General features: G+C 40.2%; 5 protein-coding genes and 2 long non-coding RNA genes across 14 annotated transcripts; 2 read left to right on the plus strand and 5 right to left on the minus strand.

Moving 5' to 3' along the window:
* Positions 1–14,529: 14,529 nt before the first annotated feature.
* On the minus strand, positions 14,530–15,359 carry LOC145421133 (uncharacterized). The gene is made up of 2 exons (XR_013902437.1): positions 15,231–15,359; positions 14,530–14,585 (listed from the first exon to the last, which is right to left on the minus strand). It is a non-coding gene; the product is annotated as an uncharacterized LOC145421133 (long non-coding RNA).
* A 14,196-nt stretch (positions 15,360–29,555) lies between these two features.
* Positions 29,556–217,331, plus strand: il1rapl1a (interleukin 1 receptor accessory protein-like 1a). Of its 4 annotated transcripts, none has more exons than XM_026145483.2 (12): positions 29,556–30,324; positions 66,763–66,865; positions 112,854–113,139; positions 123,074–123,260; positions 124,618–124,771; positions 161,627–161,701; positions 191,246–191,378; positions 196,527–196,672; positions 204,680–204,826; positions 207,158–207,328; positions 209,922–209,966; positions 210,388–217,331. In XM_026145483.2, the coding sequence occupies exons 2-12, from the start codon at positions 66,784–66,786 to the stop codon at positions 211,107–211,109; spliced, it is 2,148 nt and encodes a 715-aa protein (XP_026001268.1). In that variant the 5' UTR covers positions 29,556–30,324; positions 66,763–66,783; the 3' UTR covers positions 211,110–217,331. The 4 variants fall into 4 exon arrangements, with proteins under 4 accessions (XP_026001268.1, XP_026001270.1, XP_026001272.1 ...); XM_026145485.2 differs by having other exon boundaries at positions 204,683–204,826; XM_026145487.2 differs by lacking the exon at positions 209,922–209,966 and having other exon boundaries at positions 29,559–30,324; positions 204,683–204,826.
* Positions 217,033–219,750, minus strand: nr0b1 (nuclear receptor subfamily 0, group B, member 1). The gene is made up of 2 exons (XM_026145746.2): positions 217,834–219,750; positions 217,033–217,625 (listed from the first exon to the last, which is right to left on the minus strand). Exons 1-2 carry the CDS (start codon positions 218,474–218,476, stop codon positions 217,384–217,386), a joined length of 885 nt encoding a protein of 294 aa, XP_026001531.2. The 5' UTR covers positions 218,477–219,750; the 3' UTR covers positions 217,033–217,383.
* A 23,968-nt stretch (positions 219,751–243,718) lies between these two features.
* LOC113008234 (TLR adapter interacting with SLC15A4 on the lysosome) lies at positions 243,719–245,790 on the minus strand. Of its 2 annotated transcripts, none has more exons than XM_026145519.2 (2): positions 245,369–245,450; positions 243,719–244,957 (listed from the first exon to the last, which is right to left on the minus strand). In XM_026145519.2, the coding sequence occupies exon 2, from the start codon at positions 244,953–244,955 to the stop codon at positions 244,002–244,004; it is 954 nt and encodes a 317-aa protein (XP_026001304.1). In that variant the 5' UTR covers positions 244,956–244,957; positions 245,369–245,450; the 3' UTR covers positions 243,719–244,001. The 2 variants fall into 2 exon arrangements, with proteins under 2 accessions (XP_026001304.1, XP_026001303.1); XM_026145518.2 differs by lacking the exon at positions 245,369–245,450 and adding an exon at positions 245,669–245,790 and having other exon boundaries at positions 243,870–244,957.
* A 988-nt stretch (positions 245,791–246,778) lies between these two features.
* c9h13orf42 (chromosome 9 C13orf42 homolog) lies at positions 246,779–249,713 on the plus strand. 2 transcript variants are annotated; one of them, XM_026145179.2, is made up of 3 exons: positions 246,779–247,432; positions 247,517–247,661; positions 249,385–249,713. In XM_026145179.2, exons 1-3 carry the CDS (start codon positions 247,013–247,015, stop codon positions 249,627–249,629), a joined length of 810 nt encoding a protein of 269 aa, XP_026000964.1. In that variant the 5' UTR covers positions 246,779–247,012; the 3' UTR covers positions 249,630–249,713. The 2 variants fall into 2 exon arrangements, with proteins under 2 accessions (XP_026000964.1, XP_080147278.1); XM_080291152.1 differs by having other exon boundaries at positions 246,876–247,661.
* Positions 249,714–250,726: 1,013 nt separating this feature from the next.
* On the minus strand, positions 250,727–257,996 carry rnaseh2b (ribonuclease H2, subunit B). Of its 3 annotated transcripts, XM_080291151.1 has the most exons (12): positions 257,656–257,833; positions 257,334–257,402; positions 255,321–255,384; positions 254,000–254,107; positions 253,430–253,506; positions 253,073–253,187; positions 252,927–252,991; positions 252,716–252,821; positions 252,336–252,417; positions 252,205–252,250; positions 251,857–251,934; positions 250,727–251,526 (listed from the first exon to the last, which is right to left on the minus strand). In XM_080291151.1, the coding sequence occupies exons 4-12, from the start codon at positions 254,088–254,090 to the stop codon at positions 251,416–251,418; spliced, it is 771 nt and encodes a 256-aa protein (XP_080147277.1). In that variant the 5' UTR covers positions 254,091–254,107; positions 255,321–255,384; positions 257,334–257,402; positions 257,656–257,833; the 3' UTR covers positions 250,727–251,415. The 3 variants fall into 3 exon arrangements, with proteins under 3 accessions (XP_080147277.1, XP_026001262.1, XP_026001263.1); XM_026145477.2 differs by lacking the exon at positions 255,321–255,384 and having other exon boundaries at positions 257,656–257,996; XM_026145478.2 differs by lacking the exons at positions 251,857–251,934; positions 255,321–255,384 and having other exon boundaries at positions 257,656–257,988.
* A 20,872-nt stretch (positions 257,997–278,868) lies between these two features.
* On the minus strand, positions 278,869–279,207 carry LOC145421172 (uncharacterized). Its single transcript, XR_013902473.1, has 2 exons — positions 279,074–279,207; positions 278,869–278,979 (listed from the first exon to the last, which is right to left on the minus strand). It is a non-coding gene; the product is annotated as an uncharacterized LOC145421172 (long non-coding RNA).
* Between the last annotated feature and the right edge of the window lie 458 nt (positions 279,208–279,665).

Consider the following 279,665-nt stretch of genomic DNA (forward strand, 5'->3'; position numbering starts at 1 on the left):
TATTCTATGTTTCCAGGTCCTATTACGTTTAAGTGTGGCTACTGAGTTTCTGTTATGATGGCCATCAGACCCTTCTATTCCACACTTGTGAGTCAATTTCCCTTTATTTACCATCTGATTTAATTATTTCCTGACCCGTTTTGTTGTGCTTTGTCTCTTGTGTCATGTCTTTAGTTTCACCTTCTGTCATTTTCCTTGATTATGTTCAGCTGTGTCTTGTTACCCTCCTGTGTCCCATTCACATGATTAGCCCTCAGTATCTGTGTGTGAGTATTAACTTTAACTGTCAGATTGTCTGTTTGTCATCTTTGTGCGCTCCCAGCCTGTTAAGATTCTGTTTGTCTATCTCTTTGTTTATTATAGTTACCTTATGGATTTTGTGTGTTGGACCTTTCCCTGTCTAAAGCAAAGTATCGTGACACCTGTTGCTATCTAGATGGTGCAGAGTGTGAACAAATCAGAAGGTAAACAGTAACAAAAAAACCAAAACCAAAACAACAAAAGAAGACAAAAACAACTACCTGATTTGATTAAACCTCCTACATGTTTGCTCCCACCTCATTTTTCAGAGTGCACACTTTATTGGTTTCCAGTTTGCTTTTACGTTTACCAACTTTGGTTTTCCATTTTACCCAGCACTCCTTCCCAATGTAACAATCACTCTTAATGACTAGAAAGCTGCACTAATCAGCTGCTTCTGTTCACTGTCACTCTATATGAACACTCTATACGCTGCTGATTTCATTTTAAACATATACATTGTTTTTGTCCATTAAGCTACAATCAATAACCCTTGATGAATATGTGAAAACCAATATTTTACTCTCTAACGTACAAAAATATTAAATCCAATTGATAGAGAAATCAATCGATCTATCTATCATGTTAAAAAATACAAAAAGTAGTGAACTTTAATGTATTTTATATTCATTGCATGTTAGGTGAAATATTTTGTATATATTTTGTAAATTTGGATAATTATGGCTTATGTTCAAGCTTTGAAAAGTTTACCATGAATGACTGGATCAGTGTGGTGTTTTATGGAGGTGATCACCTTGTGGCATTACTAAGGTGTTATTGAAGTCCAGGCTGTAAACCATTTGGTAGTAGTCTTGGAACACTGGGATGATGCAGTCCAGCTCTTTTTCTCCTTATCACAGGTAAGATAATTCTGATATTGTCTCTGAGTCTCTGACTCAATGTTAGGAATGTAATTGTTGTAGCTGCTTTCCTGAAGATGAATGTGGTGGCTCTTGATGCTCTGACACCAGCCTCAGCCCACTTCTTGTGAAGCTTTCTTCACACACCTTTCCCTTATATTCAACTTTCCATTAGTTTGCTTCGATGGAGTACTCTGTAAACAGTCAGCCTTTCCAGCAATGACTTTCTGAGGCTTGCCCTCCTTGTTGAGGGTGCTGATGATTGTCATCGGAATAACTGTCAAATCTGTAGTCCTCTCCTTGGCTGTGCTAGTGCGTACAGAATAAAACAAAGACGTGAAGAGTATTTGTACTGTTGAATTATTATTTTTAAAAGTGCTTAAGTTCACGAAGCATTCCTGTGTTGGGCTCCTTTGGTATCAAGACAGGCCCCTCCAGGTTAATAAAGGGAATTCTTTAGCACCTGGCTGATGTAATCGCTGCTTGTCAGTGTCAGAAAGATGAATAAAGCTAAATAAAAAACATAATGGAGGTCTTTGAGGAAAAAAAAACTGTTTCAGGACGTAAGACTTGGACAACGGTTGATCTTTCAGCACACAAGGAAATAAATGCTTCAGGACCAGTCTCTGGCTGTCCTTGCATTACCCACCCAAAGGGCAGAATTGAACTCCATAGAACATCTGTTAGACCTGAACTTGTCAGTCAAGTTTGCTGCAAAGCCTGTAGAAATTAGAGAAAACTTAAACATATAATTGCTGCCAATAGGTCTTCTTCATACTATTTCATGAAAGATCTGAAAACTTAATGACTAATTTTTAACTTCATTTTTAATAAAATTACAAAAACTATTTCAGCTGTTTCACTTCACTTGATTTAATCTCAAATTTCTTTCGAAGTGAAAGCATCCAAATTCCCTCCGAAATAGTTGTAAATATGCTTGAATAAGTTTTAAAAGCTGCAATATGCCTCGTAAACCTTTGAGATCTGTCTTTATTGCTTCTCTGCTAGAATAGTAGTGCTGTGCGATACTCAAACTTTGGTATTAATTTCATACCAAGTAAATACAAGGCCAGTATTGCAGATATTGATACTTTAAACATATAATTGCAGCTTATGTAGGGAAGATACTGACTGCAGGTTTCCCCAATTCCCCCAGCTGAGACTGAAGAAGTCACTTGGATGAGTGACGAAACGTTTCTGCCACTGAAAACGCTACATCCACGTGAACAGAATCAACTTTTGGGGATTTACTTGCCTGGATGACTGAGCATGCATCAAGTTGAAGATAGAAAGAAAACATGTTTATATTGAAACAGAAAGCATTTAAGCGCCAACATTCAGTCAATCAGAGCATCATTTATTGACCCAACTGTTGTGGACACACGTAATATACACAAAATCACATATTTAAGTACACGCTCTCATGACTTGCCAGTGGTTTCTTAGGAAGCAGGTCTGTAGAGTTTTCCATAAGGATGCAGTATTCCTGTGAAATACCCTATGCAGATAGTGTGTGAATAGCATTACCAGTAAACAACACATAGTCTTACAAGTTATTACATCAGCTGCTCTCACACACATTCACTTCAGCTCAAGTTATGCGATAACAAGTCAGCTGTTTCACTGAACATTCAGAACATATCTCTAAGATCTTAAAAGCATTACTACACATGCATATACACGAACAACCACAGAGTATTATGGTAGTTTTTAACCTTTAACAGAGTCTTCACATAAGAGCTTGAGTTGTCATCAATGTATATATGTCACCTTTTTTCCTATCCTTTTGATCTTTACACCTTTTCAGCATCATGAGTTTATTTTGTCCCTTGATATTCTTGCATTTTTCACATTTCTGGCAGTCTTCCTTTCCTTTTTCGTTCTTCAAAGACTTGCTACTCTTGCATCTTACTCCATTCACCTTCTTGCACACATACACATGCAGGCACGCTACAATAGGGTAACCCCGGGGGGTCAGAACAAAGCGTGCACTGTTAATCGAACCTGTGGCGAGAAGAGAAGGAGAGACATATGGGGAGGGGCCTGGGGTGGATACCCTTCAGCAGGCTAAGACACAGTGCTGATGGAGGTTCAACAAGATTTCTGTTTATCTAACAGAAATGATTTTTTACACTTACATTTTTATCAGCCTTTGCAGAGTGGGCATTTTTTATTTATTTTGAATGTGCTCAACTCAACTGAGTACATTTCTGGGATTGTATGGATTTAAAGTATTACGGCATTTAAAGTGGGATTAAATAAAGATGTGTTTAATTTAATACTGAAGATGAACACTCCAGCTTTTTCCTATAGTCCAAGAACAAAATTGAAATTTGAAATTGAACGTAGGTATGAATATGCCCCTACAACAGACTGGGACTAGTGTCCTGCCCAGGGTGTACAATGCATTTCTGGACAGCTGGGACAGGCACAAATGGAGTAAGTAGAAGAAGACTGATGGATGGATGAATGGCTTAAGGATGAACTTCAAATTGTGATCTACAGTTTACGGTGAGATATTTTCAGTGTATTTGTGTCAAAATAAAACAGAGCTCGTGCGAAGGTTTGTTAGGCTTAAAAATTCGAGATACATGCTTGAACCTGTACAACTAATATTTTAATGGATGCAAACATTCAGTCAGGCATTTCTGCATGTCTTATTCTGGACCACAGAAAACATTAAATCCTTTAAGTGCAACTTTGTAAATCTCATGGTTCAGAATAAATATGATCACAAATAGCACAAGCTATAGTTCAGGCTTACTCTTAGCATGGCCTTAGCTGGATATGAACTTTAACAACTGTTTTGTGTCCAGTAAACACAAACAAGAACCGAGTAACTGGCCCCATTATGTGACTATAGTGGCGAGTCTTTAAATCCTGTCTTTGGAACACCTCCCTCTATGCATTCCCAAAATGATCTGTATAGTTCAGTCAGAGCACTACTATAAAGGCATCCACTTTTAGAGAATAACCTTAGAGAAGTGATTATGATTGTAGACGGTTTGCAAGGGAAAATTTGGAGTGTTGCATGGCCCAGTGAATCATACCCAGCAGAAAAGTGACTAGACAGCTGACACTGACAACACACATTACCGGCTACGTGTTGTCATTTTTCAAATATGCCTCATTTAGCTTTCAAAACACATTAATCAATAAATTACAGCTTTTAAATCTGTGTAGTGAGTGAGCATAATTTTTGGGTCGCCAAATTGGCATCTCATTCCAGGTGCTGCAAGTGTAGTTTGTTAGCTGTTATGTTTGCTATTTCCACGGACTTCACAGGGAATAGAATAAGTAGCACAGTCACACATCCTGACTGGAAGTTGAGTTTAGGTTATTAAACAGCTTTTCAGTTCATTTTCTTGTAAAGCTGGACTTGACTTCCCTTTTCTTGACTCCTGTCATGTTAATTTGATGTTCATCCATCCATCCATTCGCTTCCGCTTATCCTTTTCAGGGTCGCGGGGGGCGCTGGAGCCTATCCCAGCTGTCATAGGGCGAAAGGCGGGGTACACCCTGGACAGTTCGCCAGTCAGTCGCAGGGCTAACACATATAGACAGACAACCATTCGCACTCACATTCACTCGGACATTCACACCTAGTGGCAATTTGGATTATCCAATTAACCTATCCCCACAAGCTGCATGTCTTTGGACGGTGGGAGGAAGCCGGAGTACCCGGAGAGAACCCACGCAAACACGGGGAGAACATGCAAACTCCACACAGAAAGACCCCGGCCTGATGGTGGAATTGAACTCAGGACCTTCTTGCTGTGCGGCAACAGTGCTAACCACCGTGCCACCGTGCTGCCCTAATTTGATGTTAAAAATGCTTAATTAACCTCCTAAGACCTGAACTCCTCCACTTCATGCATTTTTAATTTCTCTTTGATATTTGGGCATATTGGGGCCAGATGAATGTAAAAACAAAGAATTACCAGATTTTTTTTAACCTTATTTTTGTTTTGAAGAAAAATAAAAGCTACATATTAGGATATTTGTTTAAAATTTCGATAGAACAGTAGCAGTATAATGTCCTCGTAAGTGGAAATCAGGCCCATGTAGAGCAAAATTGAGTATTTTGGTCTAAATAACCCAAAATGGGATGTCCACATATGTGGACGCCAGGTCCTAGGAGGTTAAATTTAACTCATTACAATATAACTTGGATCTACATTGTAATGTTTAAGTTATATTTATTTAATTTATAAAATCTTTAAAAAAAAAAAGATAACAATGTTAGCCTTTTCTGCAGCTATAGGGGATTTATGGTATCACTCTTGGCTGGAAGCAGTGCTTAATCAATGGAAAAAAAAACCCAACTTTGTCCAAAAACCTTTTTCTTTGGTCATTTTAGCCTTTTTTGACCAGGGTGAAGAGAGTATCTGTCATCAAACGAGGAGACAGCCGCATGTGACTACGACAGTGTTTGCTAGTTCACCTTACATGCATTCATTTAATAACGTGGTTAGCCTACTCAATGTAAATTACACACGAACAACATTAAGCTACTCACGCAGAGAAGAACAGCTGCTGCTGCCATCATCATCCGTCATCATTTCTGCTACACTGGCAGGGCTAGGGGCCAGGACTCTCCTCTTCGGGTTTTTGGGGGATGTTGCTGACTCCAGGTCCGATAACAGGCACCAGACCCGCAGTTGATGTGCTCGGTGTGAGGTCTCGCAGCAAACTATCAAATATGGTGCATTTCTCATTTCTGTGTCGCCAGGTGTTTCATCAGATTCGAGGTGTTACCTCCTTTGCACAGTATCACCTTAAAGCACTTGTTGCAGGCTGCTGAGTTTGCATCTTTTGCTGTGAAGTACAGCCAGACTTTTGACCGCTTCGCCTTGGGCATTTTTAATCTGTAGCGCTGCTCTAAAAGAACGTACGTACCTGGGCCCACCTACTACACTTGCAAAGGTAAAATAATTGGCTGGAATCCAAAGTGTGTGACATCTCAGGAAAAAAAAGCACCGAAATGTGCTCTGCTTTTCGGTCTGGTTACTACCGTTTATGTCAGAACCGGTGCCATCATGGCACCGGATACCGGTACCCATCCCTAGTTCTATATAAGAAAACTAATTCCTCTGTATTTTAGCTTCTTGGCATCAAGCTCTGTTTGTTTATCAGGGAGTTGACAGTCAATGGCATCATGTTGCTCGGCAATCAATAGGAAAGGTTGAAAGGTTCAGATGATCTTTTCTCAGTGGCATTAAGCCGACCTCTCATCTCAGCTGCTTTCATCTGAAAACAAACAATGGCATTATCACCAATTAGAGCTTTAATTAGTATACAGACCTTATTTGTGCAAGACAAACACAAGCAAAAGAAAGGATCACATTTATAAATTACGACAAAGAGATAATTATTCTTTAAAAAGTTCATAAGAATCCTTCACATCACAGTCATGGCAGCTATCATTGCTGCCATGCAACACAATCCCAACGAAAAAGGGATTATCGTACAATGTTGCATATCTGAAGGTAAATTCAGCAACCTCCCGTACCATGGGTGAGGCATATGTGCAATGTATATCGGTCATTTCCCTATTTAAAATCTTAACATGTAATTATGTCTATAGAAACACTTTCAGTGCATGCATTTGTTTGTGTACTGCATGTCTGTAAAAGTGAGGTTAAGAAATGGAGATTTAATACAAAACAGTGTATTTTATGTAACAGTGCAAAGTAGATCAGAGAGCAGAGCATGACCTATTTTTAGGCCTCCACTGAGACAATGTTTCTGTTCCATACGCTAGAAACCCGACACATTCTCACTCAGCTCAATGCATACTGATCTCGGGTGTCACATTTTACTGCACTGTATACCTCAATGTGTTATTTTTTGGATATGCATGGTAGTGCTGTGTGATCTATAAAGCCTCTTGATAGATTATGATATATGAAAACAAACTAAAGCACACAGGAGTGCTGGGATTTTTCTTCTTTTGTTTTTTCAGTTTTTATGTTAAGTGTAAACATCTTGGTCATGTTTCGGAAAAACAAAAATCATGGTTTGGGTTAAAATATTTCAAGATATTAACTGTCATTAGCTGTATATTTGTTAACTATTATAGTTAACTGTATTTTAACTGTCAAATGTCAGGACAGAGGATCGAGTTCCAGGACAAAAGGCAGACAAAGTGAACAAAATGCTGATGCAAAAGTAAAGAAATTGAGAGAGCGTAAAAGAAAACAAAAACTGAAACCCAAAATAATGAGTAGCAGAACATTGGAGGACATTATATGCATAGCTGAGTGACTGCTCACTGAGACAGGTGAGAACAGGTGAAAACAATGTGGGAAAATTTGAAAAAGACACATTAGAAAACCAAACAGGAAATAAACAAAATATAAAGAACATGGAGAGACTAACACTAAACAAGATGACAGAGACAGGGCAACACAAGAAGACAGCAGTATCTGGGAGACAAGACAGGTATACATCAAGGACACTATAAACTCAAGAAGAAAAAAATAAAAGCAAACTAAAACTCAATATCACAAAAGTGACTGGATAAACTAACATAATGAAAAATATAAGGACTGTTTTTAATACTTAATACATATCGGCTTCTCTTCATTGGCTCACTGTTAAATCCAGAACTGAACTTAAAATCTTTCTCCTCGCATACAAGGTCTTGAATAATCGAGACCTTTCCATCTTTCTGGCGCAAGTTAATCTTGGTTTTCTCTGCCCAAAGATTTTTTTTCCTGAACTGTGAAGGATCTTTCTGGCAAAGTTTAATCTGGCCTTGCTTAAGCGTAACCAGCGGTTTGTGCCACTGGAATCCTTCACTTGTATCAGCGTCTCTTTAGGCACCGTGTTAAGCAGTTCCATTAAAACAAAAGCTAGCAGCTAATAGCAGTTTAATGCTTAGAACTTAAAATCTTTAAAAGTGCTGCACTTAAACAAAGCCACATCCAGCACAGAAAAATACTTTTGCTTTATAATACAGGCTTGCTTTAGGGCCTCATATACAGCTTTATAATCTATAATTAAAACTCAAAGACGAATATTAGTTACAGCATCACCTGCATGCCTGGGAATACTGAAACAGAAGTCCTGAAGGGTAAGGGTAATGGAGACAAAACTAGAGCATCCTCGGAAAAACCAACCATATTCTAAAAAAATGTTAGAGCATTCCTTTTGACTTCCTGCACAGGCTTCAGCCTGGAAGAAGCTAGACACATACACCACCGGTACTCTGAGCAAAGCTCAAATTATTCCCCTAACTACCATCTGTCCCACGCATACGCGCATGCATGCAAACACACACACACTCATAATCTCACTTCACCTGCAGCGGGATCATTAGGACTATTTGATGAGTAAGTGGAGAGACCATGAGCAGAAAATTTTATCTCCTCAGGCAGAGAACTGCCTGGCATTTAGTCCAGTCCCAGCACTCCTATCACCACTTAGGCAGTGCGAGTGTGAGTTGGCATGAGTGTGTATAACTTTGTGTGAGAGAGCTTTCCAAACACTGTGCTCTTACTCTGGAAATGACCACACACGCAACATTATTAATCTTTGGTTGATATCTTCAGGACATGTGTTTATGCTTTTATTATATTTAATATTATATAACATTTAACTCTAGAAATCTTTTCAGAAACAGATGAGACTGATCCCTTAGAAAAAAAAAAGATGTAACTTATTTCTTATGGCCAACAAACACTTTGAAAAAAGAGTAACTTAGAAATACCACTAACGAGTATTACACGTGTAGCCAAAGCCTGATTTCTCTTTGTGCCATAGCCCATACAACATTAATGAGACATTACATTGCTTTTGTTTCATTACAATGACACTGTAGATATTTTTTTAATCAACCCATGCACACTGTCATTTTTATAGACACTGTAGTGCACCAAATATGGATTAATCCATTGCTGAAAGTAGTGCTCAACAAATGTGCTTTTTACTCCTTATTGAGTAATGTTTGCTAAACAGTGCACAGCTGTTGGAGGAAATTACTCACAAAGGAAGCAATGCATTTATGAGGCATTTAAGATTTGCAGCTTTGTTAGGAGTAATGAACAGAAAAAGATCAGGAAAGAGAGCCAGGCTAATGCATTACTGGTTTTGGTCTTATTGTGGGATTCAAAATATGTGTGTATACATATTTAGCCACATCCATTTTATGAACCAGTAATGTTATAATGCTATTTAGGTTTAAGGTTCATCTAATTCATTATTTTCTATATATACTTTTTTTCACTTGCCTCTGTGACTCCATCTTTTTTTCCTCTCTTCCTGCCTCTTTCTTTTGCCGCCTCTCTACATCTCTGCCTCTCTTGTTTTCTCTCTTCTTCTCCTTGCACGGTTACATAAAATGATGCGAAGGCCCGGCAGTGTGGGCTGCCGAGTGGAGGTGGGCCTCACCACTTTGTGAACTTTCATTCACCAAGGAGCTTCTAAGTTCAGCAGCCTGACGAACCTCCTCAGCGAGTCCACCGTGTCGGCGCTCAAGACTATTTATGAACCCACTTCCATTGCAAGTCACATTAATGTCCCAGCACACTCTGTTGTTTAAATATTATGGTCCCTCTGGAACATTTCGGGGTAATGGATGCCCTGCTGTTTTGTCTTCTGCCAGCATTGTTTAGTTTCTGCTTGTCTGTGTTTGTCATTGTCTGACTTTGGTTTAACCTCTTTTTTTTTTTTTAAATCATCACTTATTCAAATGATAATTTCCCAGGGTGAACTGAGCCCAAACTGACATTTTCAAAATTATAGCAGTTTTTTGGAACAGCTAAAATGCCAAATGTATTTAAATCACAATGATAATTCTCATTTTAGGGAGACTATAAATGTTCTCTTTGGCTAATTGTTTCTGAAATACAATTATAATAGCATTTTATCCACTGTGCCAAAGTGGAAAAAGCTATTAAAAAAAAGAAATTAAATGACCTTCAGCCAATAAGGCCACAGTGGTTACGTTTAAAAACAATGTAGCACAAGTAGAGAAGAGCCGCTGCTTTATGAAAGATGGAAGTAATCCAACTTAGTAATGCCATGTAATAGAATCTATAGAGTTTACATAGTGACTACAATCTTTGCTAACAAAATACCAAAATCCAAAGCATTCTAAAATGTATTTCCTGTCCTCCATAATTTCCATGTCTTGTCTTCCTGGGGAACATCTACATAATGCTACATTCACACCTTAAATATGGACACTAGGGAAAACAGATGTTGGAAACGGTGGCACACTAATATTAGTGCGACTGTATACAGTGACTGTGTGATCTCAATGCTTTTGAAATGGTTGCTTTGAAGATGGAGACCCGGTCTGTGACCATTCACAGCAATAAGGGATAAGACGGCATTACGACAGAGTCAGTTTGTCTTATAAAGACAAAAGTAAAGTTGAGAATTAGATACAATCTGTTTTTGATAATACAGCAATTATCTGTGATAAATCTGCAAAAATAGCACATTTCTTGAAGCCTGCTTCATATCTGTGGCCATGCACATACACAGAAATTCACATTAAGTACTTACAGTGAGAATCCAGCCAGAACCTGCTCATAGATTCTTCTCATAGATTTGAAGCAGAAATTTAGAAAGCCCTCAACAAAAATCAAAAGTTTGGACACACCTCATTTAATTCTTTATTTTCATGACTATCTACATGGTAGATTATCAGATTTCTGAGGAAGGTGACTCGGATGAATCTATCCTCAGCAGCAGAGATGACTCTTGGTCTTCCTTTCCTGGGGCGGTCCTCATGTGAGACAGTTTTGTTTTAGCGCTTGATGGTTTTTGTGACTGCACTTGGGGACACATTCAAAATTTTAGTAATTTTCTGGACTGACTTACTGTCAGTTCTTAAAGTAATGATGGACTGTCGTTTCTCTTTACTTAGCTGATTGGTTCTTGCCATAATATTAAGTCTAACAGTTGTCAAAGAGGACTGTCAGCTGTTCTGCACAACACAACTGATGGGCCCAACTCTATTAAGAAGGAAAGAAATTACATAAATGAACCCTGACAAAGTACACCTGTGAAGTGAAAACCATTTCAGGTGACTACATCATGAAGCTTATTGAGAAAAGGCTAAGGGTTTGCAGCACTGTCAACAACGTAAAGGGTGGCTACTTTGAGGAATCTAAAATATCAAACATATTTAGAGTTATTTATCAATATGTTCTTCATATACTTGATGCCTTCAGTATGTATCTACAATATAGAAAGTAGTAAAAATTAAGAAAAACCATTAAATGAGGAGGTGCATCCAAACTTTTGACTGGTAGCGTAGCTGCTGGACAAAAATTTAACTGCAAAATATAACTGTTGTTTGGCAACCTTTGAAATATAGGTAGCATTAAACCAGTTGGCAACCAACTGGAACCAGGTCTCTTGTGCTCTTTGGGGCAGACTTACTTACACTGATTGCAATGTCTTGGAAACCTGTCTAAGACAGGCAGAGTCGGACCGCAATTATTTGGAGACAGGTTGCCTCCCACTACTTGCAATTGCCCACCAACAGTAATAGTGCACTCCCCGATCTGTTCTGTTGTTACTCTAGAGTGATTGAGCCATAAGCCACAATTTGTCAGACTTTAGTTGAGCTCATTGAACACAATAACCTCTGGAGAACTTCATATGTGATTTGCTCTTGTAATTTCAGACTAACTCAGTAGCCCCTGTACTTCATTTACTTATAAGATTTAAACCAAACAGTTGTCGTTTTTATGGTAGTATTGTAGGATTTCTCTAGCCAGTAGCCTTTTTTAGAAGATCTGATAATGCTCAGTTTAAACATTTCTTAAAGCCTTAAAAAGTGAAATGCCTCACATTTCACAGGGACAATACAGACCCTTTATGTGACACGGAGGAACTGACAGTTTCTCTTTGTTGTCAGTAATGAATTCTCTGCACTTAGTTGATAAAATTACAGGCCACTGACGCAGGAGGGGTTATCTGTCTGTCACCAGTGGCAAATTAGGTTGGTGCATTTTTAATGTTTTTGCAACAATGTCAGATCTCTCTTTATAGATGTCATAATGCACCAGGAAATTTGGTTTTCTCAGTTCAGGTTTTCACACGTTCAGCTCACTGTGACATTTTCAATGGCTCTTTTTTTCTCTAAAGCAAAAGACAATCTTTGCCTTAGATTACCTAATCCTAGATCACAGACTCAAGCATGAACATGAACACAGTAAGCAGCTATACTGATATATCGTTTTCTGATGAACTCTGATTAACCATTTGTTTGTACAAAGCCATTAATGTCAACAAACATGAGTGTCAGTATAAACTGTGGGTGAAGATTAAGTCTGTAGTATTTGCCTTTTTGTGCCTTTTTGTGCATGAGTTCTGGCTCATGGCAAGTTAAAGTCTAACATTATAACTTCACTAACACTTACACAGTCAAATTCAATGAAAACCTGAGCAGCTCATAAGAGGTGTCAAAAGGTTTGCACACGGGATAGGTAATAGGTTTTAAATGACATCCCGATACTTAAAAAACTGCAATAATAGTTCTGATGATGCTTGTAGTTTGCAGGCAGCAGCATTTAAAAAGTGTCAGTAAATGAAGAGCATTTTCCATCCCTCTTTCCTAATGAGCTACTGTCCTTGATGACAGGCTACCTCATTTAAAGTGTTTGAAACAAATTACCAGCAGCTGAGCATTATAGTGCTATAGTTGAGACACAGTATTTTTTTTTCCAGTGACACAATGTAAGTCAGATGTAAGCACAGACGTAGCCTAGGTACTGCTTTACCTGGAAATTTTACGTAAAACTATAAAATGCTTAACATGTTAGTTTCATAATAACAAACGCTGCACAATGCTGCCGCATAACAAAACTGAAAAATATTTTCGAACAGGGATTTTGTGCTTTAGATCGCACTTTTAAAACAACTGCTCAAATGAATCCGATAGTGTATTTTTTAATCAATAAAACTGGTTTTTTTTTTTATATCTTGCTGTTTTTGTATAAGTTCATACTCAAGTTAAAAAACAAACACTAAAGCTATTCTGTTATACCTGTATGCAAAAAATACACAGCACCCAAATATTTCATAGTTCAGTAATACTGATCAATCTAATACACTTAAACCTACTCTATCCTCCCTATTCTGGTATTTTAAAGAGTAAGCAACCTAATTAATAGGGTTCTAAAACTCCCAGCAAAAAAAAAATAAAAAAATAAAAAAATAGATAGGGAACCACCCACCCTCCACCTCATGATACTTAATCAACATAAGTGTGAAAAAAAATGCACAGAAATCAATTATTTTTTCAAGAATAATTAAATAGATCCAACATCTTTCTTCAACAGAAGTGCAGACTGCACAGATGGTATCTTCCCAAACGAAAAAGTACTATAGCTTACTAGGGTATATTAGACTTAATAGTTACTATATACAGTAATGGACTTCTATACATTTTACATCTGATTAAAACTTTGGGTGAAAGATTCAGATAATTATTTATTAAAAGCTAGACATTTTAAATGAGAATAAGAAAGAAAAGTGTGTCTTTGTGCCACCCTTTTCCCCGTTCATGCCCTATCGGCCCCCCTGGCTAAACTTTGCTAGATCCGCCCCTGCAGTTACCAGCCGTCAGCTGCATAGAAAAGGATCCTGGTGTACAAAGTTATATTAAATAAATTCTAACAACAGCATATCAAGCTGTAATAAACAAACAAGAGAGACGTCGTGACAGAAAAGCCGATCAGCTGATCATTGATTAGTTTCATGATTGAAATAGCAGCAGGAGAGGGAGGGGGAGAGAGAGGCAGTCACTCCATATATCGGTTGTTAAACTTAACGCAGGAATTCTTTACAAACATTCAGAGATGAACTTACACATTTGCTTTTTGGTAGCGAGGCTACAAATACACACAGCCGCATCACGTGAGGCATACTGCTGCTACGTGCTACGGTTATGAGCCGAGTTATGCCATGTCGCAAGTTTTGTGAGGTGCTGGATCAGATTACATTTTTTATTTCTTACCGATATCCGATCCAGTAATTTACATCAGTATCGGACTGATACCTACACATTGTTACGATTCGGTGTTGTCAGTGTTTTGTTTTAGGCGTGACTGTTATGTGTTTCCTGCTTTACTTTGAAAGTCTGTCTTATCTCAGTGTGTTCAGTTTACGCTTCCTTGTCTCGTCAGTTCTGATTTGCCCCAGCTGTGTTTCCCTCCTGTGGTCCATTCCCTGATTGCTCCCTCTATGTATTTAAGCCCTGTGCTTCAGTTTGTCATGGTCGTGATCTTCCCCCCTGGTTGTAAATAGTTTGGTGTTTTGATGTAAATAAATGTCTTATTTTGCTTTGATGTAAATAGTTGTCGATACTTTCGTTTTGGGTTTTTTTTGTGGAGACCCGTAGTAGTTTTTTTTTGTTTTTTTCCCCTTATTTTTATTTTTCCTGTGGTGCACGCCGGTTGCCTAGGCCGGGGTGTAACATAATGGGGGCTCGTCCGGGATCTTCGTCTACCTTCGCTGGAGGGTCCGAGGGACCGCTCCAGCCTTCCGTTTCCGCTGGAGGATCCAAGGGGCCCGTCCAGCCATCAGCGTCGCCGCAGAACAGCAGCCGGTGCCGTATGCGCTGGTCATGAATCAAACATTTTCTTTGGGGTTACATGTTTTAAATGTTTGATTTTTGGGTGGGGGGAACTGTTATGATTCGGTGTTGTCAGTGTTTTGTTGTAGGCGTGACTGTTATGTGTTTCCTGCTTTACTTTGAAAGTCTGTCTTATCTCAGTGTGTTCAGTTTACGCTTCCTTGTCTCGTCAGTTCTGATTTCCCCCAGCTGTGTTTCCCTCCTGTGGTCCATTCCCTGATTGCTCCCTCTATGTATTTAAGCCCTGTGTTTCAGTTTGTCATGGTCGCGATTTCCCCCCCCCCCCCCCCCCCCCCCCCCCCCCGGTTGTAAATAGTTTGGTGTTTTGATGTAAATAAATGTCTTATTTTGCTTTGATGTAAATAGTTGTCGATACATTCGTTTTGGGATTTTTTTGTGGAGACCCGTAGTAGTTTTTTTGTTTGTTTGTTTTTTTTTTTTCCCCTTATTTTTATTTGCACGCCGGTTGCCTAGGCCGGGGTGTAACATAAGCTCGTCCATAATATCAGATCGGTCCATCTCTAATATGAAGTGCAGCTAGCAAGTGAAACTAGTGAGTGCTCCATCAATGCTCAGAAAAATTATATGGTTTATATGCTATTATCTCATCTTTCATATACTGGTTGTATTCAAAAGCATGTTGTTTTTTTTTGTTGTTTTTTTTTGACTCAAGTGGCTTCCACCTTTTGCAGGAAAGGACTTCTTGCATATTTTGCAAAGTACTTATTCGAAGGCTGACAAGGCCCTTGTGGTTCTCTCAGGCATGTCTTAGCTTGTCTTGCTGGGGGATGTAAGTGCATGATATTGAAATAGCAATAATCGGGATATTCTTTTTTTTTTTTTTTACCCACAAAGAATATACCGGTATTATATGGCACAGCCATAATTTGTACAATATTTAGATGCCCATTGAATGTTTAAGGAACAAAGCAAGGCAATAAATGCAACTAAACACAAACACTTTTTGTGAATCTTGTTGAGAACTTATATGTTACCATAAAATGGTTAAAAAAATTCATTTTGATTAATAGTGCAGAATAGAATACATGATTTAACTGTGTACTTCAGATGTTAATGGTCTTTATATGTCAGTGTGACACAAAAATGTTGAAACACTTCAGTCTTTTGAATGTGTTTGATAAAATCCCTGATGGATCTATCATCTGTTTTGCACAGGAGTTGCTGTTATTGTGTTGGCCTTAATGCTTTAGTCCAGGTTAAGAGTTTAGATTAAAAACAGACTCTCCCCAGTGCACAGTTAACGTCGGAAGCTGCCTTTTTAAAAAAGAAAAAACCACATCCTAACATGTTTACATCAAGATAGATGGCATGCACAGTGCAGTCATAAAGTAATCAGGAAAGTCATTTACATTGTTCACTTTATATATGGTTGATGAAGACGTTTTAAAACATCCCTCTGAAACCAATCAATTCTGGCCTGACTGAGTTGTTTATATGGAACATTTCTATTTTGTGTGGGCTTTTAAACTAATTATACTCAGAACATTAGGCTTCATGTAAGCAGAGCCATGAAAAAAACCCCCAAATGTTCAGCAATCATTTTAAAAAGACAATTACATTTATCTAAAAGCTGCTAAAATTAGCAATCATAAGCTGCTATGCATTAGTTATATCTGAAGTAAAGCTGTACATAAAAATGGCTGAACTTATTGCAATAAGAGCTTTGTATTTACATTTAAAAAGTTGTATTGTCTCCCTTTGAAGCCTTGTGTGATGTGATTGTATCCATGTGCTTTGAAAAACACATCACTTCAGCTGTAGCAGAGTTCAAGCAGACATGAATAACTGTTGGCTGAATAAGGGAGGCAGGTTCTGGTTTTAATTTCCGCCAGTGTTGATCTTAGAGATGCTGTCCATGCTGCATAAAGACTGAGTGTCACTTCATAACCTGGACAGACAGGATTAGTATCAGCACTTAACAAATGAAGAACATCCTTCATACTAATCTTCCAGCTGTCAGACATGAGCGAGCCAGGGGATACTCCTGCTCCCTCACTCCAGATCAGCTTACTACTAATGACACACCCACTCCTGCTTTCTAACCCACCATGCAAACACAGCAAACGCAGCACGACTGACCAGATGTGAGGCGGTTATGGCCGAATTGTTGTATGGTGACCGATGAATGGCATGTGTGTCATTGCCATAAATGCAGCCATGCTGATAATGTAGGATAATCCAAAATAACTTGAAAAGGAAGAGTGAAGCAAGCTTGAACTTTAAAAGAAAGTCATTCACATGGCTGCTTTTTATAGATATTTTTCCCACAAGATTTTTATGGGTTGTTTTTTTTTCACTTTTAATACTAATTACAAACATTTTGCTGCAGAGCAAATCAATCACGGCATATCATGAATCATCACATAAATTCATGCAAAATCATTCAGAGCAGAATGATGAAGTGGCAAACATTTAACACTCCTCTTTTTGTCACTCCAGGCTAACAGTGCTCTTCTTCCGTCCTTTTCTCACTCAGTCTTTTTTGTGACCTTCAGTAACTTGCTGTTTTGTTTGCAATTGTCCTCTGTGTGTGTTTTTTATGGTTGGCTGATGGTTTTCTTTTCGCCATGCCACAATGCAGATGCTCTCATTTCCCTTCAGTGACACAGCCTCAGTGCCCTTCAATGTTTTTGCCTGTTTATATTAAAGAGAGATGAAAGATAAGCCTATTTCCACACTAATTAGACACAGGGCTGCCTTTTATTGATGGCAGGGAAAGGGCTATTTTAGATAAATTCCATGATTTGATGTTCTTAAAAAACAATAATGTTGAAATCTAATAATGGTGTGATGAAGAAATTTCTCACGATAAGAGTTGGAGCCTGATTGCCATTTGTCTGGTTCAAATCTTGATTGGAGTGGTCATATACACGCTGAATAACCAAATATGGCTGTTTGGATGTCTCAGCCACATTCGTAACTTTTTTAATTTCAGTGAAACGAGGCAAGAACAACTCATGAAAAGAGATTACAAAGTTGCAGAGCAGTGACAAAAAGAGATTTCAGCAATCCCGTTCTGTTCTGTTATAGAAATTGTAGAAATAACTTGTTTTCAGTGCATGGATAATGCAGTTTGGTTTATCTTTTTGACCCATGAACCCAAGATAAACTAAAGCTCTACATGTATGAATAAATTGCTTGTAAATGTTTTCCACATGATCATTTGTTTCACATGAATGAACACAGTCAAGATTCTGATTTTTTTTTCCCAGTATTGGGGTTTAAGAGTGAGAAATAAAGATTTTAATGAGTATGGCTAAACGTCTCAGTGTAACCACCGCATTCGTTGCTTTATGCACCGCCAGTAATGTCATCACACAGCCACTTCTATTTATGCTGCCCGGCCCGGGAGCCGTCGCCAGTCCCCTTCGAGGCCTTCCCCAAACTGCAGCGCCAGTTCACACTTCCTCATCCCTCATCGCCCATCGTTACCGAGAATGTGGTCCCAGCTAGTGAAACTGTAAAAAAAAAAAAGCTGACACACGCTCAACACAACATCCAGCTGATTTTAACAGATGTGAGCAGAGTGTACTGTAAATGAGTAATCTATAACTTGCTATGACAATAAGACAAGATTATCTCTAAACTGCATTCTTGCATTATCTTAGGAAGGCTCTAAATAAGTATCAGTATTGGTGTTGATATTATTGGTTGAGTGCTACTTCCTAGATACTATGTAACACCAACTGCCTAACTCAAAGTATACCATAGAAGTTGCACCAAGTAGGACCCAGAAAGTATGACAATAGAAATGTAGTAGCCAGTATCAATACCAGTAGAAATGCATGATTTTCAATAGTCAATTTAATACAAATAATATTCATAATCCCATATTCTTAAACATACTCCTTGATTAAAAAGTCATTTGAACTCACTGACCTGTGGTGGCAGAGTGGTGGTAGTGAAGCTTAGTAACATTACAACAAAGTATAATGTTAGTTACATTACATCAGTATAAAACATGGTTGCTCTTACAATGCGAATACCAGCTCTTAAAAAAAACCCTGTAATGTGTATTTCACAATAAAAATGCCTGACTATTCCTTATTGTGTGAGTTGTGAGTTGCGCTGCAGCTTTGCTTGTCATCATCTTCAGTGTGTTGTTTTTGCTGTGCCATGTGTAGTTTTGTGCCTGTGGGTGTCCGTCTTCTTGTTCAGCATGTAAGGATAGACTGCCTCAGTCATCCAATAGAAGCCTTGGTACCAAGGGTTAAAAGGATTTTAATAAAAAGAAAAAAATCTGTCATGTTTTCTGAATTTTGGCATTGAAAGATATCTTAAGAATTGGTTCTGGTAACATTAACATCTGGGAAATTTTTTTTTAAAATGAAAATAAAATAAAAATAAATGATTTTATTAGAATAAGAAGAACATCATTGTGAAGCCTGAGAGTCAAAGATGGATTTTAATTTAGGATTACTGGGATAAAATACCTAAAATTAAATCCCAAATTCAAAAAAAATAAGTGGTAAAGGTTTAAACTTCACTTCGTAAGAATGTGTGTAATTATAAACTGGTGTCATACACACAACTTGGTAACCTATTGGAGTAGGTGGATTTAGTACTCATGAACTGCTTCACTTGCCTTTTTTGTTTTGTTTGTAGAAGTACAACATAAATAGAAATGATACAAGTCTAAAATTATCAGGGAGGAAAAATGTGTTTGCTCTCTGCACGATTACCATATTACAGCTAAATAATTCACTGTCTTCATGTTCCTTCTTTCTGTGCGCAGGGGTCAGAGTGGATTAAACTGGTAATAATAGCAGTCTTATTTCAACAGGAGAGCAAGCCAAGTTAGAGCCCCTGGCCCTGAAATCTAAATTAAGAAGAAGTATGGTAGGAAATTCTACGGCTGCGTGCTTAAGTACGGAAAGATACACAGAAAGACAAGGAGTGACTCTAGTTCTCCTGCCTACATCTCTGCCAGACAAATCAAGTGTGGCTCTAGTCAGCCTCTACCTAATGCAGTAGGGCTTCTGATATGATGGAACTAAAAACAATGAATAAATCATCTCTACTGCACTTAATAGCACCCCTTTTATCTTTCAGACCATTCCAACACTTGCTTTTATTGCTGTTTAATGTGAGAAAGCAGTAGGAAGTGAGACCTAGCAGATCCAAAGTTACCAGAAGAATGTATCTTTTGTCTCTCTTTATCTTATTTGGCCTAAATTGGGCTTGAAATGATAGGTAATTGAGCAAATGTGGAGTGAGACTTTGTTCTGACTGGGTCTCAGGGTTGTAGATTTCCTCGAGGAAATTTCAGCACCATTTACCAGACCCTTACTCTTATGATTGCTTTCTCTGGATGAAAACTTTTGAAAGACAGATTTAGACATTATATAATTTATAAAAGCACGCTTGGAGAAGTTGTGTCTCTCAAAAGACAGGTAAAAGGCAGTTAGAGGCAAGGAGACCATGTTCAACCCAGTATGCCCTACGTAATAGTCTGTAATTGTTTTGCATGCTGAGTGCTGACGTCCTGCGGGCGTCTCTTGGAATGAGATGGGTTATATTTCCATTTTCAGTTCTATATGGATGAGTCCAGGCCTGCACTACTAATAAGCAGATCCACCACACTTTAAGAACTTGCTTAATTACTGATTCTTGGCTGACCTTGCTGTCTGCACTTCACTTTAGAGCCTCAATTGTGGCTTGTCAATTTCTATGTTAATGAATACTAGAGGCGCAGGGAGGGACAGGGAGAGGACAATTGTTTTCAGAAAAACTTGATGTTCAGCAGAGGAGTTATGTGATTAAAATATTGTTAAGTAACCTTGTATTAAGAGAGTGAAAAATAAAAGACATTAGATTACAAATGCACTTAGCTGCTGTACTTAGTGTCACATAAGAAGTGCTACTTGTCAAACACCAGCTTTGAGAACATCACAAGTAAGTGGGGGCTTAAATCTTACATCTAAATAAGTCCTAAGATTTGGTTCTCATTTATATGTGGTGGCATCCTGTCACTACCCTCTTCAAAACCCCATTTGTAGAAGGAAGTGGTGCTTGTGTACCTTTGAGTTGACTTTTTCTAGTTTTGTGATATCAGTCCACCAACCAGCTGGCAAAAAATAACTTAGGCAGTCATTTAAACTTTGACCCACAGATGAGTTCATGTGACAGAAATAGTTATTGCCCCCCCTGAGTTTGAATTCTGTAGATCACATATAAGGGTAGCATTGTGTTTGTAGTCCACCATGTGAGCTTCATAACTGAGCTAGCTTGTGTCTTATGTTTGGAAATTCTCACCACCAGGTTCCTTGACAAAGTTCTGTTCAGGCCATGTGAGAATAAAGCAGGTAATTGTGCTGTGAATTCAAGTGGGCGAGTGGGTGTCATGTGCTATGCCTCCTGCTCTGTGGTAAAAGTGAGGAGAACGACTTTGCCCAGACTTGATTTTTCTAACACTGGAGTTCAGGAAAACTGCTAATGCAAACTGTCGACTGCAGTGACAGCTACACAGGGGCGTAACAGCAGAGGTGTAAGTGAAGCAGATGCTGATGCTGTATAAAATTACATGTCAAAAATGACAAAAATTACTAATAGCTGGATAAGATGAAACAAGGACAAAACACCGCTGTGCTCCAAATCACCGATGGGTGTGGGCAGGAGTGTTGCTTCATACCTGGTACAGCGTCACGGTATAATGGCAGTGAAACATAGCACTGAAATTGTTTAGGCTTTTAGGTTTTGAAAGTTTGATATGAATTCATCCACATTTTTGTGAAAAAAAGGCATACTTACATATATTTATACACAGTGTAAGCATGTTTTTTTCCCTTTGGAAGCATCTTTGCACAAATTCACAGCGCGTGGTTATTAAATGTAAATCTCTCCACTCCTGCACATCTGAGACTTCCCACTCTCCCGCCCTCTATTCTTTTCTTTCCATCTCTTACTATCTTTCTATTTTGCTGAACCTTACCATGTATTCCTTTTTAGATGGAAAACAGTGATCCTGCTCCAGTCTTCTGATTAAAAGGAAAAACCTCGACTGGGAATCATCAGGAACGCTCCCATGACGGCTCCAGATGCAAGCTCTTGATTGGCTGCTTGATGTATAATTCAGATTAGATGGGAGATCTTAATGAGACTGACTAATGATGTTGACACGTGTCTCAGCGTGGAAGAGGGGGAAAAGTAATGCCTGCACACTCACAAATTTATTTAAACAGATAACATCAAATGTTCGTCAAAGTCAGAGTATAACGTCGCGTTTATGACATTCATGTACTGTCAAATTCTTCATGCTCTAGATACAAACGGGTCTGCACCAAGTCTGCAAAACATCTTGTATTTTAAGCTTCTTAGATATTAACTTCTAATAATTATGGACTTGTGTGTTTTTTTTTTTTCAAGTTTTCCCATCACACATGTTTTGATGTTTGTCTACACTGCAGCTGTTTTTCTATTGCTATGATTTTTTCCTTTTTTGTTTTGCTTTTTTAATTTCATACTTTATTTGTAGTATTTGCTTTCAGATGCTTATCATCTTAGGCATGGTCAATGGTTTACTCACACCTGTTACCGCACAGACTGCTTTTTGCGTCTGGGTTTAGATTATTTTCTTTTGACAACTGCAGCCTTATTTCTCTAAATGAATTTGTGGATGTACAGCCATTTTCAAATAGCTATACACCCACGGTACCAGTGACATACATAGGACCACCCCAAACATTCCCAAATGCATATTACTAGTAGAAGTTCAGAGTACCACTCACTAAGTTCTCCTTCTCCTCCTTTTCTCAGTGTTTTCAAGGGATTCAGCTTTAAACTTTTTTAAGTTTTTGTGATAATTTAGTCAATGGTTTGTTGGCAAGTTCCAAAAGGAGAAAATGTAGTTCCAAGTTGAAATATTCAGCACTACTCAAAATGCAAAAAAACCCCAAAACAACCTAAACTATGAATAATAAACTAGCCTTTTGCAAAAAGTTATTTAACACAGCAGTGGAAAAAACTCAGAGTGATGCAATGACAAGGTCATGTCACAAAACAAGGAGTTTTCTCTGTTTTAGAGGAGAAATTGTCAGTGTGTGACTGACGTCAAAAGGAATGGCTTGAATTTTGGATCAGAAGGTGAAATGTCCTTCTTTTTTTGTATATATATTTTAAAAAACAAATGAAAGCATCAAATATGTAGGTTGATGTCCAAGACTTTCTGTGACTGAAATAAAACTCTCCACAATGCAACAATAGCTGTTAGATGATGAGTGGTTTTAGATCATGATGATCCAGCAGTGGGTGGTACATTCTTATAAAAGCCCAGACAGAGAAGTTATTCTGAATCCACCACTTGTACTCTTCAACTTTGTTTTAACCCCCTCCTCTCCTGCTCTGCATTTTAAAATGAAACCCAGAATTTTACTTCTCTGGAAGTGCATCACTTGGTGAGGTTAATTAGATGTTGATGCCTTTTCACACGCTATGATCAAACACGTATGCCGGACCATCAAATTCAAAGGCAATGGCACTGTGATTCGGAAAGATGCCACTTTAATCAAAAAGGCTGTTCACAGCATTCAGCACATGAACTGGCCAAAACGATGACATAATCAAGGACAAGAAAAGGTGTCCAAAAGTTTTAGAACTATTAGATTTCTTGTACGTGTGAGCAATTGCTTTTCCCAAGGTTGCACATGAATCTGCTGGCAGCGTCAGTATCAGTTATAAAGAGGTTAAATCACTTCTAACTGAAGGATTTGAAAAAGGAAATGGCATTTTGAAAAGTAAACCTCTGAAGGACTGGTAACAATAAACCAACTCTCATTCTGATGTGTTGGTTTTAATTCAGTTGTGTGCTCTGGCTGTCAGTGGTTTTGTGCTGGCACAGATGTGCATACCAGATGAGCAGGGGAAATGGCATCATCTCTACAATTACAGGAAGGTCACGACCTGCTGTCACAGCAACTGTTTGGCATCCGTTTAGAAACTGCTTGGCACCCGCAACCTGCAGATTTCATAAACCTGCAATTAGGCAATGGGCATGTATCAGTCAGCACACTCTGTGAAACATCTGCTTGTCTGTGGGTGTGTGTTATTGCGTTTGTCAGAGTATGTGTGTTCGTCTGTCCATTTTCAGCATGTGTGCATATCACAGAAAGAATTAGAAATGATGGACGATGGACACAAGCTAAGTAGCAAATTGTAAAAATCTCTCATTGAAGCCTTAGAAGTGGAAGGTGAAGGGACATCCAGTATAGTCTCTTGGAGATAAAGAAGCGTTATTTGTCTTTTATGACAGCAAATTCCCAAACAGTTGGAAAAAGAAATGGCTTCTTCCTGATGTCTTAGTCTTTTTGCATATTTGTCACACTGACATTTCAAATCATCCAGCAGACTGTAATATTAGATAAAGATAGTATGCATAAATACAAAATGCAGTTTTTAAATGAGTGATTGCATTTATTAAAGGAAAAAGTTATGTAAAGCTACTTGGCTGTGTGTGGGAAAGCAATTGCTCCCTAGACCTAATAACTGGTTGTGCCACCTTTGGCAGCAAGAACTGCAATCAAGTGCTTTTCACATCACTGTTGAGGAATTTTGGCCCGCTGTTCTTTAAAGAATTGTTTTAATTCAGACACACTGGAGTATGTTCAAGCATGAACAGCCTGTTTGAGTTCATGCCAAAGCACCTAGATCTGATTTAAGTCCAGATTTTGACTAGTCCACTAGTTTATTTTCTTTCTGGAGTCATGCAGAGGCAGATTTTCTGGTATGTTTTTTGACATAACATAAGTGTGGTTGAGCTTCAGAATTCACGATTTTATCAATAATGACAAGTCTTCCTGAAGTATCAAAGCAGCTCCAAACCATCATTCTACCTCCACCATGTTTGGCTGTTGGTATACCCTTTTTATGAAATGCTGTGTTTGTGTGACCTTAAATGATGCATGTGAGGCCTGCAGTTCTTTAGATGTTCTGGGTTCTTTTGGGAATAACCTGGATGAAACATCAAGGTGGAATAATTTTGTAGGCTGGCCCCTCCTGGGAAGGTTCACCACTGTTTCAGGTTTTGTGGATTATGGCTCTCACTGTAGTTCACGTGCCTCAGTTAAGGTCAGCGTTCATGATCCAATAAACCCTTGAAAATTGCTTTTCAGACTGATAGATGTCAATGACTTTGTTTCTCAGCTGTTCTTGAGTTTCTTTAGATCGAAGCATGATCTGCTGCTTTCTTAATAAAAAAAATATGTTAAAATTGTTTCATGATCTAAAACATGTAAGTGACAAATATGCAAAAAAGCTCAAAATCAGGAAGGAAGCAAATACTGTTCCACAGCACTGTAGGTGGTGAAATTAAAGTATCTTTACTCTAAACCTATGCTTTACACAAAATCCTTCTAAGAGTTGGCAGAAAATATCCAACAGCAACAAGAGCAAGCCTAACTCAGAGAGGGAAACAAGAAATGGCGGAAGGCACAGAAACAGGAGGGAGATGAGATGACGACAACTGATGGACAACACACAGACCAGACAGTGACAGATATATAAACTAATGAGACAAATATTGCTCCCAGGAGATGATGAAAAGCAAAACGGAGCTAAAGGAAGTGTGAATATTAGACTGATACTGTGACATCACTCATTTGTTGGAGGCCAAGGTTACACCATGTTTGTGTGCTATCAAATCTATGACAGCGCTATGTGTAAGTGGACAGAAAAGAATTCAATATGGGGTTCATACACGCACTGCTACAAGCAAGATTCACTGGTGGATTTAAGCACTTTGAATCAAACCCACAGCAGGGGGGAAAAGGCTTCATCTTATTACGTTAAAACTTTGAGAAATGTTCAAGTAGAAACCAATGGAGAGAAGACAATTTGTCTGTGTGTGAACTCACATTGCAGGAGTACTGCTGTGTTTTAAAAGTCCACGGCTACATCTGTTCTTGTGTTTCCTGTGGCCCACTAGGACACACATTATTTTCTTCTTATTTTCAATTTGAACCAAAGAATTAATTGTTTCTTTATCTGGCTGCATTCATATGCATCGTCTATTTCTGTCCGCTCAGGAAAGTGGGACACGATGTTAATTCAAGATATCGCCTATTTAAAAGCAAAGTTGGTGATTATTTATTTTTTTTAAATTAGTGAAAGAGTCCATATGGAGCCGTTCCCATCCAGTCAAAGTAGCCTCCGTGCAGTGCCACTGAGCAGAGGGAGACTGGACAATGCAGCAGCAAGAAAAAAAAAAAGAAGTGTGGGAGTAAGCTGTGATGGAGTCCTGTGATCTCTAAGCAGTTTCTATGGCATCACTTATGCACCGTTTATCTACCGAATATGGAGGAACTAGCCATGAGTGAGTGAGTGCGTGAGTGAGTGAATGAGTGAGCATTTTTTTTTTTTTTTTATGGAGAATGAAGAGGAGGGTTTATGTCATATCAGTCAGCCTCTATATTTTCTGCAGGCGGAATAATGGTCAGGTACCTACTCATACTCTGAAAGGAAAACTGCGGAGGCAGATACGTCTGTGACGAGTTTCCTGAGCCCTGGGCCAGTGCAGTTATACAAGACAGCCCTCTTCCTTCCCCTCGTTTACGGACACCACAGTTCCTTTTGGGATTTCACAATGAAAGGTGGACAAGACACAAACACATGCAGTGTAATTGTTGTGTGCATAAAAATGCCCACGTGCTGCTTTAGCATTCCTTTTATTCTGTAACCTCAGCTTCAGTGTTGCTCCTATTTTCTTGAGGGCAGTATACTATGAAGATTGCTGTGTAGTCCCTACAACTGAGATGACCACTTTTTAAACAGGGTTGCTATGTTAAGTGGTTGAGAAATATAAAAGACACACAAATGAAACACAAGTTTTTGTTTAGCAAACTGGACAGTATATCTTAGCTGGCATTTTAAATCTACAGAGCACTTGTACTCTTATAAGCTGCAATCGTGGATTACATCATATGATGCAACCATAATCAATACAGCAGTGGAAAAAATGCTAAATGAAATGCATAACCAAATTTCACCAAAGAGTTAAGAGAATCCTTACAGGTGGGTGGATGGAGATGCAGTTTTATGACTTCCAACAGCTGTTACGGATCTGCACAAATGAATGTTTAAAGTGAGAAACTATGGTGATGGGTCTGACATGATGGATGATCGTGCTTTTTCTAAAACGATTACATCTGCCCATAGTAGATCCCATATCCCTGCTTCCCTAGCTGACACAAGTTGGTGAATGGTATATGGGATTTTGTTTGTGGGGCTTACAGAACTGTCGAAACTTGACCAAGAAGAGATGCTGTAGAGAGTTTTTCAAGAAAAGGAGTTTTTTTTGTGAGCTGCTTAGAGGTTTATTTATTTCACATTTTCCTGTGATGGATAAATTATTAAGTTGTAGTAAGGCATGCACTGGAGCTCCACCATACACCATATATAAGACAGCTGTTTGGGCAATGTTATTACATTTAAATGTTGAATCTCTTATTAAGAAAAACAATTTAAGGTTTCAAATGTTTCAATAAAAATCAGTAAATATGCCTCCAGTAACACGGCCTTTGAGTCAGATGCCTAATATTGATATTGAAGTGGTGCATTTAAGGCACTGATTTAAAAATACAGGTCTGAATTTAGCTTATTACTCCGCCCCTTCCTTACTCCCCATGCTGCTGCAATCCTTCTCCATAGTTGTATTACTTCCCGCATTGATTACTGCAATTCCCTCTTATTTGGGCTCCCTAAAAGGTCCCTTCATGAACTCCAACTTCTTCAAAATTCCACAGCTCGGGTCATAACTCGTACTCCGTCAAGAGTTCATATTACGCCAATTCTTCAGCAGCTTCACTGGTTGACCATAGAAGTCAGGATAAACTTTAAAATCTTACTTCTTACGTACAAGTGTATGCATAAATCTGCTCCTTCCTATTTGTGTGACCTGCTCGATATCACCACAGTTTCCCGCCCTCGCCGATCCTCATCTGCTATTCATCTTACTGTTCCGTTCGCACGTCTTACCACTATGGGGAACAGAGCCTTCAGTCACTCTGCTCCTCGGCTCTGGAGCTCTCTTCCTCCAGCCATAAGAAATATAGACTCTCTTCCCACATTTAAGTCACAGCTCAAAACACATCTGTTCAAACTGGCTTATTTGCTTTAGTGCTGATTTTACCTGTTGTCAAGTTCTGCTTTGCAATTTTAACTTATTTTATGTATTTTATGACTATTGCTTTGTTTATTAATGTTGTCCTTTTGTAAGCTGACCTTGGGTTTTTGAAAGGCGCCCTCAAATAAAATGTATTATTATTACTATTACTCATGGTGATAATTGGGCTACTCAATTTAGTATGTGTTGGTTTCATCCTGGCTTTGATCTGATCTGAACTCTCTGATTAATCATTTACCATAAAAACAAATACATAGAAAAAATATACCACGAGCATTTTTATCCAGCAAAAATGTCAAACCAGCTTAAAATAGAAGGCATTCGCACAGAATGGTGCGAGGGAGACAGCGGGTAAAGTGTTAAATATTGCACACAGAGCAAACAATTCAACAACAATTCACCACTGAGTGTGCATTTGGCTGTGAGATTTCAGCTGAGCTGAGACTTTTTTTTCTTTTTCAGACCGCTATTACATGAATTAGTAGGATGTGTCTCATCACCACTGATGGCTCATGCTAACCCAAAATTGGAGATGAGTACAAGAACTGAATCATTCTCTATTGGATTTGTACACCCACACAGGTGTTTTCATGTATTCTGCTGGATTACATGCTGGTGTTAAATGTGGGCAGACGTAGTGTGTGGCATAACTACAGTCCAGGTACCGATAAGATGCTGAAAAGGTGTAATTTGTCCTGACAAAATGGATGTAACAAACTAACAGATGAGTCAGAGAGTTGCCAATCAAGCAAAGTCTATATATCCAGACCTGAGAACAAGTTTAGTCCAACAAACTTAGAGAAATCTTGTTATTTGCTGGCAGTTTCTTGGTAGCATGGTTGCCAAAGAATGAACTAACTTCTAAGTGACTTTCACAGTGAAGCTTACACGATTCTGATTAATGTGTGGTGTTTGCTTAGTGGACTAATCTTCAAGCTAAAGTTCATTACTCAATTAGAAACATTCCCTCTGTTGTTGTGTATATTGTTGTCTAGCTGTTCACCAGTGTGTCTTTGCTTAGAACTGCATGACGCAATGACAACATTATTGCCTCATGTAGATTTCACAGGTTTCTGAAAACAAGTCCATCAGAAAAAACATGAATGTAAAAGCTGAAGATGGTACTTTACTGCAAAACCAACAAACTGTATTTCTTCAGCCTCCACCTACCTTTTGGTTTTTAACAGAAACCGGGGAGATAATAAAGATATAGAAAATAGAGCTGCTCACTAACATAAAGAGGTCAATATTTTCTAATTTCAGTCAGACTTCAAACTGTTGTAAATAAGGATGTTATAAAAGAAGGCAGCGTGTAGCCTAGAAGCTCCCTGATGTCTCTGAGATTGTGATGTCGGTGTTTCAAATTCGACAGGTGTCCGGATAACTCCTTTTAATCGCAGCCGCAAAACAAAGTAATAACAAGATTAAACAGTAGGCTGTTTATAATTCATATTTCCATTTGAACGGACAACATAATACTTTGAACTCGCACTTTATTTCAAGCTCCTCTCCAGCGTGAGGCTGAAGCATGCAGTTTTAAGTCCCTTCTCTCTTCCCTGTTGATCTCTCCTTTTCCGCACCTCCCACCCCCGTATTTCCCTTTCTTAACCCTGTCCACCTTTTCCTCTCTTCCAACAAGTGAAGAGCGGATTTTTTTGCACTTCTTCTTTGGCGCTTTGAATTGAGTTATCGATGTCTGCTGGAATTTCTCTCCCGCGCCATCCCCTCGTCTATTTTGCCGTTCAGTTGCGATGATGGTGCCAGAGTGCAGGTGCAGCATGTGTTGGAGACAGCAGGGACGGTGTGTGGTGCACTAGGACCAGGGAGCGATTCCTCTCGTCGTGTGCATTGCAACTACAGAGGAGCTGTGGAGGAAACCCCCCCATCGGATCTGGCCATTATATCCATACATTTCTTTTCCACATCTCCACCGCGCCGCGGCTGAGTGGGGATCGCACCAATCAGCGAGCCTAGGATGGTCAAGCACCCAGGAGAGGATTAGCAGGCTAACCGAACACTATTTGCGTAAAAGTCAGCTGTCAGATATTTTTTTCGGAGGGGTTAGTCGTTTGACAGCTTAGCCCCAACTCGTTTTGATGTTATGTTTTATTTGCTGTAGTAAAATCGTATTTTTTTCTTCTTCTTCTACCCATCATCCGTTTTATTTCAAGCGCGCAAAGTCACATCTGCGTAGGAGAGCACTTGGCGCACTTCTCCCCCAAAGGACAGAGACAAAAATCTCCATTCTTCTGTTTGGATTTAAACCGGACGATCGGCTGAATGGGTGACCTCGCCGAAACACAGACTATCACGAGCTTGCACACACTATATGGAAACCTGTTTTCTCCATTGACCTGGAGTTGTGATGTCCAAAGCCTTCCTCACTGACTGACAAACGGCATCGTACCATTTTTGGAATCGAGTTGAAGGTAGGCCAATTTTCTTTTTTCTTTTTTTTTGGCTTTTCGACATAACACGGTTTTTCTGACCATCTGATAAAGTTCGCAGACCTCATTTTAACCGACTCTTCTAATATTACAACCACAGATTGATCGCCCCTGGTCTGTGGTTCTGTCGGACAGTTGCAGTAGTTAATCTAGAAAAAATACCCGGTGGAGAAAGGCTAATATAAATCAGTTTTATAAAGCTCTGAGTCAGTCAAAAGCTTTTAAGACCGCGGTAAAGTGAGCCGTCATTTGTGAGCCGCGGTCAAGCCAGCCGCCTCCTATCCGCCGCATAAATTTCCTTGCGCTTTTACACCAGTCTTTACGGTAGCGCCTTTTCGCTTTATATCCTGATTGAAAGCCTAGACTCGCGCACACATGCACGCGCGTGAACAGTCACACGCACGCGCGCACACAAATTACAATGGAACAGCCCAATACAGCCATCGTGACAGTCTGGTTGCATATTCAAAAATTCATTAAAAATCATTCTTAAAAGTTGATGCCAAGCTTTCAACACAATCCTCTTCTCGGACACCTACTTTACCTCTGGGCCAGTTTTTACCCAGATTTACTGTAATATTACTCAGAAATCACAGTAAACTCATATTCAGTGCAATACAGTCAATGCACTACAATTATGTTTATTTCAAAAATTCATTAAAAGTCATCCTGAATAGTTGAGGTCCAACTTTCAACACATCCCCCCTCTGGGACACCTACTGTACCTGTGTGCCAAGTTTCATCCAGATTTACTGTAGAATTCCTCAGAAATTAAAGGAAACTTATATTCAATTCAATACAGTCAATACAATAGAATTATGTCAATTTTCAGAAATTCATGAAAAATCATCCTGAGTAGTTGATGTACAACTTTCAACACATCCCCCCTCTGGGACACCTACTGTACCTGTGTGCCAGGTTTCATCCAGATTTACTGTAGAATTCCTCAGAAATTAAAGGGTACTTGTATTCAATGCAGTCGGCCAATACACTACAATTATGTCAATTTTCAAAAATTCATGAAAAATCATCCTGAGTAGTTGATGTACAACTTTTAACACATCCCCCCTCTGGGACACCTACTGTACCTGTGTGCCAAGTTTCATCCAGATTTACTGTAGAATTCCTCAGAAATTAAAGGGTACTTGTATTCAATGCAGTCGGCCAATACACTACAATTATGTCAATTTTCAAAAATTCATGAAAAATCATCCTGAGTAGTTGATGTACAACTTTCAACACATCCCCCCTCTGGGACACCTACTGTACCTGTGTGCCAGGTTTCAGCCAGATTTACTGTAGAATTCCTCAGAAATTAAAGGGTACTTGTATCCAATGCAGTCAGCCAATACAATTTAATTATGTCAATTTTCAAAAATTCATGAAAAATCTTCCTGAGTAGTTGATGTACAACTTTCAACACATCCCTCCTCTGGGACACCTACTGTACCTGTGTGCCAATTTTCATCCAGATTTACTGTAGAATTCCTCAGAAATGAAAGGAAACTTATATTCAATTCAATACAGTCAATACAATAGAATTATGTCAATTTTCCAAAATTCATTAAAAATCATCCTGAGTAGTTGATGTACAACTTTCAACACATCCCCCCTCTGGGACACCTACTGTACCTGTGTGCCAAGTTTCATCCAGATTTACTGTAGAATTCCTCAGAAATTTAAGGGTACTTGTATCCAATGCAGTCGGCCAATACAGTAGAATTATGTCAATTTTCAAAAATTCATTAAAAATCATCCTGAGTAGTTGATGTCCAACTTTCAACACATCCCCCCTCTGGGACACCTACTGTACCTGTGTGCCAAGTTTCATCCAGATTTACTGTAGAATTCCTCAGAAATTAATGGAAACATTTATTCAATCTAATACAGCCAATGCACTACAATTGCATCAATTTTCAGAAATTCATTAAAAATCATCCTGAGTAGTTGATGTACAACTTTCAACACATCCCTCCTCTGGGACACCTACTGTACCTGTGTGCCAATTTTCATCCAGATTTACTGTAGAATTCCTCAGAAATTAAAGGAAACTTATATTCAATTCAATACAGTCAATACAGTAGAATTATGTCAATTTTCAAAAATTCATTAAAAATCATCCTGAGTAGTTGATGTACAACTTTCAACACATCCCCCCTCTGGGACACTTACTGTACCTGTGTGCCAGGTTTCAGCCAGATTTACTGTAGAATTCCTCAGAAATTAATGGGTACTTGTATCCAATGCAGTCGGCCAATACAGTAGAATTATGTCAATTTTCAAAAATTCATTAAAAATCATCCTGAGTAGTTGATGTACAACTTTCAACACATCCCCCCTCTGGGACACCTACTGTACCTGTGTGCCAGGATTCAGCCAGATTTACTGTAGAATTCCTCAGAAATTTAAGGGTACTTGTATTCAATGCAGTCGGCCAATACACTACAATTATGTCAATTTTCAAAAATTCATTAAAAATCATCCTGAGTAGTTGATGTACAACTTTCAACACATCCCCCCTCTGGGACACCTACTGTACCTGTGTGCCAAGTTTCATCCAGATTTACTGTAGAATTCCTCAGAAATTAAAGGGTACTTGTATTCAATGCAGTCGGCCAATACACTACAATTATGTCAATTTTCAAAAATTCATGAAAAATCATCCTGAGTAGTTGATGTACAACTTTTAACACATCCCCCCTCTGGGACACCTACTGTACCTGTGTGCCAAGTTTCATCCAGATTTACTGTAGAATTCCTCAGAAATTAAAGGGTACTTGTATTCAATGCAGTCGGCCAATACACTACAATTATGTCAATTTTCAAAAATTCATGAAAAATCATCCTGAGTAGTTGATGTACAACTTTCAACACATCCCCCCTCTGGGACACCTACTGTACCTGTGTGCCAGGTTTCAGCCAGATTTACTGTAGAATTCCTCAGAAATTAAAGGGTACTTGTATCCAATGCAGTCAGCCAATACAATTTAATTATGTCAATTTTCAAAAATTCATGAAAAATCTTCCTGAGTAGTTGATGTACAACTTTCAACACATCTCCCCTCTGGGACACCTACTGTACCTGTGTGCCAAGTTTCATCCAGATTTACTGTAGAATTCCTCAGAAATTAATGGAAACATTTATTCAATCTAATACAGCCAATGCACTACAATTGCATCAATTTTCAGAAATTCATTAAAAATCATCCTGAGTAGTTGATGTACAACTTTCAACACATCCCTCCTCTGGGACACCTACTGTACCTGTGTGCCAGGTTTCATCCAGATTTACTGTAGAATTCCTCAGAAATTAAAGGAAACTTATATTCAATTCAATACAGTCAATACAATAGAATTATGTCAATTTTCAAAAATTCATTAAAAATCATCCTGAGTAGTTGATGTACAACTTTCAACACATCCCCCCTCTGGGACACCTACTGTACCTGTGTGCCAGGTTTCAGCCCGATTTACTGTAGAATTCCTCAGAAATTAATGGAAACATTTATTCAATCTAATACAGCCAATACACTACAATTGTGTCAATTTTCAAAAATTCATGAAAAATCATCCTGAGTAGTTGATGTCCAACTTTCAACACATCCCCCCTCTGGGACACCTACTGTACCTGTGTGCCAAGTTTCATCCAGATTTACTGGAGAATTCCTCAGAAATTAAAGGAAACTTATATTCAATTCAATACAGTCAATACACTACAATTATGGAAATTTCAAAAATTCATTAAAAATCACCCATAATAGTTGAGGTCCAACTTTCAACACTTTCTTACTCTGGGCGTCCTACCGTACCTCTGGGCCAAGTTACATCTCAATTCACTGTAATCTTTATCAAAAATTGAAAGAACAATTATATGTCAATGCTGGATGTGTGTCCTTTCAAAGTGACACTAAATAACAGAACTCAGGCACATCAGGGAATAATCCAAAAGGCGGATTTATTAAACGAAAACAACATACAAAATATCTCTAACCCATACTACATAACCTAAAAAGAAACAAAGGGACACTTAGAAGCACAAGGAAACAATACTGAAAGGGCAAGAGACACAGTCCAAACACAATCCACAACTAAAATGCCAAAAGAACAAGTCATCCCACATAGCAGACGGGTCTTGCCTGGATCTGGTGTCAAGCCGGCACTGCTGGCTGACTTCTGGCATGGTAAGATGGCACTGTTTATGTGATGGCATGCCACATTTGGCCTGATTGGGTGAATGTGACATGTTGTATAGAGCACTTTGAGTAATATGGGTGAGTAAAAAAGTGTTGTATAAGAATCAGTCCATTCACTGTCTGAACAGAGTTTCGTCATGTTACTTTTGCACTATTATGTTCCAGCACATGTTGTTATTACATGGCTTACATGGCTAAGGTACACATTAGGCTGACATCTGGGGCCAGAGCTGAAACTGTTCTGGGCCAGCACAGGGCCAGCAGTGTGTCTGCAACTGGCCTTGTGCTGGCTCATGTGTGGGCCACCTCTGGTAAACCAGATCTGGGCCACCATAGGGCCGTCATTCTTTGCGGTACGCAGGCCATGTGTAAGCACATTGTGTGGGACAGATCCAGGCCATACCAATTTTGCTATGTGGGAGGAATTATGTAAAAATAGAAACATCATAAAAATGAAAATGAACATAAAGTAAAATGTACTGAAAAGAACATCAGTATGGCCATCATTATTTGCTTGGAAAGTCTAAAGTTCCATGGCTTTGAACAGCCAGAGAACGCAATGCCCAGCTTAGAATGACTAAAAGTAACTTCTTTTAACATTCTGTCATTCTGCTTCTATATCAAAAATCCACTAAAAATAGTCATTTGAAAAAAAATATTCGCCACTTTTCATCAGTTTGGGTTCCTCTGTTTATAGCAATTTTTAGAAAAGAACCCAATACCTTTGTCACTATACAGTTGTACAGTGAGATACAGAGCATCTCCTACTCATTGCAAACATGCTGGGAGGGTGGCTCTATCCGCCTTAGTGCAGCTGCTGTACCATACTGTGATGCAGTAAGTTAGTAGGCTCTCAATGGGCGAGTGGTGGAAGGGTGAGCTGTAGTCCACAAAGAGCATTCTGGCGTAGCTCTGCCGCTGTTCTAGGTGACTCAGCACCGAGTGGAGGGTGATGGCATCTTCTGTGAATCTGTTTGCACGGTATGCAAACTGGTGGGGGTCGAATTCTGGGGGGAGGTAATCCTTGGTGTGCTGAAGGACTAGTTTCATGATTACCGGTGTGAGGGCCACAGGGCAATAATAGTTCAGGCTGGTGATGGGAGACTTCTTTGGTACTGGGATGATTGTGGCTGATTTTAGACAGGATGGGATGGCTGCTTCATCCAGTGAGAGGTTGAAGATTCTGGTGGAGATGAGGGTGAGCTGGTGGGCACATGGTCTTAGCACTTTACCACGTATTCCGTCTGGACGCCTTCCTGGGGTTCACTGCTAGGAACACTCATCTGACATCGTGCTCCGTTACAGTGAATGGAGCGGTGCAGGAACCAGGTGAGGATGAGGATGGGAGCAGGGCTGAGGCAGATGAATGCTGCTGTTGTGGTGTTTCAAAACGGGCAAAGAAGCTGTTTATGTCCTCTGCTAGCTGCACACTCAGGTTTTCTGTTTTCACAGTTCTGCCTCTGTGGTTTATGATGTCTATTATTCCATGCCATGTGTTGTTGCTGGACAGGTGGGACCCCTTTTCAGGTCAGCTCGAGCAGACCTGTACAGAGCTCTGTCAACAGACCTACAGGGAGTGCAGAATTATTAGGCAAGTTGTATTTTTGAGGAATAATTTTATTATTGAACAACAACCATGTTCTCAATGAACCCAAAAGACTCATTAATATCAAAGCTGAATGTTTTTGGAAGTAGTTTGTAGTTTGTTTTTAGTTTTAGCTATTTTAGGGGGATATCTGTGTGTGCAGGTGACTATTACTGTGCATAATTATTAGGCAACTTCACAAAAAACAAATATATACCCATTTCAATTATTTATTTTTACCAGTGAAACCAATATAACATCTCCACATTCACAAATATACATCTCAGAATCAGAATCAGAATCAGAATCGTGTTTATTGGCCAAGTACAGTGGGGCAAAAAAGTATTTAGTCAGCCACCGATTGTGCAAGTTCCCCCACCTAAAATGATGACAGAGGTCAGTAATTTGCACCAGAGGTACACTTCAACTGTGAGAGACAGAATGTGAAAAAAAAATCCATGAATCCACATGGTAGGATTTGTAAAGAATTTATTCGTAAATCAGGGTGGAAAATAAGTTTTTGGTCAATAACAAAAATACAACTCAATACTTTGTAACATAACCTTTGTTGGCAATAACAGAGGTCAAACGTTTACTATAGGTCTTTACCAGGTTTGCACACACAGTAGCTGGTATTTTGGCCCATTCCTCCATGCAGATCTTCTCGAGAGCAGTGATGTTTTGGGGCTGTCGCCGAGCAACACGGACTTTCAACTCCCGCCACAGATTTTCTATGGGGTTGAGGTCTGGAGACTGGCTAGGCCACTCCAGGACTTTCAAATGCTTCTTACGGAGCCACTCCTTTGTTGCCCGGGCGGTGTGTTTTGGATCATTGTCATGTTGGAAGACCCAGCTGCGTTTCATCTTCAAAGTTCTCACTGATGGAAGGAGGTTTTGGCTCAAAATCTCACGATACATGGCCACATTCATTCTGTCCTTAACACGGATCAGTCGTCCTGTCCCCTTGGCAGAAAAACAGCCCCATAGCATGATGTTTCCACCCCCATGCTTCACAGTAGGTATGGTGTTCTTGGGATGCAACTCAGTATTCTTCTTCCTCCAAACACGACGAGTTGAGTTTATACCAAAAAGTTCTACTTTGGTTTCATCTGACCACATGACATTCTCCCAATCCTCTGCTGTATCATCCATGTGCTCTCTGGCAAACTTCAGACGGGCCTGGACATGCACTGGCTTCAGCAGCGGAACACGTCTGGCACTGCGGGATTTGATTCCCTGCCGTTGTAGTGTGTTACTGATGGTGACCTTTGTTACTTTGGTCCCAGCTCTCTGCAGGTCATTCACCAGGTCCCCCCGTGTGGTTCTGGGATCTTTGCTCACCGTTCTCATGATCATTTTGACCCCACGGGATGAGATCTTGCGTGGAGCCCCAGATCGAGGGAGATTATCAGTGGTCTTGTATGTCTTCCATTTTCTGATGATTGCTCCCACAGTTGATTTTTTCACACCAAGCTGCTTGCCTATTGTAGATTCACTCTTCCCAGTCTGGTGCAGGTCTACAATACTTTTCCTGGTGTCCTTCGAAAGCTCTTTGGTCTTGGCCATGGCGGAGTTTGGAGTCTGACTGTTTGAGGCTGTGGACAGGTGTCTTTTATACAGATGATGAGTTCAAACAGGTGCCATTCATACAGGTAACGAGTGGGGGACAGAAAAGCTTCTTACAGAAGACGTTACAGGTCTGTGAGAGCCAGAGATTTTCCTTGTTTGAGGTGACCAAATACTTATTTTCCACCCTGATTTACAAATAAATTCTTTACAAATCCTACCATGTGGATTCATGGATTTTTTTTTTCACATTCTGTCTCTCACAGTTGAAGTGTACCTCTGGTGCAAATTACTGACCTCTGTCATCATTTTAGGTGGGGGAACTTGCACAATCGGTGGCTGACTAAATACTTTTTTGCCCCACTGTATATGTGCAGACACATACAGGGAATTTGGTTCCGGTAGATGGTGGCTCTCAAGCAGGGCAATGTAAATCTCACACACACACACACACACACACACACACACACACACACACACACACACACACACACACACACACACACACACACACACACACACACGTGTCTATATATACACATTACACATACATACACAAAGCTATGTAAACCAACTATAAATAACGAATCTAACCTTATATACATAAAATACAGAAATGAATGAGGTGGAATGAATACTACAAAATGTACATAAGGTGCAGTTGCAGTCTGGCAGTGGGAGCAGTGTGACAGGTCAACTGTTAAGAAGGGAGATGGCGAGGGGAAAGAAACTGTTCCTGTGTCGGGTGGTCCTGGTCTGCAGGCTTCTGTACCGTCTGCCAGAGGGCAGCAGATCAAAAAGTCTGTGTGCAGGGTGTGAGGGGTCTGCGATGATTTTCCCTGCCCGTTTCCTGGTTCTTGAGAGGTACAGATCCTGGATGGAGGGCAGGGGGGGGGCGCTGATGATCCTTTCTGCTGCCCGTACAGTCCGCTGCAGTCTGCTCCTGTCCTGTTTAGTGGCTGCTCCATACCAGACTGTGATGGAGGAGCACAGGACAGACTCAATGACCGCAGTGTAGAACTGGATCAGCAGCTCCTGTGGAAGACTGTACTTCCCCAGTTGTCTCAGGAAGTACATCCTCTGCTGGGTCTTTTTGAGGATGGAGTTGATGTTGGTCTCCCACTTCAGGTCCTGGGAGATGGTTGTACCCAGGAACTTGAAGATCTTCACAGTCGACACAGGGCTGTCTGATATGGTGAGGGGGAGCAGAGTTGAGGGATGTCTCCTGAAGTCCACTGTCATCTCTACAGTCTTAAGAGTGTTCAGCTCCAGATTGTGCTGACTGCACCAGAGTACCAGCCGCTCAACTTCCTGCCGGTATGCAGACTCATCACCATCTTGAATGAGGCCAATGACAGTGGTGTCATCTGCAAACTTTAGGAGTTTGACAGCAGAGTTATTGGAGGTGCAGTCGTTAGTGTAGAGGGAGAACAGTAGTGGTGAGAGGACACATCCTTGAGGGCACCAATACTGAGGGACCGGGTTTCAGAGGTGATCTCCCCCAGCCTCACTTGTTGCTTTCTGTCTGTCAGGAAGCTGGTGATCCACTGACAGGTAGCTGGTGACACGCTGAGCTGGGAGAGTTTGGAGGAAAGAAGTTCAGGCACAATGGTGTTACAAGCCGAACTAAAGTCCACAAACAGGACCCTGGCATAAGTTCCCGGGCAGTCAAGGTGTTGCAGGATGTAATGCAGCCCCGTGTTCACTGCATCATCCACTGACCTGTTTGCCCGGTAGGCAAACTGCAGAGGGTCCAGCTGGTGGCCTGTAATGTCTTTCAGATGGGCTAACACCAGTCGTTCGAAGGATTTCATGACCACAGACGTCAAGGCGACAGGTCTGTAGTCATCCAGTCCTGTGATGGTGGGTTTCTTGGGAACAGGGATGATGGTGGAGCGTTTGAAGAAGGAGGGAACTTCACACAGCTCCAGGGATCTGTTGAAGATGCGAGTAAAGATGGGAGCCAGCTGTTCAGCACAGGTTTTGAGGCAGGAGGGTGAGACGCCATCTGGTCCGGGGGCTTTCCTGGGCTTCTGTTTCTGGAATAGTCGGCTCACATCCTGAGTGTGTATTCTTAGTTTCAGGGAGGAGGAAAGGGGGGTGAGAGGTGTGGTGGAGTTCGTTGAGTCTGGGTTGGAGAGGGTGGTGGTGGTCGTTGAGTCTGGATTGGGGAGGGTGGGGGTGGTCGTTGAGTCTTGATTGGGGAGGGGCAGAGTGAAGGGGGGAGAGGTGGAAGGTGTGTTGGGGGTCAATGTCTGAAGCAATGTCCCTGGGGAGGGGAGGGTGGGGCGTGGGAGTCTGTCCGTCTCAAACCTGCAATAGAAAGTGTTTAACTCGTTGGCCAGGTCTTTGTTTGCTTCAATAGTGGGTGGGGGGCGTCTGTAGCTGGTGATTTCCTGCAGGCCCCTCCATACTGACGCAGGGTCGTTGGCTGAGAGCCGTTCTTCCAGCTTCTGGGAGTAGATCCTTTTAGCTGCTTTGATCTCCTTGGTCAGTGTGTTCCTGGCTTGCTTGTACAGGACCCTGTCACCACTTCTGTAGGCGTCCTCCTTGGCCTTGCGAAGATGTTGGAGTTTAGGAGTGAACCATGGTTTATTGTTGTTGTATGTGCAAAAGGTCTTTGTTGGCACACACACGTCTTCACAGAAACTGATGTATGATGTCACAGTGTCCGTGAGCTCATCTAGGTTCTCAGATGCAGCTTCAAAAACAGTCCAATCAGTGGAGTCAAAACAGTCCTGCAGTTCCTGCTTTGCTGCGTTAGTCCACTTCTTCACAGTTTTGACTACAGGCTTGGCACGTTTGAGTTTTTGCCTATAAACTGGAATAAGATGGACCATGCAGTGATCAGAATGTCCCAAAGCTGCCCGGGGCACAGAGCGATAGGCATCTTTTAGAGTGGTGTAGCAGTGATCCAGTATGATGTTGTCCCTGGTGGGGCAGTCTATATGCTGTCTGTATTTAGGGAGTTCGTAGTTTAGGTTTGCTCTGTTAAAATCCCCAAGAATAATTGTAAAGGAATCCGGGAATTTCCTCTCCAGGGTAGTAATCTGGTCAGCCAGCTCGCACAGTGCGTTGTTCGCGTTGGCCTGTGGAGGGATGTAAACTCCGACCAGCATGAAGGAAGAAAACTCCCGCGGTGAATAAAAAGGTTTACAGTTGATGAGAAAACTTTCCAAGTGTGGGCTGCAGTGTTTCTGTAACACTGTGACATCAGTACACCAACCTTCATTAATGTAGAAGCAGACTCCACCACCCTTTGTTTTCCCTGAGAGCTCTGTTTCGCGGTCCGCCCGGTGAAGTTGGAAGCCCAGCAGATTTAAGACAGCGTCTGGGACTCGCTCACTGAGCCAGGTTTCAGTGAAGCACAGGGCAGCAGAGCGTGCAAAGTCCTTGTTAGTCCGGTTTAAGAGCAGTAATTCGTCGACTTTGTTTGGAAGAGAGCGGAGATTCGCGAGGTGAATGGAGGGGAGTGCCGTGCGGAATCCTCGCCGACATTCAAAAACAAAACAACAACAAATCAGCGACCAATATAGCCACCTTTCTTTGCAAGGACACTCAAAAGCCTGCCATCCATGGATTCTGTCAGTGTTTTGATCTGTTCACCATCAACATTGCGTGCAGCAGCAACCACAGCCTCCCAGACACTGTTTAGAGAGGTGTACTGTTTTCCCTCCTTGTAAATCTCACATTTGATGATGGACCACAGGTTCTCAATGGGGTTCAGATCAGGTGAACAAGGAGGCCATGTCATTAGTTTTTCTTCTTTTATACCCTTTCTTGCCAGCCACGCTGTGGAGTACTTGGACGCGTGTGATGGAGCATTGTCCTGCATGAAAATCATGTTTTTCTTGAAGGATGCAGACTTCTTCCTGTACCACTGCTTGAAGAAGGTGTCTTCCAGAAACTGGCAGTAGGACTGGGAGTTGAGCTTGACTCCATCCTCAACCCGAAAAGGCCCCACAAGCTCATCTTTAATGATACCAGCCCAAACCAGTACTCCACCTCCACCTTGCTGGCGTCTGAGTCAGACTGGAGCTATCTGCCCTTTACCAATCCAGCCACGGGCCCATCCATCTGGCCCATCAAGACTCACTCTCATTTCATCAGTCCATAAAACCTTAGAAAAATCAGTCTTGAGATATTTCTTGGCCCAGTCTTGACGTTTCAGCTTGTGTGTCTTGTTCAGTGGTGGTCGTCTTTCAGCCTTTCTTGCACTGAACATAAGTTCCCTGCAATTTCTGAAGAATATTACAGTAAATCTGGCTGAAACTTGGCCCAGACGTACAGCAGGTTTCCCGGAGGAGGGATGTGTTGAAAGTTGGACCTCAACTACTCAGGATGATTTTTAATGAATTTCTGAAATTTCCATAATTGTAGTGTATTGGCCGACTGCATTGGATACAAGTACCCATTAATTTCTGAGGAATTCAACAGTAAATCTGGCTGAAACCTGGCACACAGGTACAGTAGGTGTCCCAGAGGGGGGATGTGTTGAAAGTTGTACATCAACTACTCAGGATGATTTTTAATGAATTTTTGAAAATTGACATAATTCTACTGTATTGGCCAACTGCATTGGATACAAGTACCCTTTAATTTCTGAGGAATTCTACAGTAAATATGGATGAAACTTGGCACACAGGTACAGTAGGTGTCCCAGAGGGGGGATGTGTTGAAAGTTGTACATCAACTACTCAGGAAGATTTTTCATGAATTTTTGAAAATTGACACAATTGTAGTGTATTGGCTGTAATAGATTGAATAAATGTTTCCATTAATTTCTGAGGAATTCTACAGTAAATCTGGCTGAAACCTGGCACACAGGTACAGTAGGTGTCCCAGAGGGGGGATGTGTTGAAAGTTGTACATCAACTACTCAGGATGATTTTTAATGAATTTCTGAAAATTGACATAATTCTATTGTATTGACTGTATTGAATTGAATATAAGTTTCCTTTAATTTCTGAGGAATTCTACAGTAAATCTGGATGAAACTTGGCACACAGGTACAGTAGGTGTCCCAGAGGGGGGATGTGTTGAAAGTTGGACATCAACTACTCAGGATGATTTTTCATGAATTTTTGAAAATTGACACAATTGTAGTGTATTGGCTGTAATAGATTGAATAAATGTTTCCATTAATTTCTGAGGAATTCTACAGTAAATTTGGATGAAACTTGGCACACAGGTACAGTAGGTGTCCCAGAGGGGAGATGTGTTGAAAGTTGTACATCAACTACTCAGGATGATTTTTAATGAATTTTTGAAAATTGACACAATTGTAGTGTATTGGCTGTAATAGATTGAATAAATGTTTCCATTAATTTCTGAGGAATTCTACAGTAAATCTGGATGAAACTTGGCACACAGGTACAGTAAGTGTCCCAGAGGGGGGATGTGTTGAAAGTTGTACATCAACTACTCAGGATGATTTTTAATGAATTTTTGAAAATTGACACAATTGTAGTGTATTGGCTGTAATAGATTGAATAAATGTTTCCATTAATTTCTGAGGAATTCTACAGTAAATCTGGATGAAACTTGGCACACAGGTACAGTAAGTGTCCTAGAGGGGAGATGTGTTGAAAGTTGTACATCAACTACTCAGGATGATTTTTAATGAATTTTTGAAAATTGACATAATTCTATTGTATTGACTGTATTGAATTGAATAAAGTACCCATTAATTTCTGAGGAATTCTACAGTAAATCTGGATGAAACTTGGCACACAGGTACAGTAGGTGTCCCAGAGGGGGGATGTGTTGAAAGTTGGACATCAACTACTCAGGATGATTTTTAATGAATTTCTGAAAATTGACATAATTCTATTGTATTGACTGTATTGAATTGAATATAAGTTTCCTTTAATTTCTGAGGAATTCTACAGTAAATTTGGATGAAACTTGGCATACAGGTACAGTAGGTGTCCCAGAGGGGAGATGTGTTGAAAGTTGGACATCAACTACCCAGGATGATTTTTAATGAATTTTTGAAAATTGACATAATTCTACTGTATTGGCCAACTGCATTGGATACAAGTACCCTTTAATTTCTGAGGAATTCTACAGTAAATATGGATGAAACTTGGCACACAGGTACAGTAGGTGTCCCAGAGGGGGGATGTGTTGAAAGTTGTACATCAACTACTCAGGAAGATTTTTCATGAATTTTTGAAAATTGACACAATTGTAGTGTATTGGCTGTAATAGATTGAATAAATGTTTCCATTAATTTCTGAGGAATTCTACAGTAAATCTGGATGAAAATTGGCACACAGGTACAGTAGGTGTCCCAGAGGAGGGATGTGTTGAAAGTTGGACATCAACTACTCAGGATGATTTTTAATGAATTTTTGAAAATTGACATAATTCTACTGTATTGGCCGACTGCATTGGATACAAGTACCCATTAATTTCTGAGGAATTCTACAGTAAATCTGGCTGAAACCTGGCACACAGGTACAGTAGGTGTCCCAGAGGGGGGATGTGTTGAAAGTTGTACATCAACTACTCAGGATGATTTTTAATGAATTTTGGAAAATTGACATAATTCTATTGTATTGACTGTATTGAATTGAATATAAGTTTCCTTTAATTTCTGAGGAATTCTACAGTAAATCTGGATGAAAATTGGCACACAGGTACAGTAGGTGTCCCAGAGGGGGGATGTGTTGAAAGTTGTACATCAACTACTCAGGATCAGAATCAGAATCAGAATACTTTATTGATCCCTGGGGGAAATTATTTTTTGTTACAGTGCTCCATTTTAAACCAACATTAAGACAAGACAGACAATACGCTAACTAAGAATAGTACAATATATACATATATATACATACATACATACATACATAAGTCACTTATAAATAAATATTTGGAAAAGAAACATGTGTAGTTGTAGCAGCAAACAGTGTGTTAAGTGGATGCGTTGTACAGGGAGATGGCCACAGGCAGGAATGATTTCCTGTGTCGTTCAGTGGTGCTTTTCGGTAATCTCAGTCTCTCACTGAACGAGCTCCTGTGACTGACCAACATGTCATGGAGTGGGTGGGAGGTGTTATCCAACATTGTCTTTATCTTGGACAGCATCCGCCTCTCCGACACCACCTTGAGGGAGTCCAGCTCCATCCCCATGATTTTTAATGAATTTCTGAAAATTGATGCAATTGTAGTGCATTGGCTGTATTAGATTGAATAAATGTTTCCATTAATTTCTGAGGAATTCTACAGTAAATCTGGATGAAACTTGGCACACAGGTACAGTAGGTGTCCCAGAGGGGGGATGTGTTGAAAGTTGTACATCAACTACTCAGGATGATTTTTAATGAATTTTGGAAAATTGACATAATTCTATTGTATTGACTGTATTGAATTGAATATAAGTTTCCTTTAATTTCTGAGGAATTCTACAGTAAATCTGGATGAAAATTGGCACACAGGTACAGTAGGTGTCCCAGAGGAGGGATGTGTTGAAAGTTGTACATCAACTACTCAGGATGATTTTTAATGAATTTCTGACATTTCCATAATTGTATTGACTGTATCGGGCCGGCTTTCAATCGGCACATAAAGCGAAAAGGCGCTACCGTAAAGACTGGTGTAAAAGCGCAAGGAAATTTATGCGGCGGATAGGAGGCGGCTGGCTTGACCGCGGCTCACAAATGACGGCTCACTTTACCGCAGTCTTTTAAGGGGAGAAGTTCAACACATGCTGTGGAAACGATGTAATTGACTTCGAATATAGATTACAAAGGGCTTCAAACATTCAGGAAGCCAAAAGATAAATAATTAAACTAAAGATATGCGTCGCAATGTGAGAGGCAACCTCAGTGCCTGCCTTTTTTGTTTAGTTTTTTCTTTTTTTGGGAATGAGTGTTCCTGTTTTGTGTATTTGGCTCACGATATGTTTGCTCATGAGCTCAATCATGGAGATTCCGGAGAAACCCTCTGCAGTGCAGTCTCATACATCGGGCCGCCGGGCTCACTGGAGCTCACAAAGGAGAGGATTTAGATAAAGGTGTAAACGAAGCAGCAGCTTTTCCTGAAGGCAGTCTACCAGTAAGCCTTATTATATGCACAATCCTGTCTTTATACGGAGGGATATGGGCTGCTGGTTGTACCGAGGCAATGATTTAGCCACAAAAGAGAGCCTCAAAAAAACACAAAACTTATTATGCTCTCTCTCTCTCTCTCTCTCTCTCTCTCTCTCTCTCTCTCTCTCTCTCTCTCGTGTGTCACGTGCACACCCACACACTCTCAGTGATAGTTTGAAATGACTGTGTATGTGTGAGAGAGAGTGCGTCACTGTACTTAGGCTGTAAAGCTTAAATTGGAGACATATTTGAATGCCAAAGCTCGCGCACATGCTGTCATTATTTTACTGCCCGAGCAAAGCTTATCCGCGTCATTACGCAAATGTAACCGTATTGAAATGACAGCTTAATCGGATTGGGTTCCTTGCCATTTTGACCTACTGTACGAGTTACCCATGAGGGACGAACAGCGCGGCCCATTGGGTGGAAACGTACAAATACCGACGCATGACGCAGGGACATGAGTGATAGATGATGATCCTATTTCTGGAAGTGCGCCTGGATTATAAATGTCTGAACAATTTAAGCGCTAGTGGAAACATCAAGAATCGCCAGTCTTATTTATTGTTTGCCATGCTCTGTGCGTGTGTGTGTTTTAAACCTCACTACAGGCAGATATGAGGAGAGACTGTGGGTGGTCAGTGGCTCTTGGACTCATTGCAACCGTGTTCTTCAATTGAATACGCACACGCTGGTATTAAGCCCCAAAGTCTTTGTCTAGCTGTCAAACAACCAGTGCTGCCTGGTTCGTCGCCAGGCTGCAGTTTGAGGTGACACCAAGCCGGAGTCATATATCGTTAATCAGAGCAGAATTTTTTGACTTTTGAAGTTTTTCAGATAACCTTTATCTATTGATGTTGGCCGGGACGATATCATCCGTGGGACTGAGGTGAGCCTCATCTCCAATTCACGCTGTTAACGAAAAAAGTCGTGAAACTGAACCGTCTCCGCGTCACGCTGAATTTTCAGTGTAGTTTGTGTGAGCACGGGGCCTTGCTAATAAATTCGTAAAGTCACTTCTGTCTGATGTTTCACGGTGCAGCAGATAAAAATGGCAGGCCGTCGCTCTTGCCAGCAGCACCTCGTCATAGGAGAGATGACAGGAACTGTCCGTGGTGCTGAAACAGACAGCTCCTTTGTTCAACTCTGGACAGAAATGTTCGGTTGCTGCTGTAGGCTAACTCTCCTCGGCTTGTGTCACATTTTGTGTGCTAAATACTTGGACAGCTAGTGAGTCACACACACACATGTTGCATCTATCTATCTATCTATCTATCTATCTATCTATCTATCTATCTATCTATCTATCTATCTATCTATCTATCTATCTATCTATCTATCTATCTATCTATCTATCTATCTATCTATCTATCTATCTATCTATCTATCTATCATAGATTGGGACAGGATCACAGCCTTTGCTTTAAATGGCATCATCGTGTCTGTTGAGTGGTGTTAAAATCCATTAGCTGATCACCATAAAGTGGGGCTTCTCTTGGCCATGTGAACAATTGTTTTTCTTTCTTTTTTTTAAATGAAAATAACAGCTATTGACACCAGAAATAAGCCCAACACTAAAAGCAGGCACAAAGAGCAATTATGCCTCACTATGGTGCTGTAACTGTAAAATGTCAGTTTCAAAGAAATAATCTCTTCTCAGTCTTTTCATGTTTGCAACACATACACACACAAAATATGCTTTCAAATAAAACTTTTATTTTTAAGCCAGTTTTATCAGTTTTTCCAAAAATGAAGTACTTTCTTTATAAGACAGATGATTGTGTTCTTGGGGGAAAAACAGCATTTCTCCTGCTTTATTTTCTTTTTGGATTCCACAGAGCTAAGCACACAAAGTCTCTTACGACACCTTTGGTGCTAAAATGTGTTATAAACACAGTTGTGGCGCTGATATACAGCCCAAGTGGAAATCCGATTATCTCTGGTGGGGATGGGGGTGTTGTGACATCTAGTGTGCACTGAATGATTGACTGTACTGTTTATCTGTGATTACTAATAATATTCACATCAGTGTATCAAAATGTCATTATGTGATAACAATCTTGATAACCCCTACCAAGTTCAAGAAAGACATGCTGATCAGTGCCCAGTGGGACCACAGCAAGCTAATTTGTTTGCGTGTTAATGGTCATCTGGTATGGAGGGAATCGCTAGTACAGACTTCCTGAAGTGGTCTTTCGTTGGTGATGAATGGCGTGTGTGCTTTCCCCTAACGCTGATTGAATTAGGCCACCCTGCAGTTCCATTGCTTTCCCTAGGAGCAAAGGCGATCCTGCAGTGAAGTTTATCAATAAGCGGGTGGATGGAGTGTAAGTGGTAGTGTTGCCGGGGGCAGACAGCCGGTCATGAGGAGGGGGAACACGCTTAGGGAGAGTCCCACTGATCACACGGCAGATTGGGAGCCCTTGGTGCTAGCGTCTGTCGGTCCCTGCCGTAGGGGAAGAATGAGCAGTGGAGCCACACAGAGCTGACCTAGAACCACACACTGGGCCAACTTCAGGTCAGCATCCTGGGTGAAGGCAGCTCAGTTTAGCTCTTTTTCTTTTTCTTTGTGGTTTTCTTTTTTTGGAAGGTTTCTTTATCACAAAATATTCGGTCAATTTACCACAGTTGTGATCAGGTGATGAACATGGTTGATTCAGAACAAAGCGTCTAGTGAGCGCAGCATTTTGATGGCTTTGTTTTGAAGGCTGGTTGCTTTGATGTGGACCCCCATGAGGCCACTGGCAGCTGAGCTCCCACTGTGGCGGATTGATATTTGTAATTTAAGGGAAGCTGTCACACAGCATCCTCCAGATGGAGAGAGCCGCAGAGGCACGCAGTCGATTAAACACGGTTTGTTTAGGAATAATCATTTTGTTGTGGAAGCTGAGGATTCATTTGAGGCATATTGGCTCTAAGGTTCAAAATGCTCAATTATATCCTTACACACACAAAATCACAGCATAATAACACATAGATGTAGCGTACAGAGTGGTGTCAGGGAAGCTTTTAGCTTTTAGCCTGTCTGTTATCTGATGAAATCGTTCAGATCGCCACATCACAGCAGAAAGGACAGGTCAGTGATTTGTGTCCCTGCTGCAGAAAAGGTTGAGTAAAGGTTGCGAGCCAATTCATTAATTCACTCACTGGAGTGTGCGCACATGCACATGCACGCATGTACTTGCATGCTGTTTTAGTCACTGGACTATTGGAATTGATATCTGGGGGAAGGGTCATGTTTTAAAGAGCCATCTTCTTCCTGTCACATTGATTGACAATAAAGGAACAATAAACATCTCAGAGAGAATACTGCTTGATTAACTAGCCTTCAAAGGAACCATACATGGACAATAAATCACGTTTTCATCTCACAAATTAGGACAATGGCATTTAGATGCCGGTTTGAAGACCTTCCAGCTTGAACTCATGACATTCCTGCTCATAGGTCTAACTGGTAATGTCAAATCCCATGAGGAGTTTAAGAGCAGTAATTTATATATTTATGTGATATTATTATAAATGATCCACTGTTATTGTGTATGAAGTGTTTGAAAAAGGAGGGAGAAAATGAGGCTGGGGTTTGAAAATGCTATAAAACATAATGTGATACAATATCACAGATATTGACAGTATTTATGACACATTAGAATATACATTTTTGCCTCTGATATATTTTCATTGTAAAATGCACTCCCAGATCAAATATCAGTAAGATGACAATAGTCAAGATGGCATTAATTCATTTATCATTCATATCGACTTGGGCGTGGTGAAGGATGACGAGGCCAAACTGATGCATCTAGACAATACAGCATGGTATTCAAGTATCTTTAGTTCTATGGCCGAACTGGGCAACTGCAGTGTTGTACTCAGTTTTTAAGAATGCCAAATGTTTTTCTATCAGTCAGTCATTTACGCCCTTTCTTGTAATTATACCATTTTTTTCCAGTTGCTTCAGTTTCTCCCACCATAACAAATGCTGAGCTGGTGCCGCCTCTTTACCCAGGACAATCTTATGAAAGCAAAAAAGGGTAAAGGTTATTTAAAAATGAATAGATTTGATCCATGTTGCATTTTCAGTGCCAGTTCATGAAGATTTTCAGTAGGCATGTATCAAATTTGAGGTTAAAATTGTTAAAAATGCTTTTTATTTACTCCATTTACTTGTTTTGTTTAAGAGGACCATAGCACATTTACCCTTCCTTATTATCATTGCAGTTTAAATATATGTGGTGCTTTTAGTTGGTACTAATCCTTAATGGTAGATAAACAAGAATGACGGTGCAGCAATTGAGGTATTTTACGAGAACAAAAGAAAAAAAATAATAATTTTGTTGATTTTGTTTTTTATAAATAGGAAATGAAGAAAAGTCCTTATCACATTTTTATACAGGTGAATAGTAAAAGTCCTTAGTCGACAGCAAAACAATGATTATACAATCAGATTAGGAAGTTTAGCCACTCCAGCAGTCCTGAAAGTACGGTTGTGTAGGCTGGGAAATATTGTTTGCTTTTATGCAAAAACTCATTTGAACTGTTACCTCCTAATTCTACTACCAGTATGTATTTGCAAGTGAAGATAATCAAATAAAAAACTGAAATTTCATTTAATTGTAGGGGAATTACACCCTTAATCATGGACCTCATTATAAAGTTATTGTGTGTTTTTGAAATTAGTATTCTTTTTTCTTTACTTTCTCTGAAAAAGCAAAATTTAACATTCACATCAGAGAACAGAAAGACAGTAATACAGCTCACTGCAGGATCCTTGACAGTGGATGCTTAAACATCTGTACTGATACCACCTCTCTGATAACCTCTAACATTATCGCTCTCACAGCACTTGGCACAGATCCCACTTCACTGATTCCCTCATCTTTCCTTCATACTGTAACTTTGGTCTGTCTGCCTCAAGTTTCTTTCAGGAACACATTTTTAGAAAACTTAACTTCTTACTTTCACTGTACTTTGAAAGCTGTCAATGTAAACAAAGTTAGGCCTGTCAAGGTTGCTTTCAAGAGCTTGGCTCTTAAATTCAGTCACTCGGAAGCATAAGCTGCCAGCTCTTACAGTATTTAGATTAAAGTGGTGTCGATTTTGTACCTTCAAGTCACTTTGCTCACCAGATAAAAATGCCTTTATGTTTAGACATTTATTGAGAAGACTAATGGAAAATGGCCTGTACTTCTAAATCGACCAGAGAAGGAGATGAACACGGGGTAGAAAAAATGAGGAAGGTAGGTAGTTATTTAAGGAAACGGGGAAAAAATCTGCATTATCTGGAGGCTTGATGTGCAGAGAGCAGTCACTGAGGGGTGGCGATGTGGGGGTTTGGATATATAAAAGTTAAAGAGAGGTACACAGACTTGCTTTCAATTGCTAAAGAACCATACTCTTTAAGCTCGAAGGCTGGAATGCAAGTTTGAAAGCCGATTAAATATCTACATAAATCAGCCACAAAATTAAAACCACTGGCAGGTGAAGTGATCAGTGATCGTCGTCTCATTACAATGTAGTGCTCTGGTGTTGCCCTTAGCACATGAGTAACACAAAAAAAGAGACCAAGTAGTTCATTTAGCTTACAAACTAAAATCCCGTAGAGCACCTACAAGATACACCTGAAAAAGCCTGATCCATGCAGGCCCCTCCCCGTAATCCACAGGGTCCAAAGGGTTGATCCAGTCCTGCCAATGTTCCAGTGCCAGACCCTACAGGACACCCAGAAAGGTCCAGTCTTCATGCCCTGATGGGTCAGCTGCGTTTTTGTGGCTTGAGACAGCCCTAACTTAGCACAGGTAGATGGTTTTAATTGTGCCTGAAGGTTGGATCTTTCAGGAGGGTTTAACACCAAAAATGAATTATTTAAGACTATTTTCATAAGAAGATTTACAGGGGAGTTTATTTTAGCTCTTAACCCCCAAACATATTATGACTACATCAGTGCACATTTGTTGCCAGATAGAAGTTTAAAGAGTTTTATTATTTCATTTAAAAAGTCTTTATTGTGTTTTGGATTAGGCTTTTTTCTCTCTTTTGATGGGAGCTGGACCATAATGGAGCCAATCAGGATTTCTAACATTTTAATTAAAATGCAATAATTGGAGTGAGATTGTGTTCCAGGACGCTGTCAATCAAATCTGATCAGCTGAATGAAGGCAGATTATCAGAATGTTTAAACTATTATTTAAATGTTAGCTTTAGCTTCAGTTTTTACTTTTATAATCATATATTTGATGGAAATGTTAGGATTTAAGGAAGAAGTCTAAGGGATTTAAGAAAACTGTAAAACTAGTTGTTTCTGTAAAAAGAAGAGGAAGAATTGGGGCTATGCAAATGTTTGAAGGATTTAGACTTTGTTATAGTGGTGCAAAACCTTTTAGGGAAGATGTTATATTGCAATCATTCACCCTTTATTTTTTCTTAACACTCTCTTTGAGCAAAACCAAGGTTTGATTTTAAACCATGAGCACAATCTGGTTTCAGACTTAACCAGCTGTTTGAGTTTCCCTAAACCTAAAAACACTTCATCTCAGAAGCCAAAATAAGACACGATAGAAGAGATTAGACAACATTCATATGGCTCATTTTGCAAAACGACAAATGATCTTTTTCATCATATGATCTAAAAGGACGTGTTGCCCTCTCAGTCTCCATCAATAAAAAAAGAAACTCGGTCTGGACATTGTTAATTATTTCCCTTATGATTATGTCTGTCACGAGAACATGCTTGAATAAATCCTATTCCTGACTTTAAACATATTAGGTTTCTCTTTTACTGTTTGCACGCTGCCTTTGGCCCTGCCATAAAATACAGAGGGTTGACCACACCGCCTGTAATGGAATCAATCTCTCAGCTGTCACTTTGCATTGGTCCTGGGCAAATCTCACCAGTGTCCCATGGGTGAACATGTAAGATATGCAATGTGAACGCTTCCAACACGTGTGCTCATACAGGGCACATAAATGAAAGGAGTGCAGGGATGTAAAACAGAGAAATGCTCACACAGAGTGGCGCGCACAAGATTAAGCCTGGCAAATTGACTTGTCTTGATGTCTGATGAAATTGTATTTAAAGGTGTAATTTAATCATTTTGCTTTTGTAGAATTTGTGTGGAAAGTGAATCACAGTTGTAGCGCTCCTTAGAGACACGGATGTTGGAAGTCTCAGAGCTGGCAGGTACTTGTAAGAAAGTGGTTCGAATGTTCAAGATCAGATTTGCTCACAACAGTGTAATTGTAAGCTGCGATCTCTCGGTGGACTGGCCCACAAAAAATAGACAGTGGGGGGGGGGGGAGAAGGAGTGACTTTATGTCAATTTTCTGCTGCTTGGCTTGTCATCTTGCCTCTCAAATCCACTCTGATGGCCCTAGCTCTGAGCTATAAAGATGGGAAGACAAAAACAGACAAGGTCATGCAAGAATTGGCATGGGGGAGACAGAGAAAGACGCCGAGACAGGAAAAGAGAACTCGAGGTGTTTCTACTGTTTCCTAAAGCTGAAACGCTCTGCCCCGTTGTTTTGTCAGCTGCAATGGTCTGGTCTGTGTTATGGTGCAATGAGACCCCAGGGAGTGGGGACTGCCATAAATATTGCACTGTTCTGAGCAGCCGTCTCTGATGTGGGCTCACATTGTGCACCGGATGCTGGCCATTAGTGCTGTTGGTCAGTAATGAGTGGGCACCAGGGTCTTTAAAACAGTCTTCCAGTTGAGTTTACACAGACGCACACACGGGGCAGCAACTTAGCGCAACAAACAGCTTCCTTGTCAGATGATGAGCAAAGATTAAAACTTTGGGATGTAGAGAACTCATAATAAACAAACACAAACAAAGAAAGCTGGGTTGTTTTAGTGAAGAGCCACTAGTGTTTGTTGGAGCTGACATTGCAGTGTGTTTTGTCGAAGGTCAATGACATCTATGTGTCTGTTCATCCTGGATATGCTTGTGTGTGTGTGTCTGCACACACATAGAGACACACACACACACAGGCCGAGTCAGTCCTGTTCTTGGCTCCAGCAGTGATCTGGCACTTCTCCTAGTTCTGCAGCCCCTGCCATGCATCCCTCTCTCCCTCCCTTTCTCCTGCTGCCTCTCCTCCTCCCATCCCTCTTTTCTCCCTCCATCCACACACCAGTGCAGATCAGCCTGCCCGGGCCTTGCAGGGTGTCAAAAAAAAAAAGGAAATAAAAGAAAGAGAGCTGACTGGACTTTCACCCCAGCTCTCCCGGTATGCTTTCTCATTTCTGGCTCAGTTTTTAATGCTTTGCTATCATGTGATGGTAATATGGCAGCATTATGTACCCAAAATACAATATGCCACTCAAAAGATGTTGAACACATGGATTGTGAAGAGCTGTGACTAGTTACAGGCTGGAGCTGCAATCAACAAAGTCCATTCATTATTCCTTGGACAAAACCTAGATAACCCCACAGCAGGGATAGACACATGTACCAACACACATATAAGAATACCCTGTCTTAAATTTCTGTTTCAGTTCACATAAATCATGTAATAAGATTCCATCTGAGATAAGCGGAGTGCTCCCCACAGGGCCCTTTCCCCTCTTGGAGAGAGGCACAGCACTATAGAATGGATACAGCTGTGGTCAGAGAACAATCAATGCTACTAACTCTGTGTGTGTGTGTGTGTGTGTGTGTGTGTGTGTGTGTGTGTGTGTGTGTGTGTGTGTGTGTGTGTGTGTGTGTGGTTGTAACATGGATTTTAAATACTCTTCAGGAATCACTAGAGAGAGCACATACTAGATATTAAATTTTAACGGCAACCTTGAATTTCCAGTAGCCTGAACAGATTTTTTTTTTTAAAAGCCAGATCTAAACATTTCCATGCTTTATTAGATATGTGGATCACTATATCTGAAAACACTGCACCATTTGCATAAAATAATGGTAATTAATCTCTTATTTTCTTGAAAAAAGAAAAGGATGCCGGATGTGTGCATTCAGACAAAGAACAAAAAGTATACAGGAGTGCAATGTCCACTTTGGTTTAGCTGAATATTGTCTAGCATCCAAAACATTGATTTTAGAGTCCCATTGCATCATATAGTGCACTGTGGCCAGGTGGAGACAGTCAGGTGAGTATGTTGGGATTCTATAGACGAGAGAGTGAAGGTCACTGAGATGTGCTTATGGGGCATTGCTCACATAAAACAGCTGGGGTAATACAAGGTAGAGTGATGGTGTGTACAGCAAGAGATAACAATGGGAGCGCATGTTCAATTAAACATATACCATCCATTGATCCATCCCTAGTCAGTGTGATACCTCCTTTGTGTGTGTATTTAGGTCTGGTTGGCTGCAGGTATTTTACTGCAACACCCAGACGGCTGTCATTGGTTCACTTAATGCTGCTGCACATATATCTTTCTCTGTCAAAACTGACAGTACCTCAGGCTCTTTGTAGGCTGTAAAGTCAAGGAAACAAGACAAGTTCAACTGTGACATACTGCCAGTAGTTTTGGTAACTCACACCTTGGTAAGTTCCTTTTTTTGTTTTTGTGATGTGCAATCTGGTTCCATTTAGACTGAGGAAAGTCAGTTATTTTCATTTTGATAGCTGATATTGTAATAATTGAAAGCGTGAATTCATTCACATCAGTGGAAACATTTCTTTAAAGGTTGTGTTGAGATGAGGAAGCAGCTTATCACTTGAAACCTTCTGAATGGGTGTTCTCCAGTAGACTTTCTTTGTGTACAGGCTAGGATGAGCTGACCTGCTGCTCTTTGTGGATTTACACAATACAGATAGACAGTACATTGTTTATGCTGTCTTTATATTAGGCACTATAAAGTTAGTATGAAGGTGGAATTCAGTGAATGAAGCTAAGCAACATCAGCTTAACTTCAAATTCATCCCTGCTATACTTGATGTAATCTAACTCTGACCATGAAACCACAGCCACTGTCCACCGGTCACACACAGTCCTTTACTGTGAATAACCACAGTACTGCAAACTACCCTGTTTATCCTGCACTAACCTGCAGACTTTTTCATGCAATCTTTAAATAGCACAGTTAGTCTACAACAGGTTGTTTTGCAGCAAGTTTCACAACATGAAAAAAATGTCACATGTACAGACCCAATATCTGATTTTAAAGCAAGAGGAATTACATGTAAGCTTTTCCAGTTTATCAAATACCACTGAGCAGTCCTCACCTTTAAATATGACCTCCCTTCTTGGTCTTTGTTTCTCCATTGTGGAGTGAAGTTAAGTCTCGTTTTTTTCTCGTCCTGTGAAATATAGCAGCTGGACCTTTAAGCTAGCAACACACTGCCGTCTGATGTTTTTTGAGCTGATAGAAATGTTGCAAATGACTTACTTAAAAAATGTTACTCACTTTATGTTTGCTCCTCTTCAGTAGGGCTAGCTAAATGCTGAAGTACCGTAACCGTAACTTATGGACAGCTGCAGTCGGTCCGATGTTGTGAATAAAAATAATAATAAATAAGTTGAAACATCGGCCCACTTTAAACCCTGACTTTTAGACAGAGTTTTGTCTCTTTCATCTGTTGTTATGTGTCATCCCCTGGTGATTAAGACATGAACAGGACTGCCTTTCAGGTGTTACTGTTTAGGCTCAAATTGGTTTGACGTTTGAAGGCTCGCAGTGAAGTGAAATAATAACCCTTCAAATGCCCTAAACCAAAAGTAATGAGCCTGTTTTGAAAATATAAGGAATAGAAAGTACAGATATTTTTTTAAAGTGCAGTAAAAGCAAGTAAAAGTTGTCAGAAAAAAATACTCAAGTAAAGTACAGATATCAGTAATGAAGCATCTGTACTTTGTTACTTCCCACGTCAATAAATTGCTGGAACCATTCCTCTGAGATTTTGTGTGGAAAAAACCTCAGTTGATCAACAGTTTCTATTATAATTTTGCTTTGAGTTCCTGCAATGTGACTGATTTTGCATTAATGAGCAGTGTATCTAAAAAAGTGGCCAGTAAGCATATAAATCAAGGCAAGATGCCATTCAGAGAACTATGGAAGCCACAAAAAAAAGGATCGTAACTCGAAATTTTGAGTTATTTTCTCGAAATTTAAACTTTTTTTCTCAAAATTTCGACTTATTAACTCCAAATTTCGACTTATTAACTCCAAATTTTGAGAAAAGTAACTCGAAATTTTGAGTTAGCGCTGCCATTTCAGTAATCTACGTGAATGACGTCATTTCCTTGTTACCTGGAAGCTGAAGCCCTCAGGTACAAATGCTACAGCCAAGCTACCAGTATTACATCCAGTCATGAATGCACAGATTGCTGAGTATTTTCAAAAATGATGAAATCCATGTGTTATTAGCTGAATCACATGGCGTTACTATCAGCAAACGTACTCGCGAAAGTGCCAATTTGTTGCGATCAGGTTTTGACAGCGCGTTACTCTGCGCCATATGCTTCCGGGTAACAAGAAAGTGACCTAATTCAGGTAGATTACTGATTGGCAGAGCTAACTCAAAATTTTGAGTTATTAACTTGAAATTTTGAGAAAAGTAACTCGAAATTTCAGGTTTTGTTTCTCGAAATTTCAAAAAAATAACTCAAAATTTTGAGTTATGGATACTTGTTTTCGATACTTTTTTGTGGCGGAAAAGGGCTTCCATAGGGAACAAACTGGAAACGTTTCAAAATACTTTGACAGATTTAAAACAAAATAAGGTTTCTAGACTAGATATGCACATTTTACTTCAGTTATACTTCAGTTAAAATACTGAACCGTGCACTGGACTATACGGAGATGATGAGATGAAGTGTATGTTTATGCAGCTGTGAAGACCTTGCATACGTACACATAAAAGATGTTCTTCTAATAAAAAGTGTTTGATATTACTTTTAAATAGCAGGATAAACACACGAGCATGCTGGAAAACAACCACGGCTAGATGTTTCTTGAAATGTTTTTCGCAACAGCATGCTTGTTATAATTTATGATGCTCTGATCCAAATACAATTGATTATGCAACTTACAGTTGGATTTTTCATTGGAGGTATCTTTCTTGTCTGTTGTAATTCTTCTCAACCCCCGCTTCCTTATTTCTTCCACTTTCCTCTCCATTTCTTTTAGTTCTCTCTATTCCCAGCCTGTCCTTAGTCAAGCAGAGAATCGATTTTTAAACAGGCAGGACTCTGGGGACCGAGCAGAGAACCATTATTGGCCTCGTTTAGGCTCCATTGCTACTACGATGGCTTCTCCAGACAATAGGACAGACTGTCATGGATACCAAATCGTAAATGCACATTCCAGGTGAAAACCGCTCAGGCCAGCATTTCCTTTCCTCAAGGAGCTTTGTTTTAAAGACATATACAGTCTTTTTAAACGACTGCAATGCCTCTCTACACCCCATGTCACAATCAAAAGCAAGATAGGATGGGAATATAGCAAATGTATAGTCTTTTTTCCCGCGCTGCAAGCTACCTTTTTACCTTTCCAGCGCTGCCTTAGTTTTTGTGGAATTGCAACATATGGTGATGTGTTTCTACTGCAGTGGCTGCTGATTCCTCATCGGGCACGCTGCGCTCCTGTACAGCAGCTGCATGTCTGTCAGGCAGCTGAAGCGTGCAGATCCAATCAAAGTCCTCATTTTCTATCTCGGTTTGAAAGTTTCCCTGAAAGCTTCTGTGGCAAACCTTTTTCATGACAGACGTTTTATCTTGTCACAGTCAAGAGAGCACAGGTGGAATTAACAATCCCTCACTTCCATTAATTGTCCCCATAGTTCATGACAGTGAACCAGCATGCACAAAAGCAGCACCTCGCTTATTTGGAACTGAACCATCATTACTATACATGCCTGGATTGTGTAATAGAGTCCCAACTTGCATGTTTTCCTTCACACTTTTGTTTTTCACACTGAGAAACAGAAAAAAACCTGAATTTGAGAAAATTTTCTATGACTGTCTCTCTCTCATAATTCTCAAAGTCTTTTACCTAGAGGAGAAAGTGTTTTGTTTGAGTTGTCGCACTTTTAGGCAAGTGTGTTGACACTTTAAGATATACTTGGATGTCCTCTAACTTCAGATGTCAATATCAGACTGCAGTTTGGCAGATGAAGGATATTATGCTCCATGCCTAAAAAAATCAGAATCAATTTAAGCAAATCAATAACCATTTGGGGATATTTTTATTCACTTAAGTTGATGAGAGGATACAATTTAGCAGGTACTTGACTAGAATCTATTGCTGTTGCCTGGCTACATGACTCAGGCATCATGAGAAATTGATGTGTAAATTACAATGTGTATATAATAACTGTGTTGATTATACAATAATAATAATAATAATAATATGAAGAACTTTATTAATTCCTTACATGCGGACTAGAGGGATCTTATTCCAGTTAAAAGTCCCTTTTAAGCCGGCCAGTTACCAGGTTAGTGTCCTATTGTGTTTTAGATCTTTTGCAACCTGGGAACATATCAGCTAATCTGCTGACTATGCCTCTGGGGTAGCCGGGCCAAGACCTTCTCCTCTGTGCCCCAGTCACTTTTTTTTTTATCAACGGAAAAAAATTCTTAAAAGCTAATTAAAATGAAAAAAAAGAAGAAAGAAAAACCTTAATTCTTTTTTGAGTACAGTTAATAGTTGCACTTTGGCAAATTCATTCTGCCCTTGGCTCTTCGCTAACCACATGCAGCTAACCATGCAGCAACTGGTTTGTAAAACTTGGACTATAAGAAGACTGTAAATAGAAACCAAACATGATATATCAAATATCTTGTCCCCTGGCTACAAATTCTCCATTGTTGTATACAGATATGCATTTATATAGATTAAACATGACATGCCTCATTGGCATTAAGTCACCATTTGTTGCTTTTTTTTAATTTGTAAAATAGATTTAACAGTGTACTGTTTTGAAAGAGTTACTGATAATTGCTTTACATTTCAGCATGCATATTTACTATTATAAACTAAAAAAAACCCATGTTTGCAATGAGGAAAGAATATGTTAAATATAACATAACGCCTACAGAGTTCACTGAACTGCGCTGAATCTTCACTGATGCCAGAACAAACTGTGCACATTTGAGCTTGTTCTTGCAATGTAGCAATTAGAGCAATAGCAAATCAGAATAATATAATAGCCACCCATCCATCCACAACCTGGACAGATTGCCAGTCTATGGTGCAGAGTAAAAAGTGCTTTAGATGAAACTTGTCAAATATCACATCAAAATATAAGGCACAACATTCATCCATATTTAAAATGTTCTATGTTTGTGTGCACACCCCAGTTTGTTTACCATTCTGTGGAAGTGGTGTGCTTGCATTTGCCAGTGTTTTTAGTCTACCTGCGTGTCAGTTGTGGTCCAGCAGCCCCAGTGGGGTGTGTACACTAAATGGGTGAGGAGAGCGTTGGCCCCTGCTCTCCATCAAAGGCAGCATTGACTAGAAGCATAAGGGCGTCTCTGTGGCCAGTCATCCTTGGACAGCTGACAATGGCCTGGGCATGGGAGACCTGGCTGAAAGCAATCAACAACTGCAGGAAAATGCTTCTCTGCTGGTGGAATGTGTGTGAAGTCAGACCTCAACAACCCACGGCCTTTACTCTTGACCGATCATGAGCAAACGGCTTTAGTTTGCCTTGAAGCTCTTCTAATTAATTATATACACAGCACTGCATTTTATGTGCTTGAATGTGCTTTTTACGTGCATGTGCAGTCTCCGTGTGTTTATGTTCGAAGTTCAGAGAACAGCAGGGGTGTGGATTGGCTCAGGATCGTGTGGTAATTAATCTCACTCAGTGAAGAGGTGCGTGTTGGGACTGAGGCAGGGCATAGCTCACAGCACCTTGCTCGTTAGCTCTAACCACCTATGGCCAGCCTCTGGAGATTAACGAGGGCTGGTCATGGTCAAAAGCGGTCAAATGTGTTTCAACGAAAGCTCACCCAGTGTACCACCGAGCTTATTTTTTATTCCGTGGCAGTGATTCACATTACAACTGCACAATGCCGCTCATGGGGCCTGACTCACACTGTGACACATCTGGCAAACAGCAGAGCAAACACACATGTGCGCGCAGATGCCACATTGAGCAACATGAGGAACAGGTAAACATACAGTAAGCATAGTTACAGTATGCTGTGCCATTTACTAGCTATCCCAGCATGAATCTCTTTGACACAGTGACACATAGAAACACCTATGACTCATTCAGTTGTGCTTGTCTTGTTCATCTTCATCTGGCTGCTCTGCTTGCTGGTGTCGCATTTGATGTTAGCGTAGCTAAATCTACAGATGAAGAGAAATAACGATGAAAGTTAGAGAGCTGCATTTGCACACAAATTCACGTTCATTTTTTAAATAATTTAGACTTTCTCTTTAATTTAATTGAATTCAGTGTTGAACCTGCTTCCTGTTATCAGTAATGTCAGTCAGTTTATTTATCTCTAAGAGGGTAGCTTCAAAGGTAATTTTACAGTCACTGGCTGCTGATGCTCATAAATAATGCAGAGTTTTATAGAATAGATGGTGGTATACAAATACCACATATATATATATATGTATGCACACATTTCCATACACAACATCAGGGTTATGATCTGTATACAGATAAGAAATCTCATTTAATATTACGCAGTTATTACTCATGTAATATTGATCAAAAAGCACTTGGCCTGTTTGTGTGTGTGTGTGTGTGTGTGTGTGTGTGTGTGTGTGTGTGTGTGTGTGTGTGTGTGTGTGTGAAGGATTAAACCCTTGTATTTGCAGCAGTGGGATACACTCATCATCTATTCCTGAGAATAAATTGTCCTACCTGCACTTAGCAGAGACCGCTAATGAGAGACCCCTGTGCTCTTTCTTGAAGAACTCGTCGTAATCAACGTCATACCTTGTTGGATAAATAGTCTAGGTTACATTTGCCTCTTTAAATGTTCACTTTTACATATGTTATCTGTTTCCCATTTTCACTTGGACTGTCTATTTTGTTATATTAGAAACAGTAGACGACATAATGTAGAAGTTAGAGCTAAAGGGAAGCAGCGGGGATAACTCCATAACTCCACGGACGCAACAAGATTTGGTCAGTCACGTCTTATGATGTACTTTACCTAAGACCACAGCGTGCTCTGCCTTCAAATTAGATTAAATCTCTAAATCACATGATCAATCACCCATGGCTTTCTATGCCAAGATGGCGGCGTTTTCCTTCTCTCTCTTAAGATGGCATAACTTCATCCTATATCAGCAAGGTGTTTTTGGCCTGTAATTACGTGAATTTGTGTGCACTGCCTTGAGAGATAAGAAAAAATTGGAAATGAGAATAACATACTCAGGTCTGATGGAAGCACACACGCACACACACATAGACAACATGAACAGAACAATGGGGGTGTGTTAGCAACCAATAGCCTGAGGTGATAATTGAATTTGGGAGGAGATATTGCTATCCCGTAAGATACAGTCCCGTAACAATGGCAACAGACACTAAATTCCTCTGCTACTTTGTCAGGGGTGAGTCAGAAGGTGGTGGGCCATGCACCTCATTTTCTGGTAAAAAACAGCAGGCAAACGGCATGTGTGCTACTGTGGGTGATGATGTGTGCATGCTTCATGCATCGCTGAAGCGTGGATCTCACGCCATGCCTCTGTGTGTGCCTCCTCAAACACACCTGCTCCTGACGCCTCAGAGAAAAAGCTTGGCTCTTAACTATACAAGCAACAGAGCAGTGTCATATTAGAATAAACGGATAGTACATATTGTGATTCACTTACATGCTGTACTTTTATATATTTTTAATTTTTAAAACCATGAAACGTTTTTTATTGGGCACTTTGAAATTACCTTTCGAGCTTTTTTCTTGTCCTGGATGTTATATAGCTTAATACATTCAGAAGAAGTCGGTCAGGCTAAGAAATGTTTACATTGTATGTTTAAGTCAAACTCAAACTTTCTTTGTTTTGGGACACTAACCATAAAAGTGTTATGGTGTACGTTTCCACTGAGCATCATAAAATGATGAATGAAGCGTCGAGGATTGCAAAAACATTTAATAGAGTCTACACTAAGGTAGTCAAAGAGCTGCTTTACTGAGTTTACATGTGGATGTCTAATGTGTGTAGTTTCACTCAGTCCTCAGTCTGTCCTAAAAAGCACGCTGAGAATCTGTCCTGTGGACCGTTCTTGTTTTTAAGTTCCTTTTTTAGCTCTTTTGTGTTGGGTTAAACAGAGGTGACAGGAAATGAGGTGGGTTTTGGGTGTTTGTATGGTTTGTTAGGGGCTGCATGTGAAATGCACAATCCTTCTCTGTGTGTGAGGATAGCAGGCTGGTGATGTCATGGCTGGCAAGGCCCAAACTGAGATTGTGAAGGCGTAACGCGACCGGGATTCAGAGCAGGGTCACTAACATTGTTCTGTTGAATTAGGCTGTAACGGAGGGGCACCTCCCCATACTGCACAAACCCGCCTGCCAATCGTTTTGTTTAGTGAATCAACTTTTTACAACTAATTACGGTTTTGTTTTCTTTTTTGTGCCAGATGCCAACGATTGAGAGCTTAAAGCAAAAATATTAACAGGAATTATGGGTGGTTCTTTGTGTCTGGGGGTGGGCGTCCGGGTACACACCGGCTCACTCCTTGGCGGCCGCTTATCAGGGCCTGGAGCCTGGGGCTCGCTCGGGCCACTTCGGAGGTGGGGTGCCCCCGGCCTCTCGGCCTGGGGCTCGGTCACTCAGGCACAGCTGGCTGCCGGCGGAGCTCACGGGCGCGTCACTGCAACTCCCCCTGGCTTCTGCTCCGCGGCTGCTGAGTGAGCCCTCATCTGGGACTCTTCTCAGCTCTTACTGAGACAGTGGCGCGGCTGCCCCTCTGTTGGTCTTCCTTGGTCTCTTGTGTTCTGGGGGCCTCTGGATGTCTGGAGTTTTGATCTCCTCCATACCTGCTTCATACCCTGGGGGACGGGGCTGTGGCTCCCCACACTCCCTAGCAGATCGTTACATGGAGAAACCTTTGGAATGCAAGCATGCTGATCCACACAGGTATACACACAGGTGTACACACAGGTATTCACAGACGCGGACTACAGCTTTCTTGGCTGCTGCCTCAAAGCACACTGTGCACTGTCTATCTTGCGTGCTGCACAATATCGTTTATTACTTAGTATCTACTGATATTTACTGCTAGCTAGTTTATTGTGATGGTGCCGTTTTTTTTATTATGTTGCTCTTTGTTGTTTGCTTTCTCTTCTGTTTTTTTCTCCATACAGGTGACCCAGGTGGTTTTTTTTTTGTTGTTTTTTTTTTTTCTTTCTTCCCCCCCTTCTCACCGTCTCTTCTCCCCTTTGGTTTTCTTTCTCTCCCTCTCTTTCTTTCATTCTTTCTCCCTGTCCTATCCCCCAGTCATGTCTGTCCCGTTTGTAGGAACTGAAAATAAAATAAATTCATAATTATAATAAAGGTCAATCAAATGGACCAATATGGCAAGGCCATGATGATCCACTTGGTAAAATAAATCCGCTTGGCATCTTTCTTGGCCTTAAGACAACAATTCTGATGGCTAAAGATCCGAACGGGACACAAAAAAAAAGAAAAAAAAAAGGAATTATGGGACGATAGAGACCAGAGTTAAACTGATCATTTTATGGTTACATGGTGCTCATTTTAGCCTCCATGACAGTTGATATAGCAGAATGCTTTAACACTGAATACCAAGCTGATCACATGACTGCAGACCGCAGAAATACAGTGAGGACACAAAACGAAAGAGAGACAGCAAGCTAACTATAGAGTAGAAAAAAGAAAGGTACAGTATGTAAATAAACTACCACGCCGTGACAGTATTGAAATCTTTCTCTGTGCATGTGGTCCCTTGACTTTTCAGTTTTTTACCTTTTTTGTTTATTTTTTAGCTTCGTCTCCCTTACTGTTTTAAACTTAAACAGTACCGCTGCATTAGTTGTGGAATAAGTTTATCTTTAAAGAGGTATAAAGCCATTAAGACTACTATAGTCTGGGGATATATTTCGGATAGGTGATTACATAACCATAAACCATCATGGAGTTAGAGCTGAGGCTAAAAACACACATTCACAACTCTCCAGCTTATTGCTATTAAAGAAACAAAAAAAGGAGGAGCAAATCAGCTGTGGTGTTTCACAGGAATTTTATTGGCATAATGGTGTTTATTGACTGAGAGTTGTTTCCTAGCAGAATGTGATTGAGGAGCAGAGAAAGAGCTCTTTTTTAAAGTAGGAGCTGTGAGTGTCGTGTAAACACACGCTGAGAGAGGCCCCTTTCATTAGCTATGCTAATCTGCAGGGCACGTGACTAGCTGTGGATTCCAAGGTCCCTCCTGGCTCTGTCTCTCTTATTTTTTGTCTTCAAAGAGCCTATCTTTTCATTTCAGGTTCATTGGGTCAGTTCTGTGTGTGTTGTTTTCTTCATTTCTATGCAGTTTGATTGAAAGAAACATTATCGAGCTATTGCTCAATCTTCCCATCCTGTCCTAAAGAATTTTGGTTATCTGGTACTAAAGACATACTCCTACACAAGTAGATATAAGAGTTTCTTTGCACCACGGAGTTAACTCTCGCCCCTCCTTTGTTATCCGTGCTTCAAAAGAAACAACACGAGGGATTTCTGTCTACCTTTGGATAAAACATGGGAAAAAGGAACTAGCAAGGAATAAAAAAAATAAAAAATCTTAGACGTGAAAGAAATTGAGCATTTTGGGAATTAGATTTCATATTCTTGCCATGAGTCAGACATAGTAATAGGGAAGCAGAAGCCAGCAGCTGGCTAACTTAGCACTAGACTTAAAATAACGCATAAGCTCCTTTATATTTCAGTAACATTTCATTAACGGTTCATCAATATGTTTTATCTTATGTCATGCCATTAAAAAGCCTAAAACGAATGGAAATAGGAGACACTTTAGAAGCTTTTGTTTCTGGTCTAAAACAATGTTGATCTTAAGGAAATTATAATTTCATTATAATTTAAACAAGGCTTTCTTGTCCAAAATGTCATCCTCCTAACAGCTATCAGGTCAGCAGCAGCTTGCTGGGGGTTTGAGTCAAATTATGTTTTAGCCAGAAGCTAAACAAACACATTTCGAGACCATGCAAATGCACTCTATTTTGCACCTTGCATGTTTACCACAGTTCTGTAAGCATTCATATTTAGGCATGCAAAAAGGGGGTCTTAAGATTATCCTAATCCTAAACATGTCAGTGGCAAATTGGGTGATGCTAACAGGTCAAATGGTAACTAATTTACTTCCCAATTGTGATTCTTGTTTGATGTCTCGAAAAATTTATTACATAGATGAATATTGGCATGAGTATAACCTTTAAGCTAATAAACAGTTTCTTTTTAAATTTATACAACAGCTGTAGCACTATTTCAGGACCTGGCTATTAAGGGGTAATTACTACATGTTAGATTATGTCATTTACTCAGAGAAGATGAGAGGTAGAGAGCGAGTCACCTCCATTAATTAATATAATAAGCGTCGATATAAGGGGTATAGGTGGGATATTTCCTACATCACTTTGAGTCAGAAGGTAATCATTTTAAATTGCCTTAAGCTCCCACCTCCTCCCAACCCTCTCGGTTTTTAATGAAAATGGCGATTAAACTGGTCGTTCTTACATATGTAATTATTTCTTTATTGATTTGTCAGCATCTTATGGAATGGTGTTTCATAAAATATATCCCTTTAATGATAACTCGTCTGAATTTCAACCACGAAAGAAAATCAAGAATGACCCCCCCCCCCAGGGGAATGTGGAAATTGGTACGTTGATTTAAGTGTGTGAGTATGTTTAAGTTGGTGTGCAAATATTTGCACAAAAGTGTGTGTGTGTGCACGCTCTCTTTAGTTTTTGCAGAACATCCCTCTGCACTGACACTTACTCTTGTCTAGTAGTACAAAGAGGTACTTGATCTCATGTAATGGCAGTGACTGATGGCTCTTTCTCTCTCTCCTGCCATCCCTATTCTCCCTCCTTCGCTCTTTTTAGGCTGTGAGGACGGGGGGGAAGATGAGACCTCCCAGCCCTCTGATGATCCTGCTGTACATCACCCTGTCCAAGAGTGTAAAGGTGGTCTCTAAGAGAGGCTCAGGTATTTTACTCCTATTTCTTATGTGCATGCACAGCCTCTGTGTCGCTGTTTTCATGCATGTGTGTGAGTAGACTCCAATGTTTACAACTGCTAATATTAATGGTTGGCGCCACTGGCTGATTTAATTTGAAGACTTATAGTCAATTTTTATGATTAAATTGTTTTGTGTAGTTGTTTGTTAAGTTCTTTCGGTGCTAAATATCAATATTCGAGAATTTATGTTGCAGTTATTATGACTATTAGACTGTGTTCAGCCTGTGAAAATGTATTGTTTCTTGATAATAATTGAAAATAATCCACCACTTAATTCTGCAGTTGTCAAAAACTGGTAATAGATAGGTAATTGCTAAGAATCTAACAATGGAAAGCAGTTCCTGCTTTTATTTTTTTGTATTTGTCTCTAAGGTGAGGAGTAGGGCTGCCACAAACGATTATTTTGATAGTCGACTAGTCACCGATTATTTTTGCGATTAGTCGACTAATCAGATCATGCATCCATTGGACGTAAAACTACAGCTTATTGCACCAGCAGCATCTGCTCTTATATAACTATCATTAGCTTACAGCTTTAAGTGTTTAAGGTATGTGCTAACTAAAAATAAAGACAAGATGATAGTTTATTACATTTTAATGAAATTTGCAGATTGTGTTGGTGAAGTTTAATAAACTCCTTGCTACACCGGAGTATATTCTCAAACATCTCACACTTCTGATAATCAGCTGTCTGCTTGATGTTTATTCAGCTGTGTAAAAACTATAACTTTAATCTCAGCCAAACCGATTTACTCAAGAACAAATAAAATACTAAAAAAGGCCAAACAATAACATTTTTAAGTTATCTAAGTGACTTATATATGTTTAACCTGAGTAGCGAAAGACGGCAGTGGGTTTGAAAACGATTTGCTGGGAGTCCGGTGTTCTCACCGGGTCTAGTAAGCCTTGCCCCCGGCTAGCTATCGAGCTAGTGGGTAACAGACATCTCCGAAAACGTCGGAGCGCTTTTGAAAATATGTGGTGTCTTGATAAACTGAGCAGATATTTGAGGTTTACACAGCTACATTCTCGCCTGAAAATATGTTAAACGTTTATTTTGTGACCCAGAAAGAATAATAAGAGCAATATTAAAACTAAGTAGCTGCCGCCATTGTTGGAAACTGAGCTGGGCTGCGCTATGGATTCTGGGCAGTGTTGCCAACTCCTCAGTAAGGAAAATCGCTATTGGTTGTCCTAAAAGTCGCTAGAAGTCGCTAAATGACGTCATCGCCTAATTTGCATAATTGGTCATGCTAATCTAATTGTAACCTATGTTGTTGGAGAGAGAAATAACATCGTGGAAGAGACATAAAGTGAGTAAAAAACATCCTAAATGCATTTAGAGTTTATTTAGAACTACAAATTAAATTTCTTTTAGCAATTATTGTTTTTTTTTAATGTCACAATTCCAACCCTGCTCCTTTATCCGGGCTTGGACCGGCAAAAGTGACCCGAAATAGGCCCTCTGGTGGAGTTACTTTGTGTGTGTGTTTATAAGTAGTTTTAAACCTTGTGATCCACAAAACAACATAAGAGTAAAAGAGTAAAAGAAGAACTGACTGCGTTACAGCACCCGCTGCTTGTTAAGAGTAAAAGTGACACGCGCTTTCACGTCTTTTTTGAAAACTCGCTAAATATAGCGACAAAGTCGCTAAGTTGGCAACACTGATTCTGGGACAGAGCTACTTCTTCTTCGTGGTTTAACGGCAGCTGGCATCCTTGTACATGCAGTGCTGCCATCTTCTGTTTCAGTCCGTTATTACACTCTTAAATCCTACTACTTATCCCTGCGTCTTTTGTGATCTTACAAAGCTTCAAACGATTTTGATAGGAGTATGTGACTTGACGGGGCAGCATGGGCTACAGTAACAATCTAATAACTTGCATATATTTTATGCATAATTAGGCCGTTCTCAGAATTGAATCATTTCACTCAATAAAAATGTGTTAATTGAAAAACCACTCCACATAAGTACACTTGTTATAGTGTCAGCACAGGTATGCACAGTCTATTCAAAATAATGATTTTACCATTTTGATAGTGAGAATATTTTAACTTGACTGCTGTTGTGTCCTGGTGGATTGTTCACATTTTTTAAATTCTACAAGAAAAGTTAATCAAAATACATTTATGAAGGTCATGTAAGAAAATTGTGTCTGCTCGTTGGTTAAACGTGCCATTGTGTTAACTTGTATGAATTATGCATCTCATTGATTAATTGTCTATGGATCTCTGTTCCTTCAGACTGAGCATCTGGGTTCTCCCAAACTGGATTTGAATGTCATCAATCCTTTAAATGGCTCAATACCACATTAATATGGATAGCATAGGTGCTGTCCTTTACCTGCTCATTGACCAGAAGCTCTGTATTACACATTGTGATAATTTAGGTGTAAAACTGGTGTCGTAAAGCCAGTGTATCAACTATACCTACTTAACTAATCAACTATAGGGCACTGTGTCTCGTATATCATCTCATTTATGTGCTGCCACCATCAACATAATGCAAGATTTCCACTATTAAATACCCCTGTCGCAACCTACCAGTAGAAAAGTACCTATTAGCAATATCTATGGGAGTGATAACAACTGATCATGACCGTTTAAATAGATGACACTAAACTACTACACTCCCACAATTAACAGGAGAGCATTACTTCAATGCAGACCCACACAATGGCTGTTGAACATCTCTGATGGAAATAGGCAGGGAAAATAAGATCAGCTTTCTAAACACCCCTTGAAAATATACGATGCATATTTTATGAGTATGCAGAATAAAAATGATAAAAATGGTACATTCTTTTACGGCAGTGTTGCATTAAAGGCATTGGTAAATGCGGCCATTAAACGACACTAAACTTTAGATCAATAACATGTAAAAGTGGTGCTTGGCCTCGTACAAGTGGTGACCTTCCTTACATGCAAATGAGTATGAAAATGATAATAAAATAGTCTATTCAAAATACAGCCAGTGTCTCAGACATTCAAAGTATACCTTGTAGGTCAAGGTGAGAGCACTTATGCATTGCTAGTGATATGTTCCACCATTCATCTTTGACTGGATAAACCACGCCCACAAAGCCATTGTTTAAATGTTGTTTAAAAAATGAATGTTAGACAGTAGGGTAAATGAATTTCAGTCGTTAATTTGATCCTTAAATCAGTTTTGTAAGTGCACAACAAATATTTTTTCTGTGTTATTATTATCAATCATTTTTCTGTCTTGTACATAATTACAAATAAGATTTGTAATTATGTTCTCTGTTCTGCTTAGAGTACAGTCAGTCAGTGAGTGACTAAGTTGAAATTGGTTGACTCCATGTTTTTGCTTGTGTGTCCGTTTTGTATGACCCTATCCACATACACTAGTACCTGTGTGTTTGTATGATTTGGTCTGTGGAGGATTTTGGCATAGATCAGAGTCAGGATAACACATCCGGTCAATCACGTATTCCTCTGGGTCCTTCGGTCAATTATTGATGGCGGTAAACTCAATATTACCTCTCAAGTGTGGGCTCAAAGACATCTGACTGACACAATGAAGGTAAGCTAGCCTTTTCGAAAGACTGCGCTCGCCTCTCTGCCAGCAGCTCAAAGGGAAGCCTGAAAGATTATAAAAAGATTATCAATTAGGTCATGGGGAAAATCAAGCTCACAAAACAGACACTGTCATTTTAGCTCCATTTTTTCTCTGTCTCACACAAACTAATGGAACATCCAGCAGTACTGAATTTGGACGGTAAATCCATCAATAAATAATGCCTTCTTTATTTGTGTTCAAAAAGAATAATGAAAAAGAGTAAATAACTCATTGCTGCAAGTTTGTAAGGATAATATTAGTGTAGTTGCTTGCATGAAATTAACATTCCATTCATTATTTACCCTGAGCAAAATTTTCTTGTTTATGCATCTGTTTCTCTAAATGGAAAATGGTGCTGAAAAATTAATCTTTTTACTTACCTATTTATTTATTGTTTTATTTTGAATAATTGATTTTGCCCGAAGACAATTAACTCAAAAATGGTTTAATTGAAAAATATATTTTCCTGCACCTTCAGCTTTGATCACTGGCTGCTGACAAGCTGAAGGGAATTGAGGTTAAAGATGAAATGTAGCGGTACAGAAGATTAATTTGCAGATAAAGCCACACGATAGGTGATTGTTTTCTGACTCAGAGGTTTGGGATATTTATCTTCTTGGCTGGAGATGAAGAGATTGAGCACACACTTCCATGGCTGCTCTCAAATTAACAAATCACCATCCCTGAACTGGGTTTTCCAAACCAGTCCAAAACAGAAATTTTGGAAGATAAAGTTTGAGACAAAGAAAGAAAAGCTTGGGCTACTCTTCTAATGAATTGTTTGTGGGGCATTCTCTTTCCGATGGGAAAACTCTATTGTTTTCATGGGGTTACAGAAAGAAGAATTTGACTCCACAACCTTGAATAGTTTCGGGTAAGAATCAGTTCTGAGGGCTTGATTAGCCCTCAAGAGATACTGTATGAAGCAACAATACAATTGATTTTTCCCTCCCAATGTCTGGGTGTCATTCCCAGCGTTCCCCAAAATCCTATAATTATTCAATGTGAAGCCTGCATTTCCCAGAATAATGAGTTTCCCAAAGGTCTGAAAGCTGTATTTGTCTCTTTTTCCCTCGCTCTTTATGGCACACTTGGTACTACTCATGCTTTTAATGACCCTTCAAGCTCAGAAGAATTATATATCAATTGGGGTAGACTATTGTTTTTGGTTTGTGTGGTGTGCACACCACACAAACCAAACTCCCCAACCAAAAACAATAGTCTACCCCAAAACAATAGTTAACATGTGGAAGCAAGTATGAGCTGTTTATACATAGATCTTATTTTTTTTTGACCCACACATGCTGTGCTCCTGCAAATGAGGGTTTGTTACTCCAGGCATTGTGCTCACCTAGGTGTTATTTTGCACTGGAATGACCAAAGTAATGCTGACTCTGCCTGAGAGTCAATACTGGTGACAGAAACAAGCTGTCCATCAAGCTCCAGTTGTCTCTGTCTTGGTCTGACCTAAACAGGCCCGCCTCAGTTTCCTGGCCACAGATCGGCCCATAAAGATCCAGACTTTAATCAGAGAAGACAGGGACTGTTTAACTGGGGTCTTAGTCTTCTTACAAACCCAATTATCAGTTTGCAGCTCGGTGAAAAAGACAATGAACGCTGCAGAAGATGGATAACAAATTTATAGACAAAACAACAAACCTCTTAGTCTGCACACTGCAACACAATACATTGTTAACTGTGTAAAAGTAAAGTAAGAGAATGGGGATAGTCAACATTACCCATGGTCTCTGAGTATTGCTGAAAGGATAGACGGATTAAGTCATTGGAAAAATAGAATTGTTACCTTGGTGATCAGTTTTCTATTAAAGCTGTCAACTGTATTCAACTATATATTTTTCCTTTAATCAGACTTCTCAAGCATGTAAAGTGGCTCTTTTTTAAAAGTTGTTGTCATGCAAAATAGTTCTTAATTTAACATTTTGGACCATGGAAGCGTCCCATAGGAATATGTAATTTATTCCTTGATTTATTACAAACACTGTACAGGCAAAATGGATCCAAAAATGTATCCATACGGTTGACATCAAGTAGACATCTTATATACATCTATTTTATAGGAAAATACCAAGTTACTGGTTTATTGGCCATATTGTAGGTATTTTTAGAGAAAGAAAATACTCTCTGTATTTGGTGAAAATGATCTAACCCACTGTTTTCTACTAGGAAACAATAAAGTGGGATGTTTAATTCCTTTTGATCTACAGTGTCACTTCAGATATTTCTAGTGGACTTCATGTTGTTATGTTGTTGGGCGGTTTTTACCATTTACACATCCTCGCTGGTGAAACAATATACTTTGTGTAGTGAGATGATCACTATCTAGCATTATCTATCCAGGGAGCATCCAAAGTAGTGTGCACTGTGTGAATTTTGGGCACGTCTGGACTGAAAACAAAATGCTAATTTAGACATTTCTCTGTTAATTCTCTCAAAGACCTTGTGGCACTGCACTGTCCACTGGACTGAATCAGAGTTGCAGTAGCGAAAAGTCAAGAAAATGACAACTGAGGAAACTGAGAGGCTGAGGATGAATGGGCAGCAGTTGAAGTTGGCCAAATAAACCAAATGAACCTCTTCAGCTTTGGGCCCTGGACACATAATGTTTCCTAAGTGTTTTCAAACATGCTTGCTCTCTTCCAAAGTAATATCCTTCCAAATATTCACTTTTCAGGATGACAATATAGTTATGAGGTATAGGTATGACATTATCAAGGATGACGTGACATTTCAAACAATGGGGACTCAGGAATTGGTTCAGTTGGTTCTGAAGAGTGGCTGCCTGAAAGTGTACATGCGCTTTGTGGGATAAAGAAGGACAGACAGGTCTTCCTGATTTGCAAATTATGTATATTAGCAATGCTAAATGCAAGAAAGGTTGCGCTTTGAATACGACCAACATCCAGTTCAAAATTAATGTTGAATTCATAATATTTTCACAAGCATTGCAGTCCATGTGGCTTTTCAGTGACTTTGTCCAATAATTTTAATACTACACATGAAAGCCAACATTCGAGGTCTTTGGTTATTGTCTATCAATATTTCTTAGTCAAAAACAGGCTGCTGTTGCTTTTTGGGATGGTTATATAAAATAACTTTGCAGTCATGACATATAGTTTAATACGCTTTGGTATGTTTGCTCTGGGTTGATTCAAAACAGGTAAATGAGAGGAAATTAATTGAGTCATAATTATAATTTTGACTTTAATCATAGATTTACTAAGAGAACTAGATGCCTTGTTAGATGTGAAATTCCAATTAACATGGTCTTCATTCCTGTATTTAATGCTAATTTTGCATTGGTCTGTATTGGCTCCAGGTCAGCATGGCCATCTACTTCACTGTGCCCAGTTTTACAAAATTATAACACAAAAGAAATTAATATTTTCTGACTCAATATGTCTGACAAGATTAGAAAATGTCAGAGTAAGATGCCTGAGCATATCGACATTTTTGGGATTTTGCCCTCCTGTGAACAGTCAATCTAATCAGCAATAACATAGCAAGCAGGAATGAGCCAGCAGACGTCTCAGAATCCACTCAACTCACTCTGGGTGCACTGTCCCGTGTTATTCTCTTCTTATTGTGGGCTAATTGTTTTTTGTGGCTTGCTTTGCATATTGCTCATTGATGTGACTGATCTACAGTGGAGGAAATAATTATTTGATCCTCTGCTGAATTTGAAGGTTTGTTCACTTATAAAGAAATGAACAGTCTGTAATTTTCATGGTAGTTTCATTGTTAATGCAGAGACATTACAGAAACATTATATAAATTGATTTGCATGTTATTGGATGAAATAGTAGTAATAATCATAATAAAGTGTGAATAAATATTTGATCGCCTTCAACCAAGCCACAGACTGGCTGTGTGCCACAATGATCATGAGAAAAGTGGTCGGTCAGCCCAAAACTACATGGAAGAAGCTTAGAAGGCAGTCGGGACCACAGTCCATAAGGGACCATAAGGACACCATTCCAAATATTCACTTTTCAAGGTGACAATATGTATGGCATTATCAAGGATGATGTGATATTTCAAACAATTAGGACTCAGGAATTGGTTCAGTTGGTTCTGAAGAGTGGTTCATGCATTTATTGCTTCTAGGCCTGACTATTGTGATTTGTTATTACCAGGATGTCCTAAAAACTCCCTGAAAACTCTTCAGTTGATCCAAAATGCTGCAACAAGAGTACTGACAGGGACTAGAAAAATGAGAGGATTTTTCCCCCATATTGGCTTCTCTTTATTGGCTCCCTGATAAATCTAGAATCAAATTTAGAACCCTTCACCTCACATACTAGCTCTTTAATAATCTTCTCTTAAAGACCTCATAGTACTGTATCATCCCAATACAGCACTTTGGTCTCAGATTGCTGGTTTACTTTAAAATATTCTAGGAACCAAAAGTAGAATGGGAGGCAGAGCCTTCAGCTTTCAGGCCCTTCTTATGTGGAACCAGCTTCCAGTTTGGATTTGGGAAACAGACACCCTCTCTACTTTTAAGATTAAGCTTAAAACTTTCCCTTTTGCTAAAAAATACTGTATTGGATCAGGTGACTCTGAATCCTCCCTTAGTTGTCCTGCAATATGTGTAGGCTGATGGGGGCTTTGCATGATGAGTGTTTCTTCTTCACAAACCTTTTTTCATTCACTATGTGTTTTACACATGTGAGGTTTCTTCCTATTAAAAGGGAGTTTTTCCTTCCCACTGTCGCCAAACTGCTTGCTCATAGGGGGTCATATGATTGTTGGGGTATTCTCTGTTTTCTTGTAGGTCTTTACCTTACAATATAAAACACCTTAGGGCAACTGTTGTTGTGATTTGGTGCTATGTGAATAAAATTCAATTAAATAAAATTGATTTATTCCCCACTGTGTTGCTAGTCGGTTTTTGATGAGACAACCAAAGTACCTTTAAAACTCAACAATTGAGATAGTTTCGATTTTGTAATCTGTAAATCTTTTCTTCCCAATGAGGCTAAAAAGGAAAATAATCCTGGCCTAAATAATTATTTCAGTCTGTCCCTGTTACTCACCCATATAAGAACACAAGGTAGTTGATTAGCTAAATTTCACCATATTCTTTTCATCACATTTTAAAACTTAAAACTGCCCAAATTGCTAAAGGAACACAAAAAAATATTGTGCTGAGAACTGTGCACTACATATGCATCAATCAGTGTCACCCAATCAAAGGAGGAACGTAATGTATCATCCTACAGGGCACAGTTTGTGTTATCTTTTGCCCCTGAGTCAGCCATAAAGAGACAAAAGCTCTGATTAGGAATTGCTCACAGCTGCATCTCTGCATCATCACACCCTATGCTGCCTCTGCTGTCTCATACAGAGACACAAAATAATATGCTGTTTGAACACACTGTCCATTTATACACTCCAAATGTCATGAGAGAGACAGACAATACACATCTCTAAACACATCCAAGGCCTGCTGACCGGTCTGTTAGCCGGAATAATGGCTTTTAAATACAGCGGGCAGGGATGAATGAACATGCTGCAGTGAAAAACAACACTCTGCACTCGACTAAATACAGGAATGGTATCATCTCAGTTTCTTCCACTTAACTCGGCAAAAGCACCATCTTCCATTATATATGTGTGTGTGTGTTAGTGTGACTTAGTGCAGTATGTTAATGGGTACTTACTTCAAAGTATGCATGTGAATGGAAAGTCCTTTAATCAAAGTGTATGACTTGACATGTCCAAATCATGCATGATAGAGGTCACAATCATACAGAAAGCATGCAAATTGTCTAAATATTATAAGATGCATATACACAAGTATGTAAATAGAAAGAGTTCTTTCAATATTTCCTTTCGATTTAAATACATTGATTACAGTGTGTTCACATTAAAAGCTGTTCAAACGCATTCAAAACGTTTTGCTACCAAACATTGGAAATATTGTTTGCTATCAGCACATTAAGAAAAGCTCTTATCATCCTGATTGTGTAGTATTGGTACTTTTTGTTTCAATCATGAAAGCATGTAATCCAAGTAAACAAAATACTTTTCAGTTTTAAGCGAGACAGAGAGGAGCTGCGAATGAAGCAAAACAAAGCCAAAAATAGATACTAAAAGACAGTATGAGCTTTTTAAAGGTTGATTATAGAGTGAAAATGGTATTTAATCTCTCTTGCTTGCTCTCTTGCTATTGAAAAGCACATAATGATGATTGTTTTTATCATTAAATCAAACACTAAAGAAATGTAAAGAAATCTAAAATTGCTCTAAACAGTAAGGGAGAAAATGGTGGATTGTGACTTCACAGAATGAACATTATTGCATACCTGATGTCTTTGTCAGTACAAATAAGACTTTCATGGACCAGCCGAGAGTGCTGCGACTTGTGACTACAGCAGAAACCACTGCAATCGGCTCGCTGTCAACATACTCTGATATGTCGGGGTATTGCTATGGAGCAATCCCAGCAGGAGACATCAGGGATGTGCGTATGTGCATGTAGCACTGTGTGACTCTATCCACGTGACTTGTGATATCCCAACCTTGGCTTCTCGCTGTGTCTCGAAGCAGGGATGAAAGAAAAAAAAAAAAAAAACAACACAAAAATGATACAGCCAATATTCTAGATGAGTCTGTAAAGTCCTGCTCCAAATCCCTGATAAGAGAACGTCATGGATAACTGTAAATCTGACATGGCCCCAAGGCAGTGTGAGGGATGAAGTCCGTGGAGTTGATGCCTGAATAAACCACTCGATAAGTGTGAGGGCAGGAATACACAATCCAGCCAGTCTGTCAGTCAGTTAATTTATTTGTCAAGGTGCTCTCCTTTCATTTCACAAATCATACTGCCGCAATTTCTCTGACACTTGAAAACTGAAATGTGCCTGTCTATACATTTCCTCTGTCAAGAAGATGAGCTAAATGACGTACACAAATAAGATGTAGTGAAACCTTGTCTCTACTTGTCATGCCTGTCTCATACCCCAGAGGCTTCCTGGATGCTTGTATTGAACATTCATTCCTCTCATTTCTAGGGCTGGAAGATCAGCTGTCCACTTTGACATCTGTACACAGTAATATATGTCTGCAGCCGAGTTTAGCAACTGAGCAGTCTAAACCTTTAATTTAAAGTGATGTTACCAACTCAAAACTAGTTTCAGGCTCCCTTTCTTTGCATCAGCGTGCTCAGCCAGTTGCACTTGATGCTCATTAACAATGCTGTGCTCGTTCTCGGTGCATTTCCCTGGTGTGAGCCACTAAGCAGGAATGTCGAACTAAGGATGTATTGATGATAAACAGAAAATACAGCCGACTGCATTAACCCACAAGACATTAATATAAAAGCAAGCCGACAAACTGGAAGATGTGTGAGCATTTGTAAATATATGGTTTTGTTAACCAGCTGTTTTTGCTTCTTTGTCATACTCAAACATTCTCATTTCGTGAATATACATAATGCACATAATGTAGAAGAGAAAAACACATAATGTATACCGTGGAAATTTTTTTTTATTGTTTCCTGTTGGCTCACAACATGCAGATGCACTACGGAGGCTGTCTTGGCCTGGTCAATACCTCTCTCTCTAAATGATGAGGAATGGCCTGCGCTGCAGTAACACTGTGCTAGGAGATTGATCACATGCAGACTACTGAAGATTAAATGGCTTTCTTGTGGAAAGCCAGACTGCCCCTGGATGGTGCATTGTGCAGATAGGAAGCCTGTTTTCTTTGCTTAGTTTAGAAAAGCTGCATAGCCTTAGGATAGGACAACATGCTGGCACCCGAGCCATAATGCCATATTTTTATGGGGAGGAAAAAGATTGAATTTGACTACACAATTATTTTTACTTACTACACTAAAACAGAAAGAGCGGTTGATTGTATCATCAGTGAAATTGGAAATGCGTTTTAGGTTTTGCCTTTGATGTAAGCCATCAGTGCTCGGCTGTGTGGAGACAAGAGGCTTTCAGAAAACTAAGGACGACTTCTGAATGATTTTAGTCACACACAGTCGTGCACGGAAAAAGTGATTTCCTTGTCACCCATCACTTTCCGGTCTGACATTTGGTCGCAAGTGGACATCCATAGACAGCTGACTTGTTTATTTCCCATTGGTTCACATGTCAGTCAGTAGTATTCTTTGCTCCTGTTAGTGTGTGTCATGTGGCCCGTCGTAACCACAAGTTGACAAATTTCATTGTCACTCCATGAATTTTGGTTGCCCTTTTCTCTTCTTGTGTCTAAGTGTTTTGTCAAGAGCTAGGTATTTGGTTTCACTTCACTTAAGTACCTTTCATTCAGTAGGTCTTCAACCTGTAAGTAAGAAGAAAGTAGATTTATTTAGAAAGAGTGTTTCAAGATTCAAATCACAAGTCGCTTCACATCAGATAATACCAGCACAAAATAAACTTTAAAAAGTAACACTGAAGTTAAAAAAGGATTAAAGCCTGATTATGATGATGTAATTGTAAAAAGTACAATGGTGTCACCAGTTAATTCACTCAAACCTCACTATGTATTATCGTAGTTCTTTTTTTCTTGTATAATTGAAACAAATAAAGTTTGTTTTTGTAGGAAGTAGGAACAGAAACAGATTTTCTAAATAAATGTCATTTTTTTAGTATGATTTTTGTTTTATCTCCTTTTGTGTAAAAATCTTTTAAAAAACACAATTACTACATGAGAATATGTGTCAGAAATCTCTTGTAGAAAAGGGAAAACATATATGCTAAACACAAATGGTGCCAATAAATAAGAATGGCTGTATTAAACATAATGGGGTCATAAATAACTCCACTCAGTCGTTTTATTTGCTAAAACAGCTTTTGCTTTAGGGGTAAATTTCCTCTATATTCTATTCATTAAAAATGGGAAATTATTCCCTTTATTTGATGTCTGCTCAAGCACATTTCATGTATGTGTATGTGGGCGTGTTTGTGTGATGCCACATGTGATTTGTGTGTCTATTTTGGTGGCACTGCAATGCGTTTTGAAGGCAGTTTACTCCAATGTGAACACGTGATTAGAGATGCACAGAGTAATACGTGCACGCTGGCCTCCACTGACACTGAAGCAATTATGCTGGAGACTCTTTCATGTTAGTGACACAAGTAAATAATATAATATTCAACATATGCAGTGCTGTTACTGTGTGCGTATGTGTAAATGAGTGTGTTTAGATCTACTACAGTAATAATCTGCCAGGTAATCAAGGGCTGGCAAAGGATAAGTACCACTACACACTTTGATTGGCATCAGAGCAGTTAAGTTCGAATTAGATAGCTGTGATATAGCAGCACTTTGCTCTCTTTAAGTTGTGATATGTAATTTCTCAGTACCTTGAGTGGCTGTTGTACATGAGCAAATTAAAGGTTTTCATGGTGGGTTTGAAATTCCCTAAATTAGTTATGAGTGTATTAGTGCTTCTACAACATTGGACACAGCTATTAAGTTAGTAATTCACATTGTTTATTGAAGTACAAATGCCACAATTTAGAAAATCACAAATGTATATTTGCAAAAATTTGCCTAGTGAAGCATAATCTGTAGCAATTGATCCTATTGAAACTTCTCATTGCACAAATTACTAAGATAAAAACAGGGAATTGTGTTTTTAAACACCATATACTGTTGTATACCTGGTAGTTGCAAATGAATTCAAGAAAAAGCGCGCACCCCTATTTGCTACAGCTAACATTTTCGGTAACTGTCGCTCATTCATTAATATCGCTTGGGGTCATTCATCTGTTCAGGACAGCTTCAATTCTCGTGTGCTTCCAAAACATTTTTAATGAAGCTGAGGATGTTCACTGGGCCATTCCACAGCATTAGCTGTCTAATCACTTATGTGTTGGTTCTTGTCTTGCTGCATGACCCACTTTTTTCTTTAGATTTAGTTCTCAAACAAATACCCCAACGTTTTGATTTATAAATCCCTGGTATAATGCAAAATTCATTACTCCATCAATAATGACAAACCACCCTGGCCCAGATGGAGCAAAACAGGGCCAAACTGTAACACTTCCACCATCGTGTTTCACAACTGGGATACGTTTATTCTGGTGGATTGCAATATTTTACTTCCTCCAAATGTAATGCTTCTACTTTAACTAAAAAAAAGAAAAAGATTTTGGTCTCTGCCCACAAAACATCTTTTCAACAGCCTGCTGATTTGTACATATAACCTCAGTAAACTGCAGAAAGGCAGCTACGTTCTTTTTGGATAGCAACCTGCCATGTCCAAAATTGCAGTTGACCTAATAGTCAAGTTATGAGCATTAACATTAGCCAGTGTGAGGGAGACCCTGTTATTATCCACTTTCCTGTTGGAGTGAGCTTTGCTGGTTGTGCACTCAAGGTGGATAAAAAGGGCAACTGAGTTTCCTCCATTTGTTCACAATTTTTTTGCTTGCACAAAAACTTTATTTTTTTCAGAAGATCCTCATAATAGCACGGTTCACAATTGTGAAAATCACACTTTTTCTTGCAGCTGTTTCATTAAACTCTTGTTGTTACTGTCAGCAGGCGAGGATATAAGCTTTCTTAAGGTGCTTTGTGCTATACTGCTTTCACCTGCTCACTTATTTCCCAAGTGGTCACCACAGCGGATGGATCTGCATGTCTGATGCCCCTCCTGATGCAACCCTCCCATTTATCCAGGCTTGGGATCAACACTAGCAGTGCACTGGCTTGTGACTCCCTGCGGCTGGGTTTGTGTCTCTCCCATGTTAAAAACGATTACATTTCTTTCAAAATATGAAGTACCAACTACTAAATGCAGTTAACTGCGTTCACCAGTGGGCAAAACAGTTGTTGACATAATTGAAAATATTATTTGGCACATGCCACTGAGGTGTGTTTGATTATTATTTGACAGTGATTACATCAGATGCTTTGGAAAGCCCAGAGCTTACATTGCAGGCGGTAAAAGCTACAAAGACCACCGTTCTAGAAAACCCTTGAGGCCATTTAAATTACAATTACCCGCACTTCTATGTCCTTCCGCAAAGAAATTATACACACTCAGACTCTGTTATTAGACCTTTAGAAGAACAGAACTACAGCTGTCACACATAGAACTAAACATTTACATTCCCAGTGTTGGTATGCATCTTTCTACCATCCCTCATTAAGCAAAAACCTACAAAAAATTGATCTCCATGCTGGGAATGTGGGGGAGGAATCTGAGTATGTCTCCATATGCTAATGAAAGGAGCCTGCTTCAACAAACTGCTTTGTGCATATTCATCTGAGAATCTGAGAGTTTGTGTGTGCAAGTATGTTTTTTTTTTTCAAAAGTAGGGTGATTTCTAAGCACAGTTATTTTTACATATCATTAGTAGCCCAGTGCAGCCCCATCACCCTGACAACTACATCCCTTCCTTTCCCTATCACCATAACAACTAATCTACCGTAAATAGTGCTGTCTCAATGTCGGCCTGTCTCTTTCTTTCTCTTTTTCTTTCCATCATTCTTTATTTCTTTCAGTGTTTTCCGCATTTCTCTCTTTTACTCAACTCCTCTTGTTGCCACGTCACCTCCCTCGATCTTTGCTGCTTTTTTTTTCTTCTCTTACTGTCTAGTTGTTGTGTTGGGAGTTCATTTTTCTGTGCCACTGCAGATGTGGGTGGTTCTGGTGACTGCACAATAACCTTTCTACTGCTTCACATTGTCAAGTGCCTGAGTTCACTTGGCGATCAATAAAAAAAGGCAGGCAGAACAAGTTATCCAACAAAACCCCCAATCCTTTATTGATTTTATACTTTTAACAGCATCCTTTTTTTGCACATATGTATACATATAAGCTATACTTGGACTGTTTGACATTTAACTGATTTGATGGAGGTATGTCTTTAGAAGCTCAGGCCTGCTCCACACCTTTTTTGTTTGACCTAAATGTGTTATTGACGGTGAGCCTGGCCTGACAACTTGATTGGCCTTCTACACTCCGGGATTAACTTGCCAGCCTGGCAGGCTTTTACAATCAAAGATCAAGCCAATGGTCTGTTTGGCTGAGTAGCTCTGGGATTGACTTAACAGCCTGATGTGCTAATGCAGAGTTATCCCAAGGTTGAGCGGGATAGCAAGGACGCACATGCTGTTTTGTGGTCTAAGTAGATCTACAATCTATAAAGAGGTGCAGGACATTTAGAAAGGTGACAGCCAAACGGTACTTATGAAACAAAAGCAAAAGCCCTCTTTCAGTTGAGTCATCTCATATTTTGCATTCTTTTCTATGCCTCTATTGTTAAAAATGTTCCTCACTCTCTCATGTAATCACTCTTTGAAATAGCTAATTATTCTGGTTTATTCAGTCCCCCCTCTTTGTTTCCCTAACTTAATCTTTTCATCAGCAGCACGTGAGGTCAACTTTGTGCACCTCTGCCCAGCTTCTGGTGTTTTTCCTCTGTTCACATACAGCGCTCCTCTGCTTTGCTCTTTCTTTTCTCTCAATATATCTAAAGCTCAAGGGAAGCCCTCTTGTGTCCCTTCTTACATAACTGCCTCCCCCTCACTTGCGCATGTGTAAAAAGCAATGTGAGCGCTAAGGCAGAGGGAATATTGATATCATCAATTCTCACAAACTATTAGGTTTATCCCTCTTATAGATAGCTGTATCAGAGGGAGACAACACGAAAGCTTGATTAACGTCTCCTCAGATTACAGGCTGGGATTTTTCTCTAGAGGTCGACGGGCAACCGAAGGGAAAGCCTAAAGAAGCAGACATGAGAAAAAGGTTGAATGGTGTGTGGCGTATACCAGTAGAAAGGTTGAAAGGATACACTTTGAAAGGCTTTATGTGGTGGCAACTCTTACCACGTATCTTGAATTCCTATAGTGTCCCTTTTCTAGCTGGTTCCCATACACACGCCTCAGTGATTTGCTGCATGTGATGTTGTAGCCAGTGACGACAGGACTCTTTTGAAGCTAAAACTGTCTGCACTTTCTCTCTCAACGTCTCTTTCTTTTCTTCCTTCTTACTCTTGTGCTTTCTCTCTCTCTCTCTGCCTTCATTAAGAGGTTGTCTTAAGCTACCCAGCTTAACGCTATTTACATTTTCATTATTCTACCGTTACCAGGAAGAAATGGCATGAAATCCAGCAGTGTTCAGGACATTAGACAAGCTTCATTCTCACAGCAAATGGATTTACATGAATAAGGAGGCTGATACATGGAGGCAGAGAGTAAGATGAGACAACAGTAGATGAGGAAAAAAAGTGCAAAAGGAAGGAGGACCTCTAAAATGTATCGAGAGGACAAGATGGATGCAGAGGCAGGGAGGGGTGGGAAAGACAGATGTACATTGTAAATGAGATGAGATTGTGGTGGTTTGTCGGCTGCATAAAGTGGGCTCTGAGGGACTGGCAGAGGTCCTCTGATCCACTGCATGTGATCAATACACCTCTGGCTTACCTCATTACTGCAACAGATCTCATTGTATTTACCATACAATGGACTGGTGGCATAAAATTCAAACGTTAAAATGTGTTTCTTCATTTTTCTTCCCATTTTTTCCTTTCTCCTACAGCACTTTCTTTTCCCGTTTAAATCTCCGGTGATGCTCGTTTATAGCTTGGTGTCGTGTGGGTGAGCAGTTTTTTCAACTTCTGCACCCTTTGAACACATTTGTCTAGGTTTAGTGTATAAATGATCAACAAATTGTTTCAAATGACAAAGCTCAAGATGGCATCTTGAAGCAGTTACCATAAAAATTTTACCACATTTGAAAAGGTTAAAACACAGTTGAAATAATGTGATTTTAATAAGGAAAATTAGCAAGGCTTTTCCAGTCTTCATTTTAATAAATTGGCTAATGATAGATTTGAAAACTGTGGGGCATGAAATTTATTCTGCTTCTGAGGAGGGCCACAAAAAGTTTAAGAGCCCCGAGTTAGATAATGATGAAGGATTATGTGTGTTCACTTTCAAGTGCATTGTTTTGTTTTTCTTTTTTCTAAATATATACTTGTGTCAGTCAAGCAAATGTTGTTGTGTTTTGTGCGTTTGTCTCCAAGCCCCAGTAGTTCCTTTAGAATGCTAATGATAGATTAGCCTCGGGGGCTTCCTCAATCCTCACCTATTATCCTTTGCCAATCTCAGCCAATCACCCTTTTCTCTCTTTTAAACCACTGAGCGCACATTTTCAACCACTGCGACCTTGAGACCCTCTCTTCAAGCTAGAAATAAAGACTCAACAATAACAGGAAAGAACTCTATTTCCCCCCTTTTCTTCCTCAGTTCCTTTTTATTGAAATTTTCTCAGGAATAAATTTTCTATTTAAAATCTTTCGTTCTCACTTGTTAATGTTGTGTGTTGGGTGATCTGATCACCGGTGTGCTTAGGGCCCTCTCAGCGGTTCAGAGTGATCCTTGGATGAAAATGTTAACAAGGAAGAAAGTCTCAGTAAACACAACAGAAATAGCTTATTTCCTTAAAGGTACAATCAAATTTTTTTTATTTAATAGAAAAAAAGCATGTTGTACTCATAAATATACATTTATTACTGTGTTAGTACATCTTTCAACAAACTGATGTATTCTCATAAACTTAAACTTGAAAAATATATAGGAACAGGTGCCAGTTTATGGAATCCACCATGTTGCCCTGCCATCTTAAATACAGTGGCCAAGATGTACATCTCTATTGAACCTAGTTTAGTTTTGTATATGTGATTAGAAACCAGCCACATATGTAGTACACCAGAAATGAAGGAGAAGTTTTAATTTGTATCTTCACCTTTAGGCTCAAGATATAAAGCATCATACCAATGTTTCATCATCTGTTTTATCATCTCATCCTTATCACCAAAGAAGCAAAATTGGAAAAGACAACGTGTCCGTCATCCACTTCTCTCTCACCTCAAGCCTCATCTCCTAAGCTGAAGCCAGGGCTCTAACACACATAAGCATAACTACCTGTTATGCTTATGTGTGTTATGTAACAACAACCTGTTGTCAGCAGATTAGTCATGGGACTCCAAAAAGCACACAACAAGTTGGCTAAACAGCAATACCAGCTGGTTATAAGCTAACATTATACCAGCTAATCTTAGGCTTCAGTATCATGAAAATCACACGTTTCCTCTGATAAACAGTGGGATTACATTCTCGTATCATATTGGTGTCAAGCAATGTCTGATTCTCTTCAAAGAAAGTTTCACTAACGTCAGCTAACAGCCGCTAACATTAGCAAGAACAGCAGCTCTTATAGATACTGCGGCAGTATCGCTGTCATTGGACAGAGCTGAGCTTCACTGAGTTGTTAATTCGTATCGGACTCCTTTCACAAAATTTTACAGCCTCCTCCAGAATAAACAGTTGTGGACATATGACATTTGGGATAAACAGTAGACTGATAGCCTACACCAGGGGTGGGGGAACTCCAGGCTTTGAGGGCCGGTGTCCTGCAGGTTTTAGATATAAACCTGGGTCAATACACCTGAATCAAATGATTAGTTCATTACCAGGCCTCTGGAGAACTTTAAGACATGCTGAGGAGGTTAATTTAGCCATTTAAATCAGCTGTGTTGGATCGAGGATACATCTAAAACCTGCAGTTCCCCAACCCTGGCCTACACTAACAACAGATGAATGGTGGCCAGAGTTGTTTGTCCTACAGCAGCCTCTATAGCTAGTGGTATGCACTTGAATTTGCTGGGGGTAAGAAAACTTATTCAATTTACTGCAGTCTGCAAACATCTGACATCTAGCTGTGATATTTCGCACACTCTAACTTTACAGAATGTTCATCTTTGTGCTACATACTGCTGTCTCCTTGTAATAAGATAAGATAACCTTTATTAGTCCCACACGTGGGAAATTTGTTTTTGTCACAGCAGGAAGTGGACAGTGCAAAAGTTATGAGGCAAAAATTAGAATACAATAAGAATAAATACAGTACACAACTGTACAGAATAGAATAAAATAAAATAAAATAAAATACTATATACAGTAGAATAAAATAAAATAAATATACAATAAGATAAAAATAGAATACAAATACAAATACTATATACAACTGAGTAAAAATACAACGATGACAATGTACACATATATACTGCTGTATAGTGTTGTAAATAAGAACTGTTATATTATGATGATAAATGTAAATGATTCAGTTGCTGCTTTTCTGTTCCTCTTTTAAAATGGGGACATTGTAGAGTCATATGGAAGCTTCACAGCACATATAGACTGTAGCCCTGAACTCTGGGCTACAGTCAAGTGAAGGGATGTGGTGGGTTTTCGCTAGAAAAAAGTGTTACTGCAAATCCATACAAAGTTGTTCTGAGTGGTAACCTTTATCGTATGAAAAAATATTTCTATGCCGACTGGAGAGGTCTCCCTCCAGGATGACAGTGCCCCAATCTAAAGGGCACGATGGGTCATTGAACGGCTTGATGAGTATGAAAAGAATTTGATGACATGCTATGGCCTTTGCTGTCACCACATCTCAAGCCATTTGAACACCTATGGGTGACTTTGGATCAGCATGTTGGGCTCATCTCTCCAACATCATCATCAAAGTCAAATGAGGGAGTAACTTTTGGTAGAATTACTTTTAACTCCTCTGATTGATTTCTAGGAATTTGTAGAATCAAAGCCAAAGCGCACCGAAGACGTGATGGCCCACTGCTTTACTGTTTCTTCAGCTGTATATTTTTCATTAATGTAAAAATAAATAAATAAATAAATAAATAAATAAACAAGAAACTATTATTCATTAGTTTGTGTAAGTTGGGACAACTGGTACCAGATATATGTCCGCCATAACTCAAAGGCATTCACTATAATACACACATATCCTAATCAAATTAAATGTAAACAGCATGAACACACAGAAAGCAGGGGATCATTGTATACAGAAGAGCTTAGTACACATATTCTGAATCCTCTCTCCACTCTTTGCAGTGTTTGAGGGTCAAAGGTCTCCCTCTTTAAACACTGGAAGAGATGAGATGAAGCTGAGAAGAGCTGCTATCCATTCTCGCAGGCCCATCTTGAAATTAGAGATTGCAAGGCCCTGTATCCTGTTTTATTGCTAATCATTTCTAACAATTCTGTTTCAGTTTTACAATTTAATTTGTCCGTCCCTGTTTTAGATTTGCCTTTGCCCAAAAACACACCAATCAAATTAACAGAGCAGTTCAGCCTATATTGTAGCTCAATGTGATTCAGAGTTGATTTTGATGCAATATACTCATCTATTAACAGGACATTTGCCCTGCTGTTGCCATCCATCATACAGCTAAAGTACTCCTAATGCACACATACACTTGTTGGAATCAGAGAAAACACTTATCGCCCCCATAAAGCTTGTCTGTGGATGAGAGGGAATAGGTGGGAAAGTGATTTGTGAAATATTGGAAACGAGAGGGTGAAGGACAATACCTCTGCACAGGTACACGTCACCCTTTTCAAAAGAGCTCTCATGTCCCCGATCATTCCACTTGGTGTCCCACTCCAACCCCTGCTCCTGTGGGCTTCATTCATCAATAATTGAACCCAGAGGTTTCAGCCAAATTAGCAGAATTATTTTGAAGTAGCTGCATGCCTGCTTTTGACTAATGGGATGGTGCTTTTGGGCAGATGTTTTATTGAAAAGGAGGAGGTTTTAATTCACTTTAAATTTTTAAAGTAGTGTTATACTTAGATTATAGGCAAACCGATTTCCCCCCTCTAATGGATGGGAGAGCTGTTGGAACAACTTCACAACAAACAGCAAACGCTCTGGAGCTTAAGTACATTCCCTACTTCCCATAGAATGGCAAATTTCTTTTTTCTGAAAGACTGTAAGCGACAGTAATGACCATAATTGCCTGCCAAGGCTTATTCACATCCACAGCTCAATACATTTGTTGTATCAGCATCTCACTGGTGAATCCCGACTTTCAGTCACATTCACACTCTTCTTTGTTAAAATAACCGAATGTTGGTAGAGGGCATGACCACAGTTTTTCCAATATTGTATCCTAAGAGGACTTTCCAAAAGGCAGTGCTGTTTGTAGCCTGGGAGCTTGGACTCTGTTACTACTGGAAAGATACACATCCGCCTCTTGTCCAGCACACATCTTTGATTGTAGTCTCGAGGTCTCCTTTCCTTTCTTTTGAGGGTCATTTTAACATGCAGTCACCGCACTACCAGCCGGACCGCTGTGTCTGAGATCCCCAGCATATCACTGGCATGACTGAGCAAGGCACAGCTGTTGCAGAGCAGGGCAGAGCACAGTCGGGCACCGGTCCAGACTCGCCAGCAGCTGGATTAGCAGTGCAGCTATTAGCATCTGAACTCCTGTAATGTGACAATATGACATGGATTATTCCATCTGAGGGCGAGTGGCAGGAGCGGACAGCAAGAGAGGAGAAAGCTGTGAGGTGGGGTAAAATGCAAAACTAGGAGTCAGGAAGGTGGGGAGGTGTGAGTAAAGGATTATTGGATGCTGAATAGAGAGAAAAAGAGCTAAAAGAGTGAACAGCCTGAAGGTGCAGAATGGACAGAAAATGGGAGATTGGGTAGGAGACGAAACATGATTATGCAAAGAGCAGAATCCTGAATTAATGAAAGTAAACAATTGCATTTGTGCAGACGTAAGAAGAAAAGGTATTGTTGGGTTATAAACTTGTGCAGATTTTAATTTTAAATTCCTCCTAGACCATTGATCTATTGTGTACATTTTTCTTTCAAAGGCAAACACAAGAACGAAGGGGACTGACTATATTTTTTATTGGTCCCATCATCAATTCTAAGGACGTACAGTATAAATATTAATAAATGTGCACCGGTGGACACATTGATTCATCTGCTAAATCTTTTGTTAACTGTTTGATGAATAAAACATTCAATCACTGAAAATACCAGTTATAAAATGGTTTGTTGAGAATATATAGCCAAACACAATTAGTTTAGTATAAGAGAAGTGGAACATCTTTATTGAAGTTACTCGTTTTAATATGAGTACATTTCTTTCAACCAACCACAATCAATCACCTTCATGCTCATTTAGTAAAATTGTGATACAGAAATCATCATTTTATTTCATTCATGTGATCCTCTGCCTTATGTTTACACATTTCTACAAATGTTTGGTTGCACATTTCTGTGAAGCCTGTAGTGTATTTGAAATATCCTTTATTAATGAACAGGCCTAAAAGGTATCTGTTTGTGTATGTCTTCAGTCATTTGCCACAGGAGGTGGCTAAAAGTGTCTGTTTCTCTGTAATGAAGGTCTTTTTCCTCTCTGAAGAATTCTTCTGCTGGTATTTTCATTTACAGCTACACCGAGGCTCAACTCATCTCAGTGACCGCAACATATCAAAAGGATGCCACACTCAAGACGTTTATTTAAACAGAAAATATGAAAAAACAAAGAAACCCATAGAAAGTATAAATCATGGATGTTGCTTCAAGGTCAGGAACATAAAGCTAATACTCAATTGCCACCAGGAGACAGCAGCTGTGGTTGCAAAAGGGCTTCTGATCCGAGTCTGTGAAAAAGCAACTCTCTGACTTGACCTCTGTAAAAACTTTCCTGCTGAGTTCATGGTCTTAGTCAGTCCTTTTGGGTCATACTGAATAAAAAAAAAAGTCTATTTACCAAATCTTGGTCATACTATGTTGCAAACTGAAAGATTGAAAGTGAAACCACTTGTTTCGAAGCTTTAGCCCAGGACTACATCCATCTTTTATATTGTTTATTTTTTTTTAAAAAGACACAGGACTACTTGGAGGTCAGTCCTAAAAGGAAAGGAGATAAATCCCTACAAAGAATCAGGGACCTTAGAACCTTATGCTGGAGAGCTGGGTAGTCTGGGAGAGAAAGAGAAACTCTTTTCCCAGCCTCCTTTAAATCAGGGCAGGGCAGGGCGATCATCAGTTACTCCACCTGGTGCACCTGAGAGAGAGAGAGAGGGTGAGGAGATGAGTGAGGGAGGAGAGAGAGGGAAAAAAGAAGCAAACACAAGGGGAGGGAGCAGAACACTAACTCCCTATAGTCTGAATAAAGAACACCTACTAAGTATTTAGGCCTTGACATCTTTCCAAGTGAATATTGTGTGCTGCGGTGGTTTATGATCCTATTACGTATGCGACTGTTGCAGTGTAAGGAGAATCATTGGGTTGCTAGGCAATAAGCACAACCTCTGTTTTTTTTCCACCATAAGTTGATAAAAGTATTTGCCTTTCACATTATGATTTCTGTTTGTTTTTTGTATTGTGGTGCAGTCAGTTTTTATTCTTTTGGTCTTTGATCTTCCCTTGCTTTTCTTTTTTTTTAATGATTTTATTTTTCATGCACATGCATCAAGTTCACCAAGCAATGCCATACCTGCCATAACTCGGTGGCTATATGTGATCCTGGGAACAAGAATAGTTCAGCTGTTGGTTGGTTGTTTCGTGAGTTGGTTTGTAGTTAAAGTTCAAGAATCTTGCAAAACTGTCAAAAGAAAATCTATAGTGTAATTCATACTGCAACTTGTGATCTCTGAGACAGCTATATTGTATACTATATACTGTGTGTTTTTCATTTGAAGACGTTTCTTAAGTTAGTGAGCGTCTAAAGAAGGGATTTTACTGTAGTAGACATTACTAAGCTCAACACTTCTTTTACTGCTGTCGAGCTGTTGAAGGTTTTTAACGATCCAACAAGTGATCATTAGAATACTAACTGCTTCTTCACATTTCATTTGTCTGTTTTTTAGTATATATAATGTTGCTACAGTGTTATTTTGATTTAGGTATGTGCTACTGTATATAATTTTAATATCTTATATCTTTTTAGTACTATTTTTGGTCACTGTTTTAAAAACTGAACAGAAGCAGCAGATGAAAATGAGCATATCTTACTAATTCATGTATGATTAAATAAAATCTACTAGTTTGTATCATGCAATGTCATAGAAAACGAAATACAAGTTTTAAGTTTCAGTATGATGTTTAAAAGAAATTATTTAATCTGCTGCTAATCATCAGCTAAATGCTGAAAAGCAAAACATCACCATGTCAGCTATTTGAGATTCGGAACAAAACAGTGTGCTGTCTGTTAAATTTAAACTGTTGCCACTTAATTTTATGAGTCATGTAATTATACATATTCTAAGCTTATAAAGGCTGACTGTTTCCTGTGACAGGCATAGATATATAAAGCAGATTGTATCATTGTATAAGAAACAAGTCGCGTTCAACAGAGGGAGAAACTGGTTAAGAGAGGCAGCTATGCTGTGGTTCATCCTGAGCCTCTGCTGCTTCTTCAACATTATCATTCTTAAAGGGAACTGATCACCACTGACCCCTCCACGAGAACCCAATTGTAGTTGCTGTGGTAACGAAATCTAATGCTGGTCTCTTTGTTTTTAGTTAAGTGGTTCATATGGACACTGGACTTCAAGTGGGCCACAAAGAGGATGTACTTTAACTAGTGTGCATCCAAAAACAGGGACAGGATTCAAGTCTGAGTTTGTAATAAATCTGAATTAGAGACAAAAGACAATTCTAGAGTGATACTGTTAATGTGGTGTCTGTTGGATGATAAAAGAAGCACATAAATTGCCATTGAGATGGAACATAGAGTTTTCATGCTCATATTTTCAGCTTTCAATTATGTCAACTGCATGGCTGCAACTACAATTCTTGGCATATTTCGCAAAGAGGACTGTTATCACTTCATGCTTGATCACTGTCTGGTGCAGCTAGTGGCATTATCCATGGACTGCCACAGATATCTATGTCAGTCCAAGTCCAAGGCCAAGATAACTACCTGCCCAATCATTCATCTGTCTTCTCTCTGACTTGCCCCTAAAGCAAACCCAGTAGGAGCACACCGCCGTTGGCCTGCTTCCCTGATTCCCTCCAGGCTGAAGAGCTTGTCACAAGCAGGGCTGCATTTAGATACAATGCTCCATTACATCAATAATAGATAGGAGGATGAAGGAGGCAAGCCAAATAGGATGGGACAGCTCACTCAACAGGAGATGACGAGTTGCAATGATGGGGAAAAAGTGTGTGTTTGCATTTGCACATGTACAGTATGTTGGTGTGTGCATAGGACTGGACATGCTACACGAACAAGAGGTGCATGTGAGAGATGAGATGACAAGAGAGAGAGAAGGTCTGTGGGATACTGGGCGGTATCGACTTAGTGGATTTCTGCAACGATGGCACCATTTAGGATCAGACTGACCCAGTTTCCACAGAGCCCATACATTTTAGATAATCCCTAAGGAAACTGGGTTTGCACAGTCTGCCTCCCCTGCATGATTTCACATTGTAGCATACAGCAGGTAGAGTCAGGGACACAAAATGAAGCACTTAAACGTACATGCTGAATCATGCACGGTTGTGTTAAAGAGAGGATATTCATTTCCCTACCTCAGTTAAACCACCTTCCTTTGCTCAGTCCTCCTCCTCCATGTGCTCTTCCCCCTCTCCCTCCTTTTCCCCTTCTGCACCAGTTGAAGTGGTTATGTGGCTTTATGCGGCAGCCATTTAAATCATTACCTTCCCCACATTGATCCAGCCAGAAGGTAATTGGCTCAATCAAGAGAATTAAAAGCCCGGGTAAGATTGAATAATTCAGCACACAGATCAAAAGAGGAGGGGAAGAAGAGAAAAAAGAGGATGGGGGGAGGGAAATAAGAAGAATGCCGATATTAACGCAGTGAATGAGAAAGTGAGCACTGCAAGTAAAGGGGAGGGCAAAAAGAATTAAAATAAGAATATTAGCATGTGAATGAGGTAGAAGTATATGCAGAGTGAAAGACAAAATAGTGCAGCATTATGATGCAGAAACTGACAGACAGAGAGCACTACGACTGCACGATGAGAAAAAACAAATAAGGTAAATACTTAAGTGAAGCTGAACAGGAAGACCGGGTTCCCACAGATAACGCTCATAAAAAAAAACATCCAGTGTTTAAAACTATCCGTCCCTGTGTGTGGTGCTAATGCCATTTTTAGTCTTCCTCTCAGCATCCTTACAACCCATTGTTAGTAATGATTAATCCATTATTAGAGAATCAACAATAGTGATAGGAGTATAACAGTTATATACAGGAATTGGATGTTTAAAAAAACATTACATTTTATTATGTATAGTTACGGAAATTCCCTATGAATTAGTTCCATTATTTGTGCTTCTTTAAAAAACATACTGTTAAGTAACCAGAGTAATCAGTGATGTCAATGTTACGGATGTGGTTTGTCGATGCATTTTGGAGGCAAGGTATTAGGTTAGGAGAAATTTATGAGACAAAGGTTCACGTGTATTAGTGTTTGTAAGTGTAGTGGGGTGCTGATGTTGGAAAATCAAGTGATGCTGAAAACAATCCTTCCCTCAAAGCTGAAATATTCGCTGTTTGTCATTTTTAATAACGTGGGCAGTAAGGAAGGTCAAAACCAGCTGTTCAAATGCTCATGAATGTCAGAGCTGTTTTTTTAAAATTAGAGATAGAAGGTTAGGAGGACAATTACAGCCATCTCCTGCCTTGAAGCATTAACCGTCCCGTAGCTTTTTTAGGTCAGTATCTTATCTATCTAAGCTTAGCTGAGCTGTTCAATAACTCTTTGTCTTTGATTTCAGGTCATTTCAGTCCACCCAGTACAGGACTGCTTTTGCTGTGATCCGAGAAACAGATGCAGAAATTGGAATCAATTTTAACTGGGCAGATGCTCTCATTTAATGCAGTTCCTCCAACCATATCTGCAATGGCCTCGCAGGAGTCTTCCAGTCGACTTAACTGCAGTCCCAGTCGTGTATGCCAGCCTGTTAGTTTTCAGCCTCCTTCTCACCAGTAGTAGAGTCACATGAGCCCTGTTCCCCCCTGCTGCGTTCCCCTGGCTGCTGTGCACAGTGCTACAGAAAAACTAGAGGAAATGTCTGCGCTTTAAAAAAGCAACATCCAGCCGGGCTGAGAGAAGGAACACAACAGATAGATAAATATATGCCACACATAAACAGCAGCTAATCCACACATGGCTGTGCGAGTCTTGACGAGTGCCTAAGTGTGTGGGTATAAGCAGCTGATTTTAGTGTTAAATGTGGCATACAGAGGCCCTTTTTTCTTTATAGATGGGTTTTGGTGCTTGTAACCTCGTGAGCTAATGCATCATCTTAATCAGAATGCTTTTAATCGAATGTGTTTGTCTAGTGTTTAGAGATGAGAGCGCTCCCTGTGCTGGTAAGCAAACGCACAAACACACACGTACCGCAGTCTTGCGTCATTTCTATATAAAAAAAAAAACATTGTAATATCAAGGGACTATAAAAGGGGAAAGGTTTGGATATTTAAGAAGACAACCAACCAAGTTCAGAGAATTTTATCGCTACTTGTGCTAAATATTTCACACAGCATTCAGCATGCTCCTGCTCTTCTGTTTCTGAATGCACCAGGGGAATGTAGGAATAAGAAATATACGCACAGACTGACACAGATGCTCTGTATTCAAATGACAGCTTATTTTTAAAACCGTTTTTATTCTTCAACCCAGCGCTAACCTAATATCGGTATGAAGTTGTGTGCGGACGTAAGCGTGACTTGTCGCCGGTAATGAACCATGAATTATAGACATGGTTCATATATCACCCTCACGTTCACACTGTAACATGCACAAATTTGCATGTGAGATTAGTGAAAGCTGCTTGACCTCTAACCAAGGGCGTGATGGGTGGTAGACGGATATGATATGGGAGATGTAGCTCTAAAATACGAGTCAATTTCCTGCGGGGCTTATCAGAGCTGCTTGACTGGCGTGTGAGCAGCGAGTGGCCGTCAGTTGTCAGGATTTAAACTTGGGGAGGAAATGAGATGCTGGGGTGTACTTTGAATATCCTTTAATGGTAGAAAAGAAATGAGAGAGAGAAGGGAAAGAAAACCCACACACTAAACACTTTATATCACTATGGAAAGGAATGCATGCTTCAGCGGTACGGTTAGTATTCACAAATTATCTAAATAGAAGCGGCATGCTAATCTGTCGTTCTTCTCAGCTGGAGCAGTATTAGAGCTATGTCTAGTGTGTTTTGAATAGATCCAGTACTTTACTTGCTGTGGTGGCTGCATCAGACTGTCTGGATGACAGACACATCTTCCTCCCTTCATTAATCTCCATTTAGTTCTGCACTGGAGGGAGTGAGGGAAGGAGCGGGGGGGGAGAGGAAGAGGGAGGGAGCGAAGCCAGCAAGGGAGCATCGGACAAGGGGGAAAGAGGAGCAAGATTAAAGATATGACCGGCCATGAAATCGAAAAGGAGATGGCGGATGGGGGAGATGGAGAAAAGATGAAGAAAAAGAAGATGACGGGAATCTGAAATTTATATAGCGAGTTAAGGTGTAGTTGCTGAGAAGACGGGTGAGAAAAGTGAGCAAAGTGAGAGGGCACGGTGGAAGCATAGATGACCCGAGGAATATAGGTATAAATTGGAGAAAAATCAAGGCAAGAGAGAATGGCAGGAGGAGGGGAAAGGGAGCCTGCTGTTTGATCTTTAACAGGATTATTTTTTCCCTGCTGTCCTTTTATTTATTTGATTTTCCCTCATATTTATTCATAAGTAAATTCTGGCTGTGTGCCAGCAGAAAACCACATCAGGCTTTCTGAGCTTCACCCTGTGAATGTGCATCACCAATACACACAGCCGCACTGGTTAATCCTAAAGAGATTCCTGTGAACCTCTGCAGCCCTGCAGTAGGCAGGGATGCAGGAGACTGCATTTTTTAAGTATTTTGAGTTCTTTTGTTTTAACAGCCAAGTTTTAGAACTACATGACCATCTGCTTGTTTGCTCTCTCTGTATAGAGAGGGATGCTGGTCCCGCATCCTCGTTGTATACTATCCATCAGCACAGACTAAAAGGATAGGAAACAAAGCAAAGGCTGGCCTGGACCCTCATGATTATGTTGATTCCCTTATTGGGATTTGTCTGGTAGTTGACCTAGTGGGCTTCTGTTTGAGTGCTAAACCCTCATCTGAGTGGTAGGTGCTGGATCCTGCACTGATATTGATTTGGTCTTCCTGTCAGATTATCGATGCTGATCTTCAATAAAGCCATCATTTGAGTACAACACTTAACTCTGTGGCCTGTAGCCCAATCGGTATTTAGATATATCTATATATTTTTTTAAATATTTTTGTGGCTTCTCAAGCTAAATGGTAGAGATTTCTGGGCTATAGAGATCTCTTACTAATGCACAAATACTGTAACCTCATTTTGTATGATGTTCAGAGCATATTGACGTTCATTATTGAATTTTTGTGCATGTTTGTGTGTTTTTATGTTCATACGCCTTACTCTTAAAAGCCCTTCATGTGGGATTTATTGGTCAATGGGCAGAAACAGAAAGGGTACACACAGTCCTCCGTGACATGACGGCATGCATCACAGATTTTGCCATAGATTTATGATATTCCCTCATCCTTTAATATTTTATAGAGTCCCACGTAGTTAGAATACATATTGTATCTTCTGTAGTTTCTAGTGTACATACGTTAAACACAGATGTGTGAGAGCTTCACAAAGTCCATAAACTAGATCATAAAAAGTGTGCATGTGTGTCAGTGGTCCCCCAGCAGACAGTACGGAAGATAGCCATTAGACCAGCGCTGCAGATTGTCTTGTAGGGTGCTCAAGGCCACAAAATGCAATTAGATTCCAGTGTAAAATATTTATTTCCACAACACCTACTGTGCACTAGAGGAGCCTTTACTCACAGCATGCTTAAATATGAAAATAGTCTATAAAGTACATGCCTGAGAGAACAGCAGATACTATTTCTCAGTGTGGGCTCCTGTGCTGTGGGCACAGATGAGTGCATGCAAATAATACTGAGGGCAGGGCAACATATGACTGCTTGGTTTGTTACTTTCTTATATACTTGAAGTTAACACAGTATAATACGTTAATCCAGCTGTGGCGGAATGACACAGGTCTACATATTGCTGTATGCATTTCTTTATTATGCAGTTGATTTCACTTTAGTGAAAGCAATGTTTGAGGTATTGTCTAACAGACTGACAGGTATAATGTGAGGTTAGGAAACTATGTGTTTACCTGTCTAACAGACCTCACGCAGTTGTTGTGTTTACTGCATTATATCAATGACTGAACTTTAACAGATTTTAAATGCACTTCTGAGAAAGTTCCATATGTGATAGCATTTTCATATTTACTGTAGCATAACAAACTTTAATAGTATAAGAACGGCTGCACAATTATATCCGCAATGCTAACATGCTATTTTGTTCAATAGTGAGATTGAGATTATTTGTAACATTATTCACTGATTTTACTAAAACATTTTTTATTGCATTGTTTAAATAAGAGTGAAATATTTGCTGCTTTCAATTTGTCACATCTGTGCAAATCTTTGCATTGAACAATTATTCACTTAAAGCACATCTCTTAATGACAGTCCTGTTGACTTAATAAAATGAAGTCAAAGGGAAACTGCTCCCGCATTTCATTATTTTTGTTGGCCTTCATGCTTTAATTGCACTGCAGTTTATGGTGTGTTTTCATGTGGTTTAATGAGTTGTGTTGCTTTGCAGTTCAGAGGCACAGCACTTTTTACATATGAGTTGTCCTTGGCTAACATAACATGCGCTAAATCCAAAGTATTTCCAAGCAACTACCTGCTTTTAAGGACATTTTCTTTGCTTTTTGCTGTTCCAGACATTTGGATGTTATTGTAATTGTATCTTTTAACATAGTGTTACCCAATAAACCCTTCAAACTTCAAGCTACATGATGCAGGGAACAGCTGTGATTGGCACATGCAGGCACATGTTTAAATATCAATTTAACCTCCTAGGACCTGGCGTCCACATATGTGGACATCACATTTTGGGTTATTTAGACCAAAATACAAAATTTTGCTCCACAAGGGCCTGATATCCACTTACGAGGACATTAAACTGCTGCTGTATATCCTCATATGTGGATCTCATTTTTCTTAGAAACAAAAATCAGGTAAAAAAATTATCTGGTAATTCTTTGTCTTTACATTCATCATGTCCCAATCAGCCCAAATAGCGAAGAGAAATTAAAATTGCATGCCATGACAGATTTCGGGTCTTAGGAGGTTAAGGGAGCGCCTGATTTGCTTTTAATTTGTGTTCCAATTGGTGGAGCTTGCATTTTAAACATTTCACGATCATGCTCATTTAATTGTGGGAAGCCAGAATCATGATTGAGATTAAAACTCTAATAATCCTACAGCCCTAAGTGCAATCGGAAATGTCTGGAAACATCATGAAATGTGTAAGACCAAGACCAGAAGTCTCTGCAGCGAGTGATTGAAACTGACAGAACATATTCAGTGAGGTGTCTGATCAAAGCCCAAAGGATACCAAAAGTCAACCCTACTCATAGCCTGTTCACCCCGCTGCCATTTGGCAAGTGGTACTGGAATCCCCACTGCTTTACCACAATCTGAAAGAGTTCTTTCAATTTATCATAGATGCACATTGTTGCACAATAACTGTTTGCCTCTACCTGCTGCAACATCAAAATTGTAGTAATAACAATTTATTACTATATCAATATAATAGTTATAGTTATTTATAGCTGAGCATATATAAATGGTTTTATTAATGCTTCTTCCACTACTGATTGCATTATTTTTTATCTTATGGTGTCTATGTACATTCCTGTTTTCTATTTTGTAGAGCAATGGATTTCCTGTTAGAGTTGGCAACCCAAACCCGAATTTAAAATGACAAAATTCACTAGTGTCACGAGTCACTTCAGCATCACAAGGTTCCAACGTGATTTAAGGTGGTATACCTGAGGAATTTAGTAGTTAAACTTGGAATAATCATTGCATGTCCAAACCTCTAAGAATTAATTAAAAGGGTTTTTGTACCTCTTAAAGCGACATCTTCTTTGAACAAGGACCACACTCAGCTGCCTCTTCTAGCCTCTCCAGCTTAGTCTGAAATGCTTAATAGTCTTGACTAGGGTTATTTTGTGCGCGACCAAGTGAAGTTTGCAAAATGGTGCAAGATTTGAAAATATGTAAAGTGCAAGGACAGGTGAACCCTGACTGTGGGTAGGTTTCAAGAGCAAGAGTCAGCAAGCTGTGAGCTAGTTTTTGCACTCTCGCTGTGTCTTCCCAACCATGTGTCCGTGGGTCTGTGTGGGTGATTGAGTGGGCGGAGGACAAATGTTAGAGGAGTAAGCAGCTTGGGCAGTAGTTCGTATAAGGAACCAGTGTCTCGGCAACAAAGTTTTTTAAATCGTTCTCGGAAAATCTTGAGGGGGGATATGATTGTTTTCATTGACATTCCATCCTTAAAAGTACTGGGTTTGAGTGCCAGCAGATACTTTTTATGCATATATTGTTCTGCCAGTGAAAAATAAGCATGCATGTGCACACACGTTTATATGCATGTGTATATGTATAATATTTGTGTGTGTGTTTGTTTTTCTCCTCCACTGAGAGGATTACTGTAGATTTACAAGGCCTGGTAACAATGAGTAGACCCACCCCAGGGACCCATACTCAATCACTATCACAATGAAATGCTGCTAATTCCTATTTAAAGCTTGCGCAGAGCCACTGCCCTCCCTACTCTCCAGGCCGAGGGAGAGCAGGCAGCTCAGAGACAGAGCGAGGACGAATCCACGTTTTGTTAGTCAGTATCATTTCTGTTAATTTGTGTCAGTGATTTCATCTGTGAAGTCCTCATAAATCACTCTACAATTTTTTCTGGATATTAAGTTCATGAGACTAATATGTGAGTGTCACTAGGGAGCGATGCATGTTAGCATCTGTGTCATTTGTCGTGGAAGTGAACACCCAAAAGCCCAATCCTCACAAGCACCACTCCTTATTGGCAAGCCACTGAATAATTCAGAAGTTTGAAACGTGAATGGGATTGCTTTCACTTCTGGCTAGCAGGTTAATGTTGGGAGTCTGCTGTTGCATTAAATGGATGCAGTAATTCGTAATGCCAGGGCAGTCAAGGCAAGAAGCAAAGAAAGGGGCATGATTTTGTTGTATTGGATTGCATTCCATTCATGAGCATTTATTCTTATTGTATATGCATTTATCGCATGGTGTTTCTCATAGACTTTCCTATCTAATTCCCATCCATTTGGAGGAAAAAACCCACTTAATTGGACACAGAATCAGGGACACAAATCTCCAGCTGCATAAATATTTTAGAGGAACGCATCAAGCAGTCGCTCCTATCTCTGTCGCTAGTCTCTGTCTTTGTCATTCCCTTTGTGCTGTGCATGCATACAGGTGCACCTGAAAGCACTCTCTGGATGTATATGCTTGCACGGGTTTTGTAAAAGTTATAGTTCTTTTCTTTTTTCTTGTGGTCATTAAAAGGAACACATCTTTGGCTTTAGCTCACTTAAGAAATCCATTTTACTTACACACTAGACAAACTCTTGCGTGCAAAAAAAACGGGCAAGCAAACACACACGCACGTATACGGTGTCTTTAAACTGGGACGCTAAGATAATTGGGGTAATGATTTTTGCATTATTAATGAACCAAGCTTCATACTCATCTTAATTGAAAATGTTCTTTTATCTTCAGCACATGATGACTTTTTGCTGGCTTTGTATTGTGACTTGGAATTTTTGTTGTGTGCTCTTTTCAGCAAACATATTAATTGAAATGACTAACTACAACTCAGGAAAGGTGGGGGTTAACCAGGGAACTAGTAGTAATTGTGAAAAACTGAGAGAATATCATATGCCGGTATATTTCCAATGTTAAGCAGAGCCAAAACATTGATCAAAGGGGCTTGGTGATGGGTAAATCCAAGAGGTGTAATTTCAATATAGTTGGGGGAGAAAAACATGGTAGGAGGACAGGCTGCAGTGAGGCATCATATCTTAGCATGAGGAGTAGATCGAAAGTTGGGGGCAGAGAGGACAGAAGATTAAACAGGGGTAAATATTTAAGGGCATGTGCAGACAGAGCGCTGATCACACTTCAGCAGGAGTGATGATATCAATAACAGGTTTCTATTGACTTGTTCTACTTTGTGCCATCAGTCAACAACCAGCATCAGATGCTATTGGCTGATGGTGTATAGACCTTGCTCTTGTAGCATAACAGCACTAAATGGCAAGCTTCTTTCTTTTGGTGGTGAAATACACACGTTTACGTTAAAATAATTTCAGCTCTTGTGTTTGTATAAGTTTGTCAGAGGAACAGTGCCTGGATCTAGGCTTAAGGCAGTGTGTCATTAACTCCCGTGGCCCCGAGTGCCAGCTCTCACTGGAGATGTCTCTTTACGACTGGACAGACTTACAGATGGATGGATGGATCATTGCTTCCTTTCCTCTCCCACCTGCTCTGTCATTGTCAGTTCTTCTGCTGTCACCTTGATTTAACATCACATTTATTACTCCTCCATAATTATCATACTATTTAATGTTTTGATTTGTTATTTATGCCATGTTGTAGCCACAAGTGGCCCAAAATTTAATAAGCACACCTGAGTAACGCAACTTGACAACCGAGTAAGACTGGTACAGTGGCCACGAAGGCTGTACTCTGTGATCTGCTTTAGATTACCTCGTGCACATGACTGGAGTACAAATCTACACTGAAGAGCTTATCTTCAAGTATAGGCACAGTTAACATCTCTCAGTTAGTAGTGGGGATGTCTGTGGATTTTGTTGGCCTCCACCCCAGCTCCCTCCTTCCGGTAATAGAGGTCTCAGAAAATGCTGCTTCACAAAGCCTGAGGATACAAAGTCCAATGGTCCACAAAATGTCTAGAGACATGTCTAACCCAGATTCACAAAGTTTTTGGAAAGGGGAGGAAGGGGCTCTACAGTTCTGTTTGCAGATTTATTATCTAACCTAGACATCACTATACAATTGATGGGAGTTTAAGATCTAGAGCTGCAGTATATGTGCAGTCATTTCCCTAAAGGTAGCAGTAAGCTCAGAACATTTGTATCTTTGAAAGCCTGTCCTGTTGATAGAGACGTCAGATGATGCATTGCTCATATGGGGTGTTGGAATAACAACGTATTTTCTTGTTTTATTTCTAGGACTTGCTGTATGAGGCTTTTCACCTTGTTTTCTTTAATACTGAATTCCCATTGTGCAGCCCTTGTCAAAGCTAGCTTTGCTGTGGGCCTGAGGGTGTGGAAAGCCATGTGCTTTTCCCAGCGCACATATCCACCAGCTGCTTCTTTTTTACGAGACAGCCAAGAAACTTCTCCGTCAGGGCTTTCTGTCTAGTTTTTGCATTGTATAAATATAAACAGGCCTTAGGGAATGATGTGAAGTTTACACAGATCTGAAGCCGAGTAGCTGATGTAAATGACTGAAAATAACAATAATGCTCACCATTTTAGCTAAGGTTTTTGTATTAACTGATTACCAAGAGCACAGTTGTTTGTCTGTGAGTGGAATTTATTGCCTTGTTTTTCCTCCCTCCGTTCTTCCACCTCCTCTTTATTTTTGTGTCTCGGGCCGCAAGAGGGAAGAGGGAGAGGAGCATGGGTGATAATGACTTGTCAAATTAGAAGCGATGGAACCTGCAGCGAGTGTAAACACAATTCGGAATGTTCAGATGACATTTTCCAAGCTGTATTTCTACTGGGGAAGATTAGCAGAGTGACAGCTCAGCCTGAATCACATGGATCACAGCTGCACAATGGAGAGCGCCGGCACACACATACACACACACAGAGACAGAGAGCGAAGAAATAACTGGCATTTTAATACAACACTGCAGACTGACACCTGCATAGACAAACACAAAGACTGCCCCACAGAAGGAAAAAAGGCAAGTCTGCACACAAGCTTTGCATTTGAGGATTGTGTTATTTGAAGTGCTTTTCTTCCTTGTCCTTTTTTCCTAGTTATGGTCCAAGGGACCTGGCTCAGTCAGTCAGGCTGTGTATGGATTCATGTCCATGTGGGCTGCCCACACCCTGTCAGCATGATGGATGGTGTTCACACACAGCCTTGACTTTATATCTTATCGGGACTTTATTTGCATGTGCTCTCATTGCCAGTAAAACTGCACATGATGTAGGAGAGCCACTGACTTTTTAGTTGTTAAGATATTAGGGCCTCCTGTTTCTTAGTGTTCTATTTTACGCATGGCCGTCCTCCCCCAGCAGAAACCGTGAACGGTGCTGCTCATTTCCCAAGTTCGCCTATGAAATAAAGAGCCATTTACGAGGAACAATGTCCCGGCCACCACATCTCCCTCTATCCTGCCCCCACTATTGGAGAGATACTATTGAGAGTCCCGGCCACATCAATTTGGGCCTCAAATGACTTTCTCCAGCTGGCCAAATCCTGACAAGCTTTCTGTTCTCCTTAAAAAGAGCCCCTTTATCATCAAGAGAAAGGAAGAAAGGATGAGAGAGGAAAGGCGAGAGCGGGAGAGAGAGAGAGAGAGAGAGGGAAGTCAAAAAGCTAATGTCTCAGTGACACCCTTTTGCACACAACAGGGGAAATTTCTGTTCTATAAAGGGTTCTGGTTAATTTGAAGTCAATTGGAGAGTTATTAAAAGGATCTGAGTGAGCTGTGCTGAACTTGGTCAAGGGCAACAAACCCACCCTGGTTTCTGTATGAACAATAGAAACAGGACTCACCTTCAGGCAAACTTGAAAGTTTCTGTGATTCACCCATAAAACACTTTTGATACATTAATGAATACTGTGGGTGTGTTTACTTTCAGATTCTAGCCTACTGTCATTATTTAATCAACAGATGTATTTGCGTGCCGTTTCTTTCGGAGCAGATCCTGTGGGGTAAATCTCATTTTTGAGGATCTTATTTTTTGTTTATCTCTCAAAAATCCATCTTGCCTTTGAAACATCTCTGGCAATATAAATGCAAATGCAAACATCTACTGTTATAAATTAGATTTACTTAATTTCACTATCTTCCCTGTATTCTTCCTGTGGTCCTCAGGTGAAGCTTCAGTAGTTTAATGCTGCACTGCTGTGTATTACATCATATTTTACAGAGCAAGCACTGCAAATATTATCACATGGAGAAAAAAACTACTGAAATAAGCTGCAGAAAAATGGTACAGCCAGTGTATTTCACATACAGTATTATATTTTGCTTAGGCTTATGTGAAGACACATGTGAAGTATAGGTGTGGTCACTTTTTAGCAGTCCATTAATGTGTGTAATTGTCTCAGTTTACTGGGGGTGATCTGTTATGCTTGTGATAACGTGAATTCAATTTTCCACAGAACAGTAACCGTATAAGATAACACAGAAAAAATGTAATTCAATAACAAATAATGGATAATAGCTTTCAGATATTACAGCAGAGATTAAGGAAGGTCATTATCTCAGAGTCACATATAAGGTTACATAAGGTTGGTTTGCAATAATGGTGGCCATTTACAGTCTGAAGGTGGTTTTGAAAAGAGACTCCAATGTTCAGACTCCAATGTTTGTTAGAATAAAAGGCCCATTTTCTAAATCTAATGAGCTAAATAAGTTATAACATATAAATTTAAACTTTAAACACTGAAAACCGTGAAATAAGAAAAAAATGTAAATGTGAACCATCCAAGGCAGTATTTGTAACATAATCAGGAATTGTAGTGAAATTTATTTGAAGAAACTGGACAGTTGTGATAGTGGTGATCGTTTTTTGTTTTTTTTTCTTAACTTTTTCAGTATCATTATCAGTTAAGTGCTGCACAGTTCAGTGGCCGCAAACATGTGAATCATGCAGTTCTCTTTGCGATTGGTTACAGAGTCGTCCACGAAAAGTGGAACCTAACGGTGCAGCCAGTTAGGAAGATGATAGCACGTTTTCTCTGGTACCCAGTAGCAACTTTATACAAGTTAAATGATGGAGTGTGGAAAAATCATAGAGTTGATGAAACATAAAGGAGATTAATGATAGAAGAAAACCTGGATGTGACATACGCTGAGAGTGATTAAAGGGGTTTAAAAACAACAACCAGTTGGTATAGATTGACTAACAGTGAAAACATTTTCTTCATCGTTTTATGGAATTTTAGTTCTAATTATTTATGGTCTATAATTCTGTGAAAAGCAAACAAGGTAAATTGTGTCTGAAACGGAATAGCTTACTTCCTGTTGTTTCTAGAAAACTGGCATGCATCTGTCGCTTTTACCCAACTCAGAGTATTTTCTGATGTCCTCCTCCTACCAGCTTCAGCAAAAACATTGAGACTTTAAAAGATCCTAATCTGAAGTAAAGTACTTATTTAATACTTCATTCTAACTTTCTGCTCAAACATACAAATTTGGGCTAATATAACAGAGGCAATGGGGACCGTGAGTTTGGATCAGCTGGAAGTTTTGTGCAAACACAACCCATCACTTGTTGTTTATCCCTCTTCTTGTATCTTCTTCTACATAATCAGTCTTTCGATATAATAATATACTGCATATGTGCACAGTTTCACACAGTTAGAAGAATCTAAACAAAAGGAGGCATGAAAGCAATCAATGTTGCATATTTCTACAGCAGGTCAGCAGTTTGGGTATTCCTTTCCTTCGTGTGTAGTCGCATGATGATTTTCTTCACTCCCAATAGTTAAATGTAGTGATGTATTTATTTTGACATACAACTAGTGTATGTGTACATTACCCATAAAACTCCTGCTAATGATTAGCTACAGTCAGGGAGTAGATTACTCACATTTTGAAAGATATTTGGAAGTCTGTAAATGAGTGTATAACAGGTTGACAATGCCTTATATGCAATTTAGAAGATTTGTTGTTGCAACTGTTTTTTTGTTTTTTTGTTTTTTTTTATTCAGTTGCGACAGAAAGAGCACAGAGGCAGATTTATTCAAAGAAGAGTGATGTTCATCTAACTTTTTTCAGAGCAAATGCAGTTCGCCATCTTAGGAGAGAAATTATCAGTATTTCTTCACATTTGCATATAAATGAACAATGGTAAACTGTTAGTGAAAGAGAACGATTTAGAGACAGAGAAGTACAGAGTGGCACAGCACAAGGGGGAGAGATAAGCAAAAAAAAAAAAAAAGCAGACATCACGTTATTTGTCCATGCTGGAGGTTTTTCTGGAGTTCTAGCAGGAGAGGGATAAGGAGTTGGATGGATTTTCCTACAAATAATAGGAACCGTGTGTGTTTAGTGGTTGCACAACTGGATGTTTAAAAATGTTGACACTGGGGGTCTATAGGTACTGGCCTCAATTGCATAATTGCAAAGGTTTCAGTATAAATTATCTTTTTGTAATTGCAGGTTGCAAAATTAGCTCACGTTGGAATAGTTTCCGACAGACAAATTTATAAAACTTAGAATTTTGTATTATTCACAGAAATAGGAGAGGTGTGCACTGCAATATGTACTGCAAATGCCAACTGAGGCTGTGTGAGGTGCTGTTAGAAAGTAGCTTGTTTCACTGCAACAGTGAAGGATCAAAACAAAACCAAGCTGCATTATTTTCAGATGTTCTTGTTCTGTAAATACCAAATAATTAAGACAGATGGCAGAAGCTAATTTTGCTCATTGCTGAGTTTCTGAGTTGAATCAGCTGGCAGTTAACATATGCAGACCTGATTGATGTGGGTCCCCTACCTATAAGAGTTCTTAGAGTACATTTTTATTTCAAAGAATCAGAGCAAACATCACACATAGCAACATTAAAAAGACTGTGTTATTTTAAGCAGAGCACTGACTGCATTAGTGTACTGGCACCAGCTCCTGCATTCATACTTTACAAACACACTTACTCACAGCTCTCAGCTATTATCTGACTTATTACTTCCAATCATATTCATGCAGGTGTACATGAGGACATTAATAACTGCAAATATCTTGCTATTACTTGCTATTACTTAGGTTATACATTTATGTCACAGTATGTCCCCCATTATGGGCTTTTTATTTATGTGGAGATCCAATGTTAACCTACCTCTGATTCAAGGCTGGCAAGCCTGGAAGAAGCATTCAGATTCAGGGCACATTCAGGGACACGCAGAGGAACAGTTGGCTAAAAAGACAAAGTCAGTGATTTACAGAGACAGCTGGGATTCTATCACTACAGGTTAAGACTCGGGTAGTGGTTGACTATATTGTTCCTTGATTAAATAATCTGGAGCCTAGATGGGGAGATAGAGAATTAAGGCCCAGTAATGAGCCTAAAGGACACATTGTGATTGGTACCTAAGCCCATTTTAAAGACTAATGTGTGAATGGTTTCTCTATATTTACTGCTCTGTATATTTATTCATTCCATTAGCTGAATATAAAGGACTTATAGTACTAATGTGTGCAACACAGTAGATTTAAGTCATTTGAAGAAAGCTTATGGATGGTTTATAGAATAGTGGATGTTTTATTATAGATTATGCACCATTACACCCCCCACCCCCCTCCACACACACAAACAGACACACACACACAAACTTTTGTAGGGCCTGAAAGCCATCGAGAGATGAAAATAGCTAAAGTTGTGCCGCTGTATAAAACCGGGGATAGACGCCACTTCACAAATTACAGGCCTGTTTCTTTACTACCACAATTCTCCAAAATCCTAGAAAACCTGTTTAATAAACGATTAGACAAATTCTTAGATAAATATAAATTACTCTCTGACAGTCAATATGGATTCAGATCAAAAAGATCAACATCTCTGGCATTAATCGAATCAATTGAGGAGATTACGAATGCTATAGATCAGAAACAGTATGCAGCTGGAGTATTTCTGGATCTCAAGAAAGCATTCGACACAATCAATCATGACATATTAATTAATAAACTGGAACGGTATGGGATTAGGGGGGTTGTACTGCAATGGGTGAAAAATTATTTAAGTGACCGGAAACAATTTGTGAAGCTGGGTGTCCATTCCTCATCATGCTTGGACATTGCTTGTGGTGTTCCACAAGGCTCTGTACTGGGTCCAAAATTATTTATTATTTATATAAATGATATTTGTAAGGCATCTGATATATTAAAATTAGTAATATTTGCAGATGACACAAATATTTTTTGTTCTGGGGGGGAATCTAAACTGGTTACAGAGATCATACAAATCCACTATTCTTAAAATCAAAAATTCTAAAATTCACAGATCTGGTTCATTTTCTCACAGCACAAATTATATATAAAGCAATAAATAACCTGCTTCCTGACAATATTCTAAAAATGTTTTCTAAAAGGGAACGGGGATACAATTTGAGGGGGGAATTAAATTTAAAACATCCTCGTATCCGTACAACATTAAAAAGTTTTTGCATCTCTGTGTGTGGAGTGAAGCTGTGGAACAGACTAAGTAAAGATATGAAGCAATGTCCAAGCATGGCGCAGTTTAAAAAGCGGTTTAAGGATATGGTTTTTACAGGGTACAGGGAAAAGGTAGAGATTTGATAGGGTGTTCTTGTCTAATATTATCATGTGTGTGCGCATGCACGGGTTTGTTGGTATGGGTATATATGTATGTGTATATGTATGTATATGTATGTATGTATGTATGTATGTATATATATATATATGTGTATGTGTATATATATATATGTGTATATATATGTATATATATATATATATATGTATATATATATATGTGTATGTGTGTGTATGTATGTTTGTATATATATATATATATATATATATATATGTATATATATATATATATATATATATATATATATATATATATATATATATATATATTAAATATATATAAAATTGTAGGTTGTGTATCCTTCAGGTGTTAATGGGGTTATTGAAAATGTGTATATGTGCGTATGTGTGTATATACGTAGGTATGGATAGATAGAAACATATATGTGTATATATTAAAAAAAAAAAAATTACACATAACATATAATGTAATTACAAGGAGGTATTTCTGTAGTCTATTGATACTAGATAGTGGAAAAGGGGTGGGATTAAATAAGCTTATGCTTCTTCCTGCTCCTTTTTGAACATGGACGTTATTTGGAGTTGTGGTTGCTCGTTTTCCTTTTGTTTGCTTTGTTCATTTGTCTCTTTTAATTCTATTTTTTTTTTTTATACTTTTTCAACATGTTCAAAATAAAGATTCAATCAATCAATCAATACTGTAGTTCATAATTATCCTTAGATATAGGCGAATTTAGGAGACTTTGTTGGTCATCTGTTTCCCTTTTCAGTCACCGGTTAAACAACAAAGCAATTATTTATTGTTATAAAGAAAAAAAAGTCCTAAATCACCAGTGGAGGAGGAAACACGAGCGGGCCAAGCTACAAGTCATAGGGGCATAGGGAGATAGGAAATAGAGTCATCCATGTGGCGTGGGTGTAAACTGAGAAAATGAGAAAGAGAAGAAAGAGACAGAAAGTTATTAAGTATCCTTATCCACATATGATCACTGAATGTCTTCCTGGCCTGCAAGAACCCTGCCGCCCACCTAACGTTTGATAATTACACTTCATTAAGAGAGCAGGTAGTGATGAGAGAAGCGAGTCTGATAACTGAGAGCAATGTGAGAGCGAGTGAGAGACATGGAAGCCCACTGGAGGCATATGATGTTGTGAAAGGATCACAGGAATTTGATTATGGGAGAAACAAAGCAGGAGTTGACTCGGGTTGGACGTAGCTCAATCTGTGATTTTATGTTAGGAGGTTGGGTTTGGTTTCCAAGTGTGCGTTTGCTTGTTTGTGTGGCTCCACGAGTGTGTATGCATGAGTGCCAGTAAATTTATTCTAGCTCAGGGGTCTGTATTTATTGCCTTGCTTTAGTGTCACATGAAGACGGACAGGTCTGGACCTCAACACAGAATGTAATAAGGTTTCTTTGAGACGCGCACACATACACGACACACATCCCACAGCTTGACATCCCTCCCCCTTGCTATTTTCTTGCACCAGCCATACCTATACCCTCTATATCATGTGCTGTAGTAGTGCTAGGGCAACAGCAGCACACTAGCACTAGCCAGTAAGGGAGTACTGCAGCTCATGGTACTGCAGTAAAGGAGGTGCAGAAGCCACCTTTCTTCAGACTGACAGTCATGTGGGAATGTGTCCATATGGAAAGACCCTTTACAGTATGGGCTTGTTTAAGAGTGGCCGAACAGAATCAGTACAAATGCGCGACGTCCCAGAGGAGCAGTGAAGAAAAGAGAGAGCTTCTGTATGTGCGTGTAGATATGTGTAGTGCTGTCAGTGTGAGAGAGTGAGAGGTGGGGACTGCAGTATTCCTCCAGCGGGAAGCATTGATTTTCCGGCCCAGCGTGGGGATGTGGGAAATGTCAGCCTCTAATTGAGTTGATAAAACCGTTTTGAGTCTCAGACGTAAATATGGTTTCCCCCACAAAAGGCCACCGCATTAGACAACTCCCATTGGGATGTCTGTAAGGAATGAAAGGTCTCCTTGTGTGTGTGTGTGTTTGTGTGTGTGTGTGCGTGCGTGCGTGTGTGTGTGTGTGTTTACATATACATACTTTTATGCATGTGGAGTTTGTTTCTCAGACAGCTCAGGTCTGCACGGTGAAAGTAAAAGACAGGCATGGAGCTTCTGAAAAAAGTGTTTTCTTTCATTGCTTCATTCAGGCAAGCTTGTTAGAGTAAACAGTTTTTGTTGTGGCACAGGGGGCAGAAATGGATATTGTGAGCACAATGAAGAGGTCATATCCATTAGAGGTGTAGAAGGTGCATAAAAAAATGATAAATGAAGCCTCTGTTGTCCCTGTTGATTAGTAGATTGATATTCAGAGAAGGGAGAAGATTTACTTTCTACTTCTGTGGAATGATATTTATGTCATAACAAATGTAGAGGAAATTCACCCTATTGTTTAGTTTTTCTCTGAGGTTTGTATTGCTTTTTTTTTTTTTTATTATAATGTCTTGTGGCTTTTTAGAATGATTAAAGTATCTAATAGTGTATCGAAATCTTCAACAAAAACATTTTGTGTAACCTTAACTGTGCTCATCATTAAGATGTTTGACAGTTAAAGTAATCAAGTCTGAAGTTCTGAGGTGTGTAGGTAAACACATGTGAAAGTACAGTTATGCCTGTTTGCATGCATTAGGGCATGTGGGCAGAGTGATAATTAGACAGGGCTTCACATTTTATTCCATGCACACACCTTCTAATTCTCTCACATTCAAATGTACGTAAGTGCACACACATTTGTAGCTAAGCACGCTGCTAATTACTGACATAATTAGGCAGACAACCATTCGTATAGGGAATGCACACTCATAAAAACACACACACACCTACACACACACACGAGCGCGCCCACAGAAAGACACACATTACTTCCCTGGTAATTAAGAGTATTAATTACAAGCATAGCTGTCCCTGTGAGGCTCCGTATCACTCACAGACTGGCACGCAGCAGGGTTCTTATTACTTTATCTCACCACACCATCACTACTTCTCTCTGTCTCTTTCTCTCAGTCTCTGGTTACACATGCACACACATGCTTTCAAATATACACCTGCTGGATAAACAAATGTTACCTAATTAGTCAGAGACAGATAGCTGGCCATAGGTTAAAATCCAGTAGCTTGGGAACTAGGAGAGATGTGCTTGCCAGAAGTAGAACAGACCAGCGTGCCTGGTAGGCCCTGCCAGTTTCTTTGATTTTGTTGTGAGTTGAGTTGCCCTATATGTTTCATAGATAAGGCTTTAAGGTCCAGTTCTCATCTGTGCTGCACATGTTAGGTTTAATTTTAAAACTGTTTTCTTCTGAACTGCACTATATACAAAACCTTAGTCAGATAGCAGAGCTGTAGAACTGTAGGACAAGGCACAAAACCTGTTGAAGGGCTTATTCCCAACAACAAGCTAGCCTTGCACTGTGTTGCACTGGGGCTGTGGTGCACCCACAGCACTTGAAGGTGCATGACATCATTTATGAAGATATTTTATGGTTAATTCCAAATGTCACAGTGGTTATATAAGACAGTCAAAGCTTCCTTTGCAGAGGGCATCGTAGCACATATGCCCTGGATGAGAAATGTCAACATATCAGGTAAGGAGGGAAGAGTTGTCTAGCACTGACGTAAGCACTGACGTAACAAATTTAATTGCAATCTTCAAAAAATACACACACTATGGAGCTAAAAGTCCTCTGCTATATGACTATCTATTCAGCATACACAATGAAATAACGGTATACTTGCATACTGTATACATAGCTTATTGTCTTATTACTAATAGAGCTATTTGAGGGAGTGTTTCAAAATACACACAGGACATTGTTGTTTATGACCCAGCAATCTTCCCTCCTGTCCTAAAGCAATGTGAGAATGCAAAATACCGATGTGTTGCTTTGTTGTTACATAATATATCTTTGAATATACTGCATACTGGAATTGCAGTACTAATGCTTATGCATGATTTATGATTTTATGACTCATTTTATAAATTCACTTTGGTAACGATGCATGTCTTGTTCCTTCTCTTTCTGCTTCTTTGTAGTGGATGGCTGTACAGACTGGTCAGTGGACTATCTGAAGTACCGGGTCCTTCAGGGTGAGCCGGTACGGATAAAATGTGCACTGTTCTATGGTTACATCCGAGCCAACTACAGCCAGGCACAGAGTGTGGGCCTTAGCCTCATGTGGTACCGCAGCTCTGGCCTTGGCCACAGTGACTTTGAGGAGCCCATCTCTTTTGATGGCGTGCGCATGAGCAAGGAGGAGGACGCAATTTGGTTCAGACCTGCTGACCTTCAAGATGTGGGCCTTTACTCTTGTGTCTTACGGTAAGTTTGAGTGATGTCTGTTCATATGGAACATGGAAATATGGAAGAACCTGTTCCTACAGTAAGGCAGATGAACTAAGCCTCTTACTTATAGCGAACTACCTTTGAAAGACATTATCTAGAAGCTACCAAGGTCACATACAGTAAGAGTGAGAAGCTGACAAGCTTCCTTTAATTATGTTTTTAAAAGTAGGGTAGGTCATTCTGTCAGTTAAAACTACAACTTCTAAATGTGATTAAGAAAAAGAAATGGGGTTCTTATTCTTTTTAGCAGGAAGTATCTACCAGAATGGACTTCTATCTCTATGACAGTGTCAAACAGGAAACATCTATCAAAATGAACTACTGTCTCTTTAAACGGGTTAAAAGTGCAGATTATCATTCATGTGGTTAGATTAATTGGCAATTTAACATTTCCATGAATCTCTACCATGGAGGTGAGATTGCATTATGCTTAGAATCATACGAACTATACTGATAGAAGTTGTTGTACTGTGATACCTATATGTGTTGTCAAGCGAAATAATAAGCATGTTATAGCCATTTCACGTCCCAGACATACTGTGCATGATGGTGCTCCTGGAGAGCGCACAGGACAAGCAGCACCGGGAAAATGCAGTGCTCTATAAATCTTAGTATCCAACAATAATAATATTACACTTAATAATCTAAATACAATATAGCTACTGCAGAAGAGGAGAGGACTTCAAGGGTTACATACCTAGATGCAAATCTGATATGCACATGCAGTGATAAAAGTAGTCAAAGCTAGAGAGTCTGTTTCTGTACTGTACCTGCCACGACCGTATGACTCGACAAGTCAGAAATGATGTACAGTACTGTGCAAAATTTAGCAACTCCTCGTTTTTTAAAAAAAATATTTTGTTTCCGAAGAGCCAGACTTGTTTGTTTTTCAAGCGGTTTTGAGCAGGCCTTTTGAAAGTCTTTAAAAGTTTTTCTTTGGACATTTGCTGGAGTTTGACCCATTTTCAGTCCTTGTACCTCACCAATTTCAGAAGAATTTTTGTTTGTCTGTTTGCTTGGTGAATTGCTCAACAAGGAGTGTGTCAACCTCTAAATCACTGGAGCATAAAAAAGCACCTACAAAACATATTTCTAGAGACATACTTAGAAGTTGATTATTACTGACAGGGTTTATTTAGAATTTAAAAAACTCAAAACTCTGTGACTGCTAAATTCAAATGTACCTGAAATGATTTAGTTTATATACTAAGTTACGGTAATATTATCCAAATAGAACAGAAACGGTTTGTTCAGAAATATTAATATTTCAAATTAAATCAGCACATATTCAATTTCCCACTTGAGAATAAGTGGCAGGGCATATACTCAAAGGCGACATAATCTCACATTTTTCATATAAAGTGAAATTAAACTCTCTTTTCATGAGCAAATGTGTCTTAAATCCTAAAACATCTCAAAGATTACATGACATGACTCTTATAGAGCTGTCTTTGTATGAGTGTTGAGAGACAAGAAGTGCAGTGAACTATAAATCAGTGTGAAAACGCTCATCTTGAAAGGTTACATTTAGATAAGGTAGAGTGAATCTCTTTTAAAATCAAGTTCTGTAACCGTTAAATGTAAGTAAAAGTAAGTTTGTCATTGACCACATTATCAACTTTATCAACTTGAGACAGAAGCACAATGGAGTTGCATTTGTGTGTTTAGTAGAGGAGTTATACATACTTTGTTTTCAGTTAAGATTAAAATACCAAATTCTCCATTTGGTTTTGCATAGAAACATTTACAGACACAGAGATGCAGCCAAATATAGGCAAAAAATAAATTATTAAATAAATCCCACAGTCAGACTTCAGTGGGTTGTTACATAGAGACTTTTCATAATACAAGATGCATAATCATGTGGCAGTAACTTATTAACCTTTACAGTAGAGAACATCCCTCAATAAACGCCTCATTGCAGTTCTTCATTTCAGAGAGATTTTAATAAACCCCGTTAAAGGCCTCATAAAGACCCAAAGAGGCAGGATACATGGAGTGTGACCAGGGGGAGTGTTTTTGTGTGCAATGATACCCTGAGCTATACCTGCATTTCATTATTGCATGCTGTAGTTACAGTTTTGCACAGACACTTTCAAGTGCTGTTTTACTCTTAGTTAATATCGTCTTTTATTATTAACAATTTAGTACATGCTCTTGTTTATAGTTGCAATCAGAACTTTACATCTTATATATCTTTAATTATTTTAAAAAACAAGAATTTGATGCACAAGTTTGAATTTATTTTGTGTTTTCTCCAATCTACACGGGTTCAAAAGCATATATACAAGCTTAAGTAAATTTTTACAACCCCACTAATATTTGGTTACATGTACCTTAGAAAGTTGCACCTCAACTAGATGCTTGGTAGCCATTAACAAAATTCTAGCATGACTCCTGCTGGATATTTCCCCACTCTTCTTGGCCAACGTGATTTAAATTTGTTGGTTTCCTGGCTTTGACCCAGCATAGACCATGTTTTCAATAGGGTTGAGTGGTTTGGGGAGACCATTCCTAAAGTTTAATGTTTGTCTGCTTTGACCAAAACCAATGTGTGTTTGAGCTGTTGAAGCATTCAGTTGTGCTGAAAGCCTGACTGTTTAGCTCTTGATGTGAGATGAAGTTGAAGAATTTGGAGGTAGTCCTCCTTCTTAATTATTCTGCTTTGTGCAATATTCCAGCACCACTGACAACGAAATAGCCCCAGGGTACGATGCTACCACCGCCATGCTAAACAGCTGGCAAATTGTTATTATGTTTGAAAGCTCCATGTTTACTCCTCCAAATATACCTTTTGTTATTGTGGTCAAATAGCTCAGTCTTTATCTTGTCTAACCAAGAAAATTTCCCCAGAATGTAATTTTTTGTCCATGTAGGCAACTGCAAATTTCAATTAAGTTTGAAGGTCTTGATTTTGGCAGCAAAGGCTACTTTCTTGCTTGGAACCTTCTTAGTTAACGGCAATTTAAAACTTCACTGTGGACAGTCACGCTGGTGTTCCATTGGTTACCAGTTCCTGGCAAACTTGAGCACAGATGCTTACTGAGCATTCAAAATTATTTTCTTTGCCAATTTTTCCAGACTTTGTCAAAGTGGTGATTTATCTTGTAGAACTCGTACTTATGTACAGTTGTTTGAACTGATCATTTTGGAATCGTTAGTCATTCAGAAATGCCTCCAAGAGACTTTCCCAACTTGTGCTAATCTACATTTCTCTTTCTTAGATCTTCACCGATTCTTTCCCAACTTTCCCATTGTTCGGAGTATTATTCAATTCAGTGAGTGCTGTCAAACAACAAAGAGAAACTACCAGTTGTAGTCAATCGTGCTCACTAATGAGAAGTTAATGGGCCTTGGCCATGTGAAGACATTGTAAAACCTTCAGCACCACTTATTAAAAGATTAAAGTGGGTGTATCTATATATCTGAGCCGTGCTTTTTAAAGTGATTTAAGATTGATGCTGTATAATCATTGCACCTTGGATAAAGAACAGGTCAGAACAATCATGTCCATGATGACTGTTGATAAACTTCTGGCCACAACTGTATACACTGTGTTGGAAATTCTGTGAATGCTATAATTCTGCAGAATAGTGCAATCGTAACAAAGTGCCCCCAGCTGTGTTTTCCTCTCTGCTTGTGTTGAGCTGACAGGATTTCGAACTTCTCAGATATCCTAATCAGAACACTGCAAGAGATTTGCCTCAGAGCTGAAATCAATTGTCTTTTTGTTAGAGTGTAAGCTTTTGAGTCACACACTGTAGCACATATGACCCAAACATTCTCCCCTAAAACTCCCTGCAGGCAAAGAGGAGTCTTTTCTTCACCCCCTTTAGATTACAAATAGGAGTTTCAGTATACCTTAATTTACCTGGAGACATCTCAAACAACCCTATAATAATACTAATAATAATAATAATAATAATAATAATAATAATAATAATAATAATAATAATAATAATAATAATAATAATAATAATTGGGATGAATAAAAAAATGACATAACCATGCTACTATATATTAAAAACAACATCTCTAACATTTTCAAAAATTGAATATATAAGGTTAGATTTATAGTTTGGCTTTCTATATATAATATGTAAAGTTAATAATCTGGCTAATAAACCATAATGATTTACTTGGTTTGTTGACTCTTATAATTAATGTATTCAATTAAAATCACAATATGTGCCACTGGTACAGTATTGTAGACAGAGCTTCACTTCTGTGTGTTTTATTTTCTCTTAGATTATTTGCTTTTCTCAAAATCTGTATTTAGCTATTAATTAATAGCAAATAATTAATTTTTAGTGTTTGCACAAAGTGCTTGCTCAAAGAGAATTTTTATTTTTTTCTACAACATGGAAAGTTTTCAACTTACACTGTGTCAGTGCTATATCAGTAACGTCCTTGATAGAAAATAGTTCTTAATGGAGACGTTAGTATCTACTGAACAGTTTGCACTTGTTATGTTATACAGGTACTTATATTCATGTACACTTGGGTTAACTATGATTTTTTTTTTAATGTTATCAAAAATAGACAATTAGAGGGTGTTAAGGTGCCTGGGTCGTCGACCCAGTGTTTTGTGTTTTTTGGTTCCTTGATTCTGTTTATTTCATTATATTCTAGCTTTGCCTTATGGGTTATAGGATTATTCTTAGTTTAGGTTCTCTGTGTGGGTTTTGTTAGTTTTAGTGTTCTGGTTTTCTGTCTGTGATCCATAGTTGCTGTCTCCCCTGTCTGCTGTATCCCCGTGTCAAGTATGCGTCTCTGTGTAATGTTTCCTGTTTTACTTTGAAGGTCCACGTCTTATGTTAATGTATCTGGTTTTGCTTCCCCTGTCTCGTTAGGCCTGATTTGCCCCAGCTGTGTTTCCCTCCTGTTTCCCATTCCCTGATTGCTCCCTCTGTGTATTTAAGCCCTGTGTTTCTCTGTGTGTCATGATCTACTATCATATATGCTGTGTGTTCTGTCTGCCTGTGTGTTCTGTCTGCCTGTGTAAGTTATTTGGAGTCTTAGTTTTGTTCTGTTTGAGTTCACGTTTGTCTCCGGAGTTTGCACTTTGGGTCCTCCATTTTACCACTCCTGCCTGCACTCAGCCTACAAATGACAGAGCGTATATATTGTAATATACATATTTTGATCCATCATCCACTACTAACTGGAAAACTTCTGACTGAAAACTTCAATCACTGGCTTCATTTTTCAGCATGACAGTGTTCCCATCCTGTACACTGCCACACAATGACAAAGACATATCTTAACATAGCATCATGTTAAAAGAGAATGGAGCAAAGGCAACCAACATCCCAAGAACAGTTTTAAACGTCCTTCAAGAATCCTGGAAAACTATCCTGAAGAGTACTTAAAGAAATGTACAGAAAATCATAAGAATTTACAAAAAGTCATCCCTAAGAGAGTTCAGGCCGTGTTGAAGTATAAGATGGCCATATCAAATACTGACTTTGTAGTTTTGTAGTAGTTTACTTTAAGAAGTTTGTAGTGCAGTAAAAACATTTGCAAAGTAGAGACAAGTGTAATATGAGTTTAATTATTTTTAAGAACTTTTTATTTATGTGGTTTTAGTAGATGTGTAGAATTACACATCTGCTATAGAACTAAATATTTAGTAATACACATTTAGTATATGTTGCTTTCCAAAAAAAAACCCCCACATGTATACAAATTGTAACGTGTTTAACCAGTTATAACCTTTTACTGTAATGTAGATAATAAAATAAATTACAGTAGAATCTCCATCTGTATATCATTCCCTTTATGTTAAGGGTTTTGTCATTTTTCAACCAATAAATCATTACACGGGCCTTGAACTTGTTGGATATAAGCCAACATGAATGCACTGTACATTCCTACACAATTTTATTAGAATTCATTCAAATCTTTTCGAGCTATTGTGTTTGCAGACAGAATGATGACATGCATGCGAATGCTACCAAAAACATAACCTCCTTGGCAGACGTAATGAGGGGTCTCTTAAGACTATTTGCATGGTATAACACATGCCCATGCTACAGGATTGATTAGTCTGAGAGTTAGTCCATTGTTAGGTATTTGCAGCATTTATACAAATTTATGTTATTTAGTATTAATTAATATGATACATGCTTTTATAAGGTGCATAAACGGTATAACTGGGTCATTTTAACCCATTTTGTTAGGTGGTTGCCAGGCAACATAATGACACTATACCTCCTGTTGTGAGATATAGATGAGAACCTTTAGGGACCATAGCTGTACCTGTATGCCAAATTTAAATATTAAGGATACATATATACCTATTTATACCAAAATTACTGTGGTCAGATTGGGTTGTTATAAGCAGTGGGGACAAGTTTTATAACATGAAAGAGTTAACTGGAATCAGCAATTTAGAAGCACCGATGATTATATATCCTATAATGACCACTCTCTTGTCAAAGCTGTTAGTCAGTACTTTTAAGTCCTTGTCATTGTAAAGTTCAAAGTCAGTGTTGTAATTTAACGGGCTAAAGCTGACACAACAAAAATGTGTCACTGTCCTAACATCCTCTGCCTGTACAGTATACATAATACATTATCCTATAGCTATGTGTATGTTGTGTAATGTCTATAATTGAAGGTAAATCGGTTCTAAGTCCAGCTTTTCGCTAAAGCCCTCCAGGTGTTTTTCTCAGAAAGAGATACTGAGGCACACCACACTATTTCTCTGTGGATAGATTGTGCGTACATTTATTGTGTGCATGTGTGTGTGTGTGTGTGTGTGTGTGTGTGTGTCTGCGTGTGTGAATGATTATTTGTCCTTCTCTGTCTGCAAATTTAAGTCCAATTGCCAGTTTTCATGTCAAGGTGACTTAATTTACATACCAATCTCCATGCTCTCCCTTTGACTCTCTCTCTTTTATTCCTTTGCTCTTTCCCCGCCTCTCTTTCCTCTGCATATCATCTCTCAGGTCTGTAACACTGAGTCAGAGTCACTGAGCCAACAGACTTTTTTTTCCACTCTTTCACTGCCACAGTCTCTACTTTTGGTGGATAAATTATTTTATAATACTTCCAGTAATAATACCTGTATTCTAGAGTATGCGAAAAATGGTGCATTTACTTCCCATGATTACGCTGTCCAACATGTTAGATAATAATATGTGGAGAATTACAGCTACCACGAGCTGCAGACAAATATCTAAAGCTGCTATACTTAAATAGAATGTGACAGACGTGAACGACACCATAGGAGTGTGCATCGACCTCCGGCTGTCCATCAATCAAGCGTAAGCACCAACACCTTCCCACAATGCCACGGGGTGCCTGCTGTGAATATTTAACATGCAGAGTTGTCTTCTGCAGACTTCTTGGGCACTTCAGTGGTTGATACAGGTTCTGGCTTGACTTTATATATGTATAAATTTCCTTACATGCAAATGTGATGTACATGCCCGTGTTTGTGCCATTGAGTGTATGTTTGCATAGTTGTATTTGTACAGTAGACAAATACAGCGTATTGTTCACGTGTACTCTGTAAGCCTCGAGCAACACATCTTCCCACTCTGTTCCCTCCAGATAGGAGGTATTGAGTCAATAATGTTAGTTTTCTGCACCAAGAGGGCATAGCTCTGTGGGGCTATCTTGCATCTTGCTTTAGCTTCCTACAGCGTCTTCTAGATGCCCTTTTGGTCATTTTTATGTAGGAGAAATATTCTTTTTTTTTTTCTCTGATTCCAAGTAGCTACAGTGTATTCTCATTTTGTCCCTCTTAGTACTATCTGTTGCTAGCCTTCCATAGTAGCACATAGCCACACGTCTTTTAAGCATACATAGATGCGTGGGTGCACACGTGCATGTCTGTGTCTGTGTTTTATGGCCCCAGGAGGTCAGAGGTGTTTATATGAGAGAGGGGACTCCCTTATTGCTTCCATAACCTGAATAGATCATATGAAACTCCGTCATTTACAGTGAATGGGAGCATCTGGCCAGCCATAAATGTAATGTAATGAAATGAAAGCCCATATGGCCTGTACAACCAGCCTTCCAACAAGGTGACTGACCAAGTGAGAGCTATCCCAGACAGACACACATTAAAAAGAATGTGGTCTTTTGGGGTGAGGCCATTTGTAATGGTTTGGATCAGGCTAGTCTCACAGACACGTGGATCCATGCCTTCGTTACCCCTAGACTCAATTACCGCAATGGCATTCTTTATGTCATCGGAAGTTCCTAACAAACTCTGGATGTGTTTACCGGTTTACTCACTCACTCGAACACTTTTTCTTGACCACAAGCACCTCTCCTGGCTTGCTGTTCCACATTAACTGAAGCTGCAGCCCTTTTGGTACATGCACGTAGCCTTTAACTTTCCATTAGCTAGAGAACCTAAATGTCTAAATCAGTCGGATTGGACATTTAGGAGTCTTTTACCAGCTTCCTAGTACAAAGTACTTGCGCCCTTATGAGAGTAGCTCAGGTAATTGTGTGGTGAATTCACACAGAGCAAGTGGACATCATGTGCCTCCTTCACACTCTGTCCAGATAAGAAGGTCACCTAAATCAAGTGGAGTAATGATAGTTTGTCTGACCCAGGCTACTTCCTGTTGTGTTCTACAGGTGAGAAAAGCACCTGCAGAAATATCCCAGTTTGATTTTCCCAACATTGTTTGCAACTTATGTGGAAAAGTGTCTTTCATTTTTTCAGGCACAGACCCATCCACAGCCGTCACCATACTCCCTCCTCCTTCCCCAGATACATTGAGGAGTGCATCACTGTCTTAAACTGTATTTAATTGATAGACAGTGTTTTGGAAATTGCATTTTATCAAATGATTTCCCCCCTTTTCTCTTTCTCTTTATTCCTCTGTTTATAAAGTACTCACAATGTAGTACTCAGACTACAAGCAAACTGCACCAAGCTACAAAGCTTCAGGGACAGGATTAAGGGATACGATTATCAGTCTTATCCCTTTCAAAGACTCTGCATATTCACAAACAGATATCTTTTTAGAGATGATTTCATGTAAGTATCTCTACAAAGTGCTTTCAAACTAGAAACATATTTTTTTTTACAACTTTTTACAACCTCACAGCCCTGCTAAAGTCTGAAAGAAACTGGAGCACTGAAGCTAAATGCCAGAAAATTCCTGCGATTGAGGTCCAAAATCTTGTGGAGAGACCTCCAAAAATAGTAGAAACTATTACAGCGGCAAGGGTGTCCACAGATTTTCGGCCATGTATCATAGGCTTACCAGGGAACACTTTGTTACAGTCAGTTCTTAGCTATGTGTCAGTGGTGATAGGGACTGTAATGAATGTGGCTTTGATGATCGTTTTTATAACATTAATTTAAAGACAGAGTCATCTTTCTTTCTCGAATATCAAAGCTCGGGTCGTAGCTCAGGTGGTTGCTGAGAAAAAGGGGGAGGGTTGAGTCCTCGAGAGGCCATGAATCTTTCACTGTCCTGTTGTGAGACCATTTTTGCATTTCTCGTTTTTTCAGATTAACAATTTCAGCTTTCCCCCCCCATCCATCCATCCATTTTCATCCGCTTTGTCCGGGGCCGGGTCGCGGGGGCAGCAGCCTCCCCCCCCCCCCCAAAAAAAAAAAAAAATTTCAGAATGTAGTCATGAATGTTTTCCACTGATTTTCCATTATTGCTAGCACTACAAACACAAAAAGAGGGCGAGCGAGGCAGAGGGGGGTAAAAAGGAAAAGAATAATAACTGAAAAGCTATCAAAGGAAAAAAAAACATGGTTCGTTTTTGGTTTGTGAAAAAGAAAAATCATATAAAAAGTTTCCTTTTTCTTTCTTATTCTTTGCAGATGTTTTTATTGAGCTGACAATAAAAGAAGACTAAATAAGAGCGTTATTCTAATCAAACTCATTCGTTAACTCCTTGCACTGTTCTTCTGTGCCGACAGGAACTCTACATACTGCATGAAGGTTTCCATGTCTCTGACTGTGGCGGAAAATGACACAAACCTGTGCTACAACTCTAAAATGAGACGAATGGAGAAGGCTGAGCTCAGCAAGAGTAAAGACATCCTCTGTCCTGACATAGATGACTATGTTGAACCTGGCAAAGAACCAGACATCACCTGGTCCAAGGTGAGCTTGCTGTTCGACTGAGCGTGCTCGTTAATATGTGATTATGTTTCTTCTGCCATATGATCTTTGCATCATTATTTTATCCTTGCCTGGAGGCTCAGTGATATTTTTGTTTCCTGAATCCTCTTATTTGTCAGAAAGAAGGGGGCGTCTGTCTTTCTGATTATACAACCGAGAAATATTCTTCAGTGCTTCATTGGTTTGTTTTCATCTAATTTCTTGCCTGTTTGTGTTTAAAGCCTTATTGGAATTGTGTTTCCAGATTACTTAGGCAGATTATATATAAAGGCAATGATGACAATGAAATCCTTAAGCCACATTCGCAGTGTGCCACACCATTTTGAGAGTCATCGAAAGAGAGTGAGGAGGGAGCAGAGGGCAGCCACAGAGATGGCTTTTATAATGAACACAAAACCTCTATGAGAAGAAAATTGTGCAATGTCATTCTGTGCCCTGTGGAAAGAGTGGATACCCTCCAAATGCTCCTGGTCCCTGATCTTTATTCAGCATGCACCTCCGCCCCCATCACCTGGGTTCTTGCCTTTCCTAGGTCAGGCATGGCCTGCGGACAACAGAGTGCATCCCGGAGAAAGGCTCATGCCAGACTAATCACAGGCAGATCAGCGGTAGATTAGCTGGCCGGGCTTGACCTCTAGGTTTTTCCAGAATTCAATTACGATCTTGGTAATGACTGGGAGTGCTGGAACCCGGAGTTATTTGGACCACTGCGGAGCCTCCGTGATTGAATTCGAAGGTTGCCGAGAGCAATGGTAGAATAGAATCCACCGAGCCACTGCTGTCCCTGGCTGAGCACCAAGGAGCTGAAGAAAGTATCATGTCACGAAGTCACTCACTTTGGCTGCTCACGTATACTCGCATTCACACGGATGTAGCACAAACACACTTATTTTGTCTGCAGAGAGTATAAATATAAATATACTCTCTTATAAATAAAATTCTCTGTCTCTCTGTGGCCTTTGTAGAATATTGAATGGAGAATATTCCGTTCAGTGCAATAAATCTTGATCAGATAAGTAGGACAATAGCTTAGTTTTATCATTTTAGCTTATAAAATTATTATATCAGAGTGACGAGCTATGTGTTTTTACCACTTTATTCACTTTTTTTTACACTCAGCATTGTTAAAGTGTTTGAAATCTCATGGATGTATATTTGTAAAAAAGATTCTGCAGGTCTTAAATTTCTCAAGGCCTTGCTTTCCCAGAATATTCCATCTCTGGCCGCACAAAGTCCACAGCGTCTTTACACTTGTCACTTATATGACATCTGACACCTCCCGTGATATATCAGTAAATAGATATTTACAGTTCTGATCTGACTGTTCTTTGGTACACAGGAGTGCCGTCCAAAGCAGTGGCGTGCAAGCATCATCCAGAAGAGAGACATTCTGTCTATCCAAGAGGTAACAGAAGATGACATTGGGAATTACACCTGCGAAGTCCAGTTTGGTGGTTTTGTGGTCAGAAGGACGACTGAACTCACAGTAACTGGTAAGTTCTCAGGAAAACTGAAGATGTGTTTTCTGCGTGTAGAGGCGCCATTTATACAAATTCTCCACATAGTAGCACATGTTTTAAGAATGAGCAGAGTAGTAATTATAGTAGACAGTTGAATAAAAGGAGAGGATTGTAACAAAGATACACACGTAGCCACGCACACACACTCATACAAACACAGACACAAATACCACAGGGTATGGCAATGATGTCCTGCTGTTGTGTTAATTGTTGGAGGGAGGTGAATGCTGTGGCCTGGCATCTATCCCTCCTTCTAACTCAGCACTTTCCAGTCAGCTAAGCAGTGTTGAAATATTTAAGGCTATAGGCTAAACTCGTTCACACAGAGAGCTAAAGAGCCAGGACCAAGGTCAGTAGATTTACAGTGCACTTACTCTTTGTTTCTATACATCTCTCACTCCTTTTTTTTTTCTCTTTACCTTGCACAGCTGCAAGGTGAGCGTGTGACAAATAAACGCATTCATCTGTTGAAACCTGGGAATTGGATGCTCTGGCTTGTGTGTTCTGCCAGGTTAACTGCTCTGATGAGGATTGAGGGTGAATCTAGTTTTTCCTTTGCCCTTTTATACTCAATGTTGCCGCCTAAAGAATACTGATCTGTCTGATACTGACTGCTACAGTATATTGTATACTAACACTGCTATATTGAGTGGATTCTTTGTTTTCAGTTGTGATGTAGCAATTACAAGAAATTATTCAGCGCATCTTTTTGATGATGTTTAGGATAGTGGTATGATAAATGCAAATATTTAATATGATTTCATTATTAAATGTGTCCGCATAGATTGTTCATGGGCATGTTTGGTGTTTTCCCCACACTGAATATTTGTGAACACTTGATTGATATCCTTAGTGGCACTTTTTTGAGTAATTGGCCATTGTTGTTATGTAATATGAAGGCGTTTATGCATTTGAAGTGCACAGACTGCTGTCTGGCAGAGAGAGAGAAAGCTACATGTCTTAACCTGAGCAGAGTGTGCTGTTGGATAAGATTAAAAGTGATCCTGGAGGTGTGGTTTTGAGATCGGCTGTGGTTGTGACTGATGGGCTATCAGTTTATCCACGGCAGGGTTCAACAGGCAGACACATTAGAATTTGGCATTATTGCCATTACTATCGCTGGGAGAGCCTTCCCAGCTTGGTTGACTCATTACTCTAGTACGTGAGTACCCCTCAGTTGTGGGTCATGCAGTTTGTTAACCAGTTTGGGTTTTTGTTCCATAGCTCCAAAGTCACATCACCAGTGTTGAAAGTAACCTTTTTCCCTCCCTAGATATTGTGGTATCTACAGTTGATATGAGCAGAATTTGCAGGTTTGCTAAGCATTTAGATAATAAATTGAATACATTTAAATAATTTTGGAGCAATCCAAAAGAAAGTTCAAGGTATTCTGGCATGCTGAGAACTATTTATTTATTTAATCAACTTTTTGGAGAAAATGTAATAGCAAACTCTGAGGACTTTACCTTGCCAGTGTGCCCTAAAAGAAACTTTGTTGTTTCTGCATTTTTTAGTGAAAGGTGAATTAAATCCCTTCATCTTTTGGTACCACAACAATTCACCTTGGCTAAATTTACTTTTTAAATTGTTTTTGATAGATTTTGTTTTAAGTTGTTTTGAATTCATAGTGCACACCATAGCATACCTGTTCAACTGCTCGTTTAAAAGAAATCTCTAATTATCCAATCACATGGCAGCAACTCAGTGCACTAAAAATGACTGGACACCACAACCTACTTGAGTGTTGTTGCTGATCACATCCATCCCTTTATAACCACAGCCACCCATCATCTGAAAGGTGCTTCTAGTCGGGTACTGCACCATGTCCAAGAGTTCAGATTCACGCCACAGATGTGGTCAAATCTGCAGCAACTGTTTGAAGCTGCTATGTTAATATGGACCTAAATATCTGAGAAAAGTTTCCAACACCTTGTTTAGTCTATGCCACAAAGGACTAATGCATTTCCAAATACAAAAGGGGGTCAACACCAGTACTAGAAAGGTGTACCTAATAAACTGTCCTGTGAGTATATGGTCTAATAATACTGTTGGTGTGTTTAATTGAATGCTATAAAATGTGTAGGCTTCATGAGTGAATCCCATGCTGGCTGCAGAACATAAAGTGCCATCATTTGTCATGAAAACAGAGTTAGAAAGTTTACACTTGGGACACGATGCTTTTCAGCATTAATGCAGCAGAAAACTATCAACCATGACAACAGTTTAGCGAGATTCTTTTGACAGGGAAATGCAGTCACGTAAATGCCTGCGTTCTCTTCTGTATTTTCTACTCTGCTTTTTCTGTTGTAAAAGAAAAAAATATGGGGATACTCTAAATACTATAGTACCACTTGATTTAGCCTTAGTGGGATACCTCCTCTTTTAAAGCTGTAGTCTCCTGTTAGAATCAGATTAGCTCCCTCTCACCATGGGCTCATTTCCTATAATAAACCTACACCATCATCCCCTCAAGTGGGTGTGCGATTATCCACATTTTATCACATCCTGTTAAAACCGACATTGCCTGGACAGCAAACATAAAAGGCCAAACTACATCCAAGGGCTAATGTTGTAGTTTATTTGATAGGCCAAGAGGACGAAGGAGGTCATTAAGTTTAACTGATCTTAAATATAGCGCAATAGATACTGGCCTTTGCTGAGACCCTGCCTCACTGCAGACTGTGTGTGTGTGTGTGTGTGTGTGTGTGTGTGTGTGTGTGTGTGTGTGTGTGTGTGTGTGTGTTCTGACCCTACTCCACTATGTAATGACTTCCATTAGAAGCAGTAGAGGAGCTGCTATGTGGAATAAAGTAAGTCTTGTAATAGAGGTTAACTATGAGCATAAACACAGGCCCTCACAGATCAGGCTGATCCAGGAGCCCCTTAATCAAGCTCTGATGCTCTTCGGGTTAATCGGAATGTAAAACAAACAACAGCCCCTCGCCTCATTTTATGTTTATGTCACGGTGCATTGAAATTTTCTTATCTGATTCTGAGCGTGCAGACGTAGGGAGGTACAGCCCGTGCAGCAACCGAGTGCACTGAGAACAAATGCACCATTATCAACAGATGGAAAGATTTTCCTTTTCCCCGCCCCCCATGGGCCTTCACCTCCACCTCCCATCTTTAAAAGAGAGTGCCTTTTTGTGTACTGTTATAATTGATTCATAGCAGCAGCAGGTTGGCCATTCCGCGGTTCCTCTGGGGAATGCTGAGTGTGGTCAGATTTGTCTACAACTGTGTTTACCCCTTCCCACTTTCACAGACACACGGAGCAGTCTCCGAGCCGAAACTGCAACCCACCTATGATATGAACCGATACGAGCGCGGGCCGCTTTATCTGTGCGTGCCTGCGAGTTTGTCTTTTTAACGTTAAACATACATACTTGTGGGAATTTTGTGTGATGTTTCATTCTACGTCTGAATCGTTTCTGTTAAATTTTTATGGCTCTCTTAGGCCTCATTCCAGTACTGTGATGGTAATGCTACAACAGTAAAACACCAGATAAAGCTCGGTTCAGCTGATGTATGCAGCCTGCTCTGTGTTCTGCAGGAAGGAAAATATTATACAGGGAGAGCGGAAAAGGATAAAGAGAACAAGGGAGCGAAAGTGACTGATAACAGCAAAAAGAGGGAGAGGGAGAAGCGATAGAACAGAGTGAAAAAGATAGAGGTTGGTGCTCGTGTATCTTATCTGTATTCCTAGCCAGTGTTTCCCAGCAGAAACAGTGTGTCCAGGACTATAAACAGACTATTATCCTAGTGTTTATCACAGTGCACATTACCGTTTGCCTCTGTCGGACTTACTGTAATGGAGTCGTTTGGCTTGATGGATGCCTCGGGCGTGGGTTTCTATCTATTGCTCCCATTATACCACTGTCTGCATCCCTTCACTGTAGAAATGTGTGCCTGCACATTCAGCATAGCCTGCAAGCATGGTGACTGAGGTTATGGCCAATGTAAATGTACCATTTGGCACAGTGAATTGGAGGTGCACAGGGCAAGAGGAAATCGAGGGGAGGAGAGGAATCGTCTACCTTACATTACCGCTTGTAGAATGTCCACAGCGCAAAAGGGGCGATGCTTGGAAAACTCAATTTATGTACAGTGAATGAATATGTTTATTTGTGAGGATAAAATATGTGACTGTTTGTGTCCTCGCTGTATAGGCATGCATTGTGTCTGATTTTTATACACTCAGCAGGCAGTGTTACACCTAAGATTCCTCCATCAGAGTTTACAGAAACCGAGTGTATTTGTGTGTGTAATGAGGAGCTGATGTGGGGAGAGGTGAGCTGGGACATTGTCTCATTGCAGTAAAAGGTTTCTTACCGTTCTTCCTCCACAGGGTCACCTTCAGAAGTGCGTGCACTTCACAGCCTTATAAAATGTAACCGGCGACATGCACATGTGTGAGCATGACTGTGTGATGTAGTTATATATTTATTTATCAAGGCGATGACTTGACTTTTACTTTGTCGGCTGGATGTAGCCTCCGTGGATGCAGCAAGGGGAAAAAAAGCGGAGGCAGAAGCAGTCAGCAGAGACGTGAAAGAGGAGTGTGGTATCCACACCCCCTCCGTCTGTTTTCTGTCCTCATCTATCAGGCCGAAGGAGGATAGATGGATGGAGAGGCAGCGATTAGCTATGATATTATCCCATAGAGTGGGAATATGAGGAATGAGAGGTGAGAGATAAGAAGTGTGGGGTGAGAAAAAGAGATGGGTTTAGCCTCAGCTGAAACCTTCTCCATCTCCGAGACTATGTGCTTGCGTGAATACGTTGTAACTCGGATGCCTGTCGTGTGCTGGCCTGCCATGATCGACTCTCAGCCTCGGTTACTGTACATGTCCTTGGAGACGAGATGATAAATTCACACCTGAGATAAGTGTTACGCCAGCAGTTGACTTTTCCCAACTTCACTTACACACCAGTGCACTTGTGTACTTACATCAATCACACCCATGACAGGATGGCACACCCAATATAAAATTGCTTTATATTATCTGTCACAACCTGCTGATACTGATAAATCCGCATGCTTTTCACAGCCTATAAATTTACAAAGCAGCTCAGTTACTGGTGAAACAATAGCACTGTATAGGATGGAAGAAAATGGCTCATTAGTTTAGGGTCAACTATCACTCTCATCATTAACTAATCTGTGCCCCTTGCCATATCTACCTCACCCCTCACCTCCCCGCCCTCTCCTCCTCCTGTCTCTCCAACTCACTTCATCACTATTCACCAGCTGTCCTCTTAGAGTCTGAGCAGGCCAGAGTTCACATTGTTTTAATTCAATTAAAATCGACATCAGTCTGCATGTGACGAATGAAATTTACATACTACACAATTAATCTTGCCTGACCTACCACACACTACCCACATACACACCCTCTGTCTGTGGTTATTATCATTATCTAGGCCTATAGCGTAAGTACAAGAGCATGAGTGAAATTAAAATTATTATTCTGTCTTTTGAAGCCTTTTGAAGTCTGGGTCAATAATTAAACACTGTTATGTAGTGGCTGACGAAGTACGTCTAAAAAGACCTGTTACTGTTATATTTTTGAGTCCAGTGAAATGGTCTCCTTTCACTGAACGTGTCCTCTATGATAGGGATAAGTCATAACGTTCATAACACTGATATCACTTATCATAGCAATATGAATGACACTGAACTTATATAGCGTGGCCTTCCAATAACATGAGTACTTCAGACTATGATAGATAGATAGATAGATAGATAGATAGATAGATAGATAGATAGATAGATAGATAGATAGATAGATAGATAGATAGATAGATAGATAGATAGATAGATAGATAGTAGGGGTGCAACGATACACAAAATTCACGGTTCGGTTCGATATTTTGGTGTCAGGTTCAAAAAACTGTTCATGCCTTTTTAATTTGTCATTTATTAAAATTAAAGTACAGTTTTTAAATTTAATGTTGCTGAAACAACAAAGTAATGAAAAAAATAAATATATCTGATCGAGAAATCACTCATCTTTGGAAAAGAGAGTTTATTACAGAGAAATGTCTCTTTCCAAACTAAAAGCTATACTATACGCTTCTTCTGGGCTATATTCTCAGCAGCATATTAAACATATCAGGTCCCCATAAGGAGAATCATGTGCTAACAGCTGTCTAAATGACTCGGGTAAAGGTTGTAGCATGCGTGCTTGTTGTTTTTGTCTGCTTCCACTTGTCTTTGCACTAGGATGATGTCGGAGTAAATATGCAGGCATATTCATTTTGTTCCCACTAGTGCTGTCAGCGGTAATCTCGTTGAAATGACGTTAAAGCCACAACACGGCAAATCTCCGTTAACGAGCTACCGCAGATCGCCCCGTGCGTGGGGCTGGACGGCCAACACGTTAACGAGCTAACTGCGCTAACACACTAGTTCCCACCAATGTAATTGAGCATTGTGTGGCACATCCAACATACTGTTTTACTTTTGTCCATGACGCGCTTACCTTCAGGGTCATACGTCACATGAAAACCAAAATACTTCCAAACGCCAGATCTGAATGAGGGTGGGGGAGGTTTAATTTGCCATGTTGCAAGGAGAACTTAACTTCTGTCTCGCTAGCTTGCCCTGCGCTCAGTGAATCTGCGTTCGACTACTCCGCCTAGGCTGCACTGTCGAGCGCAGATCGACTGAGCGCTCAACACAGACAGCATCGTCAGAAGGAAAGTTGATAAAATAAATTAAACATTTTGTATTGTTCGATACATATGCGTACCGAACCGAAAGCACTGTATCGAACGGTTCAATATCGATACGAGTATTGTTGCACCCCTAATAGATAGATAGATAGATAGATAGATAGATAGATAGATCAAATACAACCCCAACTAAAGCAAATTCCCATCATATCAGATAAAGTCCAAACTATGATCATTTCTATCTGAGTTGTTGACTACAACAACAAAATTCTTCAATGGTCAGCTGACTTTGAGGTTGAGCTTCTTGTCTATAAGGCTTGAACTGATCACAAACTATGTGTTTGTACAACTTGTCTGCAGTTTATCAATTTGTCAGATGTCTGAGGTGAAGGACTTGCTGTCACCTTTAAGAAGTCATCAAACAACACAGAACATTAAATGTCTTTTGTGTAGCAGTTTGCCCTACAAATTAATGACAAGTCTAATGATAATGATCATCATTATTGAGTATAATGGCTTCTACTCTTACAGGGTCAAGCGATGGCCTGGCTATCCCACAGATAGTTACAGGTAGTCACATATATAAGTGGCAACAATCTTGTCATCAAACTCTTGTTAGGAGTTGGATGAGAAGTACTTATAAAGTGTATTTGGCCTTTTTGTGCTTTTTATCAGAACATTTCACGATTTATTTTTGCAATTTGTACACTTGGGTTTTAAGGGGTATTTATTATTTTCTTCTTTTTTTTGGGTTGTATGGAAGCCCCAAACGCAATTTCATTGTTCTTGACAATGACAATAAATAAATAAATACTAATACTAAAATACTAAATTTAGGTAGCCTGTTGGGTAGTTCACTTAAACCACAAAATCTTTTTGGTGAAAGGCAGAGCGCAAACATTTCAATCTCATCCAGAACCACCTATTGTTCATCAAGGATGAGAAAGAAGGACTTTTGGTTCTTAAAATGCATGAAACTCTTCAGGAATCTCCAGAAATGTTACCGCAGCTGGCTCTATTTTGAAGTTTACTTCTCAAGAATGAAATTGCCGTCCTTACAAGGCTGCTGCTAAGCCCGGCATTGTACGTGAACTGCTGGGGAATAGAAAAACAAAGCTCTGCTGTCACGTACTCTCCTCCGGATGCAAATCACATGTTTGTTTGTTTAATCCTCGCTTTCTCGAGAAGACAGATCTAGGCTTTCTCTCGCTCTCTGACACTTTCTCTCTCTCTTTTTGTACCTTACAATGTGCATGTTCGTGCAGTCACTCCAAAGCTATGATTTTTCTTCCATTTGTGTCCTACCCTGCTATGAAAGACAATGTCCTTTTGAACTGAACACTGAGATAGCGTGCTCCTTTCTCAATTTTGAAGTCTACATGTGAGTTATTGTACAATTTCATACCTTGCAGCAAGGTTGGAGCTCCTGTAGTTTCATTTTTAAACCCAGCAGTAGCTGTAGCAGTGCAAATGGCCTCAGTGTGAGGTTTAATTTGAACAACTAGCAGGGAAGTTTTGTCAGTTAGCATCTTGCTTATAGTATAATGTTGTACTTAGATTAGTATCGTTTTTTGTTTTTTGGTTGTTTTTTTTTTAATTCTAATGACATTTCATTGCTATGTAGGCTACAGTATTTTGATTTGATGATGTTGTGACTTTTGACGTTGCAAACCTTTTAGTTTGCAGACATGTTCCTTTCCTTTCCTTTCCTTTCCTTGTGAGAAAAAAGGAAAGTGCTCACAGTTCTTTTATATTCAAGAAGAGCCGCAGCACAGTTCTTATGACAGAGTATGTAATGGCTGAAGGTCAGTTAGAGGACTCTGAATAACCCTCTCATTATACGCTGTCCTCAAGAAAAGAAACTCAAGAAAGGCTTTGGTCCAATTAAATGATAGGGAGTATGACCATTAACAACCACAGAGAACGTTGACAATACAAAACAGAGAAATCACCAGACACTTGATCTAAACTTTGCAGTGACTGTGGACACCTTCGTGGAGACGCCCTGATGTGAGTAATAAAGGTGTTTTTGAGCATCTGTTGGCATATTTTCAAACACTTAATGTGATTAATATGCACATCTACTCAACTGCATTCAGATGCAGGACAAAGAGCAGTTAAAAAGTGAATGGAGAGACTGTCTGTGATTTTACAAGCCTGCAGGTAAATCTAATAATGCAACATTTCAGGGTGCCAAAAGACCTTGTAGGTTGCTCCAAGAAAAATCTGGAAGGTTAAAATTTTCTGTTATTCAGAGAGTTTGGCAGTATAACAATGTCATTTTGAGTGAAATGATAGAAACTGTTTTTCTTGTCAATACGGTACAAACCAAACTAAAAAATAGCAACAATACAAGGGTAAATAATAGCTTTTGTAACTACCATCACATTTTTCCCCCTCCCTGGAGTTAATGATCTTCATAAGATTTTTGTCACCCTTGACCTATACACCTTTGACACATACATAGTGCCCAATCAAAGCATCTCTGTCTCCATAGACACACACACAAAGAGCTATGTATCAGATGTGGAATTGCTAATCATTGTGTCTCTGCGGGTGTCTTGGGGTGTCTGGCGCTGGGATGTTGGCATCGAGTCCTTTGGGCCTCTGTGTATCAGGCTCGTTCCAGAGCATCTTTCAGATGATCGATCAGATTGGGATCAGTGGGGTTTGGACTCCACATCAAAGCCTTGCAAGGGTGGTAGGATGCATTTTCCCACTTGGCGTGAGCACTGCTGTTAAAGATTGTCTTTCCCATCGAGGGTGTTTGGTCTACACTAATGTTTAGGTGGGCAGTAGCTGTCAAAGTACCATCCATATGAATGCCATGACCCAAGGTTTCCCAGCTGAACATTGCATTGTAATGAAGAGATCAATTTTATTCACTCCATCTTGACAGGTGAAGGTATACGGATGCCCACTAATGAGGTCATAAGATTTTTAAGGATTGACGCTTCAAAGAATGTTATGTATGTCAAAATATGGGTGTGTGGGTTTTTCAGCACCTTCCAGTAAGTCCGTGACTAAACGCCTTAACTGTCATTACCGTTTTATGGTGCCACCACTTTCCCTGATACACAATGAAAATAATGTCTTTACAGCAGCATTGATGTTTTTCCTGCTCTCTCGCTCTCTCTCTCTCTCCTCCTCTTCTGGCATCGCTACACAGTTTGAGAGGCTGTCCAAGATGCCAGTGTCAGCATCTACAGTGTGTGTATGTGTGCATACTTTGCACACCAGTACAGCGTGTTTGTGCACATCACTGCATCCATGTAACTGCTGCACATCCCTATGTGTGAACTGCATATTCCCACTCATGAATACATGCCCGGCTGCAGTAACTGCAAATGAATGCGTTTCTGTTCCACCTGTTCCTTGCATAAACCAATTGCCACTTGGACACACAGTCCAAATCTCCTTGCTTGTATCAGCTAAAGAAGAGCTGATTTCTCTGAATCAGGTACCAATGAGACTGATTAGATGATGGTAGCGGGTGCCAGCAGCACCCAAATGGCAGTTTTCTTTGAAGGATGTTGCCAGGCTCCAGGTAGCCAGCAGATATGTGGGCTGTAGGTGCAGGTGAGATTATGCTGATTAACGCTTTTGATTGACCTTAGTGAGATTATAATCTGGCACTTCTGTCTAGCTCGTCAGATGCTCAACATCAATAGGAAGTGCCCTCCCTGACTCATCTGTTGTCTTTATGACCATCTCTGTTCCCCACTGTGTCAGGAACAGATATTTTTTTTGTACTTTAATCAAATGCGTGGAACAATGAAGTAAAATGTGCACTGCAGAAGGAGACTGAGTCAGCTTTTATTACTGACTTGCCAGTTTGCTGCAGAATGATGTGGGTGTGAGGAGTATCATAGCATTTTTTCTTGTCCTGTATATGGTCCTGCTCTCTGGTCTCCTTTATTCCTCTCTCCCTGAGTTGTGCATTTTCTCTCTCCTGCCGTTGTTGTTGCTCAGAAAGGTAGGATGCGAGTGGTTTTGTGGGCTTTTCCCCCACATTCTAAATTTTTTATATTCTCTCCCACAAATCCTTTAGCGTTCTCTCCCTCAGCTAGTAATTTTAAATTCTGACTAGAAAAACTGCTTAACAGATAATAAAGAAAGTAAGTAAGTGCAGTTTCTCTAAAAACTCGACAGTGCACAATACTGTTTATGAATTATCTCTACACTTCCCTGTCCCGGTGTGGTGCATTATGAAGGCTGGGTCCATTCCTACAGTCGTTGTTTAGCAGTGCATTGAAGCAGGCTTTATGCTGATTAACTGCATTACATCTGATGGATTCCAAGCGACCTCTCCACCCCTCAATATAGCTCTGGGAGCCTTTCAGGGGGAAAAGGCTTCCCTTATTAATTAGACAAGAATAGGAAATCTATTAGTGAATGCAGACAAGGCTGAGTGCTGAATGAGGGGTTGCTGAGTTCTGTTAGTGCTAAACTAACTACAGTCATCTCCCCTGCCATTATTGCATTGAAAAGGAAATGGGTGATGTGCTCTTTTTCTTTCTCAAAGATATCTGTTCCATATTTGGTGAAAATAAATCCACATTATCAGTTGGTTGTATTGTTGCAGATAAATAACTCGCAGCAAATTAACTAAGCTAATTGCAGCCATACCTTTTTTGGCAAGTTACCTTTTCTGACTTGTCATTTTAAAAGACTTGCACTTACTGGCCACTTCATTAGGTCCTCCCATTTAACTAGTGGTTTATGCAAACATCAGCCAGTCACATTGCTGCATCAAAATGCATTTAGATATGCAGACATCATCAAGGTAACCTGTTGAAGTGATTGTTGGAGCCAGATGGGCTTGTTTGAGCATTCCAGAAACTGCTTTTGCACTGGGATATCCCTATATGCCATGTCAAGGGTTTAAGAGGAATGCTTCAGAAGACCACATCGGGTGTCACTCCTGTCAGCTAAAAACAGGGAACTGAGGCTAAAATTCACACTGGCTCACCAAAATTGGACAATAGAAGATTGGCAAAAATGTTGCCTGGTTTGAGCCATGATTTTTGCTGCAACATTTAGATGTTAGGATCAGGATGTGGTGTAAACGGCACAAACACATGGATCCATCCTGCATTGCATTAATACTTTATGCTGGTTGTGGTGGTGTTATTCTCTTTGGGTCCTCTAGTACCAACTGAGGATCACTAAAACATGAAGAGCCAATATTGTTGCTAATCATGTCCATCTCTTTATGACCTTAGCCATCAGGAGATGGGTACACTGCCTCCAGCAGGATAATGTGTCACAGAGCTCAAAGCATCTTAAGTTGGTTTCTTGAACATAATAATGAATTCACTGTACCCAAATGGCCACAAAAGCCTGCAGATCAGTATAGCCAACAAATCTGCAAAAACTGCTTGATGCTATGATGTCAGTATGTCCCAAAATCTCTGAGCAATATTTCCAGCACTGTCATGTAGACCCAAGCCATTTCTGGGGGCAACAGTGATCCACCCCAGTACTATTAAGGTGTAACTTGTCAAGGTGTAACTAAACTAATGGAAAACCCTGAAAACCATGGTGAAACGTGCAGAGTCGAACCAAGTATGTACTTATGGAAAAGGGGCTTTATGGGCAGTGAGTATACTCATGTTACTAATAGCAAAGTTGCGGTAAGCCATAACTGTCATGGTCCTGCGACCATGACTCAGTGACTTTATGTTTGTGTACTTATTGTTATTACTTTCATTATTATTCATGGCTGTTTTGGGATGGTTTGTGTTTGGGATTTTAGACACTGGGTTCTGGGTTTGTGCTCCCTCTGTTGGTCCCTGGTGTTAGTGTTCCCCTGTCTCGTCAGGTTAATCAGGTCCAGCTGTTTCCCCCATCTGTGTGTGATTTCCCAGTGTCTCTTTGTGTATTTATAGCGTGTGATTTCCTCTGCTCCTCGTCGCGTCGTCTGTGTTCCTACCTGTGTTCATCCTCTGTGTTACCCTGCGTACTCTGCATCTACCCTGTGAAATCCTCTGCGTGCTCTCCCTGCTGTTCTCCCTTCGTGTTCAGGTTTGCTACTCCTTTGTGTAGTTTCACCCAGTTTAGTTCATCCGTAGTTCTGTTTTGCCATCTCCTCTTTATGTTTGTTATTATCAATAAATCACCCTCACACCTGAATAAGTGCTGCGCTTTGAGTCCTCCTTCCACTCTCCACACGGCCGCTGCCCCGGACCGTGACAGTACGACGCGACCACAACATGGACCCAGCAGCGCTTAATCCATCCAGGGAACTACGGGAAAATCTCATCGATGCCACACAGGAGCTGATCGACCTGTGGCTGGAAAGCCCGGGTGGCACGTCCCAGCGCGCTGTAGAGAGGCGGCTACAGCGTCTGGTGACCGGTCTCCCATGGCTTCTGGGCTCGCTTTGTTCGTGGGAGCGGGAGTTCCTCCTTCTGGACCTCGGTCTTCACCCCCCGTCTGCTTTTACTTCCGAGCAGTCCGAGGCGGTGAGCGAGCGACATGTTCTGGCTTCCCCAGATTCCGAGACTCTGTTTTCTGGGGCTATCCAGAGCGGGATGGGAGACTGTTCGGATCGCTTACCCACCTTCGTGGTAACGGACCCTTCGCAAGTGGGCGTGTACAGACCCTCCGTGAAACCGAGAGACTGTTTCTCTGCCGCTCCTTCTGAGCCAGGACTCTATCACCATTCTCCGGCTCAGTTCTGTGTCCAGCCACAAGCTTCCCAGTCTGTAGCTCAACCATTAGCCTCCCTTAAGCCACAATTTTCACACTGTTTTTCCACCGCCGTTTCTGAGCAGGGAGACAAACTGTTACATTACGGACCTGTTCCTCAACAGCTGGCAACATTAGTGACTGTTACTCACTCCGGGGCTTCCCCAGAGGCGGGGTTGCTGCCCTCAGCTTACTCTGGACCCCTGGTGGCCAAGATGCCAGCTGTGAACTGCACCGGGCTGTCACTGCCTGAGCAGGGTCAGTGCTATGCGCAGCTGCAGCCCTCCGTATGTGTGCCAGAGGCCCACGTGCCTACTGGTTTTGTTTCACATGTGCCAGAGGCCCACGTGCCTACTGGTTTTGTTTCACATGTGCCAGAGGCCCACGTGCCTACTGGTTTTGTTTCACGTGTGCCAGAGGCCCACGTGCCTGCTGGTTTTGTTTCATGTGTGCCAGAGGCCCACGTGCCTACTGGCTTTGTTTCATGTGTGCCGGGGGCCCCGGTGCCCACTGGTTCTGCGGCTGTTTTCGCTGGGGGGCCCGAGGAGCCCGTCCAGCCTCCTGCTTTGCCTGCTGGGGGGCCCGAGGAGCCCGTCCAGCCTCCTGCTTCGCCTGCTGGGGGGCCCGAGGATCCCGTCCGGCCACCTGTGGCTGCTTCTCCACCTGTGGCTGCTTCTCCACCTGTGGCTGCAGCGCCGCCTCCTGCAGTATCATCACCTGCAGTGCTACCACCTGCTACTGCCACGCCTCAGCCTGAAGCTTCAGCCTCGCCTGGTTCTGGTCCAGCTTCATCCTCACCTGGCCCAGCTTCAGCTTCAGCGTCTGCTTCGCCTAGCCCAGCTTCAGCTACAGCTTCATCCACGCCTGGCCCGGCTTCATCCACGCCTGGCCCGGCTTCATCCTCGCCTGATTCTGGTCCAGCTTCATCCTCACCTGGCCCAGCTTCAGCTACAGCGTCAGCTTCGCCTGGCCCAGCTTCAGCTGCAGCTTCTTCATCGCCTGGCCCGGTTTCATCCTCGCCTGGCCCGGTTTCATCCTCGCCTGGCCCGGTTTCATCCTCGCCTGGTCCGGCTTCATCTTCGTCTGGTCCGGCTTCATCTTCGTCTGGTCCAGCCTCCGTGTCTGCACCCTCGTCTGGTCCAGCCTTTGTGTCTGCATCATCATCTCCGCCTGCTGCGGTCCCGGCTTCCGTGCCCTCAGCCTCGCCTGGCCCAGCCTCGTTTGGGTCTGGAGCTAAACGGCCGTTTTCTGGACCGCTGGCTAGGCTACTGGCCGAGCGCCGTCGCCTGTGTGGCCGCCGTTGCCTTCCGCACGGCCGGCCCCCGGACCGCCATCGCCTGTGTGGCCGCCGCTGCCTTCCGCACGGCCGGCCTCCTGAACTCTTTACGCGCCGCCGTTGCCTTCCGCACGGCCGGCCTCCTGAACTCTTTACGCGCCGCCGCTGCCTTCTTCGTGGACGGCCTCCTGAACTGTGCTTTGGACTCTGCTCCCCTGTGGGTTTTGTGTTCATCTTTGTTTTGGGACTCTGGGGCCTCCGTCCGTGGTCGTGGTCCGGTCCCTCCGTCCTGGGCCCCCTGCCGCCCGCCCGGATCTGGTGGTGTGTTTCTGTGGCTGTCGGGGGCCAGCCCTTGAGGGGGGGGGTACTGTCATGGTCCTGCGACCATGACTCAGTGACTTTATGTTTATGTACTTATTGTTATTACTTTCATTATTATTCATGGCTGTTTTGGGATGGTTTGTGTTTGGGATTTTAGACACTGGGTTCTGGGTTTGTGCTCCCTCTGTTGGTCCCTGGTGTTAGTGTTCCCCTGTCTCGTCAGGTTAATCAGGTCCAGCTGTTTCCCCCATCTGTGTGTGATTTCCCAGTGTCTCTTTGTGTATTTATAGCGTGTGATTTCCTCTGCTCCTCGTCGCGTCGTCTGTGTTCCTACCTGTGTTCATCCTCTGTGTTACCCTGCGTACTCTGCATCTACCCTGTGAAATCCTCTGCGTGCTCTCCCTGCTGTTCTCCCTTCGTGTTCAGGTTTGCCACTCCTTTGTGTAGTTTCACCCAGTTTAGTTCATCCGTAGTTCTGTTTTGCCATCTCCTCTTTATGTTTGTTATTATCAATAAATCACCCTCACACCTGAATAAGTGCTGCGCTTTGAGTCCTCCTTCCACTCTCCACACGGCCGCTGCCCCGGACCGTGACAATAACACTGAGTTAGCATCATTAGTGGAGTTTAGTAATAGTGTATCTGGGCGAGTTCCATATGCGACTGCATCAATAGACTGTACAAAAAAACCGAAAAAGCCCACTAGAGGATAAATCCTTGTTCTTACTGCAAGAAAATCATTAATAAGAAACTGGGAATAGTTATAAAAAGTACAGTACATCTCTAGTTGACCTCAATTGATTTACCACAACATAGCTTAGTTTGAGTCAATTACACTAACAGTCCTCAAAATAGATTAAAAATTCAATACCATATTAAACATGTATTTTTCTTTTCCTAAATTAGTTTCCTGTAAATATAACAGTTAATGTTGTTCAAAGAATGTTTACAATAAACTAAATTGACTAGATCTAAAATTACCTCTCTTTAAGATTTAGTTCTGTAGAGATTTAGACAGTAGAGTGTAAGGCAGACTATTTTATAAGCACTGAGAAATGTATAGATGTTTTTGGTCTTTCCCCAGAGCTGGTTAAAATATGAGAGCATTATCCTTTGATCAAAGCAGCAGGCTCACAGTCAAGTGCATACCTTCACATTCTCATGTAATAAGCAAGCACTACACACATATTCCTAAATCATAACAGCCTCCATCGGCGCCCCTGCAGAATATTCAGTGGTATATGTTGCATGAAGCTCTCCAACTTTGATGAATAAAAGACCAGAGAGATCTTCTTCCTAATCATGTTATATTTACTGTATGCTGAAGAGCAAACAGAACAGAGGGAGAAAAGCGCAACCCCGGGCCCGACCACTCAAAAAAATAGCCCAGAATCAGTGTTTATTACTTTCATAGTGAAAGAAAAGAAAAAGTGTTTAAAGGTCCACATTTTCACAGGGAAATGTTTGTTGAATGATTTATTCAAACACTCGCTTGTAGAGAGAAGAATATTTGTTTAACAAGCAGCTGCAGTTCGTGTGAGGATGGCCTTTTTGAAGAGCACACTTTTCACTACTGGATTGATTGAATGCTTCCTTATGTGGGATGTATGAGTGTGTGTATTTGTTTTCTTTTTTCCAGCATTGTGATTTACTGAGTTCACGAAGCAGATGCAGAACCGGCATCATATCGCGTCTCCCTAAATGCTTTGCTTTGCAGTTCTACACACTCTTCCACACGCCTTCGTCTCGTGGCATCTGGGGCGTCTCACTGGGATAACATGTTACATAATTAGCACCAAATTAACACTCAATTAGAGAACCCGTGTTGAGAGGGTGGGGACAGACTATCTTCAGAGAGTTTCAAAATCACATCAGAGCCACCACCACCTGGCCTACTGAGAACGCACTATATGCCACATGAATATAAAACTACAATATCCTAAATATATCTTAACTATTTAAACAGCTATGCTGCAATATTCAGCGACATCAGGTGGTTAGAACGGCGGGGGTGGTGTAGTTTGCACACTTGAGCAAGTCTCTAGCTTGGGGACACTGGGATTAATATTCTGTTGTTGAATCTTTGTGTTTTACTTTGTTTTCACTCATTAATTTCTTGTGTGCACTAACTTTTTACTGCATAAAGAGAAGAAGATCATGGTTTGGGTTAGAATACATGAACCCTGCATGCTGAAATATATAATGCTTATCTCGTGCATTTAAGTGTGGCGCAAAGTGGTCCTTTACAAGCTGTGTGTGACAAAATGAGAATGACAGACCCGCTCTCAGTACTACTAAGCAAACCCTGTGCATATCAGAGTGGCTAACAGCTTTGACAAAACCGTAGTGTTTGATGGCCTGGAATGAAAATGGGCCGGTTTGAATAGGATATATTTTATGCTGTTTCAGCAAAAATCTTTGATTCATAAACTGAGCCACTTCAAACCAGGTACGTTATGATACTTTTGCTCCCCGGTGACAATCCTCCCACTGTCTGGAAGGCCATTCTAGCATATATTGTAGGGAAATTCACTGACATGTTAGCGCCCTAAGCTAAAGCAGCTCACCTCTGGCTCTTCCAGGCTATAAAAACTGCCATATGTGATCAGCCAGTGTCTTCCTTTCATCCACCTGTCATCACTTGTTTGTGTTTGCAACTTCAGCGCCTTCACATTGTTGCACACATCCACATTCAGTGCTTGCATCATGATATTGCTTCAGCACTATATTGTTTTATAATAGGTAGCCTCAAGAACATTCACAAACTTCACAAAGAGGGCCTGCCTGGGTTTTGAACCCAGGACCAGCTTGTTGTGAGGCAACACACCGCAGGCCCTGAGCCACAGTACTTGTACGTGAATGTTGATGCAGATTTTTTTCTTTACACAGCCCACACGAGTCCAACAACCTGCCCCTCTATGTTCTGTATAGTAGTAAACTTTGCTCATTCACTCTTCTACCTCCCTCTTCATCTTCTCCTCTGTAGTAAACTCACACAGCTCTCACCAGCCCTCACTTTTTACAAACATGAATAGAGTCTCAGGCACCCACACACACACATTCACGCCTCTGTTGGGGTGGGGTTCTTTATTTCATTAACAGCCGCTTGCACGCCAAAATTCATTATGCCAACCTTCTGTTCTCGTGCACCCAAGCATGCCAGCTAACGTGCGGAACAAATTTTTCTCTCCCCACCTCACCCTTCCTCCCTCACTCTTGCTAATAAGTATGTTTAGGATGTGATTCACCTGCATCAAAGGCTCCCTGTGAAGAGGCCCACTTTGTATCACTGGTCCATGATTAGTCATTACTGTCAAATCCTCAGTGTTCCCCTCTGTTGCTATGCTTTGAAGGTGGGCATATTCAAAATGCAAATAATGCAGCTATCGATATCTCATGTCGCCTCATTTTTAGGGAATGTGATGTCGACTGTGCTTCTCTAGGAGATGTCACTGTATGGAGTGGCTGCCAGATTATTCCCTTTTATCAAAGCTGAATAATTTGTTGTCTTTGACACAAGAGTTTTGTGAATTATATATACAAAAAAGGAGGGTAATTTGGCTTTTAATATTTTTCGATGAGGTAAGATGAAAAACCCTAAAAATGTGGTCTTAAAATCTGTATTTATGTACTATAATAATGCCTAAATAAACACTGATAAAAGTTCTGAAAGCCTCAGTATTAAAGACAATATTCAGTAAGTGTTCAGCTCAAAATCCCCACATGTGCTTCTGAATGACTGGTTGTGTTTCCCTCTTCCCTTCCCTCTTTGTATATATGTATATATAGTTGGTATAAAGTGTTGCATTCACCAATAGATTTTTCCTTTTTTGTATTTGAATGTCAGAGAATCATTTATCCTCTATAGTGACTGCCTGCCAACAAGCTGCCAACCGTCCTCCTTTTTAGACATTCGCCAACAGTGTTGCCTTTGTAAGTGATAAGGTGGCACCTTGGTTCCAGCTATGTTGTAACAAGTTATTCTGAGTGGACAAAAAAGGTCCTTTAATCTCGAAGTAAGGCCATACGAGGCCATAGAATTAAACAGCTAAATGCAATTGCCACTCGTGTTTTAAGTCTTCAGAGCTTTTTCTTGCTAATAAATGCATTTGTTGAAGGACTGTAGAGATGAGTAGCTCTTCAAACATGCTTGCAGTCTCCTTTGCTCACATGTCAAGCCCACGACTCCCATTTGCACACATATTTGTCTTTCTCTTGTTCTACTTTCTGCTTAACAGTATGCCTTGTTAAGCTTCTGTTAACGTTACCCTCTGGCTTTGCACAAATATATTGTCCCAGATTTTTAGCACTGTGGTGTTGGTAATGGTGTGTGCATGAGTTTTTGTTGGATTGTAATTGATGGTTGATTTGTGGTCAGAGAGCATCAGACATCCTGCAGGGAACATGTCAGGTCTTTAAAAGCAGAGAAAAAGACTCCAGTTTGCAACCGTTTAACCTCCACCAACTCCAGGGAGGTCAAAGCACTCAATCAGCACTTCTACCTTTATTAGCTTTGAATTCAGTGTAAAAATGCTGACAGGAGGGTGACTCTTGATGTAGTGCATGTATGCACTTGGTTGTTTGTATGCGTTTGGGAATGCATGTAGTGTTTGACATTTGCATTAGCAATTACTTACCTTTAGACTTACCTTTTATGAACAGCAACAACAGCAGCCTTAGCATGATAATCGCACACTGTGGAATTCAGTTGGGTTCCATGAAACAGTGTGGAAAGGAACATCAGTCATGCATGCAACAAAATAAAAAAATGCCTTATGTAAACCAGCATTATGATGTAGCCTAACAGGCGAGCTGTAACACAACCTACTGTACTAACTTCCTTCAGTGGGGCAAAACCTTAAATGGGTATTTTAATGCTTTTTTTCTGACTCCATATATTTATTTGTGTACCCTGTACTAGCTTTGCATAATTCGAAGTCTAAAATAATCCCTATATATTTATACTGGGCCTTAGTGCAGGCCCATCATTTGTCTGAAACCAAGTGTTTTAGCTCCTCTAACTTTAAGTCTATTTTTTGGGAGGACCAGATTATGACAAAATAAAGAAAAGCATTTAGATCCATCATTTGGCTCATAACGACTTGTTGGAGATGTTTAATATGACAGTCCACCTTTGTGATATTTTATATATGACAGAAAATAAGGAAAGCCATAAAAGGTCAGGAAACTAACAGCATTATTTACAGTGTGTTTGCTGGTGTCTGTTATGGAGTTGTGTTCTCACTGGTTGTAAAATATAACTGAAGTCTTCTGATGACACACATCATGCTTTCTTTCAGCTGCTACATGCTGTTTTATCCAGCCAATTTTAGAAAACATACCAATAAACCTCACGATGAATGATGCATCCTTTTTATTTCTTGGAATAAAAATGTTGTTTTTGTGGAAAAAAATCACAACAGAATGTTACATAGTTTGGCTTTAATTGCAAAAGATCAAGAGCACAGCTTGCGAGATTTCATTAGAGATACAAAGGCTGGGAGTAGGGCTCAATATCACAAATTTTGATCCTAGCCTTCTAATTGGAATTTTCAGTGATGTTCACAGAACAGCCTCAGTCATTTTAGCTTCGTTTGTGTTCGGTTACTGAAGACTGCAAAGAGGACTAAATTAAAGACACCTTTTCCGAGTCTCATTAGGGTTACCACACCACTTTTTTAAACAGCTCTGCAGTAAAGTTCTGTAATTTTTCAGCTGTAGCTTAAATGTTTTGTTTTGGAATAACATATAGACTTGTTGCCTGACAAGTGACCTAATTCAACCCGGATTCAGATGGTGAAACATTATGTAGAGCACTGAGTGCAGAAGACTGCTCAGACGTTTTTATGAATGGAAGTTCAAGAACAGTGACCCTGTGCCATAATTCATCCAAATAGCACGCCAACATGACAGCGTGCAACAGATGTTCCTTCCCTGTCATTGTACCAATAATATTCTAAGGGCGAAACTATAAAGACAGTCATCAACTGCCGCAAAGCCACATGGCTTATTAAAACACATTAAATGATATTATTAAAAATATTGATACAATATTTCTTTAAAGTAACGTAACAGTGTACTTCATAAATACTGTACTTTTATGAGAAATAGTTTCCCTTATAAAAGATACTACATATCAACAAACATTAGATTAGGTTTTATAACTTTGTTTATTGCAAAGTATATTCTTTTCACATGGAAAAGAATGATATGCAATAACAAAATTAAGTATTTTATGTATAGGAGACAAAATCCTTTGGTACAGTTGCCTCTCCGATTCGTGGTCTCACAACCGCGGTGCCATAATGACAAATTAGGAGTCAGGGCCACAAAGGAAGTACAGAACGAAGTGATGGATTCTGTCCAGATGGTCACCAGTGCCGGCAGGACAGCAGGAGCTCTGTTAACACATTTCAACACTACTACAAACAGGCGCACAGCTAAAACTGTAACACTACCAACAATAAAGCTATAGATCCATTCTGGTGTTTACGCAGCCATATGCATCACCTAATAATGCCATTAATGACAGAACTCCATTAACAAATTTTAGAGTCTGCATGCCTTTTGGCAGATTTTCTGATGGTAAATTAAAACTGTGGGCAGATGTTGATGCAGTCACAGCTGTTAAGTTTATCATTAACATTTGCTCCTTTAACAACTGCTCAAAACACTAAAAACACGTAAAGCGATGCCTGTAAAGAAATGCTGCATTCGATTATTGTCTAAACAGCCACTGCTGGCCATGCTTCCAATGTCAAGGAGCAGATGAATGCCGTGATGTAGGCCTTTCTGTTCACTCTAGGATCAGCAGAGTCTAATGGCTTCCCATCAATTCCTCCTGTCTAGGGAAGTGTGTGTCATGACTCCTGTAACTACTTCTGACAAGAGTGATGAAGCACTTGTTAAAGTTGTAAGATTGTGCTGGAGTTGAAAACCTATAGATATAAATCTATGTAGAGGGAGATGGTTAGAGACATTGAGTGAGTGGCAGACAGACGAGCGAATGAGTGAAAAGGAAAGGTATAAAAATCACCTGTGGATGTAGACATGACAAACAATAGAGTGGGTGGTGGGGGGCTAATGATCCCATATGTCTTAGAAGGCTAGGCGAGGAGACCTTTATTGGGCTTTTGGAATAAGAGGAAGCAAGCAAATACATGATTTGCACTGTATTATATGGGTGTTTTTATTTGTGTCAGCTGGTGAAACATAGCTCAGAAACAGTTTAGACCATCAGATGTGTCATGGTAATGATTGGCGCTCTCCAGTCGGAGTGTTTGTGTAACAGTATGTGTGTTTACTGTATAAATGCCAAGCCACTGTGAGTTTTCAGCTTTTGTCTGTGTGTCCATGTTAATATATGTTCAGCCGTATTGAAAGTGCATCTATGTGCACATCTTGTGCTTGTGAACACAGATGAAACTGATGAAGCTCTAATTAGAATCTGGCACAGCCACTCCACAGTGACTCAAACATCATGGAGAGGGAGTTTGTTCGGCATTAGACGAGCCCACACTCACACACTCACAGTGCCTTGTCTTTTGTAACCGAGGAGGGGTTTATGGGGGGAGGTGCTTGTGTTGTATTGTGTGAACTGTAACTGTCATGGGAATAAATAGCTACAAGGGGAGCTGCTCTTTGAAGGACTTGGACTAGAGACAGGTGAGGAGTATTAAGCTCCACCACCTGGTTCTGACCAAGCCTTTCCTCGTTAGCGAGTAAAAGACCGGTTGAAGATGTTCTGTCTTGTTTTCGTTCTTCATGAGGAATGAGTCTCTAAACTAGCGGGGCCTGTGGAAACACAGACTCAACACTTTCAATTGTGTGTCCTGCTAGTAAACACGTAGGTAAGTGTAGAAGACCTCTTTGCAGAAGCAAACAAAACTATATAGCCTCCACATTACTTACATTAAGCACAGATGTCAGATGACATTAACATCAATGCTAAATTGGAAATACAAAGACTAAAAATGACCAGAAGTGCATGCATTTTTGCACATGCACAGAACATACTGTAGGTATGAAGTGCAGATCAGGCAGTGACATATGAGCACATTGGCAGTCTTGAATGTCCTATAAACAAACTTGCAGCACATGCATCATAGAAGTCAGTCAGTCACTCTAGCATATACCAAAGGTGCTATGTTGCAGTGGCACCTGGAGACTGTGGAGGTCATTTACGAACTCATTGTCATATTCAAGACGGCAGTTCGAATTAATTTGAGCTTTGTGAAATGGTGCATTATTGTGCTGGAAATAGCAAACAGAAGATGGGTACACTGTGGTCAATAAACGGATGGTCTAGATCAAAAACAATACTCAGGTAGGCTGTGGAGTCTAAATGATTCTTAATTGGTATAAATGAGCCCAAACTTTGCCAGGAAAACAACACCACTAGTCTATCAGCCCGCGCTGTTGATACCAGGCAGGATGGGTGTTTTCATGTTGTTTATGTCAAATTAAGACCCTACCATCCGAATGTCACCGCAGAAAATGGAACTCGTCAGACCGGGCAGCATTTTTTCCAGTCAGCAGGTCATCTTGACCATATCTACATGCCTAAATGCATTGAGCAGTGTTGGGAAGGTTACTTTTAAAATGTATTCCACTACAGATTACAGAATACATGCCCCAAAATGTATTTTGTAAAGTATTCCGTTATGTTACTCAATGAGAGTAACGTATTCTGAATACTTTGGATTACTTAATATATTATCATGCTTTTTACAACTACATGAATGTGATTTATTACTATTACTGAAGGTCCACGGCTCCGAACCGTAGTAAAGGGACCTCTGGTCAATACGTCGGGTTCCGTGTTGGGCTCGTAGCCGAAAAATAGCTTTACTTTGTTGTCTGGGTCAAGTTTGCTAGCGAGAGACAGAGAGAGGCGTTGAAAGGCTGCTCCAACGGAACTTATTGTTTCGGAGGAAAACACGAACACGGTGTACAGTCGAGTCTTAATAGCTCACTTACAACTGGGCTCTCAGGCACTCTTCTTGGCTGCAGTGGTTATTATTATATTTACATGCTTCCAGCTCCCGTTTCAGCTCGATGACAACTCGTAGTTTTCCACTCTACTTTTCTCCCTCCTCGTGCTCACAGACACATAACGGGTATGGCAGTCCATTCTCCCTGCAGCACGGACTACACTGCCCATTCTTTAGGGCTATGCCTGTAGCATTCTGCCTATTAGCTTAGCACAACAACAACAACAACAAAAAGGTGCTCTCTCACCCAGGAAGCACAGCGTCACCCTGCAACCACGCTGCCGCCTGCAACAACAGAACATAGCTGTCAAACAAAACCCAAACAGTCCTGACCCGTGACAATATGAAACAGGAAAATACCGCCGTGTAATCCATTTATTTCAACAAAGTAACTGTATTCTGAATACCACCTTTTTAAACGGTAACTGTAACGGAATACAGTTACTCATATTTTGTATTTTAAATACGTAACGGCGGTACATGTATTCCGTTACACCCCCAACACTGGCATTGAGTTACTGCCATGTGATTAGCTGACAAACACTAGATAGTTGAGGAAGTACTGTATATGTAGTTGCTTTTGGAGGGGACTTATTGCAACAACCCATGCTATCATTCCTCTTAGGAGGACTGTTCCTTTAAATCAGTTTTACTTCAGCAAACATCTCTTGGCATGTAGGTGTTACATTTTGAAACCTCTCTGCAGTATAATAGAAAAAAGGAAGAAGACAGATGTGTGGTAAGAATCATCAGTTCTATCAACAAAGTATTCAGTATTCCATGGGAATAGTACCTTGGCATATTTTGGGATGTTGCTCTGCTGCTGTTCTGTGTGTCAAGCAATTTTTCAGAGACATAGTCCTTTTAAGTTGTGTGGTGTGCAGAGTCAAAAGAATCTGAGAGCCTGGCAAGTTGTCTCTCTCTCCCCTTCCAGCTGCTCAGCTTCTCTCCCCTTTGTCCGCATGTACTCATCAGCTAGTCTAACATCATCACCTGTTTCCACCTAAGCAGAATCAATTTTGCATGCCTGCCCTATCAAGAAAGAACAGGATGCTGATAAATAGTTGAGCACTCGGAGAGAGATGTAAAAATCACTTAGTCCTCTGAGACAATTGGTTCTGCTGACAAACACTTCTGTCAGGATGAATAACAATGTGGACTTTCATCAAAGGGACACTATCAAATAAACATATGGACAGGTTGGAATTAAATATTCATGTTTTTGATTTGAGTTTTTGCCTTCTACTCATCTCCACTTGTCTTTTCTTATCACTTGAACAGTGTGTGAACAACAAACATGCGACTTTAATATGCCAAGTCTATAGCGAACTACATCATCGGGTTGCTGCGTACACACTATTTTAAATTATATCTTGACAGTAACCCATGAATTTACGGCAGCTGTGACAATAGGAAATCAACTGGCATTAGTTAAGAAAAACGTTGCTTTTGGTTGGAAAGTAAATTGAAACTTGGTTCTAAAAAAATACGACCAGCTCACAAAAACCCGTGGAGACAAACCAGTCATGGCAATAGACAAGAGATTTGGAGTCAGATTTACAATGTGCAAATTTATAATCAAAGTCAGTTTGACTGAGACCAGTGCAAATCAGCAGGTGAAAAACAGGCAGAGTACTCTTGCTAACTAAAATAATACAATGTAAGCACAGGTTTCACACGTCTGTGAAACCTTTCTGTCTGGAAACAGTGTGGCAGTGTGAGGCAGCTGGAGAAGAATCAATATTTTTTGATATAAAGGCAAACTCTTCTGTTAGAAATTGGACTGTGTGTGGTCTTGTAGGTGGAGACAGCCATGCTCTGGACAGTGAAGGTGGATCACAGCATCATTACAAACTGTTCCAACAGAGAAACCTGATTCTGTGTGTCAAATGACCAGAACAATGTGGACATTTTGTCAAAATACCAGTGTTTCTGAGGAGCAGCAATATGTCAAGGTAAACTCTAAACAGAAGAGTTATGGAACACACCCTTTTTGCCGTTCACCCACACTAATTAGGCATTCGTTCCAATAAACTCCAAATAAATTAACATTCATTCTTTCAAATATGCTTCTCTGAAACTTTTGCACTCTGAAGGGAAATTACAATAAGGCCAGCTGCTGAAATGTCCTGGCCTTTCATTTTTAAAACGGACACTGTGAAGAGAATAGTTTTTTGTTGATATAATAGGCTTTTGTCTTGGCACAGACTGCTAGTAAATTTGGCCTGGCTGTAGACATGTTCTTCTTTTGAATATAATGAAACCAGATGGCCAGATGACCAGCCTGCTGGTGTCCCAGTCAGAAATAGCAGCTATCTAGCGTTACAGCTAAGCTGATGAAGAGGCCCTTAATGTTTATATCTCATCATGTTGTCACCTGCATGGGCTGTTCATCACTAGCAGACAAAAGTTCCATTCCTGTGAGTAAGAGTGATAGATTTGATGAGTGTAGTTTCAAATAAAATAGTACCTACAAGAAACTGCCAACTAAAAGGCTTTTTTGTTAGTTTTGTTTCTTTTTTCGTTATGGGTATCATTTATTTGTATTACTTTAGTGCATTGAGCACTACAAGTTTCCATTATACTCAAAAGATGGCAACATCTCAGCAAATGTCTTTAAAACTGGGCAACTAGCACTAAAAAATTTAGATGGCTGAGTCCTCTTTTTCTTTCATCTGCTCTTTTTAGAGGTTTTCACCACAGTGGACTGTCTGCCTCCATCTGACCCTATTCCTAACATCCTTCTCTGTCACACCAACCCTTTGCATGTCCTTTACTACACCTCTCTAATCTTGTCTGTGGCCTTCTGCTTTTCCTCCTGCCTGGCAGCTCTGTGTTCAGCACCCTTTGTCCAGTACATCCACTTTAACTCTTCAGCACATGTCCAAACCATCTCAGCCTTGCTTCTCTAACTGGCTCCAAAGTTCTCGACCTGAGCGTCAGTCTGACATTCCTGTTTCTAATTGTTTCTATTCTGGCCACTCCCAATGAAAATTTTAACATCTTCAGCTCTGCCTCCTGTCTTTTTATTTTTGCCACAAATTTAGATGACTAAATAATACTGCAAGAAGCTTCTTTCAGCACAGCTGATAGCTCTACATATTTGATTTGGCAGATTTTTACACCAGATGTCCTTCCTGACGCAACCCCAAAGGTGTTTGACTTTCCTCCTGGTCTCAAACAGGGCACCTTTCATATGTTAGGGAAATGTGTAAAGCACTATACTATGGAGCCAGCATAACTGATGTAACAGGCAAGAATAAAGTTCAACAAATAAAAACATGAGGGTCGTGTCCATTTAAGCAAAGTTTATTGAAAATACAGGACTGCTGAATGGTTCCAAGTAACCTCTTCACCTTAAATTAACTGACCACAAAACCACATGAATATTGTTATTACACAACATTTTCAGTGACTTATTTCACCCGTACCAACTGTAAAAATGTGTACTTTCTCAATTGAACAGTTTTTAGTTAAATATAAGATTTAAATGATTTGCAAAAATGAATTAAATTATGTCTATATTTATATGTAATGCGACCTCGCAAATTTTTTTGAAGCAGGGTGCTATGCAGTAACTGTGCACATTTGTGGCTGTGTTAAAATACACAGATTAGGGGCAACAGTAGATTGTGGGAGCTGCCGAGTATGCCGTGGAGATGGGTCAAAGGGAGTTGATGAAGCAGATGGCAGCGAGGTGACCCTGCAGGCTGCCTGTCTGTTCCTCTGTTACTTCATGTAAATCTCAGGTCTGTATGTGTCATCGCAGGTAGCCTGATGGCACTACCAATGTGTTTACACACCTGGACAGACCTGAGGTTGGTGTACTGCGTGGCAAAAACGCATCCTTCCATTGGGATTTTGCTCTGTGCATGCTGCTTGTAATGTGCCAGGACTGTGTTAATCCTGTCCCTCAGGTGTATATCCACCTGCACTGGCCCTCCCCTGCAGTTGACTGGGTTAGCCTTGTCCTTCTGCTCTAACAGAATAACAGAATGGATACCAGACCACTAGGGTTTCCCTCTGAATCACCCACAGAGATCGCCACTGATTAGAAGCTAATCCTCTGTCACTGCCTACCAGGAGAAGCTGCCGGATATTTTGATGGTCAGTATCTGTCTTGGCTGACAATGTTTCATCTCTCTCTCTTTGTGTTGTCACATGTCTCCCTTGTTGAATCCCTCCTCTGCCTATCTGCATAAGCTCCACACAGGTGTATTTTGTACATTTTGCTCTGTCATTTAATAAAAATGGCTCCTTTATCACAGGTCACCCACTGGGTTTTGTTATCTGAGGCTAGCAGGAAGGTGTATGTAGCATTTGAGGTACATAGGCAGTTGTGTGTGCATGTGCGTGTGTTTCTGTGTGTTAATTAGTGCGTGCTTAGGTTGCATACTGGCAGACGTACGCGCTGACTTGCAATATTGAATACATAAACACTGTCTGTGAGCCGCGCCCTAATAGAAGAACAGTACAGTGTACTCTTACCCATTGGGAAACGTTAAAGTTCACACTGATATCATCCAAGATACACTGCACAGGCACACAGGTCCTATACATGCTGCCGGGGAAAGGCAGAGGTACAGGCACAAGCTGAGTTGAGTGCAGAGGAGCTAAGAAAAGAACTGACAAGGCTTTCTGAAAGGGTAAAAAGAGTGGGGGTGGGGGCCAATTGTGGGACAGTGACAAATGGATGAAAAGATGACAGTGGGGGAAGAAAGGGCCACGCTCCTTAGTGAGGTGGAATAAAGGAAAATAACGGCGTGCTACAGCGACAGAGGTTAAGAGCGCAGAAGATCAGACAGAGATGAAAAGAGCAGGAATGTGAGCTGAGAGGGGGGCACAAAGCAGACTATGCTAAGCGACACCCACATAGATTTCTGGTGTGTTGATACTTCATCAGCAGTACTGCATGACTGAAACCAGCATCTTGGCAGTCTCTTCATCAAGTGTGTCTTCTTTCTACCCTCTTTATTTTCGCCATCTCCTACTTTTACCTCTTCCGCTCAATTCTCCTCGATCTTGGTGTTTTCATTATTTGTTTTTCTTTATCTTTGTCCCTTTCTACTTCATACCCGATCAAGGTTTCAACAACAGTTCAGCAGAAACGTATTAAGTAAGCACAGGCATGCACACGCACTTTTTATGTGCCCTCCATTTTACTCATACTCATTTAAACTTTTCACATCACAGAAGCACTTGCATAACTCTATACTAACTTTTTCTTGCCAGTAGTAGCTGCCTGTCCTCTTTACGAGTAAGTTCAAATAAACATGAGTGCGTTGAAGGGCACACTTGCATGGGTTTTACAGAAGGATGGATAAAGTTTGCACACAAACAAAATTCCCTCCTCCTGTATTCGATATAGTCATTTTATTAGGCTTTACCTAGTTGCCTTTGTTGTATAACTCAATGTTTCATTTAAAGATTATCAAAATGGATTGAGCTCTGCCTTGTTAGTCTTTGCTTCAAGTCCAAGTTAGTTTGACACAGAGCATCTGTGTAGCGCTGAAACAGTCATATCTCAAACTGTAACACAGCAGAGTTCGGCACACCATATGTGTCACACATCCCTAAGGAACGCGAGGAAAGTGGATTGGGCAGGCTGCACACGTGTGTGTGTGTGGTGGTATTTTATTTTTGTGCTCATGCAAGTGAGAGGTGGGAAAGAGTGACTACATTTGTTGCACTAGTTTTGCCCATACACTACCTGCTTTATCAGTGTAATTACTTCTGCTTAATTTAATTAGATCTACAAACGAAGTAAGTGTTGTCAGTTCAACAGTGAAGCAAGTCCCGTTTAAAATATTTATTTCTGTGTGGTTCAAGAATTTGCGGATGAATTATGTTTTTCTGTATCTGAGAACTTAATTTATAAACACAAGAATTTTATAGAGTGTTCTCATTTTTTTTCCTGCTCTGTCACACACAAGGGAGACGATTAAACATTGTGGTTACCTCTGACTCTCTTCTCCCCTCACCTTAGCATCTTCACTTTCTGTTCGTTCTGCAAACAATACACCAATAAAAATCCTCCTTGTTCATTTCAAGTACTCTTCATATTCCCTGAATGCTTAACTGTATCTCTTAGTGTGAAACACATTATTCAATCAGCCTCCATAAATCCTGTGCTGGGAGAATGAAAAGACAGTCTTAATTAGGGTGCTTTTTAAATAGTAAATAAAGTTTGAGGCAAAACAATATGATATTGTGTGGAGGTGGTGCTTTAGTTAAGGGATGTTAAGTAAAAAAAACCTGAAGTGTGTGAGTAGCTCCTCCTGCACGTGAGCATACATGTGTAACCCACTACGCATAAACACCTGCTGAGAGAGCAGACAGGAGGTGAAACTAGGAATCAGCAATGCATTTTTTTAAACAATGCTGTACCTAATAGGTAATAAATCGCTGAATGTAGTTTCTAATGGCTCGTATATTCTTCAAACAAGCAGGGAACTGACAGGCGGGCACTTTTAATTTCCTCTTTCTTCTTATTTAACAAAGATATGGGTTATTGAGGCCTCGCAGCTGGAGCCCTGCTTCGAACAGCTTGGTCACTGCCATGTTGCATCATCACATTGTCTCGCTTAGAGAGCTGCTTAGTCAGAAAAACTCGACTTCCTACTTGGCCACAAGAGGCCAATTGTTTTCACTTTTTGCGATGATAGCCATTTGACTGTGCCAGTGACAATGATGTAGGAACCTGTCTGGCCTTATTTGCTGGACAGAATGCGCACTCCTGTTGCTTTGATGTTGAAGTATTTCAGCTTTGCCAGAGGCAGGGCTTTTAGAGAGCATAACACTGGTGCACAGCGGGGGAGCATGAAGTGGTTTTGGATGCTTTTATTAGCTTCCTCTGGATGACACAGACAAGCTCCCCATACAGCTTCTCTCATGTGGGAAATGGTCAGATCGGGAAGTGAATTCTGTATACTCTGAGGTGACTTTATAAGAGAATCATACACACTGGTTATTGCACAATTAGGAATGAAATGAAACTGGCTCTAAGGTGACCACGCTGCAGAGGAAGGTCAATGGTAATATATAGTGATCTCCTGCAGTACCATATAGGAGTCTGCCAGCTGTAGCGGAGAACTGAGACTTCTCTAGTGAAGCTTAGCAGTGTTGGGAGACTCACAGGGACTTCGTATTTTTCAAGTCTCTTTCCTTCTTTTTTTTTTTTTTTTGCTTTTCTTTTTCAGCGTGACTGCCTTTGTTGGTTAAAACAAAAACCTTTGGGAGCTAATTTTGTTAAACCAAGGGTTTGCAACGTAACGTGCACGAGAGCGCGTCCATGCACGGACACGCTCTAACAAAGTCTTTTCGTGTTCGTGAATGTCCCTGTAAAGCATATGGCAGTCATTTGTACATTGATTTCTTCTCATTTTCACCTTTGCTACTATTGTGCCAACAGCACATTTTTTCTTACAAATGGGACAGAACAGAAAAAGCCCAGTGATCCAAGAATCTCAGCTCCATCTGTAATTCGTTAATTTGCTGTTTGCCTACAGTCAGTCACCCAGAATAATCCATCTGGAAAGTCCAGTGAGCTTTTCTACCACCATGACCAAATGGGATTGTGGATGACTGATCACAAAGCTTACATCCACAAAGTCCTGTGCTACATTAATATATTTCATGTAGGCCACCACACACTGACACACAAAGGTTGATTCAGTCCTCTTCAGTAGAGCTTAATACTTGTTTGCAGGTATGCAGTCTGACTATCTAGTGTTAAAGGAACTAAAACACAAATCCAGCAATGTTTTTAATTACTTTGCATATTAAACACTACATTATACATTTTCACACAGTTAGTCATTTTTGTAATTCGCACGTTACAAGTTGTAAAGTATACACAAACTAAATGGACCACAATGCTAGTGTCGTGTTGTTAAAAAGTTTTATTACAGATGCTTTGTGTCTACTCCGAAAATTAATTCCGCCTGATTTGCTACTGAGAACAGACAACCTTTCTGCCCTGGGACATCAATGTTTTATAGTGACTCATCGATTTCAGAGAGTAAAACTTGCACAGGCATACCGGGCAAGCCATTCAGGTCCCCTAAAGACACAAATTCACCCTGGAGACACTTGCTCTGCTCATACACAAACAGGCCATTTAACGTTTTATGTAAACTTAAAAGAAGTTCCTCTCAGAGTGTGATTCTGTGGGGCAGCTGTGGCTCTAAAGGTGAAGAGAGATGAGCAGTAGCTTTAGGATTGATAGTGTGGTCTCAAATTTCTCCTTCTTACACGTTTAAGGGTCTTTTAGTGAAAAGAAAAACATTTGTTCTCATTCGTTGGACGTGGCCATCCTGCTTTTTTGTGAAAGTTGACCTGAAAATTTTTCTTCTTAACAAAATTACGTTTCATTAAGTGTTCCTCATTCAAATGCAGTATGTCTGTCCACTATACAAGGATAAAAAAAACATTTTACATGACATATAACTTGTCACATTATATCACATGTATTACTGAAGGAATAGTATGGCTTATTAGATTTAAGTGTGTAGCATATAATTCATTTGCATGTGTGATACTTCATTGTTTTGTGAATGTGCCAAATCAAAAGAATCCTGCAAGCGCCACATGGTGATTTTGGGCTTCTACACTTAACAATCTGCAACCACCACAAAGCATTATAGTACAAATCTGACCAAAAGTTTGCCCATTTGTTCTTGGACCAGGAGTTATTTTTCATTTGGATTATTTTTCAAGTGGATTTTGAAGTAGCAGATGTGCATACTTAGGTTGAAATCCAAGCTTATTGTAACCTTGAAATTAACCAAAAAAAAATCATTTTTTTATATAACAAATACATAAATCATCTGAATCTTCCGTCATGATGCCCACACAATCTGTCATTGCATTAACAACCCATCACTTAATGTATTTGCATGTTTAATTACCTTTTATAGCTTTGATTGCTTGATTTCATACGTTTCCTTTTTATTGGCAAACAGAGACTCTTTCCTTTGTTTGCTCCCTCTCTTCCATATTTCCATAAATGGTGTCCCCCCTCCCAACCCATGAATTGATGTATTTCCCATGAAGGAATGGTAATTAAGATAATGAGATTTTCAGAACCAAGTGTAGCATGCCAAAATGAAGCAGGAGGGGGGGCACGTTTCATATCTTCTTTTTATTTTAGCTTTCTAAATTTTCCCTCTTTTGTCTTACCAGCATTACCTCTCTGTCTATAGTCCTTACCACATCTGCTTTCCCTTTTGTCTCCCATACACAGCTCGTCCTCATTTGTTTGCCCAGTGTATAATTAGCTATAGGATCACCCATTGTGTAATTATGTATAGCAGTTTGATATGTAATTAAAACTGTATCAGTATCCAGTGTAATTTGTGCTGTGTGATTACCTATTAACAGTGCAAACAGTCGTGCCTAAAAGCCCGTGACCGCCCCTCTCACAGATGTCAATGTGCTTTTCTGTCAGTATTTATGTATCAGCAGGTGTTATAGGCGAGCCAAAAATAAATACGAAATCAGAACAAAATAGAGCTGATGTTTACATTTTGGTCTGTGTATCGTCACATGAGTAGTTCTTTCAGTAACTGCCGAACATGTTAACACAAAGCTTTACTTCAGTACTTCAGTCTTGCCCAACAATTTAGTCAAAGCAGCAACATTATGTCGCTCCCAAAAACAGAAAAGGCTTTTCAAACAGCTTGCTGGAAACCTCATCATAAGACGAAAAAAAGAAGTCAAGTGTGCACACTCTAAGGAAACATCTTAATGAATACACATCACTGCAGCTTTACAAATTCACAGCAAAATAATTGGGAATTCCAGAAAAGCTGCTGGTACTTGGAGGTATTATGTTGATTTTTTTTTTCATCTGATTTAGAAAATGAGGAATTCTCTTTAGTTCATTTGATTGTACAAAATATGCTTGATTTGACTCTGCATCTGTGTGCAGAGTTGTTTAATATGTTCAAACATTGTGTTTTTATGTCCGACTTAACTGCAAAATGTAATACATGAATAAATACAATTAGATCACTACACATGGAGATTTACAATATAGACCAATCAGCCACAATATTAAAACAACATACCTATCAGTGAGGATGTCCTGTGGGACACAATCCATTTTAGCCCGGAGATGCTTAATCAAGTTGGCATCTCGAGGCTTTTGAGGTCAGGTCATCATCTTGGGCTCCTTGTCATGTTCCTTGCACAATTCCTAAGCAATTTCTTTTACTGTGGGCATGGTGTTTTGCCGTTTGAGTCCATTGCACTCAGAATATAACACTGTCCTTAAGTGTGCTTCGTCTGCGATGGCATATACTTAAGTGGTACATGTCAGAAAAATCTCCACATCAATATCAAGACCGAAGGTTTCCCAAAGAACATGGAGTTGCAATGAGGAGAACAATGTTATCAGTTTCACCTGTCAGTTTTAATGTTGTGGCCGATCATGTATATCAAACCTTTTTATTCCAGATAGCCACATTTTTATCATTAGCATCAGGAATAATATAAACCCAGTAGAGCTCTGCACTCATCTCACTACAGAAAAAGAAATGTTAGAGTCTGGGATGATATCAAACATGTCATGCTTGCTAGCAGAGAAACGTGGGTTATAAAGCGCTTGATATGCCACTGTTTTTTTCTCATGATGTAATGGCACAGCAACAACTAAATGTGTCAGAGTTGTGACTGATTACCAACCACACAGAACTTTCATTTGTCATAATTAGGATGGAAAGAATGTGTCCAAGACTTGAGAGTGTCCTTTTTCTACAAATATGGAAAAGAAATTGAAAAAACTTATAAAAGACTTGCATAAGATGTGGCCTTCTTCATATAGTAAATCATATAACGCTTATATGATTTACTCATGAAAGTGGCCACTTTCTCATTACTTTCATACCTTGTTTTAGTAAGTATCCAAAACATACAAGTTTCTTTTATATAATTTTTCAAGGGATCTTATATCTGTTTTCACTCTTGTATGCTTTTCATATAAGTTTCACACAAGACAGATACAAACTTTATAAGATTTATATATATCTTTCCATATGGGTATAAAGGGGAGCACAAACACACCTGCTAAAGAATTGTTATATGTAAGTTTAAAAGTGGCTGGTCACAGATTAGCATTTGCTGTGGCCTCAATGCAAGAATTTTCTGCACATTCCAAGTAAATTACATTTAACATAAGGTGTGACTCAATACATAATTTATGATTTGACTCACACTACATGCATTAAATAAAGCAGAATGGTGGCTTGGCATATTGTGTAAAATGGTAGAGTCCAAGTATCTCACCTCCAGGATTCACAAAAGGTGGAAACTCCAGGTTTAGGAATGTGACCATATTGAATTACAGTAAACTAGCAAGTCTTAAACACTGAAAAATATATTGTTATCTAATCCTAAATAGTAACGCATACTGTGGAGATTTGTGAACTTCCTAACCTGTGTTCCTTCTCTCCCTGAGCCTGGTTCTGCTGGAGGTTTCTACCTGTTAAAAGGGAGTTTTTCCTTCCCGCTGTCACCAAAGTGCTGCTCATAGGGGTCATATGATTGTTGGGTTTTCTCTGTATGTATTATTGTAGGCTTTACCTTACCTTGAGGCACTGAGGTGATATATAAATAAAATTGAATTGACTTGAACTTTACAAAAAGGATAGTTGTAGCATAGAAGAATGCATAAGAAGGTAAATGTGTATTGTCTGGAGGAGTAAGCTTCAAAGTAACCATAACTATAATGAAAAATTCCCTTCATTGTGCAATTGCCAATGACTTTTAAAGTTGTGAATTTAAACATTTTTTTAACCCAGTACAAAACATCAAACTGTGTTTACTGGGCATCTCTCAGCATAATGACAATGGACATTTATATTTATAGGCATTTCTTTATGAAAAAGCCGCTATAACGTGGAGCCAAGCTGTGAAGAACTCCAGTGTTGAATACAGCCTTTTCTATTTTATGTTCTTAAGAAAAATTGGTCATTCCTGCATTTTCCTTACAGATCTAGTCTTTTGAAACTAACAAGCTACACTGCTATGCCTGTGTGAAGTTGCGTATCAGAGTTTGTGATGCAGCTATTGATGCTAACTGGACTTTTTGACATTTGTGTTTACTTACTTTGCAGTGGATCTTAGGCAGGTTAGCACATAGCTGCTTTAGTAGAGGTCAAAGAGTAGCCGTTTACCTGTCAAATTAAATATTCATTTTAAGTCACACCAATGAACACATAATTCTGTGGAGGTGCTTAAGGTACCTATATAGCCCTTCTTGAGTTCCAGGGTTGTATTGAGGCACAAACATATATAGCTGAAAGATTGTAGTTTCTTCCTTTTAATAATATCTGGGCAGTTGATCAACCAACTGTCAGTTTATCCTGAACAATTTAATCATTGGATTGTGGTTTTTCTGATATCTATCAATCATGCATACAGATTAAATTGTGAAATGCTCTAGGCTACGTAGTCATTCCATTATGATTAGTTAAACCATATAAATGAAGCCCAAGGTCGATAGGCACTTAAAAACAATGTGGCCACAAAAAAGCAAAGAGTGAAGAAGAATGTGTATATAATATATATATATATTATATAATGTTCTTCCTCCCCCCCCTTTGTTTTTGCACAAGTCAAAATGGGATGGGCATGTATTTAATAGAAGTATATAATAAACAGATGATAAATCTCTGTAATGGCATGGCATACAACTAAATTTAAAAAAAGCTCATTCAGAAGTACCAAAAAGTGGATTCTGTTCATCTGGACGTAGCGTTTATAGTGTTTTTCCCACTGAAAACTACAGAAGTAGATCATTAAAAAGGTGTTTGTCTGTATTTCTGCTTTATCCAAAAATAAATAGTCCCTTTTTTTTCCTTTTCAGCTCCTTTGACGGACAAGCCGCCAAAGATCCTGTTCCCCTCGGAAAACAAGATTAGCAATATGGAGCTTCAGCTAGGTAAGACCTTTGTGGGATTTCTTTCCTCTGCACTCAGTGTTATCTGTGTCATTTTTAAATGAAAGCAAATGGATAACTGTACCAATCCTGCCCAGCACACCTACAGGCACTGATCGCAGATTGATGATGGTTCTTTTACTTGCTGAGAAAACAGCAAAACAGGAAAAAAAAAAACTGTAAAAGTGTTTGCCATATATGCTAATAGTCGCCACTAATGTCCCTTAGGCTGTTTTGTCAACAATGGAGAGCCCATATGCTGCCAGAGATCCATACACAGGCTTGCCGCATGGAGACACAGCCACTTTCTGTTGCAGTTGTTTGTCTTCTTTGACGTGGGGTCACGATGGACCAAGCGTGTGCGCGTATGTGCATGAGCGAGTATGGTTTGGTTTCTTGTTTGTTTGTTTTTTTCTGCAGCAGCATATTGCTTGATTTCTGGGCACAGTCCGTTGTCCACATGGTGCTTGCCGCTCTATGAATGGCCAATGTGTCTGTCATGCTGAAGCCGGTCAGACAAGAGATTGGAAGAGTATTTGACAGAAAGACAGGGTGAGGACAAAGACAAAGAGTTGCAATGATTCATTGAGTGCTTGCCTTTTGTCTTCCATCTGATGCTACTGGAATGCAGGTAGTTAATTTAAAATGCCTCCACGGTTGGCTGATCAAGAGTGAAAAATTGCTGCTGTTGATAAACTGACAGGCACAGCCTCACATGTCAGCCTACTCACACCCATGCATGAACAGGTTGCACAATGTTGGCCCTTCAGCTATTTGTCTCATTTGTCTCTATCTTGATTCCAGTGAGATTGTGAGGAAAGACTTCACCCTCAAAAGTGACTCACTCATATTTATAGCCTCACGTCAGTTCCTTCTCGCATTTGCTGTGTGAGTACTGTACAGTAAGTGTGTGTGTGTGTGTGTGTGTGTGTGTGTGTGTGTGTGTGTGTGTGTGTGTGTGTGTGTGTGTGTGTGTGTGGGTGTGTGAGAGAGAGAGACTTTGAAAGAAAATTCTTTAAAAGAAGAATAGTGTAAATTATTGGATAACAGATTGAAATATCATGATTTTAAGCTCTGCTATGCCTTAAGCTAGAAAAGATCTGGTCCTTACTCCTATTTAATGATTCATCTCTTTGTTAATTCTTCTATGGCTGGTAAATAAAATGCACCCATACCTCTTGTCTGAAATGCAGTGCAACTTTAATGTCAGAGTCACACTGGAGAAAACGGTGGTTGGAGGCAGTAGTGTGACCAAACTTAGTTCAATGAACTTGAGATTTTGTTCCTTTTGTAATTGTTGCTTTGAAGACCAGGGTCACTGTAGTCTGCAACCACTAACAGTCAGTTACTGCCTTTTAGAGCAACTTTGTTTATGGGAAGCACTTCGAGGCAACCTGTGTTGTGATTCTGCGCTATGTAAATAAAATTGAATTGAATTGAAATACTAAAAAGCCAATATGATGAAGACGGTCTGCTTTCAGTTTGCGAATGAATGGGCTCAAGTTAGTAATTGACCCCATTCAATTGTTAGTAATTACATACAATCTGCTTGCAATGATATTGCAATTAACTGTGATAAATTGTCAAATATTGCAAATCTGTTGCTATCCCTGATATTCAGGACTGTTGCCCCACAGCAAGAAGGTCCTGAGTTCTCTAATGTCTGCACGGGTTCTCTCCAGGTTCTCCTGGTCCAAACACATGCAAGTATTTGGGTTAGCTTCATTGGTCATTCGAATTTGGCTCTAGGTGTAAGTGTAAACGTAAAACATCTCTGTGTAAACCCTGCAACAGTTTGGCCACCTGTCCAGAGTGTACCCTATGGCCCCCGGGTGACCCCTGAATTGGATAATTGGAAGAAATGGATGGACTTTTAGAGCACAGCCAGAATCTCATGAACTTGAAATAACAATTCAGAATTTCCTCCGCAAAGAGTGCAGTAATATAATTTAACTGCAAAGTAACAAAGGCACTCTGAAAGCTTGCTTTTATCTAGTTATTATAACTAGGCAAAAGCAAGGTTGTTCAACTAGTTATAAACTAACTTTAATTTATCTAGATGCACAAAATAAGGGGAAATTACTTTAATAATATGGTAACCAAAGGTTTGGTACATCTACAAATAAATGAAATAGTAAATAGGGAACACTGTGAGATATCTAAGCAAGACAGAGAAAAAAAACAATTAAGTCTAGTGTCTTGCGGTAAGACCTCACAGACTCCCAGAGGAGAATCTAAAACAGAGAGACATTGATGTAAATATTTTACAGTGGCTCCATTTTGTGTGCAGAATAGTTGTCTCTCCCTCTAGACGAGAGTTTCTCTTTTATTTAGTTTTATTTATTTATTCTCTTCTTCCTTAATATTTGTTGAGCCATGCCCTAAGCAGCTTTATGGGGCATTGTGGCAGATTTATGATAGCTAGAACGTGCACAGAAAGAGGCCGGTCTCTTATGGCAAGCGCGAAATAGAGAGGGAGAGGAAAAAAGACACAGGAGCCAGTGGAGGCCGGTGGATGGGCAGTAAAACCGGAGCTGTAAGCAGAGAGATAAATCTGCAACACTGCCGGGAAACACAGGCCAACTTTATCTCCTCTGCTGTTGCAACCAGTGCAGATCTTAGACATCCTACATCCCAGCTAGCTTTACGCAGCGCACACGCACACACTGGCAGGCATAAATAAAAGACATATGTTACATAAACTCTCACGGAAGACCTGCAGCAGAGATGTTCTGGAAAGTCTAAGAAGATGAATGTGAGAAACTCAGGCCTCAGAATCGTGATAGGCAAGCGGGGACTCAGAGACAAGACAGGATGGTTGAGAGGGAATACACACACGGGATTAGAAACTGTTTTCGTTCAAAGGGGGGTTTTGTCAGATCTTCTCTCTTCAGGTTCCCTCTTCCTGGATGTTTCTGCCACTACATCCCTTTCTGCTGATGGACCGAAATCCCACAGCTACAGATTCTGTCACTCAGGACTACATACATTAAGCCCCAATTCTACCACCAAATAGCTGTGTGTGTATGTGTGTGTGCGTGCGTGTGTGTGTGTGTGTGTGTGTGTGTGTGTGTGTGTGTGTGTGTGTGTGTGTGTGTACGTGTGTGTGTGTGTGTGTGTGTGCGTGCGTGCATGCGTGTGTGTGTGTGTGTGTGTGTGTGTGTGTGTGTGTGTGTGTGTGTGTGTGTGTGTGTGTGTGTGTTGCTCTCTTCACAAATCTCTTCTTTAGGGCATCAGGAATCCTCAGGGATATGTGACTGTGCGTCTGCTGAAAGCCGGCCTGCACTGCATCAGAAACATTACTTTTGGACATCTTGACATTTTCAGTCTGTGTATAATGTTGGATTTTTACCATTAGCCACTCAGCTATTCTTTTGCCAGATTTACTACTGTCCCCCAGTGGTGAGTTGGTGAAGTCCACTCCTATTTCTTCCAGAATTAGGAGGATGATTCATTATATTAATGGGTTTAAATCTGTGTGTAGGTGCTGGGGTTGGTGAGAGGGAAATGCACAAAATACATATACTCACAGTACAGTAATATGACACATTACACATAGCCTAGCAGAAACACACACACACAGACTCACATGCAGGATTGGTGTTGACTCCCTTGGAATGATTTGTCATGGAGTTCAGAGGGTGTGGGTTAAAGATTCAGCTCATGCTTACACAGCACTTCAGTGAGAGCATTTTTCTGTCTCCCCAGCTCTCCCTCTTCATCGCAACACATACAAACATGCACTTGCAAATATTCAAACAACCCGGCACTACTTGAGGTGGATAGGTCACACACACGCTTGCAGCGCAGACCTCTGCAACCGTGGGATAATTGTAACTGATAGAGGATTTTACTATCCCCCAAAGCCAGCAGATGGGTGCACTCGTGTGGAAAGAAATTAGAATCCATTATTTCGGAGAGCAGGAACCAACAGCAGAGGATGGGCAGCAATAGGGAGAAGGCTCTTATACCTACTTCATTTAAACAGAGACGAGTCTACACACATGCACGCACATCCATGCACCTGTACATGTGCACACATCTTCTCACACTGTACACCCTCAGGGGTGTTTAGAGCTGTAATAGACTGACACTCAAAACGCTGACGTTCCCAATTTAGCAAGTAATTCAGCAATGCAATTTTGAAAAGCTCAAAGGAAAAAGCCAGCGTGGATGTTCAGCTTCTTTCATGACCTTTTGGAAACAGCTGGTTATGTTTAGTTTGAATGCACTGACTGAAAGAGATACATCATGTTTTGTTATTGTGAGCCGAGAAAGAACTGAGGGTAAATATTAATCTTGAAAACCCACGTTAGCTCGTGTACTGCTGTTGACGTGGCCATAAAACACATGATCAGGCATTCAGCTAGCCTGCATTTGTAATACTGAACTGTGATTATACAGGTTACCCTTCCAGATTCCACTAGTTCAACAAACAGCACCACTATTCATACATTTCATAGCTGCTTACCCAATTTAGGGTCATGGAGGGCTGGAGCGCATCCAAGCTGTCATGTGGCAAAGAGGTGGGTATGGTTTGCAGGTCCTGCATTTTAATTTATGTACCAAAAACCAAAGCACACCTGTCCACTTTAGCCCAGAGGGTGCAGTGTCTGCAAGTTTTTCCAATAATGTAAAATTTTGGTCAGGCCACAAGACAATTATCTTCAGTTTAGTCCATCTTTTAATGAGGTGAGCCCTAGCAGAAATAAAGTTGTGTTTTCTGGATCTCTCAAGCTTAAATGATTTGCTCATCATTCCATGTACACATTTTACACAGTATCCTTAATCTTTGGGAAGCAGGGTTGTAAAGCAAACAATGAAGTCATCAGAAATGTGACCAATTTCCAAAGGCAGTATATACTGCCAAAACCCCCCAAAGAAAATCACATATTGGGTCTTGATAGATTAAATATTCATGTTGAGATACACATTAGAGCAAAGGTATATAACAATGGATAGAGGGAAACAAAATTTATCAAACCTTTTAGGGCTAGATTGAACGCTAAAATGATGTTCCGAAAAAATGTTAGTTTTTTTCTTTAATGTCTTTATATATAAAACATGACATATAGCATTGTTTTCCTCCGAGTTCATGCCTTATTTCATCCATGTTCTTGCTCACCTCTCCCTTCCATCTATGTCTATTTCTACATCTTTTCATCCATTACATCTCTTCTGTTCTCACGGCGTCACCTGTTGACCGCTGCTTGCTTGGAGATTTGAGGATTGTACAGAACTCCAGATTAGTGAGGACATTCTTAAGCTTCGACACCTAGCCTTGACAACAAACATGCCGCTTTTCCTCGGAGAGGGTGAAATTGAAGTTGACATTGCTCTGGAGAGTTACTGGAGGTCAAAGGAGATTCACTTCATTAAATTACTTTCTGTCTCTGTCTGCTTCTTTTTTTGTCCGTGTCTTACAAACACACACATACACACACTTTAATTTCCGGACTTAAATGATACATCTTTGACAGTTTCCTCGCTCCCTTTTGCCTCTGTTCGTGCCACCTTTCTGATTTTCAGCTCCAGCATTCACGATCACCCAACATGTTGTTATGTGTTTCAATTGCATCGCTATAATAATGCAAAGAAGTATTGAAATCGTTTAACTAATTAAAAGTAAAAAACTGAATTAAATTCTTTAATTCTATTTTTTAAGTGTAAAATATTGTTATTAAAATACATTTACATTAAGAGTAGTCTTTATAATGAACCATTTCAGAATGATGTATGTTTTATTATAATTCCTGTACCATTTGTGGGTAGATTACTTTAACTTTTTCACCTGATGAAGTAATAATTTTTTGTATTTCCCTAGAGATCAATAAAGTTGTGTCCTAATCTCATCTTATTTAGAGAAAATAACATTACATTTGGTAAAAACTGCATTTATTGTATCTAGAGTAACTTTAGTTATCAAATAAATGTAGTGAAGAAAAAAAGGGGGTTGCAATCCTCCTGAAATGATGTGTGAGTAGACATACAGTAGCAGCAGAAAATCAAATGCTCGTGTAAATAGCATATCAAAACTCTTAAGTGCAGCTTTTGAGTAAAGAAAAGGACTATGCAGCACTTTATAAAGATGTCCATTTGGTTATGTTAATGTTTTGTGATAAATGACGTATTTATATTACAGCACAGAGATAAAAATCACACACTGAGAACCCTTAAAGGTCACCCCGCAGATATGTCATTATATTTGGTTGTAGCCCCACAGTGACCCAGTGTTAAGTAACCCATGGTGACCGGTATGGTAAGTAGTGTGTCAGCGAAACAAAGCTGAATGTTTAAGTGTGTGAACGGTCGTCATTAATCACCAAGTCTGGGGCACAGAGCAGGGGACTGCAGTATGATAAATGAACTAACCGCTTCTCTCATGCCTAACCGTAAAGGGAGAGGGAGGGAGGAAAGCAGACAAACGCGAAACTGTACAGAGACGTAGCACAACACAACACCCTACTGTGCATCATACACAGGGGTTTGTTTGCTGCTGACTTTAAATTGCTCACCACGGCTGAAGTGAGGCCAAGAGATGCGAGAAAGGTGTGGACACTCTCTTGATTCATACTCGGCTGCTGAGGTACCAATCTCAGCAGCTAATTCAGCATGCTGAATTGGTGTGAGAAGAGGCTATCTGACCGCCTGCCTATTTAATTCAGTGTCCTCTTAATTTTGTATTCTCTTTCTATGATGGTAGAAGAGCATGAAACAGCTCTTTTAATCAATAGTTTTCTCAGGTCAGGTCCTACCTAGGCTGGCTGCACTGGAGTGTTTCATTATGTAACACCATATATACCCATCCAAAATGTGCAGACTTATCTATATTCTATGAACTCCATGTATTTTCTGAAAGCGTGACTGTATATAGGGGATAGGCATATGAAAGGTGCATGGATGTGTCTCGGCAAGTGTGATTGTCTGTGTGAAAGGGATCCTTCTGCTGTACTGATCTGTGACCTCAGCAGAGCATGGTAACCTTGTGATTCATAAATCACTTTTGTGTGAGCGAACACTGCCCCTCAGGTTCTCAGTCAGATCTCTACCTTGTTTGTCACAATCGGTTTCAAAACACCAGCATGATGATGGTTAAAACACTCACCTCAAGGCTTCAAGTCCAACTGTTATATATAGCTTACGAGACAAAATAAAAGCAAATACAAATATGACCTAGAGTCCATCTGTTATGCATTACTCAAAATATACGATATAGTAATGGTTGTGTGAACCTTAATAATAAGGCAAAATATGGCTGTGAAAAGAGTTTTGGCTCGATCGCTTAGGTGTGTTTGTCTGTGTTACCTTCTGGAGCAGAACACACAAACTAGCGTGTTATTTTCTGTTACTTTCACCATGTGCTTTCACGTCAGCTGACAGGTGACCCTCTGTTGTGGTCTTGTAAAGCGCTACTTAGAAGACGTGAGGCATTGTGACTTGACGCTTCAGTCAGCTTTACTTTCAACTCGGGGTGCCACGTCCACCGGGCCTAGCCCTGACAAGAGCCACAGATTGCCTTCACTGCCTGCTGTGAGCTCAACTTTCTGCTTACTGTCAGTGTGCGTATTCACTCAGGCAGTCAGTCATGTGTTTGTGTTTGTGCATGTGTGCCTGCTAGGACTAAAGCACAGTCATTATCCAGGCAATCCCAAGCACTCGTGCTAAGTTAGTCACGGGTAAGAGTTTCTCCACATTTAAGCCCAAAGATGTCTTTAAAGAGAGACTATTTAGATAATGGTAGCTTTTACCTCATCGGGCTGCTGATGCTCAAGTTCAGTGACAGGTAATCAAAGGAAAGAAGCACCCCACTCATCCCAGCATCACTCTGTATTTGACACAACAAGGGTAGACAGGGTGAGGAGGCAGACATAATGAGACCTGTCTCCTTATTAGAGGGTCTCTTCTTTCAGAAATTGCCCTTTCATCCTCTTCCAGTCACTGCCTCCTCTATTTGGTCAAAGCACCAATGGCAAGGTCAGGGGGCATGATGTAAGAGAGGAACTTGAAATACAGACTACATCAACAAAATGTGACTAAAGAAGCATTAGCCAGAAAGAAACTGATGTAGGCTAACAGGAAAGGATGGAGCAAGGATGAAGTAGTGGAGAAAAAAAAATAATGACAAGGATGGGGAGAGATAGGCGGGGGGCAATGGGGAGGGAGCTGGCACTGGAATGACATGCATGAACAGCAAAGCGAGCAGGGGAAAAGGCGGCTTTGCCATTCACTTTGAAGCTTGCTCCACTTCTGTCTCTGTTATGTAACAGAAAAATGAAGAAAAACAAGTGCCAAAAAACTAGGCAGGGTGTTGAGAGAGGGAGGGAAAAAAAGACGAAGAAGGCAAGACAGAACTTCTAAACTTCAGCGCTCTGATGTTTCCGGCAGGCGAGTGGCTGTATTCGGACAATGGGGTTAGTCACCGTGCTGCACCAAGCCTTGGTGTTGAGTGAGGGGTAAAAGAGTTAGCAGAAAAAGAGGGAGATCAGTCGGTGGTGTGAAGAGAGACAAGAAAGGAGGCTTGAGAAGAGGCAGTCGGACAGAAAACGATAAGGAGGGAGAGGAGAGAAGGAGGAGGAGGTATAAACAGAAAGCAGAGGAGAAGGACCACACTGAGCGTTTCAACCTGAGAGATCTAGCTACAGTAACTCTCTTTCTTCTTCTTCTTCTTTGTTTCTGTGTTACATAAGCAGATCTCTTTGGAGACCATATGAGGCACTTCACGTATGTCTGTTCTCTGTTAACTAAAGAAGACCTCTGGCTGGAGGCCACAACTTCACCTGGCAATCAGGAGCAGTTTTGCACTTTAGCTAACACCTTTTTACCAGCTCCAGTTTTGCTTTTTTATGACAATCAATCTTCATGATGTCACCATCGCCCACGGCAGTGAATGTTGCTATGGAGATCAGTAGATCTGCACTGAACTACTGCCTTAGGGAGAGCGTATGCAGGCTTACATTAGTGCATGCGTTTGTGTGTGCGCGCGTCGTGTGTTTGTGCGTGTGTGCATCTTTCTGTCTGTGCACACACGGTTCATCTTTAATTGCCATCTGCAATCTGTATCCTGAACACAGTCAGTAATTCAAGAGGCCCAGCATGTGGTAAATAGCTGAGACTCATTTACAAGTGTGTTAATGGACTTTCTCTGTCTCTGTCTTTCGGGTGTCCCTTTCTCTTTTTCTCTCCACAGTCACACATGCAGCTCAAAATATATTACAGAGCGTCAGAACGAATGCGTTATAAAAGTGGTTTGCATAATTTTATGAATAAACACATAGTCAGATAATTATCTTCGATTTTTTTCCATTACCATAAACACTGTCAGACTGATTGTAATTGGCTTGTTTTATTCTGTAAAATTGGCATTAACGGGTGCTAGCCGGTGCTAGTCTGAGGTGGGGGAAAATTAGGGCAGATTACAGTCAGCTAAAATTTACTGAGGCTATTCTTGCTGCTGTTCAGGGAAGTGTCTAATATGAAATTGAAGTTTGTAAATTTTAAATAAAAAAACTGACAAATCTTTTTTTAACTGTAATTTATCCATTCATGGGATGAGACCGAGCCTCATTTCCTTTAACTATTTTAGCCTGCTCTTGCCTTCTTTTCTGCACTTTCCTCCTCCCTGATTCTCTTCTTCCTGCCTTAACTGCTCCCTTCAACCTCTGAAAAGTGTTATTAGTATTAAACAATGGAAGAATAGGCATGCTAAGTAGTAGCTTTACTTTCCCTAATAACCACCCTCTATGGTAATAATTGCCCCCTTTGAAACAAAAGGAAAAATTCTTCTTGCGTTACTAGGCAGTTAGCATGCAGCTGCAACTGTTTTATGTATTTGTGGGGGTGCCTGTTTACTGTTGCATACTGTATATAGCACATCATTAAAGATATCACACTTTTTTACTCACTCTCTTTTTTGTTGTTAGCATTGTTATCCTCTTCAGTGACAGCTAGCTTGATTTATTAGGCCAAAGAACCGAATGGAACAAAACGAAACAATCATTAGCATGTGTCTTTTGCAGTGTAACGCACTTCTGCACATGAGAAAAGTTGTCGAATTTTGTTATTGTGTTAAGCATATGAAAAAGAAAATTACAACATCGCAGGATGAATGGGACTTAATTTTTTAAACCCCCTTTTTAACAGCTGTAAAGCAGCTAGTGCTAACTTATTGAACAGAACAAGGCCAGTAACTAGCAATTGACTGAAAGCAACTCCTACAAAGATAAAGACAGGTGTCCAGGAGGAAAAACTAGGGACATTGTGTGCTCATTTCCAGGGGCAGTTTTAGGGTTTGTTGGAAACCTTGGCAAAAATTCTTCCAATTAGCATTTAGTATGTTATAAATCTGACAAAACACCAAGAACAACAGTGTACTAGTCTTAGTTGCGTAATAACCAGGCCTGACAATGAACATAATATAAGTTTCCTGACCTGCAATTTTTCATTATTTATTATAGCGTCAAGTTGTTTTATTTTGTTTTGTTTTACTTTAAACTTTTTTAATAGTCAAGACATGTGTTCTTTAATTTCTTATAGAGTTATTCTATCCCATGCTGCCAGCATTAGATCCTATTGTTTATTGTAGAAACAGCTTGTTTTAACACTATAACAGCTTGTTATAGTCCTACTAGATTTTTGTTGTCTGTCTGAACTGTGGATTCTGTTATTTATCCACCTATTTACTGTGTCATTACATAGCTTCAGCTTTTTTTTCTATATAATGTGTGGCTGGCAGTTATTGTAAAGCTAACAACTTTGCACTGCTGGTTTGCTACCTGCTAATAACCTTTTTGACCTCTTCTTACTTAAATTCTTCTCCACTCAGTGGCTTTTCTAATCGCTTGCGCTGCCCTATTAGAGATAACATGACCTTTTATGTGTTGGCAGTTTCCTGTGTGACCTTTAAGAATAAGGCAGACTGAGAACAGATGTGGATCGAGTGGAACGTAATGTGTAGCTAAAGTGGATTCCATCACTGATTCAGCCAAAATAGGCCATTACAACATTTTGTCCTCAACTGTAAAATGAGAAAATTAGTCACCTTTACGTACGTGCAAGTGTAGCCAAGCGTACAAGGACTTCTCTGGCCTCATCTCTTGTTCCCTTTAGTAGAACAGGCCCACCTGATCAGGCCATATTTCCCAAGTAATCTGTCACTTTCACTGTTTTGCGGTGTTCCTCCTCATCACTTTCTTTACCCCTCATTGGTTTTGAACTCCTGTATCTGTTTTCTATCTCTGGTGCCATCACTCTTTAGTTTATCTTTTTCTTTTGTGAGTCCTGTTCTTAAAGGAAATTTGTGAATTGATTTTTCCCCCACACTGAAATCAATAGAATCGACTGTAATCTGAAACAAATGTTTGGAAATGCTCATTATTTGTAACTCATAGTTAGTCCTTTGTTTTTCACCCCTCTTTTTATATAATTTTCTCAAGGAGTGAGTAAATAATATTAAAAGTACTTTGGTAAGAAGCATAGGTTTTTGACTTTTGGCACACATCTTTTTGCGATTATAGTTAATATTCAGCAGCTGGTTAGAAATAGCAGCGAAAAAGCTGAATTTCAATATATATGAGCACTGCATCCACACAGTGCTATCAAATGGTGTCTTTACCTCAATCAGGCTCCCTGTTTCTTTGTGAATGTGGTTGCTCAAGCATGCACTAATGTTATTTCCAGCAGAACAACAGTATTCCCTTTTGGCTTTAACTCTGTTTGGGAAACATATAACTTTTCCATTACTTAAATTCCCCATGCTCTGCAGGTAGCTTGGCTTTTCACCTGTGTGAATGAGCAGCATGCACACGCACTGGTGAACAAACAAAACTGCCGTGCATGATTGCAGAATTGTATTGTAGATTTACATTCACCCTTTTCTATGTGTGGGAGGTCTTTTCTGAAGTTCATCCCACATATATTTTTTACCTGATAGTGAACAATTCAGGCTCTAAATGTATAAGTAAAACCATAATATATTTCCAATCCTACCAGGTAGATTTTTGGACAGTGACAGAATTTACAAAATTTGTGATTTTACCCCTGTACACCACCACCACAGTGGATCTTAAATCAAACAGTAAATGTGTGATTGAGGACTTTGAGCTTTAATTCAAGGGATTTAACAGAAGTACCGGATTAACTGTTGAAGAATTAAAGCCATTTTTCATACCCAGTCCCCCATTTTCAGAGACTGAGAAGTAATTGGAAGTTGACTGAAAAGTAGTTCCTGTTCCCTCATTAGTCCATGACAAATTAAGCTTATTGAAAGATGTGGAGCTGATTCCAACTACTAAACTTCCATTTGGAGCTCTCAATATGAGGTCCAAAGAGATGTCAGTGCAAATGATGAGTGCCATCATTAGGCAAAAAATACATCAATAAAATAGAAATAAATCAATCAAAGAGACTGCAGAAACTGTAGCAGTGACCAAATCTACAATCCAGTACATTTTTTAATGCACTCACCAGCTCAGTAACACCAAAGATACCTGAACAAGCAAAGAAGAAAGCTATATTACAGAATTCCTTCCTTGGTTAAGAAAAATCCATTCAAGTTAGGAACACTGTTGAGGAGGCTGCTGCATCACTGTCAAAGTCTAAAAGTCAAGACACAGCTTCATGGATTAAAACACAGTGTTTACAACATGGTGCAAACCACTGGTTACGCTCAAGAAGAGGAAGGCAAGATTAGACATTTCATGACAAGATGTTGTCTGTGATCTCAAATTACTTTTTACTTTTGTGTTTCTTTGTCATTTGCCTTCTGGCCTGTGTGTGTCTTTCATATTCAGTGTTATTCTACAGCACTTTGGTCAGCCCTGTTGTTGTTTTTAAAAGTGCGTTATAAATAAACTAGAATGGTAGGGTCTCAGGTCCCCCTTACATCATCCTGATGCAGGTGAGGGCCAGTTCTTCTCAAATTGCATCTTGGCTTCTACTTTCTGGGCGTTTTTGCAGAAGAAGGAATCCAACTGGGACTGGCTGGACTAGCTGGCTTTGTTTTCCTCTTTAAAAAATATTCACATAAATAAGTGGTCGTGTCCCAGACTAATCAGATACAGTATTAAAAGAAAGCTTAAAATGATTCTTAAACTGGGACACAAAAGTTGTTTTACATACACTATGATAATGAATACACACAGATTTAAAAAGTAATCTTGCTGGGTGCAGCTCTACAATGTATAATTTTCCTTTTAATTGTTCCAGTTTTGCCAAAGTGATGTGTTTGTCTTTCTGGGAATGATAATGACATGACTGAAAAGTACCAAGTTGGTAATGATAGAGAAGTTCCAGTCGTGCAGTGATAATCACTTCTACAGGATTAAGTCCTGACCCACATCAGCTGAGCATATTAGCATTCTGAGAGAGCACTGCGGCAAGATTCCATACCAAGTAAATCCCTGCAGTTCATAGGATGGGAAAGAGGAAGGAAACATAGGACTGGTGGAGAGGAAAGCAGCCAAACAGACTGAATATGTGTGAAAGGCTGCTTCTTTCTTGTGTCAGGATTTCCACGTTTGCTGCATGCATGTTTTGTGGCGTGCGTTATAAGATCCTTCTCTCTGCAAGCCTGTGTTTGAAACCGCATGCTAGGAACTGATTTGCATCTTCTGCATTGAAAGAAATGTAAGTGACATTCCCTGCACCACAGCTACACTGGGCGGCTGATATTAAAGTTCCACTGAACTTTATGTAATTTTATTGATTTTCTTTCTTTTTAAAGCCACTGGCATTTCAATGCAGATGGCCCTGCACTGCCCGGAGCGCGAATCACAAAAACACAAACATAAGCAGAGGTTTTATGCTCTCCTTATTGCACACAAGAAGTGCCTCTAACCATTTCTCTCTTTTTTTTAAATCGAGTGAAGATCCTGCTTCATGGTACTTTTCACCTGTTTCTATTTTCAATGATGGTAGACTCTTTGATCTATGATATTGTCTGAAGTTTCAAACGCTAAAACGCCTCCAGTTGTCATTTGCGTGATGGAGGATTTGAAAGTGCAGCGTCTTCTAATAATTACGAAGTTTAGCGAGCAGCTTTTTAGTGGGCCTCCGTCTTGAATCTTTCACTCAGATTTACATTTGCTGTGGGTGTGAGCAAGCAGCAGATGGTTTGTTGGAAATAATGACAACATTGAACGACTGGCCCACTCAAAACTATTAAGGGCAAATTGTTTTTTGTTTTTTTTGTTGTTGTTGTTGTTGTTTTTTCCATCGAGAGTTTAATCATTTTGACCATCGGTGCAGTCAGTTCTGATAATAAAACAAAAAACTTAATGAATTGTGAAAGCGACAGATATGGCATCAAACCTACACAACCTTACAATTGTTTAGCCTCAGTTCTAACCTTTCCTAAAAATAGGAAACATGCCGCAGCATTTCATTGTCTTTTCTTCTTCTTTTGTTTTTTTTCCTTGTGCATGTTCTAGGCCTTCATGAATGTGCAGCACCCACAGATTTCTAACATTTTCCTAACAGGGGTAATGACATTGTTTGATAGAGTGATAAGAGCTCATGCATTGGACACAAGCCTGAAGTGGTTACAAACATTTGATCTAACTATGGTGCAAGCCATCTTTTAGGACTCACCTCCTGATTTGGACTGAATATAAAGGTTCATACATCCACATTAAGGATTACAATTAATTAAAGATGTATAGATCTTTAATCAGTGGACTTCAGCAGTCTTTATATTAACAGGAGAAGAAAAGACACATTAACCATATTTTCTGTAAAACACTGTTTCACTGAAACGACACTGCAGACTAGAGTGTCTGCTAAGAGTAGCATCCAGAAATTAACCTGTTCCCAGTGTCTTATTTATTATTCATATTATTTCATGTGAATAGCTGGGTCGACCATGCATTTTGCAGACCAGCATCATACACAAACTTTACGTCCTATGCTTTCTTTTTAAACATCCTTTTGACTTTCGATGTCCCATTCCCAGCTCCGCCTTAATTCCTCTTACATTTTCTTTTACTTTTTTTCCCCACAGTACTACAAACAAAACTGTGTGCATTCATGAATAACGAAGGTACAACAGGTCATCCATCACGCAGATCTGCATTGCAGTGGTTGTTGCTAAACTTCTGGGGTGACTCATTTGGAATCAAAGAAACTTTGCCTTATAAATCAGCGAGTACTTACTTTATAAATGTAGGTAATTAAAGTTAAATAACTTAAAATTAAAAAAAACTTCCTTTAGCAATTTGAAGCAAATCACACAGTGCAAATTCTCCAAAACTATCATTCAGATTTCTAGATTATAAATAGTGTTACACAAAAAAGTTAATTAATAATGTGCTTAATTATTCTTGCTCGGCTCTATATTATTATTTCTTAAAAATATGAAATACAAATTTCCATCTCAATAAAAAGGTTGAAGTATATGTCTACCTCTTAACAATATTTCCCTAACTGATAAAAATATATATATTATTCAGTTCTATTCTAGCTTACTTTACCACTATTAATTACTTCATATTATATAAATTATATTACATACACTTGTATTGTAAGTGTATTTACCTTATTACTAAATACTTTTCCAAGTTGTGACATTATTTGGTTTAGCAGGATTCAGAGACGACAGGTTATGACATTTGGGTTAATGTTGAAAAAAAACAACAACATGATATTGTTTGAATACTGGTAAACAGATTGTGTTTCCAATCACTCTGGACCTTTTCTGAATAAACCAAGCCATGAGTTTTTATTAACAGTAAAGCTCACGGCCTCATTTAAAATGCTCTATTCACAATTTAAAAAAACAAATATATTTGGGGAAAAGCTTAAAAAATATCCAGTAATTGAACAATGTATTGGATGTTTTAATCATATATGCTGTTTAAAATAGTTGCGTGTAAAGTTAATTTGTCAAATAAATGGTTAGCATTAGCCACCGATATCAGGACAAAGGTATCAAAAGCACCTGAGCTGCAAATTACACACACGCAGTAAGTAACAGTTGATTTGTTGCCACATGATCCCAGAACAAAAACAACTCTGTTTGCTCGATTTGCTGTTTGGCAACAAAAATCGCCATTTTTTTTGATCTGCTGTTCATGTGTTTGTTTATGACTGGCTGCCTGTTTGGAGAAAAATGGATGCTGGTAGCAAAAACTTTGTGATATACAAACTATGTGTTGAATTTTTCTTTGGAAAAGCATTTATTTGGGTGTTGAATACAAAACAAATGACTTTTTTGTTTGACAGCATACAGTAAAAATGATGACAGCTTCCCAGCTTTAACGACTCCAATCCGTTAACTAGAGTCATTGCACATAAAAACAATTAAAAAGCTTAACTATATTAAATTTAGTGTATTTCATTGGGCTGTGGCACTTCATTCTCATTATTGTTAGGTCGGCTGCTTGACCTTTGTGCTGAGCATCTTCATGACAACTAAAATCCATATGTAGTTAGCAAATATTTAGATCATATAACATGTCTGTTTTAGAGTTAAAACATCATATTCACATAGTCAGGAAACAGATGAGTATCACTATTAGATTAATAGAAAGAAAGGTACTTTTTAAATAAAGATTTTGTTGATGTGAGCATGAATTGCACTTGCTAACTGTGGTGTAATGTATTTAATGAAAATATAACCAGAACGTAGGTAATTTCTGATTAACAGCCCTACTTTAAGCCAGATTTTAGAGATATAGGACACGATGTTAATCTAATCTGTCTATTTTATGCATTGTAAATTTGTATCTTTATGAAATAAACAGTTGCTCCAAGCACATGCAGAGCATGAACACATGCAATATGCTGTTTAGTTTGCTTAACCAGTTGACCTAATTTACACGCATTTATTTGCATGCGGATGAGCACTCATGCAAGCAAACAATGTTCATTTTTTGGTGATAATTGAAAGACTTTTTTCCCCCAGATTGTGGATAAGCAAAGTGCACTTTGCAGTTACTATAGAAACCAGATCCCAGTTGCATTCTTCAAAAGTATTGATCCCCAAGGACCTAAAAAGTGAAAATAGGATATCATGCAATGTGTTTAGTTGCCTTCCAAACAAAGTCCTGGCAAGGACTTGTAGTTTGGATCGTCGAGAGAATAATCTGTTAGATTTCTGACAGTTAAGAAGTGACATTGTTACAGTTAAAGGTTATGGTCAAATTGACAGAAACTGAATAAGAATGACTGATGAGCCATCGAGATAAGGATTTATGCAGTGCAAGTCATTTAATCTCTTTTAGAGAAAAGGAGGCACTGATTGATGCTGTGCTCACCCCATCGCGTGATGGAGCATGTGTATTCTTGTAGGTAGACACACACACACACATGCAAATACACACACAAATCAAACCCATCCTGCCTCTCACAGGAAATCATTGCAGTAATTAACGTCCTAGCGCGCTCCCTCATTGCGATTCTGATTGGCTGAAAGTCATCCTAAGAAGCAGCTCGGCACAGATCCCTCAGGTATTTTGCAAGAGTGAAATTATCCCAGTGCTTGCCAAGTACCATGGGACACCATCAGCCTGTGTTAGTGTGTAAACATTTCTGTTTTCCCCAGTGCCCCTGTCCCAGTGTCTCCAGCCCACATGGCACAAGTCATTTGTCAGCCTTGATTTAGATTTCTCAACACATAGGCCTCCTGCGGCCGAAGCTCAATCTGCGCTCCTACTCAAAAGCCCAAAATTTACCGGACATGGTCTTGGCGAGGCAGGGGAGGGTTGGTGTGAAGAACTGGATGATGAGTCATAAATTGAAAAACAGAGAAAGAGTGGACAATCGAAAGAAGCGTGAGGTGGGGAAAAAACAAAGAAAGTGAGGAGGGGTAGTGAAGTCTGTGAGGTGGTTTTGACTCAAGTGGTATGTTGAGATTTCAGGGTTAGGCTACAAAATGAGAGGGTGAGAAAGAGTATGGAGTGCTAGAGGTGTGATAAGAGGCAGAGCTGTGGAAGTGACGAGAGGAGGGCACCGCTTTGTTATAGGAAGGAGTGTGTGTGTGCGTGAATGTATATTTCTGGATGTGTGTGGATGTGCTTTGACGGGTGCATAAAAAGAGGGAAGGTAGAGGAAAAATGGGATTTTGGTGATGCTGAGAAGATGAGTGAAAGCTTTAGAAGAAAACTCAGAGAAAGACTACAAAAGAATGACATACAGAAGGTTTATCTCTTCATGAAGTGGACATGTGGGATCTCTAGAAATGAAATAAAAGAAATAGTATTAACCTCTTTTTGTGTCAAGGCAACAAACCCTTTTTTTTCTATAGCAACATTACAAAGCTTTGATTTCCTAACTAGCTTCAGCTTATCTGATATAGCAGCAGATGTTCTTGGGGATCATTACATTATTCTGTTTTACTGTGTTCAGCTATAATTAAAACAAAAATTTAAAATGGAAATTTGGAGAATGCATAAATACCTCCGGGTCTTTCATCTGTTATTCTTGCTATGAATGTTGATTTCATGACATTTGTGTGAATAAAAAGTGACCAAAAATAAAGTGGGTATTTTCAGAGTGGATCAGTGAAAGTACTTTTATGTTTATGGCCTGTTTCAGGTTTTGGAAATGTGTTATATTTCTTTTTGCAGGTGTATAATCTGCATGCTTTTGTTTGAGTTCACAACGCTATACTGAAAATCATTTGCACCTGGTCATATGATTGCATCTGCAGAAAAGAGTGAACTCTCCTTACCATGGGGTCAGCACAAAGTTGCATATCTGCAACTGCTAAAAATAATTTGTCTTGGACTCTGAACAATGTTTCAGCCATTACAGTCACTTTCTTCTCTACCCTGCTTTTGTTTTAGGATGTGTGCGTCTTGAAAATATGCTATAACGGTGTACTTTCTTGGTTTGCTGAATAGCCTGAGAGTCCTAATAGAGTTATTTCTAACTCAGTGACCTTTTCTGTATATGTCCTGCTACCCACTGAAAAATCCACTGCTGCATTACTGTGGACTTTGGTGAAGAGGCACTTAACATTGCATCTATTCCCCGACTTTGGTGTTCCTCTTGTCTCTTCAAAATCCCTAAAAGCAATCAGGACTCAGCACAGCAAACCTTAAATTTAAATTTAGGCCTCAATTTGTGTGATCATTTCTGTTAAAATAAAACTTTACACTGTTGCAGAATCGTTCTTTTTTCTGCAGTTTATCCATATTTAGTTTTTTCTTGTTTTAACTCATTAACACGTGCCTTTCCTGTCTCATTAATACCTCAGCAGGTTTACTACCCTTCCCACGCACACAGAGTTTTATCCCCCCGCCCCCTCCACACACACACACACACTTGTCTTAACTTTAAACTACTGTATGACACCTACTGTGTTACAGATTATTTCTTACAGCTCTCATTAATTCCAAACAGAGCTCTTATAGCTGGTTTGTATAAGAGTAGAATAATCATATTTTGCAATCATTTCACACGCCTTCAATGATTCTTATTGAGCTTTCTCAAAGCCCAGACAGCCTTTAACTTAAAACATATTTTAAAAAATGTGATCATATAAAAATTAAGCTTTCTTTAGTCTGTTTAAAATACATTTTTATACATTCTAAACTTTCTTGAGGCAGTGCTTTGTATTTTAGGCTGGATATATGGATGTCAGTAAGGGAATAGAGGGCTTTTCTGTTGACATAAGTTGGATGACACAAATGTTTGATGGTCTGTGCTGGTGTGACCTAACCTTAGATACTGAGCTCCGGTTTTAATTGAGTTAGTCAGACTCCGGTTGGTATTCCGGTCAGTGGGTCAGTGCCTGCAGCCAGGCCCCTGTTGGGCCATTCGTTAAAGTGATGTTCTTCGTCAAGTGTTCAAATCTCACCATTTAATTGGCATCCAGTTCCCTGGATAGGAGCCAATTACAGATCCCTCTATATTTGACTTTGTATCTCTGTGCTTATCCATTAGCTGCAAAGTTCTTCTATCATTTTCCTCCCTGCTCCTTTCTTCCTTTTGTTTCTTTACATTATTGTCGTCCCAACACCTTCAATTTTTTTTTTCAAAATAAACGGCAAAGTGGGAAAAAAAGCTTTCTCGAGGTTCCTAGAAGGCAGTTTATGACACCCACTGACACTGAATGAAAATTGCATTTATTTTTTGTCTCTTTTTGACTATAAAAGGAGATTTTACATGAACTCAGATTACTAGGAAAAGTGATTCCAAAAACCCTCTGGTGTAAAATGGAAAGGGGAGATGTGGGGCCGTAAGAAATAATAAGACATGGGTAATGAAGGCACTTTGTGAGAAAGCAATTCAAAATCGAGTGTGCAGAAAGGTTAGAAGACCAAAGGTTTGAAACGTGGGTGAGTCGGCATGTTTTGTGAAATTTTATTTCTGTTCCCACGGTGGACAGTTTCATACTGGATGATCAGAACGTTCAAAAAGCTGATCTTTGAGTAAAAGTTGGGGAATGAGCACTTGTTGCCACACTGATAAAAGAACATTTATTAAGTTCGCTATCACATAATCATATAATCCCCCACAGTGCCTCTTGTGGTATAATGAGCCTCTGTGTTTCCCTTCCTCGGACAAAGCACCTATTATGTCATCAAAAAGGGACGCTTAGCAGACGAAAGGGGAGATGAAAGCGAGGGCACCAACTACCTGTTCACAAAGGCCGTAATTTTTACCGGTAATTAAAGGCTTACATTTCCCTGATGGATCGTCGGGGGCCACAGAACAAACGAGGAGAAGGAGCAACAGAGAGGGAAAGACGCAGGATTCTCCTCTGTTAAAAGCTCTCAGGCTTGTAATGGTAATTAAGGGCTTGTCTCTGGAGAGGGCACGATATTAGAGCTGCAGAGAAGCTGAGGTGGCGGAGGGGGTGGGCCCTAACTCTTTTATGTTCTCATTGCCCTTACTCATTCCTCCACTTATTCTGCCCCAAATCTTCCAATCCATCTTTTTACTGTACTTCTCACCCCTCGATATCCCCCGCCTCACACCGACTTCCGCAATGCAGAGCAAAAGTAATCAGTTCAGCCAACGTCATCGTTCCACATCAGCTCACCAGAGTGCTACGAACAAATAGCCACATCTTTACATACAGTGGAGCTTTTTTCACAGATTCCAAGATGTTCGAAACGCTGCACAAACAAGCGGAGGACTTTTCAGTTTGTCAGGAGTCAGAATTTTGTTTTGACCCTCCTCCAAGCAGAGCCAGCTTTGATTGCTGCTCACTGTCAATATATCCACCAGGATCCTGATGTCATTACAGTACGTATCTTTACTGTATTCTCTGTCCTGACGGAGCCTGCTGAGCTGCTGCTACCTTGCACGGTAGGTGTAGTCATGGTAACCTGCAGGCAGCTAAAGAATAGAAATGTTGACAGACAGATTTGGACTTTCCTGTGCTCCAACTCCCCACTCCTGAAACAGTAAACACACTTGCCTGCTTACGGTTCTCTAGAGATTTCACCTCCTGCATCGAGAGATGAGCACAGACAAGAAGCGGGATCAGGTATTTTTAGCAAAGGGGACTGGAATGAGAATTTCAAGGAGTCACCCGGGAATGCTGAATAGCTGTCATTCACCTTCTTTTCTCAATGCCGCCGTTGTCGTTACTTTCCGGCTCCCCTTACTCTTCCTCTGTCTCCCATCCTAGCCTTGAAAAAGGCACGTGTTTAAGGCATTCTACAATGTGAGTGTGGGGTGAATATGAGGCTGGATATAGTTTACAGAGTAGGCGCGCTCAGAAAATGTATGGCCTATCCATTTTTAACTACTCAAAGGGACGTTATTACATGTGCAACACGTGCACACAGACACAATACACATCACAATGCACCAGCCAAAGAAGGTTTGACATGTATCATAGTTTTGTTGTTTTCCAACTTGTTCACTCTCTTATCCTCTCTCTGTGCAAAAAAGGATTACACAGTACTGTGTGCACTTTTTCATGCTTGTTTCACACCTTGTGGGGGAAGAATCATGACTGACAGGACTTGTATCAGATTCTCCTGCAGAGATATCCACAGGAAATCTTCACAAACCCTTATTTCTCTCTCTCTCTCTCTCTTTCTCCCGCTCCCTCTCTCACTCTCTCTCCCCTTCCCTCCCTCCCCCTCATATATGCATATGCACACACTAACACTTTCTTCTTGGCCATTTTATTGAAAGCTTAAAATACCCAGAATTTAAGCCTGTGTCTAAAACTAGGCTGTGGGATATTGCTGTTTGCCATAAAAACCTTGTACAATAACTCAGCTTTTGGTGGTTTGTCCATTCGGATGGATTACAAGGACCTATATAACAGTGGGGAGCAGAACTATTCTATTAATATCTCAGGAGAAAAATATATTGCAACAATGATATTGTACAGCAAAAAGAAAAGAAGGGAAACACTGCATGGCTCAGAGGGCTTATCTGAAAGGTGCTTTTCAGTGCAGCAGGTGAAATCTTTAAAAAAAAAAAACGAGTTGTAGAAGCCCTCTTATTTCAGGTAAAATTATATAGTTCAAGTTTATTCTTTGAGGGAAAACAGACGAGTGTGTATGCGCTCTAAGTCTTCTTTGGGGGTCTGACAAGAATTAAATATCAGCCTGTGGTGGCAATCAATCAACACATGTGCTATGATATGTAACCCCTGGAAGGTGCGCAGCTTATTAAGGCTGTATTTAGGTCGGGTGGGTTTGAATATTGCAGCAAATATTGCCAAAGTGTTGATGCGGCTTCTGCTTTTGGATGCTTGACTTTCACTGTACAAATTGATCGACATGTTGAGTTTGTAGAAAGCTGTTTTCACGTTCATCTGCTCCACATGCACATATGGGCCAGTGCTTGTGACATCACAACCGACGTGAAAGCCAGTGATGGCTACCCAAAAAAACAAATTACACAAGCACAAGTGTAAAATTGAAATCTTTCGTGCACAATACTGTGCGTAGGGCCCTTTATTTTTTTATGTGAGAGAATAAGCAGGTGTGTTTGAGAGTGCTCTTCTGTTTTTAAGTGAATAATATTTGTTGGGAACCTGTTATGGACAGCGTGCCCCTTTGGGGTTGCTTCAGGAAGGGCATCTGGTGTAAAAAGCTGCCAAATCAAATATGTGGAGCTACCCGCTGTGGACCCCTTGTGAATAACGGAGCAGCTGAGCTTTATAGCAGTTCTTGTATAACATTGTAATTAAAAGTCCTCCTTCCAGTGAACAAGATGTATGAAAGAAGATTATACATGTAGCTGATTCCCTTTTCTGAATGAGGACGCTAAGATGGCCGGAAACAAGAAGACTGATTGTCATATTAATACATTTTTATTCTGCTGTTTTTGTTTGATGTGTATGATTTTATCACAGTAACAGCAATTTTTCATTGTCAATTCCATGTTTTCTCTACACTTCAAATAGTCTATTTATTATTTTAGGGCCACCCCTTCCTAAAAATTGGCAAAGTGCATCTTCAGGGTGAGAAAAAACACTCACATGTGATGTGCAAGACTGTGCCTTACCTTGAAAACGAAGTACCGAGAGAACAATTGTGCTGAGGACTAGAGTGTGTTATGAAACATCAAACCCACCCTGAATATGACTTTTTCAAAAGGCTCTCCGGATTGTTTCTTATCCTACAAATAAAACATGATGGTGGCTGTCACACGCAGTAACAGCACACAACTCCGCTCTAAGCAGTGGCACGAGAACGACACGTGTATTCAAGGAGAATGAGTTGAGACGGAAAAGAAAGAACTGACACGATGTGTATGTGTGTGTCTGTTAGTTTCTAATCATGTTCATATATGCATAGTGTTATTGTTGGGGGGGGGGGGGGGGGGGGTTCTGTCTGTCTGTCTGTTCATTCATCTGCCCCTCTGTCGGCGTATCTGTCAATCTCGCTGTGTGCTCTGTGCATCTCTGCTGAGTTTGGACAGCATCTGCAGAGTGTTTTCTGTGCAAGGTTTGTTTTCCTCTCCTCTGGCTTGGAAAGTATTCCTCTGTGTGAATCTGAGTGCCAGCTCTGTGAGGCCTAATTATCCCAAATACTGTGAAATCAGCTAAACATGCACCAAGAGTTGATGCAAATCAAATTTATGACCCTGTGCAGCACACATTATTTTATAGTCTTTAAAAATTTGATCAGCATTTCTGGTTTCACTCAATCATTTATTGCATTTCACAGTAAAGGCCTGCCCAGCATGAGGGTTGGCTTGTTTTTTGGCTGCTAGGTTTCATTCCACTATATTGTCTAATAAAGAGCTTCTTTTGTGATCCCTTTGAAAAGTAAAATGTGTACCTATCCTTATTTGACATGAATATATTTAGTGTGCTCTAAAAGCATTCAAAAAGCTCATTCATTCAAGTTGCTGTAGACATAAGTGTTTCCCAAATAAATGTAATGTAGTATAATGGGCATTATAAATTCTAGTGGCTGGTAAAAACTGAACAGCTTGTTACTTTACAGAGGTTTTGTCACAATGTGCCGATAAAGTAGATATTTAATCCACAGAAGACAGAAAACGAAAAATTTAAGCTGCTATTAATTCCCTCACCCCGAACCAGTCACAGTAGATGACGGCCCCTCAATGACCCCGAAGTTTTCTTCCTGTTAAATAGGAGTTTTTCTTTCTCCCTGTTGCCAAGTGCTTGCTCGTAGGGGGTCACGTGATTGTTGGGGTTTTGATATTGTACGGTCTTTACTTTGTGATGTAAAGCACTGATGTTGTCACAAATTGGCACTATGCATCCATCCATCCACTTTCGCTTATACAGTTCAGGGTCGCAGAGGAACTGGAGCCTATGCCAGCTACCATATGAAATTAAACATTGAAATAAATTGAAAATTTATTTAATTTCCCCAGAAGAACAGTTTGTAATCTGAACCCAAACTGTTTAGTTGCAGTATATATGTATAGCATATATACTGGCCATTATTAGCTATTTGCCAATATATCAGTATCAGCATTGACAACACCCAATAAATCAACATTTATAAAGTAAAGATGAGTTGGTAGAAACACTCTTCAGCCGTGTCATGTGTTTTCATGTTGCATAGTTTGTCCACCAGAGAGCGCTCTGCAATTTCCCTGTCTGCAACACATGTTTGAAACACAACAAATACAACAACCAGCTAAACAGACCAGAGTCAGAGTGTGAAAGAGTCAAGCCACAACTAAAGATTATTTTTCCTAAATAACTAAACATACCAAATGTTAGGCAAATTTGTTTATGTTTTGTGTATTTGAAAGAAAAAAATATGAGTCGATATATCAGTATGAGTTTGACTCTGTTTGATAAATGCAGCCATTGTCTTGATAAAAGATTTGAATGAAACCCAAAGTTAAAAGAAACAACTGGTTTGTTATTTTAGTGGTAACTTCTTGCCAGTACCAATTTTACTGATGACATGACTACAAGAATTACCAACACCCAAACTAATGAAAAGTAGACATTGTGTATGCAAACTTAAAAGGTTTTGTACAACTGTTTCTCTATTTAAGCCGTTTGCTGGTGTGGCTACATTCTAGGACCTCTTAAAACATCATATTTTAAGTTTTTCAGACAGACAAATAAAAGATGCCATCTCTGAGAAAGGCATGTTCTGAAAGCTAGATTAATAAGGGCACTGGGTCCACTTTGTATAACTACATCCCATCGCCTCATGTATATACCCAGCTATAGTAATAATAGGGTCAAAATGTATTTTTATATTATACTGTTCCCTACCAAATATTTATTTGTTGCTATAGGAGGACCAAAGATGTAGTCTGTGTGGAAGACTCATAGAGACATTGGGCAGAAGTGGGAAAAAAGGGGTGGTTCTTAAGTCTAATTTCCATCAAGCGCCGTGACCAACTCTCAGCCGAGGGGAGGATGTCAATCACTCAGATTACATGGATTTGTTCCACACCCACGCATGTGTGAAGGCAGTAACAACACACAAAGACATGCACATAGAAACGCACACTCAGGCAAACACTTAATCACGCTCTTGTGCTGTACAAGACGCGCATCCACTCAGCGGGGGATATTTTTCACGCCTAATCTTGCCAAGTCTTGTAATGGCACACTTATTTATGAACTTCAATAAATTAAAAAGAGATTTGAATTTTTGAGTTTTCACCAAAAGCTAGAATGCTTATTATTCAGGAGACATGGATGGTGGTGGTTGGTGACAGGTATTAAACCAGTGATGCTGTTACATATTATATACGACCTGTTCCCTTGAAAGCTTTTCTGAAGCCAAATTTAACTTTGGAGGGTTTTCCTGAACTTATCTTTTGCCTAAAAATTCAGTAAAAATTCACTCTCAGAGTCAAAGTCAACACAGAGATCATTAATGGAAGTTTCCAAATGTTACAAACTTCTCTGAGACTAATAACAGATTATAATAATAATGATACTGCTATTGGGTTTGACAGCATGGGAGAGATTTTGAAAAGCTGTTCCTCCTTTGCAGCTAGTACAAATGATCAACCTCATTGTTCCAGTTCTGGTTAATAGTCCTCCTACCATCTGCTCCAAGTCTGGCTGGCTTAGCATCATAATAGTTATGGCAATCTTGCCTAGCTTAAACAGGACATACATACATATATATATATGCCTGGGTAATACTTATATGCATTTCTCTGCTGCCTTGCAAAGAGTCGTCCACCTTTCTCTTCACCTTGCCAATTAAAGCGCAGCTGGAGGTATGCATTGCACATGTAGCACCAGGGGAGCGCAAGTGTCATTTCAAATAACTTGGGTGTTATTTCAGCTGCACACTGAAGTGCTGAAAGAAAATAAGCCTCTAAAGGTATAAAAAAAAAAAAAGCTGTTCAGTGTTCAATGCAGGCAGAGAACGTGGTGCATGTGACCCTGCAGACAGTACTGAACGCCATGTAATAATCAGTCGGGATGAAATTACATTCAAATATCCAACTTCAAACACACGTACAAATCAGATGTTTTAAATGGCGCAGACGATCTTTCGTTTATGATTTATTAACCAATCTTCTTTATTTTTAATAATAATATGAATAAAGATTTGTAAATCTTTATTCATATTAAAGGATAAACTTTCAGTCTTGACTTTTAAGCCAAAATAAACCAGAAGAACTGAATCAGCTAAAAAAAATCATATATCATCAAAAGCTCCAAAAAGCTGTGTAGTGCACCGCTGGTATTATTTGTTCAATCAGAGCCTCAGCAATGTTTTTATGTATTACTTGAATGTACAGGATGAGCTGATAATGCAAGAGAGCACACATGTGCCCTATGAGCACTTTATCAGACTAATTGGCCACCATCCTGCAACAAAATGTCCAGCTTTACACTGTATCGACTGTGACGATGATGTTGCAGGTGCAACACCACCCACCGGCATTCTGGAAGTAACAAAGGTGGCTGTGAGAGCGTTTCAGGGAGTGCTGCATTTGGATTAGAATAAGACAGCAGGAGGCCTTCAAGTGTTTCCTGTGATTCCCAGGCAGCTCAGTGGAGACTTCCTCTCCAGGCAGCGGCTGCTGGCAGCTTGACATTCCTAGTTTACAATTGATCTGAGGGATATACGAACAGCAGGGGGCAGATTTATAAACAGAGGAAAAGGTAGATACTGCATCTGGGTCACACACAGAGACACGGAGTTGCCTGTAATGTGTAATTTTGTGCCGTATGTGCATGTTAAAAAATTGGATCTGATTATATAGTAAAGTATTTTTGTACCAAGTTCTCTGTACATGTGCATGTGAGTGGTTGTGTTTGTATGTGTGTGTGTTGCACGCAGGAGGTTCCTATTTTGTAGGTAGAGCGTGTAGCCTTTGTAGAGCCCGGCTGTGCACAAATACCCAGCTGAGAGAGGCTGTTGAACTTTGGAAATGTCAGACACGGCTCCTCACAGACAGCGCTATCAGTTCATTCCTGGGTGTCCTCCCATCCTCCTTCCCTGCACGCCACAAAACTTTCCTTATGCTGAGAGAGAGAGACCCGCTGAAATCTTTTGTAGCTGTGTCTCGGTTGTTGACAGGAGGAGCACAGAGAAAACGAGTTCTTAGTTCAAACACAAACAATCTTCTAAAGAATAACCCTTGTCGGCACAGCTCTGAAGATGTGTGACCGGTGGCACAGCCGGGGCATCCCAGAAAAAGGTGGTGGGCTACACTGTGGTGTGCAGTGGGTTCAAAGATCACAGTGAGGGAACAAAGAAAAAATCCTTGTATAATATGTAATGCAAGAGAAGAGACTTGCAGTAAATCCTTAAATATTTAGTTTTGACTCTTACAAAAAAGATCTGACTTAGACGTAGTTGCTTTTGAAGTTGGTGTTAAGTAGCAGAGTTTCCCTTGGATTCCCAACACAAGTGCTGTAACATACTAATCGGGATTAACAAATGCAAACCTTGCACTGCGGCTTGTATATCCTGCTGCGAAACAGGCAAAAAGCATCTGCGTCATCCCCCCAGCCTCTTCACGTCTTTCTCCCGGCGCTTCCCAAATCACAGATCCGACTCTCCTGAGAGGAGTCTCAACCCACTTTACAGTATGTGCTACGGGATCAAATCATATGTATATTGTTTACACGTCGCTTGTGGTTTGCCGAGATTACTGCGCTCTGGGCGTTTAGTGAATGCCACCTCGCTGGAACGAAAAATAAATGCATTCACAGTGTATGCCAGCCACGCTTTAGCTTTAGTTTAATACATGCAAAGTTCATGGACACTGAAGTTCTTGCATGATTGATGACGTGTTGCCAGCTTTAATCAGCTCACAGTTGTGCTGCTTGTAATATTTGATTCATTATGTATATATGTATATTTCTTTAATTTATTTATTTATTTATTGCTTTTTATCTCAGATTCATTTATGATTTATCTCTAGGCTTTCTCGAATTATAAAAACGCTGCCAGCAGCTTTAGTGCGGTAGATTTCAACTGAAACTTTTTTAATTGGTAGTGAAGTATCACCTTTTCTTCCATGCAAATACTTGCCCTCTGTGTTGAACCACAGAGATAATCCTTTCATTCACAGAACCAAGAATCCATCGGCTCCCCAGTGACAATTACTTCTTCCCTCCACATATCAACTCGCAGCAAACTGTAGTTGTTGACTCCTGACCTCCCTTCATACCCAGCAGCAGCTCTAAATAAAATGATGTGTCTGTCTCCGCTCACTTCCTTTTGCCTTATTTTTTCCAATGCACTGTCTCCAGGGGGATTCTGGAAAGCTCTTGAGTGCCCTCATGTGTTCATTACTTGCTTTATGATCAGTGTGCTTTGTGTGTGGCCAAATGGGCATTTAAAGCCGACGTTGAAAGGAAAGCCTGTCTCCTTAAATAGCAGACGCACATCCCCCAAACTAGTTGAGGATGGGCATATTTTCACTTTCCCTCATCAGACGGCATTTGTGTGCAGATTTGCAAAGTGTGTATTTGTGAGTCTATGAATGTGTGAAGTGTGTGTCACACCCTATGTGTGTATGACGCATAAAATAAAAAGAGTTGGTAGAATTGGAGTATCTGTGCGATATCACTGACTTTAAAGCCCTGCATAGCATTTGACACAATATTTTTTCAGGTTGTGCATGTGAGCTGTATGCCTTTAACACAACAGCAAGACCATCGAGCATGACAGCATGTCATCTCCTGTTTTGTTTTGTGGTTTTTTGCAGGAAGCGCCCTGAACCTTACCTGCCGGGCATTTTTTGGCTACAGCGGCGATGTCAGCCCCCTCATCTACTGGATGAAGGGGGAGAAGTTCATAGAGGACCTGGATGAAGAGAGAGTCCAGGAGAGCGACATCAAGTAAGGAACACAGGGCTACAAATCACCTCCCTGGACTTGGCAGTAATGAGGAATTAATAGCAGATGTAGATAAATTTACCCCATAATATTAAAGGACGATGCAAATGGTTTCGCATCTCTTAGCCCATTAACTCCAAATTGCATACACTAAACCAACCATTTTCCAGAGATGTATTCCCTGCCTTCTAAGCAGCTGCTCTTTTCAATTAATTACACTACAGCATGAACACGATGCAGAGGCTTGAAATTTGTTAGAAACTGTAATTTATTTGTTTTATTACCTCTGATATATTTTTTGTCAGTTAAAATACATTATTGTCCTGTGGACACAAACACTGCTGTACAAAAAAATGTAGATGAATGTAAAAAAAACAATGTGAGGACACCTTCAAAAGTTGGCCTATAAGTCAAGTAATTTCAGTCAAAGTGCTACAAAAAGAAAAAAGCAACCCTGATCTAATCGATATTTGGTATCTCATGCCTCTCATGCCTGGATGCAGCTTCATCTTCATCTCTCTTATTGTAATTAGGCTGTTATTTATGATCATTATGAAAACTAATAAAAATGTATGACTGAAACATTCAACATTTAAGCGTTCCTCATAATAGAAATGTGCACTCATAAACTCTTTCTGTTAGTTTAGAAAAAAAAAGAACAAAAAAGAAGAAGAAAAAAAAAGTTTTGACTTGAAATCTGGAAAGAAATCGTGGGGTATTAAAGTGGTTGCCTGTGTCTTACTGGGAGCTGCTGTCTCTCCATGACCAGCGCTTTTCCCTCTCCTTATCTCTGACAGAGCAGGATGCAGCACAAGCCCTGAGAATAGATTGAGATGATGCTGAACACATTTGTAAAAAGCAGTTTATATAACTTCACCTCGCTTAAGGTCTTTGTGCAACATTGCAAAGACTCCACTGACAAGCCTCGCTCCGGAGGCTGTGAGACATTTAAAACAAGCCCATCTTCGTGTCGCTCCCCTCCTAGTGGTGTAGCACATTTAAACAAGTCCATTCTCTGGTCCATGTGCATGTTTCCCATTAGAGCTGTTTGGAGAGGCTGCAGCTCCTGGGAGACAGCCCTGTCAGATGGTTAACAACTGCCATTTTTCACACCGCCACCACTATGCTATCTCCCCCGCTGCACCCACCTAGAGCAGCATGCAGATGGGCCATGGGGAGCTGAGGAGAAGTGCTAGAAGGGAAAGAGAGAAAGAGCGGGAGAAAACAGAGAGGAAGAAAACAGGAAAGACGAGTGAAACGAGTTGAGAAATATTCACAAATCAATGAAGAGTAAAGTGAAGAGGGATGTTATCATGAGTTGTTTAGCACACTGGTATGAGTATGCAGAAGAAACAGATTGCTGTTTAACCAACCCCTCTCTGCCCCTGCCTTTGTCACCAGGATTCCGCCACTCGCTGGCTGAGGGGTGATCATTTTAATAATTTAAATCATATTTCATGCAGGAGATCAATAATATATCCGATTATCCACTTTCTCCTACTGATGCTGCTCTTGAAGGATTCAGCAAACGACTTGATTTTACTTAAACGCACACAGCCAGACATGTATGAGGGTCAAAAAATGACAGGAAATTTAAAAAAAAAACAAGTATACAAGAAGCTAAACACAAACTAATCAGTGCTTCCCCTGCAGTCAAGCTCTTTCTCCCCTTTAAATGATACGCTGGGCATGTTTTCTCAGGGTTACCTCGCTTTGTCAGCCTGCCACCCACATACTTTTATTACTAATGCATCAGCAGCCAAACTTAAGTTTAGAGAAGAGCACTCATACCTTGAGAACAGACTTACTGCAGGCTTTTATTTACCCAACTCTCAGCCTATTGATTTGGTGGAGTTCATTTCTGTGGCAACCCGAGCCCATAAATTCTCATTTGCGCCATTGGGACTGGGCTGTTGCTGTTATCATGGCATGGATGACTAGACATCAGCATTGTATGCAGAGATTAATAAATTAACAAAACAAATGCGTCTCAGCATAAAAAAAAATAGGTGATCAATACGTTATCGAGTGGCTTCAGTTGATGTTTTGCAGGTGTACGTGCACTTGAATATATGAAAGAATTGAATACGCTGGAAATTGATCACTAAATGAGCAAACACAGAGGTTTTATCAATGAGGAGGGGAGTGGATGTACAAGGGATAAAGAAGAAGCCATAGCTTGAGAAGAAGTTTGCAGTTTACTCCTTCTGCTGAGGCTATATCAATAAACTCGGTCACTCGTGAAAAAGCAGAGGGCATCCTGCAAATCCGACCCTGATGTACCAAAGTAGGAACAACTTCCTGTGTATCGGTATCCCAGCCGTTATGTGTCCTTCAGCTCACATTTGTGACTATGACCCTGTTTACACTTGGTTTTAAAATGTATGCTGGGTGACTGGGTCACAAGTAGAGAGCCAAGATGTGTCATCATTTCATTAGCCTCTAAGGTTTCCAGCTAACCACAAGTTCAGCCTTTGTTACTGTGCAAATTCCACTAGAAGGTGAAAGGACAGCATTATTTTGTCTGTCTGTTGCCATTCAAGCGTAAGATCAGCAAGAGCTAGCAAAGAGAACAAAATGTTTGTCCTTCAGTGTTGGCATATTTACTACTACATCCTGATACGTTGCTCATGTTAGGACACATTAGCATTTACAGTACAGTGATATGAGGCCAAGTGCATTTAAAATCACCTCAGCAAAGTGGCCTGAATGACCGGATCAAAGCAGCACCTTTCACGATGTTGTTTATTTATCATTGTCCACATTTTAAAACCAAGTGTGAACTCCATTCAAGGTTCACATAGTCATTATTCATCAGGTTCAATGGCTGTGTTGTGTCACATGGTGTAAAATGTGAAACAGAAGACACCACGCCACTCACACGCTACACTTAAAAATGAATAATACTATGCTGTGAAGCTGCTCTGTAAAACTGTAGTCCAAGAGTTAAAGCTAGAAGTACTGATTGGAGAAATATGCCCACAATTACTGTTTTCCCATGAACTCCAGACAGTGTTGGGGGTAAGCTGGGTTGAGATGCTGTCTGGAGTCTGAGTTTGCACTTTCCCACAAGGGGAACGCAGCAGGAGACGGTCGACTTCAGTCACATTCTCACTTCAGGAAATATTGGTGCTGCCCAGACGGAGCATGCAGGAGACAGGCTTGCTGTGAATTCACCTGACTATTATCTGAGCTATTCTCATGCACATGCTACCAAACATTAAGACTTTGACCAGGGAGTTGGCGTGTTAAGGAACATTTAATGTCCGATCCCATTTATTTCTTCACATGCACCCCTGGCAGTGACTTTAGTTATAGAGAAATGGACATGGCCAGTAAAAATACTCAGGTAGGCTGTGATGTCTAAGCAATGCTCAGCTGATATTAAGTGGCCTTAAGTGTGCAAGAAAATATGAACAAAACAGGATGGAGTTATGCTTTTATGTTGTTTACACCAAATTCTGACCTGAACATCTAAATGTCACAGCAGAAATCAAGACTATTTTCCAATTTTGGTGATCCCATGTAAAATATAGCCTCAATTTCCTTTTCTTAGCTAACAAGAGTGGAATCAGGTGTTCTCTTCTCCTGTTGTAGCCCATCTGCATCAAGGTTGGGCATGTTGTATATTCAGAGATGCTCTTCTTTGGTTGTAATGAGTCGTTACTTGAGTTACTGTTGCCTTCCTTTTCAGCTGGAACACAACACTGGTGATTTTATCTGACATCTGGCATGAAAAAGATGTTTTTGCCCAGAGAACTGCCCCCTAATGGATATTTTCTCTTTTTCAGACCAGTCTTTGTAAACCATGATTGTGTGGGAAAATCCCAGTACACCAACCACGCCAGATTCAGAGTCACTTTTCTTCACAATTATGAATTTCCTACTGAACTGATCAGATTATTTTTTCCATTAGTTGACTGGTTAATAAATATTTTTTAGAATAGTGAGTAATGTTTCCACAAGTTCTCTGAACAATTATCAAAGTAGTTACCAATGTTTTTCTTAGATTTTTTATGCAAAAGTTTTGACTTGCAAAGTAAATCGTAAAATGCATTCAGGAAACATGATTTTGGGACTTCAGCATCTTAACCGAGGACGGTTTGGCATGCAAAGTGGATGATCCACCTTAAGTGTTGAGCCACAGTCCCATAGTACACTGCTTGAGTAAGCAATACACAGTTATGGTTCGGGTCACCACTGCTATCTGGATAGACCTGATTTATTCTCATGCCTCCTTCTCACTGCGCCTATCCTACAATAAAACAAACTCTGAATCATCAGTGCTGCCGCCGCCTCTTCACACACGGCCCATGATGCACTTTCAATTACAGATGCCAATTCTCCCAACAAGCTTTCCTATGTGCAGTTTATCAGTTTGAAGGTGAGGGAGAAGCGAGATGCTTGAGAGTCATTATCCCCCTCCCCCCCTACACATTTAAACACAAACTCACACATGCAAACACTCTCTCTCCTTTGTCCTCGTCCCACTCCTTCTCAGCACAGTAATGATAAACACACTCACATACAAACAGAAGGGATCTTTTTCTCATTTGCACTTTGTTTCCTCCAAAGAGTCATTTGTGTTGAGGGTGCTGTAAAAGTAGGCTAAGTAGTGTGTCCAAGGTATGAGGGAGCATTATCTCCCTATTCGCTCCTCCATCAGGCTCAACCAGCCCAGCGGGGGACACTCATTTACTTTATGGAATATTACTTTCTCTCCTTCTCGCCGTTACCATGGCAGCTGCTATAAAAAGATTTTCTCCTCATCGCTATTATTTGATTTCCTCCCGCACAAGCTGAGGAAGATCCCTTATTGATTTTCATTTCTCATATGTTTGAGTGCAAAGAAAGAAATTAACATACCATGAAGTACTTAATGTAACGCAAAAGGGCCTCGATCAAGATACATTTGTACCACAGGAAAACTATTTTGTATAGCTTAACCCTTGGGATTTGCAATAACACCGTATCTGGTTAACGCTGACTGATGTGCTTCGGGTCATGACTCCTGAAGACCCCATCACATGCTGAACATGAGAGTTTTTGATCTTTTTTTAATTCCATCAACTCCAAGTCACTCCCCATCCACCTATTGTGTTTGATGCTGAGAAGAATTGTTCAATACCGTTTAAATTGTTTGTCTTGCAGGGTCATCAAGGAGCATCTTGGAGAACAGGAAGTGGCCATTTCACTAACTATTGACTCTTTAGAGGAGGAAGACCTGGGAAATTATTCCTGTTACGTGGAAAATGGCAACGGCCGTCGCCAAGCTACCATCCAGCTTTTCAGGCGGGGTAAGTGCTTATTTACATTTCCTACTCCAAACTTAAAGGGACAGTTCAACCCCACCCCCCAAAATAAAAAAATAAAAATACTGATTTTTCCTCTGGCATGTAGTGTTGTTCATCCATGTACATCATTATGGTATGAGTTTCCTCATTTTCCACATATTGGCTGTAAAGATGTCTGCCTTCTCTTTAGTGTAATTGAAGTAAATAGGACTCGCCTTGTGGTCCAAAGAAAGAACACATTTCAAAGCAATATAGCTTTTCAAAAATGATGACTACAAATGTTGCTATGATCAGGTTATTGTTAAACTAGGTTTTTATTTACTTCAGAATGAAAAGAAGCATGTGTAGCTCAAAGTATCTGCTTTTATGTCTCCGGACAGGGTTCTTTGCCAATTTAGGGGGTTGCTGCAAGGAAAGGAACACACTTCAAATCCTTTATGAACAGCTATAGCTACAAGCAGACAGCAGGAGCAAGAATGCATTAAATAAAGATAATACCAGAATCAGAATTGATGAACAAATGGGTAATGATCAATGGGAGAATGTGGATTTAATTCTCCAGCTCTTGGAAAATTATGAGCCAGATGAAAGTTAATAGAATATCTGAATGATTAAACTAATTTTAATTCACACTAATTCAGATTAATTGAGACTACCAACAATATTAACTCTGAGGCAGTTGAACTTAGGCTTGATTTCCTATTGATTGTAGTTATAGGCTGGGTTCGTTCAGTTCACAAGCGGGACTTTTCAGGTCATCCAACAGCCTAATGATGGAGTAGATTCAGTAGGGTGCAGTCGTGAAATCTTGAGCATGTGATGCAAACAGACCTCAGCAGCTGATGTTGGCCCTCAGTCTTTTAGAGCTGATGTCAACTGGATTCTGAAATAGTACGTTTTATGGCTTTAACATTCATTTTAGAATAAGGAACAGCTTTCCATATGCAATTAGCAAAATAAAAATTACACCTGACTGCAAAAAAACTACTTGGTGAGCTAAATGAAACCGAATATTATAAAAGAGTTGAATATGGTGTGAGTCAGTCTTTTTATCATGCTGGTCTCATTGGGATGTCCTCTAAGGTGTGGCCAAGATTATTTGCGCCACTACGAATTCTGGGGCCACAATTGTTATTTAAATAATGAATTTTGTTCAACTTTTATTTGGACAGATCCAACCACGAAGAACAATCTTCCTTCCAACCACATAAATAAAGGCAATAGAGTTTGTTCAGAAATATGGACGTGTTCAGATGTATATGAAGAGAAAATGGGATTAAAACAGGAAGTGTATTTCAAAGGTTTATAGACTGCATCATCAGAGTATTATATGGATGACTAATCGTCATAACATCACTTCCAACATTTACAACAAGAAGTGAAAAACTGGTTTAATTATTAAATTTCATATTCCTCAATTAAATCAATTTTAAGTCAGGAGTTTCAGGCATTGTGATAATTAAAGTTTAACAAGCCTGAATGGATTATGTAATATTAACGTCTAACAAGTTTCACAATGAACAAGTAATCACTTTCAGTGAATAAGTCTATTAACACTTCATTTGAAAAGTTGTCTACTCCAGGTGTGCACTCATATTTGTGATTGAAACATGAGTGATATCTCCTGTGTGTGTGTGTGTGTGTGTGTGTGTGTGTGTGTGTGTGTGTGTGTGTGTGTGTGTGTGTGTGTGTGTGTGTGTGTGTGTGTGCTTTTAAGAGAGAAAGAAATGAGGTCCAGCAACAGAATATTAAGATATTGGTATTCGCTGTCTCTTCCTACTTAAAACGATGAGTCCTATAGAAGTTTTATTAATTCTTTTCCAATCTTGCAGTTATAGAAATGTTTCCTCTTGCTGAGCTGGGGTGTTTGCACAGTCTTCTCTAACATTACCCAAATACTAACATACCAGCCATTTAACTAACAGATTGAAATTCAATTTGTAGGTTAAATAGCTGTGTGATGAGAGAGAAGTAAGTGCATTTTATTTCTATAGCACATTTAAAACTAAAGTGCTTTACATGAAAATAAAATAGAATAGAAACAGGTTCCTATCGGCAACCAATCCAGCAAAGTTCTAGAAATTAGCATTTTTCAAGTTTAGATTGAAAAACAGTTACAGTTGATGCTTGTCGAGGGTCACTTTGGAACTAAGGTTCAACTGTGGGATAATCGGGAGTGAGAATCAGGCCATTATGATCTTGAGTACATGGACGCAATATATCTACCACATATGCAGGTGCAAGACCATTTAAAGCTTCAAACACGAACAGTGCAGCTTTGTACTAGATTATGCAATGCACAGGGAGCTTAGTGCAAGACTGCTAACACTGGACTAATTGTAAGTGGGCAAGAGATGAGTAACTCCACTATGCATTCCAGTAGTCTACTTTAGACATAACAAAGCCCTTTCTGGATCTTGTTTGGGGGGTTTGTTATGTTTTTAGTCTGGAGATTGTTCTGAGCTGGAAGAAACTGCTCTCGACCACTGCATTTATTTGTCTGTCAAATTTCAAATTTGTGTCAAACATTGTCCCAAAGTTCTTAACCTGTGTTCGTCCAGCTTGTCATTTGTATGGTAGGGAGATGGGAGGACAGTAAAAGGCATATGGTGGCATGCTGGTCTGTTAGATGGGTTTATTTCTTCCATCCATCCATTCGCTTCCGCTTATCCTTTTCAGGTTGTAGTTTTATTATAGTCAAGAATATGCAGATATTTGTACACTTAACCCAAAACTGGATATTAAAATAATCTTGATTGATTAAAATCCCTGTGGGCTGAAGGAAAATGTGTGTTAGATTTGGGGGGAAATCATCCTTTTTCTTTTTTCTTTATATTTAGTTGCTTTACATTAGAAAGCATGATATTATTTTTTCTGTTTGCCTGACAGTAAAGCCTCGTGACATATGAAATAATTGAAGCCTGGCTACATCATTTCATCAAACAGAAATATTCTAATTGATTTGCATGTTTGGTTTTTTTCATGTTTCCCATCGGCTGTGTAGCTATTTTGGTGCTCTAGTATGACTTGTCAGAAGCTCTTTTCACGCACTGGTTGTCATCCTAAAAGAGAGGTAATTTGATGGTTGTTTAAACAGCAAATTGGTCCTCAGCTTCTCCCAACAGGCCAATAAGTCCAGCATACAATTACATTTTATGCTGTTATATGTCTGTTTCCCCACTTTAATCTCTGTCTCTGCAATCATCTTTTGTAGACAGCCATTTTAGCAGTTTTCACAGACTGCAGACAACTTCATTTAGCTCTCTTTGTAAAAGCAGTTGCAAAAAAAAAAGGATGCTACAAAAAGACTTCAAGGCAACACCCCCCCCCCCCCCTCCTTCTCTCTCTCTCTCTCTCTCTCTCTCTTGCTTCTCATCCACATCTGATGTTTATTTCATGTTCTATGCTCCAAGAATGCATCACTCACAAGCCCTGCAGCAGGTCTAATATCTCTGCAGGCTCCCTTTCCTTCCATCTCGAAAGAAAGAGAGACATGAAAACAGAGAAGGCAGAAAGGAAGTGGGGGTCAGTGAAACATAAACAACTTCAAGAGTGAAGATTATTGCTGATAATGAGTTAAAAGCATTACATTTGGTTACAGTTGGAAAAGGCTGGTAAATAGCCAATTAGAAGCCCGAGAAAACATAGCTGTTTTCCGCAACACACTGTCGACTGCTGCTGAAATGAAAAAAACATCAAATATAATGCACAAGCCAACATCAAAGATCTGTCTTTACAAGTTAAAGAGCTGTTTTGAGATTTGCCATATACACTTAATTCCCATGCCTCTAAGGTAAATACAAAGCTTAGCACAAAGACTGGAAACAGTGAGTTGAAAATTGTTGAAAATTAGCCAAATCATATCCACCCACATAGCTTCTTTTATAACTCTTACATTTTGTTTCTTGTATTTATTAGAAAACAAGACATGACTGGTAAATGAATGTTTAGATGTGCTTGAGGGCAGATTTTGTTACTCTCAGAAAGCAGCTTTTCCTGTTTTTAGCAGTTTAGCTAAGCTAAGCTAACTGGCTGCTGATCATGAGTGTTGGTCTTTTTCTTTTACTCTCACCAACACAGATTTAATTAGTCATCATTTTGTAATTTCTCATAACCTACTATGTCTTCGGTTAAACCTATTTTAGAATAATAATCATTAGATCCAGAAAGTGTAGCTATAGTTAAGTGACTTTTAATAAAAATAAGATTTTATAAATTCACAGTATTTCTGTTATTACTTTAATATGTACCTTTGCTGTGTCTGGGGTTATATATAGAGTAAATTGGCATGCAGCCTAGAGAACGTAGGGCCACTGTGCAGCATTACAGCCCATAGTGTGACAGAGAAATAAAGTGAACCTGCTCTAGCTGAGCCTACCAGGTAAATGCGGCTTTAATACACACCATAATTCATCCTTCCCCAAGCTAGGTCTCTGGGGAGATGAGAAGGAGATAATGGAGAGGAGAAATGAATGGAGAGACAGCAAGAAAAGTGGGCAAGGAGAAGTAAGAGAACTCTGAAGAGAGTGGGTTATGATGGCGAGGTGAGTGTCAGCGTGATGAGTAAACTAAAGCCTCTTGTTTTGAAAAAGCCTCTATCCATGTCCAGAATTGTCCCAGTCCCGCTATGGATGACAGCCAAAGTGCAAAGCTGTGTCATTGCTGCACTGCTCCAAAGAAATGAACCCAGTTTCTCATTATCTCCTTTTTTTCCCTGTGTCTCTCTGCTATGTGCCCTCTCATTTTTCCCAAACTCATTATGAGACTCGTGTCTCTGAAGATTGATTCTGCTCCGCTCTGAGCCGAGCGCTGAAAATGCTGATGATCGTCCAGATTTCAGGCAAATGTAAACGTGTAAAAGTGCCTCATTCTGTGAGTTTACCTGAAATAATGAAACAAAGAGGCCAGTGTTTGAGGCCGGCCTGATGAATACTGTCATAAGAGTGTGGGTAAAAAGAAAGCAAACACTTTTTTTTCTAAAAGGACATAATAATCAGGACATAATAAAAATTATCTAGTCCTTAAAAATCTGGCCTTTAACGCAACACATACTCAGATTAGCAACAACACATGACATAGTACACTGTGTCATTATTTATTTAAGAAATAAATTAGCCAAGTTGCAGAATCGGTGTGTGAAAAACTGAGTACACCCTACTGCTTCCATAACAATTAAGAGGGTAAGAGGTGCTGCTAATCAAATGCAGCTAATTAACTGATAATCAGCAGGTCTGAGCACCTCTATAAAAGCATATGTTTTTGACTATTTGCAGGTATGGAGCATTTAGGTGTGTTTTAACACACTGACAAGGAGAAAATTTTCAGCAATGATCTTAGAGAAGCAATTGGGAAGAATTAGTAAGTTATTTACAAATACTTTGATTTTCATCATCCTACAGAAAGACTATTGGAAAACTGGGACGACAATTCCCATTCCTTCTTAGGAGTGAATATACCAGCAAATTTAAGTTCAGAATGTGTAATGTGCAAATAAACACCCAAAAGTGACAGTTTGGGCTCTACAGGCCAAGTTCAATACAATACAATTAGTGATAGACTGAATATCTATGGCTAGGTTAAAAAAAAATACCAGGATAATAATAATCTGGTAGCATGGTTGAGATTTGCAAATTTACATTGGAATGAACCACTAGACTTCTAGAGCAATGTCCTTTGGAGTAGTGATGTTTGGCCATAATGCAATGTAGCTTAATTAAAAACAGAGCATATTAGCAAATACTTCATACCAACTTTCAGCCACGGTGGTGGAGGAGTGATGATTTGAGTTTCTTTTGCAGGCACAGGACCTGGACACCGTGCAGTCTTTGACTTGCCTATGAACTCCTCTGTATACAGTGGCTTGCAAAAGTATTCGGCCCCCTTGAACTTTCCCACATTTTGTCACATTACAGCAACAAACATGAATCAATTTCATTGGAATTCCACGTGAAAGACCAACACAAAGTGGTGTACACGTGAGAAGTGGAACGAAAATCATACATGATTCCAAACATTTTTACAAATAAATAACTGCAAAGTGGGGTGTGCGTAATTACTCAGCCCCCTTTGGTCTGAGTGCAGTCAGTTGCCCATAGACATTGCCTGATGAGTGCTAATGACTAAATAGAGTGCACCTGTGTGTAATCTAATGTCAGTACAAATACAGCTGCTCTGTGACGGCCTCAGAGGTTGTCTAAGCGAATGTTGGGAGCAACAACACCATGAAGTCCAAAGAACACACCAGACAGGTCAGGGATAAAGTTATTGAGAAATTTAAAGCAGGCTTAGGCTACAAAAAGATTTCCCAAGCCTTGAACATCCCACGGAGCACTGTTCAAGCGATCATTCAGAAATGGAAGGAGTATGGCACAACTGTAAACCAACCAAGACAAGGCCGTCCACCTAAACTCACAGGCCGAACAAGGAGAGCGCTGATCAGAAATGCAGCCAAGAGGCCCATGGTGACTCTGGACGAGCTGCAGAGATCTACAGCTCAAGTGGGGGAATCTGTCCATAGGACAACTATTAGTCATGCACTGCACAAAGTTGGCCTTTATGGAAGAGTGGCAAGAAGAAAGCCATTGTTAAAAGAGAACCATAAGAAGTCCCGTTTGCAGTTTGCCATGAGCCATTTGGGGGACACAGCAAACATGTGGAAGAAGGTGCTCTGGTCAGATGAGACCAGAATGGAACTTTTAGGAACACATGCAAAACACTATATGTGGCAGAAAACTAACACTGCACATCACTCTGAACACACCATCCCCACTGTCAAATATGGTGGTGGCAGCATCATGCTCTGGGGGTGCTTCTCTTCAGCAGGGACAGGGAAGCTGGTCAGAGTTGATGGGAAGATGGATGGAGCCAAATACAGGGCAATCTTGGAAGAAAACCTCTTGGAGTCTGCAAAAGACTTGAGACTGGGGCGGAGGTTCATCTTCCAATCTAATCCAATCGAGAATCTGTGGCAAGATCTGAAAACTGCTGTTCACAAACGCTGTCGATCTAATCTGACTGAGCTGGAGCTGTTTTGCAAAGAAGATTGGGCAAGGATTTCAGTCTCTAGATGTGCAAAGCTGGTAGAGACATACCCTAAAAGACTGGCAGCTGTAATTGCAGCAAAAGGTGGTTCTACAAAGTATTGACTCAGGGGGCTGAATAATTTCGCACACCCCACTTTGCAGTTATTTATTTGTAAAAAATGTTTGGAATCATGTATGATTTTTATTCCACTTCTCACGTGTACACCACTTTGTGTTCGTCTTTCACATGGAATTCCAATAAAATTGATTCATGCTTGTGGCTGTAATGTGACAAAATGTGGAAAAGTTCAAGGGGGCCGAATACTTTTGCAAGCCACTGTACCAAAGTATTCTAGAGTCGAATGTAAAGCAATGTGTCCGATAGCTAATGCTTGACCCAAACTGGGTTTTACATCAGAACAATGGCCCCAAGCACAGAAGCAAATCTACAACAGGATGGCTGAAAAAGAAAATAATCAAAGTGTTGGAATGGCTCAGTCAATGTCCAAACCTCAAACTGGCTGAATATGTTGTTGAGAAACCATTGGAGATCTGAACATCAACAAATGCCTGCAGACCTCAATAAACTAGAGCAATGTTGGAAAGAAGAAAGGGCCCAAATTCCTCTACAGTGATGTAAGAAATTGATGAAGTCATACAGAAAATGAGTACTTCAAGTTATTGCAGCTAAAGGTATTTCAACAAACTATTGAATTATGTGGTGTACTTACACACTCTTTCTGGGGTTTGTCTTAGTTTCTATTGAATAAAAAAATGACTCAGTGTAATATTTCATGTGGTTTTTTTTAGACCTTGTAGGGACTAGATAATTTTTTTATTTTGTCCCAATAAGTAAAACCTTAGAGGTGCGGGGATGTTTATCTATTTGCAGTGACTGTAAGTGGCCACACAAAACTGTAACTGGCGTTTTAACCATGACTGTCTCAGCAGTTTTGCTTATTTTCTTGTCTGTATGTGTTGTCTTCAGCAGAGCTCATGTACACTGTGGAGCTGGCAGGAGGGCTGGGAGCAATCCTGCTGCTACTCATCTTTCTCATCTCACTCTACAAATGCTACAAGATTGAGCTGATGCTTTTCTACAGGAGGCACTTTGGCAGTGAAGATGTAGACGGAGGTAAAGACAGAAGAATGCGTCTAAAAAAATGTCTTTTGGCCTTTTAACCATTATCTTATTCACACTTTTTTCACCAGGACTTTTTTTATCCAAAAACTCAATATCAAGCAAGCCGTGATGACTCCATATGTGCCTTTGCGGGCTTGTATTCATAGATCCAATGAATGTACTATTTTGTTTAAAAGTAACTACTCACTAGTAGTTACAGATGTTTACCCCAGTGCTATCTCAGTGACGGCATTTCCGCTGCTGTTGGTAAAGAGGTGCATGGTGCAGTGACTTTACCGGGAAAGGAGGAGACAGTTTTTCAATTTGTTGCCCATTTAAAAAGAGATCAATCTCAGTATGTCATGGAATGAAGCCCACCCTCTGCTGCCAGATAGTGATTCACAGCAACAAGGCAGGCTCGAAGCACCGTCTCTGAGCAACAAATAGGAGCGTAATAATCCTCAAATTGAAAAGCAACTTTCTGCTTTCTCTACAGAACATAGTTAACTTGTACTTCACTTAAGGATTTGTCTGTTTGTGTCCCAGTATGATTCCTCTGTGTTTTGCATTTTTGCTCTCTTTTCAAGAATTCTGGAAAGACAGAAGTCACCGGATTGTTTCTACAGTAGCATAAATTATCCATTACGCCCAAGACTGTAGACTCAAACTTCCACATGATTAAGTCATGCCGTCAGGGACCGCTGATACAAGCTGTTTTTGATTTTTCCAACTTTGCTAGGTGGTTAATTTGCGAGGTTGGTTGCTAATTTGAAAGCTTTGTTTGATGTTTGGATCCTATCGGGCACAGCCATGGCCCTTCCAGTAAGTTTCAAAGCTGCGCATGCTCCTCAAAAGAGTTTCTGAAGCAGTCCTTCCTCACTTTCTGACTGAACCACATTCCAGTTTCCACAGAGCATAATGACTAGGACTTAGCGAATATGGCACCAGCACTGTTCTTTTCCCTGTTATCTATTTTCTACCTTCTCAGTTCTTCCCACTGTCTTCTGGGAAATCATTTTGAGGTGGGAAGAGAGTATTGCTTCTGCATTGTTTTGGGTATTTTTGTATCTACCACAATTTATTTCTTGTATACACTACATGGCCAAATCAATTTGACACCACTAGAAAAGTGGTCTTCTCTTTTCCAAACAAGAATGATAAGCAAAAAATACATACAATAGACAATAAAAGAAATGGTTTTCTGAGTTTGGTGTGGAAGAATTTGACTGCGTACCGGAGACACTTATTGGGAACAGCATTTGCAAGAAAGGCCTTCTCCTTGATCATAGCTCACTTCATGAGCGATCTTGTGACTCACTGGAAGGAAATCCATGTCGGCAAATTATTAAATTTAACAGTTTTTTATAGAAAACAAAGTACCGAATAGAAAATGTAAACTGACACAGCAAAGCACAATCGTGTGTCCTGTAGAAAGTTACACTATAGTTTCATATTAGACTATAGACTGTATTACCCATGTTTACAGTTCTTTAACATACTTCAGTGCTTAACAAATTTATTAAAATACCATTAAGTGCAAGTTTTTTTCACACAGCTGCCCTAAGTTACCAGTATTGGTAATCATCAAAAAAGTTATGTTTCTATAATGTTAAATCCTCCAGCATGAACAAGCATTTTAATTAAAATTCTATTTTTCAGTTTTATAATTAATGTTACCTATGAATCTTCACATTCGCTGTTTTACAAAAAAAAATGTAAAAAATAATAAATCACATTATTATTATTTGATTAGTTAATGGCTCAGTTTCTGGAACAGAAAAGTTTCTAGCTTTCGCAAAGTTTTTGACAAATTTCTAAAATATTTGTGTTTTCCTGTTTTTATGGCAGGTGGTCTAATAATTGTGTTAAACACTGTATAAGAATTACACAAAAGATATAACTTCCGACTTTCGGCATTTTACTTTTGTGCCTTTTGTCTATAAATTTGCAGAAATTTCTGATGCATATTCTGTTTGGATGAAAATAACTGGTAACTATTTGAGGTGCCGTGCATAAGGGTTAAATGGCACTGTCATAACCATGGCATCACATGACACTGAATGTGAATGTTTATGGATAGAGCCAATAAGTGTAAGAAAAACCAACGTTATTTTATTATTTTGAAACTATAATAAGGAGTGTGTAATTCTGGTTTTAGAAGTAGCTTTAAAAGTTGTAACTATTGTAGAAGTTAGCCAACGCAATTGCAAGAAATGTGTAAAGTCAGTTGTTTGGAATAAAATGCTCATCAGAGAATGAGCGTGCAGTGTTCAGTGAAAATGCCATGGCGTTTAGTCTGCATATTTCATGACTGACTCTCCACTCTTTCTTCCTGTTCCTCAGAAAATAAAGACTATGATGCATATTTGTCTTACACCAAAGTGGACCCTGACCAGTGGAGTCAGGAGACCCGGGAAGAGGAGCGCTTTGCCTTGGAGATCCTCCCTGATGTTCTGGAGAAACATTATGGCTACAAACTCTTCATCCCAGATCGAGACCTCATCCCATCAGGAAGTAAGACTGTGTGTGTTTGTATGTATGCATGCTTGCACACGTTTGAAATGTTTGTGCCATACTGTAAACAGTTGTATAGGTGTTTGTTTGTTTCTACTATAAATTCTATATTGGGGGAAATAATTATTTGATCCTCTACTGAATTTGTAAATTTGCTCACTTACAAAGAAATGTCCAGTCTCTAATTTTATGATAGTTTCATTTTAATGGAGAAAGACGTTAAAATATTGAGTGACAATGAGCGAAATAAGTATTTGATTCCAGACCAACACGCTAGAATTCTGGCTCCCACAGACTGGCTGTGTGCCCACATGGCACACAGATTACAATCAATCAATTACAGATACTTGTGATATCAAACGATTATGTGCATAAAGCACAGAATCAATTTCTTGGGAAGACCAAGAAATTAGGTAAGACCAAACAGCTGTTAAAGGATGCCAGGGAGCAGCCTACAGACCTGCACAAGGCCACAATGGACGACAAGACCATCAGCAAGAATCTTGGTGACAAGGTGACAGCTGCTGGCGTGATTCAGAAATGGAAGAAATACAAAACCTTGTGTCAACCTCAGTCTGTACAAGATCTTCCCTCATTGGGTGAGGATGATCATGAGAAAGGTGATAGATCAGGTCAAAAGTACACGGGAGGTGCAGTTGGGACCAAAGTCACCAAGAACATCATTGATGGCACACAACAAGAGTTCCCACTGTTTAACAAGGCACATCTACAGGCCCATCTTAAGTTTGCTAGTGAGCAACGAAATAATTCAGAGAAGGCATGCATGAAAGTGCTGTGGTCAAATGAAACCTAAATCAAGCTCTTTGGTATCAACTCAACCCGCCATGTTTGGAGGAAGAGAAATACTGAGTATAACCAAAGGATCACCATCCTCCACTGAAGTGGAAATATTATACTTTTGGGCTTTTTCCCTGCTCAGTCAGAACACTGAAGGTGGGTCATGGATGGGTCTTCCAGCATGAGAATGACCCAAAACATGCCACCAAGGCAACAACGGATATAAAGAAGAAGCACATTAAGGTCACGGAGAGGCGTAGCCAATCTCCAGACCTATAAACAAACTGTGGAGGGAGCTGAAGTTTAGAGTTGCCAAGCAGCAGCCAAGAAATGTAAAGGATTTAAAGTCAAAGGAGCTTGCAAAGAAAAGCGTCTAGACTTCTTTGAGTTGCTTGAAGACGTTTCACCTCTCATCCGAGAAGCTTCTTCAGTTCTAAGGTCAAATGGTGGGGAGTCCCAGATTTAAACCTAGTGGGAGTAACCCCCCACAGAGGGACAAAAGGACCCCCTGATGATCCTCTAATCGCCTGAGCCAAGGTGTGAAACTGGGTGTGGGTCCCAATCAGCCAGAGTTTGAACTGAAGAAGCTTCTCGGATGAGAGGTGAAACGTCTTCAAGCAACTTAAAGAAGTCCAGATCCTTTTCTTTGCAAGCTCCTTTGGCTACGATGACCTGGATGACTGAGAACCTTCACAGACATAAAGGATTTAAAGTTTCTATAAAGAGGAGTGGGCCAATATCCATCCCACATCTCTCTGGTGCTTACCAATGAGGCTTTCTCTACAGAGTACCAAGTCATGTTTTGCTTGGGCATCAAATACTTCTTTCAATCTGTGACTTTTATATAATGTCTTTTTTCTGGAATTTGGTTGATGTTCTGTCTTTTCATTAAAACTAAATTACCATTATTGGAGATTGTTAATTTCTTTGGAAGCAGGGTACATGTATACATATACATATACATAGACTGTCACAGTCTGTTTTGTCTGTGTTGTTTGTTTTCACCATTGTTTTTCCACCGTCACTGTCTTGTGTTTCAATGTCCGGTGCTGTCAGGGCAGAATCAAGCAGAGGATGCTCACAAGTGATGAATAGATGAATATTTCAAAGTTAAAATAAGGGAAGAGGAGGGAAATGCAATATTCAATGCAATACTGTCAACAAGAACCCTTTTTTTCTTGTATCGTCTCAAACCTCTCTGGATTAAAGCACTAGATCATAGCATTTCTCACTAGCTCTTCCCTTACTGTGTACTACAGATATGGGAATACAGTATGCGGTGTGTACCGGGAGCCGATATATTGAACAAATTTATCATCCTCACTGATTTTTATCCATGTATTAATAAATCCATGAAAATTCTGTCTGAACATATTCTCATGTGTGCTAACTCTGTTTAGCAGTCTGTCTTTGCCAGTGGTACACAGTGTGATCTAGTTAGTAGCAATGCTGTGTGTTTCTACTGTAGGCTTCATGTGAGAAAGATAAAACGCAAACACGTCCTAGCTGGTCCAGACAGAATTAAACATCAGTGGGTAATGTGTGAAGGCTCTGAGCCCTGCTGACTGAGCCGCTTCTATCCTTTAATCAAAAGAAAATTGCCGCCAGCACCACTGCCAAATAAAATCATTGCAGATGAATGTCCAATCAGAGAAACATGGTATGTGATTAATCGTATGTGAAATAAAAAGATGACTGAGAGGGGACGCAGCCACGCTTCTGACGGTGTTGAGCATGTTTCTGTGTCTGTAATGTGTTCTGCCTGTGACCTGAATGTTAAAATGTTTATGTTTAGGTCTCACCAATGAGCATTACCAGGATGACACGCGGCTCTTTAGAGGTACTCGCCTTCGGTCTTTTCCTCTTGCATCAGCTGCTTTCATGCTTAGAGTGGCACCATTGTGTGATCTGAAACATCAGGCCCGATTCAATAGCGAGCTCAGCCCTAATCCTATAGAGTGTGCAGCTTTATCAATCACTGGTTTGCAGTTAGAGCCATATGGATCTGCTCTATGTGCATAAAATGTTAATTTATATGCTGCACCTTTGTGCACACTTAAAGCTCCATATTAAACGGGTGTTAGTAGACCAGATACTGTCACTGTCTTGCGTTTTGTGTCTGATGCTGTCTGTGTGTTCATCCATCACTGTGTTGTGGCCCTGTTCTCATTAGGTGAAAACAATGCTCACTGCAATGTTTTGCCACACTTGTGTCACATAAATTTTTGCTCTTCTCTTTCCTTCCCGCTTCTTTCCCGCAGCCTACATAGAGGACGTGGCCCGCTGTGTAGACCAGAGCAAACGCCTCATCATAGTTATGACACCCAACTACGTAGTGCGGCGAGGCTGGAGCATCTTTGAGCTGGAGACGCGACTGCGCAACATGCTGGTGACGGGTGAGATCAAAGTCATCCTGATCGAATGTGCCGAGTTGCGCGGAATCATGAACTACCAGGAAGTGGAGGCGCTTAAACACACCATTAAGACCCTTACTGTCATCAAATGGCGTGGAACCAAGAGCAACAAGCTCAGCTCCAAGTTCTGGAAGCAGCTGCAGTATGAGATGCCCTTCAGACGCACGGAGCCCATGCTCACGCATGAGGCGGCACTAGACGTCAGCGAGCAGGGCCCATTCGGAGAGCTGCAGACTGTTTCTGCCATGTCCATGGCGGCGGCCACTTCCACGGCCATGGCCACCGCCCACCCAGAGCTGCGCTCCTCGTTCCACAGCACCTACCACACCACCATGAGGCAGAAACACTACTACCGCAGTTACGAGTACGACATGCCCCCAGGAGGGACCTTGCCACCTCTCTCATCCCTGGGAAACCAGCACACCTACTGCAACATCCCACTGACACTGCTGAACGGACAGAGGCCACCCGGGAAGAGCCGAGAGCACAGTCTGGAGGAGGGGCACGCCAACAACGCCATGCTCCCTCTGCTGCCCAGGGAAACCAGCATCTCCAGCGTCATCTGGTAATGGCAAGCAGACTCGGCGCCAGCTTTAGGAAGATCGCTCAACGTCAGACATGACGAGGTTACAGTCTGGCAGTTCTTAGGAACACAGTTCGAGGTTGTGATTACGGCAAAAAGCATTTGGATCCGTATGGCTCCGGCAGCTAGTCATGGAGGTAAAGCAGGTTCCTGGACGTGGTTTGTCTTGTTGTTCAGTCGGACTGCACCTCGTTTCCAGAGGATGTTTTCTATGTGGAACTACAGGGGATAATGCGAACACACTGTTTCATTAACTAGCGAGAAATGGACTCACAAGGACTCCATGGTGAAGAACCAACACACTATGGCAATTATTCACAGGAACGAATACACACACACACATACACACATACAAGAAATTGCATCCATACAAGCAAATGGAAAACAGGGTCTGTACATATATTTCAATTTATTTGTAGCATCAGTGTTTTCCTGTTTTGTTCTTTTGTTTATTTTATTCAATCATGTTTGTTGCCTTCTCTAATGTAGGACTTTTGCTTTAACTTGTCATAAAGAGTTGTATATTTTTAATCTTTTTCTCTTTTTTTGTCTCTTTTTCTTTTTTTCTTTCTTATTTTGTAACACGCTCGATAGGAAAGCCAATATGACATGTGCGTGCGCTGTTGTTTGTTTGTTTAAAAATCTTTGTGTTGTTTAAAGAGAACTTTTTTTTTTTCGAACTTTGGGAAACGCCTGGACATTTCAGGAGCTTCAAGGAGCTAAAACTTGTTTTCGTTTACCTGTAAAAGGTGTATCTAGTTTAAAAGGAAACTCTCTCTTTTTAAAAAAAAAAAAATAGAATATGCAAAAAGAAGGAGAAGCTGGCAAAAAATATATCGTCTCGTGGGACTGAAAAGGAGGAGTGGTTGGGGAGCAGCGCTCGTCCTCTCCAAGCAGATAGACTGGCAGATCTCTCTCTAAAGCTTCATATTTTCTATTGAGACAAACAGCCTTGCTGTTTTAGAGTGATAGTGAAATGCCTCACCTTAAAAAGAAATCTGTAGATTATTTTAAAAAGAATTCTATTTTTATAACTGAAAAGAGTTTGCTTGAGATGTCATACTTATTTGCATTTCATCTTCCATAGAAAGAGGATTTGTGTATAAGTGTTATGCTGGTTTTGTGCCCTTCGGTGTGGCTCCTGGTTTGTTAAAGAGATTAAGGTGGCTTTTAAATCCCACATGACAAAAAAATGTCCTCTGCTCTTCTAGATTCAAAGGTAAAGCATTTTCAATGTTTTGGTTTAAAAAAAATAACAGTATTATTCCCATCCTGATAATTCATTTGGTTCATATGGATAGTTCATGTTTAAGGAAAGAAAAGAATTCCTTTTGTGTTTTGAAAGACTTTTTACATATATTTGAAGGTGTGATTTTTGAGTATGCATAGCAAATAGATATGTATTCTATATATAATATAGATATTTATATAAATATATAAACACAATTTTCACTTGGAAAGAAATGTCTATCTTTATAGAAACACAATCATGATCAGTTGCCCTTACTTTCTCACTGCACATTAAAAACATTGATTTCCTTTCGATGTTTTCCTTTTGTGTCCAAGTTGAACCAGCAGCAATTCATAACACACCTGATTATGCTCTTAACCTTTTTTCTTTTTTTCTTTTTTTCATTACCACATGATTTTGTAATGGCTAGAGTCAGCTACATCCACCAGATGTGAAACAGGACATTTGAATCAGTGATCAGCCCTGGGAAATCTGGCACAGGGTAAATGAACAAGTGTTTTAGTACTGTTGAAATAAGTCTTTAAACAAACTGTGCCTTGAACGTCCAGTTATAAAGATCTTTCTATAAAGTCTATGATCCAGCTGCTCTTTCTGGTGGATAACACCGAAATGCTGTAATACTAGACTCATTGGAAGGTGATGTCCATGTGTGTACAATCATTGCAACTACATTTGCCCTCTAAGAGAATAGACGGGCATGTTTCTTGACCCTATGGTATAGTTGTGTCCAGAAATATGCCAGATCTAATCATATTCCTCTGTCCTCTATTTCCTCATCCTGTCAAGAAACACGTTACGTAATTGTACTGATAATTATTCTTTCTTGCAGCAAAATGTCAGTGCAGTGAAGAAAGGAGAAAGGCAGATAAGCAGACTGTTTAAAGGAGATGTTCTGGTATTAGATAGCATGAATGCAAATCATGGAATTTAACTAGAACTAAACAAAACTAAAAAATAGGTGTGCAAAAACATGTCAGCTCCTCAGTTCATGCAAAACAAAAACTTTTGCATATACTTATACACAAATACTTATCCGTACTAAAAAACAAAACAAAGAACCACTGAGACAATGAAAACACTGAAACTAATAAAAACTAAATTATTTTTTAAAAGAATAAAAATGAAACTGAAATGAGCAGCTCTTTTTCTTCTTCTTCTTTCAGCTGTGCCTCATAGGGTCGCCACATCGGATCATCTGCCTCCATGTTGCCCTCCCTAGCATTCGCCTCTGTCACACCAACCCTCCCGCATGTGCTCCTACACTACATCCATGAATCTCTCTCTGTGACCTTCTTCTTTTCACTCATTCCTGGCAACTCCATCTTCAACATCCTTTGTCCAGTATAACCATTATCCCTCCTCTGTACATGTTCAGACCATCTCAGTTTTGCACCTTTGTCTCCAAAACACTCGACCTGAGCTTTCCCTCTGATGTACTCATTTCTAATCCTTTCCACTACTAAAGAAGCATCTGAGCATCTTCAACTCTTCAACCTCCAGCTCAGTCTCCTGTCTGTCAGCACCACCATCACCAAGCTATACGTCATAGCAGGCCTTGCTGCCATGTTGCAAACCTTCCCTTTTTAACCTTACTGCTATCGTTCTGTCACAAATCCCCCCTGGTGGCAAAGTAAAACAAAAACAAACAACTTCAATGACTTAGTTGGCCATTTGAGAGAAGTGTGACATACAAACATACAGGTAACGATGGAAATCAAACGGTGTCTAAAACAAGCACCATGAAATTCTCTGGTTTAAAGCTACCTGAATAAGTTTGCTGCATGCTCTCCCCCTTGCTCTCTCCTTATGTTCACTGCCTTTCAGATAGAGCCAGAAATGCCAAGTGAAGATAAACCTTTAACAAAAAAAAGGTGCTGATATAAGAAACAGCTTGGCTTAAGGCCAAGCAGTTTCAGTTGACGCCTGACATTTGCCTGCACATTGGTGGGTGAGTGCTGACAAACAGTGCCATCTCCTGGGGATACACACTACCTACAACGGGTGTCTGAACACTGGTAAACACAGAGACAGAAAGCAGATTTACTGATGTCTGCCAACCCCAGGAGAAAACACAGAAACTGGGGCAGAGGAAGAAAAAAAAAGCAGGAAAAGACTGAGTAGAAGGCAGAATGATGAAGAAATGAAGCTAAAGACAGTGTTTATAAAATTCAGCCTGTGGACATTTTTGCTGGAGACAAGGGCGGTGGTGGTGGTGCTGGGGAGTGCTGCTTTCAGACTATGCAAACACCAAGAGAAACTGTAACACCGTACCAATTTAAAAAGAAAGAAAGACAGAAAGAAAAGGGTCTCAAATGGTGGAATCTGCTTTGGTTGTGTTCTTTTTGTAATAAGTGATGCTAACTCAGGCAAACACCCACAACATATTGTCAGCCACAAGAAAAGCAGCCTCCTGCCAAACCAGTGTGGTTTTATTAGCAGACACAGGATTAATAGAGTCTTTATTACCCAGAGCAATTACAGGCTTAATTGGAGAGAAAATAGGCCCCGATGAGAAAGAAAAAGGCAGAGGAGATAGACGGGATGGCTTCAAAGTCCACATGAGCACATGTGCAAGGCCGTGTGTGTGTGTGTGTGTGTGTGTGTGTGTGTGTGTGTGTGTGTGTGTGTGTGTGTGTGTGTGTGTGTGTGTGTGTGTGTGTGTGTGTAAATACACCTTCATGTGCATGGTTTTGTTTTGTTTTTTCTTGTTATTTTACTCTTTGCAATGCCTTATCTGTCCACCAGGAGGTATGTGAGCTATTTCATCAGTATCTCAAGTTTTCTGTGCCAGCCTTTATTATTGGCATCACCTCCTCCCTTTAGTGCTTTGCTGTTCTGCTTGCATGAAATTAATAGCAACAAATTAAGCACAGAGACACTGCTTTTTCTGCTTTAGGGCACCATTGAAAGGTCTACTGATCTCGAAAACATCTTTTCAGAGAGTTTTTGATGTGAAACCAGAGATGGAAAACAATTTGACTGAAAAGTCAATTTGATCAACTTTGATCAACAAACAGTGATTCGCTGTTTGCTTCCTTGTTCGAAAGAACAGTAAATATGTTGATTTAAACGCATGCGGTTATTATAAGACGGCGAGGATGGTGACTGGAGAGCTCCCGATACAGCATTATAGTCTAGAAGTTTCAGAAATGTGACTCATAACTTTTTGTTCTTTCCAAGAGCCGTAATTTAACAATGTTGCCTCTCGCCGAAAGCCCCCTGCTTTGTGGCTTTTTAATAAGGTAGCTCGTCCTGCACTTTCTCCTCTCTCTGCTCTCACCTCGGAGACAGCCACACACACACAGTCACCTCCCATGTTGTTGCGCCCCACTTTTTAAGGTGTACCCAGAAACAGGAGGTCCTTTCATACTTCGGTGACCGAGATGAGAAATCTTCTCCAATTTTACACCCAACAAAGAAGCTTTACGTCTGTTTTCATCTTTCTTTCCTTTCTCGTTTGGGAATCACGGTGGAAAGCAGCTAAGCACTTTTACACACGTACCTAAGTGCTTTATTTGAGTAGTTCAATTTTCTGCCAATTAATATCGTTGTGTTTTACTAATGAGTGTTCTAACCAATTCAAATTAAATAAATCTGACCACATTGTGATATATTATTGTAGGCTAATATCCCCGCAGTATGAAACGTAAAATCTGCTCCATGTCGATGCAACATTGTGACACAAATGTAATCGTTTTTAATCCAATAATTATCCGATCATATGCCATTTTACTTCTGATGTGTGTATAGTGCAGGACCATTACTTGAAGTATTACTTTAATGTGTGCTACTTGTTCCTTAATTAAAGTGTGTGAGAACTTCTACCACAATTGTTTGGGTATAATATAAAATGCTAACAATCTGGCCGGGTTATTTTATTGGTGCTGCCACAAAGCGAGACCAAGTGCAGGCTCAGGCCATCTGACCTCTGAACAGTGATGAAGTATTATAGCTGCTAGATGAGATGTTCAGGGACTGAGCTTCGTAACATCGTGTGGCTATGGTGTAACAGCAGCAAGTCCTTGTGCCATTGTCTGAGATGAACATTCACTCAGTAGTGTCTCATTACAGAGGTCTGGTTTAAACCATAGGTGTATTTTATGCGGCGTCTCTAGGAGCTTTTGTTCTGTTGGTTACAGGGAGATTTTTTTTTCTCCAGCGAGCAAGTTGATACCTTACCGCACTGTGCCCACACTGTGATGGCCAGACTACGAGGAACAGGAACATTACCTAAGGTCCTTTTCCTCAACCACTTTTGCCCCTTTCTGTGTGCATGACAGGGGAAGTTGATCCATGTGACTTGTACAATCGCTACACGTTGTATACTGTTGCACTCTGGTGGCCTAACAGGGCATTTCACCTGAATTCAGAAGTCCTGCATCTGTGTTTATACTCCACAACTTACCTCCTTCACTGGACAGTGAATAGCTGCTACACCAAGCCCTGACCTTTTGAAGATAATCTGTAGTTGATGTGACTGAACTGTAGTTGACATCAATCAGTGTGACTCATATTTTTCGAGGCGACGTGATTTCTTAAGTACTTTCTGCGTGTGTACTGAGACACATTATCTTCCTTCGTAAGAGTTTGTCCAGGGCTGATTTCACAGAGGAAAATGTGTCAGCAATGACGGAGCAATTATCACTCACATACATAGTTTGTTTTTAGGGGTTTTTTTTTATTATCATTATTATTATAGAAAAATATTTTATATAAAAACAAATAAGTTATGAATTACATGAGCTGCTTTATATTTTCCTCTATTATGACATATTCCCTCAGCACATTCTCTCTTTCTTTCTCTGTGCCGCTCATTCTCACATGCACACTCACACTTGCTTGTGTTGGTCATTTCACAGTCACTGAAGATTTCCCAAATACATTTGTCTTTAATTAATTGAGTCCCACACGTCGTCCTCACCTGCCAACCAATTAAATCTTTGAGCAGTTCAGTCCATCTGACAGCTGAACCTGCTGAATTCATCTCAGTCCACTATGGACCCGTGACCTACTTCCCGTAGAACATCTCCATGAGGACCTCTTCGATGTTGACAGTCCCTATGACGGGTCTGAAGAAGAGCTGAGCGACCACTGGCGGGCTGATGGCCCTCAGCATGGACAGAGCTATGAGCAGCTTGGCGAACCGCGTCGTATCCTCGCGATGGATCAGCCTGACGTGCTCGTTTAGAGCCTGGTGCGCCTCTCGACGCAGCGACTGGATGTAGTGCAGACAGCGCAAACCCTCCAGATCTAGAGGTGGGGAAGGATGGGGGGAAGTGAAAAGTTGATAAAAATGTTACAACGCAGACAAGTAGTTAGGTAAAGTGTAAATATCAGAGCAGTCATGCTGAAATAAAACAAACTTTTACCCATCAATTAATAAATCAAACGGTTCCACTCGTGAGCGTGGCACCTGTGCTTAAAAACTGATGCTCTGCTATCAAAAGCCCTGACCCACCTGGGTTGAAGAGCACGGCTCCCTTCAGGTACGCATATTCCTTCGTGCTTATATCTACACTCCAGCACTTCTTTAGGAAGGCTTTGATCGCTTCGATGTCCACAACAGAGACGCCGGGTGCCCCCCTGTTCTGGCCGCCCACAGCCTCGCTCTGCCTGTCCGGACAGCCCGTGAGGATGCGCTGCAGCATGCTCGGCTCCACGGTCTCCGTGGTCTCAAAGTCCACCCGGTCTTGTGCGAGTCCCAGCACGAGCAGAGGCGCCCAGCCGCTCCGGATCAGCACGAGCTGGTCGTCCTCGGGCAGCTCGCGAAAACAGGGGACGTTTTTCACGAAGCGCAGCGTCTTCACCAGGACCGCGGACGCCGCTTTGCAGGTCACCTGCGGGGAGCGGAGGACGCCCCGGCGCCGAGACGAGCCGCAAGAGCAAGCCTGCTGTCGGACCTCCTGCAAAGAGGCAGAAGCGGAAGAGGGGGGCTTCTGGAACAAGTGCTGCAGCGTGTGCTGTTGGGGATGCTGCTGTTGCTCCTCGGCGGTCACCAGGCGGTCATCACTCTTTAGAATGCTGTAGAGAATGCTGCTGCTGCTGCTGCTGTTTTTTCGGCCGCTGGCACCCCGACAGCGGCAGCCCTCCAGCGTGGCCATGACCGCCGGCAGGAGCTCAGCGCGTCCCGCTGCTTCTTTGAAGCGCTTGAGGTCAGTGACAGAGGTAGCCCTGTTTTCTTAGCCCCTGATAGCCCCGAGTGAAGGGCAGAGCGTTTATATTAGCTCCCGTCTGTCCCCGCGCTTTGAGAGATTGTTCAGACCCCCTGAACACACACACACCCCTCCCTTCTCAAACACCGCCCCTCTCTCCACCCCTCTCCTATTTCCCACACTTACCTTTTCACAGCCCTCACATATTCAAGACACACCGGTGTAAATGATTTTTTATTATTATTTCTTATTTATTTTTATTGATTTATTTGCAGGTAAACACGTCGGACAGTAGCAGCTTTCATCTCTGTTGCTCACCTGTGAAAGGTTAACCATGGCTCAGATAAAACAGGAAATGTAACATTTCCGTCTGCTCGCTCGGTTTATCAAACTGTTCAGAAATCATGTTTGTTCGTTTTAAAAACCCGACAGCCGTGCTTAATCAAAGAGACTTCTTTATAAATTGTGTGAAAGAAACAAAAAAGCAGAGGAAGAGAGCAAGAGAGAAAGAAAAGTGGAGAAGGCGCCAGAGACCAGCTTTATTCTCAGCATTACCTTGACTCTCTGAGCAGTCATCGGACAGAAGCCAGTAAAAGAAAAAATAGTCCAGGGAGGGATCTGAAGGCTTAATTATTTTAGGGACAATTTATATGATTTTCTATGAGAAAGAAGTAGGAAGAGCTGAGGCGCGAAGGCCGGCCTCCAACCTTGACTCGGACACGCTGATATTGATTTAACCGTGAAAACTGGAGCTGGTGAATTATGATGTCATGACTCAGTGCTCTCCTTGCTTCTGTCACTGAAGGAGGTATTTGGGAGGTGGTGGGGAGAGGGGGCGGTGGAAGTCAGTGAATGAGAAACTAAGAAGGACAAGTTGGGATAAAGCAGATGAATTAGAGGTTTATCTTAATTGCTCCTGAGAGGGATCACAAGTTAGGGTTGGCTGCTACCTGAAAGAGGGAGAGGAAAATCCCTCTGGGGAAATCAGAGCTGATTACAGAGGAGTTTAACCAGACAGAAAGCAAGCAATAGAAGATGTCAGGATGAGCAGAACTGTGGGTGACTAATGCAAAAGTTTGGAGCAAAGGTTCTAATCTCAGTTTGTTTTGTAGACGGTCTGAGCATCTCTGCCCTGGCCACGTCCCAAATACCCTTGCATGCTTAAAAAATGAGGGTCTTAACAAAAGGTTGTCTTTGGTTTGGTGAAAGGATGACATTGAGTACATGGTTACATTCGTGAAATTGCAGTAAGCAGGACCTCAGTGTCCCTTGCTCTGTTGCATTGAAGGACACAGTTATGAAAAGAGAGACAGGATGAAAACTTTTTTTTTCTGTAGTGCTACAACATTGTTCAGAGGCCGAATGTCTTTGTATTGATTTAGCAGAAAGAAGAACCACAGAAAATTTTTCACATGTTTATATCAAGGACACAGCGGGATAAACAGCCTTCACTCAGCCTGTCTCTTCTCCTGCTCAAGGCCCAGCCAGCGCAGGTTATAAAAATCCTCCCGTCTCAAGGAGAGATTACATTATGTCTTGTTGCAAAAGCACAGAGTTGAAAAGACAGCTGCAGCGCTCGGTCGCTCTTTTTCAGGCCTCCTTTTCGTCTATTGTTTGTTTATCAGATTTGGACAAGGTGTCTCTCCACTTAACCATCCTTCCCAGGGTAAATTTAGTCAATCTGAAATATTTCTTAAACATCTTTCATCTAACTGGCCTCCCACCACCACAACAAGTTGATGCTTTATTTAAAATTGGATGAAGATCTGAAAACTGATGCCAAACATGCCACCCTATCCCCTAAATAATGACTGATGCATGTCATCTCATAGACACGTATGTACCACCTTTGCATCTAAACACCAGATGAATTAATGCAAGATGTCAGTTTAGATGACAACAGTTGGGGTTTAATATGCAACAGTTGAAAACATTTATCTGCATTACAAGTCTGTTTCCTGTGAGCTAGGAAATCTGAAACAAATGGATCGGGCTGCACAACTAATCCGCAGAGACTGGCAAGTGTAAAACTTTAAATGGCTGTTGCTGAAAGGGTAGGGGGGGAAAAGGCAGTAGTTCAGTTTAATGAAAACTTTCAGGTTCTTAACTTTAGGAGGAAACTCAAGGGTAACGCGTTGATAATGCATTAATGAAATGTGCAGAGACTTTTGGTTTCCCAGGCTGAAAGTTGTTAGTTTTTCTTTTTGATATGAGGCAGACTTGTTCTCTGGCACGGTGCCTGCTGGTTCCCAGCCCAGTCTGACTTAGCTCAGCATGGGGAGGCCCTCTCACGGTCGCATCACACTACTTAAAGGATGGGACTTCTTACAAAACATGCATTCTGTTTTGTGAGAGGGGGTTGCGTTGTTTGTGTCTTTAAGTCAAGACTCCTCTGAGTTCAAGTAACATTTATCAAAAACTGCAAGAGTGTCTTTTCGCACCTCGGCAAAGAAAACACCACCGTTCTCTTCTCTGAGTCGCTTCTGCCAGCGAATGGGCCGCTCTCAAATAAAAGCAGATCAGTAGTTTGTGTGTGCATGTGCATACAAAACGCGCAGTTGATCTGCACTTTTGGAAACTCGCCGCTGTGACACGCGGACAGCTCGAGTCAGGCAGCTTCAGCCACGGCACAGTTTTGTTTCTGGTGGTGAAATTTAGAGCGAGGTCAGAACCACAGAAGATATTTACTCAAACAGGGGCCATGGGAAAGTGAAATCCACTTGCAGGAATTACAGAGGGAGGGAGGACAAAAGGAAGTGCCATTAAACTAAGTGGCTAACTTTCATAAATCTCCCGATGGGATCATACCAGCTCGACTCCACTGAGCTCATGCACCACATCCATCTTCAATAATATTGCATGTTCGTACAGCAGATAAAGATACTTAATATGGGAAGTAATATATTAAAAACTAAGAAGAATGCAGTGCAGAGGCATAAAGCAAAGAGGCCTGGAACCCTTTAGGCGTACTCGCAGCACTGATGATTTGTACTTGTAGGTCGAACCACACCCACTTTAAATTTTGTTCTCGACTGCATGTCATGAACTGGCTGTGTGGAGGCAGATGAGGACCCAAACGCAAAACTCACGGAGACAGGAACTGAACTCAAAATCACTGCTTTATTGCAGGCCTTTAAAACGAAACAGAACTAAACTGGGAATACTAACAGAAGACCGAGGGAACACAGAAAGACACACAGGTTCAGGGAGAAGACATTGACGACGCAACACTGACCTGAGGGAGACATGCACATAAATACACAGAGGGTTAACGAGGGAAGTGGGAGCACACGGGGAACACAGCTGACACAGATAATCATAACGAGACAGGGCAGGAGTGAACACAACATGACGCATACTGACGAGAGACTGTCAAAGTAAAACAGGAAGTACACAGAGGTTCAGACAGGAGGAGAGAGAGCACGGGGAGAACACAGTCATAACGGGCTGGGGAAAACATGGAATAAAACACAAGGAGAGACGAGGGCTCACAGATACACAGGGGCACACAGGAGGTAACCAAATAAGGAACATCTTAACTAAATAACCTAGGAACCAAGGCATAAATAGGGAACAAAATACAAAAACACACAAAAACTAAGAATACTGGGCCAACATGGCCCAGGACCATGATACTGCACAGCTATGACATTTCATCATTTCATGCACAGAGATGCTATCACACTGACAAAATCATATAACACCTGCCATAGAGCTCAAAACAGTGAATTATTTCACTGAAAACAATACCACCCACACTGCTGAGTCCGGTAGACAATTTCCCTAAAAAAACAATTGCAGTTTGTCTTAAACGTCAGCCTTGGATGCATCGCACTCACAAACAAAGAAGTTCTGCGTCCATCACAAAATACTAAATTTGAGCTTTGTTAGCGGGTCCAGATTACTTCAAAACACAAAATGCTTTTAATAAGTAAGTATTGTTTTGTTCTTTAGTGGCAGTAAGCACTTCCTGAAGGCTGATCACACAGATGAAATCCTGAGGTTGCCATGACCCAAGAAGACAGTTCTTTGGCACATTCAGCCAAGTTGGCCTTGAAGCACAAGTGCGGAGAAAAACACAAGGTTTTTACCAAGTACTTGGGGCTTAGATACCCACAGACACTCCAAGACAGGTTTCAGAAACTTAAGAGGACAACTTTGTATGATTCAAGGCTTCGCATTAAATGGCTCCCCTGGAAAAGTCTTGTACCGCATTGTTTGTTGATTTGTTGGGCACTCTTCTGGCGGTTGCTATAGTGACTGCTTCCATTTTCTCTCTGTGGCTGCTCACATAAAGGACTTTGTCCTTGTCTCCATAATAGTTACAAATTGAATACTGCACTTTCCAAGGACTCGTGTCACCAACTTACAGCAAAGTGAGTGTATGAGTGTGCATGTGCATCTGTGTGTGCATGTGTGTGTCTCAGAGCATGAAAGAAGACAAGCTGACTTTAGATTTGTTGCACAAATGGAAAATAAAATGTACATTTTTTTTCTAACTTGGTCTTTTTTATGAATCAGAAAAGAAAGGACTAACAATACAAGCACTAAGATGAATGTGGAAAGATGCAACGAAGTGCAAGGCAGATTAAAAGGACTAATCAGGGATAAAAATTAAAAATTAAAAAGAAAAGGGTCTAGATCTGAGAGCACGAGGTCAAGACTGTGTACACCAAAATCAGAACAATTGAGTTAAGAGGACAGTTCAAACCAAAACTGTTAGACACGACTCACGCTCCTGTCGCTGAAGTATGGCCCGCCTTGTCTGGTGATGTGAAATGCTCAATCACTGCTCACACTGAGGAACGAAAGGATATATAATGGAACGGTGATTATTTTAGAGGTCTGTGGAAATGTTCTAAGCACGACTTTGTTGTTTTTTTAAAATGTTTTTAATGTACAAGCACACTGCTTCTTCCTAAGTCATTATTTTAAAAAGAGCAAAGAAAGTGGGTCCTGAGACATTTCACCATATTTTTAAGTTGGTTTTAATGCATGCACTGAAGCCCTGAACATTTCTAGACTTCGCCCAACAGAGGTGTGAAAATGCAAATGTCAGTTTCTTTTAGATGAGATTAGAACCTCTTTAACCTGCCGGCTCTCTAATAAAAAGTCAGCGTGGTTTCAACTGTGCCTTAACACCACCGTGTTCTGTGAATTCTGTACAGACAGCACTTTCACCCAAGCCAAACATAAGTCTGAAATGGACTATCTGTGTGTGACACAACAGTCCAGGCCTGTAAACAACTTAACTTAAAACTGAAGCTCCATCAGATCCATGTTCTCACGGTTCACTGAATCTCAAATCTGCCAATCTTTAGAACATTTTCTGCTCTCCAAAACTCTAATTTACATAAATAATTTAACATATGTAATGAGTTTTGTTTCCTTTTGCTCATTGAAATCTGAGGCAGTGTTTGAACATGAATATTTCAAGAAATATTAAAGATAAAAGCCTGACATTTTCACTGGTCTTTTTTTTTTTTTTTAGCATCAAAACAGAAAAAAAATCAGGCTGATCTGTAAAGTCTCATATTTGAGCGCAAACTACTCAAAAACTCCACAATGCAAAAGACAAACAGTGACTTCTGTATTTCACAATATTGCAAAAATAAAGAATGTAGAAAACTTTTTAACACAGAATTCTCTGAAGAAAATGTTATTTTCATGAATCTTTATGCTGGACTGGGCACATATCACAAGTTGTAGCACAAAAACAAAAGTATTAATAGATGGTATAATCTGAATGGATTGTACTCTAATTATAACTGTGAAGATAATAATTCATGTTTTTAAATATGTGCAGATTTTCCATTTTAGCCGTGTTCTACAAACCCAAAAAATATATGGTGAAGTGTTTGATGTATGAAGCTAAAAGCTTCACAGCAATACGTCTAAATTTTTGAACTTTGAACCTTTTTTTGTTTGCTTTGTTTGATTTTGAGCAAAAGGTGTTAATTTGAGATTTTAATTATCCAAAGTAAAAATAGATTTAAAAAAAAAAAGAATTGAGCTTTGAGAAAAATTAAAACTAACTGAAAATTATTTTGTGAACTTTTAAGACACCTTAGTTTGGCAAAATTTGCTATCACACCTTGCTCGAAGACGCTTTGTGTTTATTGATGCTTTGGATGTTTACAAGTCTGTGAGGCAAATTCTTTCCAAAATGTCTGTGTTTGTACTGTAATACACGGACTGGTTTTCCTAAATCTTGGATATTTCCTGCATACAATATTAATTAAAACAACTGAACTAATAAAAACTCAATTAAAACAAAACGTTTTAAAACAAGGAAAACTAAACTGAAACTGAAGTGAAATAAAAACAAAAAATGAAATAAAAAATATGAATTAATAAGAAAATTCAAAACTATAATGATTCTGCATCAGCCTGATTGTATCATGTATTATTCCCTGAGACAAATATGTGATTGTAGGCTAATAGCCTACACGCACACACCTACGGTCCTCCACAAGAAATAAATTTGCTTGGCATTCACAGAGCAGCCCCGTCTCCTACCAGCTGCTCGTACAGTTCCTTAGATCTACAGTTTTACACTAAGTTGTGCGTCGTAACCCCGGCAGTTTTTAAAAACAGCTCAGTAATACACAAAGCCTCTCTCTGAACAAACACAGCTTTGCTCATTGTTTACCTCAGCTGCGAACCTCTCACTGAATGTGGGTAAACTGCAAACACGAGCAGCGTAACACGCTTGCGATAGGATGGTTCATAGTCTGTTTGTCTCTCCTTTAGTAACAGTGTTCAAGGTCGGTGTATAAACACAAGGCCATCCTGATTACAACAAACAAAGCAGCAGATATTCGAGCTTGTAGTCTCTTCTCTGCGCCCCCCTCGCTTGGGGTAAACGTGTCAGATGTTGACATTTAAATTTTACATTTTTCAGATTCTTTCATTTAAAGAAACTTTTAGAATGTTCTTGCTGTTAATCGAGGATTCTGGCATTCTGCGTCTCTGTCTGTACTTCACCTTAACCCCACTTTTCTTAAAACTTGGCAGGTTGGGGACACAAGTAATTTCTCGCTGTTGTTAGGCAACATCGCAACGGCCTCACTCAGGTCGTGACATTGTCTGCAACCTTATAATGACATCACAAGTCCAGATAACACAGTTTATAAATAAACCTTCACTGTCTGCAACATCAGATTACATTTTCTGATGCTTTAAAAAAAAAAGCTGGAAAAGAATATTTAAAAAGAGAAACATGAACTTTCAACTACAAAATGCTTGTTTAAGATTTATGCATCATTAGCAATATCCTACTGATGATTTTCAGTTGTTGTTGTTTTTTTTTTTTGGGGGGGGGGGGGGTTGCTTTCTTATCAACTGTGTTCAGTATGGTGGTGGGAGAGGGCTGAATGACTGAAATCATGTTACCATCAGCCTTTGTTTATTTCCCATCTGAGGGCACAATGCCCTGCAAATTGCAGCCTCGGGCCACTGCAGCCAAGCAGGGGAGCCTTGAGTTTACCCAGACCACTTGACAAACAGATGCCAGGAAAAGTGACCCATGTGTTCTCACTGTACTTCAAAGCCTTGACAATATCAATTGCTGGCTGTCTCAAAACCTTTCAAAGCTTAATGATGATAACTTTGATGTTTTAGTTATTAAATCCACTACCCTGACCCACAGTACGCTAAGCCTTTTGTCCAAAAATGTCAAGCAATCTACTCATAACCAGTGATTTTCAACACTGAGCTGTGTTTCAATGCTCAAGTTGAAAAAAAATGCCCACTACACTGACTCCAGATAATTCAGAATGTGCCTGGATTTTAACTGGCACCAGGATATGTCAGTATATTACTCCAGTATTAGGAAGTTTACACTGGTTGGCTGTTAAATTTCATGTCTATTCTAAAAGCTTACTAATGACTTGCATTAAATTACAATGCTCCAAATCATATGAAAGAATTGTTTGGCCTCTATATGCCTGGATGGCTATTTTTATTGTTGAATGGGGCTGGTTTGTCCAAGGTCTCACCTAGTAAACAAAGGTCAGCAGGCCTTTGTTGTTAGGGCTCCCAAACTGTGGAACGGCCTTCCCACCAATATCAGGATGCCACTTATTGTCTTATAAGTGGCAGAGATGAGCGTTCTCCAAAGGGTGGCTGGCCCCTCAAAGAGATAGGCGGAGGAGTTCGGCCATCTGGGAGGGGTTTAGACCAGAGCTGCTACTCCATCAAAAGGAGCCAGTTGAGGTGGTTCGGGATCTGACAAGGATGATTCCTGGGTGAGGAGTTCTGGGCATGTCCCACATGGATTGATTGTGGCATTCATTTAAACGCTGACACAGTAAGGCTGGCTGCTTATGATTGAAACACTCAAAGAAAAAATACGTTTGAAGGACTTTTATATTTGTCAGCGTTGCTGAGTGCTTCAAGTTTCCAAGCAGTCTCTGCAAACTTTACAGACTGAATGCACAAACACACCTCCACACAGACACAAAACAATAATTCACTTCGTGTTGAAAGTCCCCTAAGCCACTCCTGACATTTCACAGGTCTTTCAATTAAAATGTTTTATACAAATTTATTCAGCACCCATTCCTTCCACTAAGCTCGTCTGTGTTCATCATCAGAGACACATTATAATTAAGGTCATAAGGACATTGGGTTGTACTCAGAAGTTTATATATGTGTATGTTGGGCATAAATGGCATAGTAATTTTGGGCTTTTAATGATTTCTTTGAACTCTTCTTTTTCCAGGGTGGACCGATTGTACAGTCTACATCTTTAATGACTTAACGAAACAAGAATTGTGGTGCATAAGTTTGATTTAATTTGGATTTTCTCTAATGCACACAGGGTCAAAAGTCTACAAACACTTGTAAATATATACACTTATTTACATTCATTAGTAAGTTGTACTGAAGTTGTGTGTCTTTTATCATGACAAAGCCAAGGCCCATTAACTTCTCATTAGTGATCATCACTGACTGCATCTGCTTGTTTCTCTTTGCCAGCATAAAAATAATTTGTTTAACAGCGCTCAGCTCTGGGGCCATTTTACTGCCAGTGGTTGTGGTACAATGCACAAAGTAGAATAACTATTTTTTCAGTTTCACCTCACATCAACAGTTAGACAGTTGAAACTGGGACACAACTGGATGTTCCAACAGGACAATGATCCCAAACATGCATCAAAACTGGTTTTGGAATGGATAAAATAGCATTAAGATTCTGGAATATTCTTCTCAAAGCCCCAACCTCAACCTTATGGAAAATTTGTGGACTATAGTTAAAAGTCAGGTCCATGCCAGAAAAGTAGCCAATTTAAATAAACACTACCAATTCTTCCTCGAAGAGTGATCAAATATCCAGCCAGAAGGTTGTTGACGACTATCAAAAACATCTGGTCATGGTGAAACTTGGGAGCAAATAAAACCAAATTTCAAACTTGTTCAACTAATTGTTGTTTTTTAAGTCATTAAAGTTTTATGCTGTTCAATCACTTCATTCTGAAAAAAGAACAGTTCACAGAAATCACTAAAAGCCCAAAATTAACATGAAATTCAAAATGAGTGTAATGTAAGCTTCTGACCGAAGCCGAACGTTCTTGTGACCATGTAAGTCACTTTGTCGTTGCTATTGGCTTTTTGTGAGGAGAGACATGACCTCTAAAATCTAAAGCCCTTTTCCCAACCGCTTGTGCATTAATTATGAGCATGCATGGTCATACATGCTCATGGAGCAGTAATTAAATAATTAAATGGAGAAAAGCCCGTAAGTTGGTTCAAGCATGCAAATAAAGTTTCTCCTCTGAGGACTGCCTACTAGCGTGTTTGTGTTATTTGACACTGTGTAGTCAAATGTCATTCTAAATTGGTGCTGATGTGAGTGTGTGCGCTTATCTGTCTCAGCCCTGTGATTGACGAGCAAACTGACCGAGGGGTACCCTGCCTTTTTAAGCTTTCAACTTCCCTTCAATTGAAGTTGAATAAGTGGTGGAGAAAATTGGTGGATGGACTTGTAATTGAAAGGCAGCAGCAGTACAGTTAAAATGAGCTTCATATTTGTGCAAGGTCTTCTTTTCTGTATTGACTAAGATCAAATTAAAGGAGAGAAAAAGCCTGAAAAACTGTGTTTAATCACTACAGTCTTCTCCCGCCCCTAAGAATGACAAAGGTTATTTTTCTTCCATTAAACTTATTAGAAAAACCCTAATTTATGCAAGTCTTTCCACTGCGTGATGGAAAAATTGCTTGCTATGGATTAAGCATCTTTAACATTTTTTTAAAAAATTCAAAAACAGCTGATAGCATAATGCTCTGCACTATTAGCGTAATCTTGTTCGACACCAGCACCTATCTCCTAAAATTGGCTCTTTACTGATATAATAGTGCTATGCAGTCCACTTATCAACTTTGTTACGGAAAACAAATGTATAAAATGCTGACTATACGAAACTAACATTCAATGTTCATGTTAAATAAATATCTACACATACGACTCTATGTGGAAAAGTAACTAACTCTGATTAAATCACTCTTTCACTATACATGGCCAGGCCTGGATATCGAAAATGTTAAAAAGCCATTTCTAAGGCTTTGGTATAGAGCAGGGGTGTCAAACTCAAATACACAGTGGGCCAAAATTCAAAACTGGAACAAAGTCGGGGGCTAACATTAATATTTACTGAAATAAAAATCTTCCTCCAGATATATGAATGATTCTTTTCTTATGGACTCAAACAAGTTTTGCTGAAAAACTGAATATGGAACAAGCAAAGCTTAATACTAAACAATATATATATATTAGCTGTATAATACCAGTAGGCCAGCTCTAATAATAATTTGGTATGGCTTCGCGGGCCAAATGTAATTAGGCTGTGGGCCAAATTTGGCCCACGGGCCAGAGTTTGACACCTATGGTATAGAGTGACCCACAGTGAGAGCCATTACCCACAATTACAGAAATCTTGAAACAGTAGTGAACCTGCTGAGGAGTGGAGTACTCTAATAGTTCATCAATGACTCATCCAGGATGTCACAGAAGAACCCAGAACAACATCAAAGAAATGCAGACCTCACTTGCCTCGTTTAAGGCCAGAGTTCAGGAGAGCTGACCAAACCACTACTGACCAAAAAAGCCCCAAAGGTTTGTTTCACATCTTCCAAAAAAAAGACTAAAAGTAAAATATTCTGTGGACTGACGAAACAAAAGCTGAACTTTTTGGGAGGTTTGAGTCTAATACAGCATTTCATATAAAGATAACCTTAACAACAGGTGGAGGTAGTGTGATGGTCTGGGTCTGCTTCAGGATGACTTGCTGTAATTATTAGAACCACTAACTCTCCTCTCCGCCAGGAAATCGTAAAGGAGAATGTCTGACCATCATTTTGTGCTCTAAAAGTCAAGCTCACTGGAGTCATGCAGCAGGAAGATGATCCAAAACACACCAGCAAGTCCAACTTTTAATGGCTAAAAAAATAAAGAAAACATCCATCCATCGGTGCACACAAGACACCCAAACACTATGGCACCTCCTGTAGGTGGTGGGCCTGCAGGAGGATGGGCTCATGTCCCTTTTCATGCTGCGCCCATCCGGGCCCCATGGAATAAGGCCTCAGGCACCCTACCTATGCCTGGCTCCAGGGCAGGGCCCCAGTCTTCTGAATCATTCTTTGTCTGGTCCCTCACCCAGGACCAGTTTGCCCCTGGGATCCCTGGGATATACAAACCCTTCTACCACAATAAGGCAGCAATTCGCAGAGGGGAAATAAATAGATAAATAACTACTACGGTTTTCCACAAAGATATACCAAAACGAAAGTATCGACAGCTATTTACATCAAAACACCAAACTATTTACAACCGGGGGGGAAGATCGCGACCATGACAAACTGAAACACAGGGCTTAAATACATAGAGGGAGCAATCAGGGAATGGACCACAGGAGGGAAACACAGCTGGGGCAAATCAGAACTGACGAGACAAGGAAGCGTAAACTGAACACACTGAGATACAGACCTTCAAAGTAAAACAGGCAACATAACAGTCACGCCTAAAACAAAACAGTGACAACACCGAATCGTAACAGTTCCCCCCACCCAAAAATCAAACATTTAAAACATGTAACCCCAAAGAAAATGTTTGATTCATGCCCAGCGCATACGGCACCGGCTGCTGTTCTGCAGGCGACGCTGATGGCTGGACAGGCCCCTTGGATCCTCCAGTGGAAACGGAAGGCTGGAGCGGTCCCTCGGACCCCCCAGCGAAGACGACGAAGGCTGGAGCGGTCCCTCGGACCCCCCAGCGAAGGCGGATGAAAGCTGGAGCGGTCCCTCGGACCCTCCAGCGAAGACGACGAAGGCTGGAGCGGTCCCTCGGACCCCCCAGCGAAGGCGGATGAAAGCTGGAGCGGTCCCTCGGACCCTCCAGCGAAGACAGACGGAAGGCTGAAGCGGTCCCTCCCTCTGACCCTCCAGCAAACACAGACGGAAGGCTGAAGCGGTCCCTCGGACCCACCAGTGAAGACAGACGGAAGGCTGGAGCGGTCCCCCCGGACCCTGCAGCGAAGGCGGACGAAGGCTGGAGCGGTCCCTCGGACCCTCCAGCGAAGACAGACGGAAGGCTGAAGCGGCCCCTCCCTCGGACCCTCCAGCGAAGGCAAACGATGAGAGAGAGCAAAATAAGACATTTATTTACATCAAAACACCAAACTATTTACAACCAGGGGGGAAGATCGCGACCATGACAAACTGAAACACAGGGCTTAAATACATAGAGGGAGCAATCGGGGAATGGACAACAGGAGGGAAACACAGCTGGGGCAAATCAGAACTGACGAGACAAGGAAGCGTGCTTAAAAATGTGTCTGAAATTTTTTAAAAAAAAATCTGCAGAGTAGGACAAAATTCCTCCACAGCCATGTGAAAGACTCACTGTACACTCAGTTATAAGGTTTGGGTTACTTTTTCACACAGTAACCCACATGTGGCCCTTTTCACACAGGGCCACATAGGTTTAAATAAATTAAATATCCTTTAAAAACTGCCGTTCGCATTTACTCAGGTTATCTCTGTCTAATAACAACATTTTTTTGATGACCTGAAACGAGTGACAAATATGCAAAAAAAAAAAAAACTGGGGAGAAAGCTGTACTGTTTTTTTTACAGCACTGTGTTATAATACTTAAATAAAAACAGATAAGCAAGCTACAGTGTAGCGCCGGTAACATGAGAGAATAAACGAGAAACAGCACAGAGGCGGGACGCTGCAGTTGTTATGTCCTTGCTGTGGATAAATTGCGTGTTGAACATGTGCCACTGGGATGTGAGCTAATTAGCCAAGGTTGAGTGGGACCCTGGGGGTGGGTTAACGTGTAGGGAGGAGGGAGGAGAAGAGGGAGAGGCAGCCAAGGTCAAACCCATGAGTGCTACCAAATCCATACAGCACAATGGTCCCTCTGTGCCACTCTGAGGGGTTCATTCGATTCAGTCTCTTCATTACTTAAGACCATCTTCACTTCAGCAATACACGCCTTCATTCTAGTTATCTCTGCCTGCACTCCTGTAGTTGGTCTAAAAGGTAGCATCTTAAATTACCAGCGATACAAATGCATAAATGCCTCACATGACTCCTGTGTATCCCATTTACTCGCCTTCATGCCTGCACCGCACACCTGTCCTTGCTTTTCATCTCTGTCTGTCCTTTGATCTATTTATTTCATAACAATGTCACACTCCTTTGTCTCACATGTAGAGCCTATAAAGAAAACGCAGGTAAGGCATGCATGCATAAATGCATGTGCATATTGCAATACTAGGAAATGCAGCTGAGTGAAATATGAAATACCGTAGCAAAGAAGAAATAATTTATGTCCCTCCTATCTCATTCTTTATTGGTCTCACGGTGACTACAGTATGAATATTTTGCCGGCATATCGGGGACAGGGTCATGTTTGCATAAAGAGGTAAATTATGACACCAATAACAATGCCGGCGTGCCACAAAGAGACGTAGGAGTGGGTGAGGGTAGAGGGGCTGAGATGTTGGACGGATCAAGGCAAGTAAAATGTAGCTGATAGGTGAAATACATTTAGAAAGAAATTGGTTTCCTGTTTGAGAGATAAAACACATTATTTTTTATTCACATCCCTAAAAATTCTCATTAAATTTGGCAGCGAGGCATTCTTTTCTTCAACTTACTCACCTTGAACAACAAAGACGTTTTCAAATTTCTGTAAGTGAGTCGCCGGCAGGCAGTGAGTCATGCTGTCTGACTTTGCTTTGCTTCCTTGATAATTGTGCAGTTAAAGATCTGCAAGGCCTTGAAAATGCAACATTTTCAATCTTTCAATATTCCAAACTCAAAGCATTAAACTTTCTTTTTTGAAGTGCATCAAAATTAATCACCCTCCTTCTCTTTCTTTTATCAACGGCTGTAGTTACATTTGGCAGATAAAGACTTAGTGTTGCTGTTAATTAAATAAGGAAAAGGTGCAGGGATAGCTCAGTAGGTAGGGTGGTGGCCCCGTGATCGGAAGGTTGGGCGTTCAAATCCACTAAACGGCTACCATGAGGTACACCTGAGCAAAGTACCGTCCCTACACACGGCTCCCCGGGCGCCCAATGGCTGCCCGCTTCACTGAGTAAATGGGTTAAATTTCAATAAAATATATAAGAAAAAAAGTGTATCTGTACTTGGAAAGTGACCTGACTTCAAGCAGCTGACACCTTAGCTGTAGAATTTTCTTGTCTTTTGTTTTTTAAATACTTTTCTCTACCCTGCATGAGATCCTAAGCTCTATTGCTTATTGTGATTTCTTAACTTTTAGGGACTGTCTTTGATTAAGTTATATGGGGGTGGGTGCCGAGTTTGGCAGGTGATTGCTACCTGCCAAACTTGGCGCCCCGTTCTCTTTACAGGTAAGAGCAGGTTCAGACTTAAGAGTCTGATGAATGATGTGATGCCTGCAACATTATCTATGAAGTGAACAGGGTACCAGTGGGCAACCTGCCAGTTCTGGTGTTCTCTAGTTAATTTCAGTCGAGCTAAAGAGCGCGGGGCTGGGAGAACTGGCTCCACCGGAGGACCTCCCACCTTCATCTGATTATTTCAGTTTGGTCACAAACATACACATGAGCAGCCCGGTCATTTTGTAGGGTTCTGGCAATGCTCCTCATATTGTGCTGCCAGGTTAATGGTCTTCTGTGGCCCTCTCCACGTCTTCTCATGTAACACCTCATCTCCTGGCATCTCTTCTACGCACTTGAAAGTCATGGGAGACACAGCAGACCTTCTTATGATGTCACTTATGGGTGAGTTGGACTATTGGTGGAACACGAATGGGCTGGAAGTACTGCCCCGTGCTACCAACAATCACAAGGACTCAAGTAAGAAGTAAAACTAGCAAGAAATCAGTCAGGAAGGATAAGCAGAGAGCAATGATCCGTGGCCACCACCTGCAAAACCATTCCCCTTGCAGGGGTTGTCTTGTAGCCACTTTAGGGCCCCTGATTCACAAAGGTTTATTCAAGGCTATATCCGTTTGTATTAACCCCATCTGATAGCATGACAACATGCATGTAAACAAACATTCTTGGTTCTTCAATTACGACAGCTGGCTATAGTTTTAAAGCAAGCCACATTCCGCCTGTATTAATATAATTTTATATCTAGAAGTTCTTTCCAATTACCCTTTATTCTTTTCTGCCTTTTCAAGTTCATCTATTGGCCTTGCTTGGCACATCATTCTGCCTCCTCTCCACACTTTATTTGTATCAGTAATTTTTTTCCTCGCTCTTCAGGGTGTTGCTTTCTATACATGTTTTCTTTTGCCAAGGCCAAGGCCTCCTCTAAATGCCTGCTGAACTTGATGAACTTCCTGTTTATATGAGGCAATCTTTGCCAGGCTACCTTGGCATCTCTTACATTGGTCGCTACATGTTATATGTAGTAAACACCATATCTTATTTTAGCTTTTGACTCTGTATGTTATGGGTTAGAAAAGACAACTCATTCTCACTCCCAGCTTGGTGCATACTATGTCAAGATGTTATATATAAATGCAAGAGACAACAGCATTGTTTTCTGACACACGGGGATACCTTTTAAGCATACCCCTTTAGCATGTTTTTCATACTGCCAACTGTAAAATAAAGTTTTCTTCATCTTACAGTTCATCTATACTATTCCTGCAATGTGAAGCTGAATAATCGCTGCAACTTGTGTCTTTCCTTGTTCAAGTAAAGAATTTGTTTATTTGTATTATAACATATCTGAATATCTGCAATCACAGCATTTTAAGATGGTGAAAGGTGTACCCTTAGGCACCCTCCCTGATTCAGACCTTTCTTTCTCCACGTAAATGGCCTTCTTGACTCCCCGCTCAAACCAGCGTTCCTGTGTACATCCTCATCATTGAAAGAGTGTCCACTGGCCTCTAGGTGTAAATGTAGAGACCTAGCCTGACAAGGTGGCTCTTCTATGTTATGGCATCCACTTAAACAGAGGTTGTTTGGTTTCCCCGATGTATAAATCACAGCAATCCTCCTGACACTTACCAGCATACGCTACATTACTCTGTTTGTGTCGGGGAATCTGATCTTTTTTTTTGGCGCAGCGTGTTTTGGGGTTTGAAAGCCAAAGAGATGTAGTGTTTAGACAAAATGCATCTTAGCTGTTCCAATACTTCCAACACATAAGGCGTCACTCAGGATTTTCTTACTTAGGCAGCAGTTGTCCTTCTTCTCTGCTGGATCATCTGGCGCTTTCTTCAGGTGCCTTCCCAGCTTTGACAAATGTCCAGCTAGGATAATGATATTTACTCAGGGCCTTCTTGATATGATGTTCTTGTTTGTTTGATCAGTGGTTGTTGATCAATGGTCATGACAATTTGCATATTAATGACCAAGAGACCTCACAAACCATTGTTCATCAGTGGTGCTAGTTTCAGTCATCATGTAAATCTACTGTTTATAAGTTTGGGGAAACCTGCAGTCAGCTGAGACTGGGATTTTTGGGATTTCTTGTATGAATGTATGTGTGTGTGTGTGATTGGGTGACGAAGCTTGTAGTAGAAAAGCGCTATATAAGTACCAGGCCACTTACCATTTATACTCAACTATGGGCTTGTCTACCTGTCGCAGATTTCAGTAGCTTGATTACTGCCAACCTTGTCTTTCACACACTCACAACAGAGCGTCACTGACTTCACGCAACAAAGTAGCAACCTTCAGCGTTAAAAAATGAAGCTTGGCAGCGCTGAAACCAGCTGTTCCTGTACTTGAGGCTGGATCCAAGAACAAACAGACTCCCATCGTAACAGGAGAAAGAAGCCTGTTTATTCCATCATGGATGGTTTGGGAAGCAACTCTCTGTTTTCTCTCTTGGATCAAGTAAGGCCTGGCATTACTGCTTCTTAGTTGAGAGAATACATCTGACAGCCTTTGTTATGACTTGGGACCCACAGGAGAGGATCGGAATAGTGTTTTGAATATACGTTTGACCTTTGAGAGACACGATCTGTTTTCCATATCACGGTGATTAAAAAGCTTTTAGCAAGTCATCCTCAGCTCCTTAAAGGCCCAGCAGACACAATGAAACATCCCCTAGCAGTAGTGTCACTACTCGGCACTCAGAGTGTCTGGATGATCTGTCCAGGAGAAAAAAAAACAATGTTGTGTTGAAAATATATTGATAATATCCCATTTCACATGATTTGTACGAATCTATAAAACATCAAAATCAGACAAGATAGAAGACATCAAGATATTTGATGACTAAGTTTTGAGTTAGAAAATCAGCTGTTCATCCAGCTGGAACATTGTAGGCTCAAGAAGAACACCATATCACCCAGAGGGAGATTGGTCAAAGGCTCCCCTGCTGATGGTGAACATTCTCCCAGAGATTGTGGAAACCTGTGTGTTGCTTAATAAGCCAGCCTGTGAAATGCAACTTCAGAAAATGTGAGCCAGTGAGTTTTTACTGCCTATTCCGGAGGGACCTACAACCTCTGATTCTGAATAACAAGAAAGTAGAACCCCATACTATTGAAATACATGAAAAAAGGGGGGGAAACTGAAAGCAAAAAGCCAATATAGTGCTAGAGACGTCTGCAGAGAGAGAGGAAAAAAGAGTTATGACAACAAAGTAAGGCATTCTGGGAAAAGAGGAAAGGCAACCACATCCTAATTAGAAACATCACGCCCTGGTGCACTACAGGCACGCTTGGTTGTCACTAGAAAAACTGAAAAGTTGTCTATCTGGTAAAGAGAAAGCTTCCAATTTATGAATTTGTGCATGCGCAGAATATTGCATCATTGCCTCCAGCTTTCATGTAACCATGAAAATACTTGTGCCTGATCAAAGGAAAAGTACAAAAGAAAAGATTTTTATGAAACACAAGTGCATCGGCGCAACCTGAAAGCAGCAGTGAATGAAGACGACTGTGGTGATACCTGCCAGTATACCGCTGGTAGCAAAGCAGATTCAAGCAGATGAAAGCACAATGTCAGCTGACACAAAGGATGCTTACAACTTCAAAAAATAAAATGTAAAAAATAATAAGAAATATGGCTGAGCAGAGACAAGAAGATTTGGAGGACACTGTGTCATCAGCCAGTCAAAGCAAGCATGGAAACATCTGTGTTTTTTAAACTCTCATCACACAACTTAGTACCAACACTTGCCATGCAGAATTAAACTTGAAGCACTATGTCTTTATCGTCAACCAGATACTGACCACAGAGCGCTCATTCCATCGTTTATGAGACAGTTTCCAGAACAGCAGTCACTGAATAACATTTCCCAGAACAGCTTTCACACATTTCATGGACTGTTTTAAAAATCAGATTGTATTCACATGAACTTGGACTGCATAGTATGATTTACCACAGGAGCTGCTGAGCCAGCTCTAAACTGCAATCAGGATCTTGTGCACATCCATCATACTCTGATGTGGCACAGCCAGAAAGCAGTGCAGAAACTGACTACAGCAAACAGTGGAGAGCAAACAGAGCAGCAAGGACGAGGGGGGCTACATTCGATCACCTGTGATTAAGGTATTATGTAAGAACAAAAAAACTGCATCGTTACAGATATCCAACATCTTGTATGGGATTTTTTCACCTTCCCTCCAGCCAAGGTTGAAGAGCTGTTTACACCAAAACTACCAGATACAGCAGCTTCTATCCTTAAACTATCACGCTCATACATAACTGACCAGTATCAAGATTTATACATTGAAGGCTCACTTTCATTCATGACGTACACTATATGGTCACTGTATATAGTATAATTGCTGACCATGTGCATTCCTTTATGGTCACGGTGGTACCCATCTTCTGATGGCTGCATGTCTCAAAGCTCCAACCATGTCAAACTGGTTTCTTCCACATGTGAATGAGTTCACTGTACTTAAATGGCCTACACGGTCACCAGATCTTGAGATGAGGTGGAGAGATGTGACAGTTTCACATCATGGATGTTGTGAAACTGATAAATGAGCAGCTGTAACTGGAAGGTCGCCGGTTCGATTCCCGGGCTCTCTGTCCTGGTCGCTGTGTCCTTGGGTAAGACACTTTACCCTCCCGCCTACTGGTGTTGGCCAGAGGCAGCTGTGGCTACAACTGTAGCTTGCCTCCACCAGTGTGTGAATGAATGGTGGCATTGTAAAGCGCTTTGGGTGCCTTGAAAAGTGCTATATAAATCCAATCCATTATTATTATAAAGAATTAAGGTTGTTCTGAAGTAGTAGCAACATGTGCCTAAAAAAAGTGTCTGACAAGTTGTGTAGTGTTTGCTATGTGAGCCGCCACACACAGCTGCACTCTGTATTCATTATCTTATTCATTATTATCTGTATATTGCTTGTATATTGTGTATTGTCTGCCAACATGTGCATTAGCATAGTAAGACACAGGTGTGTGTATAGCAGCCGTTACACACATGATAGGGCATGAGATTTGTATGGTTTGTTTATGTGCGAATTTCAGTATTTATTTGCACATGATGTAGCCTGATGGGGTTTGCCCTCAGAAAGTAAATATTCAGCACAATGGTCAAACTTTTGGTTGTGTTTTGCTTCCGTTACTTTTTACATTAATCAATCAAAGAATACCGTCCATGAAAAATGTACAAGTTTCAAATAAAAAATGCACTTTGTATTTCTTTCCGTGTGTCTTATGCATTATTTTACATGCCAGTTTGAGAACCTATTGTTTGTAGCCTCTTTACAAACCAAAAAGTGAAATTATGTATACTTTTTTCCCCATTTCATTAAAGTCAAATGTTACTGGACTTGTGTGGAAGGATAGATAATAAAAAGACACTGTTGATTTTTTGCTCTGTAAGCTAAACCATCTGACAAACAAATACACAAAGGATGCACAAACTGATAACAACAGAGATGATATAAGAAGGGGTGAAAGAAAATGTTCATCAAAATCTCCAGATGGACAGGTCAGTGTGTGCGCGTGCTGTCACTGACAGTGATCAAAGTCGTAATCAAAGACAAACACATGAGAACACAGTAGTGCTTTGACGAGTGGAGAAGAAAAAAAGAACCTCCAAAAACACTTTGAAGCTACTCTATCTGTGAAATTGAGGAATCTAAAGATGAAAAACAAGGATCGGGTCCACAAATGAATGTTATGTCTCGGAAATCAGAAATACATAATAAGCTATCCAGTAAAGGACAGCGTGTGGGGGAAAATCTGTTTTCAGAGCCACATGCTGTCCACATTCTGAGTTCTGTGATATATACTCAAACATGAACGCATTATGTTTTCCAGCTCTTTGAGAGCCAGATCCTGCTGCACCGCTGTCTCTCAAGGTCGCTCTCTGTCTGCTCCAGCTTAACCAAGGTCACCCGCTTCACTGCGGGCTCTCTGCAGCCTTGAGCAGCTAACCGACCAGGAAATGTGTGTTCTCCCGTTCCACCACGTATATCTCCCAGTGTCAATCAGACAGTTACAGAGCAGGGCTGCCATTTAATGTTCCTGCATGCTGCCTCTTGTTCATTAGGTCAATCCACTGAATATAATCTAAGAAAAAAAAAAGGCAATCGCTCAAGCGAAGTTGAGCTTCTGAACAAATGTTAATCGAATTAAGTGCTTCAATACACCAGCTGTAGTCTGAAATGCTTCCACTTGTGTGTGCGTTTACGTGTTTTCCTGCATGCGTGTGAGTCTGTGTGTAAATCTTTGAAGAACCCAAAAGATCTTGACTTTTAGTAGGCGCTAACAAATTATGAAAAGTCACAAAAAGAAATGTAAACATACGTGGCTGTTCCAATTAACAAGGCCGCATAGTAAAAGCTTTTTAAATAAAGGGAAGCCACAGAGTGCGAAAGGCATTAAAGCCACAATAGTGAGAGTGTATCCGGGACCTTGGTTTTGATATAAAATCCCATGGCCTTGCCTCCACTGCCCTCCATGTTAAAAGCTCTTTGTGACAAGGAAATTACTTTATGAACCTCTGAAAGACACTCCAACACTTCAACCTCCCCGTTAGTTTCATTGCTAGGCCATGAGAGAAGTGCATGTGCGTGCATGTGTTTTCACCACTCTCCGTCTGTCTTCTTTATTCATGTTTTCTCCAAAAACCATTCCTTCCCTTAAAGAAAAAAAAAAACTCCACATAGCAATTTTTTTGAACTCTTTGTCCTTCTACTTGTAAAGCATTTGAAACCAAACGAGTAAAATAAAATCTGTAAATTATAAATCTGCTGAGAAGAAAATGTAAATAGCGTGCATAATTTGTGTGAACGGTGAATTTGAGGGTCTCTAGGTAAACAGACTGTGAGATACTGCTTTATGTGGTGTTACCTTCAGCCCTTCAAACAATTCTTATAAACTCTGCTGGAACAACAGGTCTGTTTTTCTTCTTTTTTTTCCTCCAAGGTCTGTGGAAATTAGTTTATTTGAATGTGCTCACGCTGCCGGGCTTGGCATTGGGTGAATCATATTTATATGTGAGCGTTTGTGTTTAGGTCTGTAAGAACTTTGTTCCTTTAACATGTACCTGGAATGTTCAGTCCAGATAGAAGCAGAAATACCAAACATGTGTCTCTCTGGCCTTGAGACTTCACAGGGCTCCGACTGCGGCACTCAGCTCGGTAAACACATTTTCCTCCTGTGGCTTTCTGTTTGGAAAGGAAACAAGGAAGTTGATCAAACACTGGATCAGAAGGCCATGGCTACACTGGAGCCGCTGGTCTTTGAAAGTGGAGAAAAAAAGGGTGAAAAGAATGTGCAAAAACATTGTCCAGCCCTGCTAAAAATTATACATGTGCAATATTTTCCAAAAATAAATCTTGTGGTGTAGATATGCTTATCCTTATCTGAACAGATTTACACCCCAGTCCTGATGACATCATAGAGTCAGAGTAAAAGGGTGCACAAGATAGAGGACATTAACTGGCTGGATAGACACTGACTGTAAGGAGGAGGTGAAAAGGGGGAATAAAAGGTATAGAGGGGCAAAGCCATGAGGATTAAGTTAGGTGGCAATGCTTCCCCCTTGTGACTGATTATCAAACTGCAAGACTTACAAGAAAATCAGTGAAGCTCTTTTTTTGTAAGAGAATAAATAAAGATTTGAATTCCTGGAGCTATATCATGAAACCCAATTTGTTTAATTTCAGAATTTAAACAATTGTCCTGGGCTTTGAAATATACTGCTTAGATGCATGGGAAACACTCAATACTCCAAACATGCAGAAATTCACATTATATGAATAGTGCACAAGAAATTAATACTTGATAACATTTGGTTTTCAAACTAAATGTGATCATAAGCATTCCCATGTGTGGTTTCAAACATCATTTTAAGTTGAGCAAACAGATAAATGTCCAAAAAGCCTTCAAGTTCTTTCTGCAACATGACAACAACTCCAAAAAAAAATACAGTTACAGCCATATAAAAAAAAACAAAAACCCTCAGCTAAACCCTCACAGGCTCGAGTACCCCTCCAAAGAAGGATGTGCCCCTGACAGAAGAATATGCCCCTCATAGCGTCGTGATCATCACTTAGTCTGGGATTACATGAGGGCAGATATCGACAAAAACTGTGTACAAGTACCCCAAGGTGAAGAGAACAACCTACCTGCCAATTATCCAGTTCTTTCAATGTCCACCTCAAAGAACTGTTGCTTTTTAAGGGCAACAATTTCTTACACCAGATATCAATTTTTGATCGCTTACTGACTTTCACCCAGCAAAGTGTGAAAGTTAAAGGAATAAAAATGAGCAAAAAAGCACATCTGAGTAAAATACATGGGCACAGATTTAAGTCAAGGGGAACTTTAACCTCACATCATGACTTTATTAAACCACCCTGAATTAAAGAAGCTTTAGAAATAAATATGTAAAGCTCCTACACAACCTTGCTCTACCATTGATTCAGCCAGACAGTTAGATAAGATTATCAGCGCTTTATGACTCCCGTTCTTCTCAGATTTTCTCTCAAGGAGAGTTTCAGAAGTAAGTTTAGGGAAAAGTTATCCATTAATAAGACAGAAAACTATTCAACTCAAAGACTGAGAAGTGAACAAAAGAGTAGCAGTAACTCAAAAACAGCACAAATGGAGCCAAACCCGTGAGTTAATTCAAGTCAGCTCGAGCTGAACTGCATACATACGGCAACATGTGTCACTCTCCTCACATCATATTCCAGACAAACTCTCCCATTTTCCAATCTCTCCCTCCAACAAATCAAACCTACTGTTAACACCCCAGCTCCCACCTGTAGGCTCTCAGCGGACGATTACTTATGATTCCACCGTGCACTGGCAAGGAGTGATGAGCACGCAACAAGATGAGAAACTATAACTACATTCAGCTACAATAACAGCTCATTTAAAATAAAACATAATAAGCGAAAGACACTGAGGCGTGGAAACATGATAAAAGAGGAATGACCTAAAGGACTGAGCTATAAAAAAAATCCAAGTATGATTTCTCAGAGATGTAAACAACTTTTTCCTGAAAGAAGCCAGTAACCGAGGATACTGGATAACATCTATTTGAGCAGGTAAAGAGAAGTCCGAGGTTAAACAACAGGTTATCAGTAAACGGCAGTGCGGCGGGGATGGAGGATGAAGCGCTGGGTCTGGCTGTGAATGGGTTTGCAGAAGATCAGAAAGGTTTGTGGGAGTAGGTCAGAACAGCGGGCAGTTAGACGGTCAGAGCCTTTTTCTACAGCTCACAGAGGAACTCCGAATCGTGCTTCAGGTGACTGATTTTTAGAGGGATCCTCTCTCTAATTACTTAAGGAGGCAAGAATCCGACCCCCCTAAAGTCATCATTTAAATGGATTTCAGAGTAGCCTCCAAAACCATGATCTATAGTATTTCATGCTAACATCAGAGAGTCAGACGATCAAAAGGACAATTATATAAACTAATTAGAGTCCTTAGGGGTTATTAAATGTCTCTAATTGGCTACATAACACATAAAATGACACATAGAGATAGAGGGAGCATTCATAAGTCACATTATAATATAAGTAATTTCATCAAGGGTGGGATATTAATCTGTGGATGAGTCAGTAAGGGGAAAGGTGATCTGCAAGACAAGAGAATAAATGACATGAGATGTACAAAAGTGCCTTTGTTTTCTTTCAATGATTTTCAGCAGTCTTGATTCATCTTTGTCCTCATCATACAGCTGAGTTCAAGGAAGAGTGGAGGAGGCGGAAATAGTCAGCTCGTGGAGTTTTCTTTTCATTCTTATGGAGCAATTACACTCCTGGATGATGACTTTTGAATTAATAGAAAATCTGTTTCGTTAAAGCATGTATTCTCTTTTCATGTGCTGCTCAGACATCATGAAATCAAATTCTTTACATCTGCAGTCCTGATGGGGAGACTGGGGTAACAAACGACTCATGCAGCACTTGGTTACAGCTACATTTTTAGGTAACAGAGCCGATGAAGTTGCTGTGTGAAGCCTAGAATGACAGCGTGTTGATCGAAGGGCATTTCAAGGCTGCACTTTTGGATATTTGTTGCAAATTCAGTGTCTTCCCTCCTAGTTTCATCATAAACAGCCTTGTTTCCTTCGTGAAAAAAAAAAAGTCAAATCTAATTAATCAGTGATCATTAAGCATGCAAAATGATCTTAGATGTGGCTGCACATAATACATAATGAGGCAGCATGCTGTTTTTGATTTCATGTTGTTCTGCTAGACCATCGATGTTCGTTTGAAAAATGGGAAGCAGCGGTTTCAGTTTTCAGTTCCTGTTTTTATTTTCTTTAGAAAGTTAAAGCTGCACTAAAGACAGGTAAACACAGATCCCAGTGTCATCACTGCAAATTCAATTTAGGATGCATAAATACGGCACATTTTCCAGGTAATTACTGCATAATCCCACGTAGAACTCTCATTTAACATCTTCTCAAGAGCTAATAAAATAAAAATGTGGTTTTCAGTCCAATCCTGGGTTTTTTCAGTGTTGTACTGAAATGAAAGGCAGTATTGAATGAAGGAGTTCCTTGACAGTGGGGTCACTCATTACTCTCTGTGAGTTGCTCCCTGGATGCCTCATTAGAAATCTGCAGAAAGGGAGTACTGATCTCACTTGACTGCATATCACCAGCGACTCGCAGGAAGCAGCTCAGGACCATGTCCTTGGCCAAGCCGGCCTCCATGTTGCCCTCCCGGCTGAGCTGCAAAGTGATTTGGTCCAGGCTGGTGAGGACCAGCTCTGAGCCCAGTAAAGGGCAAATGGCACTTGCGTCAGAGTCTGAACCAGGGGCTCCTTCTCTTGCCATATTCTCCATCATGTATTGCTGATACAGATCCAGGAGTTTTTGCTCCAGGTAGTGATTCAGAAGGGAGTTGGAAAATGGACCTTCATGCTCCTGGAGCAAAAAGCTCCGATCACGGCCGCTCCCCAGTCTCCACCGATTCGAACCTCCCCTCAGTGGAAACGGCATCCCATCCCGAGCTTCGTGTCCTTGGAGGGAATCTTCCACAGCTGGGGGCACATCACAAGACTGGATAAAGGGACCGACATCCGGTACATTGGCACACACCCTCAGCTCGCAATTATTAGCTGAGAGAGGCAGCACTTGGTCACCTGCAATATGAAGGTCACTGTAGTTTTTGCAAAAGCTCTGACAGAACGAGGGAACCAAGAAAGGGGTATCGCCACCTGAGTGAGCTTGGGCCGGGATCTCTATCTCTCGAGAGATCTGCCTGCCTAGATGAGCTCTCTGAAGATTTAAGGACTGCAAAGGAGAAATGTACAACTCAGCTGAAGCCCTTCGGTTGTCTGTAGTTATCTGCTCCGGGGAATTGTGATGAACAAGCGGAGCATGTCTGGTGGAACCTGGTATGAGGGCAGCAGCTGCTTTCTGTGACCCATAAGAATTCTGGAAAGCTGGCTTAGAAGGAAGGGAGTCCAGCTCTTCAAATTCACAGTAGGTCATGATCAGCAATCTGCCTTCACAAAGCATGGCTGCAAGAAAGAGCACATATTCAGAAGATGTATGCAGTGAGAGTAAAGGGAATTTAACATGTGATACGGATATATATATATATATATATATATATATATATATATATATATATTTATTTATTTATATATTTGCAGCACACATCCCTACAGGCTTTTATTTAAGTGCATACAAACAGTATGCATTTGAATAAAGGCACCAAAACGGGACATAAGCAACACTGAGAGAACATTTTGCATAAGCATTATAAGAAGCATCAAACTATTTCTGCTGCACAATTGATCCCTGTTGAAAAGTCTTTGCAAACTATTTCAAAATTTAATTGGAGTTTAAGAAGTTACATGTAACAGAAGAATATGTTGGTTTAACACTTCCAAAGACTGTTCATCTATTAAAAAGAATGATCTTCCTACCTCAGATCTGAGTCACAGAAAAGCTTAAAACCTGTATTTTGGCACTAAACGTCCTAAAGCGGTTCTCTCAAAAGTCTGTTTTGGAGTCTGAACCTGGCTGTTGTTTTATACAACCCAAAAAGGAAGTGGGACTATCCCTTTTCACCTTGATCCCAAGTCTGCAAACTTCTGCTCTCATCATTAATGCATTTCAGCTTGTAATCTTTACAACTAATATGTTGTTTTCACTGGATTTAGCTGGTATTTTCCCTGATTATTTAAACCCTTTATACCTGGCAAACCTAAATAAGACGTGCCTACCTCCACATCAGATTTCCTTCTTGCACTATGAGGTAAAATGGTAGATGCTGGATGACAGCAAGGCGAGATGTGCGCTGTAAAAAGAAACCATTGATGTTTCATTTCCTCACAAAGCAGGTGTGCAACTGAGCTTTGCATAAAAGCAGAAAAGAAAGTCGTGTTTAATATGATAAAAATACAAGGAAACAGAAAGTTCCAGATAACTGATTCCTGTTTTCGTTTTATGGCAGATCACACCACAAATGTTTGAAGTACCTCAAAAATTTCACAGCGTTTCTTTATTAATTGTTGATTGTTTTTAGCTTAAACAGTTTTTTCCCATCCTCTGAGTTCACAGCAAAGCAGAATTGGTAACTTCACACTCAGTTATGTGACCACAAATAATCATTTCCTCCTTGATGCTTTGCCTATTCTTCAGGCACTGAACTGTCAAAGTCACTTGAGCCCAGAGGCTTTGATGGTCGTGAAATAGTTTCTTTTTCCTCACTTGACTCAAGCTTTGCTGTAGTGCAGCTATACACTGAAGTCTAAATCAGATATGTGGTGAAAGTGTTGAGAGGTTTCAGGTGTTATTTATGGCCTGGATTTTTTCGAGATGAAAGCCCCTTGTCGGCTTGAAGGACTCCTTTCTGTCCAGACTTCCTCTGCTTGTGATAGGGAACTCCAACAATAGCAGTGCATGAAACATGAGAGAAAGTTATTTCTTATTAATGAGGAAAGGAAACCTAATATATAACAGCATAAACTCATGAGGCTGTTAGGTTGTTCATGCAGCTGAATTATAAGTCTCGAAAGCACAAAATACCACCAAAGTCTAAACGAGTAAACCCATGTGTAACTGCAGCTTTCTGCTTCTGATTATCTTTCGTTTTCTCTAGTATCAGGTGTGTAAACAGGTGGCTTCACAGCTATAGTCGCTAAAACTAAAAGGTCCAGAGTTTCATTGGTGGCTGTAGTTATTTTGTCCACTTAATCTCCTGTGGGTTAAGATATCTGACACAGGTCTGCTGCTCAGTAATGGGAGCGCAAAGTGTAGAGTTACCAACCCGTTGCTACAGCAATGTTGCTGAGCAACATCCGATAACATTAAGGACATGCTGAGATCAGGTTAGACACCTGTCTCACGTCTGCTCTTGTAGCACAACAAGGTAGCAGTTTGGCAATTTCAGCACCCTGGACAGCTTCTGGTCCCGTTGAACAGCTCCAGCAAAGATGTGATAAGGACTCCCATAAAGGACAACAACTGTTTTTTGTTGGTTTGTACTTTTTTTGTATATGGATAAATGGTGTGCAAAGGGGAACTGGAGAGCAGGTCTGTCAACATGACATACTGTCCTTAGAGGAATGTTCAGAAAGATCAATAATGTGTTCCGTCCCAACCATCATGGACAGAGAGGTCGGGATGGTGGTGGTGGTAGTGGGTGTCGGGAAGAGCAGGACTACCACAACGCTTGCACTGTCAGGCTGGTGCGCAGCACCTCCATGCTCGTTGTAGGAGAGAAAACTCAGGCAGCTGCGGGCTCGACTTTAAAACGGAGCAAAAGCACAGTGAGCATCGAGTCGACCTTGTACTATTATCAGAGACAAGAGGACAGGATATGGCTGTACTCACAGAATCAGAACTGCCTTGAATACCTGGAAGCGCTTGTGGCTCTGAGGAGGCAGTACATGAAGAGTGTGAGCGACTTGAAGGGTACAGACGCAAAGGCCACAGTTTCTTCCAAGAAGAAGCCTGCGCCCTCGCCGCCTAAAAAGGAGGGACCGGTAAGCTTAAACCAAGCAGCCAATATCACATGGAAGGAAATATCAAAAATGTTTTCTTTTTTCTTCTATCATTTTACACCACAGATATCAAGAGCCAAACCCTCAGCACCCCCAGTTCCAACTGAGGACGACACTTTGCAGTTCTTTGATGCGGTCATTGCCAGCTGTGACAGCGAACCTCTGCGCAAGCCATACAAGGATGATGGGCACGCAGACGTGGATTTTATTGGTGAGTTTGAAATTCCAGCATTTAATTTGAGTAATGCTGGAAGTGAGAGAGGATCATTGAACCTTAAGACAACCTGGAAACCTACGAGCAGTGAAGTCACCTACGTGATAAAGCCACCAACAGCTTGTTTGGATATTCTGTTTTGGATGTGATGTGAGACTTAAACTGCAAAAGCAATGATTAAATTGGTTCGGTCAAAATCAGAATATTTACTGTGATTTGCTAAACGTGATATAGGCTTTCTGTTTCACAGCAAACTGCCCTGCTTACATTCATGCATTCATAAGCCACTGATGCAGCTGACTAAGTTAAACATGTAAAAAGGGCTTTTATGCCATTTTTGAATGCACGCACCACATGGTCAAAGGTGCTTGATCTTTAAGTAGGCTACCCTAACGTCTTCTTGTTGTGGCTTCACCACAGCAGATCATCTGCCTCCATCTTCCCTATTTCCCTAACATCCTCCTCTGTCACACCAACCCTCTGCATGTCTTCCTTCACTACATCCATGAATCTCTCTGGGTTTTTCCTGGTTTCTTCCTGCCTGGCAGCTCCATGTTCAACATCCACTATCCCTCCTCAACTACACAAGGTTAATTCAACAGTCGACGTCGTGTATTTTGCAGATTTAGATACAAAACATGATAAACTATTAGGTTCACTCCTCCACCAAGGCCTCACCAATCTCTTATTTTCCAATTAAATGATACGGATCCAATTTTAAATGCAGTCTGCCTTTACCCATGATCACTTTTTTTCTTTTTTTTCCGCATTATGTTGCTGAACGACTGATGGCACTAAAAAAAGGCCCATCTCTGCCCACTCCAGACATGTAAAAACAATGTAATCAGAAAAGGTGTGTATTGGTATCAGTATTAAGCTTATTGCTTGTAGCAGTAAAGAAAAATGCTTCTAAAGATTTATCTTTGTTTATCTTTATCTGATGAGTTTAAACACAAGAGCAGTGGTGCCACACTGAATTAAATGCAGCAATTGTTATTAAACTATGTTAATTAGACCGGTAGACATAATTTGGGAGATATAAATATACACTGACTGAGCTGTTTGAGGCCAGATCCATAATTTCAGTTCAGCTGCTGCTAAGGATTAGATTCATTCATCCTGGAGAGGTTTACAAAACAAATATATCAAATATCAGGCTTTCGTGAATCCTTTCACGGAGGCTGTTTAAACCCGGTAAACATGGATGACCCAGTAGCTCCACAGTGTATTGGTTTACACATTTATTTAACAAGGGAAAAATCCCCAGCCCATTCATGACACAACCACACAGGACACACCCCTGTGTGGTTGTGTCATGAATGGCACCTGGAGTACAGATCTGCCAAATCAAATATGCAGAGCTACCTATTGTGGCAGGTCCTTGTGAAGGGAGCAGCTAAAAGCAGCTCTTTAAACACCTACAACCCAGTGAAAATATTCTCATTAATAAAAGCCATGAGTACAAGTCAAGAAAACAGTAAAACAAAGTAGTTGAAACACTGAGAATTCCAGCTTGAGCTCACCCCATTGCCAACTCAACCTCACAGGGAAAGTATGAAATAATGAAAATAATGATTATTTTACGTTAGGCTTTGAAAGCTCCTTTCAGACAGCGCATCGATGCTAACAGCAAAGCTTTTCTTTCAACTAGCTTTAATTATGGCTGCCACTTGCACATATACTAAATGCTTCCTCAGGTTCTTGTCATTTCCTCCCACAGTGGCCTCCAGCTCGGCCGAACATGACCTCCACTCTAACTGGGTCTTGCGAGTTCCTCGAGTCTCAGATGCTTCGGACCAGACAGCAGTTCCTGACTGTGCCAACGAAAGGATCCCCACGAAGAAGAAACAGAGCGGGTCTACGAGCAGCAGGCTGCGACTTCAGAGAAACCCGATCCACCTGCCCAAAGTGGTGGAGAGCGCATTCCAGACACTGCGCTTCAAGCCCAAATTAAAGAAGCAATGAAGCTTAGTGGACATTGAAATCAGTAGCACTGCCACACTGATCATTTGACACCAGTAAAATAAATAAATAAAGCTGTGCAGACAATTACTTAGTTTTTAATAAAGAAAATAATTTTATTAAAGCAAAAGCAGCCAGCTGTTGAAATATATTTTAACCCTTGTGTTCTAAAATTTCGCTTTTCCTTGGCAGAGACTTGAACATGTCACAGTAAGAAATGCACAAGTGATAATATTTCATATTAATAAGGATTTCACTCTGTTAAAGTGTCCTTTTGGTGCACCTCTGCATTACAGTGTCAACCCCAAATAACTTCATATTGAAAAACACAGCAATCATGACACCAGGGCCATTACATATTTATTTTTCAACATTGGATGTGCTAAAGCAGCAGAAGACCACAACAGGTGTCACTCCGGTCAGTTAAGAACAGGAAACTGAGGCAGCAGTTCACACAGGCTCATCAAAACATGTTTAGAAAGATGTTGCCTGGTCTTGATTTCCACTACCACATCTAAATTTTTGGGTCAGAATTTTGTGCAAACAATCTGAAAGCATGGATCTATCTTGCCTTGTATTAACAGCTGCTGGTAGTGTAATTGTGTGGGGGATATTTTTTCCTGCTGCTTTAAACACCACAATTTAACAGGACTATTGCTATTGACCATCACTTTGTGACCTCAGTTACCCATCCTCTGAAAGCAATTATGTTAAAAAGACTAAAAATGAAGGTACCAGACGGCCTACAGTCACCATATCCCAGTCCTTTCGAGCACCTTTGGGATGTGGTGGAACGAGAAATTCAAATAACAGATATTCAGCAAGCAAATCTGCAGCAACTGTGTGACAAAATCACATCAACACGGACCAAAATCTCTGAGGAATCTTTTCAGCACCTTGTTGAATTGATGCCACTGAGAATTTAGGAACTTCGGAGGGCAAAATGGGCTTCGATCTAGTACCAGCAAAATGCATCTAATAGTGTCCAAGTGAGTACTGATTTCAGATACATATCAATTTGATGACACTTGATGACACTAAAGATCCAACTTGGATCATTTTTGTATACTCTAAAATAAAAGATCAGGAAATTCTTTTGATATCGTGAAGAATTTTTTTTTAAACCTATCTTTTAATGTCTATTTTAAACTGAACAAAGTGAGGGTTAAGTATTGTGTTTGATACAGAATTTTGTACAGTAGTGTACAGGTAAGACCCAAGGAAAGGTTGGAGTCCTCTGAGGTATCAAAACCAACTGAAAAATGTAACAATGGCTCCTTTCAAAGTCAGAGCGCTTCATGTGAGAGAGAAGTTCAGCAAGTCCAAGGACTGGGCTGTGTGAATAGCTCAAAACCAGCCAAAGTTATTGTATTTATCATTGCTAAAGTTAAAATAGTTGTAAACATGAAAAGTCAATAAAACACAATCTACCTGACCTAACTTTTATGGTATACAGCGAGTGTTGCATTATTGGTTTTATTTTCCCAGGGTTACAAATACCTGTCACTCAATTTCAGGATACAGAGGATCTGAATGAATGTTTAGGTACTAAAGTAGGATTAAAGAAAGTCTTTGTGTAGTTTGTGGTTGTTGCAAAAGAAGTATGCAGAAACTTAAATGAACCCATATCATCTGAAATGTTTTTTTAAATATTATATATTTATCCGTTTAAAAGGAATGCTAAATTACGTGCCACGATCCCTTTACCTTCAAAGTATTTAAAAAGAAAGTACTTTCAAATACTTTTTTTTCTTTATTAGAAATGTCACAAATCAAACACAAACAGCATTCATTTCTTTTCTGCTTTGACCTTGGGGCTGAAAAAGGACGACATGGGCTTCATGCCTGTCTTGTCCACCTTAGCTAGACTTTTCTGAGCTGCCGTCATCTTCTTGGGCGGCTGAAATGCAAAAAAGAAAAATCAATATAACACAACGCCCTTGTGTGGAGACAGCAGGAAATTAATTACATAACATCAACTTCAATTAAATCTACAAGGTAAAGGCCACAGCCTTGTGAATACACGATGTACACCAGGCTTGAAGAAAGCGATCGCCAAACAAAAACTGCACGAACAATCAGCGTCTTAAAAAAAAAACACAAAGAAAGAAAAAGAAATAGAAAAAGCTAAAATAACAGCAAGCTTTGGTCATTATCATGTAATTACAACGAAGATAAAACCACCAGACGCTCCACATGCTTTAGTCTATTCCAGCAGACATACACTCACTTTGCGCGCAAAATCTGCACTGTTGAATTTGGTGTAGTCTTCTCCAGCCTCCACCGGCTTGTCTGAAAGTTTCCGCTTCTGCCAAACGAGGAAGTAAGACAGGCTTTTCATGACTAAAACCACCAAGCTATTTTTCCACAGAACCACCACTACAAGCTCTAATGTCCTCACACTATAAGCAAAGTTAACCCCACACAAGCGCAGGCAGAGGATTTCCCCTGTGAAACATGCAACACTTTACAGTAAGGTGGATGAGTGCATGAAGAGTGCACGGCATCTACGACAGCAAGCAGAACTGAAAACATGCAACACCACATATATTTGCACCTAAGTGGGAAGAGCTCATACCTTAGAAGGAGGCTCGGTCTCCTTTGGGCTTGTGAGCTCTGGTAACCTATGAAGCACAATAAGAGATGTGCTTGATCTGCAGTGGCGTTAATACCATTACTCATTAAGATGTTCATCATTCATCAACTTACCCCAAGTGTGTGAGGAGGGCTTTGCTCAGGTCTTCAGTGATATACTCTGATATCAGGCCGTGGGAATACCGTATGAAGTCCTCTGTATCGTTAAATAAGAGATACAAATAACCAAAATCGCCCTGTTTGATTATTTCTGTATTTCTTTATGACCGAGAGATTTAAAAACTTAAGGTCAGGGAATTGTTTAAGTGATCTGTGAGTCAACATAATCTATAAACAAAAACTTTGCAGCGCTACTGCCATCTGCTGGTCAACAGTCTTCCTAGGAAGAAACTATTTAAGCCCAAATATGTCTTCTCGGGTTAAGAATGAGGCAGAAAATTCAGATGGTTGAGAAATGGGAATCATCTTAAAAGCGTTAAGTGGTCTTAAGTTACCCTCTTGGTTGTCTGTCTCTGACTTTACTCTGACATATGTTGAGGACTTCACTCCTTCTCCCACAGAGACATTTTTTTTCTTTAAGGCAATAACTGTCCTCTCCACCTATTAAAAATACATACATAAAGAAAATGTGCAGCATGTGCAAAAAATAAGCATGCATTTTCAGTGTTGTATTGCATTGAGCAAAAATAGATTTTCAATAAATACCTTTTTCTTTAACCAGTTCATGGTTTTCTCTTGACTGTATCGATGATACATCTGGCTTTCCACCTCTGGAACACAACATTTGGACAAAGCATCCAGCTTGACCTTGTAGCTTCATGAATCATAGTATCTTTAAAAGTAAAATTCACCTTTTTCCTCAGCGATGTGGTGCAAGGAGGCCAGGGTACGAGCGCAGCTAAGCAGCCTCGAGCAAGCTGGGAATTCTTCATCTTTAACAACTTGATCCACACGCTGGAACTTTTCCTGAGCAACACATTAAGGGATGAAACAGTCAGGTCCACACGTTTTTTTGACAATGACATAATTTTTGTAATTTTGCCTCTGTACACAAAAACTTATAATGTATTCAATATAGTTAAATCCATGCAAGTTTTTCTGAACTTCCTCTACTGTTCTGTGCCTTATGAAACAATATCTAATGTCTCTGTAATGCTATGCTGAAATTGAAAAATGTTTCACTTAATTGTATGTAAGCCTCTTCTTACCTCTTTGCCAGATTTGATCAAATATGGCAAAATTAGAAAGAGAGGATCCAAAGGTGTTACAAAGATCAGTCTCCCATCTGATTAAAAAAAGAGAGAAAGACAACTGGTAAAGCAAAGACACGTAATTAGCATCTGATTAAATTTTGCTATAGGACAGCAAACTAAATAACTGCGAGACATCAGCTGAAAATTCATAAATTTTTCTATGACTTAATCAATAAATTGTTGATTAAATAAAAAGAAAACTATTACAAATACAGTTAAACTGCATCGCAGTATGCAAACCTGTGAATCACAGACCTGAGCTGTCAGCTTGGTGTATGATGTCATGTTATAGGTAAGCTGTATGTTGAATCCATTTGTCAGTATTTATGTCCAATGTAAAAGGAGCTTCTGAATAGATCATTTGGCTTCTATGGACTTCAACCAAGCTGGAATAAGCCCTGATTGCAAAACTCTTCCCATCAGACAAATATAGCTGATGCAGATTCAAGATAAAATGAACCGACATCATAGCTGTGTGTGTAATTATGATCAGACTGATTCAGTTTACTCTGGAATGAGACCCACCTCTCTGCACAGCCTGGCCAACAAACCAAGAGTGGAAATCATCCTCAAATGCTTTGACCTCATACAGCATCACATCCCCACAACCCAACATGTACAGAGATGCTGCATCTGCAGGATTTTAAAAAAAAAAATTAAAAAAGGAGGAAATGTGTTATTTCAGTTCTGTTTCTGCAGTTTACAAAACACAGAATTAGCCCAGTTTAACACCTGATGGGAAACGTGAAAAAAAAATCTATTTTTGAGGTTCTGTTTTAATCCAATCCAACTTTATTTATATAGCACTTTTAAAAACAACAAAGTTGACCAAAGTGCTTTCCAATAATAAAACAGAGATAACAGTTAAAAACCATATATTAAGCATACAATGAAATCAATAAACAAAATAAATATATAATTGAAAAAGAAGATAAAAATAAATCAATGTGAGTTTTAAATGTGAGTATGGATGCTTGTGTCCGCCATTTAAAAAAAAAGTATTCATAACTCGAAATTTCGACTTATTTTCTCATAATTTCGACAGTAGTAACTCGAAATTTCGAGTTAGCTCTGCCAATCAGTAATCTACGCACTCAAAACTGGATTGCAACAAATTGGCGCTTTCAAGAGTACGTTTGCTGATAGTAACGCATGTGATTCAGCTAATAACACCAGGATTTCATAATTTGTGAAGCCACACTGAAAATAATCAGCAATTTGTGCATTCATGACTGGCTGTAATACTGGTAGCTTAACTGTAGCATTTGGAGCTGAGGGCTTCAGCTTCCGGATAACAAGGAAATGACGTCATTCACGTAGATAACTGATTGGCAGCACTAACTCAAAAGATAACTCGAAATTTCAAGTTATGGATACTTTTTTTTTAGTGGTGGAAATGGGTTTCCATATGTGAGACAGTTTTACACCCCAATTTCCCACTCCACTGATTAGCCCTTAATAACACAAAGGAAAGTGGGAAACATCTCAAGGATTAGAAAAGTTTTAGATGACCAAAAATTGAAAAAAAAAAATGTTAATTGTACAGAAAGCAGTTTTTCTACACCACTGTTTTTAATTCTTAAAAAAGTTAATACAATCAATCCCTACATGTACACCACCTAACTTCCAACCCTTCTGCCTGTTGAAGGGACAGTAACTATTTTGTCCACTATTTGGACAATACTGTATTCCAAGAGGTACTGCTGGAATACATTATTGCTACCAGAATCCTGCTTGGTCTGGAGTTCAGTCTATAGCTAGCTAATGACCCAAAAGATTAGAAGACAGAATGATGAGTTTCAAAGCAGAAAAACTGGCCCAGATTCAAGATTTCAGCCTGACTGACCTGCTTTGGGTTCATCTGGACAAAAGCAACACAAATTAGCAAGTGCAACACACCTGCAGAAGCACTGAAACAAAAATTCAAACATTATTGTGTGTTTGCTTGGAGAATTAGTGAAAATTTTGTAATTTAATTTTCTATCATTCTTTTTATAAGATATATACTTGTTTTTAATTTCACAGTATATTGAGACATGACACTACATGCTAATCAAGATCAAGTGGCTTTATTGTCATTCGAACCATGTGTAGTGGTACAGTACACAGTGAAACAAGACATCATTCCTCCAAGACCATGGTGCTACATATGACATATAACAGACAATCAACACAGGACTGCATGAAGTGCAATGTACAAAGATTGCAACAAAAACAAAGACAGTGCAACACCAGAGAGAACAGAACGACACAGACACAACAGTGCAATAGAAATCTGCAAAAGACTCAGTATTGTGCAAAAATTCACTTGGTGTATGAAGGAGTGCGTGTGTGTGTGTGTGTGTGTGTGTGTGTGTGTGTGTGTGTGTGTGTGTGTGTGTGTGTGTGTGTGTGTGTGTGTGTGTGTGTGTGTGTGTGTGTGTGTGTGTGTGTGTGTGTCAGTCCAGCCTCAGCAATTTTGATTATCAATTAAAAATCAATGAACTGCAACTGAATTAAAAAAATAAATAAATCACACATTAGAAAACAAAAAGGCATAATCCATAAGTCCAAACCAACAAGTAACAAAACAAGTGTGTGAATATAGACATTACCCTGCTAAGTGTTCTGGGTTGGCACAGGTTATGATTTAGTGACATCTTGTTGAATTTTAAGTTAATATTTAATTAAAACAAAGCATCGCGAAGGCCCACGGTGGGTGTTGACGCGATGTGATTTCTGCCCAGTGCTCTGAATGTCAAAGTGAAGAAATTCAATGAAGCGCGGGTAAACGGCGGGAGTAACTATGACTCTCTTAAATCAAAAGAAGCAAACAGTGGTCAGATTTTCTTTTACAAAGCTGCTCAGAGCTGATGTTAAAGTTTTCTCCTTTGTTAGTTTAACTGCTCTCAAATCTCTTGCAGCAGCTACGTGTTGATCTCAGAAGTCGGGAAAGAGCATGCAGTGAGGCTGGACGTTATGGTTGCACACTATGTTCTGTGATGGTAACACACAGTAAGAACAGAAAGAGTTTAAACTAAACCAAACATAGCAGGATGTCAACCCAGAGCCACCCACACAAAACTTTAATCTACTGATATACGTTCAGTGATCAGCATTACTTTAGAAACACAGGCTTGTAAAGCCCGTAATCTGCTGTTATCGATAAGTTACAGCCTTCTTCTTCTTCTTAGCATTTGCACAGTATCTTGACAATTTAAAACATCCTGTCTCAGAGTGATGCTGAAAGATTTATTTATGCATTTACTGGTTCTAGCCTAGACTCCTGTAATTCATTATCAGGTTTATCTCATAGCTCCCTGAAAAGCCTTCATTTGATCCAAAGCAAGAGTATTGACAGGGACTAAAAAGAGAGACTTTTATCTCTCCCACATTGGCTTCTCTTTATTGGCTCCTTGTTTAATTAAGAATCAAACTTTAAATCCTTTTCCTCTCATACAGGGTCTTAAATAATCAGGTCCCATCTTATCCTAAAGGCCACGTAGTACTATATAAACCAAATTGAGCACATCACTTTCAGACTGATGATTTACTTGTGGTTCCTAGGGTATTTAAAAGTAGAATGGGAAGCAGAGCCTTCAGCATTCTGGTCCCTCTTCTGTGGAACTAGCTTCCAGTTTGGATTTAGGAGACAGACACCCTCTCTACTTCTAAGATCAGGCTCAAAACTTGATAAAGCATACAGTCCAGGGTGCCTAGACTAATGGCACATAGTTTCTCGGTGTGCCAGTTTCTCTTATTTCCATTGCATTTTATATGATAGAAGTTTAATTTCATCTAAAGGTTTACTCACTTAATGATAATGACATGAACACCAAGTTTCAGAGCTAGACCAAAGTATATAAAGACACAATCAGACCTGTTGATGGATTCCTTAGTCTCACAAAAACTGGATCACCGTCGTGCTTGTGTGTGTCGATGGCAGAGTCTGCAGACATCAAAACAGACACCACATGATAATTCACCACTATTTCTCTTTCTTATTCTTCTTATAACAAATATGCCAAGCTTTAATTTATTATTATAGCATGTAGTTTAAGACAAGAGCATGGCAGCCTCCATAAAAGCTCACAACACCACCAGCAGTTACATCAGTTATTACACCTATCAACGCTTAATAACTGCTTGCAAAGTGCGCAGCAAGCTAGCTCAGTTAGCTCATACTACACTCTCTAACCCACCTGGAGCGATGACAACCCAGCTGTCATTATCTACGTTTGACGTTCGCTTCTTTTTAGTAGCCATGTCGTATAGTTGTGTTAAGCGCGTAAGTTAACTTTTTTTTAAACTTAAAAACAGTGCTGGCCTACTCAAGAGCGTGCTCAGAAAGCTCAGAAAAGGCGCCTCTCTGCGTTCACTTCCGGTTTGTGTCACACGGGACAAAAGATTGCATTGTTTATCCGCAGTTGGCTTATTTTCTGTCCCTTTTGGAGGGAAAGTCTGGTCGTTAAAAAAAATAAATGGATGCCGGGGTGTCAAGAGCTCAAAACAGTGAAACGTAGACTTTTAACTTTAACCTTTTACACACTTGCTGTTGTAGTAGTGGTACGTTCCGCGGTGACGTCAACCAGCGTGTAAATTCGCGGTAGAGCCGCTAGAGGTCGCCCAACAACTTTTATTAGAATTCCTGTAATAAGATGATATTTGTCTTCCACAGTTTACCTACTAGATCCTTACCTGATGGGCTGTTTCTGAAATTCTCCAGTTTTGAGCCTCTGCTCTCAGGTGCAAGATGTTTGGTGGCCGGTTTGTCCTTTGGCACACTGGCACGTAACAGATTGGGCGATCCATCTGTCCTTCAATAAGAGGAAGGCATCTCTCACGCTCTCTCAGGATATGACAGTGTGTGTCCCAGTTGGTTTTCAGTGAGTCACTTGTTTTGTTTTGATTCTCTGTTTTTTTACACTATTTGCGAGCATCCTCAGATGGGGATGTGTAGGATGCTAGTGTGTGTTTTCAACCCTCTTATTAGATAACAATAGCTGTGTCATCGATTTGTTTAACTGTTCAGGGGTCCCTGTGATATGTTTATGTAGGGGTTTTTTTTAGCTGTTGATTTCCCTGTCTTCTAAAGACACCCACAGCACAGCCCATTAACAGGTTTTTAATTAGCTTGTTTTGGTAATGAGGAAGGGAGGGATTTGTGTGCTGGGTGACTGAGCTTTTAAAACATCACCGCTCAGCGTCCCTGTGGGAGCAGCATGATGTAGGGGAAAACTTGAGTCTCCACATGGTAACCTATGGGTTTATGTTTTTCCCTGCTTGTGCATTTTCGTGCCACCTCTTTGGGCATTCTCTGCTCTTTTGTGTCGTTTTCCTTTTTTGGTCCATTTAAAAATAATGTTGCCTCACAGGCCCATTTGCCCAGATTTGAGCAACACATGCTCTAAAACCCAGTCTCAGCTCCTCCTTGAAATCAGTGAGATTTATGTTGCTGTAGTCTGTGGCAAAGAGAGCGTGGGTGAGATATTGTCTGTGAATTACTTGTTTTATGGGCCTCGGGAGTATCATACACAACAGTCTGTGCAGCTAAACAGAATATTCCATGAAAGCTTTCTTTCATTTTGGGCTGCTTGAGGGAATGTCTGTGTTTCTGACAGCCAGGCAGAACAACAGCGGCCTTTCTGATACTCTGGACCATAGACGACCCCAGAGAGCCGAGTCCTCTGTCACCAGCATGCAGACGAGAACAAAGCGGGGTCTAAATTTAGGCCTCTATATGGCTTTAGACCCAAAGTACGAGACCCCACTATCCTCTCCCAAACCCAGCTCCACAATCCTTATCAATCATGCATCCAACAAAGAGAATTTCAACACACCAAAAGCCGTGTCTGTTCTTTATGTCTCCCCACCTCAAGCTCTACTTCCTCCTCCTCTGTGTAATTCACTTTCAAGCTTGCTATGTCTTTAAAAATAATATGATTCCAATAAACTTTGCAGTAGAGGTAGGAGTTTATTGGAGCTAGCAGGCTGTAGATAGTTGGTCACACTCTGCTGAGCACATTGAACAGCCCATGGTCCTAGCTATCGCCGTGGCCTCATTTGGTGGTCCAATGCATGGCGGCTGGTTACAGCTTACATCGACTCACCCTCCAGCTTTCATCTCAGCGCCATGTCGCCATGTGCTGCACATCACAGAGAGCTTTTTTTTCTTTCCTTTTTTTTACTCTTTTCATCATCTGTCTGAAGCAGTTATAGAGAGAAAAGAGCCCATTTTAAGAATGTACATATTCACTACAGTGCATTTTTGTCTGTCATGGCTGCCAAGTGAGGTAAGTTATAAATAGCAAAGGAGCGTCACTTAGGGTGTCACTTTTTCTGTACGTAGGCTGTGCCGTTATTTCATGCAGCTGTAACCACTTTGAATCCCCCACCCCTCGATCCTGCTGATCAACACTCAATTTTCAGCTCAGAGATGTAATGTGCACATTGACACATTTTTAACAGACATGCCATGCACACACATGGAAACAGATGTGGGGAGAATTCCCTCTGCAGCACAAGCCTTTGAGTCATCATCTGGGATTCCCTTCCTCTCACTTCCAAATATGGGTGGGATTGTGAGAGAGCGCGAGGAAGAATGTGGAAGGCAGTGGAACCCCCTCGTGATGTCAGAGCTGTGGAACAGTGAGCCTCACGCTGCCTGGAAATTCACCGGAAGGAATGTCGGGAATGTAAGAATCACCGAAATGCTATTCTCTGCTACATCTTGGTAAAACCTGACTTGTAGTGGACATGTCTCGTTTTTACTCCCACACAAACACACACACACTCCCATAATGTTGTTGGCCAGTCCACTCTCCGGAGAGACGTTCTTTCCCGTAAAGTCTTATTCCTCTTCCCCCTACTTGTTTCACAAGATGTGACTCCTTATTCCCAGCATCATTTGCTCTGTGTGAGGCCTCTGGATGAAAGTGGGTTTTTCCTTCTCCCTGTGTGAGAACAAAGTGCTTGAACATTGACTGCTGAGTGCTGTGTGATCTGGAAAGACACTCAAATAATAATCACATCCTATGTCATTCATTTGGCATGCAGCTTTTGAACATTTGGTTGTCTCTGAAACTGAGAAAAACTGGGGGAAAAGGCACTAAATTAGAATGAATCAAAGATTGTTTTCATGATTTAAATAAAGAAATTAGGCACCTGGATAAATCACACTCCTACATATACTGCACCTTCAAATCTGTGAAATTCAGATTTTCAGAAATTCTGATTAAGTGCAGGAACATCCATTGAGAGTGACATGTGGACCAGCTCTTATCAAAACGTCTGACATTCTGACAAGAACAAATGAGCAGGGGGGGTTTTTTTAAGTGATAACAGCACAATCAGCCAAGGAGTAGTTTTTTTGATGCTCAAAAGATGTCTTCAAGAAGCCCAACATTTCACCAAGGGATCTGCAACTGAGTAAAGTCAAAGTAAACGAGTCTACAGTCGGCAAGAGCCTGTATCAATTTGACCTGCATGGAAGGAGTGCCGAAACAGGAACAGACCAGGCACTTTGGAAAAGCATGGTCTGTATGGACAAATCAAAGATAGAGCTATGTGGCCAGAGTAACAGTAGACATGTGTGGGACAGCTATTCGTGCATGGTGGTAATGTTATGGTTTGGGGTTGCTTTACTGCCTCCGGGACTGGGCATCTTGCCTCACGTTCCTTCTCTGGTTGCTGCAATATTTTACACCTACGCTGTAATTTCTTAAGTTGATGGAGAGCTAAATTAGGTAGTAAGACTTGATGTGACATGATTTTGCTCAGACTGGTTATAGGCAGACTCCAGTGAGACTGAAGTCTGACTTAGCGAGACAAGAATTTACCGTAGAAATTAAAACAAATATAATAATAATAATAATAATAATAATAATAATAATAATAATAATAGCAGTTATTTTTGAAATGATATGGCAATGATTTAAAATGGGCTTAATGGGCGTAATAACTTGTTATAAAAAGCTTATTTTTCATTGTGGTGTTTATTGCATCGGTGAGGATCAAATATTTGAGCATGTGTTTGGCTAAATAAACTCACTGTCTACTTCATTAGGTATACCTGTTCAATTGCTTGTTAAATATCTAATAAGCAAATGACGTTTAGGCATGTAGACATGTCCAAGACAACCTGTTGAAGTTAAAACTGAGCATCAAGATGAGGAAGAAAGGTGATTGAAGTGACGTTAGAATGGCTTTTGGTGCCAGATGGGTTCTTCTTAGTCTTTCCGAAATGGATGATCTACTGGGATTTTCCAACACAACTATCTCTAGGGTTTAGGGAGAATGGTTTGAAAAGGCAAAAAATAGCAGCAGTTCTCTCTGAGAAAATGTATTATTGATTCCAGAGGTCAGAATTGCTTCAAGCTCATAGGGAGGCAACAGTAAGTCAAATGATCAAACCTTGAAGTAGATGGGCTAGACCAGCAGAAGAACCATATTGAGTTTCACTCCTATCAGCTAAGATCAGAAACTGAGGCTGTAATTTGCACGGGCTCTGCTTAATTTCTTAATTTGGCACAGACAGTATAGCAGCATGGGTCCATCCAGCCTTGTATCAACAGTCCAAGCTGCTGGTGCTGTAATGGTGCATGAATATCTTCTTGGCACACTTTGTGAGCCTCAATACTAACTGAGCATCATTTGAACACAAAGGTCTACCTGAATATTATTGCTGACATTGTCCATCCCTCTGTGACCACAGCATGCCTGTCATATTGATTGGTGTTTTCAGCAAGATGAGGCTCCATGTTACAAAGATCAAATATTCTCAAACTGGTTTCTTGAACATGACAATGAGTTTCCTGTACTCAAATGGCCTCCACATTCAGTTCAAAGAGCACCTTAGGGATGTACTGGAACAGGACATTCACATCATGGATGTGCCACTGATAAATCTGCACCAACTGTGGGATGCTATCATGTCTGTATGAACTAAAATCTCAGGAATGTTTCCAACATCTTATTCAATCCATGCCATAAAGAATTAAGGTAGTTCTGAGGCCAATCACAGTATCCAGAGTGAGTATTTCAACAAAATTCACACTTTGATTGTAATCTGATGAATCAGGCCTCATCACAAATAATTCAAACAATGTAAACCAGGGCTACTAAAGTCTCTGGCCCCTAGGCATTTGAGAAAAGTTAGCCAAACAGCTTTGAATCATTAGCCCACAAAGTTGAATTTTTTTGAATCACTAGCTCTCTTCAACCAAAAAGTTCCAGGAAACATTGAATCACGAAAGCTAGTTTCAAGAACTGAGGTGGGAGCAGTAAAGATTGTGCAATAAAATCAGGCCGTCATGAAAAATGAACTAGATAAGTGATTACTCTGTTTACTTTTGCGTAGCGCTGATGTTTGAGAATCAAATGTGTGAATGAATGCAGCACTGTGAAGCCCCGGTTTGAGGAGTGTTTTCTGTTTGTGTCTCTTGCACTTCACCGAGGACAAGGAATCGCACGATACACGTTCCTGCCAATGGTTTCACACTAGTCTGCTGATTGCGGGTGATGACAATACGCCAAGAAAAGTAGGACTGAGCCAGTAAATTGCAGGGAAGAAGACGACTGCAAGCTGGCAAATGTGGACATAGGCATGATCATTTAAAGCACAGTAAATGTATACACTGGGTTTTTGGATAACTGGTTATCCAGATTAAGTGACTTTCATCAAGAAATATTTACTTGATAATTTGGATAGTGGATGATTTAATACTGAAAAGAAATACGTGAAATAGTGTTCTGCGGGGTTTGATAATAATTTGAACTATCTGTCTTTTCCCATCTGTCCCAGAGACTGATCCTGTCTACTCGCTCCCATTTCTTTACCTCTTTACTCTGTCCCGCCTAGTAGACGTCCCACAATACACCATCCCCAACCCTAATTATTGTTTACCAAGATCAATCTCTTTCTCCCTATCCGTCCCTCATCTCCCTCTCGCTCTTTCTCTCTCTCAGCGTACAAGGGACCAGAGATGATGTGGTAATTACATCTGCCGACTGCTGGTCTGCCGCAGACGGCTCCGCAAGTCTCTGTGCTCAGAGAAAAAATTAGAGACTGCTCAGCACAAGTCCAGGGCTGTAATTAGAATAAGTACTCTACGAATGAAATGTGTTTATTTGTTTATTTATGAGACCCCAAAATTCCAGGGCCCTGCACTTCTGCTCTCGAAGGTTATGTCATGTCAGGCGCATGTGCACCAGAACCCCTGTTGAGGAGTTGCGAGAAGAAAACTGTAATCGTAGTTCATTTTCTGCAGCACCAGAGAATGGCACTCACCGTTTCAGCGTGTGTCTCGCTTTCATACTTTCATATTGTTCTTATGAGATCTGAAAAGTGCTTTTAATTTTCTCAATGAAATCAAAATAAACCAAAAGAAAAGAAAAACTGCTGTGCTGTTTAGTTTAACCCTTTTTTACTGCAAAGAGTAATGATTCTGAGCTTAAATCTTAGCTAGCCCTTGAACCCAGAGGCTGTACTCTGTGCAGTCCTGTGAAATGCTAAGTACACCCCAGGACTGAGTAGTTTGTAGAGTCAGCTTTAGCAGAAATAACTTGAAGTAATGGTTTTCTGTATGACTTTATTAATCTCTCACCTTGTTGTGGTGGAATTGGGGCCCACTCTTCTTACAACATTGTTACAGCACCATCCATGGGATCATTGTCCTGTTGGATGATCCAGTTTCAACAGGTTTTATGGATTGTTGAAACTATTAAAACAGCAACAGGGGTTGGGTGGGGGAGGGGGGGGGCACTTAGTCTTTGAAAACTTTCTTTTTTTTATATGGCTGATGAACTGCGCAGGGGTAGAATGGCATGTGAACATTTTTGGGACTCTCTTCAGAAACTTAACATATGCTATTTCCCCTGATGACCGGTCCACCAGCAGTGTAATTCTTCCATCTTAGCAGTTCTTATTCCATTATACTTTGAAGGGATCCAGTTTCAGACACAGTCTGGGCAAGGGGACCCGGAGCTGCCGAGGGGCGCTTTCTCCACTCCCAGATTTATGAACTGCCCAATGAGGCAGTTGAAAACTCAGGCCATTAAAAGATTATCTGGATTTTTCACAGGCATACTGGGATAATTTGAGAGCAAAGTCATTGTATTCATTCCATATAAATCTGCAAAGTGAAAGATGTCAGACCCGTGTAGTACACTATGTGTCTGTGTGCATACTCAACGAACACATTACAGAATGCAGCCATGGGGTTTTTTAATGTGTCTTTAACTATGTGAAATCAGTATATGTGTATGAGGCGTGAACATATTTAGGGTGACTTTACTTTACTTTACTTTACTTTACTTTACTTTACTCAAACAGGGCATGTGAAGGTCTTGTAGCAGGCAGAGAGACTTTGCAGCAGTGACAGGTACTTGATGGCTGAAAGCCCGACCCTTTAACTTACCTCAGAAGACAGATTGACCCTGCTGCTTCATAAAATAACCAGCCAGTCTTTTAGTGAAATTGTTCTCATGATGGATCTATGCTTTTATGTCAGAACTGCCATTTTCCACAAAACTAAAACAAGTTGTCATGATTTCATATTCTCTAAAGGACTTTACATTGAAGCGAAGCAAGATTTTTGAAACCCACACCATCAATAAACACATTGGCATCAGTTTTAAGTAATGCATGACATTGTCTGCTTCAGCAAATATTTATATTGGGACACGCATGGACAGACAGTTTGTGTGTGTCATCGTTTATGACCAGAAAGACCAAAACATTACTCATGTGACGCACAAATTCTGGCAAATTTCCACACTATAGGTAATGACTGCTTTATTAGCCAACATCGTTATCTTAGAGCGTGAACAAGAAAATTTAATCCCACCATTAAGCTTCTGTCACAGGACAACAATGGCTTAACCAGATGCTTTCACCTCAATAGTAAAAATGGTCATTATTCTCCAGACTGGACTCAGTCGCATAGTCTGCATTTTGTCCTTGGCTTTTCAGGAGTAGGGGTCTGGGCATGAACTAGCCAAATGTAATGTAATCGAAAAAGGCAAGACCGTGAATGTGGTGGCGTGATGTCATCACTCTGAGACACTTGTGTGATATCATAATTATGAGGTAATGGCGGGAGGGTGTAGGTGTAGGTTTATGACTTTGGCACACGCTCAGTTTACCGTCAGCCGACTGCAACAGGGCACTAATGAGAATGGATGGTCTGCCTCGAGCTATCCGTGTGTGTATGTGTGTGTGTGCGTCTGTGTGTTTCTGTGTGTTTCTGTGTGTGTGAGGAGTTCATGCTATGATAAATTGATGTGTTGAAGAAAAGGGGGATGCAAATGACCTAGAAGAACAATACATACAAGAGAAAGACACACCGGGAAGCCCTGTGTGTGAGTTTCTATGTCTTCGAGGTTTAGACGACTCTGATTCATCTTCCGTTGACACATTTTGTTTAAGAGAACACAAAACTATTCACCAGATGAGTATCGCTGTGAACTAAGTCAGTTTGAATGAGCAACGGCTGAGTCCGTTTCCAAATTTAAGCTTTATGGCCTGAACAATCACCGCAGCCTCTTACACACTGCCACAATAGTCTCGTAAAGTTAATGGTTAAGCGTTAGTGTATTTGCTGTTCTGACTTCTGGTAGTTAGTTGGTAAAATCAAAGGATCTCCTAGTTTTGAAATCTTTGCATTCTCAATTTGAGAATGAGGTATAAGAATTAAATGTAGATGTGAAGGGTTTGGCTATAAGCACGGTCAGCATTTTGTTCACCATATATGGTTGCACTCGATCTGTGGGGAAACTTCCTGTTTCATGCGTGAAATGTGTCTCTCTCTATATTCAGTACATGCAACATCTAATGCATGTATGTCTATCCTGCTAGAGGGTTCATTCCTATATCTTTCTCCTCTTAAAGACGTTGCTGATCTAAGAGCAGAAGGCGATATGCCAAAAATTGCCTTCTGCGAAGTCATACAGTAACTGCGCACAAGCAGCAGGCTGCACAAAGCACAAAAACACACATCATAAATTCTCATATTAACACAACATTTATGTCGAAATCAAAACTGAGTAAATATTAAATCCAGATCTCGATCCAGAATTTTTCCATGTGCTGGTCAATTAAAGGAAAATGACAGAAATGTCTGTAACGGCAAATTAAACAAAAAGCTTGATAGCACCTTTTAAAACTTTAACTTCTGACTACCTAATTGACATGGCTCAATCTGCAGAAGTGACCCGCTGTTTCATTGTCAATTACAGAGAGTTAGACGAGAAAGTGTGACCTCACCCAGGCAATCACATGTGCCAAAGTCACCCTGCAGAAATGACATCATGGATAATGATGTCATCCCAGGATTCCAGACCCTCTCCCATTCCTGCCTAAATGCTTTTAGGCTTGGCTACACACATGCATCACACACACACACTCACGTATACACACGCACACAATGAGGCGTGTGCTTGTGCACATGCTTTTGCTCACACACACACACACACACACACACACATACACACACACACACACACACACACACACACACACACACAAACTGGCATGTGCACACATAAAACCATTTGAGGAGCCTCACCCAAGACTGAGTCGTGATACAAACAAGACAAACACACAACAGATGCGATAAGGATGTCATTTGGCCACAGAACTAATAAAACAAGTCTCCAGGACTAAAAATGCCTAATAATAAGCTTGCAAGCCTTCAGGTTTCTGACAAAAGCCATGCCGCAGAATCTCATATTCATTTGTGCCACACACACAAAAAAAAACCCCCAAATAACAAAAAACTTTAAAACCCACTTTAAAATAACTCTAAATACAATTTCAAGCCATTGTGTTAATCTTTTGTGGCTTATGTATATTTCTTTTTCTTGGTAAGTACAAAAAAATACTTGTTGTAATTAACCGGAAAAGCAAGATGTTTCCTTTCAGCGTCAAGAGCACGAGCCATGTGCATTCAGGAAGATGCTTTCATCAGAGCCTGGTGTCTTCACTTAGCAGGATGTGTGGATGTGGCTGTGGGATCTGAATAATAAAATGATTTCATTTTCTGGACCTGTGTTGAACCTCTGCACTCACAAGAGAACAATTTGTTGATACAGTTATGCTTCTGTGCATTTGTTTGTGTAAACTGAGCTAAATAAGTAAATAAGACCACGGTGGGGCATGTCAGTCAAACTAACTTGGTTCTGGCTCCCACTTTCTCTCTTTTTCCCTCTCAAACCTCCACACATGCTCCCCAATGGGCTCTGCGCCCAGTGCCTGACCTTAGTAAATACGTGGCTAATTTGAAGCATGTGGCGGCAAATTGGAAACACTGAGCTTTTAAAACTGTGGACTTTTCTTTTGCACATGCTAATTTCTCCCAGGAGATCCCATCAGATGAAATGACCCAAAACATGTCAATGATAGGGTGACATTAAGGCCCAGAGGGTGAAGGCTGGTGGGTGGGGGTTTTGAAGGGTGGACAAAGAGTGGCTGAGGACTGTGTTAAAGAGGGTGTGTTTAAAAGGGGAAAATTGACTCAAGTTATCCCGTCATCCAACCTCCTTTATTGTCTCCCTCTTTATCTGTCACTTATTTTAATGCACACACACACATAGTCAGAAGCAATCGTACTCAACCTCCCACGCACAGGTGGAAATTCTCAGTGCTCCACCTCCTGTTCAAGGGAGAGCTGCATGAGCCATATAGGACAACAGGTGCATTCAAGGCAGGAGTGCGCATGAGCATGTGCATGTGTGTCTGCATGGACGTGTGCGTGCCTGTGCACGTGTTCACACTACAACTCTTTATTTTGAGAAGTGCAGCGAAACAGAGAGAGTGTGAGCTTTTGGCTCGGACACACATCTCACTCTGGGTGGACTCCGTGCCCAGCCTCCTCAACACTGAAAAAAATGTCCACCCTGTTTAGTCTTCTTCTCACAATCCTTTCTCACCAATAAATGAATTCCCTTCGTAAAATGTGCAAAAAAAAAATGGGTGTGGGGGGCAGAAGTGTCAGTATTTACCAAAACAGGTCAGCACATTGTTTGCTTGTTTTTCAAGACAGGAAGTAAAGGTTTCAAGGATGCTGCCATGGTACGCTCTTTTTCACATTAATGAGCTTTCATATAATATAAATGACAGAAACACAAAACAGCATTGCTTGTTGGCACTGCATTTATAGGGCATTATGCGCTACCAATTTTTGCAGACTTCACATGCTTCATTGTTTGTTGCATGAGAGACTGTAGAAGCGTGCAAAATGAGTAATAAAAAGTAGATAAACAATAAATAAATAAAAATTTAAAACACACAAGATTTTATTATTAAATATTTTAAAGTTGCTCTGATAATTAGACCACAGTAATGCTAGCATCTCTGATTATTTAATTATGAGTTATTATTTATCACTGACTCTCTTTCAAAATGCCTTTTGTGCCCAGTTGTCTCCTTGTCCCCAACCAGGCCGCCCCTCCCTGAGCCTGGTTCGGCTGGAGGTTTCTTCCTGTTAAAAGGGAGTTTTTCCATCCCACTGTCGCCAAAGTGAATGCTCATAGGGGTTCGTCTGAATTTTGGAGTTTTCTCTGTATATTATTGTAAGGTCCTTACTGACTTACTGCTGAATTTGGCTGTCCATGTATAGAGAAGTTATTTACCATGGCAATGCTAAATAATAAGATATCTAATCCGAGTTTTTATAATCTGTATTAAGGGTCACAGAAGTGACAACCAAGTTAGGCTTTAGTCACGCTTTCTATTAAAAAAAGAAAAAGTGAAGCCAGTGCAGACATGCTTTAAGACCTACCATAGAACCAAGTCCACCAGAGCTTATATTATATTTTTACATGCTGTAGTACCATTTTTTGGAGCATTTCAAGTTGCTATACATCAATACAACCATTATAGCCCAAATTTTAATAATATGCATTAAGTGCATAGCATAGTAATTACATAAATTGCAAAAACGTGCAATAAACTACAAAAAAATTTAAAATCGTTTTGGTTTTTTTAACATATATTTCCAGTTAGAGAAATTTAAGAGGCTTATCCCGCAAAACTGTAAATACAAAAAAGTTACACAAAATAGTTTCCCACCACAGGAAATTTATTTCGAGTGTCTTCATAGTTTTATTTTTGAAATACACCAATTTTTATATACTGCAGGAAAAACGAAAATAAGCATCCCAGAAACGACACAGAAAGTCATAAAGTCAAACATAACTTTTAAAAACACCAGTATAGGCTTATAAGGACCTGAAGGTAAAAAAAAAACAAAAAACTACATTTCCTCGAAAACAACATCACTTCCGGTTTCAGGCAGGTAATGGCGGACATGCGATAGTTCGCGCTGACGTCTATTCCAACGTAGGAGGTGTTATGAGCAGCTGATCGGATTGGCAAAGCGTGTTTCTGGAATATTATGTTTTTGTTGCTGCAAGTGCTTTTTATGCAGTTTTTGCAAAGCTATACGTGGAAGGAAACCATGACCTAGGACAAGCTGATGGCATAAGATGTAAGTACAACTCCTCCGGTTTCATATGCAAAAACATTATTGTGCTAGCTTACATGGTTGCAGTTTTACCGGGATTTAAAAATAGTTACAAAACAGAGCCTGCTCCAACCGGCTTTAAAGGGTTAATCTGACATTATTTCTAATAGCCAGCAGTTTTGAGGAAAACCTGCCTATTTCTTATTTGTTCTGTGACCACACTTTTTCTGATGATTTTACGGTTTCAGTTGTATCAAGGCAAATTTAATACGGGACAACATTCATGTTGCAAATACTGGTCCAATAAAGAAAACCGGGCTTTGTGATTAACAAGGTGCTAGGATGTGTGGGTTCTCAGTCAGAGACACCCCTTAACTGGTCAAAACACCAAGTTAGCCAAAATCCTCAAAATTAATGGCTTCATGTGAGTGAGGCCATGACATCAAAGTGGTTACATCTTTTCTATACAGTCTGTGATTAAAGTCATGTCACATTAATATTAAAAAATATTGCTTTTGACACTGCAGGTCTTGAAGAGGAATATTTTTTGCAGTAAATACCCTCCCTCTATGTTTGGCACAAAAATGAAGGCCCTAGTTTTCCAACAATCTGGAGGATCTCTTTCCTGCCTCGCGTCCACAAACGAGCTTCCTTGTTGGACTAAATTTAGCCTTGGTCCCCTCTGGAGGATGGAGCAGGTGGAGGTGACGGGGGCCTTGGCCTATTCTCACAGGACAGACGGGTGAACGCCATGACCAAATCCCCGGACCTCACAACCTAGTTATAGGTTATGGGGCTGATAATGAAATCCCCCACCTCAGCACATATACAAACCTCTAAAAATGAGACTGTTATTGCTTCAAACTGATGGTTACAATCTGTGCCACGCTATGTAACAATCCCCAGCTGAAAACAACAGATTTCACTGCCAGACTGTAAAACCACTTATCAAAACTCTTCCGCATCACCACATGAAAACCTCTAACCATGCCTCAATATTTTGAGACTTGCAATATGTAATTTGAGACCAGCCATTGTGGACAGAAAGTCTACAAAGTTCCTTATTGTCCTCTAGAGAAGACAGGAAAACACAAAAGAAGCAGCGACTTCACCTTTCTGTCCCGATAGTTTGAATATCTACTACTAAACATGATGTCTATCCCCATTGTGTCTTATTTCAGAAACTTGCTGATCCCCATATTGCTGCCCTATTCGCCAGGATGACATCATTGGCTCAGAGTGCCAACTGTGCTCAATAAAGAGCAGGCGTGTTTCAGTGTGGGAGTGCCTCTGCTGCTCTGAGACTCATATGAAAGACGTGAGTGAGAAGATCTTTGTACTAAATTAGTCGAGGCAAAAATTTGAGAGCGTTCTTGTCACCCTGTAATTGTAAAATTAAATTAGAAAAGGTCAACTGCTGCATGGCGATAGTATTTATTGTAAAACAGCTCGCAATGTTGATATGCTGTTTGTAATGTATGCATTCATAATTTGTGGGTGTTAAAGATAACAGTAGCTCACGTAGTTCTTCTGTGAAAACTTTAATCATCAGTCAAATCTGAAACCAATATAGTTTATATTTTCAAATAACAGGCTTTTCACAGCGATAGGCAGTTGTAGACTGTATATAGAAGATGAACTTATCCACTGACATCATCTATTGGCTAATGAATGCTTTGTGAAAATTTTGAAGCTCGTGTTAATGGGTAAGTTATCCGCTAACACTATCGTGCTTGGTTAGCACCCAGCTTTACTGGTGCATCCCACAGACACACTAAAGACAAAAGAGTCAGATTTCACTGAGCAAAACTGGTGCACAGACTTCTTGGACAGGCTGTAAGTAGAATTAACTACACAACAAGGCACCAAGACGACAAAGGCAAGAGATCAGTTTGAAATAGCTGAGGTGAAGCCTAGCAGACAGTTAGCAAGGCATCCAGCTGACACCCAAAGCAGCCACGCTTCTAATGATTTTAAGCCTGAATGCAAAATAAAAAGGCGAGTTTAAAAAAAAAACATACTGCTGCCATGAAGGGGTAAATTAGCTGAAGAGATATGTCTGTGAAGCTCCTTTGACTAGCTGAAGAGACCAAATCAAGGGTTTTGTAACATGCTGCAAAGATTTTGGGGGGTTTTCTGTTGTAAATCTGGATATTCCAACATACTGCATTAATATTAAGCTTCAAAAGGAAGCTGAGGTATATGGATGGGTCAGCAAAACATATGATTAACACAGAAGACAAAAGGTTTATCATTAGTGAAATACAAGCAAAAGTCAAAAATGAGAACTCGTGGTGTGCAGAAATGTTTCAAGCTATTACTATTACACCACATTTTAACATTTTGGGGTTTTTTTATATGTATCATACTAAATAAAGAAGATCAAGTATGTCCTTTTGTTTGCATTCTAGGTTTCGGAATGTGGATTTTGTTACCCTAGCTGTTTCCTCTTGCTTCCAATCCTGGAAGAAAGGGAACTACACTAAGCTGTTGGCTGCAACCCATTATTTAATGTTCGGTTACAGATTAACTCTTAGCAGGAAGCAAAGGCTCAAATTTTCCAAAACGTTGAATTATTCCTTTTTAACTCATTTGTTTACTGGAATTTTTTGGACCAGACTGTTGAGTCTTATATATAACCATGTTAACAATAGACAATAGAGCCAAAAACCAATTCACACAGACTGTGGCACTCCCCAGTCCACGGGTTTTTTTATACTAATGACAGTTTGTGCATGGGCTTTGTGGTGTTATAGTAGGACCAATATTGTGTAATTAAACTGACTTGCCCCTCAGAGCCCATCCCCTCTCTCCACACCACTTTCTCTGCCCTCAGATCACACCACTACTACTTTAAAGACTACCTCGCCTCCTTCTTTTGTGTGTGTGTGTGTGTTTCTGGCTTCCTGGCAGTCTGTCTCTCTTATTCTCCTTGCTCTGCCTTCTGCGAGCACTTGTGCTAGCACGGCAGTTTGGACGATGGTATAGCGGGTGTGTGTCAAACAGCACCTTCCCTCTGAGAAAAGAAGCAAAGGGAGGGCTGCAGGGAGGTGGTGTGTGTGTGTGTGGGGGGGGGGGGGGGTTGTAGTGAAGGGGGCTGCACACACACTCATACACATAGCACAAACACACACACATACACTGCATGGTGATGTCATCTAAAATGACATCATCCCATGGAAGGGAGCCAAGGGACCTGATGGGTTAGCATCCTCCAGTGAGTTACAGGGAGAGAGCTAGAAAGAAACACACACGCACAAACACACACACACACAGACTTGTAAATAAAGAAAAAGAAAAACAGTAATGGGCGCTGCAATACACATTGTCACAGTGAGGTGAATTTCCATTCTTTGTCTGCAACAAGACTGCTTCTTGTTATTGTTCAGTCTTCATAGAGCCACGCGTCTCTCTTTTAGGAATATTTTCTTCATTTCCATTTGCAGGTGTTATCGTCCTGAGGGAAGTATGCATGAGCGCTGCTAAAGTGCAGCTTGAGTGCAAGTGAATCAATACCAGAGCGCTAACACAAACACACGTAAATACATAACACACACACAAGCCCGTGCATTGCAGAAGTGCATTTACAGTAAATCAACACGTGTTACATGCATGACAGTATGCTCACATGTGTACACACATACTCAGGCTCACAAATAAACACAGTCTTTTCACACATTGTGTTTCTTGGTAGGGACACCTGTGTCTCTGCGTGTTCCCATTGTCGTCCACTTGGCTGTGCTGTGCTCCACACTGTGCTCCCAGCATGTCCGCCATCTGAAACCAGACACCTATGGACCAGCATCCTGCTGGAGTGATACAACTCTCCATCTCTGGAGCCACCACCGATGCCAGGGATGTTCCACTGGGCACACACTGATGCTTTTCTAATCTATGACTTGCTGTTTGTTAGCAAAGTTGTCATTATCAGAACTTTGTTTCTGGTCAGTTCTTTTGGAGGTTTTAATGAACCATGCTGTGTTTACTTTTTAGGGAGTATCAAAAGATGAAAGCTTGAGTTTCTAAGACATGATGATTCAGTCTTCCTTATCACTCAGTCCTGTCAGAGGGAAACTGACTCAACAGTATAAATAGAGAGGCACGTAGTGTGGAACAGAGAAGAGCAGGGATGAGAGATAGGAGGGAGGGCTCATCGTGATGTGAGGGTGTGAGTCCACACAATGGCAGAGAAAATTTGGTCAGGGATTATCAAACAAAATAACTGGCAAAGATGAAATTGTAAAATTCTCTTTTCCCCATGAAGAGCATCTATTCTTGGCAAGGTTATTACTCACAGCCATGTATCAATAAAGACCAGCAAATGCATTCAAGGGCAATGGGCTACACAGAATGGATGGTCTTGTGCTCTTTTTTTTCAACTTCAGCTTTAACTAACTTATTAAGATACACTTGGAACAGAGAAGAGGAAGCCGGCAAATTTAGTGATTACTTCCCCTTTAAGTTGTTGTGTGGTCTGTGGAATGACTGCTTGCATGCTAGGTATTATACTGTACTTAATGTATGAACAGCACTTAAATATAATTCTACTTTTGGGTGTCAATGACTTTATGAAAACGTAAATGTTTACTTCAATAGGCATGTTTTCCACTGCCATCCCACTCCACACACACAGCCTATTTTTGATCCTGTTCGGCGTGCCCTTACCCGGTCCAATCGCCATCCACTCTTTCCTACCTTCTTTCTTTTCTCCGCAGTATTGGTATGGCAACATTGGCAAAGACACACTCCTACTCTTTTCCGATCTTAGTCATAGGCCTCACTCATGAGGCACCAGCTGAAGTCCTCCAACAGTTGATATGTTTGGTCACTTCCGTATAGTTTCCCTCTGTGCCTTTATCAATCTTGCGCACACAAACACTACTGTACAAATGCAAATGGCGCCTGAGTCCTGCTCCCGAGTGAGAATAAAGAGGAAACACGATTCGGTCTAGGGCAATTTGAGCCAGCTCAGAGGGTAAGTTACTTTTGCATGCATCTGTGTAATATTGGGTTCGCATACAATCCTGCAGTAACACATTTTTATGTTTCTCTGGGGTCTAAGTTATCTGTTGATTCAGAATGTTTTGACGGACTGAAGAGAGAATAGGACATGGAACTCAACACCCCGCACCAACCCTCACTAACCCCGTACTCTGAATATGGGACACATTGAGGGTCTACATGTGTTCCACTTCCTGTCAGCTTGTGTCACATTATGCGTTTTTCTATTACATAACCCCCTTTGAAATATAAAACACATACGTAATAAGGAAATGCTGGAAATTTTGCAATGTACGCGTGATAGTTGCACTCACACTCGCACAGCTATAAAGTGGGTAATCCCATGCACCAATACCATACACAGCATATTGAAGTCTTTGTTTTCGGTACACATGTGTACACATAAATGATGACACATGGTCCTTTATATTGTATATCACACACATGTTTATTTGGCATTTGTTTCTGTAGCTCATACATTAACTTTTAACTTTCCTTTCTTAAATTCATCTTCTTTTGCATGAAGTTCTTGCTCCTGTGATGGAGTGTGTACCTGTGTGGGAGAGCCCCGCACAGCTGCGCTTCTGAATTAAACAGCACTACTAAATACAGGAAGTGCTGACTGAGTCATACCAAGTTTTGTTTGTCTCGTTTAATCCAAAAGTTGTTGTGGATTCGATTGCAGTTACGTTAAAGTAACATTGAAACTAAGCTTTGTTTGTTTGTAATTAGATGATCTGCTACTGTGTGTTATCTGTGTGTCTGGTTTGTAGGTGTGGCCAGCCAGTATTTAAGTTCCCCTTAGTCAGTCAGTTGATGAGTTGGTGAGCAGTTAGTCATGTTACTCTGATACCTTATGCTGGTGTCACATTGTAACACCAGTATAAGGTTAGTTTGTCCTCTTTTAAAGGCCCAGAACTGTGATTTGACTCTCAGCATTTTTGGGTCAAATAAAACCAGTTTGTTTTAACTACTACGCTGTGCTCCTTGTGCCAGCTCAACCCTTCGCAGTATGTAACAGTATTGAATTACACTTCATCTGTCCTTGAATTCAATTTCCTTCTCACAGCTATGATGAAGTTGTTTCAGTTAAAGCGTGAGCTACAAATAAACTCAGCTTCATGACCTTTTGTTTTAGCAATTCTTCAGGGACTGCATATAAGTTCTGATATTAAGATTTTATTGGTGGCTTTTAAAGTGCATTGACTTCAGTTGGAGGAGGGGGAGTTGGTTACAGGGCCAGATGTGCATGTAACTATTGTAAGATGGGTTTGTAAAAACTCCTCTTAAAGCAGCTGGAAACAGTGCAATCACTGTAACTTGCCTCTATATTATGCAAGACTTCTGCAAAAGGATACATTTTTACAGAACAATCTTTTAAAATTAGTTAGTAATCTTTTAAAATCACAGTTTATTATACTACATAGCACTTTGTTTTATCGAATCCTTGGATTTCATTTCATTGTGAGTTTATTCTATTTGCTACATCAATGTATTTCATATAATGCTCATTTAGTTATGGATACAGCTGTAGAAAAACCTAAATCCAGTCGAATCATTAATGAGCGGGATGCTTAAATATTCAGATTCCGACCAACTGACAGTTACTGCATACAGGACATCTCTGGATGTAAGTTTCATTGGAGACAAAAAGATGGAGAAACCTTCAAACTTCGGCAATTTGCCAATATTTAAAAAAAAAAAAAAAAAAAAACATAATTGGAGGGGTCCAGTGGAGGGCATGCTCTCGACTAAATGGCCAACGGTTTATTTAAGGGGACAAATAGGTCAAACACTCTCTAATTATCCCTCAATGGAAGGCAAGGATTTTCTCCTTTTTTCCCTCCTTTTCTTTCCTGTGTGTGAGAGCACAGCATCGTTCCAACTCACCAACCAGCGGTCTCTGTTGACCTAGTTCTGCTCTGGACACAGGGTGCTGTAGAAGGGCCAGGCCTCACCCTCTGTCTCCACTGTGGGCCGTAGACACACACACACAGCCTGGTACATAAACATGGTGAGAGAGAGATGCTATATGCACTCCCATCCATAACCTCTCTGACATTTTATCCATCAGGTTAATTGAGTGAACATCATTGATCTTGGATGTGTCCCCAGCTGACAAGGATACCATTGACAGAGTGACAGTAGTGTTTGCATGCTGGCAGTGCATTTTCAGTTTATATGAAATGAGTGGAGGGCATTTAAAGTGTTGACAGGTTCTTTGGTGTCTATTTATATTTTTTAAGAAAACCCCAGTTATTCTGAAGCCATCATACCAGCACTGTGACTAAACTGATGTCTAAATTTGAGTTGAGGCTAATATTGATCTCCTGGTTTGTTTACATGTGTAAACAGAGTGTTTAAGAGAGCTTTGAAATGTCCACTGGCTGCATAAGCAACTATCTAAAGACGTCTTCACAGTCTGAAAAGCTGCAGAAGCGCTGAGACGCTGATCTCGCTCCCAGACGCACACCACACAAACAAACACCCAAACACAGAAAAAGGCTCGTGTGTTTTTTCGTTTTGAGTCATATAGATTCCTCCCACACAATATGACCTTTCTGTTGCAGCTCATATTCTAAATATCTAAACTGAGTCAAACAAAAGGTGTGCTTTAACTGCCATGCTCTTGCGCAATTGAGCGCGCTCCTCTAATGCGCTTGGTCATGTTTTCCTGTTAAAAAAATGCTTCAGATAAATAATAGATTGCAAAGTGAAAACGGGGACATTTTGAAAACAAGTGTTACAAAGTGCAAAACGAGGGAAAACTTGGACGCAGTGGGTTTAGCTTTGTTTGCTTTTCCACTTCTTTTTATAACCATTTTCCGGTTTTCAGTGAGTTAAGTAGCGTTTATGCTCCCTTTGTTTCTATTTTTAAAATCCAGAATTTAAATCTTAAAAGCAGGTATGTTACACCTCTCTTTGCCAGGCACTGAGGAGGGAGTTGTGAGTCCTAACGGGTTTTGATCGGCTTGGAGTTGATCACAACGCATCAAACGCGCCTTTTACGCGCACCTTTCTAAGCTTTATTTTCAGTGGGTCCGCGATCGAGTGTTAAAGAGGAAAGAAAAAAGAAAGAGAGATCACAAACCCACACAAACTGTCTCGAGCAACACGTGCGTTTGTTCAGAAGAACCAGTTGTTCGTTGATTCAAAAGTAAAAAGTGTGTAAATAAATAAATCTCTCCACAAATATCACAAATATTTTGGCGCTCTCTTTGCAGCCTTTTACTTCATCGATGACCTTTAAGAGGAACCGCAGCCTGTCAGATAATTGTGCATGATTACGGTTTCTTCTTTGCATTCTGACTCTGCATCAGCCCACACATCGGGCAAATATTCAAATACTGCTGTATAACTGTGAGCGTGACACTCCCAAACACACACGGACGCAGAGAAAGCGTTTTAACAATTCTTCACTATCAGCTAATCACTTCAATTTGCGCACAGAAAGCCGGAATCTAAAGTTCTACACTGTCAGTCTGTGTAAATTATAATGGAAGCAAGTATCAATTGTTTCATTTTTTGTGTACTGAGCACTCATCATTCTGTTTTTTTGTCTGCAAGGCAGTTCGCCTTTTAAAAGAATATACTGGCACCGTCAAGATCAGTAAATAGAGTCTGTATAGCATCTTTATGAGATTCTCCTGACTTCTTATTCATCTGAATATTTGCAATTTATCGAAACGTGGTAATGTAATTGATGAATGTTCAATTTAATTTTCCTTTTGCTAGAAGAAAAACGAGTCATCGCCTGTTTTAAGTATTCACAACCATACGAAACGATTCGGGTATTTCATTTGGTTAAACTCACTACATAAATGTTCATAGTTATCCCAGCACAGTAAATACTGTACAAGAGCTGCGCAAATGCTCATTAAGTCCAAAGGCAAAAAGAGAGAAACAACATGTTGTGGGTGTAAAGCAAGCAAATAAACCTTAATCTACACATTTTTTTCCTTTTGCTGTAGGTTTTTAATATTGTTTTCTAATAACACTATGAACTTACAGCCCATTTCTTAGGCAGTACAAGATGCCTTGCGGGGCGTGCGAGACGTCCACCTGTCAGACAGACAATAGGGATGACGCATTAAACAAGCAAAATCAAACGTTCTTCTTGCATTGCATTGCATTGTTTTAAACGTGTTAAGCTCACCTTTTCATTCTGGATGCTTGGCCCAGTGTTAATTGAATTGAATTAGTTCCTCTGCTATGCAACTGGACAACTTTTCGAATGCATACTTCTTATTTACTCTTGCTTCTGCTGCTCTAACAAAGTGGATGTTGGCTTTCCAACACATCTCTTTCCACGCAATGAAAGTAACATCTTATCCCACAAATAGGATTTCTTTCAAACTTCAGTTCTCGTATCATCATCATGAGCATTTTACCCACGTCAAATCTTTCCAGTCGTGTTGTTTGTCTTTTGGACTAGTGCTTCTGATCCAAGTTAACCCACTCATGCAGTCTTCACAGTCTGTGAGGTCATGCGTTTATTGTTGTGTTGCTTTGGCAAATCATCTGTCACGGGCCTGCATTTTGATGCTATACTTGTTTACCAGCGAAAATTCAGTTTCAAGGGAGTTTTGTGAAACCATAAGAGCAGGCCTCACACTACAGGCCTGTTTTGCACTAGGAATATCTTTACCTATTTAATAATGTTGTTTTGTTGTGAGAACTTTGTCGCACTCATCAGAGATGCGTTTTGTGATTCAGGGTTGTTGTTCTTTTTTTAAGAAAAAGAGAGA

The sequence above is a fragment of the Astatotilapia calliptera genome, chromosome 16, assembly GCF_964374335.1.
Source record: "Astatotilapia calliptera chromosome 16, fAstCal68.1, whole genome shotgun sequence".
NCBI lineage: Eukaryota > Metazoa > Chordata > Actinopteri > Cichliformes > Cichlidae > Astatotilapia > Astatotilapia calliptera.

Coding starts and splice junctions, on each gene's coding strand:
- il1rapl1a (XM_026145483.2), top strand. CDS start 66,784: ATGAGACCTCCCAGCCCTCTGATGATCCTGCTGTACATCACCCTGTCC. Junction 66,866..112,853: donor GGTCTCTAAGAGAGGCTCAG/GTATTTTACTCC, acceptor GCTTCTTTGTAG/TGGATGGCTGTACAGACTGG. Junction 161,702..191,245: donor CAATATGGAGCTTCAGCTAG/GTAAGACCTTTG, acceptor GGTTTTTTGCAG/GAAGCGCCCTGAACCTTACC.
- nr0b1 (XM_026145746.2), bottom strand. CDS start 218,476: ATGGCCACGCTGGAGGGCTGCCGCTGTCGGGGTGCCAGCGGCCGAAAA. Junction 217,626..217,833: donor AGCCGTGCTCTTCAACCCAG/GTGGGTCAGGGC, acceptor CCCCACCTCTAG/ATCTGGAGGGTTTGCGCTGT.
- LOC113008234 (XM_026145519.2), bottom strand. CDS start 244,955: ATGCTTTGTGAAGGCAGATTGCTGATCATGACCTACTGTGAATTTGAA.
- c9h13orf42 (XM_080291152.1), top strand. CDS start 247,013: ATGTTCAGAAAGATCAATAATGTGTTCCGTCCCAACCATCATGGACAG. Junction 247,662..249,384: donor CGCAGACGTGGATTTTATTG/GTGAGTTTGAAA, acceptor TTCCTCCCACAG/TGGCCTCCAGCTCGGCCGAA.
- rnaseh2b (XM_026145477.2), bottom strand. CDS start 257,719: ATGGCTACTAAAAAGAAGCGAACGTCAAACGTAGATAATGACAGCTGG. Junction 257,403..257,655: donor CTGGGTTGTCATCGCTCCAG/GTGGGTTAGAGA, acceptor TGATGTCTGCAG/ACTCTGCCATCGACACACAC. Junction 252,251..252,335: donor GCCCTCCTCACACACTTGGG/GTAAGTTGATGA, acceptor TGTGCTTCATAG/GTTACCAGAGCTCACAAGCC.